The sequence below is a fragment of the Heterocephalus glaber genome, unplaced genomic scaffold (genome assembly GCF_053883595.1).
Source record: "Heterocephalus glaber isolate CG9 unplaced genomic scaffold, H.glaber_assembly_v1.0 deba00001509, whole genome shotgun sequence".
NCBI classification, from domain to species: domain Eukaryota; kingdom Metazoa; phylum Chordata; class Mammalia; order Rodentia; family Bathyergidae; genus Heterocephalus; species Heterocephalus glaber.
The window spans coordinates 35187441-35475798 of NW_028258325.1; the positions used below are offsets into that span (position 1 = coordinate 35187441).

Below are 288358 nucleotides of genomic sequence, written 5' to 3' on the forward strand. Positions count from 1 at the left end.
CCAGTCTGCAAACACTCCGAAGGAAATGCCCCTTGCTGAAAAAGGGGTGGTGCCGGGGGAGAATCTATCTACTGTCAAGGAAGTTTCAATTAAATATGGATGTCAATTAATTTAATTTATATTTTTCCATGAAAAATGTCGTTCCATTATACATGCCCTGGAAGGAGGCCAGGAGCCCAGGTTAATAAATTACATCTCTACTGACATTATACAGAATCACAGACTAATCAGATACTTATTAAATGCCCACTTGTGGGTGAGACCATACCTTGGAGAAATCCAGCTGAAATAAGGTCTGTTCCACAGGGCTGCCCCTGTGCTGCGATCATCTTGCACCCACCCCTCGTCTTCCTCTCCCCAGCGCTGGGCATGTCTCAGGAGACTAGCTCTACGAATGAATAACCAACATTCAATTGCCAGTGGTTATGAGTGGGCACATTTAATGAATAAGGGAATGAATGATGGGAACTGTAAATAATCTGTTCTAATTAATCAGGGAATAAGCCTATTCTGGTTAATAGGAAGCTTGCCATAATTATTCAACTATAGATTCAAATCAGCTGGTGGTGGGTAGTAATATGGGTTATGAAGCTCCAACTCTGTGTCAGGCTATGTGTGTTATTTTGGGTTCTTACAACAATGTTTCAAAGTAGGGATTATTTGCTCCCTCTTCTCTCGTTTTAGAGAGTGGGAAGCTGAGGTTCAGTGAGCTGAAATGACTTTAAAGGTGATGTGGTCAGGAGAGGAACCCTCGAACCTGTCCTTGTCTGACTCAAGACCACAGAATTCTCTCTTTTGTGCCGGCCAAGCACACCTTCACCAGAGTCCTGTACTCCTGGATGAGTGTGACCAGTGTCTCGCTGACACACTGGACAGTTCAGCTGACTCCTCAGGAGTTGACTCCACATACCCCACCCTGGAAATCCTCCTCTGCTGCAGCTTATGTGGTGTGAAACGACGTCACTCAGTTGCATTGTGTTCCCAACCAGTCCCAGAGAGAGGTACAGAAAGGAAGGCAGTGAGCTGGGGGTGAGCATGTCCCTTTGGTTGTAGTTGTCCTTCCCTTGTGGCTGGGAATGAGGGCAGAGGAAAGCCAGAGGGACTCAGAGTAGGTTCTTCAATCCAGCAGCCTTGGCATTCCCTCGTTAACTGGGAACTCATTAGCAACATGAATCTCAGGCCCCACCACAGATTGTATGCATCAAAATCTGTTTTAACAAAATCCCTAGGTGATTCAGAACACACTGATCTAAGAGCTATGTCTGTCTGTCTGTCTGTCTGTCCCTCCTTCTGTCCCTCTGTCCATTCATCCCTCTTCCCTCTCTGTCTCTGTCTCTCTCTCTGTCTCGGCCTCTGTCTGTCTCTTTGGGATTGAATCCAGGGCCTTCACTCTGAGCCACACCCCCTTTTAAATTTTGAGACAAGTCCTTAAATTGTCCAGCTGGGCTCAAACTTGAGATCTTCCTGTCTCAGCCTCCCAGAGTACTGGGATTACAGGTGTGCACCACTCCATTCAGCTAACACCTCCTTTCTATAAATGAAGAGAATGAGGCCAGCCAATGCATAGGAGAGGAGGAGGGATCTGACTTGGACTAGGCTCCCAGGGCCTGAGAATATACTCCCATACTTCTGGGCACCTCACTGTTCTCTAGTGGTAAATAAATGCTAAAGCCAATTTAAGGAAAAGTATCTTTCAAGTAACTGAGATTAACATCAGCCTGGAATAAGAAATTTATAGTAAATAACCCAAGGAAGAGAATTCCATTAAGTCACTGGCAAAGTAATTAAAGCAAGGTTAGTGATAACAAATCATTCCAGGAAAGAAGGTGAGGAAGGGTTGAAAAACTTTTTTATTTCATTTTTGAGCCCGAAGGAGCTGAAGGGACTTCCACGGTCAAAGTGAATTATCCCTCCCGCTTTGAGGCATTCCTCTGGTCATTCCTTTCTCCCATCTTTTCTTATTTGGTTCCCAGCCCTTTCTTTCTTTCTTTCTTTCTTTCTTTCTTTCTTTCTTTCTTTCTTTCTTTCTTTCTTTCTTTCTTTCTTTCTTTCTTTCTGTACTGGGGATCAAACTCAGGACCTTGCACTTTTCCAGGGAGGTGTGGTGCCACTGAGCTACATTTCTGGATCCCCCACCCCTTTCTGATGCATCCACAGTGTCCTATTTTTCTTCTCCACATTTCCTTTACTCAAATCATTCAGTATGCTCTAAAGAATATAAAACAGAGAGAAATGAACACAAGTTTTAAAAATATGATTCAGTGCTTGTTTTATGTGGCCATAGCACAGATTCCCATTGATTTTCATAAAACATATGGGACTTCGGGTGTAGTTCAGTGGCAGGTGTCCTACTTAGCATAGGTGAGGCCCTGGTTCAGTCCTCAGTTCACCACCAAAAATTATGTTACTTTTATTTGTATATAAAATAGAATTGCTTTCCTTTATTCAGATTCCTTTTACCCAGCACAGTGACCGACATGTTGCCAGTTGCCGTTTTCAACAATCCTATCTTCTCATTTCCATAATACCCCTTTTTCTCTTTCCTGCTTTCCTCCTTCTCTTTTTCTCCCCACCCCCCACCTTTCTGGTGTTTATTAAAGCAAATCTCAGACATCATATCATTTAACTCATTTCCTACAGAATTTCTTGGAGGCAGGGCCATAAGGAGTTAAGCTGGACAAATAGTCTCTTATGATTGTGTTCCTCATGGAAATATGGATTTGTATTCCTGAGATAAAGAAGAACATAACATTTCTAAAACCTCTGCAAAATATCCCAGATACTATAGCTTCATGTTCTATCTCCATTCCTCTCCCTAGGGTCTTTGTGTGTGGGGGGGGGATCTCTGAGGACTTTTAAATTCCTTTACTATTAAAATAGTAAAGAATAACAAAATCTTCAGATGTTTATAAATTGTAGAAAGGTGCACATTCTCTTACTGTTGGCAAAGAATAGTCTTAGAGCATGACTTCTGAAATGAAGAACTGTCAATGTATAGTTGGAGATATTCTAGAACCAGAAACTAAACATATATTTCTCCCTATGTCAACTCCTTGAGCTGATTATTTGTGATGGTTTTAAATGCACTTTGGATCAGGAAGTAGATATGAAAACATGATGCATGGTTGTTTCAGTGTTCACACATGTCAGATCTATGGAGTGTCAAATAATTGAGGCTTGGTTATTTTTGTTAATAAATATCCAACTAAATGTAGGTGCACTGCCCTCTAAATAAGTCAAGTAGTCTGGGCTTTGAATGAGGAAATTAATTATAGCTGGTGTCCTAAGGAAAGGAATCCCACTGTGGCATGGAGAATGTAATTAATGGGAGGTGAGTGCCAACAAATCACTCCTTAAAATATTAATGCTATCAAAGAACAGCTGGATAATGAGAGAAACCCTACCCTAGGGAGGTTAGCTAAGTTTGCTTTTGGTGCTGTACAACTTTATGTAGTTGTGATGTAATGAAATTCCTCTAAATTTTAAGAAAAGTAATTTTAAGAGGTGTGGTTCTGGGAAAGTTATTAGCGGTGAACATTTCTTTGAGTTTTATCATCTTATTATGTTCATTATACCTTATTTTTGCTGTGGTCCTAAATGACTTTTCCCCTTACTTGGTCAGGTTATATTAACAATCCAAACAACATTTCTTACAAAACAAGTAGACTTTTTAAAAAGCAACCTTTAAGCCTGACAAGAATTTTTTTTTGTAAATAAAACCCCAGTATCCAAGAAACTTCTGCAAAACAATTTCTCATACGCTCGAATTAAGTCAAGAAAAACTGTCCCATCATTTGTTTGCCTAAACTTAAATTTGGTTTCACTTGATAGCTTCTTAGCTTACTATTGTTCCCCAAATATCTGTTTTTAAAGAGAGCAATAAAGTTAAATATTTACATAGTTGTACTCAGCACGCGGAACGTTGCACATTTATTTTTAGTCTTATAACTAAATGATAACCTCAACATTTAAGGTTAGAAGTCAGAAGTAATTCTTTACCTAGATTATCCCTTAATTTTTACGTTAAAAGATCGTCTTACTCTTAGTTAAACAAGAACCCCTCTCTGGCAGGAGCGCGCACGGTCGGGTCGGGTAGCCGCGGTGGCGATAGAAACTTCTGACTGCCCACTCGTCCGCCCGGTGCCGGTACACTTTTGTCCTTTTGTTTTACTCTCCTTGCTAACGTCTAAATCAGTGACACGGGTATTCGGTGTGTTTGACAAATAGGTTGAAATGCGATGACCATATTCACGCACGCCAATAAACGAAGAGAGGAAGTGCGGGATGCAGTACAAATAAATGCTTGACGTTAGCCCAGGTTTCACGTAGCACAGGGTTCACGAGGTTTTCACGTTCGCCGCCGGAGGACCAGTGCCCCGAGAACGGCACACGGGGGACCCATCGTTTAAATAAATGTGTTTCTTTGCCCGAATAGAAGTTCAGATCTGCTCAATTATCATCAATTTTGCTCCTTTATTTCCTCTGCGGGCGCGCACAGAGAATTCTGCTCTTGGAGGTTTTGAGAGCTGCCCTCCGCTGAGCAAGGTGATCGGCGATTCTACACCCGGTGGCGCCCGGCGCAGGGGGAGGGAAGGAGCGAGAGACTGTGTGCACATTTGGGAAAAACTGCAAAGGTTGGCGATCCCTAAAAATTACCTTGTCGGTACTGAACCCTTAGAATCGCGCCCTAGGTACGAATCTGGGTCTGGGCGATGAAAGACGGATGACAAACTTCAGTCACCCTACTCAAGTTTTAAAAATTAAATCCATACAAAGTAAAAGAGTCTCCAACTCGCCGGGCTAGGTGCGTCGACAGACTGAAGAGTCAGGCGCTCCTTTGCCCCTTTCTGCTCGGCCTTCTGGGCTGCGCCGGAACCCGGGTGCAGGGGGCGGGGGCTGACCCGCTCAGGTTTAGAGTCAAGGCCGGGGGGGGAGCGCGAAGGGTGGGGTGGCCGGGGAGGTGGCGCGCGAACCACAGCGCGCAGAGGACGCGCAGCCCGCACCGGGCCCGCCGTGATTAGCTCCAGCGGCGCGACCCGAGAGGGCGGACTCTTTCTTCACCCCTGTGGTCTCCTCCTCCCTCTGCCTTTTTAAAGGACGCTGGCAGGCAGAACTGTCAGCAACCTAGAGGCTGTTTGTACTTGGCTGCTGCGAGGGTGTCTCCAGCTCTAGTGACAGACAGGGGTGGGGGACCTGCACGTGGGGAACCACTTCTCGGTCCTTTGGGCTCCGCTCCGGACCCGGCGACAGCCACAAGTCAGGACGCTGCGCCGCCCTGGAGGTGGCGGCCCGGGGCGCGATGGCTCCCGTGAGGCGTGGGGAGGGAGGTGGCCGGGGACTTGGCGCTCCGCTTGCGCCAGGAGCTCAATGAGCCCGGCAAAGGGCAGCAGCAGCATTCCTACAACAGGGCTCCTTCGGCGGGCTCCCGCCACTCGCCCCCTAGCACCATGCTGACCTCTGGCCTGCAGAGCCCGCGGCGCAGCCCCTGCTGCCTCTCCGGCCCCTGCTAACCCTCGCCGAAGCGGGCGCTGCGCCCCGAGGAAGGCGGAACCGTGGTACACCCCGAGCGCCCCAGCTGCGCAACCCTCCCGGAGCCCCAGCTGAGAGTCCCTTCCGGCCGCCCAGGGCGCGCCGCGGCGATGGGGAGGCTGCTGGCTCTCTGTCTCCTCCTGGGCTGGCTGCGCTGGGACCCAACGGTCGCCCAGCAGCCCGGGGAGTACTGCCACGGCTGGGTGGACGTGCAAGGCAACTACCATGAGGGTTTCCAGTGCCCAGAGGACTTCGATACGCTGGACGCCACCATCTGCTGCGGGTCCTGCGCGCTCCGCTACTGCTGCGCTGCGGCCGACGCCAGGCTGGAGCAGGGAGGCTGCACCAACGACCGTGGCGAGCTGGAGCACCCCGGCATCACCTCGCGTAAGTGCAGGGCCTTGGGGTCCAAACCCTCTCGCCAGGCCTCACTGGGCCTGTGCGCAAAGTGGCCGCAGCTGTGTAGGGGATCGAGGGAGGATGGGCGGTCGCGTTTCGGGTCTGGGGCCCCATTCCTTTGCAGTCTGGCTCCCTGCTACACGCGGTCACCACGGGTCTGTCGAAAGCGAGGTTTGCAGGGAAAAGCGAAGACAGCGGGGCTTGCACCTGGTGGCTCTGGGGGAAAGAGTTGGAGCTCTCGAGAGAAAGGCCGTCTGGGCAGCGCCATCCTAGGCTTGGGATTTTTAGGGGTGGCCCGGGCGCCTCTTTGCGCTCCCCGTCACTTCAGGAGCATCGGAAAGTGCTGTTGGGGAGGGAACTTGACTCCTGTCAAGCGGTCATTTGTAGCCCCACTGGGTCGCAGAACTTGAGCCGAGTCTATCTCTCGGTCTCTGCCTATCTTTCTGCGTCTCCCTCAGTCCCCCCCCCCCGCCCCCGTGGCATTTCTAAGCCCTGTCCTGTTCTCCCGATTTCCTTTCATTTCTCTGCATCAAATTACTCTCTCTGGCCCACCCCCTATTGTCACGCCTTTCAGAAATACCAGGGTCTGTGAGGTGGAGATTTAGAAACTAGGGTCACAGGGGCTTCCCCGCCCCCCTATTCTCACATCGGAAAACATGGGTCAAATTTCCGCTTCCTTCAGAGCTGAATAAATCACGACCCCAGCAGAGGAAATTTACACCTTGAAAAAAAGTTTTCCACCTGATTCTGAACATCAGGGAAACCTTTTAGAGCTGGAGAGGCAGGTTTTACGGCCGGGAAACCAGAGAAGCAGGCTGAGCTGAGAACCAGTGACTCCCCAGGACTCTGAGGGCCGCAGCCGGCAAGGGAGGGCCCTGGAAAGGCTGGAGAGATCGTTAATGTTGGTCGAAGCCCCTTTGCCTCAGACTATAACCCAGAGAAAGGGACATCTGTGCTTCTTTAGCACCCCATTAGACTCTCTTGGGATTTAATTTTGGGGTTCAAAATGTCCAGTCTAGAAGACTGGGAAGCAATTCCTGGAGAAATGAGTGCGTGGAAAATAGGGAACCCTAGGCTATCCTGGGTCTGTTTGGAAAAACAGACTCTTCCCCTATGGCTTCCCTCCTCTCCCCTGAGAACTGGGCTCCTCTCAGCACTGAAAGCTAATTGCCCAGTCTGCAGCACAGCTTTTTGGCTTCTCTGGTGCCAGAGAATAGCAAGCTAGAGGAGCAGTCCGTTTCCCAAATCCCAAAGTCTGGGAGCAGGCAGACCCGGGACAGGGGCTCTGTCAATTGCCAGCAGTGTACCCTTGGGCAAGTTACTTAGCTGCTCTGGACTGCTTCTCAATTTTAAAATGGGCATACTGCTCTCAACGTAGTTGGTTTCTAGATTAAACGAGTGTATGAGGCTTAGCACAGTGCCCAGTGGGTTCAGGTTGCCTTCCACACTGGTGCTATTTACATGGGACAATAGGTGGGACAATGAAGAGCTCACACCTAGAAGCACACAGTTGGTGAGAGTTACCTGTCACTCACTGGCTGTGTATCTGTGGAAGTAAAAAACTGGTAGATTTCTACATCCAGAAGAGAGAGCTTCCTCATGACTCATGGATACTCATGACTCAAGGAAAAGCCAGCATGTAGTAGGGCGGTAGCCAATGCAGATTTTCTGTCTTCTACTTCTAAGCTGCAGGCTGCAATGCAGCATGGTTCTATCAGACAAGGGAGAGACATGGAGAAATTCCCCAGCTGCCTCTGGGGTGGGAGATTTTGTACAGTACCTGCCTTGTGGAGAGAGAAGGAAATGAGTTTGTTCTGAGAGATGCTCTTATATAAAGTCTGGGCTGCCAACACCAAGAACCACATGGTGGCCCATCTCAAGTTCAGCCTGACTTTCCTAGACCTTGGGTGGGAATGGAGACAGTGGCGTGGCTGCTGGAGTAGGCATCCTAAATTATTTCTGCAAAGCAGCAGCCACAGTGACAAGGGTAGGAGACATGGTAGAGGTGGGGCCCACTCTAGATTTCTTTACATTGGTCTTGCTGGAGTTTCATAAAGCCCTGGGGATCTCATTTAACCAGCACTATTCTCTTTGCTTAGATTGGAGATACTTGAGCAGGATTGTCAGTCTAAGCGACGGGTCAAAGCCCTAAGTGCCTTGCCGTGATAAAACTAAAACCTGGATTTAAACCCAGAGTTAGAGTAACTCATGCTTTCCCTATAGTGCATGAACAGGAGGGTGGATTCTGGTTTTCTCTGACTTCCAGATGTGCAACATGATGGCTAATTGCTAACAGAGGGTACAGTATCAGTTTGCTTCCTCCCTTCGAGGAGTAGCAAAAACATTCCTGCATCATACTTTGCACTTGGGAGGTTACCAATAACAAGCTTTGAAAAGCTAAAGCTGACAACAGTGCTAATACTGTGCTTCTCATTCCTCACCCCCTAAACCACCCAAGCAAAACTCAAAGTTTGGGAGACCTTTACCTGAGCATGTGTGTGTGTTCTGTTCTTGCTTTTTAGAGCCTGTCTACGTCCCCTTCCTGATCGTCGGCTCCATCTTCATTGCATTCATCATATTGGGCTCCTTAGTGGCCATTTATTGTTGCACCTGTTTGAGACCCAAGGAGCCCTCCCAGCAGCCAATCCGCTTCTCACTCCGCAGCTATCAGACGGAGACCTTGCCTATGATCTTGACCTCCACGAGCCTCAGGGCACCTTCCCGGCAGTCCAGCACAGCCACCAGCTCCAGCTCCACAGGTGGTTCCATCCGCAGGTTCTCTTTTGCCAGGGCCGAGCCAGGCTGTCTGGTACCCTCACCACCCCCACCTTACACCACGAGCCACCCAATCCACTTGACCCAACCATCAGGTTTCCTTGTGTCACCCCAGTATTTTGCTTATCCTCTCCAGCAGGAGCCCCCGCTACCTGGGAAGAGCTGTCCAGACTTCAGTTCCAGTTGACAGTACATGGCCACGAAGCCACTGTGTAGTCAGTGGCAGACAGATGGAGCACTGTTGCTGTTGCCACACCGAGATTTCCCTTGCAAGTGCTTATCATCGTGGAAAAAAGCTAGGAAGATACAGTGCCTTCTAGTCTTAAGGTTCTTAGCTCCAGTCAGAAGGTTTGGCTTTGCAAATATGGTGACCATTCCATTTCAGTTTATGCCACTTGGATGTAAAATGCACAAGAGTTTGACTTTAAAGTTGCAGACTGGCTGAAAACTCAGCTAGCTATACTGCCTAGAAGAGGGATACATGTTGCTTTTTATGTGTTTATCGAGTTAGAACCCAAATATATAATAAATAAGAAAAGAAATACCTAATTGTAATTATGAAAGGTTCACTTAAAAATTAACTACTAAGTAAACTTGAGGGGTCAAGGAACCACCTATTTATAACTTTGGGAATAACCTAGCCATAAATAACATTAGCATGATGAGAACATTTACTTTTTAAATTAATAACTAGATTTTGTTTAAAATATAAGAGTTTTGTCATAATACAAGGTTTCAGTAACCACATGGGTTTAAAGTTTTAAATATATACTTAGACATTCATTATAACACAGGTTCTATGTGAAATCACTTTTCCAATACACCAGAGGGCATATTTATTGGAGACTTTTTGTTCAACAACATTTAGTCTTTAAATGAGAGTTGGACAGTTGGGTCTTAAAACATTTATTTGTAAAATGAGTTATGTATAAATGTAAAGAACTGTAATTTAATGTATTTACCACATTGATGATACTAATTATTTACTAGTCACACTGATTTTTATGTTAATAACTGTGGAATTTAAAGTGTAGCTATTGGTGTAATCATCTAATACTACATGTCTCAAATGCCACTGAATTCCATGTCTAATGACTACATATTTGGGCATATATCCTGCTGGGTTAGAATAAATAAAATTCATTTTCAAGGATTCTATTTGAAAATTTAAATCAAAGTAATTAATTTTATCCCCTTAGTGATAAATCTTTGCTATTCAATAAAAGGAAATGTCTTTACTTAACACATACTTTGAAGGTAAAAGAAATATTCTCTTCACTGGGATTTGGGAAAGCAGCAAAGGAAGTAAATTGTTATAGAGATTTCAGACCATGGGCTTCATGCAGGTCTCAGGTGTGTCATTTGGCTTGTAGAGTTTCAGCATCTGGACATTTCACAGAAGAACCTGGAATTCTGGCTCCTAGTGACATATAGAACATTTGGTACTGTGAATCCTACTCTGCCACAAGGTTAGGCCAACCCTCTTTGATAGGACACCTGCCATTTGCCAGCCTCCTGCAGGTCCCCCTGCCTAGCCCATCTCGTTATATTTCCTAGCCCAGATATGATTTGGGAGTCCAGTTCATGTGAATTCACTTTTGCCATGTCACTCTCAATAGTCCTTTTCAAAGCTAGTCAGAAGTAGAACTCTCACCTACGAGAGTTGATTAGCCCTACCTCTTTGCCTTCTGATTGGGGACACCAGTTCAAAGACATTTTGCCTTTGCCTAGTCTAAAGGCAGAGGAATAATGAGTTTTAGTTTCCCGCTTTCTTCCATGTCTAAAAACGGCTTGACTTCTACATATCTCAAGATTTTAAAAAATAAACAGCTGAATGTAAGAGGTTAAATGTTTGTGAGCACGTTCTGGGACATACTCAAATCATTTAGACTGTTTTTCTTTTTCACTGGCTGTATACTGCTCCTTCTGTAGTTTTAAGTTAACCTTTACTGAGCTCTTTTTATGAGCCAACCACCCTGCTAAGGACTTACACGTGTTAACTCACTCCATGTTCCAAACATCATCAGGGAGGCAGTGTGATTCCTACTCCACAGATTTGGTAACGGAGGCACAGAGGAATGCAGTTACTTGTTCACAGAGCACAGCTGGTCGCTGCTGGCACTGGTATATACAAGCATATTCCAACATCAGAGAAGCACCTGCTTTGAGATTTTGATGCCTCTGGTAAAAAAACCCCACTGGAGATTTTAAAAGCACAAGGCCCACTCTAAAGAGGGTGATGATTCTCAGCTCTGTTGTACTCAGTGAGCTTTCTTTAGAACAAATGTTTTGTGACAACTCTTTATCCAAAAATGAAACTTATAGCTAATATAACTCATGATATCCAATTACAAAAAAATCAGTGCAATATCCTAATGGTAAACAGAAAGGAAAAAGAAAAAGAAGGTAACATTACAAAGAGTAACGGTGTGGGCAGACTTAACACAGGGCTCAGACGCTAAACCCTGTGACATTTCCAATTCCACACTAATACAGTTGCATTGCTGCTGTTGATGTGAATTTTGAAAAAAAAAAGAGGAAAGTTTGGTTTTCTTTTGCACCATGGTTGTATATCTAGAAAATTTAAGGTGAACTAAGACAGTGAAAAACATAATTTATAGGTAAAATGGGATAGGGTTTTCAACTGAGAGGGATGGTGGGACAATCGAAGCCATGTGGACGGACAGTAAATCTTTATTGTATAGACTGTCCCAAGCCTTGTAGGGTCTGTTACCACCGAGTTCCTCACAATGAATGGCCTCCTCTGCTAAACACCAAGATGCCCTTATGCAATTCCATAGTGTCCTCTAGAGGGTGTAGCCCCTATCCTCTAAAGAACAATTTTTTTTTTGTATATCCTTTTCTTGGTACATTTTAGGTGTACAATATAATGACATTCATCATTGGAGATAGGCACCTTTACATACTCTCTTAGTTATTTTTTCCCTCTTCCCCTGCCCTCCCTTCAACCTCTCCATCCCTCCCTATTTACAAATACTTTGTTTTCTTTTTTTCACTTTCTCATATTAATTCCATTCCCTTCTTTCCTTTCTCCTCCCCCTTCCACTTCCCCTTCCCCTTTGCCCCTTTTCTTCCTATTTCACATCATCTATTATACCTTTTAGTCCTTATTTTCAGTTTCAGTTTCTCACACTAGAGAAACTATTCGGTATTTACACATGTGTGTCCTATTTATTTCACTTAAGAGTATCACCTCAATGTGCATCCATTTAGCAATAAATGTCTCTAATTTGTTTTTGATGGCTGAGTAGTACTCCATTTTGTAAAAAAACACATTTTCTTGATCCAGTCTCCAGTTGATGGGCATTTGGGCTGTTTTCAAGTTTTAGCTATGACAAACTGTGCTGCTATGAACATGGGTGCACATATATCACTGTGGTATGATTCTTTTAATTCTTTGGGGAAGATCCCCAGCAGTGGAATAGCAGGGTCAAATGGGACTTCCAGTCCTAGTTGCCCAAAGAACAATTTTATTTGCCTTTCCTTTGAAGAACAATTTATGTCCATGAGACAGACCACTGCTAAGGAATTCATAATAGAGTTCACATCTGCAAACTTCCCTGCCTTAGCAGGATGCCCCAGTTGATCAACTTAACTAGCTATAAGAATTAGGCACTTAGAGACACCTAATCAAATCATATCCCCATGTACTTGGTGATATACAGTATATATCTTTCTATATGTCTTCTCTCTAGAAGCTGAAGCTAAGTAGCTGGTAATATTAGTATTATGATCTTAGGGTACAAAAGCCATCTTGTGGCAGATTTCTAGACACTGTCCCATTCAACAAGACTTTGGGTCCCATTCCTCACCTGAGTCAGGCACTGTGAGAGAGGTTAAATAAAATGCAGTTCTGACCTAAGCCACTATCTACTATGGGTTCAGGGATGACAATACTTGGATTCAGATATTACAGAGATTGTATTACTTTATGGTTACATTATGTTCTCACATTATCTTCTTGCTGTCAGGGAGCTCACAGGCAGGTAACCCATAAACCACCACTCCCTGGCAGCATGGACAAAGAGCACTATCTTATTCTGGAGGGGCTGATATTAGACCTGAGCCTTGAAGAGATATGTGGGGTTTGAGTGAAAACTGGGTGGAGGGAGGAAAGAAGTGCTGGAAATAAGGGGAAGAGCATATTAGGCAGGATGCATCTATAAGAAGGAACATTCTGGGAGCTAGACAACTCAGAATAAGAGCGGGGGTGGGGAGAAGCAGGAGCAGAACGGAGCTCCTAAACACCACGGTGGTTGCGTATATACCAAATGGGAGCCTTAGAGGATTTTACAGGGCACAGTGACTTGATCACATCTTTGATTTAGGAAGATTAGACAGCAAGGATCAAATCAAGTCATTTGAAATTCCCAAGGAGATGCTCACCATCATCTACCACACTAACAAAATACAAAGAATTTGGGTCCTAATATCCATGAGCCATAATTATTGTGAAAATCAGAAAGACTTCTGTGTTTTAAAAGGTAGTTATGATAATAATTCGATAATATTTATTAAGCACCATGTGTGTCCTAAATGCTTTTTTTTCAGTACTGGGGATTGAACTCGGGACCTTGCACTTGTGAGACAGGCAGCAGAACCACTGAGCTAAATCCCCAGCCCTGTCCTAAGTGCTTTTTGAGTTGCATCATTTAATCTCATCTGAAGTAGGGACTATTGCCTTGTGTTTTGCAAGTAAAGAAATCAAGGCAGAGATATGAACCACTATGCCCAAGGATAAACAAACAATAATTGAATCAAGATTTGAATCTAGGAGGTCTGCTTTGCAACTCTATTTATTTAGGTCATTAGGCCTAAAAGGCCTAGTTTTCTCAGGAAAAAATAATCCAACCTACTTTTCAGAAAATATATTGGATTTTAACTTCACTAAATGTATTTTTTCCTTTGTAAAGTGGCGACATTAATAGTACCTTATTTGCTTAGGTTCTTTCTTCTTTTTTTGGTACGAGGGATAGAACTCCGGCCCTCGAAGTCCCCCTTTCTAGGCAATTGGAGGATTGACCACTCTCCAATAAGGGTAGATACCATGTTGATTAGGGGACAGAAACAGAGAAAATGGCCCTACAGTTTGAGAGAGTTAGTCTTTGATAACCTTTGGCTCCCCTTTGGCCAACTTCCTGTGATTGCCTGGGGTGGGGCCCCTCCCACTACGTTGGTCAGTGTTAGTCAGCTTTCTTTCATTGTAACAAAAACCCAGGGATAGAATTTAACAAAGAGAAAAGATTTCAGCTTACAGTTTTGGAGGTTCTGGGCCATGACTAGCTGCCCTACTGGTTTCGGTCCACGGTGAGGCAGCACATCATGGCAGGGGAATGTGACACAGAAAATCTGTGATGCAGGCGGAGGAACCACTGAGCTAAATCCTGGCCCAAATTTCTGTTCACTTTTGCATAATCTAGAAAGTTTATTTAGCACATGTTCAGGAAAAATAAGAATTTATAGGTATGTTAAGCTACTAAGGGAACAAATTATTAACATATTTTTATATGCACATGGCTATTTTAAAATTGCTATTAAATGTTATTAATGAAATTATTCTGGCAGGGAACTTTTCAGTTGCTAGGATAGTTTTTATGTACTTGAAAGTAATAAAGGCTAAATGTTTAAAAAAGGGTTCCATATTTTCCAACAATTTTTATTAGCCTATTTGAGAAATTACCCAGGTTGGGAAGACCTTTATTCATTAAAGTGAGGTTGATTGTACATTGCTGGAATGGAGAGGTCATAATCATAAAAATTTAAATGGGGATGATGTCCTGAATTTATGGGAGTGTATTTCAAATTTGCTGTTTCCTTATGGTAGTAATGGAAGACATCTTAAACGAATAGGTCAGTATAAACAGTGCTTGTTTTAAGTGGAATGGCACTGAATGTGAAAATTATATGCCACAATTCATAGGTAATTTCTGTATAAATTGTTTTGCTATGGTTTTACATGGAGATGCATACCCAATTGTCCCTGGAAAGATTGTGGGAGAGGCGAGGGGACTCCCGACAATTAAACACATGTGGCTTCAATCTAATAAAATCAGAGGCTCCTCAAATTGTTCCTCCAGCACTGGTGAACTAATTCTATTCTAGCAATTTAGCAAACTGAAATTTCATTGGCTTGGCTTTTACCAAAGGATGCTCTTTTCGATAAAACCATTTTTCTCACTTCTGGTATTTCCCTGTACTTTTGTATCATAAGTTCGATTTTATTATTTTCTGATTACTTCCTTAAAATGTGACTGGCTAAACTTGGCCACTTTCTCATTAATTAAAAAAAGTGGATTAACACCTAGTAAATTCAGCCAACATAAAAGGATGGAGACATGAATGAACTGTTTACTTGTAAGATGATTTAAATATATAAAGGGATGATCCTGGGAGGCTTTTCTATTGAAAATATAGTAATTTTATAAAATTTTTTTTTTCTTAATTATCAGAACTAGCCCCCTTACCAAACTGGAGTTAATATCCTGCATTTTACATTTCATTTAACTAGAGTAAAATGAAGGGGTAAGTTTGTATATCACTGCTATAAAGCTATGAAAAGGATACTCCTTCTCAGACTATAGTTACTGTAGATTTGAAGGTTTTATAAAGCAGTATGTTTTCTAAAACTAGCAATCAAAACGTCAACAACTTCCTTTATGTAATGGTAAAGTTTATTTCATTTTTAATAACAATTAGTGGACAAAATGTTTAAAATTTGCAGTTTAAAACATGCACATCCACAAAAGGCCAATGACACATAACACTGCAGAGAAATGAATATACTCAACTTTAAATAACTATTTATAAAACACAGTGCGTTGAACATCAAGATAAACAAACCCGAGAAAACTACTATGATCACAGGACCAACACTCTCACTCATGCAGCTTCACAATTTCTACAGCAGTTTCAGCAGGAATGGTTTTTCATGGAGCTGAAAATACTACTTTATCTTTAACGCAAAGTGCAGTTTTCCATAGCTGCCTTCCAAGGCTGCCTTTTTATTTTTAACCTAACAAAGCTGAAAATATGAAAAACAAAGCTTGAAGTAGTTAAAAAACAAACAGCATTTACTGCATTTACGGCTTCTATTCTAGAACCATGAAACATAAAAATATCTATTTTTAACATTCTGCTCACATCTTTGTAAGAGCAGACTACCTACGGAAAATTGCTGTTAATTCAAAGTAAGCAAATATGAAATCTAGATTTTTTTCCTACTTAAGGGAGATTTATTTGCCAAGAAGTTTTGTGAGCTTTATTAAGAAAAGTTCTTAGAGGCAAGCTAAACAAAAGATTCAATTAAATTTGTTCAAATTTGTTTGTAAAATAATCTACTTACTAAAAAAAAAAAAAAAAAAGTTGTGTGGAGGACCAGTTAATTTGTCCACTGAATATTAAAATCCAGGTAGGCCATGACAGAATTTTATAAGGCAGAAATAAACATCAAGATTTACAGCAATAGTCATGCATTGGCCTGGATCACTTTAAATATTAATTCATGCAAACCATAAACCTATCAAAAACACAGCTGCTTTCATACAGAAAATAAATCAAGATGAAAAATAGAAAACATTTATTTCATTTCCTTCAAAATTTAACTTACAATCCACTTTAATAGCTGTTGAAGGTTAATTAAAATGGAGCAAAGTATAACTAAGTTTCACAAGTGACTTCAGTTATTTTAATGTGAGAAAAATCAGACAATGGTACTTTAAGAGGCATTATAGAAACATTCATCATTAAAAGCATTTATTAGGCACTGAACTGCATGGTGTTACCATAAGTAATCTACAAAAAGAATTCCACAGACCTAGTCATTGTGATGTAAACGGCTGGGGATTTTCTTGATAAATTTGATTAAAGATTTAGTCAATGAAATAAGTTTTAAAACCAGAAACCATCAAAGGGCAACTGCATGAAAACAAACCCGTAATGATTATGTGGCTTTGTAATACTTGTGATACAAATACTTTAAGATTATGAATATATAGTCTATTACTTTCTGACTAGCATTCATTTTTCTGAAAGAACATTTTATGACAGGATACATGCCATACAGTGCACATAATGCAGAAGAATTTAGCATGTGACTCTCATAGTTGATATTCACAATGCTAAATTTAAAAATTAAAAATACAAAAATTTATGATGAGGATAAATGATGACTGATTTCTATAATTTATCCCTCCTCCCCACCCTAGAAAATTAAGAGGAATCTGTGATTCCACTGAATGACCATACAGCTCATATAAGTGGCTAATTTTATTTAGCAGAATACACATGCACCTGATTTGAGAGAAGCTTTTCCAGTGGGTTCACAACACTTCTGGCACTTCCTGCACGGTGCAATAGGAAAGCACAAAGTGGAGGGGAGGGAGGAGCACACTTAGCATTTTAAATTTACTACATTCCTGAGAAATACTGTTTTCCTGCTAATAAACTCTACAATACAGCATCTTTCTGGGTGTCAGACACTGATATACTCTCATGAATATATAAAACATTTAGAAAATCCATGTTCAGTACCACCGTGCAGTATTCAACATTAAAGAAGCAGCTCCCAGTGTTTCAGTGCTAAAGGAAGGTTTTGTATCATAAGTAGTATTTTCTGAATTGTAAACATTATACAGAAACTATGTAAGCATTTGCCACAGTCCTTACAAGGAACGTTTTAATTGAACAGTATGTGTTCTTTATTTTAGAAAATAAATGTTAAAAGTCGCTTTGATTGGTTATTTTAATTCTGGTAAAACCGTGTGTCTCTCCTGCACCCCACCCCAATTCAGGAGATTAAAACTCAAGAGCATTTTCTCTAATTTAAGTAAAACTGTAAAGTCACCGCAATTGCAGTGCTGTATTTCAAATTTAGCAAAGTGGTCATTCCCTGCCCCTTATGCCCTACCTTTACCCAATAAGCAAAGAGACTGGCTTAATGTCCAGGATTGGAAAATTGGATCATTGGACAAATAGGCATAAATCAGTCACGTTTCGGAGCATGATGTTCACTGATTAACCGTGAGTATTCTTTTCATGTTGAAGAGCTCTATTGAAACAGTCCATGTTTCAAGATGAAAATAAAACTTCTAATTTTCAGGTTTAAGTCAGAAAACTCAATTCTCTTTTGTTTTTAACCTTCTGATATTAAAAATTTGGAGAAAGATGTGACTGATGAAGTGCAAGCAAATGGAAACAGATCTTCTCTGGAAGAATGCACTTCATTCTTGCTGAGTTTTGTAGTTTGAGCACAACTATCACCACAAGGAGACCCTGGAAAATACACTCTGAAGATCCATCCCACAGACAAAGTCTGCAACTCCAGAATTTCAAAGATTTTAGACTCTGCATCTGTGGTCTTGTTGGATGTTTTGATTCATGATTTTTCTAATCTGAACCTCAATTGGAAGTCTAAGAAGTAAAATGTATAAAAATCCCTGTTCTCCTTAGATTAGAATTATTTATATGTATTATACACTGTTATTTGCAGAAAATGTGGATTTATACTTATAACCAGCTGTATATACAAAGAAATTATATATATATATGTATTTAATTTTAAATCTAGATTGACAAAAAGGGGGAAAGAATGTGAAATGATTAAAATTGGGGAAATTTGGAAAAATCACCTTTTCAGTTCTAGTTGACTTTTTGTTTTAAAGTTCTACCTATTTTGCTGGTAAGTCCACTTAAAGGCAAATAGGCTTTTGAATAAAAGGCAAAAAAGTTTGCTTCAGTCTTTCAAGTATATCTGAAAGCTAGAATTCCTTTTTTTCTTTTAAATGAAAGCATTATTTTAAAATAGTATAGAAAACTTGTGGTTTTTAAACAGCCTCTTCACCATTTACTGTTTGTTGGTAGCAAAACAGGCATTTTCAGTTGTCATGGAAATGCCAAAAATGATTAAACTGAACATATGCTTTAAAATATATTAGTAAACCTTACTCATGAAAAGCATTCTTTGACTATAAAGTAACAGGTTTGAGTAAAATAGGTGTTTTTAAAATGGGGAAAATATACTACTTATTTGTCCCAATAAGTAGCACATGACTAATTTGAGGAACTGTTTGACGAATGTGAACTGTGAACTAATTTCTAGCCTTAAGTAAAGGGACAGCCACAGTAACATTGAGTATGCTACTTAAGTCAGCAAGCATCTCTAGTGGGAACCAACAATGAGAACCAAAACGCATTACAAAAGCTGAGCCTATGTACATTACAAAAGCCCATGCATTTATCCGACATATTATTCCAAACATCTAGACAGAAACTTTGGAAATCCCACATAAATATGTAAGCATAATTTTCTTAAGAGGGAAACTTTAAGACAAAATGACATCATTTAGACACAGCAGAAGCCAGATACTTAGAAAAATCTACAGGATGATGAAACTATCAGAGATGATGAATGAGATGTAAATGCAAGTTTAAAAATCAGTATTGTAATGACAGTCACATTAACACATGTGCCTTCTAACTTGAACAAATAAGACAAGCACTTGTAAGGCTGAAGGTGCAACATCACAGATTTTAGTAGCAAATGCCTTGAAATATTCATTTTTGCAAATCACTCTTACATTTGAAAAGTCAAGCATGCAGATACATCTTACAGCAGAACTGGAAGTAAACTTTCACTTAAAATTTCTGGGCAAATGACTACTGAATGAGAACTAACACTTACTGAACTTCTTTGGCAAACATTTATCAAGACTTTTTTGACACAAACACTTAATGCCTTGTTTAGAAACGCTCAGTAAGGTGAGTCAGTTCCTTAAGAATGCTGGTTTCAGCATATCCTGAAATCTTAGTCTGGACATCAAGAGTCCGTTTAACTTAACTCCATTTGAGAGCTGTGGTATAGCTAATGAACCTTCAGTTACAGTCCCCCATCAACTGTGTAAGAATACTGACCTCTCCTCAGCTTAAGAAATCACTCTGGCAAGATACAAGGTCATTTTCAATTTCTCTTTACGAAGCCTTAGCAAATACTTTAAGAAATCTGAGAGAGATGGTGTTACAGTGTGGTAGCACAGTGCTTATGTCTCTAATGTACATGAATCTGAAGGTCCATGAGTGAGACGAGCTCAGATCCACCTTTCCTCTCCATGGACCAGACTGCAATTGGTCAGCAGACTGCGGTGACGACCTTACATTGTGGGAGCTCTCCTCAGAGACAGGAGGTCTGCCTCTCCGCCCCTTGCATCACCACTCCTCTGGCCTTTGCTTCGTGGTATCATATGCTCTAATCACTTCAGACTGCGAAACAATTCCATTCTCATCTTGAGAGAATGCATAGCCATCTGTAAGTAAAACACAAATCATCATCATGACACCAATGGAAATTACTGTTATTAAGAGTTCTGAGTATTTATGGTCTAACTGGGAGAGTTCACGCATCCCTTCCACCTTTGAAAGCATGAGACACTAATTTTCAACATCTGGAAAGTCAGATGAGCTGCAAAATGGACAGACAGCAGGATGATGGAGGGTCACCAGTAGATACACCATGAATTTTGCTCCTCTTAGACTGGGCAGAACCCCAGTCCTCTCAGTCCCCTCAGTCCTCTGTTCCATATCTCACTTCCATCGCACTTAACTTCTGCTTCCTCATTACTGGAAGGGGTGAAGGGGTCAAGTGGGTCCACGGCTTTTTAGATATGTGGGGTAGATGAGTGACAGAACAAGGTGTAGGTGAGGGGATGAATATGTTAATAAGCTTGACTGAATCACTGTACCATGTATACATATCAAACAGCACCCTTGTCTCCACAGGTGTACACAATTATTTGTCAATTAAAAAAATCAAGGAAGAGGAGATAAACACAAATAACTGGGGATGGTGGAAAAGTGTTCTACTTCCTTGGAGTAACCTTCTCCTTGGCTCTCGCGTCTCCAAATGAACTCACAGACGTCCCAACTCGGTTGGAGGGGGTGTGGGGATAAGAAATGGCCCCTGAGGGAATCACATCTTTAGAAAAGTCCCCTTGAAGCACAGTGAGCAAAAGCATTAAACTTGAGTATATATAAGTGAAAATAAATTATGTGTGGAAACAACATGAAACAAAAGATATATTACTAGCACAAATAAATATACCACAGGGCTTTATATATTATGTTCTTTTAGATTCTTGAAATGTTAAGAGGCCAAGAAACCTAATAATTTCTTACAACTCTAAATATTCATAAATATTTTTAGAGGGGAAAATATATGTTTCCTTGTGTTGTATGAAAGCTGAAAAGGCTCTCACAAAGTTATTACAGTAGAAAAGATAACAATACAGAGGCAGCTTTTAAGAGTTAAGATTTATCTTACTGGTTCCTTTGAAGATTTAAAGGAGCAAAGAATGTGGAAATATTCTTGTTTTTCTTTAAGTGAAACAGCTATATTTTAAAATGCTGTATCTATTAAAAGTGAGTGGGTGGTGGCCAAAGGATTCTCTAAGCATAACGTCTTGCAGATACACAAAACACATTTTATGTGTTAATTTAAAAGTTAAATATTCCTCAAGTCAACATACTGCTTCGGTAAGCGCCAGGACACGACAAGGGTAGATAGTTTATTTAAAATAAAAACTCAAATACTCACGAAGCAGGTTCTGCTGCAAAGACTCGGAGCGGTACAGGTTCACGTGGTTCTTCTTAAAGACGTTCTTGAGCAGCTGTGCCCTCTCGGTGAGGCTATGGGGCAGGTGCAAACGTGCGAGGTGAATTAGCAACTCAGCGGAGCAGGAGCCCGGGGCGGGCCGGCCTCAGGAGCAGCAAGGAGAGTCGGACTTACACAAAAGAGCCCCTTGAGGCTCTGAGGCCTCAAGATTCTTTTTACTCCATTTGCTCAGATAGCAAATGAGATTCCAAATCTTACATGGACACTTTCGAGGCTCTTTTCCCCACAGTCAAGGGGAGTTTTATCCCTAATGATAACCGAGTAAAAAGTAAGATTTCCTCAATTCTCCAAATCGCTGTTATATTTAAGTCAAATAGAAGCACAGAACCTGTACAACCTAACCCACAAAATCAGCCAGTAGTATTTTAACTTCTAAAACCGTCTTCCATATAGCTGTAGAATTGCATTTTTAGAAAAAAGACACTTTAATTATCATCTTTTTCATACTTTGTGCATATTTTCATTCAAAATAATATTTTTAGTCATGTTAAGGAAATTCCCAAAACTATACAAGTAATAAATTTTATATACTTTTTAGTTAGAAAAATTTTATTACCACTCTAATATAGTTTAAAATATATCAATTTCATTTTAAAATGATTTCGGAAAGTAATTTTACTAAGTAGAATAACAAGAAAAATATTTTTCCATAAGCGTTTAGAACATCTCCATATACAAATCCACATAGTTATGCAATTTCTAAAAGAATATAGATATAATTAATATATAATATATATTTATATATAATATAAATATAGGCTGATTATATGAATTTGAGTAATTCTGTAACACACTTAACAAACACCATCGATCTTCCCAATCATGCCGTTTCTCCATTAGTTGATTTATTAAATCTTACTTTGATATCAAAGAATTTAATAAGCATGAGGAGCAAATAAGTAACCCACATGCATTGCAGCTAATGTTTATATAGTTTTGTTTTAATAACTGGAACCAACTCAGTTGAAAAATTTCCATCTTTTCCTTCACTTTATAAAAGCTTAAGTTGCTGTAAGTTATGTTAGCTCTGTATTTTGCCAATTTTTAGAGACCTTGAAATGGAACAATATTTATCATATACAAAAAAGGATCCTCTGCAAATGAACTCATCGTGGAAATAAATTAGACACACACAGGCAGAAACTGAAGGAAAATATTTAGAAATGTTGACATTTGCAATAATCTTCCACACATTTTTTAAAAGTCTAGGAATGTTAACTAGTACTTACTAGGCATATTTTATTGTCACCAAGAATTAGCTGTATTAAAACAAGAAAACTAGTCTAAAACTCCAGTGGTTCTGCAATTAGTTACAAACTTTTTTTTTTTTCTACTAGTGACAAACAGATATGAGGAAGGAGAAAGGGCTATTTTTGCTAATTCACTTTTCTTACTCCACTCTTTAAATGATCTAACATTATAGACCCTGGGACCCAGAGGGACACTAAAATATGTAACTGCTTGGAGGAAGTCGGGAGCTTTAGCAGCAGGTGGTCCGGTTTTGCCAGCAGAGCATTGTGTGTGTGTGTGTGTGTGTGTGTGTGTGTGTGTGTGTGTGTGTGTGTGTGTGTGCGCTGACGGCCTCTGGTGTTTAAAACTGAAATCACTTCTGAAGACTGGAGGAAGGCAATGTATCATTAGGCCAGCTGCTTCTTCCCAAAAGGCATTTTCCAGGTTTTCTAAATGCATCATACATTAATATTGTATGGCTAAAGTGTTAAGAAGGCAGGTAGGAGAATTTTGTCTTTCAAATACTATAGGAATTGAAATACATAATGTGATGTAATTTTTTTTTTTTAAACAGTAAGAAAGCCTCTTTCTTACGAAAGTATCACATTTCTCAGGAGAGAGCATGGGCTTTGGGTCTGCTACTTATTACCTGGGTCACCGTAGGTAAACCTTTCTTGGTTATCTCATATGTAACAGGAGGACACTATGTAACTGTCAGGCAGATTGTGAGGGTTTAGGGACTTGTCATCACAGTGACTGACACTTAGTGAGCACTAACAAATATTAGTCCTTCCTACCCTACTGCTCCAGATTCCAAGGAATCTATTACAAAAAGCAACCAGCAAAGAGAATCATCACAAGTGGCACTTTGTCAGGATCAATCGTGATGCCTTGGTTTATATTCAACCTTAGCTCATGAGTGATGTCTAAGGCTGCACATGGGTTTTCATTTCTAATGCCCCCCTTCCACCTCTTTCCTCAGAAAATGATTAGGCTTTTGTTGTTTTGTTTTTCTTTAGTTACTTCAAGCTTTCTGCATTAGTCCTTTCAGGGCAGAGTCCCTCCTCCAGAATATAAATGCCATTCACAGGAGTGTACTTTGCAAACAAGCAGTGATAGTAAGTTGCATTTCTCTAGTCCCATTCTACCTTTAGACAATGACCCGTCATTTCAAAATGTATGTAATTCCGTGTCACTCATGTTTACTTATACTGATATTACTAGCAAGTCACATGATAAAATACACTGATAACATGTTAACATTAATAGATACATTAAAGTTCAGTTTTTGCTCAGGTTAATAGTGTGAAAAAACCAAGAAAAAAAAAGATACCTTCTTCTCACTAAAACCTAAAACCATATCTATTACCACTCTTGCTAGTAGCTATATTCAATCTTGGATAGCCCTTCATTTACATACCAAGTTATGCAAATTCTGACTTTGTTTAATGCAATAAAAGATATGATGGTTAAATATAATATTTCTTCTGGAAACACTAAAAAATGTTAGGGTTGTTCATAAAGAATGAGAAACTAGAGACATTTATAGCTAAATGGATGCATATTGAGGCCATACTCTTAAGTGAAATAAATAGGACACTCATGTGTAATACCAAATAGTTTCTCTAGTGTGAGAAACTGAAAGTGTAAATAAGGATTAAAATGATTAAAACAAATAATTGATATTTTGAAATAGGAAGAAAAGGTCCAAAGGGGGAGGGGTGGTGGGAGGGGAAGGGGAAAGGAAAAATTATGAGAAAAGAAAAAAAATGGAAATGAAGTCTATGTAAATAGGGAAGGGTGCACAGGTAATGGGGAAAATATAAGAATCAAGTTACATCATGTACAGGTACAAGCACCCAATGATAAATGTAAATGTATTGTATACCTAAAATGTACCAATAAAAGAATTTAAGAAAAAACAAAAGGGCTGGTAAAAATCCATGTATAGTCTGGGAACATGTTGGAATATGTTGTCTTAAGGTAATTTCCAAGATCTTTGAAGGGTGGTAAACTTGCATTTGTCCATATATTGGGTTGGCAAACTATTTTGCTTGGCTCATTAAAATGAATGTGCAGAAGGTAAATGAGCATTCATTTATAGAGTGTTAAACATATGCCATTGAAAGAGGTCCTGTGCTAGGTAGTGGTGGTGAGAAGATGAGCAATGACTCTAACAGGCCCAAGCTCTGTCCTGGAGGACACGACATTTCATTGTTCTGTCCCTTTTCTTGACAAATGTTAGGAGGAACCACTGTTGCAGAGATGAGACTCGGCTGAGGAAAAACATTTGATATATCCCTCTATCTTCAATCCACATTAAGGCATTTATGCTATACTGGTATAAAATTCAGGGTGAAAACTGAAAAAAAATACAACTTCTGGGGCAATGTTTAAGTTCCTTTTCATTTAGATAATACAAAGAAAGCCTAGGAGAAAGCCCCTTGTCCACAGAACCACATGATCTGATACCCCTCATTCTCTATTTTTTTCTTTAATGGTAAGGCTATGGGTCAAATGATTGTACAGTGAGGACTGACCTGAAGACCCCAGCCTGAATTTCTACTTAGTAATGGCTGCTGCTGCTGTGCTGTTTAATGTCTATAGCTAGAAAAGTACAATTATGAATCTCGTTATATGTGCCTGTCTACACAATGCACTGCTTTTACACACTCCAGTGACACCCCAAAATAGCTGCCCTGTCTCAGTGTATAGGGTCCATAATCCCTTATTTTAAACCACTGGCTTTTGAAGTCATTTTTTTTTAAAGAAATGATAAGATGTTACATCCAAAATATAGATGTACTACACAAGTGGGATCTGGGAGGCCCATATTCCAAAACATTAATAGTTCTGCTACAAAATATATAAATCTTTACATTGTAGAATGAATGAACACTATAAATGTACTTGTAGGACAAATGGTTCGGGATTTTCCAGCAAATGTTTGCCATAAAACATAGAAAGGAAAAAATTAAACTCAAGAGTTTTTTGACTTTTGGAATTATCAGCATTTCTGGTCTCCATATTAGTGTAGATCCAAATAAAAGTTAGAGCGAGGTATGGGTTTTACAGTTTCTGAGTAATTCTGTTCCCAATAAACAAGCCATGGTACCACAGCCAATCAGAAGTGAGGTGTGGGCTATTCTCCCAACATGTTAGAGTGAAACTGATTTCTACTTTAGCTCAAAGGTAATGTATTGATGAAATATACTTTTCCTCCTAAAATTTAATGGAATATCTATTTTTCTAAATAATATGGTAGGTGGCACACTTGCTACTAAAAATGACTAGTTATTATAATATAGATGTTTTAATTTTTGAAAGTGAAAAAAGATGAGAAATTACTGTAAATATGAATATCCATATATGGCTTACAATTTACAGTTTCTCTGACACAACTATTTTATATATAATTTGAGCATAAGAGTAGTACTTAGGGAAGACTAAAAAATTGGGCATAATCAACTCAGATTTTTCTCAAGCGCTGCATCATTCTACAACAAAGTAAACAACTGCTCCCTTGTACATCATATAGTTTGGGAAAAACAATACATAATTCTATGTTTTCATGGGTTGGAGTTTTATTTCACTACTGATGTGTCAATCATCAAGTTACTACCCACCACTCAATCATCTTCTCCTATTCATTTATTCCTTAGTTCATTCCCTTGACCATTTATTCACCCACTCCACAATATTCACCCAATGCTAGTAATTCCTGGAGCCAAACTAGGTGTTGGGTTGTAGCTATGACTAAGACAGGCTTTTCTTTCGAAGGGCTCAATCTAGTAGGGAAACAAATGAACACAGGGTAAACAAACACATTATAATCCACCGCAATAAATGGAGCAACGTAAGTTTACACAAAGTACAGAGATAGTACATGAGGAATTAATCAATTTTACATACAAAGAGCTGCAAAATTGCCTTTGAACTGGGTTTTGAAAGCTAGGGGCTGGAGTGCCCCAAATGTAAGAGGTGTCTTTGCTCCATAACAGGGGAAAAGCATGTGCTAAGACTGAGAGGCATGTGTGATATGACTGAACACTATTACAGTAAATGACACATTGCAATTAATCCCCATTAAGAACACTCCCTCGTGTGGAACACACTTATTCTATCCTTGGCACTTTGTGATGCAGTTCTGGAAGCCCTTTTTCCTGTCTTTAGATGCACTATTGCAGCTGCCTTGATAACCTGAGTGCATTTAGAATGCTTCCCTTTCATGGTCATTTTGACTTTGGGGAAGAGAAGTTGTGCAGTGCCAGATCACTGACTAAGGTGGATGAGGGTACACTAGAATGCTTTTACGAGCCCACCTTTCTGCTGAATGGCACTCTGCAACAGCATTCACTGTATTTCTTTTTTTTTTTGGTACCGGGGATTGAACTCGGGACCTTTCGCTTGTGAGGCAGGCGCCGGAACCACTGAGCTAAATCCCTGGCCCAAATTCACTGTATTTCTGATCACAGCTTGTAAAGACACTCATGAAACAGGACTTCCAGTCTGGTTCAGAAAGTGGTAAGAATGACTCAGTAAATGTTTAAAGTTGAGGGGGAGTATTTTGAGAGGAATTAATGGCTACATGTCTTTTACTGTAATAAATTTTAAAAAATTTAAACACCATACATTTTGATCATATCTTGTAAAATACCATGGTATTTTGGAACCAAAGGACATCAAATATTGCTAGAATCTAAGAAATATGAATTTTTCCCCTTTGGCAATGTAGACAAAATTTACTAACTTTTTTGAAATAATGACATCAGTCTTATTCTCCACCATTCTCAAAATAATCCTGGCAGTAAAACCAGTCTGACAATTCTTTGGCTTTAGAATGTAAGGTTCACTTTTTTTTTTTTTTTTCTCTTTTCGTGCTGGGGATTGAACTCGGGGCCTTGCCCTTGCGGGGCAGGCGCCGGAACCACTGAGCTAAATCCCCGGGCCTGGCTTTAGGATGTAATGAGTTTGGCATGAAGACTTTTCTATCTCATTGCTACCTTTTCCTTTCTCAGATCCATTTTATTCATCTCTCCTCTAGCCGGAAGCCACTATGCTTATGCTGTTCACCAACCTTCTGGTCACCCATGGTAGCAATGGCAACAAGGGGTACATGCTGTACTGGGGGTTTTGTTTGTGGTATTCAGCTAACAGCTAACTCATCCCTCAGTTCTTGAGAAGGCTGAATAGCTATTTTAAGCAAGTGAGCTGGGCTGGATGGAGAAGTTGATGGTCATTTATGGTAGAATCTACTTCTTTCCTTTGTAGGCACTCTGATTTATTTTATTAAATGGAAGGGGCTATACACATCACAGACTAACTGAATCTTTAGGGTTTGAATGTCATCACATCAACTTCTTGCCTGATTATGAACTGTTAAGGTCACTGGTATGCTACAAATCAGGCAAATTAAGTATCCTAGGAGGGGTGTAATGTTTTATTAACATATTTACAAATAAGCAAAATTTACTCTAAAGGATAGTAATAATATTATCAGTGACTTTTCCCCAATATCGTTACTAATGGCTTTATCCATAATGTTGTTTTCCAGAATGCCTACCATACCCTTTTTGCTGAGGGAGGGAGGGAGAGTGGGAGAGAGGGAGGGAGAGAGGGAGGGAGAGAGGGAGAGAGAGAGGGAGAGGGAGTGGGAGAGGGAGAGAGAGAGGGAGAGGGAGAGGGAGAGGGAGAGGGAGCGAGGGAGAGAGGGAGGGAGAGGGAGAGAGAGAGAGAGACTGACTCAGAGAGAGGGAGGGAGGCAGGGAGGGAGAGAAAACATTCACAAGGGCACTATCAGTGCTAGACCACAGAATGGGTGCTTTTGTACAATGAACCTTGTGATGCAGATTTTTAGATGAAGGGGAAGGTGGAGGGAGGAGAATACCTGCAACCCTGAAATAAGTATCACTGTTCTCAGTTAAACACAAGGGTACCGACTTAAGTATTGTCCTGGGAGAGGTAGTGCCTGTTTACAATTCTTGCTATTTGGAAGGCTGAGGCAGGAAGGTCACAAGTTCAAAGCCAAACTGGGCAACTTAGTGAGACCTGCCTCAAAATAAAATATAAAAAGGGCTGGGTTTTGCTGAGGGGTAGAGCACTTGCATGCATGAAGCCCTGGGTTCCATCTCCAACACCACAAAAATACCCTCAATCCCTCAGGGGTTAAATGCTTTCTCAGTTTACTGGTGGACTGTTTTTGCTACTATACTATGTTCTTGAAAAATTAGTGAAAAGAGGTAGAATAGTGAATGGTTCAGAGCAGGAACTCTGGAATCAACTGGCATGGACTCAAGGCCCCCCTCTGTCACTAATAACCTAAGTGTCTGTTTCCTCATCTGGAAAAAATGTGGATGATCCCTCTACATAGGGTTGTAACAAAGTTCAGTAAGACAGTCACCTGCAAGTGAAGCACCTGGCAGGTAGTGAGTGCTCAACAAATGCCAGCATTGTATGTTCAAGAGAGAGGCACACAGTGGTGCCTAACGCAAGGCAGTGAGAGCAGAGGGCCAAGGCCTTAACCTGAGTCTTAGTCTGACACCTGTTCCACTGGGTCAAACCAAGAAAAAGACACTGAAATATGGTTGAGGTGACAAATCCCAGGGTGAAACATTTCCTACGGTTCTGACAAACCTTAGCCAACTTTTGTATGATGAAAGAGAAAAAAAAAATCCCAATTCCTAAGGCTCTCTTTATAATTGTGCTTTATTATAATTGCTTTCAACTTATTTTCTTTTTAATAATGCTTTGTGAATTGAGTGAATTTAATTAATTTTCTAATTGCTTTTTTTGGGGGAGGGCTGAGGAAAACTTGAAAGACCTAACTTCTTTCATAGATGACACATAAGTTGGTTCCAAATAACACTGACCACAAATGCAGTTACTGGGCAGTTTTTCCTATGTCACACTATGATTTTTGATTACATATTACATTATCATTTGAGATAACAGCATTTAGTTACCCCCTCCCCCGCCACCCTTTTTGGTTCAGTACCAGGGATCGAACTCAGGACCTTGTGTTGTGAGGCAGGTGCAGTGCCACTGAGCTAAATCCCCAGCCCTACGTACTATGTTATCAACATTATTATAATTGATACTATTTCCAGCTAAAAGCCTTTTCCTTCCCTTTCATTTTAATAATTATTTGTAACTACCACTTATTTAATGGTTATTAAGCACTAGGCATTGTTACATGCTTTACGGTATTCTTCAATTCTCACAGCATTTTAGAGAGGTGTTACTGCCTCTAATTTATTGATGAGAAAATTAAGGCTCAGTAGCAACAAGCAACTTGGCTATGGCCACACACAGGTTAGTAACTGATAGCTTTAATATGAATCCCCACCTCTCTGATTCCAAAATCTGTCAGTAACACTGAGAGCTCCATGTTAGATGATAAATAAAAGTTTTACGGCTGATTTCTAACCACTAGTAAAAAATAAATGTAAATTAAAGTTCACTTTGAAAAGATCATATATAATGTACAATATGTAGTTTACCTTTTCCCAAGCACAACTGCTCCTGGGTCTTGAGATTTTGCCTCAAGCTCCTGAACTTCATCTACTAATGTTTTAAAAGCAGTCCTCTTGATACTGTGGAAAAGAAGGATAGGAGTACTTGTGTGAAGACTTTACAAAACTAGATGCCTGCTTTGTTAGCAGGCTGTTGATGCTGGTAAGCACAATAGTACCCAGAATAGAAGCAGTTTTTCAACAGAATCTAAAAAAACTATTGTAATTTTGTGCATTAATACAATTATAGGTATAAGTCTCAAAATAAGTGGTTGAGGTTTATAATAATAAAACTCTCCTAGGTATTAACCAAACATCATGTAATTAACTTTAATGATACCTTTTTTTGTAGGAAGAGATCACATTTTAAAACTTAGAACCCTTGAGAAAAATGTGTAATGGTTTTGTTTCTTCCATTCTATATGCTATATATGTTTAAAATCAGGCCAGCAAAAACTTTCTTTTGAATACTATTAAACTATATGTGTTTGAGATGATAGAATTTTTTTCTTTTAACTTCGTTGAGTTTGGGGGCTGATTTCTAAAAATAATACTCCTTCACTTAATTTTCTCCAGTGCAATGAACATACTTCTCTCTGAGGTGAACTAAAAGTACCTGCTTTATTTTTCATTTGGTCTTTTAAACTAATTTAGTTTCTTAGTTCCTAAATCATGCCTTTCTTCTTTCTTTATTTAATAACATTATCAATTCCTATTCTGCAAACTCTACAAGTTTGAGTTGATGTCACAACTGGAGAAATTTGAGGATTAATGTGCATCAGTATTTCTGTGAGTATAACTCAGCATTGCATACTCACACTTTGTACACCACGTCCAGCAGCAGAGACGCCACAGGGATAAACAACAAACCCGTCCAAAAGACTCCTGAACTGAACAACATGGCTGCCTGTGTAAAATCATCAGCAACAAAATTACTTGAAACACCAAGAAAGACATCATTCATGTTTTGTTTGTACATGATTTAAATAAAATTATTTTAAGAACGTCATTCTGTAGCTCTAAATGCAAACTTGAAAAATATTTGGAATTTAAATTGAAATGTGTTAAAATATGCATTTGTTATATCTATTTTTTTTTCCTTCAAGTAGCTAATAGAGCAAAGTTTTCTTTCTTATCATGTACCAAGTCTTCGTATTTTTACATGAAATTTTTAGGATAGTGGCCAATATATGGAGTAATAAACTTGATCTTTTAAAACAGAATATCAATGTTTTAGAGCAAACTTAAAATATACTCTGGTTTAAATTATAATACTATAACATATAAAATAAATCCCAGTTAGGAACTAAATTTACTAATTCTGGCAAATGAAAATTACTTTTGTATAACATTTCAGGATATTAAAAAAATCACCCAGACAAATCATGATTATGGCATAGTTAAGGTATTTCTGAAAATAACAATTTGATTATTTTTGACTACCAGTTAGGAATAATTTTAATATTTGCTCAATGATTTATATAACTTATTTCTATGCAAACCTGTTATTGCTACACTCATATCAAATATGTACTATGTAAAACCGAGGTAAAAGTGTATTAAAACTAACTTTAACAATTCCATTATTAATAATAAAGGAGTAATTGAATATCTATCTCAAATTGTCATATCAGAGTCTTTCAGGTCACAAAGACAATATTTCTATGATTAAAAAAGTAAAAAATTCTATTGTTTGCAATTATAACAAATAACCTTTATAATTAGATTACACAGAACTTAAAAGGAATAGTGTTGTAAAAAAAAGCAAAGGAAATGTTTTGGTTTCATTTCTTTGAGTATATTGTTTATCAAGAGTAAATTTGCAAGATCTATTTAAGTCCATAAAATGTATTATTATTATTTCCACTAAAACTTACCCATCTAATACATGATCATTTACAACCTTTTTCATATAGGAAACCTCTTTTCTTTATTTGCTCAAACATGGTTTAGGAATTAAAAATGACCCAGAGCTTAATTTTTCTAGGCAGTTTCACAATTGCACAGAAGGAGTCCTGATATCAATCTTCTTTCAAATTTAAAGATAACTAATCTAAAATTATGTTTTAGATTATCCATTCACTTTGACTCTCATTCAACTGAGGACCAGGAGCTGCTTAACTTTTCCTATATATTAACATGGGCTTGTGGATACGAATCATTGGTTCTAGGACGCTAAGAGTTTTTGGCTATAGAACATTGAACAGCTCCAAATACATTTAAAGTAAAAACATGCCATTACAAAAAGTGAAAGAAAATAAAATTTGCCACATGGGTTGCACAGACTAGCACTCATATTCTAGATACGAACAAGGTAAAAAAATTCACATAAAAGTCACTTTATTTAATACGCAAAACATGATCTTGGACATGTTTGCCGACATCCTCAATGGTGAAAACCAACAATAACTATGTAATAGGAAATGTCTATCAATTCAGGGGGTTTTGTTTAGATTGAAGAAAGCTTTCTAGGACCTGTAACAACTGTAAAACACTACATTTCTTTTTCCTTCTGTGGGTAAAAGGTAAGGTAAGAGTCTAAAGGATGTAACCAAAAATACCATGTTTACTTCGCTTACTTTTAATATATTTTAATGTGGGGGGCAGGAGAAGAAAGAATTATTCTTGCCTTCACCACCTTGAATTAAATGTCCGCTGGAGGAAAAGGGAAAAGTGGAGGAGAGACTGAGGCTGCTAATTCTGACCATTGTGATGCTAACTATGAGTGGAGGGGCAATTGGCCCCCACTATTCAGTCCACCAGCCTTGGGCTTTACAAATGAACAACATGAATTGAGAGGAGAAAAGTTTTTCTGCGTCATATCTGAAAGCCTGTCAGATTTTTTTTTTCTTTTGCAGAGTTAATCCAAACCTAAAAGATTTAAAGCCGGCATTCGCATTTAAGACAGAGTCTCTTTGTATTTTTTGGATGAAGAGGGGGAAAAAAATAAAATCCCACAGAGGTATTTCCTTCCTTTCTGTACAAGAAAGCTCCCTTCGCTCTGTAGAAACCAGTTTTGTCTTTAACTTTTCACATCTCTCCACTTGCAGGCAGGTCAGCTGGGAAAAGGCGAACTAGCATCAGACAATGGTGGTAACAGGAGCAGCCTGTTTGGGGCTAGATTCGGGGCTCCCTCTGAGAGCAGTTTGCAAATTGCCCTGAACTCAGGAGATGGGTGGGCTGTGCCAAGTGGCCCCCCGCCCCTCCTCAAGGCCCTGTGAAACCAAATGGAATCTGCTACAAAAGTGGCTCCCGGGGGCTTGAGAAGGGATCAGCCGAGTTGCTACAAAACTGGTAAACTGGAGGGCATGGGCCCTGCATAGGAAACAAGCAACTGCTTGTTTCTGCTGAGGACTCTCGGACCACAAGGGCTTCGAACATAAACCAGCACCGACTGAAAATGCAATTGTAGTAGAAGAATTGTTCTGAAATTTCCATTTGAACTTGCAGAGAAAGAATGTTTGAGAAAATCTGAGCTTATTGTGCATTTGGCCAAACCCAGGGATGTGTACAGATAAGAGGGGCTTTACCTTCTGACCAGCATGGGGTGATCCGCTGGCACTGGTACCTACATTTCTAGCCAGAGAGGAACATTTCTTCACTTTCACTGCGCGCAAGTTCAGGCTTATAGGAGAGTTCAAACTTGTCACCTGCCACCTTTAGGGATGCAGTTCTTGTCTACCTCTACTTTTGCTCTACTGACTTTAGAGAGAGGCTGTGACTTCTTGGATAATGTACAGATTCTTTCTAAAAATGAAAAAAGAAGGCCTCTGGAAAACCTAACATTACATCCTTGGACACCAACTGGAGCAAGTCAGGTGACAGCCTTGGAAGTGTCCCTGGCTCTGCCCATCCCCGCTGTCAGACTACGGGCAAACAACTTCTCAGCCTCCAGCCTCAGTTTCTTCAGCTGTAGACTGCAAGAATTAAACCCAATATTTATAATGTGGCCTCAGTCATTATTAACCTTATTACATATTTTCTTCACTTTAAGTTTCATAAACACTCAACTCTTTTTTCTCTCTAGTGATCTGTCCCATGAGCTTCACGAAGGATATTTTTAATCACAATATCAAATTAAGTATGTCAGTTTAAAAATTGCATGGTTTTCTCAAAATATCATCACATGTGCTTGTATAATCTAGTATTCTGAAATGTAATACTGAAATATAGGCCAATGCCATTTCAATTTGCTAATTTAAGAAAAGAAAATTATTTTCATAGAAATTAACAACCTCACAGGTATAATATCAACTGGGAAAGGGAAAATATTCAGAAAATTGTGCTATAAAACCTTTTTTTTTGTGGGAGCAGGGAGTGCAATAAAATAAATTAATCTAAATCTGAAAGGCATTAAGAGTTTATGTTAGTAGCAATGACAATAAATCAAAAAGTGATTATTGAGTGTCTAAAAAAAGCTTTATATTTCTACACTTTAAAATAATACAAAAAAGAACTGACTCACAAAAATGTAAAACTTTTACATGTCCAAAAGAGCATAACTTTAAAAGTAAATGATAAACAAGAAACTGAGAAAATAAGTGGTATTAATACATTAAGTCGTACGTTGATATCAGCTCATAAAAATAGCCTGTTTGGGTTAATTTTCAGAACCCAAGTGCTTCACCATGAAGCAGATGTTCAGTAAATACTTGCTGGATAAAAAAGTTCTCACAATCCAGTGTTTGGAGAGATTAGGTCAAAACACTAGAGACCTGGGACTCTGCTCTGGAGAAGTGATGGTTACTGTTTGCTTGGTTTTCTTGTGTTCTCACATGAAGCTTTCCTGGGAGGATTTTCAGATGTTTATGTGTTTCGGAGAGATTAATCTAGCTCCCCAGCCATCTTTTTAAAATTCAGGTTGTCTTTTCTTAAAAAAAAAAAAAAATGCTGAGTGACATACATTAAAAGTTAAGAAAATTAAGCCTTGCAAGGTCTGAATTAAAAATAGTTTAATAAGTCCAAAGAAAGTATAATGCTTAAAATATAGCTTTTTTGCAGGGAAGGAGTGGGGAGGAGATGTAGAATTGGGGAGAAGAGAAGAAAGGTCTTATGCCAGTATCAATGAAGATACTTTGTTGACTATTCAACATGAATATTTTGTCATGTGAAATAAAAAGAAGCAGAATATAAAAATCTCAAGTCTTCCTCATCCTGGCAAATGTAAATTTTATCCTCCAGCTGCTCTGGCCAAAAAGGGGGGGGGTCATTCTTGTTTCTCACAAACTGTGGATTCAATCTAATTGCAAATCTTATTGCCTGCACTTAAAAAAATCCACACCTCAACGTCCACAGACACGCTATTTACAACAGCCCAAAGGTAGAAACAATATCAGCAGATGAAGGGAAAGCTACAATGTGATAAGTGCATACACTAAAATAGCACTGAGCATTCAAAAGGGAGAAAATCTGATGGTGCCTCAACATAGACAAACTTTGGGGACATTATGCTAAGTGAAATAAGCTAAGTGAAAGAGGACAAATACTGCATGACTCCACTTGTGGACAGTATCTAGAAGAGCCAAATTCAAAGACAGAGAGTAGAATGCCAGTTGCTATGGGGTAGGGAGAGGGAAAATGGAGATTTAATTTGATGGGTGTGGGGTGTCAAGTGGGGAAAATGAGACGAATGTGGAGATGTACGGTGGTGATGTTTAATTCCCCATCCCACCCACAACCAGACTCTGATCCCCTCAGGCCTATGCCACCTCCATCCCATCTGGATCGCTGCAGTAGGTTTGTATGTGGTCTTTCCCCTTCTACTTCCCCTAAACTTTATTCTTGAGGACACATAACAATCATTTACAAAGCCAGATGATGATTTGGTGCTGTATCTCTAGCAACTAGAACAGTGTCCTGATGTATATATGTTGAAAGAATACATTATTCAATCAAAGAGAAGTTTACAAGTTAAGAACAGGAGAAGATAGGACTAATGTTATCACCAATTTTCTTTGTGTAACGGGGCTGCTGTTTTCTCTCTCCTTTTCTTCTATTTTTGACATTTATTCAATGACTCTAAGTTATATTACTGAGATGTTCTAGGTATGCATTTTATTTTTAAAACAGCAAATATAAATTTTCACCCATATGAAAAACATTCAAAATATTTATTATAAAGCCACTAGTTTCAGCCACTCTTTTTTCTGCCTTGAGAACTGTTTTTCTAGGCTAGATTACAATCATGAGAAGATGTATTTTTAAAAAAAATTTTCCTCCCAAATGGCTTACTAATGGAAGAACTGACAATTTAGTACTGATGCCCCTATTCAGAGAATGGTATGTTCATTTACTCAACTCATTTTTTGTATTTCTCTCATTTTTGTCACATTTTCTAGTTTTCTCTCCATTAACTGAACACATGTCTGGCTAAGGTTTCTCCTTGTTGGTGCTCTGAATAAGACTTTTCATTTTTGTCTATATAAAAGGGTTATTTTTATCTTTGAGGATTTAGGGCTTTTTCAAGGAGTTTAACAAGTTAGAGAGAACTCCAAAAGCAAGTCCTTTATGTGTTTCTTAGGATTTGGTTACACAGTGACCAAGTCAGTTCCATGAAGCTAACTGTTCTTTCTGGCTGTGGCCCCTTAGACACGTCCTGGTAGAACAATTCCTCAGAGAAGGTTTGGACTATGATGTGCTGATCCTCAACCACAACTCCCATTCGTCTCTCTCTTTCAAAACCATCTACTACGCTATGAATCACTTCACCATTCTTTTCTCCTGTGTCACCATTAAGCCTTCTGGTCTCAGGAAACATCTTCATGAAATCATCATTACAAACCAAACAACAGTGCTTCAAAACCTGCAGTGCTTAACTTGAAATTTTTAGGTATTACTCCTTTTCATGTGAGCTTTCTAGATCTTTCCAACTAAACTGTGCTTTTTCCCTCTCCTCCATGCTGTAACTCCTCCATTCTTTGCCTATGCTCTATGGGTATTTCTCTGGAAGGGGCAGACCCTGTTGCTGTATTCTAATTTCAGCTCCACCCCATCCAAGCTTGGTCAACCACAAGGTCTTTTCAAGTTCCTTTCTCAGCCACTCAATCTCAGTGGACTGAAAAGATTTGGGTTATTAAAAGCAAGACACAAAAATAACACTGTATCTTGAAAATTAAAACCCACAACTTTAGCATCTATATTTTATGGCAAAATCTACATTTTATATAAATAGAAGGTTAATGTGCCTGTGGCAATGCTAGCAAAGACACACAGGAAATTCACATCAGCTCATCAAAATCAACTCTGCTTTCAGACACCAAGAAGCTCTGTTATTTGAATTTAAATGTGCAAACATTTCTGAAGGTGGCTTAGTGCTCCAGGCTTGTGAAACACCAAAGTATGACCCTTTCGCAGAGTCCAATCCTCTGTGTCTGAATTCATCATAGTATGTGGACATGGAGTTAAACTTGATGGTAAAAAAACATCATTGGGTTGGCAGTAAGTAGAGAATCTGCCACCTCAAACTTTAACCAGAGACAAATATGAAGTTCATATGAACTGTGGCTAAGAGATGAACCTCACCGAAATCCTTTAGTGGCTGTAGATCTTGGGTAGTCTGGCTGAAAACTTTCTTCTGAGAAATCCTAAAGACAAAAGAATGCAAACACCAGCTCTATATTCTGGTGTCTACTGCTGGAATGTTTCAATGTCTCTTATTTTAACTGAAAAGAATTCTTGCAAGTTTTTAAATTACAAGGGGTGATCAAAATATATGGCGATTATTTAAATTAAAAAGAATATTACAGTAAAAGACACATCACCATCAGTCCCCCTCACTTTGAGCACACCGCATCGTTCTTGCTTTCTGAAGCAGTTCTGGAAGTCCTCTTTCATGAGTATTTTTCTGAGGTGTGATTAAAAACCAGTGAATGCTGTTGCAGAAAGGCAGTCTTGTGAAAACATTAAGGTCCTAATCTACCACATTCACTGAATCTGGCACTGTGTAAATTTTGGCTTTTCCCCAAAGTCAAAATAACCATGAAAGGTAAACATTTTGAATCAATTCAGGACATCAAGGCAGCCACAACAGCCTAACTAAAGACCCTCAAGAAACAGGTCTTCCAGAACTGCTTCAAGAAGCAGCAAGAATGATGGGATAAGTGTATGCATCAAGAGGGAGTATTTTGAGGGATATTAATGGCAATGAGTCATTTACTGTAATAAATGTAATGAAATTAAACATTCACTGTATTTTGATCATATCTTGTATATTATACATATTCACATCCAAATATCATTAATTTTTTGTGACTTATTGACTTCTCACTAACATTAATCTATCACTTCTTCTGCTGCAAATCTTTATGCTACAGCTTCTGGTACTCTCTAGAACACAGTGTATTCCATAAAGAAAAGCTGTCCAAAACCATGGCTTAAAGGAATGATGCTGATGACATCCACATAAATTTTTGATATCTGGCCTTAGCAGTCCAAGGTCTCACCACTCTCTTCCTTGGCAGCACCAACCTGCTCTCTGCGTGGGCCATACTCCCCTTGGGAGGCCCTTTCTACACTTGCTTTTCTGGACACCTTTATGTAACAGCAGTACTAAGCAGGCTTTAGACAGTAGCTTGGGGTCCAGTGTTCTCTCCTCTCATAGCCCTCTCATATTCTGATCATGATTAGCTTCGTACATTCTAGTCTAATGTTGGTTTACTCCATACAACATCAACTCTTTTACCCTTTTCTTAAACTTGATTCCCTGACATCTAGTATAGGCCCTGCCACACAGGCATCCCATAAATCTCAGATGAACTGCACTGGGCTCTTATATAAGATAAATTATTACTTTCTCCATAAAAATAGACAGTGCAGAACACCCAGAAAATGACTAAGGAGAAGAGTGTTTCGGATAAACCCCAATATGTTTGCAATTATTTCCAGCAGCTCTTAATTACTCAGACAAAGAAAACCCTTGGCTGGGGTTATCCCAAACAAACAGCTAAAACCATACAAAATATGCAAATTAGGTGCCAGTGCACAGTGTTTCTGATTTTCTTTCCTGTGGAAGTTTTCTGGGGATGGCGAGAGGAAGCAGAGGGGCGATGGCCCTGTGGGATTTGAACCGATGTTCATGCTACCACATGATGCAAGAAGCAATCTTTGTATCTCCATCATATGGCAAAGAAAACGTCAAAAAACTAAACGACTAAGAGAGATGTTCAGAAGACAAAGGAACCAGTTGGAACCCGGATCAATCAGAAGTTAATTTTTGTCCCCCAAAGTAAAATTGGCTATATATACACATATATACTGAGAACAGCATGTAAAAGAAAATGGTCTTTCTAAAAATGCATCAAGAATGTTAGGAAATGTGTGGTTCCGAGACATCATTTTCTAGGAATATAGTTCCAAGAATAGTAAAAATAATTAAGAACAGAATTTGTTGTTTTGTTTTATTTTAATGTTTTTCATTGTGGTATGTAAGAGAACTTAAAAGCAACAAAAATGAGGACAGAATTACTAACAAAATATTTTTACTATGAAAAACACAACTTTAAAATGTGATGTTACTGAATAAGTTGTTCAGAAAGGGTACATTATCTCAGTGCTTAATGTTTTTACTTGTTACATCATTTTTATAGGTTTTTATAATTTTGTAATGGTTCTATATTCTTATCTTTTTTATCTTTTTGAGAACCATTCCATAGAGCCTCAATTGTTTGATTACTATCAACTTACTATGCAAAATATATGACCTATATTTCAAGGCTTTAGCAAATAATTTTTTTAAAACTCAAAAACTTCAAAATGTGCTTAGCTATCTATAGAAACATAAAATTTGCTATGCCTTATCTAGAAAAACTACTGCCTTCCATAGCTGACAATTCTAGTTATTCCCCAATCTACCCCTTTCCTTGTCTTTTTTAGATGCAACCACTTTGGCTCTTGGCCTGACATCCTGTCTGTCAGCTCAAAGCCTACATTCCTCTGGCTGTCCTGCTCTAACTACCTGCGATCAAATGATTAGCTTTTGGCCAATGAGATCTAAGTGGAAATGTAGTGGAGATGGCCAGGAAGAGCCATAATAAGAAAGCATAACCCTTCTACTCACTTGCTGGCTAGAATGGTAGTAAAATGGCTTGGGCTTAGGCAGCCATTTTAGACTATGAAGAAGTGTAGTAAGAAGAATCTAGGTCTCTGATGACCGTGCAGCTGTCTCACCTGTCTTGGAATGCTTGCTTCCTCCCTTCTTGTACACGGGAGAAAAATAAGTTTATCTTGTTTAATCCACAGTTATCTTTAAAAAGACACAAAAAGAATGCCACAGAATTACTGGCTTTGGGTGACACAAGTACTACAGTTAGGTTCTGAATGTTCCCCAAAGGCCTTGTGCTGACAGTCTGACCCTCAGGACAGTACCACTGAGAGGAGGTGGAGGCTTTAAGAGCTGGGGCCTGGGTGGCGGGGGGGTCCTTAGGTCATCAGAGGTCGGCCCTCAACGGGGACTGTGGGACCCACATTGACCCCTTTTTCTTTTTTGCTCCCTAGTTTTTGGTGTGTGTAGTTCTGCTCTGCCACGATGAGCTTCCTCATCACAGACCCAAAGCAATAGCACTCAGCATGGGTGAGAACCTCGAAAACTGTGAGCCATATAATAAACCTTTTCTTTTCATAACTTAATTGCCTTGGGCATTTTGTCATGGTGACAGAAAGCTGACTAACACCATATGCAAGGGAGCTTTAGTGATAATGTAGAACAAAGCAGACCATTCTGATGATTCCTGTACCTTTCTAATACTATAGAGTGCAAGAACTATGTCCATTAACAAGCTTTACTGAAACAGATGACATCATGACATTCATAGGTTCTTTTGTGAGTATTCCTGACAGACTCCCAGGAGTACAATCAGATATAACTGCAGCAGCCTCATAAACAAGGACACTGGGCCTAGTGGGGGATCTGCCCTCTGCCCACCACGCTGACCCCACCTCACAGTGCTTTCCAGCTGGCTCTCCAATCACATGGGCATTTTCTTTGAACAGAGGGGCTGTTGCACAGGTGCCTGCTGCTCCTGGAGCCTGAATGGTTTTCTTCACTTGACAGGTCCCTGGGATCATCTGAGTTTCGGCAGAACTGTGCCAGCCTTACGAAAACCTTCCTATCCCGTCACATCACCCTGTTTTCTTCCCACCACCTATTACTTTGTAAAGTCATCTGTACCCATTCATCCTTCAGTCATTTGTTAACTTTAGTGACTTGTTTTTCGCTCCCATCCCCTGGTCTCCTCACTCTTCACTAAGATGGGGATGCTGTAGAATTAGCTTGCTACCTTGGAGCAGTGGTTGGCATGGATTAAGCCCCCAATGCTCATTATGGAATGCACAAATGTGAGAATGAACTGGCTTTAGAGGAGAACAGCTGCAGCTCTGACAACAAGCAGGCTTCACTCAGCTCTCCTGCCTCGCTCTCCCCTGTGGTATCTGGGTACACTACAGCTCCTCTTACATCTGTGACATTCATGCCCCATCACCAGCAGAGAGATGCCTAGGGGTGAGGACCAACTCTGTTCATCTTTGCGGCCTCCAGTGCCAAACACAGAGCCTGGCACATGTTAGACACCTCAAAACACATCTGCTGTAAGTTGTAGGAAAAAAATGTAGTGGCTACAAAAAGCAATACCAGATCTTGTAATGACTCTAAAGAGAACTCTAAAGTGTACAAATGTCATTAATACTGCAGTACTTTTGTCACAGGCACATCTTGTCTCTCATTTCTAAACATACTTAGTAAAATGGGCTCAGAAGTGGCAATCAGCCAGCTACCATGAGAACTGTGAAGGTCTGCCTGGCCCCTTGTTGTCAGGGGGAGGAGGACTGTGATCAGTGGCACGTTTTACAGGATGGGCTCACGATTATTGGTTCACTGAAGAACATCTCTGACAGAGTTCAGGGTAGCTGTTCCTTCCAGGCTACTTGGCTCAACGCAGTAATGGAGGATGAAACTGCTGCATCCTAACCTTGCTCCATCCCATCAACAGGAGCTGGTCTTATGACCAATAAATTATCACATGCTATTGAGGCCATTAAGAGCTCATAGACGAATAAGGACTCTTAACCAGGAAATTCCTCATATGAAAAGAGATTTATGATGTTGAATAAAATAGGCAACAACTGCGCAATTTAGGAAAATCATATCACCACTATAGTTGATTAATACCTTTCCTACAGGGGCGACACCAAAGGGCCCAACAAAGATTTTTATTGTTTTTTAGAGAGACTTTACAAATCTCAATCAAGAGATCTGAAATTCTGTAAAACACATGCTTGTTCCTTAACTTCAATTTCCTCCAGTAGTTTTATAGATCCCTGTGGCCAGGAGAGCAGAAACAGATGGCGCTTGGGAGGACTTTACTGTGTTCGCCTGTGACGCCACAATGCGTTTAAAACTTCTGCCCATACTGAGCTCCTGGTATTAATCCTGATATGAAATGATCCTTGATACAGCTTCTTTTACTCTTTAATCTGGTTTACTAATTGAATTGTCCTAAAGATTTTCTTCTGGAAATTCCAAAAAAAAATTATTCAGAACCATCATTTAGACAAGTGGAAAAAGCAGGCCAGCATATGTTTGTACAACATAGCACTTCTCCCCAGGGCCTCCCTTGCCCCATAAATTGTTGTACTGGTGTGAAAAAATACAAGTCAGGTCTGAAAAACAAAAAGTTCTCCTCTTAAATCACAACCATATTTGTGAGAAGAGAGGAAGAGAGCGACGTATTTAAAGTCACAGCCAGACTCATCACACTGTTTTCTCTTTATTTTCTTTTCCTAAATAATTTATTCCCTGCCCTCATTGTCTTTGTATAATCCACTTTCTCCTGCTGGTGTCCTAATTCCTTTGTAAGACTGAGCATTGCAGTCATTTGTGGGACTGGGATACTTGTTTATCGTTATCACTTGAGTCATTATTACGGGCAGAGATGTAGAGTGACCGTGATGGAAACACAATGAAAAACCCTAGGAACAAATGTTTCCAAATGGGAACACCCTGCCCACCAACTGAGAACAACCAGCTCTGGCTGAGGGAAGAGAAGTGAAGTATTCGCTGCAATCGCGACATTTGAGGACTGGCTTTCTGGCAAGTTCAGCCATGGAGAATGAGCTGAAGTAATGGGAAAAGAAGCTATTTGTTGGTGCAAAAAGAAACCCTGATCAATGATAAAGGCAGCAGAGGACAGCTGCAGATTGAAATATTAACGGCAGACAACAGGTTGCTTCACCAACCAGATGGCAATGAGTACAGTATTCTGATTGATGGCACTGGCACTGAAAGGGCACTAAACCTTTAAGGTGGACATGGCCGAAGAAAAGTCACTGAGGAAGAGAAAGCAAAGGGGAGAAGAAAGGCGATGGGAAGGGGCAGCAGCGCGCATGGCTGTAAGTAGGAGGGGTGCCGGCTAGGTTCAAATTGCAACTCAGGTACCTAGGGGCTCTGTGACTCTGAGAAAATGATTGCACCACTCTGTGGCTGTGAAACAACAGGAGCTGCCACCCAGGGTTGCTGTGAACATTACACAAATGACACATAAGAAATGCTTCTAACAGCGACCAGCCCTCAGGAAACGGCCCCTGATTTAGCTGAGTGCTGACCAGATACTCTCTAATGAGGAGGGATGACTAGGTCTTCTGTTTCCTAGTTTTCCTTCTTTCTTTTTTAATGAGATAGGTATTATTTATACCAACACTGCTGTCAAGGAGAGGCAAAAGGTTAGGATGAAGTGAGATGGAATTTCCTTAAGTGGGAGTGAAGTGGATGCTGGAAAGAATAATTAAAGTCTGTACATTTTAAAAAAGAGATGGGAGCATTTCTATATTTGGCTAACTTGGGAAAACTGATTAGGGTCCTGGGTAGGCTAAGAAATAGTAGACTGAATGCATGCAAAATGAAAAGACAGAGTTCCCACCTGGGAGCAAGGAACTGCAATGAGCCCCGAAGAGAAGGTATTGAATTCTTCAGGATGTTAGAGGAAACCAATCTGATTTGAAAAGAAAAATTCTGTGTTGAATTCTCTGGGTCACTGGCTTTTTACAATTTACCATAAAGGTTTGCATGGATTTAACTAAAACAAGGCATGGTTAGTATCACATATAGAGCCTGAAGAACACAGTGGGTACATAATAAATGCTGGTTCCCTTTGGTCTCCTCATGGGATATAAGCATTTTCTTCCAACATATTGCAAGAATTGGTTCTATCTTCAAATGGGGGCTGCAAAGATGAACCAACAATACAAACTGGAAATGAACAGAAAATCCTGATTCATGTGCACATCTGTATCAAGCTGAATTTGGAAGCATGAGACCTGTACCCATAAGATTTGTGTAGCTTGTACCTCGGGAGCTTGTTAACTGGCGCAGAATAGTTTGTACTCTTTCAACACTTTGGATGTCCCTCTAAAAAGGACACAGTAAAAACACATCTATAAGAGAATTGCAATCTTAGGAGCTGGGAGGTGGCCTTGGATGTTTGGAATGATAAGATGCTGCCACAGTGTTGCTGGTAGCTGAGATCTTGTCACTGACTGGGACGAGACCAGCATTGTGTTCTCCTGCTGGAAATATTTACATTTTGTAAATCACTACATGTGGGAAAGATATATTTATCTTAGCAGAAATCTGCCTCTTTGCAACCTCTGGCCCACTGTTTCTTATTTGTTTGCCTATCACAAAGAAACAAGTAACAAGAAAGAAGTAAAATTTTAGAGAAAGAAAGAAGCAAGTAAAATTTTAATTTAATATTCACTTAGCACTCATTATGGGCCATGAAGAGCCTGACCCCCAGCATGTCCCAGTGAATCAGTAAAGAAATGGAGAGACATCATTGGAGATGGAGCATACTTTCAGGACCGGTCAATGTAGCATTAAGACACACTGAGGAGGAACAAGGCCACCACAACACCCATGGACAAGTAAAAGGCTGACACAGTGGGGGTGCTGTTAGGAAAACCGAAAGCAGATTTCCCTCTCAAAATACCTGCAAGGAGTGAGATTCCCTTCAGACTTCTACAGTGCAGATCAAATACAATGAATTCTTCTGAATAACTACTGTCAGAGAAGCAGCCATAGCTTCTCTGGAACCAGACATCTAAGTCAAACCTTTTCTCTGCTACTTTCTATTGATGAGAGGTCAGACTTGACTTCCCTGTGCCTTGGCTTTCTCATCTGTAGAATGGGTACTATAGCACTGAGTTCACTGGGAAGATCAATGAGCTCATGACTCCTGTGTCCTCCTGATGATCGCAGCAAACACAGTGAAGTCTGCCTTGGCTTATTTTCTCCCTCCTCACATCCAACCTGTCAGAAAATCCAATTGGCTTGACCTTCAAGACATATTCAGGAGCTGACCACTTCTCAGCATTTCTGTCCTCTTGGCCCAGGGTGCCCCCTCTCACCTGGTTTGTCAGTGGTTCAAAACACAGAGTCAGATCACAACTCTTCTCTCTCAAGCCTCTGCAATGACTTTTTATCTGACCATGAGTAAAAGCCACCAGGCTCCACTGGAAACACAATTCAAAATTAGGTTCCCAGTGACCCTTGCCTGGTGCGCTTTTCTCTATATCATTCATCTCCATTCATATATTTCACTTAATTATTTTACCTATGGTTTTTCTCCTTCCATTAGAAAAGTGAGCTTCAGGAGGGCAGGGGTTTTCTCTATTTATTCAGTCCTGGGTCCACAGTGCCTACAACAGTGTCTGGACCACTGAAGAATCCCAATAGAGAATTGTTGAATTGGTTGAATGAATGCATATAAGGTACTTATAGAAGTACCTGGGGTACGTGCTGTGTTCAATATCCATTAGGAATTACCTGTGCTATGATTCTTCCCAGGTCTTGGTTGTCTTTTTGAACACCTCCTCTACTGAGTTACTGCCCCTTTAAAACCACATAGTTCCCTACTTTCCACAATACCTTCTGCACGAGCGCAGGGCAGAAAAGGGCTGCTAAACTGTCTACTCTACCTCCATGCTGTGCCATCCTGAAGGTCCTTATTAAAGCTTGTAGGCAACCAAAACATACTTATACACACAATTAGTTAATTATTTAGTTTTAGAAGAAACTGCTCTCAAATCAATACAAGAAAAGACTGGAATCAGAGGGATATATGTAACCCTTGGATCAGACACTTGTGATCCTGTTAGTGGTGGTGACAAAGTTGCTTAAATACCATGTTGGGGGTTCTTTGGAATAACCTCAAGTTCTAGGGGCTACTCTGGGCCATGTTTCATTGTGCTGATCATATAAAACATGTCAAAGCAGCAGATGCTTATCTATACTTATGCTGCTGTTACTTACAATCGTATATTACTATCAGTAATATGTGATAATATATTGCAATAATATCTTGTTATGTAAGATGAATTGCTTTTATTTTATTATTTTTTTAATTAAATTCTTTTATTGGTACATTGTAGGTATACAACACAATTACATTTCTCATTGGGAACTTGTACCTTTACATGATGCATCTTGGTTCTTCTTTTTTCCCCATTCCTAGCCCTCCCTTCATCCCCTCCACCCTTCCCTATTTACAAAGACTTTATTTCCATTTTTTCCATTTCTCATCATTTTTCCTTTCCCTTCTTTCCCTTCCCCTGCCCCTCCCACTACCCCTACCCCTTTGGACCTTTTCTTCCTATTTTGCATTATTAATTATGATGAATTGCTTTTAAAAAGGTGGTCAGCCAGTTTTACCTATATACATACAGATATAAATGTTAGCATAGAAATAAAATAAAATGTATATATACATATATGTATATATGTATTTGGCTATATTCTTGATTGAAATACTGAATTTTAACATTAGAGAAATGTTGACCCAATGGTAGTCATTTTTCCTGAAATTATTTTGGCTATGATATAGTTGTTGACTCTGCACCTATAACAAAATATTAAAAATTGAGAATAGCTACGTTTTTTGGATCTATTACCATAGTGCCCAAGAAACAATAAACAGATATGAACTATCTTTGAACATTTCACTGACATTCTTGTTATGTTCTTATTTTAGAGGTGTTGTGAGGTTCATACACACATAAGAACACACACACACCAAAATGCTTTATAAGACCTAAAGTACTACATATACTTAGGCTATTATTCTTTTATTTGAGTAAGTTAAACAGACTTACATTTTGGACAAGCTAGTAAAGCCTACAGTTAAATTAATTCATTCTTTATATTTTCAATGAAACACTTGCTATTTAAACATTTTATTCAAAGTTGCAGTAGTGATAAAACAACAAGAAACAGAACTCCTGTTAGCACTTCCATGAAGTCTCTGAAGTGAACAAAAGCACGATGGAGTACTGACATTCATTTCACTTTGAGTTAAACACAGCATCACCACAAGTCTCGAGAGACGATATTAAAGTTTTGTGTTTGGGTAATACTGGGAATTCCACAGGCAAGGGTAGAATTATACTTGGTTGGCAAAATGCCAATCAAACTTCGCACTTGTCCTAGAGTAGGTGGTCAAGAACTCAGTTCTTGTCAACAAACCTGTTGGCCACAGTTGTTTAAACTATCAGGGTCTCAAAATCTTTTGTGCTATTCATTTTGAAAATAAAATAAACATTGAGAAATGAGATGAAATGAGGGCAAAGACATATCTAATGAAAAAGGTATCAGGCTAGAACTGACTTTGTTCAGACAGAGCAAGTCAGGTAGAAAGAATGGAATTGAGCTTTTTCAAGTGCTGTCATCAGATACACACACACACACAGGGAAAGATACACACACATATAAGTAATTTTCCTTCAAGAAGAAAGGACTCAGAAAGAGAGACATGCATTCACAGCTTTCTCTCTGTTCTCCTTAAAATATATGTTGTAAATTTACTAGGCTTCACAGTATGTTTCCAAAGATGCCTTCTTCGAATTTGGTGGGAGAAGGCACACGCTCCTTGATGTGTCTGTTTCTGCTGTAACAGTACATAATGCCTCTTTCTAATAAATTTAACCACAAAATTAAAAAAAAATGTGTCTGCATTCTGCTAATTTATAAAAAGCAGGATGCTGTCAGATAAAATTTCATGAAAATGATCTATAAACCAGACTGTCAAAAGTGAAAGGTACTTGGGCAGTACTTAGGGGCAAGAAATGCATGGAGACCCTGGGAAGGTTTCTGTGGCTGCGGTAAAACAATGTACTGCAACACGGCTCACGTTACCTTGACTTGCAAGTTACTGTGAGGTCACAGGAAATCCCGAAATGTTTTCCACATTTTCTTTTATACATTTTATGTCAAATTTCCTGCAATTGAAATCATAAACCCTCCTACTGCTGGACTCTCTTCTGAAGGAAAGGAGATCTTCTGACACTCGCCCATGGACACCTAATAACTCAATTCCTACCAGGGTAACAAGAAACTGAAAGACAGAATTGAAAATGGACTATGATAAGGCTGAAATGTCACATGCCCTGATTTTTTCAACATGAGAACCAAACCAGTGTCATTAAGACAACTCAAAAAGTGCATTTAATCTTTTATTCCTTGGAATTAGAGATAACAGAAGAAATGATAGACTGTCCCAAAGACAGAAAGTCACCATTCCCTCAGACCTCTTATCCAAAATGTACTTGTAGATTTACAGTCTAGTTTTAAAATAGCATCTTCTACATGGATATTCCTAACATGATTCAAGCGCCAGACAACCATATTTTATTGCTTCAGCTATGTTTATGAAAGGATAAGTCAGATTTAAGTTAAATGTTCATGTTTAAAATATTCTTTCAAGATTTATCTCTCCCAAAGGCAAAATTTAAAGATAGCTTTTACATGATAAGATGTTATTTGAATATAAATCAACAAAATTGAAAATCATGCTAAACAATGAAGGTTCATTAATGAATACCAATTTTTATGGTTTCACTGCACCATGAATTTTTAGCACACATTACCTCTCCTGACATATCAGGGGCCATTGGAACAGCAGGCCAGAGAGATGAATAGATTCCAAAAAACACCACCCAGAGTGCGATGCTGCCCCATATCGCTATGTGGCTAAACTGGAAAGCAAGGAAATTGAAGTCAAAATACTCTTAGGCAGACAGAATGCACAAACACTAAAAAAACCTTCACAGATCCCCTTATTAATTTTTTTTATCACATTCATGGTAAATCTGACATAATTGCAAAGGCATGATCATTTTACTGGGTCTGTCATTAAGTGCTAAGCTCTTCCACAACAGTTATGAGTTTATGGTACTGGAATTTAGAACTAACAGCTCCCTTCTATCTCCTTTGGTGGTTTTCTCCTAGTATTTATTCTTATCTTTTTAAAAAAATCTGTTACCATCTTTAAGTCTTCTTTATTTTTGCTGCACATGCTCTCACTGAAAGATGTTAGACTCTTCTTGTAGGACAGTGACTGTTACATCCAAATTTATTGTGCCAATCTTCCCCTGGAGCAAAGAACTTTAATTTCTTTCTGCTTACTGAGTCTCTCTACTTGGATATGGATATGCTGTGAAACTAATGTGTTGAAAATGGAACTTGTTTCAGCTAGACTGGGTATTTATAAATGTCTGAGGACAGCTTTTTCATTAATATTAGTTAATTAGTTTTTCATTAATATTAGTTTTCAGAATAATTTTCTAATGGGTTTTCTACAGAACGCCAGTCTTGCGACACTTCTCTGAAAAGTTGCACAGGCATGTAAGTTTGAAAGTCTTTCCACTTCCTAGGGTAGTAACAATACGTAATAATGTATTAAAGGCTCTGAAGAGTCCTGTGATAATAAACTTATGTTTGATTAACTTAGTGTTTCTAAACTACAATCCCTAGTTTCCCTTCTTCACCCTCAATGACCCATAATTAACTTGCTATAGCACAATGGAACAAGTTTGAATAAAAATAACCAAAAAATTGGAGCATATCTGACAATCCTCGGTTGTGACTACATAAACTCTTACCCATGTCCAGTATGATGTCTCCAATCCAGCTTTCAAGCACACCGTTATCACTACAAACTAAAACAGAGAGGAGAAATGTTATTTTGTTTCATAAATGTGACAATTCATCAAGTGACTTACAGTGTGATTTAAGAAGGACAGATAGTCTTGACTTAAGCTATGGGGCTACATTAGTTGCTGCTTGCTTTTGTATGTCCAACAAGCAAAGAGACAGATGAAGGTATTGTTGGCTGCAGTAGGACTTGGTCAGTCAGAGCTGCTCAGGTGCATCATGGAGCGATCACGGCCCTTCCCAGTGGGCCGTTAAGTTAGGTTAAAGTGAGGCAGTTGGGCTCTCAGCAGGACACTGAGTGGCAATTTAGGATTAATATCTGTAGAAATAAACTCTTACTAAAATGTAAATGTTATTAACTTAGGCTACATAAAACGTTCTAAAATAAAAGATATTGTTTGACATAAAATCTCCTCTGAGATCTGAGCAGTTTAAAATGTCCCTAGGGGACATCTGTGATATATAGTCTGATTTATCTCTACTTATGCTAGGTATTTCTAGCCAGGTATTTCTCTATTTCAGTTTCTGCATTTCTGTTGTAAGAGAACAAACCACCAGTCCCTCAAACATGTTTCTGTTTTTCTTTTACAACTTCAATGGGCTATTGTCAAAAAGACCCCCAGATTACTACAAACCGTAATGCTTCTGTTACAGAATGATATTAATTCCCTATCACGTAGTTATTTAAACACACACACACACATGTGTGCATGCACCAACACACACACATTGTGCACACGCACAGACACACAGACACAGACACACACACACACACGGGTGCTAGAATTGAACCCAGAACCTTGCGCATAATAAGCACATGCCTTACCACTGAGCTACATGCCTGGTCCCCAGTACTTGATTATTAAACTCCGTAAGACTGTTTTCTATCAAATAGTCAGCCATACTAACAGCCACTTGGTATTTGGGACAGCACAGTTTCCCTGTACGGAGGTTGAGGAGGGAGGCACACAAGAACAGAATAGAACATTGGCTGGAGATTCAGCGTGGCAAGTCAGAGTAAACTCTTAGGAGCCACCAACTGTGTGACCTCTGCATTAATGCTCGCTAGGGCTTTTGATTTTTTAAGGGAAAAATGGTTTAAAAATATTTTTTAGATCTTCAGCGACAGTGAGAACTCAAGACTCTTCAGTGTGTTATGCATACAGTGGGCCCTTGTTTTAGGTAGGGTAAATGTAAACTAAGCCTGGAGATCTCTCTTTTTAGTTATCATGAGCTGGAAGAATAATTACAGGGTGCTTACCCAAGAATACTTTGACAATATTTGCTATACATTCAGAAAAGCAAGAAAAATATTAACAATAACAGCAGAATAAATTTGAAGAGAAGGAAAAAGGAAGAAAAAAAGGTAAAACAGGGCAGTAAGAGTAAAGAGGGTATACTGAAAACAAAAGTAAGAAAGTCCTTTAAAGTCACTGAATCTGACATTTTAAAGACCTTCTATAGATAATTTCTCAACAGTCCAAACACCTTATTTCACTTTTAAAGGGAGCAATAAATAGCCAGAAATGCACACATTTAAATTTGAACATAAAATGAGCACAGATGAGAGGGTTCAGTTTTACTTGCAAATGAGCAAAATGTCCAGCACTCACAGTGTAAACAAAGTTTCCCAGCAGCAGGTAGTCAGAGGTTTTCCCATTTCCAAATACAGTACCTGTGTGAAAAGAAGAGAGCCAGTTGAAGAAGGAAACTGACTTGTAACCAATTCTCAGAGTCCACAAGATACAGATAAATAAATTAAATCAATAAAAGTAATCATTTAAGGGAAGCTTAGAGCCATGGGCATTAAGATCTGAGAAGGCATTCTGCACCCCAATAAAGCACATTACTAACAATATGGATGAGGGTTGTTGAAACCTCCTTGCTGTCTCTCAAAAAGCTGCTGGCATTGACCCAGGAGGGATTCATAAAAACAACTGACAGATCTTTGAGGGTGTGGCTGAAGTTGGGGCATATTTTGAAGTATTTTATTTTGCCAGCTATGACTAAGAAAAGTGGCTTTAGATGAAGGAAGTGGTAGCTAACAAAGAAAATTATTATTCATAAAAACATTGAATGACAAAACTGATTGAATCATTGGCACCATCAAAAACTTTAAGATTCATGGTATATGTAATACAATACTTTATCTGTGCATATATTCAATAATATTTATTTAAAGTCTAGTATGGAGAGCAAAATACACTTGAGTAAAGCATGAGAGGAGACAGGGAGACTAGAGCTGGTATGTGTTCAGGTGAGGCTTAGTTCTTTCATTGTGTTCTCTTGAGGTTATTGATGTTCAATCCCCAGGCAACTCAGTTCCTTTACCTAAAGGATGGAATGGGTCTCCCTACCCAGAGGGGACTCAAGGTTCATATGAGGTCACATGTATAGCACCAAGCATGGTGTCTGCAAGGCAGGCCAGCATTTGGATGATTCAGGTAAACCACTTCTTCTCTTAGTTTCTGGTCTCTATATCTTTTTATACTAAAAAAAAATTATTGAGGATGCTACAAAGATTTTGCATCTGCGGTTTACAGCTATCAACAGTTACCAAATTAGAAATGAAAACAGAGCATTAAAATATGTATTGTTTTTATCTAAGAATAACAGTAGTAAACCCAATTCATGGTAATATAAACAGATTTTATGAAAAACAGCTATTATCCCAAACAAAAAACTTTAGTGAGAAAATTGGCCTTGTTTTACATTTTTCTTCTCTTTAATGTCTGGCTTAATAGAAGACAGCTGGATTCTCTTATGTTCTTTTGATTAAAATAGAGAAATTCATTGCTTCTTGGCCTTTTGGCTAAGATCAAGTGTAAAATAGAGAAATTCAGCAGTGTGGAGCTATGTATGGGGTAATAAAGAATAGGGGCATATTTTAATAACCTTTTCCAGTAACTGTGAATATCTTTGATACTACATCAAACATTAATAAGTAGTTTCTTAAAGAGGCAGGGGGTATTTCTTTAAAGAGTAGTTACCCGTACAGAATCTAAAATGACATCAGTGAACTTTTTCCACTACAACCTATTGGTCCACTTTGCATGGATTTTTTTTTTTTTTTGTACCGGAGATTGAACTCGGGTCCTTGCGCTTACACAGCAGGTGATGAAACCACTGAGCTAAATCCCCGGCCCGCATGGATTTTTATCTATGTAAAACTCTGCAGTTGGCTCGGCTCACACGTGGAAAGACCCATGGGCACTATTCCTGATGCAGCCCCTGCACTTTGGTATGCAGCAGAGGTGCTTTTGGCGTCCTTCCTATTTTGTCAAACAGAATATTAAGATGCAAACCAAGGGTCAAGATTTAATAAGAGCATTGGCTATTCGTTTCTTCCAGGACATTGTTAAGTCAAACTGGGTGCATTCAGGTAAAGAATATGACAACTTCTAGCACAAGTATATCACTGTTTGTGCTAAGACATGAGTAATTTATCCACCACTGCTTTTGCATCATCAGTTTACACCAACATAAAGGTGTTGGGTATCCCAAAGGGTCTACAGACCACTCTTTAAGAACTATGAGGCAAAGGAACAAATAAATGGTTTTGTAATATATTTTGTATGTTTATATTTCTCTTCCTCCTCCTTCCTCTAAAAAATAAATAAAATGATGAATCACTCCTTACTTAAAAGTGAAAAACAAGGCAAAAAAATGATTAAAACCCCTCCACATTAGAATGGTAAAACAGGTTTGTGTTAGATGTCATCCATCTTTTGAGGACAAAATGCAAATGTCCTCCAGACTTGGCTAGATGTGGTTTCCACAAGCAGCAGCCCTTGGAATGGCCTGGGCTCCAGCTGGATGGTCCAGGCTATTTCCCAGAAAAACTCACTGGATGACCTGGGAGCTACTCTCCAGAAGATGGAATGACTTGGGAATTCCTTTCCACTCCTGTCATTGCTAAGATACACTGCATGCTATTTGGAATGAACAACTTTTGGTATTGAATGTCCTTCTTCTAATTTAGACTGTTGAAATAGTAGTTTAATAGATTGGACATGTCTTATCTTTCACATGTATACTGACTTTGGTCTTTGAATGTTAACTTGTCCTGGAGAACTTGTTTAAGGTCAGGCCATCCTGAACTGTACCCTGGACTTCAATATCCCATTGGTCTAAAAAGTGTAAATAATTTTTTTTTTTGTTAAATTCTTTTATTGGTAAATTTTAGGTACACAACACAATTACATTTCTCATTGGGAACTTGTACCTTTACATGATGCATCTTGGTTTTTATTTTTTCCCCATTCCTAGCCCTCCCTTCACCCCCTCCACCCTTCCCTATTTACAAAGACTTTATTTCCATTTTTTCCATTTCTCATCACTTTTCCTTTCCCTTCTTTCCTTTCCCCTGCCCCTCCCACTACCCCTACCCCTTTGGACCTTTTCTTCCTATTTTGCATTATCGATTATTCATTCTAATCATTGGTACATTTTAGGTATACAATATAATGACATTCATCATTGGAAATTTGCACCTTCACATAGTCACTCTTGGTTCTTATTTTTCACCCTTGCCCAGCCCTCCCTTCAATCCCTCCAGTCCTCCCTATTTACAAAGATTTTGTTCTTATTTTTCCATTTTCTCATATTAATCCCATTCCCTTCTATCCTTTCCCCTAGCCCTCCCACTTCCTTCCCCTTTGCCCCTTTTCTTCCTATTTCACATTACCTATTATACATTTTAGTCCTTATTTACACTTTTAGTTTCTCACACCACAGAAACTATTCGGTATTTATACATGTGTGTCCTATTTATTTCACTTAAGAGTATCGCCTCAATGTGCATCCACTTAGCTATAAATGTCTCTAATTTGTCATTTTTTATGGCTGAGTAGTACTCCATTTTATAAAAAAACCACAAATTTTCTTTATCCAGCCTCCAGTTGATGGGCATTTGGGCTGTTTCCAAGTTTTAGCTATCACAAACTGTGCTGCTATGAACATGGGTGCACATATATCACTGTGGTATGATTCTTTTAATTCTTTGGGGACCCACCAACTGATTAACAGATACAATCAACATAGTATATCTATAGAATAAAATATTATTTAGGCATAAAAGAAATGAAGTACTGATTCATGTTACAACATGGATAAGGCAATGTCATGTACATAATTCCATGTATATAAATGTCCAGAATAGGTTGCTCTACGGAGACAGAAAAATTAGTGATTTCCAGGTGCTGGAGAAAGGGTGGGGAGAAACAGTGAATGCTAATGGTTACGGGGTTTCTTTATGGGGTGATGAAATATTCTGACATTAGATGATGGTGACATTTGCACAGTTCTGTGACTATACTAAAACCAACGGTGACTTTCATGGTATGTGATTTATATCCCCCAAACCAACAAACAAACTCATTCCCATGGTCTAGAAACAGATTATTTACTGCTGTAATTTACTAAGCAATTACTAAAGAAAGTAGATAACAATCTCTGCCTGGACGGGACCCCACTGCCTTCTCTTAACACCCATCACGCTGCATGCTCCTGCTAATCCACCCTCAGATTTCTGAGCACTTAGGAGAAGCCAGACGCTGTTCTAAGCACAGTGAATACAACTAAGCTCATTCCTGAGAGCCACATCTCACCTTGTATAAAAACATATTAAAACTGCATCTAAAACTTCATCTCAAGTCTGCCTGAAAGTACTGGTGTGTCTGATTAGGTGCAGTATAAAGTGCTTGATACAACCCTTGTAGGTATAATAAATAGACCACATGAAATATTAGCATTACTGTCTTCAAACTATATGTCAAAAGATGAAAAAAAACCCTAAAATTTAACTTCCTGCAAGTTTGGAAAACATGCGAAGTAAGGAAGAAAGACTTTGCATATATTAAATCACTTGATTCCCAAAGGAATAATAAAATTCTTTAAAGTGTGTACAATCTTTGGATGTGTGCATTTTGAGTTAAGAAAAATACCATAAAATGAAACACTGCTACATTTAAAAAAAAATGTATATTGACAAGGAGTTACTTTTCTAAAAAAGTAAAAAGTCATCTCTTAGCATTCATATCCTTTCTACTTACCATATTGAAGGGCTTTTAGTGGAAACCAAAACAGAATAACTGAGTGGAAGAGGCCATTTAAACAATGAACCCAGAAAACCTGAGGGAAAACAAAAATCCATGAGAACCATTTGCGATAAACTAGCTCTGTGAACTCTGACCTTTCTTTTTATCTATGAGCTAGATTCACAAAATGTGTTTCTGTTGGGCCACCACTGTGAATTAATAGAATTGACAGACACTTTCTGCCTCTTAGACTTTCATGGGTCATTTATTTATTTTTATGTTTCTCAAAATGTTTTTTCAGCTTATTTAAATTTTTCCAACTTTCTAAAAAACCAACAAGTAAAAGTTTTAATTTTTCCCTGAAAAAGAAAAAGAAAAGCAGCAATAAATGCAGATTCTGAAATTCCTTTTGTGGGACAATTTTCATAATTCCAGAACAGGCTTTTAAAGGGATTATAATTTGGAGAAATCCCTTTCTCTTTCTCAAATGCAGTATAAGTGTGAACTTTTCAATGATAACAAGGTATAATACTTTTTCTTCTTGCTATAGAAACACATACATATACACTATATTAAAACTAACAAGCAAAACATTTCAATTGTGTAAGCATTAGAGTATGATTGAATTTATCAAATATTTTCCACAAATTTTTAAACACCTGCCAGTACCAAGTTTCAGATAATTCTAACATCATTTAGTAGTTTTTGCTTTTTATGTCTGCTGTATTTTAAGAACAAGAGAGCAAGTCTCACTGGGATTCTGTAACATGAACATGAAAGATTAAGTTATAGAAAAACTATGTGGAATTCTTATGGCCCTCTGAACAGTTGTAGCTTTGTCATTTGAAAGTGCTTCTCACAAACAAAACTTATGCTAAATAAAATTGGCATGTAGTAATACTTTTAAGCTGTTCAAACAATAGAAATTAAGTTGCCTGCCTCTCAAAATTTTCCACTGTGATCTCAATCTCCTTTGTTAGTTCATCCAGCCACCCTGGATTGTATGATCCAATTTACGGTCCAATACATTACACATTTGAACTTGTGTTACTCATTAACCTTTGTCGCTTCTCCTCACTATGTCATTACCACAAGTTTTTATTTGACAGAAAGCACAGGTGGGTGCAAGAAAAATTAGTTCTACTTTTCCATTTTCCTGACTGATACTTATTGTCACATGCTAATCCTTTAACCCCTGTCACGACCTCAGAACCTCCGACCCTTTTTACCATAACAAATGTAAGCATCATCATTCAAGAAAACAATGCTTCTACACTTGGGACCCCCAGCAACCAGTGTGTATACAACTATGCATTTTGTAGCTATTTGTCCCTGAATTCACATACAAGGGACATATGCAAAGAATTTTCACTGAAATCATTAGAAAAATTCATCCTTATATGAAATGGGTGGCAACTTGTAAATATAAACTATAAATATTCAAATAGACATGGGAGTTGTATAACCTTCTTGAGTTGCTATGATGACTTTTCTATGCTTTACAGATAATGAAATATTTTTTCAACAGCAAAAGATACAGGAAATAATGTTCTTATATTAAAGTTATCTACTATGTGCTATACCTTTTCCATAGCCACAAAACCGTCCACATTGTTATGTACAAAGAGCATAAAATGACACGACTCTGCAGGCATGACCGACTAATCCTGAGGATCGATTTATGTTTTTAAGTGAGAATGACATGCCCAATTTTGTGGCTGGGAAGTTAGCTTCTGAGATAACACCACGAAGCCTGAGCTGCAGGAGACTAGGACCTGCGGCTGATGCAGATACAACGGCCAGACAGGTGAGAACTATTAAGTGTACCTGTAGGCCTGGGACTTTCCTAGCTCTTAGATCACTTTTTCAGGGAAGCAAGAGCTCATGTCCATTGTATCTGCCCTAACTGTAGCATTCCACCCTTTAAAAATGCCCACTATGGGTTATGAAAAGCACTACAGCAATGTGGCAGAATTTAATTCAAGTTAGGCATGATAAGTACATTTTTCAAATTTAAAAGTAAAACATTAAAAAGAAAGTTTAGACATTATGTATTATAAATGGCAACAGTTTTAAAAGAAACCTCCAGAAATACTTTTCACGGCCAGTGGTATAAGTTAAAGAATGTTTCAGTGTGCTGTTATTTTAATTAATCAAGTGCACTTATTCAGAACAAAGCCATCAAACTGTATGCACTTGTGAAGCTGGACATTCATGCACAGTGTGCTCATGAACACTGAGTCTCAGAATATAACCTTTTAGCTATAAACTTAACATTATCATTTATAGTGGTGAAGTTAGAGGCACCAGGACAGCTGTTTCACTTTACATATTGTGTACCGAGAATAGCATTGGAGAACTTGAGTTAAGAAATATTAAAAATATGCTACATTAACTGTCCTAAGTTCAGTATATTGAATTAAAGTTATATCTAATTATCAGTTAATGCTAATGAACATGCACTATACTAAATGGAAACAATTCTGTGAGTGTATTGTATTTGTGACTTCTATAACTCTAATAAAATGTACAAATGTTAGAGATTCAAAATGACATCTACTTTGATTGCTATAATTTAACAACCCCACTCTTTCTAAACAGAAATCTGAATTATTAACAAATAACAGTGGAAACATTTTAGAATATATACTTGCAGGAAAGTAAACTATGCACAAAATGAGATATGTTTTTGCTTTTGGAAAAAATAAATTACCAGGGGTCACAAGACATGACAAAAGCCTATTATTTGTTATGTGGAATATAAACCTTAAGTGTGATTTCAGATAAATTTAGGATATTTTATCTTGTATTTTTAAATTTTAAGGGTTGGAAATACTAAGTACTATAGTTAATAAGTTACTCCCAAGGACTGTAATTTCAATGCCCGATACAACAAATCTAAAATTCTAATGAGGATAGAGCCATTTTACAAACAGAAAATTAGTAAAGAGTGATACAGCAATGCTCACCCCTTCACATGTAAAGCTACCTGCTCTCAGTGCTGGATGACTTGACCCCATGAGGAGTGAGTATTTCCCACAGCACCGCAGAGAGAAAGCCAAAGCACCAGAAGGACAATGACTTCTGTCTGCGAGACCAGCTTACTGCTGCCAGTGAGCCCCAGTAAACAGTGGTTTCATTTTAATTTTGCAACACAATAAAAACAAACCAAACTAGCAAGAAACCTTCTCTGTCTCTATCAGAACCGTAGGAATTAGGACTTGCCATAGTGGATATACTTGAGCTGTCTCAGATTGGGGTCTCCCTGGTTTTGTAGTTGAAGCAATAAAGCAGCCCCACTGAATATGTGCCTGGACACTAGCTCCTACCTTGGTGTTGAAGTCCAGAGCATTCTGAGATGTTTTGTACAATTCAGGGTACTTCAACATATTCTCTTTTCTGCACGATCTCTCAAATATTCCAAGAGTTAAGGGAGGCATTGCTGTAAACATCTAAAGTGATAAAATGATCATTATGCCAAGTAGCCAAATGCAGGGTAAATCTTTATGTTAGACTATTAAAACAAAACATGAATTATCAAGTGTGTTAAACTTACCACATTATAAAGACCTATACACCATCTTTCAAAGAGGATCTGTCCAGAAAAGCCATTAACAAAGGCAAACCAGATCTAGGAAGAAAATAACATCATGCCCCTAAATTAGAACAAAAATATCAATGCGTTGCTTGGAATTTGTTTTATACTCAACTAATGCAACAACATATTGTCAGGATGCTCTTGCAAATGATGTTTTTTCACTTTTATGAATTTAAAGGGACGCTTTCATAAAATATTTGCTATTTAAAACAACTGGTCCAACTTGTTAATTAAAAAAGAAATATATGAATAAGCAACTATTAATTTAAAAATTAGGTAAATTTTGTTTCTAAAAGAGAATATATTTACTCTTCATTGAATTTTTATAGCTTTAATTCCCTTTTAAAACACCTATCAGGATGTATTAAAGATTTTTTAAATTGTAAAAGTAACGCCTGTTAATTTAGAAAATAATTTCCCAAATTAATAGCATCATTAATTTCTTCTGCATTAGTTGCATTCACATTAAGATACATTCACAAGATTTCTTGAAACCTACTGTACAGCGTGTCATGTGCTGTTCTTTCTCCTCCACAGTACAAAATATGCATTAAAATATGCATTTTCTTAAGTTGTTACACATCTTTTAAGATGTTACATATACCATAAGATGTTGTTAACCTCTACAGGTTGGGTGTAACTATTTGAGGCTGTTAGCTTGCTTACTTTTGCTTTTAAAAATGATTCTAAACTGAATCTCTATACATCTATTTTTCCTTTGGACGAATTCTTGAAGTAGAATTAAGGAGTCAATGTATATAGTTTTTTAATACTTATTGATAATTACTGCCATCAGAATAAATATGAAATTATTTATTAAAACATTTTAAACCATTTAAGAGCATAATGTTCTTATGTTTTATAATTTTCTTCAAAACAGAAAGCTTAACTTTGGAAACAAAATTAAGGGGTAGTATAGAGAAGTTTTTCTCCAACATGTTTAAAACATACGGTGGTAATTAGCCAGTAATATATATATTATTGTTTTTAAGAGCAGACCTAAAATATAATGAAAAATAAAGTTGACTTGGAAGAGTAGTACAAAGGCTGGTCCAGCAATGAGATTACATAAACAAAAACACAAAAACACAACATAACACAGACAAAACTGTTAGAGGAAAACAGTCTTGACATGTGGCTCGAGTGGATTTTTGAATCAGAGTGGAAGGGACTTTGCTACACTTCACGTTTCATTTAATCTCATTATGGAAGCATGAATTGCTACAAATTCACCATTTATCCATATGTACCCAGGCTGGCCTCCCCACGAACAGGTTCTGCACCCACGCTGCTCTTCCTTTTTTATAGTGGGAGGGAACGATTGAACATGTATGTCTGCTTCATGAGACGGAAAAGAAAACAAAGCAGCGATAACACATGAAAAATAAGTCCAAATTGTGTTAGGGTTGTAACACACATTAACAATAACAAAAGCACAGAAATTCAAGTCAAATCTGAAATTCTTACTTGGTTTGCTAAATGTTTTAACAAAAAATTCTGAACATTTGCCCTAAATAAGGAGCCAAATCGTTTGTGCATGTAAACTTTAAAAGAGTTTTTTTTACCTTCACTGGAATTAAGCCTACTTTTCCTTGTGAGTATAGACAAGATGATAAAACAGACTTTATCATGTTTTTGCATCTGGTGTTTTTGAGATGTTAGACTCTTTGAGATGTGGACAAACAGGTAAACACATATTTGTGATACTTCAGGTAATGGTTATATTTTTCTGTTGGCAACTGTGATGTATTGTAATACATTCTAAGAAGCTCTTTCAGATTTCTTGGGTACGATGGAAATACATGGAATTTTAAAACACAAGTTCTGAATTACGATCTTTCTAGTCTACAAAAGTACAGCCCAATCTTTGTTGGTCTAAAGAAAGCCGAGGTGCTCCGCTTATCAAATTTGCTTAATGGACATGACCTGGCTCAAAGCTTATAGTCCTAAGTGCACTTGCAGTCATTCATATTGTATACATTTTATGTTAATAAATCTATGTATGGAGAAATAAAAAGGATTAAGATGTGATATGTATATATATTAACATCCCTTGATAAACATATCTACTATATATCACAAACACATAATAATAAAAAGTTGTGTATGGGTAAGCATTTGCAAATGGGAATGGTCCCTTAGCTTTGCTATACATAACATTTGGTGCTGATTCAAAGAAGCTTTAAATTTAAGACCGTCCCTCAAATTAATGAATACATATAGAAAGTTTCAAATTCAAAATTAATTACAAATAAATATGTATGATTTGAAGTATGTTTCAAAATGCATAAATTAACTGCTTTATATATTAGAAAAATTTTAAGTGGAAAGCTAACACATCATACTTGAAAGACAGGTGAATATGTTTTTAGAAATTTACTTTCTGCATTTTAGAAAATTAATATTTTAATTTCTTTTTTTAAATGAGGAAGAAATGACTTGATGCAAATTTTCAATATACAGCCTTACATAGTCCTACAAATATTTTGGCATTTAAATTTCCTCATTTTAAAGGAGAAAGAGAAGGTCTTTAAGAGTGAAGTAGTTCACCAGAAGGCTGATTCCTGGTTAGTTTGAGATTTGTGGTTAAATGATATATTAGGAGCATATCCCATGCTAAAGAAGACAACACCTAAATTACCATAAGCACATAAAAGTCCCTCCTTTGACTCAATTAAAGCCATGGATAAAGAAAGAAAACACCAGGCCTTCTAGGACAGTGTATAGATTATTTAAATTCACAGAAAATCTATCTCCCAGCATAATTTCCTGGGAAAGTATTACTTTATTGACTTAAATCAAAGCTTCTGGACATTAGAACCACTACATTGTTTGAGGGTCTTGGATGCAACCAATCATTTGAAAGAAAAGGTCTTATTTTTCTAGGAAGTAGTCAGATGTTTCAGAGAAATAAAGGAATCTCTTTAGAAAGAGCCAATAATTTAAGCAAACACCTAGAGCTGCTGCCAGGCAGCTTCTGTAAGAGCTTCACACCCCCACCTGCTAAGTCTGTATTTATTTGTGGGCCTGTACTTTACGGTAATGGAGAGGCTAGCCAGTGATAGTCCTGGCAATACAATGATAGGAAAGCAGTTTTGCAGATAATCTATAAAACCCACAGTGTTCAACACTATTTCTTTATTAGTAAAGAAACTTTAGACCTGCTGCTCCTGGTATTATTTTCTAAATTCCACCTCCCTGAAGAGGCGTGGCTGCTAAAGCTTTACAGACATTTTCCTAATGGAGCATTTCTGCATATTAAACAGCAGCTTACAAATAGTCAATGAGTTCTCTGCTCCCACGCTTGATCAGCACAAAAAACTGAAAGGACAGACTGGAGACTGGCAGTTGTCCTCACTAGAGACATTCAGAGATGTGTTTTCTGTCTATTCATTCACAGTATTGACATGAGCCATTAACATCTGCAGAACTTGTTTTAGCTGGCAGAAGTTGGATATCTGGGAATTGATTTAAAAGGTCAATTCATTTCCAAGACAGTTGAATTATATTCAGAATACAGTTCCGTAAAGTGCTAAAAGAAAAATAAAAATGAGATTTTCCAGTAAAGTTTAGAACTTACTTCCTTTTCAAGATGTAAAGAATATGATCAGCGTTAAATACTTCATGAAGAGGCTTGAGATTAAAAGCCAAGTGAAATTTAGGGCTATTCTACCACAAAGCACATAATTCTGGGTTTGAAACAGAGTGTGCAAGTTTAGTTTTCCTTGAGTTTAATATATTTTATTCTCCTCATTAGTACATAAATTTTGCTCACTTCACTGCTGATAATTATTCTAGATTTAAAAAGCACTTGTCAATCTAGATTTAAAATCTAGACTTTTATCATCTTATAAAATTAAATTTTTATAAGTACATTTATTGCTGGCAGTGACTTTAAACTGGTTTAAAAGTCTTCAAAAGTTTGTTAAATAAATAGTATACTATTGTTTCAAATGTGTTTTGGGATGAGAGAAACATCATTAGAAAAGTCAGATAATTGGAGATGGCAATGAAAAATAATTATTTTGAAAAAAAATCACAAATTTATATATAAAGTAGAATTATTTTATCTTCTAAACTATTTTGGAAGTGTATTTTGCCTTTAAAATATATACCTATTTTTCCTTACACCAAATCTAGCAGTAATGAACAATAAGTTCATGAAGTGTCTTTTATATGTTTCCATGTAAATTAGGAATTATGCTTAGTCAACACTCTAATAATGAGATCAGCAATCTGACAGAGGTAGAAAGGACAACTGAGCCAAACTTACAGCAGTCTGCAATGAGCATGGTAGATGTGCAATCTACTAATTTATTTGTTTATAGTGTTCCATCTCTGGTCTAAAATATGGGCTTATTTCCCCACAGCAAATGGCTCAGTCATGTCTTTTCTGACAGATGTACAGCAACAGTCAACAGAATAGAGGGCAAAGTGGCACAGACAAACATGTATAGGTGAACCCTCAGCAGATTTACGAGAGCGTGGGTAGGTTCCTGCAGGAATGGAAGACGGAGCATTTTCTTGACAAGCTATTGGAGCTCCTTGCCATGCTCTGCAGAGCTTCAAGAGGAATGTGAAACTGATAACACCTCAAGTTTCATTATTAGAAATATAGCTGCTGCTGATCTAATGGTAATATTTTAAAAAAGTAGATAACTTATTTCTCACATTCAGTTCACTAGTGCTATGGTGCTCAGCATGGTAGCCACTGGCCACACAGAGCTCTAGACCACCTGAAAGGTGCCTTGTCCAAGATGTGCTGCAAATGTCAAGAACACATCAGGTTCAACACTCAGAATGAAGTAAAGAATATAAAAAGTAATAGTTTTTATAGTGATTATATGTTGAAAATGATAATGTTTTGAATATTCTAAGTTAATAAAATAGGATATTAAAATCAACCCGTTTAATTTTAGCATTAATTTTGCTAAAGTAGCTTCTAGAAAATTAAAAATTACACACATGTCTTCTCTTGTTGGCAAACTCCTGGAGGACAGGAACTGTACTTGATTTACTTTGTAGCTGCTGCTACACTAATCCTGATGCCTGGCATCTAGTAGGTGCTGCAAAAATACTTGTACAACAAAATGCATCTTTCTTAGAAGTGATAATCCTAATCTAGTTTGCATTTTTAAAATGATGCTATATTTGACACATGAATAGGATCATAGAAATCACTACCTAGACACAGGAATTAAATATTCTGATAATTTTTAGACAAATTCCTTATTATCTAAATTCTTATTTCTAACAGAACACAGAAACCAAAACAGATCTGGATAGCAAGGGATACCTTGCTATATACCAAAACAGATCTGGATAGCAAGGGATACCTTGTTATATACAACATAGAAATAGGTTTTGAAACATAGTAAGAGCTATAAGACAACCAATACTACTAACAAAGTTACTATGTACCCTCTTGTTCTACTTCTTTGTCTCTCCTGGAATTAGGACATTTATCCTTAGTTTTGTATTTATCAGCCTTTACTTTTCTTATTTTCTCTTAGTTTTGACTTAAATACTTGTTTTTTGTGTTGCTAGGGACTGTTACTTTTCTTTTTAAATATAGATTTCCATATGTTCATCATCCTTCAACAGTGTATTGTTTTTTTATGGTTTTGAGCTGTATAAAGTATAGTTTACGGTCTTTTAAAAATGAAAACCTTACCTCATTAGCAAATCTAATTCTAACATTTCTACCAAAACAGTATAACATTTTTAGCCAAAATTTAAACATGTATTATTCTCCATAGCTGACAACACTTTTGTTTTAATATCTCAGAACTTATAAAAACTGAGTAAATGAAGTATTAATGAAAACACCTTCATAAAAATTTCTTTAAATATGTATGGAAGTGACAAGGATTTTAAACTTAATCTCTTACCTCAATAATATAAAGGACTATATTCTTGTAGAAGCAGTACAGGATGCACTTAGAGACTCTGTTATAGTTCCAGGCTCCATGAACCATCAATAAATTCTTCAAATACTTGAACTAAAAGAAGAGTGGAAAAAAATTAGTATTTTCCTCCTTACAGTGTTGGTTGACTGAAAGGAACAGAGGGATGTTCTGCAGCAATGATGCTTTACCTGAGCTATAGAATAATCAGAAGAATTAGCTGCCTGCAAGCCTTCATTGCCACTTATCCCAACACCCACATGGGCAGTCTGAATCATGCTGACATCGTTTGCTCCATCACCAATCGCTAGCGTTATGACTTTGACTTGCTTCTTAACCATCTCAACAACTTCAGACTTTTGTAGAGGAGAAACCCTTAAAAATTAGAACAAATTATCAATCACCTCTGATTTCTGAAAAAAGAAATTTTGAAATGCCAGTTTTGAAGGATAAAAGAAAAAAAGATACATATGAATAGTTCATTCCAAATGAATGAAGAACCATTATGACAGAGTTTCAAGTTTAAAAATGCTTAGTTCTATCAACCTAGTTGCCATCTTAAGGGAAGTAAATAGTCTTAGAAGCGAATCTCTAGTAATGGCTAGAAGATATAATACTTTTTGTTAAACACGAGCTTACTAGAATGTTTGGTTTGCATTAATTTGTTAAAAAAAATAACATCTGTGTTCAGAAATTCTATTACTTCCCAACAAATAACATCAAATAATTCTTTATTTGGGAATTAAAGAGAAGGTCATAAAAGCTATTGAAGAGTAGTCAAAGCCCAACTAAATTCTATACAGTACCTGGAAAGTAAAAGTTTTGACCTCCTGGTCTTAGATAATGTACTAAATGTTTTAAAAAAACTTAAAACACTACTTAAATTAATGGTAGTGAGTTGCCTAACCTTTCAACCTGATCTCAGTCACCACTGTGAATCTAAACCACACAGCTTATTACAGTTCATGTGATTCATTTTCTTCCAAAGCCACTGACTAATACTCATGTAGCCATCAAGCAATGTTTTATCTAAATGTGGATGAGGAATAGAAGACATCAATATCAATACTAAAAACATATTTGGTGTTAAATTTGGAATAATTTTTATAGGCCTTTAAAAACCACTTAAGAAATAAATGCCACAACAATGACAGAATAATTTCAAGACAGAACATATCAATGCAATTAATATATTGTCCATGTTATAGTGGAAATTATAAAGACAGAAAGATTACACAATGAATTGGTCCAGCCAACTATTAAGATAGTAATTAAACAGTAAGAAACAACTGACATACACAATGTTTCTGGACAAAGAAATATCTCAGAGGTAAATTCCATATCAATGTTAAGTGACACAGGTGTCTAATATCTGCTGAAATGTGGCAAATCATTCATTATTCTATTTTAAAATGAAGATCATTACTCTAATAGAGCTGATGCATTTTTGCACATTTTCCTGATTATTTGTGTAGGAAAAATTCCTAGCAGTGGATACTGTGCACAAATATGTACCTTTAAGGAGGCCCCAATCTCCAGAGAAATGGGATTTGCCAGAACAGCCCTGGCTTTTCTTCTAAGTTGGAGAACCACTGCATGAGCCTGTGAGTTGCTTGCAGAGCAAACCAGGCTCCTCTTTGTATTCTTAGTGCCTGATCCAGAGGATGTACTCAATAAATGGTTGCTATATGAAAGAATTATTTTTAATTTTTTCTTTGGATTTCCTTTCACAGTCTGGCAATAGTACAAAATGACACAACTGTGAACTCAGCAAGGGAATGAATGAGTACCAGGCCATTAATGGGCTATTTTACTGCTAGCCTCCATTTTTATTTGAAGCAATTTTCATTTCATTTTCACATTTTATTTAATTTTTCTTAACAGGCTAATATAAATTGGTAAATCTACTGGCTCTAGGCCAGTGTTTTAAACACAGACTGAAGCTGACATTCAGTAAATGTCAAGAAAGAATACTCTCCAAGACATGTTCTAGAAAGCAAATGGGAAATGTGCAGGAACAGAGAAAAGCATTTGAAAGCATCAAATTCTCTTTCACAGGCTCACAGTGTAAATCCATTATGAAGTCACACCATGGAACCCATGGAGCTAGGACATGGTGGTACATTTTTCATAAACTGAACCTGCGTGGTGAGCTAATATTAGTGATCTAAAGCAGCATCAAAAGAGCTGGATTAAATTTTGCTTTCTTTCTTTATGGTAATTACAAGCAATCATTTTTTTCTCTGCTTGATGCTCAGTTTAATAACCCCAATTAAAAGTAATAAAAAGTAGCTAAGGATGTTCATACAATTGTAAGTAGATAGCTCACTCAGATACAAAAAGCAAAGAGTAGGAATACCCTCAGCAAGAACAATGCCTATTAAATAAAAGGTGATGATATAATCAGAGACATCCCCCACAAGATACTATACCACTCACAAGGGGATCTGGTGCCACCAAGCTGAGAGTAAACATCTGGCTTAGAAGAAAATTCAAGAAACAGAGGAACTCCCTAATTTCTGATGAATTTCTGGTTGCTAAACAAAGACGTTAGGCTTAAATGGGAATTCATCAAAAATAAAATATATATTCATAGAACACTTAAGTCAAAATATGAATGTACAAACTTGTGATGTAGGACAAAGAACCTTACTCTGCAGGAAGTTTGCTGGTTAAAATTCTGCCTATTTTTGTTGAAGAAACTTGATTTATGAGGAACAATACATGGTTTGTTTCACTGAAGTGGAGACTAGCATGTTAATAATTCTTTGCACCCCAGTTTACAGTTATCTTACACAGCAAATTTTTCTAGCAACTCAAAATCTTTCTAGACCATTTGTAATGGTTAATCTTGATTGTCAACCTAACTGAATTGAGAAACACCTCAGAAATTAGAAAAATCACATTTCTGAGGGGTGTGCCTGTGAGGGTGTTTCCATATGGGACAGTAAACTACTGGAGGCAGACTTACCCTGAATGTGGGTAGTACCATCCAATAGGGTGGGGACCCAGATGTAATGAAAGTGGAAGAAGGAAAGCTGTCAATACATGCTCTCTTGCTGTTTTTGCTTTCTAACTGACATGAGATGAACAGCTTTGCTCTCCCACACCCTTCCACCATGATGTTCTGTCTCACTACAGGTCATAGCTAAGGAGCCAGCAGACCATGTACTGAAAACTCTGAAACTGTGAGACAAAATAAATCTTTCCTTCTTTAAATTATTATTCTCAGACATTTTGACAAAGAGCTAAGATACCATTATAACTGGATTTTCTAGCAACAACTTTCACTAGATTATTTCGGTGACTTCAAAATACTTAATTAATGGTGACTGCTTTAATAAGCACCACAGTAATGAACACTAGGATGAGCACTAGGTGAAAAGCACCAAGACAACTCATTGAATCAAAAGGGCAAGGGCACATTACAGAATCCAGTCTCTGGGCAGAGGGTGCTGGGGGTACCTGGCAGCAGGTCTTAGGGAGAAAATATGCTTTAAGGGGATTCAGGTTAGTCATACTGAAGTCAGTTAAAAAGAACTTTTCCAATGTGAACATTCCTAATCAGAAAATTCAAAATCTATAAGGCTCTAAGGTCTGAAAAATTGATTGCCAACATGATGCTAAGTGGAAAATTCCACACTTGATGTCATGTGATGCATCACAGTCAAAACACAGGTGCCCTAAAAATATTGTGTATTCTCAGCTACTTAGGAAGCTGAGATAGGAGGATCGCAAGTTCAAGGCCTGCATAGGCAACTTAGTGAGACCCTGTCTCACAATAAAAGGGTTGAGAGGGGCCAGGGATTTAGCTCAGTGGTTCCACCACCTGGCTTGCAAGCCCAAGGACCCGGGTTTGATCCCCGGTATCGAAAAAAAAAAAAAAAGGTTTGAGGATGCAGCTCAGTGGCAGAGTGCTTGTCTAACATTTGTGAAGCCCTTGGGTTCAATTCCTAGGAATTCCAAAAACCCTAGAAACCAAAAAAAGCAACTTTAGGTAACTTATGTAAGGTGTATGTGAAACAAAATGAATTTCATGTTTAGACTTGGTGCCCATCCCCAAGATATCTCACTACATAAGCAAATATTCCAAAATCTGAAAAAAATCCAAAATGTGAAACTCTTCTGGCCTCAACCATTTTGGGTAATGGATACTCAGTAAGTACTATTTTCAAAGCATCCATTGAAAAAAATTGATCCTTACCACATAGAGGTGACAATAAAGCAAAACAAAAAATTTAAGTCATTAAAGGTGAGTGTAGCATCAAGCTTTGTGATTAAGTTTCCAGTACTCAGGGATTCTAGAAAGTGTAGAGACCAGCCTGGGCTGTAGTAGGCCTCTGGGACAAGGCCTCTAGGACTGGCCTTGGCCTTGACAAGAAGAGAACTCACTGTAGGTAAAAGAAACAGCACATATTAAATTTCTTTAACTACACAGTCAAACTTCTCCAGAACACATTCCTTTCTACTGCTGTGTTTCCACCTTTTAAAAGGTTACTATTCTGCTCATCATTTTATTTGACTTTTGTACACTTCTTTCTGTATTTGTACAATTTCCATGATAACACAGAAAATTAATCCTTCCCAATATTTATCAAAAGCCACATGTCCATGGCTGAGGATATCTAAAACTTAAACTTTCCAAGTACCAACACTTCTCTTCCACTGTTGCTTTTTCCTTTTTTGAGAGATGAGGCCCTATAGAAAAGAACTGTACATCTACTGTGGGCCATAAAGGTTTGTTTTACTTCCCCATGGCTAAACAAATAAAGGGTGGTTCTTGTGCTGCAACCTAGGAGCATACAAGCGCATTGTGCTTTTCAGATACTATTCTGGCTGCAGTTTCTGCACATGTTATTCATTATTTTTCTTATTTGCGTATGTAGTAACTCTCAGTGATTGTGAACATTAGATCAGAGCCCTGGAAGGTTTTACTATTCAAGCTAAGAAGTATATAGGTGGTCTATCTTATATGAGGCTTGTTTGGCACTCTTTTAATGGGATTAGCTAAATGAATTGCCTTTCTGAATGGGATATGGGTAAAGGTCTTATGTATAAGAATATACACAGACATGTAATAAAGAATAATTTGAGGGACTTTTTATAGGTAGCCAAAAGACTTATACTATAAACTCATAAGTAAAAATATTATCTTGTTTGTACTATATATATATATATACATATATAGGAATTTTTTAGGTTATTATTCCAAAACACAATCCAGTTAAATTATTGTATTCTTTTTTTCTACCTATGAAAACGAAAAAAATTAAGAACATGGAAGAATATAATATTTCTTAATTATCCTGAAGTGTTTTATACAGTAACCAAGTCCTGGTAATTACTAAGCTTGAGGTCTGCCTCTGGTGACTATTTATAGAGATCAGGATCTATTGTGCTTTCTTTTTGAAACAAACTTCCTAAGGTTTCTCCTGTGAATACCGGTCTATCCCCCATTGAGTCATATCCTGCTAACAAAGAAATTGCAAAAATGAGAAAAATTGAACTATCAAGATCTTACTTGCATCTTTTTGAACTAAAATTTATTAGGTTCATTTATAAGGTTTTACACTGAGAAGGAATTAAAATATGGCAAAAAATCTGTAATATATACCAGAATTACATAAATAGTAGAACTCTGTTAGGAACTCATCATGAATTTATTACTAGAATGAAAACAGCAGCTTGTACAGCAAATCCTAAAAATGATACTTAGCATATGGTACATAATGAAACATTCAACAACTTCTAGGTAAGAGAACCATGCTATTCAAATGACCGATGAGCAAGCACTCTCCAGGTCTCCAAAACCAACATGTGTTGATATCCTGTGTAGTCACAGGCATCAAAGAAACCCTAAAATATAGGGACTGAGTCTACAGAAAAAAAAAATACAGATAGCCTTTCTACAGGGAAAAGGAATGCCAACTTTAAAAAAGCCTTTCTTCAATGCATTTTAGATACAAACTTCTCATTTGTGGAATTTATGTAGTTATGTAAGTAAACTAATGCCTTCAATTATAGTGGTTCAGATAATATTTTAAAAATGAACTGTTCATATGAGTAGTCTGTATGCCTAGACATTTCAATTTACTAGCTAGCAAATATACCTTACAAAAAGACATGAAGAGAAAACTCCTAGGAGATACTTTACTATAGTCTACCAGAGAACACAGTTTGTCCATGATGCTGATGCTCATCTTATTAAAAAAAAACATCTAGTTATGCCAAATCTAGCACTGTACACAGCACACAGCTGATGTATAAAAGGCAGCAAAACTGAAGAAATGGAAATTTTATAAGCAAGAGAAATTCATCTCATTATCCCATTATACTATCATAACTCTCACTCATTTGGACAGTTTGCTGTTAGTAATCAAATCTATTTAATCTGATAGAGGAACTATGCAAAGGACATTGGATAGACCAGGCTTTCACTCATGGGTGGGATGCCAGATAAAAAAATTATTAAGTGGAGAAAGAAACATCTACTTCTTCAAGAAAAAGTAGATATTCAGAATGGATTAGAGTTGGATGGCAGGGTGCCCTTATGTGTCATGACTGAGAAGTTTTAATGGCACAGCTAGCTCTAAGCAACAGAAGAAAGTGCTAGAAACAATATCTAAAACACTAATTTGGATTGTTCAAAAGATGTTTATAGATGTATATATATGTGTATATACATACACACATATACACACATATATATGTATATATGTATGTATATACACACATATGTATATACACACATATACACATATATATAAATATGTACACACATATATGTATATATATGTATGTATATGTATATATATGTGTGCATACACACACACACACACACACATATCTGAATCTGACCTAGGACAAGGACCATGAAAATGACAAGAAAGAGGACACCTGGTTGGGTGAGGGGTTCTAAATAAGTGGTTTCAAAGATGACTCTGAGGTGATGGTCTCCACATACATAGAAAAGGCAGGACGAAGCTTTATGAAGGAAAGGCCTTGGGGAAGTTCTATACACTCATAGTGGGCTAGCTCAGGGGCATCAGTGAAGTATGCTGACCAGGGGGCAGAGCTGGGATGGACACTCAGGTGTCATTCATCCACACAGTACTTAATCAAGATTCAGTGATACGATGACTTCTTTTGTGGAAGAATATAAGGAAGAGAGAGTAGAAGCTCTCAGGACCTTCTTGTGGCCCCTAATAATTATTAATTTAAGGACTTTTATCGAGCTACTGTCCCGAGAGTTGAATATTAAGAGCCTATACTTGCTCCATGAAATATTCCTTTCCTCTTGGAGAATGTTACCTGGAACCATTTCATCTTTTTGTACCAACTTAAAACCTGTGCAACATCTGTTTCTCGTCTCAGACACATCTTTTATTTTTCAAAACCATCATTTTCCTGGAATATGATTTGCTTCTATCCTCTGCTCCGTGCCCTACAGCTGCTGGAAAGTCATGCCTTATGTTCCTATCTGGTTTTGACTTCTAGAACACTAACATGGCTCAAAATACAACCTTTCTTTACCTGGTCTTCAGTGAGGACAGCCCAGATGGCTTTATTGAAATAAATGTTGTCACTGGACCCCACTATGGGTTCATGGAGAATCATTTAGGCCAAGTTATCTAATCCTTTCCTACTCAAAGAGGGCCAAGGCAGATTAGAGAAATGCCACAGGCTCCATATATCATGCCCTTAGCAAATCAGAACTGAAGAAGAAATGAAAGCAATCTGTTAGGTGGATTTGTATATGACAGTGTTGGTTTACTGGTTCACACAAAGCTTTCGGGAAGCCGTCTATGGAAAGCTACCAAGCTCTGCACTGAAAACTGCTGAAAAGAACCACCAAGAATTTGAATGCAATTATAGGATATAAATATGCATATTCAAAGTTAGTAAAATACAAAATAGAAAAAGATTAAATTGAATAAGACTTAATTGAAGAAGGAAGACAGAACTCAAGATAATAGTTATCTTTGGGAGACTCATAACAAAGGAAGCATGAAGGGGCCACTAGAGTACTGGTCATGTTTGGGTGAGAAGTGTGCAATTTGGTGAAAATTCACTGAATGCTGTACACTTATGCTTTAGGTACTGTTTTATCAGAATTATCTATCTGTAATTCTGATTGAGCAGTGTGTGAATATGTATATGATTTATTTAACAAGAACTACACCTAAAACTATATAATATTGAATAATTGTGGAATTCTGTAACATTTAGATTTCTCATATTTTTTTTTTAGCTACTTTACTGAGAGATAGGGACTTCTGTGGTACAGCACAGAGGCACTGGCTACTAGGCTCTAACATGGCCACGAAGCTCCTTTGAAAGACCCCAGTAGAGATGGGACAGCAAATGAGATGGGCAGGGCTGAGCAGATGATTACTCTGCTAAAGGAAAATATAGGCATTTTATCAAGTTATAAAATTTATTCACTGTGTCCTCCTCCTGCCATACTTGTATGAAAGACATTTCCAAAATTTCTTCAGATTTTCTTGGAAGCAAATATAGGGTTGACATTCATTAACAGTTGTAAGTCTTTTCAAAGCCAAACATCCGCCTGGCATCTAATGGCGTTCACAATTTTTTACTAAAGGCATGTCTGTTGAGCATTTATTAGCTTCTTTTGTGCTTATGACTACCTTTTGAATAGAAAATTTATTTAGAGAAATCTTTAAGGCTAAGATAATCACCAAATATTCAAGAAGTAGATCTGCCTTGACCTTTAACGTATTCATGTGATGACAAGAAATATTCAGTGTTTCCTTGAATCTCTTCTTGGAGGACCCCTTGATTGGAGTGAGGTGAAAGGTTTTGCCTGGAATGCCACTCCCAAGTGACAATGCTCACTGAATTCAAGTGGCATAGTGTGGGGAAAGTGGCCTAGAAGGGGATTAAACTTTGATTAGAGATGTTGCAAGTTGGGAAAAATGCTTACTTCAATTTAACTTCTGCTTTTCAGAAGACATGAGTACATAAATTATGTAGAAGAACGGTGATTACTAGACAGTCTAAAAGCTGGAGGCTCTAAGCCAATTTTCAACCAACTGTCGCAGAACATAAGTCTCAAAATATGTTTAAACTAAACTGACAACTACAGAAAAAATGTTAAATTCTTTGAAAGGCTAGGTTATGTGAACTGATGAGGACCCTACAAGCCACACACTATTTAACACGCAGCAATACCTCACCGTAACATTCCCAATCTTCTGAAGGCAATATTTAAAGAGTCAGAACAGCTGCTTCCCCAGATAAAGCAGATCCAAGCAGTGGAAAGGCCATTCCTAGCACAGAGTGGCCAATAAAAGTAGAATTTAGCTCAGTGGTTTCACTGCCTGCCTTGCAAGCACAAGGTCCTGAGTTCCATCCCTGGTACAAAAAAAAAAAAAAAAAAAAAAAGAATTCATCTAAAATGGGTGATGGGAGGTCCTCTGACCCAGATGCTTCCTAGCTGGGAGGAGGCACTCAGGAAGAGGACCTTTGTGTGTATTTCCATCTTTCTATGTCAGGGCAGCTCCACTCTTTTCTGCTGAAGACATCCAGGTGCCCTGGAGGATTGCTATCACTACCATATTTGGATCCCTTCATTTTACAGGTCATGAAACCAAGGCCAGAGAGAGTCTGCTAGGTATCCAAAATACCAGAGAGGTAGAGGTAGAATAAGCACTGTTTGAATCCCCAGATATAAATGCAAGGCCTCAGGGCAATAAGGCACTGGTAATTGAGGTTAGAAATTATTTGCCTAGAACCTCAGTAGATATGGATCTCAGCTTTGCTTACAATTTTCCATGAATCCCACAGCAAATTTTTTTCCCCTTACCCTGACAACAGAGTTTTAGGGAGCCTGGGAAAACCCTAAAATAATGCATATGATCCTGCGTGTTTGTTTGCAGGGGTATTTCTTCTGGAGGAGGTACCTGGGCCTTTAATTTGTTCTTCAAAAGTATCTGTGATCACAGAAACAAAGCTTTTGTAAATAAGGAGGGGAAGAGGGGTTGAAGAGAGGGGAGCGGAATGGAGAAAAAAAGAAGTAAGATATATCATGTACAAGTACAAATTCCCTATGATGAATGTGATCATTATGTATATCTAAATTATACCCCAAAAATTAAAAAAAAAGTTTCTGTGATCACACCATGTAAGAATCAGGGGGAAGGAGAACCTCAAAGGAATATTTATGCTTGTTCCCAAGAACACTTACTAGAAACTACCTTTAAGCAGATGCATGTTTCCTATTGAATGACTCACGTTATGCAGGTAGATATGCACAACTGTGAAAACCAAAGCTATACAGTGTCTGTGAACACACAGTACATGGTAGACTGATAAAAAAAGATATTCTTTTTTTTTTTTCAAGAAAGAAAAAGATTACATTCTTAGAAAAAATTTGAGGTATAACACGCAGCCTACATTGTGTAAACCAAAACCAGGACTCCAAAGCCCTGAATAATTTTGGGGTGGGGATTAGTTCTGTCTCTTGGATATTCCCTTCAGAAAATGGGGTAAGAGGGGGGCACCATGACGACTGACAGAGAACAACTGCTTCTTTGAATTCAGCCAGAGACTCTTGAGGGAACAGGCTCATCTTTACAACTGTGTCAATTAGGCAAACACTAAAAACTGCCTCCGTCCCTGGATGCTGATAATGTCAGGGAGAAAAGTGGCTGACACAATCCTGAAGATGGAATGAACGTGAGGAGACTCATTATCCACTACAGGAAGGATTTCCCCACTGCTTCCACTCTGGCCGGTGGCCACACAGAAGATGGTAGAGGAAGATCTGACTCTGAATTACCTTCATGTGTGTGGACGGACAAGCAATAGCTTGGAAAGTACTTTAAATTTGAGGGAAAACCCCAGAAAGCCAGCATGAGCACAAACGAATTTGGGAAACAGTACTGTACTGTATTTTGAAATAATATTCAGTATTTATCTGAAGCATCTATCTTATAATGGAGTCAAATTGAGAATTTCCTGAGGCTGGAAGATTGTAATCATCTGAGAAATCAGGAGTGACACAGGGGTTTAATTGCCAAGAATGATACACAGACTTGCCCACCTATTCCGATTGCATGATAGAAGCATTCTCATGGCAACTATACTTTCAGGTCAGTAAATGAAATGACAAGATGGTCTACGCCAATAGTGCACAAGAGGAACGAGGCCAAGAAGGTGCACAGACACGAATCTGGCAGTGGCACTCAAGTAATTATGGGCTTAGACCAATTCTCAAAGCCAGGCCGGAAGCTGAGCCACAATCCTTATGGGAACAGAGACTATGAAGGTAATTAGAAGAAAAAAGTTGGGGAAAGATATTTTACTTAAGAAAAAAACCAGCAAATCTAAAACTCTAAATATAACTCAGGATCTGCAGAGGGACCTTCAAGGTCCTCAAACATGTGTAAAACAGAACCGAGGGAGGAAGGGGCCACACACATCTTTCCAAGCTCAGTTTCAGAGCTGAGGTGCACGTGCAGGGCAGGGTGTCAGTCCCTCCCAGGTCCCTCGGCCTGGAAGGGCCCTGGCTGAAATCCATGTGACTTGTGAATGTCCAGGACAATGATCTCAGAGGGAATTTTGTAAGCACAGAACATTATTTCTTTTCCCTTGACTCTGCTTTCTAGTTTTCTTCTCCCTTGGCCATTGTTTAATTGCGTGGTTCAACTTTTTGAAGAATGGTGGGAAGTACTGTGTTAAGCAATGCTCTAAGAATGAAGCTCAGCTGCAACGACTGCCTTAGAAAAATTGGCCTCCCACATCTTTCAAACCAGGTGTAATTTTGATTAAAACAAAAGACAGATGGGATGGGGATTTAGCTCAGTGGTTCTGACGCCTGCCCCACAAGCCAAGGACCTGAGTTTGATCCCTAGTACCAAAACAAAAACAAAAACAAAAAACCCTACAGAAGACAGATACAAGAGGGAGAGTAGGTAGCCAGTTGTGTTCATCTCTGTCCATGCAGTGTCTGTGCCTAGCACACAGCAGGCACATCGCAGATGGTCACTCAAGCAAACTGGCCACCTTATCTAAACAGCGCTGTCTTCTGCTCTGTGTTCTGTTTCCAAGCAGAAGCCAGCAGTCATAACACTTGTGTGCTTTTGAGCAATCTTTTGTTGATCCTTATGAACCCATTAGTGAAAGCGATTAAATGACCAAATCTGGCACAAAATTATCCTGATGGAAGAGTGTCAGAGCTGAACATTAGTAAGGCCTTGTCAAGATATTAGCAAGGAACCAAGAAAAGTCACCCTAAAAGCAGATGTTAAAAAGCATGAAGATACCCAAGAAAGAGAGTTGGAATCATTTCCAACTCTTTCTTCATGATTAAGCAAAGAGCCTGTTACTAACATTAAACATCTGTACTATATATTGTCCAAGAGCTTTACAGTAATATTACTTATTAATCATACTACAGAGGAGAAAATAGATAAAATAATTAGATTTTTAAGAACAGACAACTCTTAATTCTCTCAGTATGATATAATTTTATAGGTCAAAACGATGCTTACACAGAATATTTAGTACAGTTTAAATTGTATTTCAGGAAGTATATGTCAACTGAAATTTAGGAAATATTTATAAGGTATGGATAAGTTCAGAGACAATCTCATATACAGGATATTTAAGTGAATAAATCCAGACAGAAACAAGTTTCAAAAACAAAATATTCTTTTAATAGTAAACACAGCTTAAAAAAAAATTAAAGTTAATGGACCGCCCCCCCCCACCCCCCACCCCCAACTGGGGATTACACCCAGGACCTTCACACTCAGATACCTCCTCAGCCCTTTTTCCTTTTTTTTTTTTTTTTTTTTTTCCCTTTTTCATTTTTACTTTGAGACAAGGTCTAAGTTGCTAAATTGCCCAGGCTGGTCTTGATCTTGTGATCTTTCTTTGCCTCATCCTCCCAGAAGGCTAGGATTACAGGTGTGCACCATGCAGATGAAACAGTTTTAAAGATCATGTTAAAAGCACAGATTCTGAAAAATTCTTCAGAAGCCTGCTAACATTTTGTCTCCCAGGAAAAAGAATCAATGTGAGAAAGTACTACGCTGGATCCAGTCTCACTAGCTGGTAAGATTCAATAAGCAGATGACAAAAAGGAAAATCCTTAGGCTTCATGGTGATCAGAAGGGAGGAGAATGGGTATCATCATGAACATACTTTAGGATACAGTTTAAAACGTTTAGATAAAGAGATAGGAAAGCTTCCTTGACATGAAACTCAGGCAGGATTGTAGCCAAATAGTTTACAAAATGTAATTTTATAGACTATATGTAGATAACTCAAGCAGATTTTAATTTAGAATATAGGTAATATTATAAATCACTGGGTAAAGGACTCTATAGTCAATAAATAGCTTTGTGAAAATTTTCCAGTTATTTGGAAAAAGTCTCAGTTTATATCTCTTACTGTGTCATTCCCCAAAATGATTCCTAGCACTAGGGTCAAAGATTTAAGTATTGAAAATAAAATCCCTATAGAAATAACTCAAGATAGAACAAAAGTAGATTTTATTTTGGTGCTGTGGATGAAGCCAAGGGCCTTGAATGTGCTAAACTTGCTCTACCAGAACCAACCACTAACCCCAATTATCGATTTTAAATACAGATAATGGCAAGAATCCATGGGTTCAAGTTATTAAATAATATGTACTAATGATCCTAAGGACTCTTTAAAAAATAAAAACAAAACTCTGCTAACAAATCCTATCCTAGTTTGTGAACCTTAGGTCTGGAGTACATGAGTTAAATTACGTAACATAATACTGGATAGGACAGCTTCATGGAATATTTAAAAACCTAGAATTTAGGATCGAGCTACTTTTCCTGAAACTTGACTACGATAAGAAGAACTTACCTGCAGCAAATGACAGCTTTGCATGACAAAGCTAAGTCCAGGAAATACTGTCGGACTCCAAAGGTTAAGGCATACTTGAGAGTCTTCCCATCAATTATAAGAGCAAAATCATTCTCTTTCCGAAGAGCATCCCCAAGGACAGTGCAGTGCCGACTGAGAGTTTCCCTTGTTCCCTGGAATATGAAGCAAAAGTTCATTAGCATTTATTCCATTTATTCTAAGACTCCTTCAGAATGTTTGGTAACTACATTTCTCATTTTTAGTGCTTTTTATCTTTCAAATTACTTTCACTTGCTTGGTTCTCATAATAGTCCCTTAGCTGAGAGTGGACAAAGGTTATCAGAAAACCTCTGTGGAAATAACACATCTGTTCCTAGCAAGGCTGGGACTGGACCGCAAGTTACCCATTCCTTGGCTGACTGAGGGCTTTGCTTGTTACTCTAACCACAATCACAATACTGCAAAAATATTTTCAGTAAATTACTTTGTTTAAAAAAAACACTCTTCTAATTTATGAACTAGTCAAAATTGGTTTGCTGTGAACCAAGGGGAAAAGTTGGGAAATATAATTTAAATAATTTATGGGTATTCTTTCAAAAGTACTCAGCACTATTGAAATTGAATTCCCAGGAACCAAGAAGAGGAAATGCAGGATTTGTAATCTCTTGCCACTTCAGGAATTGGCTTCTCTAACTTTAATCATGGTTTTGTGATGCTGTATTTTAGTGAGTAATGGTGACATATGCCTTGGTAATCTTGATGGATCAAATAAAAGGAGCACTTCCATCAATGAAGGGTTCATGTTTAGGTGCAATAAAAACCTTTAGTGACAAGGATAGCTTTGTTCACCTCAAATCTACAGAAGGAATGTATTAGTTTCCCTCTGTCAAGAACGGCTTTCCCAGCTCTTCAAAGGAAAAAGCTTCAAGATATTTAGTTTTTCACCCTAAATTCTATAGACTCTTCCTATAACCGGATGGCATCAACTGCCTGTCTCACGTAGCCCTATCATTATGAGGAAACATGACACAGGTTCTATATCAGGGAATACAAAGAATGTCTCCCTAATCCTTCAGTTGTTTATATGATGAGTAAGTATATAATAAAACAGCTATGATAAATATACAACATACTTATATTCATGGTAGATATAATTATTGTTTTAATTTAAGGTTGTAGTATGGTCATTTCACAGTTATTTCACTAAGAAGGCATCAGAGCCATAGTAATTGAAGTATTATATGGGGGATTTTTTGAAGGTGTTTCTGTCTTTGTATTTGGATATAGTTCAAGCCATGTCCCAGAATCTCAGAATCTGTTTATCAAGCTAATAGATCACGTTGTACTGTAAAGTAAGACTATCCCACCTTCCCAATACTGAAACTTAAATGAAGGGTCTCCCTGTTGTCCATTACCCTCAGTGACACTAAGGACCACCACATAGCAGAGTTCTTTAAAAAAATTTCTATTTGCACATCACATCAGGAGTAAGGAGCAGGTCTTACCTTTTTATTCTGACTGGACAAGGAGTTGAAAATGTCTATAAAATTCTGCAAGTAAAAGCTACTAATGACAATCTAGAACAGACTACACTGGAGTATCTTAAAAGCAAATTAATATGGATTAAACCAGCAAATAAGCAAGTCACTGAACTGATAAGAATGTAGGAAATTCATATTTAGCATGTGCTATATCCCAGGCAGAGTTTTAAGAGCTCTATGTGTGCATGCAACATTGTTTAATACTCACTTCAACCCTGAGCACAGGCACTTATCATCTCCATTCCTCCATTCGGCAGATGAGGAAGATGAGACAGTGCTAGTTTTCTTGCTCAAGGATACATGGCTACTAAGTCATGAAATCAAACTCAGACTTAAATTTCTGTGCATTTATCTTTTTCTATGCAAATCAGCAAAAAGAATCGAACTTCCAAAGCTCTGGGCAGAGTGAGTTACACATGCAATGCCCATATCATTCTTTTTGCCGTGCCCCCATGGCCCTCATCATCAGCCTCTCATCAGAGCATTCTCTTTGTAAAACAAATTTCAAACATAAATCATGTCTCTTCTTGCTCTGCAATCTTTCCAGGGCTTCCTATTGTGGACATGAAGTCCATACTTCTTAAAAGGAGAAAGATTTACATAATCTCCAGAACTGATAACCAAATTCATCAATGTAACAGGAGACAAAATCAACACAAAAATCAATAGCCTTCCTGTATGCCAATAATAAACTCACTGAGAAAGAAATTCAATCTCTGGTACCATAAAAAAAAAAAAAGGAAAAGAAAAAGGAGAAAGAAATTAGAACAACAATACCATTCACAATAGCACCAAGAAAAATTAAATATGTAGGAATTAACCTAACCAATGAAGTGAAAGATCTCTACAATGAAAACTACAGTAATTTGAAAAAGGAGATTAAAGAGGTATCAGAAAATGGAAAGTTATTCCGTGTTCCTGGATAGGAAGAACAAATATTGTCAAAATGGCCATACTTCCAAAACTGATGTATAGATTTAACACAATCCTTAGTCAGGTATTCCTGACAGAACTACAGAAAACAATCCTAAAATACATATGGAACCAGAAAATACTCAAGAGTAGCAAAAGCAATCCGGGACCAACAAGAGCAAAGTGAGAAGTATAACAATGCCTGACTTCAGGTCATACTACAAAGCGACAGTGATAAAAATAGCATGGTATTGGCACAAAAACAGACATGTGGATCAATGGAACAGAAGATTCAAGGAAATCCCAAACACATTTAGCTATCTGATATTTGACAAAGGGGTCAAAAACATACATTGGAGGAAAGATAGTCTCTTTAGCAAATGGTGCTGGGAAAACTGGCTATCTATACTAGAATATTGAAGGTAGGCCCATATATTTCACCATGTACTAAACTAAAATCAAAATAGATCAAAGCTCTAAATATTAAAACAGAAATACTTAACCCACTAGAAGATAAAAAAGGCAAAACTCTTGAAGTCATATTGTAGGCCAGGACTTTCTGAACAGAACTCAAATTGCACAAGAAATAACAGCAAGAGCCAACAAATGGGATTCTATCAAATTAAAAAGCTTCTGCATAGCCAAGGAAACAATCAACAGGGTGAAGAGACAACCTACAAAATGGGAAAAAGTTTCTGACAGCTATTACTCAGACAAAGGACTATTATCTAGAATATATAAAGAACTCAGAAAAATTTAAGACATCCCAAAATAAAAGACTCAATAAAAAATAGGTATCTGAAATGAACAGACATTTCTCAGAAGAAGTGCAAATGGCCAATAACATATAAAAAAATGTTCAACATCTCTGGCCATTACAGAAATGCAAATTAAAACAATACTAAAATTTCATCTTATGCCAGAAAGAATGGCTATCATCCAGAAATCAAATAATAACAAATGCTGGTATGGCTTCAGTGAAAAAGGAACCCTTCTACATTGCTGGTAGGAATGGAAATGAGTACAACCATTATGGAAATCAATATGGAGATTTCTTAAAAAACTAAAAATAGAAATTACATTTGACTCAGCTATTCCACTTCTAGATATCCTTCCAAAAGAGATAAAGACATTACATTACAGTGATACATGCATATACATGTTTATAGAAGCACAATTCTATGACCTTGGAAGCTGCTTATATATCCATCAACAGATGAATGAGTAAAGAAAATTCAGTATCTATACATAATGAAACACTATTCGGCTACAATGAAGGATAAATTTGAGACATTTGTCGGAAAATGGATATACAGTACCTTGAAAACAATGTTAAGTGAAATAATTCAGACACATAAGCTTAAATACCATCTGGTTTCTCTCATTTGAGTAATCCAAAATACAAATAAAGAGCAAAATAAAAAACTGATTAAAGGAAAGAGGGAGCCAGTTCTTTTGCAAATGGGAAGGGGACCAAAAGACAGAGGGTGAGGAGAGGTAGGAGGGGAAAGGGACGTAGAAAGATTTAAGATACAGCATGTACATGTACCAACTACTCACAATGAATGTAATCATTTTATGTCACAAAGATGAACTAAAAATATAGTAACAGTAATAATGAAAATGGGGAAAGGAGACCTAGAGAGGGAGGGAGGGAGGTGGGTGGGGAAAGAAGGGAAACAAAAAGAATCAATATATGTTACATACATGTACCTGTGCCCTAAGACGAAAGTAAACATTATGTACAGCAAAATGTACCAATAACACAAAATAAACTCCTTATTAAGGCTTTCCACATTCTAAGCCTATACAGCTTTTTTTCACAGCTCCATTCCCAACCCTGACTCCTGCATTTCCTTTCCTGTGGAATGACATGGGGAGGGCTGTTCCATGATGCTCCCGGGCCGGCATGGAGCTACTTAGGGTAACTCTGGTCTGTGCTAGCAAGATCCTCAGTTCCGTGAGGGGAGAGACCTTCACTAAGCTGCTTCCCAGCAACACAGTGCCTGCGAGCACAAACGCCCAGGAAATACATTCTTATTGAGTGAGAGCACTGCTAAATTCTGATTTTATTCTACTGGCAGCATTCTATTTCCCCTTTGTTATCACTTCTAATTAGAGTGAGACAGAGAGACAGGGACAGTGACAGAGGAGACACACACACACACAGAGAAAACGAGAATGAATATGAGAGTCTTCTCCTTTTTGCTCCCTAGATTTCTAGAGAACAAATAATCTGTCCTTCAAGTCTTTCAAATAAAGCCACTGCTCACTATACTGTCCCTGTATTATTATTATTTTTAAAGTTATTGCCCAAGTGACTTCTGAGGTGAAAACCTGACAGGAAAACTGAGAAAGACCCTAGGAAGACTTGGAGTTTCATTAAAGGTCTACTGCAAAGCAAGACTAGAAGCCCAGTAAAGCCTGGCACTGTGAACGCCCTCATTAACCACCAACCTGTGGGCACATGCCAGTCCCCACATCCCTCCTTCCTCAGGCATTCTCAACACCTTAGGATTTGTTGAAAACTCTCTTATTTGTGGCATCAGTAACCCTGGGTTTCCTTGGTGACTATCACAGATTTGCAGCAAATTGAGAGGTGCCAGAGAGGGAACATTTCAAGAGGTGAGTGAAAAACTCCCCACAGTGAATTCTCATCAGCCCACGGAGGGTGCAAGGTAACAACAACCAAGCTGCAAACATTTGCTTATTTTATAATTGTCTTTTAGAAGTTGCTCTGTTGTTGGCTGAGTGCTACAAGTTACAAGTTATATTTTATCCTTATTTATTGCTGGGAGTATTTTAAAATTCTTGTGTTTATGAAAGTTGATTCCTTCTCCCCTGAGCCTGGAGAGCCATACTTTATGCCTATATTGCATTGAAGCTTATCTCCTGTAACTAAAGATGAAATTTACTACCGTATTAGCTGCTGCTTTGTTTTTGCTTTGGCTACTGAAGGGGGGAAATGTGTAAACATTTAAACTTAGTGACATGTGAAGGTGAAAATACAGAAATGAGAAGCTAACTCAGAAAAAGGATCAAAGACCACATAGCACAACATAATAAAAGGTTTGTATTGTATCTCCTTATTCTGCACAGTTTAATTTGTGGGCCAAAAGGAAGGGAGCATCAGAGACATTTTCAATTAAAGGCAATCTGGAAGGACAAACAGGGAAGGGGACAAAGGGACAAAGGAAAGGCCAGGGTTCAGATGGAGGGAGCCTGGGGGAAAGCGGGGCTCCTGTGCCCCTCTCCCAGCTGCCACCCCTGGGGTCATTCAGGTCTCACCATTCCAGTCTGCTCTTCCCCAAGCTCAGCACTGCATCCAGCCAAGTGCTCAAGGGAAATCCTCCACCGCAGAGGCTCCTACCTGGCTTTCCTGCCTTGACAGTCCAGGATTTTGGCCACAACCAATACCATTACTTGGTTTTCAGTCTTGATAACACAGAAAAGAAAAAGCTCTCTCTATTTCCTTGTGTGACCACTATAGGATAGTTTTCTACTACCTGTAAAACTCTTATATAATCCTGGATACTATGAATTAGAATAAAAAACATTAATTAGCTTTTTTTGAAAAAATAGAAATGGAGGACAAAAGAAATTATGATCTGACATCTACTTCTGCCACAAGTAATAGAAATTGTCTAATGAGTGTGGTAGAATGAATACCTAGACTAGCAACTTCGGGAGCAAGCCACATTTTAAACAGTGGGGCAAGGAGAAATAAACATTGGGTTTACAGGAAACCCAATAAATTGGGGAGGTGAGGGAAGGGAGGAGGTGAGAAAAAGCAAGAGAAAGAAAAGGGAAAGAAAAGGGGATGGAGAGAAAAGAAAGAGAGGGAGAGAAGGGAGAAAAAGGAGAGAAGAGAAAGAGGGAGGGAGAGGGAGAGGAAGAGATGAAAAGATGTCTGGCCGATAATTAAGTCTAGCAGCCTTACACAAATAACTGCAACCATAAGACCTTCATGAAGTCCTACTTGAATCTTTAGGGCTCAACCTGGAAAAACAGATAACATGTTCACAGAACACCCTCCAATAAAATAAAATAGCAGCAATCTCTGAGAAATCAGAGACCAGCAGCTTTGTGGCAATCCTTTTCATTGTGTTTACATGTCCTATAAGAAAGAAACCCTTGATAAAAATCACAGGGGACACCCTAGACAATGAAATCTGACAGTTTTGTAGTGAAATACATCCGAAGCCCTAATTTGTTTGGAAAGTATCACAGTATGCAAGTTGTCATTTTCATTTTGGCAAAATGCTACTTGGAACAGTCTGAAGAACCCAGAGGCCAGATGTGCAGAGAACATGTCAGGCCACTAAAGAACGGTGTTTTTGATGGCCCAAAATATAATGTTGCAGAAAGCACCTGCATAAAAATGGCCCCTTGCAGCTTCTAGCCTTTTGTTTCTTTCCTGATTCTTTTCAGAGGTCTATAGGAAAGACATCTTTACTTAGGAATAAATCCAAGGAACATCCTCGGCAAGAATGGGGAAATATCCCTAAGGAAAGGGAAGGAAAAGCCTCTATTCAGCTAGAAGACAGGCAGCCAAGGGTTCAGAGGTGAAGGATATGGATGAATAGTCCAAAAGGCAACAGCTAATGGTAGCGGCTGCCACACCTTGCGTTGGGGCCTTAGTTACTCCCCTTGCAGTGACAGTAACTAATATGTGATCACTCATACATATCCCAGAGGGCATCAGTCAGCAAGGCTAAGCCAAACACAAAAGTTAAAGGAAAAAGGCATATGTACAGTTATTTATTTAAAGCGTATTTTGGTATTTAGGTAAAATAAAATAAGTACCCAGCCTTTACACTTCATAGGAATCTACGAAACATATTTGGATCAAATGATAAAATTACATTTCTCCTAGGATTGGCGGAGATTTACTTTGGTTTGCTAGAGATTTACCTTATAAAACCTACAAGTTAATTTAAAATGTCAGATATATATCTTAAACGAACACCTATTTTATTAGCTGTTTTGGTGGCTGTGGCCCCACCTCATAATCATCATTTAAGACTAGGAGTATTTACAAATTTATGGTCAAATGTTTCATTGTTTCTTTACTTTCACAGTCTCCTAATGTTCACACCCTAAAATTATGAATTAACAGAACATTCCAAGAACATTCTTAGTAATATATTATGACCATTTCAAGTATGGACAGCATTAGCACGTTCCTAAAGAGTGAATTACGACTCCCATAACAGCAACCTGGATAAACCATCGGTTATTACTTATTTTTCTACAATGTGTTATTAGTTCAGTGGACATTACATACACTCCAATGCAATATATATATATATATATATATATATATATATATACCACTCTTCCAACTACTACAAGTGTTAGGAAAAGCACATACCCCTTGAGAGTGGAAAGAAACTTCATTTAGACATACAACTGGTCCATTTTGTATAGATCCCAGTCAGATCACTAGTTCTCTTTGATACAGTTTTTACCCAAAAAGTTTTGGTGTTTCTAAATTCCTAGCCTAAACTACAACATAACATTTGAAAATATATCCATATAGATCCAAACCAATATAAAATACTTTTTCCAAAATGAGTAAGGGCAGATAGAAGGTGAAGTCATTAAAAATGCATGGTCAGAGAGACTCCCCAAAACAACTTAGTGGATGGCAGACAAATGTGCCATGTATATATAAGAAAAGGAAAGAGACAAAAAAAAAAATCCATGCTTTGCTGATACACAGGAGTTTTCTAGGGTGGGGGCAGATGTAAAGCACCATAATTGAGAAAATGGTCCAATCTTTCAGAAGAGTCATGTCATCCAATAAAGGTCAAGGGTCACAAAATGGAAGCAGGTAAGAACAGGGAATTATATCACTGGGTAAATTGCTTCTGGCTCCTCAGCAGAGGTTTGGGATTTGGGATTATGATAGGTTCCATCAGGCAAATAATTCTTCAAAAGACACCTAGTCTCACTTGAGCTATAAGAGAGAGAAAAGCAGAGAAGTGTGGAATCTATGTCCAGTCTGTGTTTCAGCATTAAGGGGGTGGTATGTGGCAAAGAAAAGCAAATCCAGGGAAAGGAAGGAAGAATGAGGTAGGGGATATAATTATATAATTTAAATAGTTTTGTGGATAAAGGCTTTTACCAAAGCACTCACAGTAATTATTTCAAACCACCACAGAAAATCTCCTAAACACTTATTTTGAGTTTGGTATTAAATATTCTCTAGTGGTGGCTGTGATTCAAATGCAAAAGGAAGCATTCTGGGAGGAACTGGGTCGGCAGACATCCAGTCTCTTCCACTGCCTGCAATTCAGCCAGGAAGAGGTTGCTCAGAATATACAACTGGTTTTCTGAAAATAAGCAAATTACTAAATCAATGGTTTAGAGAAGGTAACAACTGGGGCCTGTGAGAAACTGTTCTCCAGAACCACAGAGAAAGCTAATGTTGGGCTTTCTTAATGATGTGAATTAATTAATGCTGGAATTCAGAAGAATCATTATCTGTTATATCTTGTCAGTGTGGATCCCAAATCCATACTATTTCCATTATTTTGTGTATGCACTCAAAATCTATGTATAGTTAGGTGGGTAAAACTAAGTGTAAGGTCTTTCTTGAATTCTGTAATTACAAGATGCCTGGACAACACATTTTGCAAAATATTGCTGCTCTTTCAGTTGCTCTGTGGTGGTGAGCCTGGAAAGGGGCAGGAAAGGAGGAGAAAGGGGGTTAATAAAACAAGCTGGGAAAGCCTTGGGAATGCCTGAGAATGCTTCCTCCTGTGATTGAGGCATTTTGTCACTAAAGGAGATGTGGCTACTTAGTATATGTGCTGCCAAAGCGAGTACAAGATGTGGCTACTTAAAAGCAAAACTAAACAAAAACATAGCTCTGGACTTGGAGCAATTGAGGTAGAACTTCAGGATCCTGCACTCTGGCTAACCATGTGAACTTGAACTCTCCATTTGTAACTGGGACAAAATGCCAGCCCTAAAGGAGCAGAGAATTAAGCATGCTCATAAACTTGGCACCCAGTAGGTTTCCTATAGACTGTCTTTTTTAGGGTTGTACTGACTCATCAAAGGTATGGGTTGGAAAGATGCAAAGAAGGCACAAGGCATGGGTTGCTCCCCTCAGAAATGTCAACAAGCTTAGGGGGTCAATGGCAAGAGGCAGAATGGTTAGAAAAGCACTTATCTGTAATTCTAGGTCTCAGGGAAGAGTTCAGATATTCAGCCAAAACGAGGTAAAGAATACTTAGGCTTGGGGTGGAAAAATTTCTCAGAACAAAAAACTATGAATCTGTGAACAACTTCACTTAGAGTTCCGCACACGAGCTGGCTCACTGAACTGTTTACCAAAAGGGGACACATTTGGTTCCATGAGACGAAACAATGGGTTGAATGGAACTTTCCTCAACCACATACTTTGGTTTGCAGCAGACAGGGTCTTAAGTTACAGGACAGGAAAACAGATTATTTGTTCAAATGTTACTATTTCTTTTAAATAACCTACTTCTCTCAAAGGTAATGCAGTTGGCTTTCTTCATGGAGGACTACTTGGAGTAAGCAGGATCCCAGGTGTGGTTTGAACAATCTTCCTACCCTAGGACATTCAGAAAATTATTTTTGCTTCTGATAGGGAAACATCAACACCTTAAAAGTTAAACTAAGATTTTAAGATTTCAAACCCCAAAGCAGAGACAGCTTTGCTAACGGGAAAAGAAAATCCATAGTGTTGAAGCACCAATGCTGGCAGTGGAGGAGAACTCTGTGGTTTAAAGCCTGCCTAAACTATTTTTCAAAGCAATACAAAGTATATTGTATTAGACTCAGGGGAAGTATCAAAACAAAACCTGAAGTAGCCCACATTCTTTTTCGCCTTCTTTTTTTCTGGAATCAAGTCAATATCTTGCTTATTCTGGACTTCTTTCAGAAGCTATTCAACGGTGGCTGGTTCCCCAAACAGTGAGGTTTGTCTGTATAATGCATAGAAATTGGTCTTAAAAGGGTACAGATGACAATTTTAGCATTTATGTCCTGAATGTCCTATAACTTATAGTAGAAGCTTACATGGTGTCAGAATGTCAAGTTCAGCTAGAATAAATTAGCAATTCCATAATGGGATTTCTTTTACTATGGTGTTAAAAAAGACATATTTTAATGCTTGTTAACTTAATATTTAATGTGGCTAATAATTCATCTTCTGTAAAATATATCAGTGAGGGGGAAACATATTCATAATCAAACCTATGGCTGGTATGAGGCCATATTCTCAAATTAAGTAAAGAAATTTATGTAATTTAAAAACAGGGCAGCCATTGGAAGTCAAAGCCAGTACCTGCTTCTAAATATTTGTACTATTTTATTTAATCCTCATAGCATCACCCCTGGAAGATGGATATTTTCATTACTCTTGTTTTACAATTATGACACTGAGGGCAAGAAAAACTTACTTGTATATTACATTCTGGAATCCAGTGACTTAGCTGCATCTCCTAGTGACACTTGGCTATTTGTGTTTGGTCAAGGTACCCTTTTCTAGATTCCTCACCTATAAAACAGGCATACTAGTAATCTTCCCATTAACATTTTTGGGTGCAAATGCAATTGTCCCTGTAGAGTCCTTAGTTTAATGGCTGCTATAATAAAATAGAAAGCACTTGATAAATGTAAGCTATCGATTTTGTTATGAGTAGAACCAACAATACATAGTCTTGCAGAGGTGGCAAACTCCCTTTCTCACAGAAAGCCAGAAAGTTGTACTTCCCTGTGGGATAGATGATTTATTACTTCCAATACTTCAGTGGTGGCTCCTCACCAGGATGAATGTGAATGTCAACAGCAGAGACAGTCTAGGGAAACCAGATGAGCAGAAGGAGAGGCGGGCAGGGCTTGTCAGGAGTTAAACTTGGGAACACTAGAAGCCTTTGACTTTGCACCTATATACATCTGCTCCTTTAAGCCACGCAGTGAATGGATTAAGAAATGATGGGCCCTCATATCTATTCTGAACTTGACAGATGAAGCAGTGGCAAAATCCCAAGCTCTCTCAATGAGAGAGGTCTTCAGGATTTTTCTATTATGTAGAAACTTAGATCAAATCAATGCAAAATGTTCGAGTTTCCTGATTTCCAGAGATTCACAGAATTGGTAGATTATAAGGGACTAGGGTAATAGCATACTCATATTTCTTAACAGTGCACAGACTCAATCCTTGTGGAACTGCTGTAGTGCATTTTGAAAGACTTTAATTAGGATTTAGAAGTTAAAGACATGTCACAGAATGAAATCCTCCAATTCTGAGGTCATAGTTTAGATGTTTACAGTTTTAATGGAAAGCATTTGAACAAATTCTTTTATGACACACTGAAATATATAAAAGAGATGAAAAAAGGGTGCCCTGGCTATAGGTTATTAAGTAGAAGGAGTCTCTGAGAATTTTGTGGGATACTTCCTAGGCACTGCCATAGAGTTAGGGAAGATGTATAATATATCCATCAAACCAGTATTTTGAAATTCCCTCTTTGGTAGACACAGTAGACATTTACGGAAATGTCTTGCATCAAGAGGATAATTAGAACTCCTAATAAAGTGGTTCGAAGCAGTATGACAAAAAATAACCCATACAAATTATCTAAATGATCTGTTGATTACGAACATGTACTAGGTTTTGATAAACTTTAGATGAGTCTTAAAGACACGTATCCATGAAATTCTTACTTTCTAAATTAAAAAAAAATCCAAGGTTTCTACCTAAGAAACTCTTGTTGACACAAGATTTTATAAATGGTGGGTACCTGGGTGACAACATCCTGCTTCGCTCTAGGGCAGCAACCAGCAGGGGGCGCTGCTCTTACAGTGAAAGCAGGTGGGAGTTAAAGGAAGCAGACAAACCTGTCAGTTTCCCCATCAGGTCTGCAGATTTACACTGTATCTTCAACTACAGTTTGACTTTATGCATTTACTTAAAAGGTTTCAAAAAATGCTAAGGAGCCTTTATGTTGGCTTAAAAAAATGCTGAGGAGCCTTTATGTTGGTGAAAGGAAAATCACACTGAAACTCAAAAAGAGAAAGTTAGAAATCCCAGTGGCATTTTTGAGTGATGGTCTACTTTATGAGAGACAAAGACTTCCATTAGCAAGATCACTAGCAGAAAGAACTTACTATGTGAAATTTTAAGATCCTCAAATATGATACTTTAAATCCAGCTTAAGAAAAAGAGATTTATCTTTTCAATTTTAACAGCACTGTATTAGGGATAAGATTTTACTAGAAAATGTGAAGAGTTGATAGCAAAATGCATCACTCACATAACAGAGAACCCACAGTTATAACTCACTACCTTGGGAAAAAAGATGGAAGAACAATTTAGTTTTTAAAACAAGAACGATCACTATGCAAAATAAGTTTGGAAGAGTATTCTTTCTACACAATTTCATAACAACTCTTTTTAACACACACCATGCATGGACTGTGCTAACCATGTCAAACCTATGTCAAAGATAACATTCTCTTTATAGATAGGGATATTCTGGCTCAGGAAAACTAATTTTAAGTTTTTTAAGGCCCCACAGTCAGGAGGGGGCAGAATCGTGCTCTTAAGCACTATATTGTGTCAGAGAGTAATTTGAGTACATTTGTTAAAGTTATCACTTGAAAAAACATGCACTCACAATTTATTTCCTAAGCCATTATGTTCCTAAATTTATTGCTTGCTAATTATTCTTTGTGCTCATGGAGTAATAATCCTGTATCTTCTTATTATCTATCAGTACAATTTGAACACAGATAGGATGCTTTTCTTCTCTAGGGCAATGAAGAAACAAAGAATGATTTACCTAAAGGCATTCTACCACTTATGATTTCCCTGAAATCACAGCTATGGCTTTTATGACACAAGATCAGAAGGCACTATGCAAAGTGATGTTTCCTCTCCTGCTGAGAAACAAATGAGTGAGTGCTGGCGGGTCTGACCCCAAACAGTCAGATTTGTAAAGTCACTACTTAACTCCCTGGGAGAAAAACCTTCCCCAGACAGCAGTGCTACAATGCTTGCCAGCAAGGAGCTGGACAAATTTGTGTTAATCCACTCAGCTACAGTGGCTGTCTTCAAACTGCCACTTGAATTAGTAAGGAGACTGTTAACCACTCTCCTTTAAAAATATCAGATATGATGAATTACTACTAAACTTAAAACTGATGTACATCTTTTTTAAAAAAGTAATTCCTTAATTTAAAATTTTGGAGTATCTTGCTTCTCAAATATTTATAGCGCACTTACTATATGGCAGGTAATTTTATGAGCACTTAGAAAGAATAAACCATAGTTGCTGCTTTCACTGAAATCATGTATTCACTGGACACTTCTAAGTTTGCTCCAGAAGAAACAGGTAGTGCAAATACCTTGTAGGTGTTTATTAATTTTGAGTTACCACTTTAGAAATCTCAAAAAGAAAAATAAATGCCACTGTCTTGAATATTACACTGAATATTTTTGGTATTTCACTTTTTTTTGAGGTTACTATTTCCTTTGACACTTAAACACTTGAAGGACATGTTTGTGCAAGAACTGGAAAAAAATGATGAGCAGAATAAAATAAAAGAAGCAATGCTTCTACACTGTACAGAAGGTGGAAAGCCTAAATCTAGACAAAAAGCATCCCATGTCAAATTGGGCATGGCCTGTCCTACTTTGGTTTCAACATCACAGGTCTTATTCTTTGATTTTTTTTTCAGTATAAGAAAAAACCATGCACCCACATGTGACCCATGTTACTGACAAAAAAATAAGGAAGATGGAAATATTTCCACTGCAGTTTTCACAATGCAGTGTCCCAGTTCTGGGACCTTCGATGGCTCTTTCTTCAGGGACCATTTGGGATAAGTCTTTGAATTTCTCTCACACCGTATCAGTGACATCAATGTCCCCACTCCCTCTTACCTAACTCTTTTCCTGATCCCATGTCTGCAATCCACACCTCCCCACCTTTCCAAGGTGGCGGGGGGTGGGGAGCTCATCTCTGTATAACTGTTCCAGCAAAGCACATCTCTTATGCACAAAGCTGATGAAGGGGCTTCCCTTCCTCTGTTGGCAAGTCCTCTAACCTGGCCCACCACATCTGGCCTGAGACACCTTTCCAGTTTTAACCCTGTCATTTCTTTGTAGGTACCTTACAAATACCATGCTACTATAAAAAACAATTATATAGCTTCATATATACAGATCATTTGCTAAGATACAGTAAGTGAGAAAAGCGGAGTATATAAGGTACTATTTCATAACAAAGGGTATGCATTAGACACATGTGACTTAGACACAGCAGAATAGCTCTGGCCAAGCACATATAGTTAGGGACCAGTCACCATCCCTATGGAGGTACCTGGGCAGCCCAGATACAAAGGGGAGACTCATTTTCTACCACCTGAACTTTTTCCCTTCTTGTAAGTTAAATATTAATTAGGTGCCTATATTTATTCAAATAAAAATACTTAAAAATTATAACTTTATATGCAAGTTCAATGTTCCTCTTTTGAAGCCTTGAACTTACTTGCAAGAATTTTCTGCTGCAAGTACTCCTCCTTACTCAGTGACTCATCTCTATCTAACCAGGTGCCACTTTCTTTATAAATGTTTTTCTAAACTTCACAATATTTCCATAGCAAACTATGTGTCTCACTTACATACATGTTTGGTACTGTTGTTTATATACATGTTACTTTACTTATTATGTGTAAGCTTTTAGAGGGCAGGGCTGTGTTAGTCATAATTTTTCACAAGATAGTAACTTGGATATACTAGCTCAAAATTAATACACACAGCATGGAGGACGGAGACAACTGTAAGCTCTAAGGGTGCACAGCACACACTGTAATTGTTTAGTGGTGTGTTCTCAGTGCATGCTGAATGAACGACAAAGGAAGATTTCCACCCATTCACTGGAGTTTTTTGGTTTGTGTTTCAGGGATTAAAAACACAAAAGTACTTGTTCAACCAAAAGTACATATTTAATAATTTAAGGCAATAAAGAACTTACATAGTTGCAAAATCATTTACTATTCTTTAAGTTAACTAGTTGCTCAAAGATGTCACAGAAAGGGAAATATATCAGAGGATTATTTTGAGGACGAATAATCAAGAGACAGACTGTCATTGAGATTTAACATCTTAAGTCAAATAAAGCTCACTGCCCACATCAATCACTTCTTCACCATCCCTCTACGTAGCTGGCCTCTCAGCTTCACCGACTTCCCTACTTATCAGTTTTTTTCTGATCTGCTCTTGGTTGCACAATGACTATTTCAAGCAGTGTATAATCATCACTTCTGCTCTGTCTCCCACCTTAAATTATAAATAGTCACCCTAATTTTAAAGTATTTATAGGTCATTTGACCTGTATTTATTTTGTTAGATTCTATTTTATACTGTATTCCTAATAAATCTTTATTCTTTCCCAAATATAATATCAAGTGATCATAACCATGAAAAAGACATCCTAGGAATTTATATTTTAATCCCAGAAGCTATGATATTAAAAACCAAAACATAATAACAAAACAACAAGCCTTTCCTATTAACAGTGTTTTTTTGTGTGTGTTGTTTAATAGCTTTCACAATTTTTAATGAAGAAAAATATATATTAACACTGGAAGCTAAAGCCCACATAAAATGCTTAATAGATAAAACAAAATACCCAAATATGAACAAGTTGTGGTCCATCAGCAAGCTCCTGACATAATGCTTTGTAAAGCAGCCTTTCACTTTCTCAATATTAAGGAAATCATTTGGTAATTTCTTTTTGCTAACACAAGTATAAAGCTTGAATCAGTTTCATCAATGTTGTTCAAAATTGTAGATTATGGTAAAGAAGAAAAATAGTATGGAAAAATGTTTAAGTGCTTTTCAGTTTTGTTTTGGTTGAGTTCTACTGGATTTGAATATTATTACAGTTTTTTTTCCCCTTGCATTGTTCTTCTTTGAATGGTTTTAATTTTTGTATGTGTGTGTGTTTGATAATAAAGTTTAAAAAAAAAGAAGAAAAATAGTGACAAAGTATCTTTTAACTTCATGAAAATAGGTTCATAGCAATCTGAATAAAAAATAAAATACTGCAGGATGATTAAACTAAAAGAGGAGGTTTGGAAAAATAGTTTTACTTACATCTAGAGAGCCTTCATTTATAACAATCATTCCCATGTTTTTCTTCAAAAGTTTGCAGGAGTGTCCTATGTACAAACAGAGTAAATGGATATAATCACTTTTTCCAGAGAAATGAAGATGTTAAAGCAATAATATTATCAAAGTGTCTGAAGCGAACTTATCAGGAGTGATGGTAATCACTTGTTTTCCAGGTCTACAGGAAGTTAACCATGAAATGATCTTTTGTAAATGGAAAAGCAACCAAGGGATGGAGGGAGGGGAAGGGGAGGGGATGTAAAAAGAATTAAGATGTGTTATGTACAGGTACCAACTCAGCCATGATGAATGTCATCATTATATACTGAAACATACACTAATAAAAAAGTAAAAATTGTTTCTTTCTTTTTTTTTTGGTACCGGGGATCGAACTTCTGAGGCTAAATCCCTGGCCCAAAAAAGTAAAAATTTGAAAAAAAAGAACAAGGAGAGTGAAATAAAGGTGCAAGCACATGTCTTGGTAAAACAATTTGAAAGGTTCTTGGTTGTCAGAGAAGGACATGATACAAGGCCATCCTTTGAGGCTGTCTCGATCAACAACATGGAAAGACGTTAGGAGTCCTCTCTGTCCTCAAAGCTGACAAACACATACAGATACCCTTTTTGATGACCAACATGAAGAGCAAAGGTGGGTCAATGGTTGTTTCTAGAGATGTATGCCAGGGGATTAGGACGACTACTGCTTGGATCCTCTGATCCTCCACCATTCCCTGACCTGAAAGGTCACAACATCCTTTCCTTGTCTGCATTCTCTTGATTTGTTGCACTCACTGCATGGCAAAAATCTCTCCATTGTTAAATACAACTCTGGCTTTTCTCCACCAGCTTGCTAAAGCTGAATGTGGCTGGAGAAAAACCGGTGAGCCTGCTGACTAGATTAAAAAATATAACCATCTGCCTCACAAGCGCAAGGTCCCGAGTTCGATCCCCGGTACCAAAATAAATAAATAAATAAATAAATAAATAAATAAATAAAGGTACAAAAAATATAACCATCTATACTCCCTCCCTTTGTGATCTCACTCCATTTCATGGTTTTAACTGTTATCTAAGTGTCTATCATTCTGGATCCCCCTCTCTCTTTCTCTCTGGTAGAGATTTAACCCAGGGCCTCACCCTTAATAAGCAGATGCTCTGCCACTGAATTATATCCCCAGCCCTAAGTGTTTACTGCTCTGAAACTCATCTCCTGCTCAGACCCCTCTCCTAAACTTCAGACTTTCATAACCAACTACCTACCTAATAGCTGATAACCTGGGTAGGAAGTAGGCATTTCATACTCAGTATATCCAAAAGCCAGGCTCCTGATCCCTCTCCCAGAAAACCTAGTATAATTCAGTCTTCCTCATTTTGGTTAATGGCACCCCAATCTTTCAGTTGTGAAGGCCAAAAGCCTTGGAGTTACCTGTGATTCTTTTTTTCCTCTTTTATCCTACATTAAATCTGTCAGTCAATCCTGTCGGCTCTACCTTTAAAACACATCAAGAAGAACCCAACTACTTTTCACCCTTACACCTGGTCCCAGCCACTACCATGCTTCCCCTGTACTATGCAATGCACCCTCAGGCCCTCTTGCTCCTCACTGGCTTTACTTCAAGCCCTGTCTCAGCCTGGTAGCCAGAGTGATGTTTTTACGGGGAGTCAAACATGACTTTTCTTTGCCGAGAATCATCCAATGGTTTCCCTGTTCACTCAGCGTAAATGCAAAGTTTGTACAGGGCTGGTGTGGTCCACCCTGACTGGCTCTCGTGTTCCTTCTGCACACATGCACTTCCTCTGCAACATAACACAGCTCTGTCCTAATCACCCTGTTATGAGCCCCTCAAATGTCACTTTCTCCCTGAGTTCTTCCTGACCATCTTATGGAAAACCAAATCCCTCTGCCCAGTGTTGATCTCCTATTTAATTAAATTAATTAACTAATTATTTAACAGCAATCATTGCCATCAAATATACTCCACAGTTTTCTAATTTACTTTATCATATGTTTCCCCCACAGGGCAGAGATTTTGGTTTCTTCTGCTTCCTGCTGTATTCTTGGCACTTACCCAGAGTGTAGCTTTGTAGATACTAAAGCCATTCACTGAATGGAAGAATCTCCCCTACCTTCTTCTAGGAACAAGCATGGTCTAAGATTCTAAAGGTTAAATGTTACCAGAAACCGCCGCAGTTCTTTTTCCACAGGAACATTAATAATGATCACATATCCTACACCATCTGTACCTCTGATTCCCTATTTTCTTTATACATCACTGCTCACTGCCATATGTTCTCCATTTGTAGTCTTATCATTACTTGTGTGTTCAGGTCTCCCAACTCTAATGCATTCTGCATTTTATCACAATTACCTTCTCATACATCTCCTTTCCTAACATTACTGATAATTTTTATGATCAAAATTAACAAATTGAGTGGCTTCTAAATTTAATGGTCTACAGTTTGTTTTAAAATCAAATTAATTTTTAGGATAATCACATGATTATCCCCCATGCATGCTAATAAATTTGTATGCTGTTTTTCTAAAATAAATTAACTTTTTATTAATATCAATTTACTATGCATTTGTAGCACAGTTTTATATTTATTTGTATTTATAAATCCTGCAAGTATTTACAGGATACTTTAGGCTGACTGTTAACATTTTTTAAAGGATTATTAGCTGAATTTTTTTAGAGAATACTTAAAAAATGACTTTGCAAAAAATGTGGCTTCTGTTGTAAACACTCCTAAAACAGTTTCCTCAATTTGGGGGAGTTTTATATATAATATACAGTTTGTTTTTAGTAAGATTTCTGTTATGGACTGAATTGTGTCTCTCCCGCCCTCAAATCCATATGCTGAAGCCCTCACCTGCCATTGTGACACAGGGCCTTGAAGGTCAGATGAGGTCATAAGGCTGGGGCCTGCTATGGTCTGAATGTTTATGTCTCCCCACAATTTGTATGTTGAGATCTTATTACCAATGTGATATTGTTAGGAAGCAGAGCTTTTGAGAGGTGAGTGGATACTGGTGTGATCGAATTAGTGCCTTTACAAAAGAGGCCTCAGGAACTGCCTTGTCCCTTCCACCATGGAAGGACACAATTAGAAAATGTCATCTATGAACCAAAAAGCAGGTAGATCCTCATCAAACACCAAATTGCTGGTGCCTTGCTCTTGTATTTCCCAGCATCCCACCTCAGCCACCAGGTTTATTTTGTTATAGCAGCACCAAGGGTCTAAGCCAGAGTCTCATGCAATATGACCGACACCGTAACGAGAGAAGCCAGGAGTGCATGTTCACAGAGGAAAGGCCACGTGAAGGCATAGCAAGAAGGCTCTCTGAGCCAGGGCTCATCAGAAACAACTCTTCAGGAACTCTGACCTTGGATTTTTCATCTGAAGAAATGTGAAAAAATAAATTTCTGTTGTTTAAGCTATCCAGCCTGTGATATTCTGTTATGCAGCCTAAATTAACTAGTAGAAACATTCTGAAAACTAGAATTGACTCCAGTATGAATGCAAACTGGCAGCCTTCTTCCTTCCTCTGAAGAAAACAACCTTTAATCATATAAGTAAGTCAATACACACATGCGCCACAGGTCCAGTCTCTGAATTTTCAGACAACTGCAGAATGTTAGCTACCTATGATGTTTATGGATGAACTGTGTAGAGGGAGGGATGCAAGGTGAGAGAGAGCACACACAGTTGCAGGAGTGAAGCCTGGCTATACATAAAACCAGTGCCACTTAAAGGCACTGAGGTCATTAGTAAATAGACATATTTGATAATATTATAAATCTGGAATCACGAAATATCAAATCTTAAAGTGCCTCAAACCCATCTGTTAAAATATATCAATCTGTTAAGAAATACAAAGAGCTAAAACTTGAATTAAGTGAATCACCAATGTTAATGGCAGTCTCTTGTTTGTCTCCCGTCAGGATCCAGATTTTGATGTCTGCTTTCATTAGAGTTTCTATGGTTTCAGGCACTTGATCTTGTAATTTATCCTCAATGGCTGTAGCTCCAAGTAGCTGAAGATTCTGGAGGAAATAAATGGTTAAATGTTTAAGAATAAACATTTAGATTCTTTAAGAGCAAAAATACTGAAGTATACATTTGTTTTAAAGTCAGAGACTTAATGATAATTCATGGATTTTGGTATAAATTCCTACTATCCCATTGAATTTTTTCTCTTGAGAATCCTTTACTTTCATCCAATATTTTTTCACATGAGTCTAAGGCTCCCTGAAGCTATCTTACTTTATGTTTCCCTAAGGTTAAAAAAAAACGCCAAACACATATAAAAGGGAAAAATAAAAATGCAGTTAAAAAGGAGCAGGCACTGACTAAGAAAAACAAAATAATATAAAACAAAACAATAGAAGATTACCACAGTGAAGAAGCAATCTTGTTGACTTGTTTAAAAAAAAAGTAAAGATATATGCTAATATGATTAAATTATACTTCAATGCTGTGTCAGATAATGGATATGCATGAGACAATTAGAAACAATGAGGTAGAAAGCAATAAACAAAGTGACAGCATTATTCTCCCTAAGAACATGTTGAGTCTTTTTCACCCTGTTCCAAATTTGCAAAGTGGAAGGTCAGATTATCACTGATCTCTTGCTCATTAGATGGTCTCTTTCACATAAGACTGAATACACTCAATACAAGTATACTTTAAAGATATTGTAGTTTTCATTCTACAATGAAGCAAATAGTGCAATGAACCAAGACACAAGAATGTTTTGGTTTCCCACTTCATATAAAAGTTATGTTCATATTATACTGTTTTCTATTAAGTGTACAATAGCATTGTATCTAAAAAACAATGTAAATAACTTACTCTTGAAAATGCTAATGGTCACCTAAGCCTTCAGTAAATTACATTTTTGCTGCTGGAGCATCTTGCCTTGATGCTGATGGCTGCTGATTAACCAGGGTGATGGTGGTTGAAGAGAAAAGTAGCTGTGCCAATTTCTTAAAATAAGACAATGATGTACATTGCATAGATTGATTTTCCTTTCATAAAAAATTTTCTCTGGAGCATCCAGAAGGAAGCTCCCCGCCTCCATCCCTGGCTCCTAGGGCAGAGAAGCTCAGGCAGTCCCAGCACCCAGAAGGAAGCTCCCCGCCTCCATCCCAGGCTCCTAGGGCAGAGAAGCTCAGCTGGTCCCAGTACCCAGAAGGAAGCTCCCTGCTTCCATCCCAGGATCCTAGGGCAGAGAAGCTGAGCTGGTCCCAGCACCCAGAAGGAAGCTCCCCCACTGCCATCCCAAGCTCCTAGGGCAGAGAAGGTGAGCCACGTGGGTGCCAGAAGCACCCTCTCCCGTGGAAATGAGAAGACATGTAAACAAGTCTCAAAAACAGACTTCTGGATCACCTACAGCAACCTCAAAGGGAAATGAGATGGAACAATCTGATACTCAGCCACCTGGACTCTCTGAACTGGCAACAAAAGAGGATCTGGGAAAAATGAAATCAGAAATAATTACTCAGATAACAGCAAAGATTTTGCTCATGGTGCAAGACATGATTAATAAATCTAGAGAGGACACAGTTAAAAAAATAGAGGATCTGAGGAACATGATGGAATCCCAACATAGGAAACAAATGGAATCCATAAAACAGATACAGATTTTCAAGAGATTAAGAACTCCATCGAAAGTCTGCACAGCAGAATGAACCAATGTGAGGATAGAATTTCAGATACAGAAGATAAGATTGCAATTAGTGAGGAGGAAAAGAAAAATTGCTTTAAAATTGTAAGGGAACACAAGAAATCAATCCAGCAGCTGCTAGATGATGCAAAGAAGAATAACATAAGACTGATTAGAGTCAATGAAGAAAGAGGAGAGAGTGCAGATGACATAAAAAACTCTTCACAGAAGTGATGGCAGAAAACTTCCCAAGCAAGGGAAAAGACCTTGACATACAGATAAGTGAGGCATATAGGACTCTAACTAGCCTTGATAAAAAAAAATCTACACATAGGCACATAATAGTTAGGATTCCAGAAATCAAACGGAAGAACAAAGTTCTACAAGCAGTGAGAGAAAAGAAACAAATCACATACAAAGGAAAGCCCATCAGAATCACACAGACTTCTCAATGCAAACCCTCAAGGCAAGAAGAGCTTGGAGTGATGTATTTCAAGCACTAAAGGAAAACAGCCTCAAACCCAGACTGATGTACCCTGCAAAACTATCTTTCAAAATTGATGGAGAAATAAGATACTTTCATGATAAAGAGCACCTCAGGAACTTCATGAATACCAAACTGGCACTCCAAAAAATTTTAGACAATACCCTAGGAAAAGACAATGAGGATCACAACCCCAGGAAACCCAGCAGAATGAATCCACTGAGCGTGACAAATTAAACGCAAAGGGGGAGAATCCAACAAAAAGAAAAAGTCATGACAAGGCTTTTAAAACTTTTAACTTCATCTCCCTAATGAGTGTACAATTCAATCTTATTATTGTACTGATTAGTATTTTTCTGATTCTAGAGTTGCACACCATTCCTTGTGTTATACTGGCTATCTATCATCTTCTTATGTCTACATTTTAATTGGGTTGTCTATTAATGAGCTCTAAGAATTCTTTACATATTCTGCTCATAGGTTATATGTATTGTAAATATGGTCTGTTTAAGGACTACTTTTCATTTTAATGATGTCATTTAAAGTTCTAAATTTTGATGGAATCTCATTTATCAATGTTTTTCTTTTATACATCATGTTTTTTGTATCCTAGCTAGTTCTTGCCTACCCTAAATTCATAAATATTTTCCCTTATAATTTCTTCTTAAAGTTTTATACTTTTAGGCTTTCTTATTTAGGTTCATAGATCTCTTCAAGTTATTTTCATGTATGGAAATAAAGGGTTGAGGTTAATTTTTTACATATGGATACCAGGTGTTCTAGTGCCATTTGCTGAAAACACTCTCTTCCTCGGCTCTTAAATTGAGTTTATATTCTATAAAATGCTAATGTTAAATAATCTTTCAAAACTCAGTGGACCATATATGTGTGGTTCTATTTCTAGATTCTCTGTTTTATTCCAATGATCTATATGTCTTTCCTTATACCAACACTGTCTTGATTACTGTAGCTTTAGAAGAAGCCTTAAAATTAGGTACTAAATGTCTTCCAACACTGGTTTTGTTTTTGTTTTTAACTTTTCTAGGTCCTTTGTATTCTTACATAACTTTTAAATTTCAATATCCAATTCTTTAGTTACAGCAGGTATACACAGACCTGAATTTTTATATATACCTTGTGTTTTCTAATCCTGCTAAATTCAAGTACAAGTTCTAGGGGCTCCTAGAGGTTTCCTAGTATTTTCTCTGTAGATGATCATTTCATCTACATGTAAAGATTTTGCTTCTGCTGTGCCAATCCTATCCTAGTTGTGTCATTTTATTGCCAGACTATTTTGGTGGGGCCTAGGTTTCAAAGTTTAATGGACAGATAAAGAGTAAGCATATCTGCCCTTGTTCCCCACCTTAGGGAGAAAGCATTGTATCTTCTCCATTCATATAAGGCGTTCTCGCTGGAAGTATGGAGTACATGTCTTTAATCTGTTGAGAAGGTTCTGTTCTACTTCTAGTCTCCTGATAGCTTTTACCATGAACAGCTGTAGAATTTAGTCCAATACTTTTTCTCCAACTACTGACAGGATCATATGGCTTTTTCCTTTCCTCTGTTAAAATGATGACTTTTGGGGGTGGATCTTCCAATGCTGAACCAACACTGCCATCCCTATAACAAAACCACTTTTTACATCCTGCCATATCTGACTTCTAAGAGTTTGTTTTGTTAAACAAACTTCTATGTATGTTCATACTTTTTTCTTCTATTATCTTTATCCAGTTTTAGGATTAGCACAATGTTGAGTTCCTAAAATGAGAGGAGAAGTGTTCCTTCTTTTTTCTGCTTTGTTTGATATAATTTATCAGTTAAAATGTTTATGACCTGCTGTTGTCATATAGGTAGGTTTTCAAGCTAGGAATATCCTTTCTTTAATAGGTGCTATTCAAATTTTATATTTCCTCCAGAGTTAGTTTCATTAATTTGTCTTCCAAGGTACTTCTTAGAAGTTGTCAAATTTATTTCAAAAACGATTTTTTGAAATATGTTTTCTATATCCTTTTAAATTCTGTAAAATCTGTGGTAATGTCTCCTAGATCTTAATATTGTAATTTTAAAAATGTATAACTGATATTGTGTAACAGGAAGAAAAAGTCTAAAAGAGCAGGGGAATTGTGAGGGGTAGGGGAAGGGAAAAAAGGGAAAGGAAAAAATATGAGAAGAGGAAAAAAAATGGAAACAAGGTCTTTGCAAATAGGGAAGGGTGAAGGGAGGGAAGGGAGGGCAAGACAAGGGGAAAAAAAATAAGAACCAAGATACTCATGTAAAGCTACAAGATCCCAATGATGAATGTAACTGTATTTTATACTGAAAATGTACCAATAAACTTAATGGGAAAAAAAATTTTCTCTGTAGCATGGTATGCTATTTTACAGTATTTTATTCATAATAGAATTTTCTTCAAAACTGGATCAATCTCTCAAGCCCTGCTGGTGCTTTGTCAACTCATTTATGTAATATTCAAAGTCCTATGTTGTCATGTTAATTTCTTCATAGCATCTTCATCAGGAGTAGATTCTATCTCTAGAAACTACTATCATGCTCATCCATAAGAAGCAACTTCTTAGCCATTAAAGTTTTATCATGAGATCGCAAAGATTCATTCACATCTTCAGGCTCCACTTCTAGTTCTCCTGCTGTTTCCAGCACATCTGCAGTTACTTTCTCCACTCAGCCTTGAATCCCTCAGAGCTGTATAAGAGAGCTGGAATTGGCTTCTTCCAGACTCCTGTGAATGCTGGTATTTTGATCTCTTTTGGATAACTTGATGTAGCACTTACTATTTCACCTTGTATTTTTGTTATGGAGATGGCTTCTATTCTTAAACCCCATGAAGCAACCTCTGCTTGCTTCAAATTTTCCTTCTTCACCTATCTTAGTCTCCAAAGACTGAAGAAAGTGGGTGGCCTGCTTGGATTAGGATTTGGTTCAAGGGCCAGTTGTACTTGGTTTGACCTTCTATCCAGACCACTAAAACTTTGCCCATATCAGCAATAGGATGGTTTTACTTTCTTCATTTGTGTTCACCATAGAAGCACTTTTTTTTTTGGTACGGGGGCTCGAACTCGGGTCGACCTCTTGCGGGGCAGGCGGAACCACTGAGCTAAATCCCCGGGCGGAGAGAAGCACTTTTAACTTCCTTCAAGAACTTTTCTTCTGCATTCTAACTGGTGCAAAGACCTAGCTTTTTAGCCTATCTTATTTTTAGATGTGCCTTCTCACTAAGCTTAATCTTTTCTAGCTTTTGATTTACAGTGAGAGACAGACAATTTTTCCTTTCACTTAAAACACTTGGAATTTTTGGGGTTATTACAATTTTTGGATCTCAGAGAAGAGGGAGGCTTGTGGAGAGGGAGTGTTATAGGGAAATGACTGGGGCAGTGTAGTCAGAACACACTCAACATTTAAGTGAGCTGTCTCATATGGGCATGGGTCTTGGTGCTCTAACAAAATTATAATAATAATATCCAAGACTACAGATTACAGATTACCATAAGAAATGTAAAGATGACATAGCTTTAAATATCATAGGAATTACCAAAATGTAGCAAAAAGACATGAAATGAGAACATGGTTATAGGTAAGATGCCTTCAACATACTTGCTCTCCACACACTATCTTGGTCCTGCAAATGTGTGTGTAGTTTATATCTGTATTAGTTAGTAATATAAAAATCTATATGTAATTAATAGAAAAATCTACTAATGGCTAGGTGAAGGTTTAGTTTTCCTGACAGAGCAGTATTGAAGCAGGCAGTTGTGAACGTTAGATTTGTGGCTCAGCCATGTCTTCACTCTCTCAATGTCTCAGAATGGCTGCCATTGTTATAGTTATAAACCACGTTGAAATTAAGAATAAGGAGATAATACAAATTGTATCCGTCTCTTATTTGAAAAGCAAAAGTATTTCTAAAAACCCTCAGCATATTTTCCAACATGGCCAGTTGGCCAGACTGTGTTACGTGGCCACCCCTAACTATGAGCATTTAGCTTTTCTAGCCTCCACAGTGGACATGTCAGGGAAGAAGGAGGATGAGAATGAATGTTAAATGACACAGGAACAGTCACTACCATGATGGGCATATAGATAGGCATGCATTATGCCAGGTGTTTCTATGCGTGTATATGTAGATTTATATGTAGAGATTTTTTCCATGCATCCCTCACTGTTATTCTCAGATACCTCAGTGAAAACTGCCTCATTCTGAGACAAATTCAAAAGCTACTGCTTCTTTTTCTGCCCCTCTTCCTTTTGCTTTTCATGCTGGGGACTGAACCCAGAACCATGCACATGCTAGGCAAGCATTCCATCATTGTGCTACATACCTAGTTTTCCTTTACTTCTTAAAACAAAAATTTTCCCTTCTACTATGCTCAGAAAGAATTTTCCTTATCTTTATACATCTTAACTTACAATATAGGTTGAACATTCCTGGAAATCTGAAAACCAAAATGTTCCAAAATCTAAAACTTTCTGAGCATTGACATGGGGCCACAGTGCAAAATTCCAAACCTAACCTTCACATGACAGGTGGCAGTCAAAGGATAGGTGCAATAAAAATATGAATATTTATTATATTAAATTACCTGCAGGCTGTACGAATAACATAAATTTTGTGTTTAGACTTGGGTCCCATTCCCAAGGTATCTCATTATGCACATAAAATATTCTAAAATCTAAAAAAATCCAAAATATGAATCACTTCTGGTCCCAAGTATTTCAGATAAGGAGTATTCAACCTGACTCAAGATTAGTTGTTTAAAATGTGTGATTCCAGTAGGTTTGCTAAAAAATAGGAACAAATCTTGTTCATCTTCATTATCTCCACAGCAGTGAGTCAGTATTCAGTATATTTACTGAGTGAGCTAATGACAACTGAGCAAAACTAAAATCCAAAAGTTATAAAATATTGCTGTAATCTAGGCCATTTTCTTTTCAATACATTCCAAATAATATGAACAGCTATTAGATACACTTGATGCATGACTTCTTAGTATATAATACATAAAACAGCAAGGGAAGTTTCCTGAAGGAAGAGAGTATTATTTTATTACCTTTAATGGGAAACAGATTTGAAATCTATCATAACTTGATGAATAATTATCATCAAGAAGTTCAAGGAAAAAAAAAGGAAGAATAGTTCAGCAGTAACTATACCAGCATCATAACTGCTGTATTTCAACATTTAGACAATGGTCCCATCAGTTCTTTCAGCTACTTTCAGGGAATTTGCAGTTACATCATTCTGGCTCACATCCCAGAGAGGATCAGGGTGTAGCTGTGTTCAAATTTTAAGTATTCTATGGAAGGCATGGTAAGGTTTTATAATGATCATGGAGCTAGTTTAGAAACTCAAATCCTCAAAATTTCCTAAACCAAAAAGAAAAAAAGAATTTTTTATAGTGTATTTCATAAAACACTGGGCTAACTAGATAATATGAAAGACAAAAAACATTTAGGAATACACAAACAAGCATATCCATATATTTTCTTAATCTAGGGGAGAAATGAACTCAGAAAGTATACAGATATACCTTACTGTACACAAACCTATAAATAAAATGACTTCACTAGAGAGAGAATGTTGAAGTTGTATTTAAAAGAAGGAAAGCATCTGATTTTGCATAGGTAAAATCAAGCAAATAATATAAATATAAAGGACCAAAGACATAGGGCCAACAAAGTATACAGAGAAAAGTAATAAGCAAGTTAACACAGAATGTGTTGGTGGCTTTGATTACAGGAATTTCTAAAAGGTTCTGAATATTGAGCAAAGTTGCAATGGGTCTACTTAATGCATATAAAGGAAGCACTGTGCTTTAAAACTCAGCTCATTTTTCCTTATCCTAAGAACTCCTTGAGAGCAGCACTTATTAATTTTAGTGGAAGGTTCTGCGGACTCCTTTCCTTTTGCCCTGGTGTCATTTATTGTGAGATTACGATCTTGAGTGATAGGCCGTTCTGCCTTTGGAAATTAATATCTTTAGCTACACAGAGATCATTAGGAAAAAAGATGTGAACTTTGCGTGCTTTTCCAGATCATAACATTCAGAGTGCCTGGGATGTAATCAATTTCATCCCAAATATGTATTACCTTACCCAGATGGCCACTAATGGGCACTATGGGAATCACATACTCAGAAAGCGTTGAAACATGATAAAATTCCCCTGGCATTTATGGAATAAAAAAAAAACCCCAAACACTAATTTTACTTTCAAAATGTCACTAAGTCAAAAGTTACAAAGGTTTCAGGCTGATGACTCTTTGACACAATACAGATTTCATTATCACTGAAAAATCATGAAATAATATTTATTCACCCAGTAAAGCCTCTGATAGTCTCATTTTCTCTTTCAGAGCTTTCCAACATATGCAGAACTTCAAAAAGAGTACATAAATGTAAAATTTCTACCTTAGTAAAGAGAAAAAATTTCACGTAGAATATGTTAAAACATCACAGAATCTGTAAAATGTATTACAATAGATTTAGAAATTGTGTTTCTTCTCCAAAAACATGTATATTTTGCAAAGTACCAGAACTCAAAGTGATCTATATTTCCATATTAGCAAATATTTTGTCAATGCTTAGATGATGTATTTTTTTAAAGTTTGTGCTATATTTCTACATGATGAAAGTATAAGGAACTCATTCATTTAAGCTTCAGGCTCTAACATGGGCTATTAAGCAGAAGTTTCTTTAAAGATGAAGATATGATATTGGTATGAGAAATTTTACTACTGGAGTAAAAAGTGGATAAATACTGGTAATATATAGTAACTTTTATTTGAATGTGAAATAAAATTATGAAGGAAGTTGAAGAAGCAACTGATATTTCCTGAGCAGAGAAAATATATGACATTGCTAAGCATTTCACTTTTTTCTTTTTTTTTGCATTAATAACTTCAGCGAGGTTGGGTAAATTGTCTGAGGTTGAAGAGAGCTAGGACCGAGCTCTGATGGTGAGAGTAGCACAATGGAATTGGGACATACACAAAGGAAGCAAATGGGAAGTTGAACAGATGAAATGGAAGAGAGAATTTGTAAAGTGACTAAGATGAGTTATGTATATGTACTAATTCCCCAGGATGAATGTCAATAACTATCAAAACATATACCAATTAAAAAAGTGATGCTTGTTTTCAAATCATCAGGTTTTTCAACATTTGTCTCTGTTGTTTAGTCTTTAACAATACTTTGTTTCTACAGATACGTTTCAGCCTCAGTTCTGAGCCATTCCTACTAGGGGTTCCTATTTCCCTCTTTCTACATGCAGGCCCTGGTTTCCCATTTTGGAATTAGCTCCTGTACAAATACACACAAATGTTCATGGACATGCACATACTGAGTAGGTAGTTCTGGGTAAACAATAGTGAGTTCCTTCCTTCACAGGATTTGCATTTCAGAAAGCATCATTAAATACTTTTTGGATTCCTCTTTGCCTTCTACTAGTGTTTGTTTCTTCTAAACTCTGCCAGCCTGGCCTTTATCAAGCCCTGAGTAATTAGTTACAGGGCCAGGAATCCAGAGTGGTCCTTTCCACACTTTTCACAATCACTGGAGGGTCTCAGTAACACACTGCTGGGCCCCACAACCAGAATTTCTATTGAAAAGGTTTCAGGTGGGCCTTGGGATGTGCAATGTTATACTACTGGCTTGAGGATCTATGAGAACTGAGGATCTAGAAAAGCCTTGGCAAACTTTTTTCTCCCCCTGTAAAAGGACAGATGGTAAATACTTCACGATTTGAGGTCACAATTCACTGTTGCAACTGTTCCATTCCGTTATTGTAGCCTAAAAACAGCTAAAGATAGTCTGTAAGCAAATGGATGTAGCCACGTTCCAATAAAACCCTCTTTACAAAAATAGGCAGTGGGTGGATCTGGCCACTGGGCTGAAGTATGCAGATCTCTGATACAGAATACTTGTGAGAGTCCCAGATCTGCATTTGGCTCCCTCTTGACTGAATGGCCTGGATACTCTCTAGGACGAATCCTACTCTTGCCCCTTACCTGGACTTGGATACTCTGGTTCCAGGTGTCTTTCCTCTCCCTCTAACCCCAAACTTCAGATAGATTATCATAGAGAAAGTATCCTCCTTCAAACTAACCACATTATTGTATGTGATATACTCTCTTTAAAATGATATACTATATGTTATATACATGTGCTTTCATGTGCATGCAAGTGATAAACCTAAGAAACCTAGGAACTTAGTCTGTATAGCTCAATATAAAATGAAACAAAACAAAACATTCTACCCATTATGAGTTAACATTTGACTTTGGGTCCTAAATAATGAATTAAGATTTAGCTAAATATGTTTGTGAAGTTGCCATTTAGTCACTACCAGAATAATAAAGGCAATGAGGAGTGGTGGGCAGGCAGATAAGGTTGGACTGAAGTTGAAGGGTCTGTATATTATAAGGATTCCCAAGGTAAAGGGTATCTGCTGAAGAATTGTAAGGGGAGATAAAGAATTAGATTTATGTTTCTAGTGGCCAATCTGGATGGCTTGGGAAGAATGATGGCTTCAAAATGAGTCAAGAGGCTACTGTTGTTATTATCCTATTCAGCTTTAAAATGTGTTGGTCCTGGAACTTGGATGTGCTGTGGAATTCTCAGAGCCATTCTATAACACTGCTTCTCCAAGACTGCTGGGCTCCTTGCTATTCTGCATTCTGCTGAGCAGAATTCATTCCTTTTTTCTTCTTTTAGTGGTACTGGAAATTGCCAGGCCCTTCACATTGAGCTACAACTCAGCTCTTTATTTTTATAGTTTGAGATGGGGTCTCAGTAATTTGCTTGGTTACCCAGACTGGGCTTCAACTTGCAGTTTTCCTTTCTCAGAATCCCAGAGTGTTGGGATTAGAGGCATGGGCCAACACACCTGGCCATCATTTACTCTTGTGCTTTTTTCTTCTGAGCATCTTTTAGTATGTCATGATATAGTTTTTTATTTAAAAAAGAACGTCCTACCAGCTTTCCTTTCAGATTAAGCTGGGCTGCTTAGACAAAGACAAAGACAAAGAATATCAAATTAGAATGGCTCATCTGCCTGCTCCCGAAGATACTAATGCAACGGGTTAATTTTTCCACATCCAAGAAAAAGGTTTTAACTTGGTGCTTTTCGAACCACAGAATTCACATTTGAACTCACAAGGCTGAGGGTTAGCAAATAAGGCCAATTCACACACCCAGCTGAAAGGAATCAGAATTTGAAAAGTAACTGGGTGTAGCTTGCAAAAACAACACATTCATCTTATCTAAGTCAGAAGACAGCAATACTCACTGTGGAAAGTCTACCATGAAGTGCTTGTAAGAACAAATCTATCATGCAGGGAAGGAGGGGCAAGTAATTAGAGATAAATTAGGAAATCTTAAGGTCTTTATAAAGATTCTAAAGGTAAACTGAAGGAAATCATGAAAAACATGATTTATTTTATTTTAGAAGAAAGTAGAGTACACTACCTAAAGTATATAGAGGCTATGCAATTACTAAATGGAGGAATCCCTACTATGCCAATGTCTCCTCCTACAAGTGCTGATCTAATGATCAAACCTGATATTTTATTTTTCAGGTCTCTATTTGCATATACTCTAGCTTTCTTCTAAAACAAGATAATAGCATAATGTATGAGGTTAAAGCAGAGCTGGTATTTAAATTCTTGCTCTTCCAATCACTGTAGAGTCATGTTCTTCTTTAGCAAATAATGCCTAAGAATCAATTTCTACAACAGAAAGATAAGCCTAGTAATACTTAATAGGGGCATTCTGGGGATAAAATTAGATCATTCACTACAAACTCTTTTAGATTAATTCATCAGGTAAAAATATTGGGTATTTTACCTCTGATACAGATGTATTCTTGTATAACAGTTCTGTTAATATTAATATATGTACATTATAAAACGCAAATTTTCATAAAAATGGGACAAAGGAACCAGAAACAGAATCTCTAACACTTTCTTGCTCAGCCAAATGGATCATCTTGTGTAACCCTTTTAAGACCCCTGAACTAAATAATCAGGGTAGAGGACTTGGAGATTAATACAGGCTGAAAAATAGCAGGTCAGATTAGTAGGTGAGCTGACTAACTGTAAATGTTCTTAAGCAAACAGTAAAAAAAAAGTAACAATTGGAATTTTAACCCACAAAAATCATCAGTACATCATGTAAATTTTCATCTAGTTTTTAGTACAAATGAAAGTGATATTTGCAGCTACTAAGAATAGATGTGGTAGTTTTATCAGCAAAAGCATTCCACTGTAATACAGAAGTTCCTGTGAACTTGGCAGCTATAAATATTCAAGAAATGTCCTGTTTTCCATTAAGTTTCATATTTCTCTAGGAATCCTCTAAACCATTTGCTGCCACATGTTGTAAAGGGCAAAACATTGTTGTCTTTAGTCACACTGAGTGTAATAATGGCTGAAGTATATTATACCATATTAAAGTGGTCTTAAAACAACTGAAAAATGTCAACCATATTTGTGCAGGAGTAAAGGAAATACTGTGATCATTGCCTGACCATCGTCTCTGAGTATCTTATCTAAGTGCCTATGGCACTATTCCCTACCTGGAATTATATATTTTGTTTGTTTTATAAAGTTTATTATCTACCTCTCACCACAGAACACAGCCTACCACTCACTAGTGCTCATTTCTTGTTGAATTTTTTGATGTTCTCATATTTACATGAAACTCTGAGGATGGGTTTTTAAACAAATGAGCCTAAACTTTTAAAGAATGCATTCTATAAAATTACCAGCTACTTTTAACATATCCTTAAATTAGTCCTTGGTGGCAACACATTTGATAGAAGAGCCTCCAATGCATGGAAAACATGAACGATTTCAGTACTAGGGATCAGGCTTTTATTAAGCAACCACTTACTAAGCTCCAGCTTCTGAATATTTAATCAAATAATTCATTTATTCATCAAATATTTATTGAGTTATTAACACAGACCAGGCAGGAAAGTACTGAAATTATGATAATGAATACTATAATTATAGTTACTGCTTTCATGAAGCTTCAGTAGAGAATACATGTTAACCACAATTTACATAGAGCATGTAAAATGCAACATTGCTGACTGCCATACCACTGCCCCCAGCACCCAGGAGCAGAGCTGCCCCCAGCGCAGAGGAGGTAAACCTTCTGGGCAGCCATACCACCGCCCCAGCACCAAGGAGCAGAGCTGCACCCAGTGCTGAGGAGGTGAACCTTCTGGGCCACGGTACTGCTGCTCCCAGCGCTGAGGAGATGAACCTTCCAGGCCACCATACCATGGGCCCCAGTGCTGAGGAGGTGAGCCCCGTGGGCAACAGCAGCACACATTCCCTCCACCCCCGTTGAAATAAGAAGACATGTAAACAAGTCTCAAAACCAGGCTTCCAGATCACTTAAAGCAACCCCAAAGGGAAACGAGATGAAACAATCTGATACTCAACCACCTGGATTCCCTGAACTGGCAATGAAACAGGATCTGGAAAAAATGAAATCAGAAATAATTTCTCAGATAACAGCAGAGATTGTGTCCACAGTGCAAGACATGATTAATAAATCTAGAGAGGACATAGATAAAAAAATAGAGGATCTGAGGAACATGATGGAAACCCAACATAGGAAACAAATGGAATCCTTAAAACAGATGCAAACAGATTTCCAAGAGATTAAAAACTCCACTGAAAGTTTATGCAGCTGAAGGAGCCAATGTGAGGACAGAATTTCAGATATAGAAGATAAGATTACAATTAGTGAACAGGAAAAGAAAAATTTCTTTAAAATAGTAAGGGACCACGAGAAATCAATCCAGCAGCTGCTAGACAATGCAAAGAATAACATAAGACTGATCGGAGTCAATGAAGAAAGAGGAGAGAGTGCAGATGACATAAAAAAACTGTTCACAGAAGTGATAGCAGAAATCTTCCCAAGCAGGGGAAAAGAATTTGACATACAGATAAGTGAGGCATATAGGACTCCAGCTAGCCTTAATCAAAAAAAAAAATCTACACATAGGCATATAATAGTTCAGATTCCAGAAACCCAACAGAAGAACAAAATTCTACAAGCAGTTAGAGAAAAGAAACAAATCACATACAAAGGAAAGCCCATCAGAATCACAGCAGACTTCTCACTGCAAACCCTCAAGGTAAGAAGAGCTTGGAGTGATGTATTTCAAGCCCTAAAGGAAAACAGCCTCCAACCTAGATTGATGTACCCTGCAAAACTATCATTCAAAACTGATGGAGAAATAAGATACTTTCATGACAAAGAGCACCTTAGGAACTGCATGAATACCAAATCAGCACTCCAAAAAATTTTAGAGAATATCTTGGAAAAGACAATGAGGATCACAACCCCAGGAAAATCAGCAGAATGAATCCATAGGGCATGACAAGAAATTAAACAGAAAAGGGGAGAATCCACCAAAAAGAAAAAGTCATGACATTGATAAGTCAACATGTATCAGTTATAACCATCAATGTTAATGGTCTCAATTCACTAATCAAAAGAAACAGACTGGCAGAATGGGTCAAGAAGCAATATCCAACAATATGGTGCATACAAGAAACACAATTCAAAAAGAAACTCATAGACTGAAAGTTAAAGGGTGGTAAATAATACTCTATGTGACAGGAACCCCAAAAAAAGCAGGAGTAGCTATCCTCTTTGAAAGTGGATTTCAAACCAATGCTGATTAACAGAGTCAAAGGACACTACATCCTTGTAAAGGGAACAAAACAACAGGAAGAGATGACAATCATAAACATATATGTAACACTAGTGTGTCCAACTATATAAAACAAATACTAACGGACATGAAAAATCAAATAAGCACTAATAAAATAGAAGTGAGGGACCTCAATACCCCACTGTCACAAATAGATAGATCAACTAGACAAAAAATAAGCAACGGAATATGAGAACTCAGTCAAACTCTAGAACAAATTATTTACAGAGTATTCCACCCCACAAAATCAGAATACATATTCTTCTCAGCTGCACATGGGGCGTTCTCCAAAATATGCCACATACTCACACGTAGAACATGTTTAAGTAAGTGCAAAGGAATTGAAGTTATCCCCTGTATATTATCAGACCATAGTGCGATGAAATTGGAGATCCATAGCGAAAGAAACCGCAAGGATTTCATAAACACATGGAAATTGAACAACACATTTCTGAATAACCAATGGGTCACAGAGGAAATTAAAGAAGAAATCACACAGTTCCTACAATTAAGTGACAATGACAGTGCAACATATTGGAATCTATGGGACACAATGAAAGCAGTCTTACGAGGGAAATTCATAGCACTGAATACCCATAGTAGGAAAACGGAGCGAGCTCAATTAAACCTGATGCTGAACCTCAAGCTTCTAGAAAAACAAGAGGACAAACGCAAGCTCATACAAGGGAGGAAATTATAAAAGATCAGAGCAGAAATCAGTGCAATGGAGACTAAGCAAATGATACAAAAAAAAAAAACACAATGAAACCAAGAGTTGGTTCTTCGAAAGAATCAACAAAATTGACAAACCCTTAGCCAGCCTTATCAGAAAAAGGAAAGAAAAGGCCCAAATCCATGCAATTAGGAATGAAAAGGGTGAAATTACAAAGGACATAGCAGAAATCCAGAGGATCATCAATACCTACTTCAAGAACATATATGCCAATAAGATGGAAAACACAGAAGAAATGGACAGAATTACCAAAGTTGAATGAAGAAGACCTAAAAATTCCAAACAACCTAATATCAATCAATGAAATTGAAAACGTAATTAAAAACTTACCAACTAAGAAAAGCCCCAATCCTGATGGCTTCACTGTTGAATGCTACTAGACATTTAGAGAGGAACTGCTCCCACTACTGTTTAAACTCTTCAATGAAATAGAAAAGGAAGCAATACTCCCAAATTCATTCCTAGAAGGAAGCATTACCTTGATACCCAAAGCAGAGAAAGACCCAATTGAAAAAGAGAACTATAGGCCAATCTCACTAATGAATATAGATGTAAAAATCCTTCATAAGATACTGGCTAATAGAATGCAGAAGATCATCAAGAAGATCATACACCCTGACCAAAGTGAGATTCATCCCAGGGATGCAGGGATGGTTCAACATACACAAATCAACAAATGTAATATACATATCAATAGAGCCAAGGACAAAAACCATATGATCATCTCAATAGATGCAGAAAAAGCATTTGACAAAATCCAACACGCATTTATGATAAAAACCCTACAAAAACTGGAATAGACTGACTCTACCTCAATCTGATAAAAGCCATCTAGGAAAAATCAACAGCCAGTATCATACCAAATGGTCAAAACCTGAAATCCTTCACACTAAAGTCAGAAACAAGATAAGGATGACCACTATCACCACTCATGTTCAATGTAGTTATGGAAACATTAGCCACAGCAATTAGACAAGAGAAAGAAATAGAAGGAATAAAGATAGGAAACGAAGAAGTCAAATTGTCATTATTTGCAGATGACATGATACTCTAGACCCCAAGAATGCCACCAAAAGTCTTCTAGACTTAATAACCAAATTCAGTAAAGTAGCTGGATACAAGGTCAACACACAAAAATCAATAGCTTTTGTCTACACAAACAACATACTCACTGAGAGAGAAATAGGGCAAACAATTCCTTTCACAATAGCATCCAAAAAACTGAAATACCTAGGAATCAACCTAACAAAAGAAACCAAAGACCTCTTCTCTGAAAACTATAGCACTAGGATGTCAGAAAATGGAAAGACATCCCTTGCTCCTGGGTAGGAAGAATCAACATAGTAAAAATAGTCATACTTCCAAAACTGCTATATAGATTCAATGCAATCTCAATTGAAATCCCAGCAGCATACTTCACGGACCTTGAGAAAACAATCCAAAAATTCATTTGGAACAAGAAGAGACCTAGAAGAGCGAAAGCAATTCTAAGCAACAGAGATATGGCAGGGAGTATTACAACCCCCAACTTGAAACTCTACTACAAAGCTACTGTGATAAAAACAGCATAGTACTGGCAAAGAAACAGACCCGAGGACCAGTGGAACAGATCAGAAGATGCAGAAACAACACCAGACACACTCAGCAACCTCATCTTTGACAAAGAAACCAAACACCCTCACTGGAGGAAAGATAGCCTCTTTAATAAATGGTGCTGGAAAAATTGGGTTTCAATTTGCCAAAGGTTAAAACTAGACCTATATCTCTCACCATGCACTAAACTAAAATCAAAATGGATTAAAGATCTAAATATTTAAACAGAAATGCTGAGCCAGGTAGAATAGAGGTTAGCTAGAACTCTTGAAGACACTGGTGTGGGAAAGATTTTATGAACAAAACCTCAGTTGCCGGTGAACTAGCACAAACAATCACCGAGTGGGATTTCTTCCTATTACAAAGCTTCTGCACAGGAAGAGAAACCACCAACAGTGTGAAGAGACAACCCACAATGTGGGCAAAAATTTTCATCTGCTCTTCCTCAGACAAAGGTCTACTATCTCAAATCTATAAAGAACTTCAAAAGATCAGACCTCCCAAATTTAAAGACCCAATCCAAAAATGGGCATCTGAAATGAACAGACATTTCTCAGACAAAGAAGTAGAAATAGCAAATAAATACATGAAAAAATGTTCAACCTCACTGGTCATTTGAGAGATGCAAATGAAAACGCTAAGATTCCGCCTCACCCCAGAAAGAATGGCTGCTATCATGAAATCAACCGATAACAAATACTGGTGGGATTGTGGGGAAAGAGGAACCCTGCTCTGCTGCTGGCGGGAGTGTAGACTGGTGCAACCACTGTGGAAATCAGTATGGAGATACCTCAAAGAACTAGGACTGGAAGTTCCATTTGACCCAGCTATTCCCCTGCTGAGTGTCTTCCCCAAAGAATTAAGAGTATGATACTAGAGCGACATATGTGCACAATCTGTAATAGCTAAAACCTGGAAGCTGACCAATTGTCCATCAACTGGAGACTGGATAAAGAAAATGTGTCTTTTTAAAAAATAAAATGGATTATTATTCAGCCATAAAAAATGAGAATTTAGAGACATTTATAGCTAAATTGTGGCAATACTCTTAAGTGAAATAAAGAGGACACACCTGTGTAAATACTGAATAGTTTTTCTAGTGTGAGAAACTGAAAGTGTAAACAAAGACTAAAAGGTATAATAGATAATGTGAAATAGGAAGAAAAGGGGCAAAGAGGAAGGGGAAGTGGAAGGGGTAGGGGTAGGGGAAAGGAAAGAAGGGAATGGAAATAATCGGAGAAAATGGAAAAATGGAAACAAAGTCTTTGTAAATAGGGAGGGATGGAGGGGTTGAAGGGAGTGCAGGGGAATGAGGAAAAAATAAGAACTAAGATGGGTTATGTAAAGGTGCAAATTTCCAATGATGAATGTCATTTTATTGTATACCCAAAATGTACCAATAAAATTAACAAAATTAAAAAAACCATTGCTATCTGATCGAAGGAGAGCTAGATGATTCTAAAATTATAGCATTCTGGTTTTATTCTCCAGTTCCGACCAGTTCCGAAATGATTTTTTGACCAGTAATCTATTTTTTTTTTTAAAGTTTAACAGATAAAAGCACTGGGCACGTTTTCACTTTTAAATACAGTATCTCCCAATCCATATCTCATAATAAGAGAAAAAAAATTACTTCCAGGGAAATACTACTTCACTGCTAAATCTATATAGGTGTTATGTCTCACACTGTTTTCTATAATGTTCAGGATAAATCATCTGCTTTTATAAATACAGAAGCTATTAGTAGGTAATCTATGCAGTGGTAAAGATATAATTCCATTTTTCTATTGAAACAAATAAACTTAAAAGTTTTTCCAAATTACATTTACTATGAAGGCACAATCTTCATGTCTCAATCAATAGTTCAATTATAAAATAAGAAAGTAGGAGCAGAGTATTCTGTTCTATCAACTTTCAAAGGAAGCTAGTATAGTGAGAATAAGAGGCAAAAATAATTTCTCTTAAAAACCTGTTAGAATAAAATTAAAATGACAGATCAAAGAAATGTGAGAAATTGAGAACCCATTGGTAATGAATCATATTTACTTTGCTACTTATAATTCTTCCTGAGTAAATACAAATACATGAATTTTTAATTTAAGATTATTTTAAAAATCTGATTTTTAAAACTATAGACCAACACTAGAAGTGGTTTCATAAGCTAAAATGATGACCTTAAACATCTTAACTGTCTTTCAAAATAATGAGGTTAAAGAAGACAAAAACAGGCTAAGCCAAGTTTGTCATTTGAAGAATGAGACAACTGTAAATTCTCTCAAGTGGTGACGAAGAGACACTAAGAAGTGTCAGTGTCCACAGCACCCACGGTGAAGCTGCGATGCTCCTTCTCTAAGTGGGTCAGGACAACTGGAGTATGTGAGGTGCTTTGAATCAACCTTGTGCATGTTAACTATGTGCACTTTTTATTCTTGAACAAGTTAGGCTGTCCTAGTATTAAATGTCACATCTTGATTTGTATTTTATAGCAGAAAAAAAAGTGTACCAGTGACTGATTCCTGAAACAACTCATAGTATTAGAATTACTTTCTAAAAAACATTCTGAAAAGTTTACAGTATGAATACAAGTGTTGGAGTCCAAACAATCCAATCTTGTAATAATGTGATGATTACTTTTTATAAATTGATTTAAAAGTCTCCAATCTTCTTCTCTAACAATGACTGTCAGTAGGGAAAATACTATCTGGAAGACGTCTGCAAACCTCCCATATTCTCTTCCCTGCAGGTGAAGGCAGCATATTCTAGTGTTCAGGTGTAGTTACTGAGCAGTAAGAGAAGTAAGAAAGCACTGCACCAAGGCACAAACGTCAACATCTCCTTTGGGATATTCTTGGCCTACTTGGATATTTTTCTCAGCTTACCCTAGGAGTTATAATGCCCAAAGTAATAAGGCTTTAAATAAATTTTAAGAATGGAATTATAAATTTGAACAAATACTAGAAGGATAAGTGAGAATGACAGACAGCAGGGTTTAAAACTACAACTTCAATCATATTGTAAAATTTTCCCTTATTTTGTAACATATTAAAATATTCCTATTTTACAGAAAGGTCTACAAACCTTTCAGACTTGGAATGTTTTTAATGTAATACAACCATTACTGTGTCAATGGCATTTTGTATCATTAATTCAAAATATGTTCAGAAACATCTTGTATGACACCACAATGACATTCTGATCTTTTTGTGAAGCATATTTTCCTAAAAAATGCATGAACAGATGTAACATAATATAGTTTTCAACCAGCACTCAGCAGAGTTCCAGTCTTGTGAAAAGCCCCTCATGGATCACCATGAGGGCAAGGTGGAGGCGGTGGGGACAGCTGGCTGGGGACTTTCCCCTACCCCTTCACCCTTTAACTAAACAGCTCTGCTTTCATCAATTATATGTATTGCTGTTCAGACAATGCTGTTTGTAAAATGGGTTCTGCTCTAAAATTTTTTTTCTTGAAAACTACTCTCACGATTTAAAAATTCACTGTCTTATCTGCTAAGTCTAATAATATAATCTACATAAAAATAGATTCCAAACACACAAAAAATAGACGTAAAATCTACATGTTTCAAGTAGGTAAATAAAAAGCCCAACTGGATGAACCGTAAGACTGTAACAAGTGAATTTAAAGCCAGCATGACATGCTAGCAGAGCTGGTGTTCTGAAGGCTGAATCTTGCCTCTTGCCTCTCTTAAAATTTTTAAAAAGAACTGAGCACAGGGCTGTGCTTATGCTAGCAAGCGCTTTCTATCAGTAAGCTACATTCTCAGCCATAGGTTGGCTTTAGTGGCAATAAGCTACAGCGTCTATTGAACACTAACCCCAGCTGATTCTAACAAAGAGCAGAAGTGCAGACCAACAATACAATGATGTGGCTATGGCTCTCAACATATTAAAAACTCTTCAGTCCTCAAAGGATCAGGGTTGGCAGAGACTTAAAAAAAACAAAAAACAGCTCAATTACAGAGAACCTTGTGTCATTCTATTTTTTCCCCCATTAAAAAAAACTTCTGCTCTCCTTAAACTGGTACAATAAGCCTCATTTCAAAATGAGGCTCATTTCATACTTTTTTGGGTTTTTTTGGTACCGGGGATCGAACTCCGGTCCTTGCATTTGTGCAGCAGGTGGCGAAACCACTGAGCTAAATCTCCGACCCTATGAGACATTTACATTACTGTTTTCATACTCTCTCTCTTTTTTTTTTTTTTGAGGCTCATTTCAAAAGTTACTATCTCTCTGAAAGTTTCTTCCAGACTCAGGCTGTGGGTCGGGTCACTCCTCTAGGTTCTTTCTCCTCATGGAAGGAATTTGTTCAGAATAGGGTACCTGGAGGCCTAAAGCCCAGTCTTCCTCATTTGCCTGTGTAGCCCTGGTATCTGGCATATTTCAGTTAAATAAATAAATTAATTAATGAAAACCTGGCTTTAGGAGCAGAGGAAAATAAATAAACAGGTTCTTGTTTGGAATAGGCCAATATGAAAGGGACCCAAGAGCTTCACTTTTCTGGGTCTTAGATTTCTTAACAAAATTAAGAGTGCATGACATCACAAAGTAAAGATGAATTAGTTCTCAATTCCCCATTTTATTTATTTTAAATAAGAGGCAGTCATAAGGGAAGTTTTTGTATTTGTAAACTAAAAAATACATATACTTTTAATGATTTCCTCAATTTAAATTTCAATGTAACTCATGACTGCCACCTTCTGGCAAAATAGCTGAATATCTGTTTCAGTTAAAAGTTGGAAGTCAGATTTTTAAAAGAAAATGGTTAAATCTAAAAATCTAGTCTATACACTTTATGGCATTCAGAGTAATAATGAATACTGAATATTCACTGAATATTCAGCTCCAGAATCCTTTATACTGTGCTTAAATTTACTATGCTTAGAATCCATTTTCCAATATACTTTTAGTGTCACTTAGTGTATATTAATTTAGTATCATTACCACAGGGGAAAGGCTACATAATATTACGGCCATGTAAATTAGGAGATAGGAAGAAGAAAATCATTTTCAAATAGGGTACTATTTTAAAAAAATCTTAAAAAGGAAAAGCAAAAGATTAAAAATTAATACCAATTGAGTGCATAAAGACATATGACTGGTTGGAGAGATTAAAAGAGATTATGGTCATGAACTCAGAGTACTTTATTTTACCAGATGACATTTCAAAGACATAGTTACATAGAAACATGTTAGGAAGTGGAGGGGATAGAGAGAGATACTGAAATTCAATAAGTTAACTGATAAGCTCTGTGCTAAGTGTATGCCTCTAAAATCGGGGGGCAGGTTGCAAAGTACTACGAATATTACATGTCTTCTTGGAAATAAGCAGGATGAAAAATTAAGTTCAATTATAAGGAGGAACTATCTATATAAATATATCTGTATCTATATGTGATATATATGACCTCTATCTACCTACATATCTAGATTTCTCCCCTTCAGAAAATATCACAGATGTATAACGTGAGGTATATAACATAAAGTGAGAAACTACTTCTCCCAACATGAGCACAATGTATTGAAGAGACAGGAAGACAGTAACTAAAGTTATATGTGACAACTGCATGACAGACACTGGCACAAAAACAGATATATGGATCAATGGAACACAATAGAGGATGCAGGAGCAACCTCAGGTACATTCAGCTATCTGATCACTGACAAAGGATCCAAAAACCCATGCTGGGGGAAAGAGAGACTCTTTAGCAAATGTTGCTGGGAAAACTGCTAGACACATGCAGAAGGTTGAATCTAGACTTATACCTCACACTACGCAATAAACTAAAATAAAAATGTATTAAAAGATATAAATACTAAAACAGAAACAATCTGCTGGAAGATAAACTAGGTACAACTCTTGAAGACAGGCATAGGCAAGGACTTTCCAAACAGAACACCAACTGCCCAAGAAATAACATCAAGAATCAACAAATGGGATCATATCAAATTAAAAAGTTTCTGGACTGCAAAGGGAACAATCAACAAAGTAAAGCCAAAACCTACAGAATAGGAAAGCTTTTTTGCCAGCTACACTTTGGACAGAGTACTAATATCTGGAATATACAAAGAATTCAAAAAAACTAGATGCCCCAAAATAAAAGACCCAATCTAAAAATGGGGACTTTAAATGAATAGACATTTCTTAGAAGTACAAATGACCAAAAAATACATGAAAAAATGTTCATCATTTCTCACCATTAGAAAAATCCAAATAGAAACAACACAGAGTTTCCAACTTACTCCAGAAATAACAGTTGTCATTAAGAAATCAAGTATGTAATAACAAATGCTGGTCAGTCTGTAGGGAAAAAGAATCCTTCTACACCGTCGGTGAAAATGTAAGCTAGTGCAAACACTATGGAAATCAGTATGGAGATTCCTTAAAACTACAAATTCCACTTCTCCAGCTATTCCTCTTCTAGGTATCTTCCCAAAAGAGTTAAAGTCATTAATTACAGTGAGACATGCATATCCATGTTTACAGTAGCATAATTCATAACACCAAAAACTTGGAAGTGGCCTATATGTCCATCACAGATGAATGGATAGAAAAAATGTGATATTTATACACAGTGGAGTATGACACTACCATAAAGAAGTATAAGTTTGAATCATCTGTAGAAAAGCGGATGCACTGTAAGACCATAATGTTAAGTAAAATAAATCAGACAGGCAGCTTAAATATCACACAGTTTCTCTTACGTGAGAAACTCACAGTATAAATAAAGAGCAAGATAAAATATAGATGATAGGATCAGGGAGATAGATTCTTTGCAAAAGGGAAGGGGACCAAAAGATCAAGGGATCAGGGCGGGAAAGAAAGGGAATGAAAAAGAATTAAGATAAGTTATATACATGTATCAACTCCCGATGGTGATTGTAATCATTATGTACCACACACATGTACCAATAAAAACAAAAATTAAAAAAATTAGACAAAACAAAAAAACACCTACACAGCCAAGAAAACCACCTGTAGCTAGATTCACATAAAGTGTCACATAAAGGGGAGGGCACATAACGAGCAGAAGGGGAAACAGTCCCAGGAGGGATCTGTGGTACTAGCTGCCTTTCAAGAGAGGAAGTACAAGTTACCTAGATAGAGGAAGCACGAACAAATGTCAGTCTTTACCTGCCTAGAGACCAGATCAAATGAACTGTAGCTCATCTGCTGAATTGATTCTATTCTCTACAAACACAAGTATAGTTGAAGGAATTGGGTAATTGGGGAGTTACTCAATGGAAAGTTCAAGGTTAGAGTGAAGGCACTTGAATGCTTCAAAGCATGAACACTGGAGTAAGAGAAGTCTGATCCACTCTCTTATGAGCTGTGTAATCTTGGTCAAATTACTTAACCTCTTTGTTGCCTTATATCCTCGTCTGTAACTAGGGATAATTAACACCTTAAAGAGATTAATTTGGTTAATAGATGAAAGAGGTACAAGTAGCACCTGACACATTAAGTACTATAAAAAAAATGTTTGCCATTGTTAGTTAAGGAAGCAAGATGCCTTGCTATTGCTACAGCACTGAACATAGTGTATGTGCCACTTGAAGGCTGAATAGCCTTGGTTTCTTTATCTGTAAAATGAAGATATTTATAATAATGACAGAAATGACAGAGGGAAAGCTGGATGTGGTGACACACACTTACAGTTCCAGCAGCTGGGAGGCAGAAAGATTATGAATTCAAGGCCAGTGTGGACTACACAAGGACACCCTGTCTCAAAACACAAAACACAACAACACAAAACAAAACACACACATACACCAAGAAATGACAAGGGGCAGCGCTATGTCACTATAGTAGAATGGCTGGCCAGATGTCAGCACTGGGCTATTCACTTCCATATTGTTTATTATAGTTCCAGAGTCACCCAAGCTGTATCATGGGTTGTTTTATATTACATGTTGTATACCCATGTTAATTGTATACCCATGTTATATTACACATTGTATACCCATGTATACCCACGTGAACATGCTGATGTGGCCATGCTCCATGTTCACAGTGATGCAGAACCCATGGAATACACCGGCCAGACTGGCCAAACTGTGATCCAAAACTGTAGCATGAAGATCTGTACACAGATGCCTAATTCCAGAGATTTCAGCAACATGTTAACTCACATTAAGATTATTAATGCTTAGGTAACCAGAAGTGAATCAATAGTAAATATTGTGTCAAGATAGTTTTCTTTTTACTCCATGGGTCCCGTGAGCACTTTGTGGAGATCACACTATCTGCAGATCAGAACAGTTGCCCACGTACCTTTTCAATGAGCTCATAGCTCTCCTCGAGTTTGAGGAGCCTGTTCTGCACAGATGTGGAGGCTCGCTGGTAGATGGCTCGCCACTCCTGGAAGTCACTCTCAGAAATCTCAGCCACAGCAAAACATAATGTCCTCAAACCTGCAAAATGCAGCACATACCCCTCAACACACCAAAGGTTTTATTGTTAAGTCTGACATTTTTATTATTTATTTAACAGAGTCATCTTGAAAAGACTAATTCAATTTAAATACTATGCTCAAGTCCAATTCATTTACGACAAAACCTTAGTATAAAATATCTGTTAGTGCTCTCCTAGCTTTTAAAATTGGCACTCTACTTCTAATTCTCAGTCCTTTTAACACATTCTCTTACACACTTAGTGATTTTGCCAAAATATTAATCTTATCAAGCTTTTCTTTTTTATTTTTGGTACTGGGGATCGAACTCGGGTCCTTGCGCTTGCGAGGCAGGCGGTGGAACCACTGAGCTAAATCCCCGGCCCCATCAAGCTTTTCTTTTACTTATATCTTCCAACTGATACTCAGGATAAGATCCAAACCCCAGAGTATGGCTGAAACATATTTCATCAACTGCCCTCAACCTCAGAATAGCAAGGCATGGTCATCTTTTTTCCATTCCACTTTCCCAACTCCCTTCTACTGTTTGCCTTGTAGCTACTGTAAGACTAGGTTCTTAAAATCATCTTTTAGAAGGACCTTCCTCTTAATCAGACTCTACAGGCAAAACTCCCCCAAATATTCCTATGTGAATGCAGTGTTTCACATGGTTTTTCCTGTGGGTCTCCTCTATTAAATTAAAGCTCCTGAAATTAGGGACACAGCTCTCCTTACTACTATAAATTTATAGTAAAAAGTTAAACATAGTCAAAGGATAGCAGCAGAAGAGTAGCTCACACTCATTCCATGGGAAAAGTGTCAAAGCTGAGGTTCGAGGTGATCTACCCCCCGACCCCCTCAGGCTCAATGCTCATCAGTTTCATAATTCACTTCATCCTCAGCCAGAAAAAGCAGATGGGTTGGAAGAAGGAAAAGGCAAAAGTATTCATCAGCCATACAAGAAGAAGTTATTCTGGTTCCCAAGAAAACAATGCCCTCAGGCAAGATCATTTAACACTTATTATGACCAGAACCAGACACTCAGCCTTGTGATCTCAAGTCAAATAAAATAATGTTCAGGGAAATACGTCAGAAGCAAGAACTAAAGACAGGACATAAATACCCAGGGAACTCTATCTTCCAAGAAAGGAGCAGGGTTCTCTATTGCTGGATCACAGAGAGTGGGACTTAAATCTGCGGGGCCATGTTAGGACATGTCTTTCTCTTTCAGAAACCTGACTGAAAGGCCATCCCAAGCTCCTAGGGCACAGAAGCTGAGCTGGTCCCAGCACCCGGAAGGAAGCTCCCCCACTGCCATCCCAAGCTCTTAGGGCTGAGAAAGTGAGCCTCAAAGGCACCAGAAGCACCCCCCGACCGGAAATGAGAAAATAGGTAAACAAGCCTCAAAAACAGACTTCTGAATCACCTACAGCAACCCCAAAGGGAAACAAGATGGAACAATCTGATACACAACCACCTGGACTCTCTGAACTGGCAGCAAAAGAGGATCTGGGAAAAATGAAATCAGAAATAATTAGTCAGATAACAGAAAAGATTGTGGTCATGGTGCAAGACATGATTAATAAATCTAGAGAGGACACAGATAAAAAAATAGAGGATCTGAGGAACATGATGGAATCCCAACATAGGAAACAAATGGAATCCATAAAATAGACGCAAACAGATTTCCAGGAGATTAAAAACTCCACTAAAGTCTGCGCAGCAGAATGAACCAATGTGAGGATAGGATTTCAGATATAGAAGAAAAGATTGCAATTAGTGACCAGGAAAAGAAAAATTGCTTTAAAATTGTAAAGGAACATGAGAAATCAATCCAGCAGCTGCTAGACGATGCAAAGAAGAATAACATAAGACTGATTGGAGTCAATGAAGAAAGAGGAGAGAGTGCAGATGACATAAAAAAACTGTTCACAGAAGTGATGGCAGAAAACTTCCCAAGCAGGGGAAAAGACCTTGACATACAGATAAGTGAGGCACATAGGACTCCAACTAGCCTTGATCAAAAAAAATCTACACATAGGCATATAATAGTTAGGATTCCAGAAATCCAACAGAAGAACAAAATTCTACAAGCAGTGAGAGAAAAGAAACAAATCACATACAAAGGAGAAAGCCCATCAGAATCACAGCAGACTTCTCAATGAAAACCCTCAAGGCAAGAAGAGCTTGGAGTGATGTATTTCAAGCACTAAAGGAAAACAGCCTCCAACCCAGATTGATGTACCCTGCAAAACTATCTCTCAAAATTGATGGAGAAATAAGATACTTTCATGAGAAAGAACACCTCAGGAACTTCATGAATACCAAACCGGCACTCCAAAAAATTTTAGACAAGACCCTAGGAAAAGACAATGAGGATCACAACCCCAGGAAACCCAGCAGAATGAATCCATTGGGCGGGACAAATGCAAAGGGGGAGAATCCAACAAAAAGAAAAAGTCATGACAAGGCTTTTAAAACTTAACTTCATCTCCCTAATGAGTGTATAATTCAATCTTATTATTGTACTGATAGTATTTTTCTGATTCTAGAGTTGCACACCTTTCCTTGTGCTATACTGACTATTTATCATCTTCTTATGTCTACATTTTAATTGGGTTGTCTATTAATGAGCTCTAAGAATTCTTCATATATTCTGCTCATAGGTTATATGTATTGTAAATATGGTCTGTTTAAGGACTACTTTTCATTTTAATGATGTCATTTAAAGTTCTAAATTTTGATGGAATCTCATTTATCAATGTTTTTCTTTTATACATCATGTTTTTTGTATCCTAGGTGGTTCTTGCCTACCCTGAATTCATAAACATTTTCCCTTATAATTTCTTCTTAAAGTTTTATACTTTTAGGCTTTCTTATTTAGGTTCATAGATCCCTTCAAGTTATTTTCATGTATGGAAATAAAGGGTTGAGGTTAATTTTTTACATATGGATACCAGGTGTTCTAGTGCCATTTGCTGAAAACACTATTTCTTCCTCGGCTCTTAAATTGAGTTTATATTCTATAAAATGCTAATGTTAAATAATCTTTCAAAACTCATTGGATCATATATGTGTAGTTCTATTTCTAGATTCTCTGTTTTGTTCAAATGATTTATATGTCTTTCCTTACACCAACACTGCCTTGATTACTGTAGCTTTAGAAGAAGTCTTAAAATTAGGTACTAAATATCTTCCAACACTGGTTTTGTTTTTGTTTTTAACTTTTCTAGGTCCTTTGTATTCTTACATAACTTTTAAATTTCAATATCCAATTCTTTAGTTACAGCAGGTATACACAGACCTGAATTTTTATATATACCCTGTGTTTTCTAATCCTGCTAAATTCAAGTACAAGTTCTAGGGGCTCCTAGAGGTTTCCTAGTATTTTCTCTGTAGATGATCATTTCATCTACATGTAAAGATTTTGCTTCTGCTGTGCCAATCCTATCCTAGTTGTGTCATTTTATTGCCAGACTATTTTGGTGGGGCCTAGGTTTCAAAGTTTAATGGACAGATAAAGAGTAAGCATATCTGCCCTTGTTCCCCACCTTAGGGAGAAAGCATTGTATCTTCTCCATTCATATAAGGCGTTCTCGCTGGAAGTATGGAGTACATGTCTTTAATCTGTTGAGAAGGTTCTGTTCTACTTCTAGTCTCCTGATAGCTTTTACCATGAACAGTTGTAGAATTTAGTCCAATACTTTTTCTCCAACTAGTGACAGGATCATATGGCTTTTTCCTTTCCTCTGTTAAAATGATGACTTTTGGGGATGGATCTTCCAATGCTGAACCAACACTGCCATCCCTATAAAAAAACCACTTTCTACATACTGCCATATCTGACTTCTAATAGTTTGTTTTGTTAAACAAACTTCTATGTACGTTCATACTTTTTTCTTCTATTATCTTTGTCCAGTTTTAGGATTAGCACAATGTTGAGTTCCTAAAATGAGGGGAGAAGTGTTCCTTTTTTCTGCTTTAATTGTTTGATGTAATTTATCAGTTAAAATGTTTATGAGCCTGCTGTTGTCATATAGGTAGGTTTTCAAGCTAGGAATATACTTTCTTTAATAGGTGCTATTCAAATTTTATATTCCCTCCAGAGTTAGTTTCATTAATTTGCCTTCCAAGGTACTTCTTAGAAGTTGTCAAATTTATTTCAAAACAGATTTTTGAAATATGCTTTCTATATCCTTTTAAATTCTGTAAAATCTTTGGTAATGTCTCCTAGATCTTGATATTGTAATTTAAAAAATGTATAATTGATATTGTATAACAGGAAGAAAAGGTCTAAAGGAGCAGGGGAAGTGGGAGGGGTAGGGGAAAGGAAAGAAGGGAAAAGAAAAAAATATGAGAAAAGGAAAAAAATGGAAACAAAGTCTTTGCAAATAGGGAGGGGTGGAAGGGGTGAAGGGAGGGCGGGGAAGGGGAAAAAAATAAGAACCAAGATACTCATGTAATGGTACAAGATCCCAATGATCAATGTAACTGTATTTTATACCTAAAATGTACCAATAAACTTAATGGGGAAAAAAAAAAAAAAAAGAAACCTGACTGAAAAACTTATTTGAGAATAGCCATATGATTGAAGGGTCATTCAGCCCATGCTAGAAAGAACGGGGTGAAGACGTGGGCCAAGCCAATTCAAATCTAAGAGCCAGAATATCTGTAACATCATAACCAGGATGGAGGAAGATGCCCCAAACCTCTTCCTCCTCAATCAATCTAGATCAGACCAGACCAAACTGGACTGGACCAAACTATACCTGTCCTGTGTGGTGGGTAGGCCGTCTGCCAAGCCCAGCTGAGGATGTTGAACTCTGTGTACAGGTATATTCTTAATTTTGGTGAACTAGGAGAAAGTTCTTGCTTTTCAAAGCCCCCTACCCCCATTTATTCCTATTTGGCATAGCGAGTTTTTTTTTGTTTTTTTTTTTGGTACCGGGGATCAAACTCGGGTCCTTGGGCTTGTGAAGCAGGCGCCGGAACCACTGAGCTAAATCCCCGGCATGGCATGGTGTTTTTAAAAAAAAATATTATCTTTTTAAAACTTGGATTCAGAAGAAAAAAAAGATTTGATCAGGGCTCAGGCTTGGTGCTATGAGCAACTGCTCTAGCTAAAACAGATGGGTAAAAACCAAGATGGGAGATTCAAATACACCTATCACCACTGTCATCAAGGTCACAGATAAGACTAAAAATTCTTGTAGTAGCTGACCCTCATGTCTAACAACCCTCACTTCCTCTCTTCTTATCTACCTGGACTGTTTACTGTGTGACTCACACATCATATACTGCAGGACAGGGAGACAGGGCTAAGCTTATTCACCGCAGACGGTGAGGCCTCAGAGCCTGGCACATGTCAGGGCCTCAATAAAACATGCTGAGTTGTAACTAAATTTAATGCCTGTTTTAATAGTCATACAGGTTTAATTATTTCTTCTTTTTCTTATTCAGTTTAGAATACCATCTCAGTTCTTTGACTCTTGCTTTTCCTAACAAATTTCTTGAGATATAAGGAAAAGTGTTTCGACTGTAGGTTACATCCATTCTTAAAAGTAAAACAGATTTGCAGACCTAGCATCTAAAACATAGAGGCTGAGACCGTCAATGTTTTAATAAATACAGTTTTAGGGGAGTAAAATAAAAATACCGTGTGGGAACAGGACATAGTAAAATCCAAGTTATTAACAATAAGTAGTATCTTACTTTAGGAATCTCTAAAACAGGAACAGTGGCTCTGTAAGATATCAAAAAGGATATAATATCTTTGTATTCTAATCATGCTTTATTCCTATAGAATACTTGCCTTCTGTAGCAAATTGTTCCAAATGTTTTAGGGTAATTTCTTTGTATTTTGAAGTCTCAGCCAGTCGTTCATAAATTACAGTATCCTGGAAAGCAAGCAAAATGTATAATGTAATTAATTAAGCCTTCTGAGTTTACTAAAATTGATATTAGTAGTCAAATCAGTGTAAAAAGAACCAATCATTTTTAGTGTTCTTTTAGAGCCCAAAATATTTTCACTGATGTGTAACACCGATTCTCTAAAGACACAAAGAAATACAGCCGGGCCACTGTATTGCAGGCTCGGCATCTGTGGAGTCAATCAACCACAGATAGAAAATGAAGTCAGGCTTATGATGATTGTGTTGGTGCTGAAAATGTACAGAACTTTTCCCTTGCTATTATTCCTTAAATAATACAATACTGTGTAATGCTTATTTAAAAAGCACTTACATCATGTTAGGTATCAAAATGATCTAGTGATAAAACGGTGGGGGGTGGGGATACATGTAGCTATATTAAATACTGTGTCCTTTTACATAAGAGGCTTCGGCATTCTTGGATTTTGGTATCTGTGGGAAGTCCTGGAAGCAATCACCTGTGAACATCGAGGGCAGGTTCTAGTCCTGCATTTTCATCTTCTTTTGGAAGATGTATCCAGTTACTCCAACCTTCAAAACCTCATATACTACCAACACCTTGCTTTCTATATACTCTAAGGGTTCCCCTTATCCCTGAGGATTCTGCAGAACTCTGTAGAGTTTGGGGAAATGATGGACTGAACAAAGCTAAGAAGACTGTCCCATTGCAACACTTCTGAGGGCCTCCCAGGGGCTGTATCCCAAACTCATTTGACCACAGGACTGTGCGGGGGCTATAGGATCTTTATGGTGTTGGTGCTGACAGAAGAACAAACTTTAATACAGGACTGCTAAGACCACTGAGAGGGCCAGTGGGTACAGTGAAAGAACCTTGGACTAACTAGCAACTAACTTAAACAGCTGAACATTTCTAATAGTGCCTCTACAGCTTTAAGACTATTTGCTTAATTTAAAAAATAAAATTACAAGAGAAAGGAAAGAAGGGAAAGGAAAGAAGGGAAAGGAAAAAATGATGAGAAATGGAAAAAATGGAAATAAAGTCTTTGTAAATAGGGAAGGGTGGAGGGCGTGAAGGGAGGGCTAGGAATGGGGAAAAAATAAGAACCAAGATGCATTATATAAAGGTACAATTCCCAATGAGAAATGTAATTGTGTTGTATACCTACAATGTACCAATAAAAGAATTTAATACAAAAAAATATTATAGGGCTATTTTTAAAGCCCCTTTTCGGTTTAGTTTTAAGCACCATTTATTTTTCTCTAGTTCTTGCTACTTTATAAATTGCCTATTGTTCTCTTAGTTATTCTCTGGCTTTGGTTTAGTTTTTAAGGATTTTAGTATTCAGCCTTCACAGTTTTATTATACTAGGAAAAAATAAATCATTTACCTGCAATTACTTTCTCAGTGGTATTACCCATTTTGGGGTCTCCAGTCTCAGAGCTGAGATTTTGAAACAAGACTAATGGAGTATGATTTAGAACCCTTGAGAGAAACAGAACTTAGTGACCTCAGAACAGATGGAGTATTCCAGGCCCCAATTATGAATTTCGTTTCATTTTTCAGTGGCAGAATGGGAATGGGTGCAAAGCAAAAGGAAATGATAATTTCCCCTTATGGCTCCTTCCTGCAAAGGAAATGTATAACTTATGAAGTCTTTTTTCCCAGAGGCTAATGAATTTTTCAATGACATTAATATAGGCCACTTTCAAGCTAAGAAAATCTTTTAAAAATTAAAATCAGAAAAACAAAAGTGATTAAGTAACAAAGTTAAGGGTATTAAATACTGCAGTGTATCCAAACATTCTAATGGAAGAAACTGATGCTTAAAATAGAAAAAAATTAATTTTCTATCTTCTTTGTAGAATTGAAAAAAACAAGGGTCAGAATGTGGTGCATTAAACATACTGCATGTTTTTAACTGACAGTCACAATTGGCTGGCCATGTTCTGGCATAAGAAATAAGCATTTAGATACTTTTAGCTATGAAACATTCCTTTATTCAGAGGGCTACATCAAGTATTTGGTGCATGCTAGGAGCTAACAAGGCTTTCTTCCCAGACACTAAAATGTGTACTTGCCACAGGATCAAACTTAGAACCTCCTGAGTCTGGGGCTGTGGAAAATCCTCACTGGATTTAGTTATCTTGCGACCTGACCTCTATTAAGGTAAAAGTAAATCATGAGGCTTCTGCACAGCATGATCAAAGTAGTTACTGTGTAAATAGTCTTGGTCTTTGACAAAAGTTAAATTCACGGTTAAAATTCCATGTTCTGTGGATTTTTATTCAAAAAGTGGTTGTTTACCTGTTTGTCTTTTAGAATAAAGCTTAAATATTGATCTGTCCTCAGAGTGCATATTAAAGAGTATTTGTTAAAAGGATAAAATATTTGATGCAATCTTCAATCATCTTGAAATGTCATTTACATGGGATACTGCACAATGCAATATTGCTAAAGAAAGATAGTACCACAAAATGCAACTGTCAACAATAAGGAAGCTGTAGTCAAAAACAAATTGGTCTTACATACAGTATTTGGTACAATTCATACTAAAATTATCTAGGTAATCTTACTATTGTGAAAATAATTATGCAAAATGGACTCATTCCTGTTATGCTCCACTAAAACGGGGTGGAACTGCATAGGAAAAAACAACACAGGTCACAGATGCCCACTCCAGGAACTTTCTCTTAAAAACAATCCACTGAAATCATCTGACATAACTTTAAGAGTACTGTATTTTACTCAGCAATTGACAATGGAGCAGCCAGCTGTGTTTTGAAGACTAGCTTTGCATAGTTACTGGGTGTCATTTGCCAATCAGAGCTTGGTAGCTTCTGCAATCCACTGCAAGTTTCAATGAAACTTTTTTTTCCAAATAGCTTGTGTAGATTTCTTTATCTGTGTAAGACTCCACCCTTTCTTTCATTTTCTGGACGTATCAGAGGCCACTGTGACCTATGCATGGATGTCTCCAATTGCATTTCTATTTTTGTGTTCTACTTCCAAGTAAAAGTTCTTTTTGCAGATTCATCTCTGCCATTCTGTTTGATTTTGACATGCTAAATCAGCAAAGTGACAGTAAGGACTATGATCTACTATGATCTTGCTGCCAGGTTAAACAACAAGGCAACACTGACCTGCTGCAAGAAGCTTGGACCCCTCTGACCTGGAGTGTTTGCCAAAGACACAGAAACACATCCATATTTAAATATACACAACCTTTGTGTTTATGTGTGCCACTCATAATTATCTGTACTTTGTCTCTGCTGGGGTAGTGAATTATTAAAAGTAACTAATTTCAAATGGGTCTTTTTGTGTACAGCAAAGAATTTTACTTAAGAGATCTTTAATCTGAAATTTCAGACATTTTAAGGTGGTTACAGTATTAATCAAATTTCTAATTTTTCTCTACTGTATAAGTTCTTAGGTAGAATTCTTGCTTGATTAATTAAAATTTTATTTGTGTAAATGGAGCTTTTGCTAAGTTGGCTGTGACAGATATAAATTGCATATTGTATACTCCTCTTTTTTACATTTAAAAATTAACAATTTTATTATAGAAATTCTAGAAAAAGTAGGAAAGCCAAGGCATCCAAAAACACACACATGCATACACAAGGACCTGCTATGTCTTTATACTGTACTCCCTCCCACCCCTCCAACTGTGTCCAACCTGGGGTTTATTCCATTTACTGATTTTTAAAAACTATTTATGACTTTAAATTTACCTTTCATAGATCTCCATTTTCCCTCCTGATTTCTTTTTTTTTATTAAAAATAGTTAGACTTTCTTATTTTTGAGCTTTAAATGTCTCATCACACTGGTCTACATGAATGATTCCATATTCTAGCTATTGATGGTGCTAAGTACTTTCATTAGCATAAGATTTCCTCATGTGCTTCTGAGCTTTGCTCCTGCTGTCCCTCTTTGTATGTGCACCAACCCAGTGGTTTTGTACAGCCCAGGTGGAAGCTGGCATGAGCTTTCCTCAGCTTCTTCTCATGACTAGGGCAGCTCATCACTGTCCTTGGCATCAGAACTGGGAGGCTGGCTCCCATCTCATTGTACAACAGTACTGTTTGCCCTTTGGCCCCACAGAAGCCAAATTTTAATCACTGCTTCTTGATTTCAATCCAAGATCCTAAGACTCCCACCCAGATCAAGACTTCATTTCAATAAAACACTCTGATTTTCTATTTGTATTTTGGTCTACAAAGATATTTATCTTATTTTTGAGCTTAGGTTTACTGATTTTCTCTTTATACTAAAAATATCCATCATTGCTTTAGCCTTGGAAGAGAGGGGATATAGCACAGTATGAACATACTACACTATCTTGAACTGGGATATAGCACAGTATGAACATACTACACTATCTTGAACTGGGATGTATTCTTTTTTTTGTAGGGGGAGGAAATGTTTGGGATCTCTTTTTTAAAATTTTTATTAGTATGTGTTTATAGTATATTATGATTCCATTCATTGTGGAGAGTTGGTACATGTACACAACAGATTTAATCTTTTTTATATCCTGTTCCCCTCATCTCCTTCTATTAATGAACCCTGCTTACCTAGGTTTTTTGTTGTTCCTGTTACCTGTTGGCTGTTCACTCTAGTAAGGAATGAACAGGCTCCTTAGATTCTCCCTCAGATTGCAATCTGCTTTCCTGATTCTACTTTTCCCTTTTAGCCCTTCTCTCATTTAAGTGCTATTTTATTTAAACAAGATCTTATCAATCCTGCTTTTAGTTTTCAGCCATGCTTGTTAAGTCCTAATGCTGTAACGGGACCCCAGATTTCTTCCTCCACAAAATCGAGATGTCTCTGCCCAATGACGGACTGAATGTAGCTCCCAATTCTCTGTTGTGCAAACTGAACTTACCTACTTCAGTCCACTCTTTAAGACAAAAAGAAATCTTACAATGATCCTAGATAATCCTTTCCCTCAGAACCCACAGGTCATCAGTTACTAAGTCCTAAATCTTCCTCCTCTATCTTCTCTGCAAAGGTCTGGTTCATCTTTATCAGCTCTTGGCTGGTCTGTCATCAGTGGCCTTAACTAGAGCTCTGTATGCATGTTTTCAGTCTTAAATCACCTTCCCAAATAGCAACAGAATGATCAAGAAAAAAGTACAAGTTCTTGAGCAAGGAAAAAAATGACCCAACTCACACTCACTTTTCTACCACACATTCACAGCTACTCCCTGCCAAATTACAAATAGTTCTCACACATTCCTTGCTGTTTTACATGTATATGCCTTTTTACTTCTTAATCACATTTCATACCAATTTGGGAGGGATGGAAAACAATGTATTAAGCAAGTTAATATACACATACTATCTCAGTGATTATTAACAAAAGAAGTCCAATGGTTTTATTTTTCATTTAATGCTTCAACTTCCTAAAGGTTTTAGGTAGAAGACTGTTGAAAACTACAAGGAAGGATGTGATTTGGGTGCTATAAACCAGACATATATCAACATTTAAAGTGGGAGGTCTTCTCATTGTGTATGTTACCAATGGGATATAGAAGAGCTTTACAATGCACCTTACTACTATATCCTAATCTTCTCTCTCTTTTTTTTTTTTTTTTTTTGGTACAGGGGATTGAACTTGGGACCTTGTGCTTGTGAGGCAGGTGTCCGCACCACTGAGCTAAATCCCTGGCCCCTAATCTTCTCTTTACATACATGTCCCTGGCTAGTCTTAAGCTCCTGACACACTGTAGGTCTTATCTTCATATTTCCAAAATCTAGTTCAAAGTTTGGTGTTAAAATGTTCTCAATAAATAAATGTTTGGTGTTTGAATCAATAGGAATACAGAACCAAAGGAATCCTAAAACTAAATTCATGAGACATCATGAAATAATTCCATCAAAATGCTTTAAAACTAAGGCATTTCACATTCTAAACAGAAATTTAAATAAAGGACTTGGGCTTCTTAAGTTCAGTTTCCAAATTTCCATGGTACAAAGCAAAGTTGTTGATTCTATTTAAAATTGCAAAGTTCTAAGCCAGGAAATTTACAAAATAGGTACCAGGAAAGAACAATTCAGAAGGAAAACACTGATTTTACTAACAGAAAAGGCCCTAGCCAGTATATTTTTCATTTTTCCTTAAGTATAAACATATTTTAACTAGGAAAATTCAGTTAGAACACATATTACTGTTTCTGTCAATATAACCTGTTAATACAACAAGGCCAACCAATGGCCAGAAACTGTTATAATTAAAGTAATTAAAGACAAACAATAATCAATAATTGCAATAATTGTGATCCAATTTTTTCCCATTTCTATGGTCTTTAAATAATTAAACATGGAGTTTTAATCACTAAATTCTAATACAATTATAAAATATTTTCTGTATTAAGTTGTCTGTGAACACAGTTCATATAAGCCTCAAATATTACATATAAAAATTGAATTATAAAATAACCTAGGCCAAACTTTTTAAACATACCAAATTTACCCTGAAGGAATTCCACATTTCACCAGAAGAGGCTGAATACTGTTACTATAAAACACCAACAAAAGTGGATGTCAGCAACTTCATGTTAAACATCTGTGTTACATTTCCATAGCAGAAAACCTAACATGTATTATTATAAACCATCATAAATCAAAATAGTAAAAGACGAAAATAAAAACTTACAGCTCCTTTGCAGTAAAGTCGTAACTTTCCGGATGGAGTACGAACAATCACTGACATTCGTTTTCTAGCGCTGAAAGAAAGGTTTTCCATAATGTGTCATCATATATATATTTGTTATGTCTCACATATTTTAATACTCATAGTGAAAAAATAAATTAGACCAAAATATGAGCCCTATCCTCCCACATATACAAATTATCCCCTGGATGAACAGTTGGGTACCCTTGAAAGTTACATTATGGTTTTTAACCCACCAGAGTACCATCTGCTGCCCTAGAGGAATAATTTACAAAACAGTTTCCTGGAAACCCACAAGAGTTAATACCCACCAGAGCAGAGCAGAGTCCTGGTCAATGTTTTTAGAGATATTAAAAATGAATTACAAGTTACATCAACTTTAAGCACATAATCATACATAATGGTAAACACTAGTACAGTGAAAGACAATTTAGGCATTCACAACTATTGTTTTTCAAAGATTACATCAGTCCCCTCTTATCTGAGAGGGATACATTACAAGACCCCGCAATGGATGTCTGAAACGAGATAGTACTGAACCCTAGTCCTGTATTTTTTCCTATACATATAGAACTATGACAGTTTAATTTATAAATTGGACATAGTAAGAGATTAACAATGACTAATAATAATATAGAACGATTATAACAATGTTATGATAAAATTATTTAAAGCTTACAAATTGTTTATCTCTAAAATTTCCATTTAATAATTTTGGAGCACAGTGGATCACAGGGACTTGCAACTGTGGAAAGTGAAATCTCAGATAAGGTAGGACGACAGTACTTTAGAAATACATTTACTAGGGTCTCCTCTGTTATGACACATGACATTACTCTAACTCAGCCCTTCTTGATTCATGCCTTTCTTAATCAGCTTTGGATTCAATTTGGGAAATTCATCAACTTCCTTGCTCCTTTCTTCTCTTGGCAAAATCCCCAAGGGTTTTTGGGAACCCCCTTTGGTGGTACAGCAGATTAAGTGGACACTGTGGAGAAGCCATCCAGCCATGGTCATTAGTAAAGACAGGATCTCTAATACCAATGAGGTGCTCCACACTGCACACCAACCCTCTGTATTTCTCTTAAGAATCTTGCTTTCTTACCCTCTGCAAAACCATGCAGCACACTTTCTACTTTCCAAATCTTCCATGCTTCTTCCTCAACCAGACTCTGAATTTTGGGGATTAATTGGGATGGAAGCTTTAGACATGAAATGGTTTTTCTTTCTGGCATTAAAACCTCCATATCTATCTATGTATTCACCATCTCCTTTAACTTCTTAAAGTGTGGAGGAAATACTTCTCCCTTTATCAGAGGCCTTCCTTCCATATGTCTGTGAATCTTCATGCCGCATACATCTCAGGGCCTTCTCAGTAGGATTGTTCATAGACTATGAGTTGATATGGTTTTGGATCTTAGCTGTCCAACACACATGCTTTTGAAGCTTTGTCTGCAGGGAGGTGTTAGGGAAAAGGTGGTGCTACTTAAGAGGTGGGGTCCAGTGGGATGTCTTAATTCACTGAGGTTGTGTCCTGAAGAGCCTCTTTCTTTTGCTCCCTGGGCAAAGGGAGTTCTGCTGTGCCTTCCACTCCTGCTATGATGTGTTGCCTTACTAGAGGCCCAAAGCAAATGAGCTAGCTGATCATGACCTGGACCCTCCAAACTTGTAAGCAGAAATAAACCTTTCTCCTTATAAACTGGTTATCTCAGGTGTTCATTACAGTACAGTATCAGGAAGCTAACACACCAGCCATTAGACTCCTTGCTTTATACTCTAGACTTGTGAATCAGACGCTTATATTTCCAAAAGATTTTTGAACTGCCACAAGAAGTCATGCACTACAATACTCTGAAAAAAGCTGATTATGATTTACCTAGTTATGATAATTAAAAATGTACTAAATATTTTAATTTAATATCTTGCCTAAATTTAGTTAAATAAAAACAAAGCATATTCCAGTTATTTAAAAGGGAAAAAGTAAAAATGATGGAAATTTATCTTATCCAGACAAATCACAGAGCAGATATTTTACCTTGTGAACTCCAGGACATTGAGCAATTCATATCTTTCTTCCTGCCCCAGCTATGAAAGAAAACATATGATTACATAGAGTTGGAAATGTCTTAGGCTCCTTGGAAATGAACATTGATCATTTATTTTTACTATAAAAGTGTCAACACAAACAATTGTTTTCTTCTAAAATACTGAAGGCAACTTGGTAACTTTCAGGAAAATAGAAACAATAAAAAACAGAACCGAATCAAAAGAAATTCCAAGTGCCACAGAAACAGATCTTAGAATAATAACATCCAGGAGGAAAGAGTTGCCCACAGAGATTATCTGGTGTGATGCTTTGGCAAAACTGCACTAAGAAAGTGTGGAGAACAAGTAATGGAAAGAAAAATGAAGTGACTTTGGAAAAGGTAAGGGAGTTATCTTCAGAATATAAAGGGAAAATTTTCTTTTTAGGAAATAATTTTGTGTTAAGAAACCTGAAATCTGGGCCGGGGATTTAGCTCAGTGGTTTCGCCGCCTGCTGTGCAAGCACAAGGACCCGAGTTCGATCCCCGGTACCAAAAAAAAAAGAAACGTGAAATTTAAAAAAGGAAAAATTCTGAATACAATAATGTCAGGTATGTATAGATATACAAGACACAGTAAACCACCTGATCAAGATTCAGAACATTCCTGACACCCCACAAATTCCCTTGTGCTGGTTTCCAATCAGTCTCCTCCCTGCCTTAAGGCAACCACTGTCAAGAACTCTATTATCATAAATCTCTTCTAGCTGATATCAAGCTAAATAGAAATGAAATTAGAAAGGATGCACTTCTTCGTGTCTGGTATTTTATTTCTGGTTCAACATAATGTTTTTGAGAATCATCTGTTCTGTTGATGAATCGATAACTCATTCCTTCTTATTGTTTAGATATTCCCATTGTAGGAATATTTCACAATTTGTTTATTCTCCTATTGATGAACATTTGGTTTGTTTCCAGTTTTTGGCTACTATGAATAAAACTCCTATGAACATTCCAAGTCTTTTGGTGGACATAAACTTTCACTATTCCTATGTAACTGGGTGTGATTGCTGAGTCAGGTGTAAATTTATCTTTCTTAGAAAACTCTTGAAAGGTTTTCCAGAGAGATTATACCACTTTATATATCTACTAGCAATATATATATCTACTAGCAGTATTGGTTCTAATATTTGATTATTCTCATTAACATTTGGTGTGGTTGATATTTTAAATTTCAGCCTTCTTAGTGGTATGTCACTGTAGTTTTGTATTTCCTAGAGGACTAATAATGCTTTTTCTTGTGCTTATTTGCCATCTAGATGCATTTTTTGTGACATACACAATCAAGTCTGTCCATTTTAAAAATTGGTCCTGAATACTTATTTCAACAAAAATTGTAATAATTATAATAATGTTGGAAATACGGAGAAGAGTAAGCAAAAGTAAGGATGACTCAATAATGATAAATCCTTGGGCCGGGGATTTAGCTCAGTGGTTCCGCCGACTGCCTCGCAAGCACAAGGTCCCGAGTTCGATCCCCGGTACCACAAAAAAAAATAAATTAAAAAAAATAAATAAATAAAAATAAATCCTCATTTAGCAGATTAGAACATAAAGTCATTACATAGAACAAAAAAAATTATATATAATGTTGCAGAACTGATATGTAATATTAAGCTTTATTCTGAATCACATTTTTTTGAAAGTATGACATGTATAAATGCTTAAAGAAATAGAAAAAAAAGAATAGAAAGTGGTTGGTTTGGAGTGGAAAACTTCTGTTTCATTATGAGCCTTTTGTTATTGTATTATCTTTGAATTTAAGCACATGTGTTACACTGATTAAAAAGAAGCTTATAAATAACTTACTGAATCTATAATGACCGAGTCAGGTGTTCTTCCAGTGAAAACAAAATGCAGCTGCTTGGCTGCTCTGACCAGTGCTCCCTCATCTGTTTCAAGGAAGAGGTAAAAGCAAATATGTAAATTCTGGAGTGTGTGGTTGAAATCTGTTTCTTTTACAATTACCCGACAATGCCAGAGGAATGAGAACAGTAAGTACTTGAAACATACCGGGGTCCCAGCATCATGTTTCTGAATATGAAGTCTCACTGTCAGTCACATATATACTCCCAAAAGGATAATTTAAGTGTATTCCTTACACTTACAGACAGATATTTAAAGACAGACATTTCAGACAGATATTTAAGGTTAAACATCTTCCTATCTGGCTTCTGATGAAGGAACATGTCATTCAAATTCATAAAGGAAAAACATATGGAAAAACAAGAACACATGTTCTTGGGCAAAAAATAAGACTCAGAAAACAAAGTGGAGAGATAGGAAAGGTAAATCAGAACATCACTTTCTAGCACATTTGCTAGAAAACCTTTCTCGAAATGAATGGCACAAAAATGTCTTTTTAAGCTTAATCCTTTTTTATTTTAATATGTTGAATGAAGAAAAACTAACATTAACATTTGAGGATTCAATTTAGATTGATTAAAGGGAATTAATGCTTTATTACCTTTTAACTACTTTCACCACTGTGTTATAAAATATTTTCATTACTAAGACAGGGTGTGGGATAAAAATATTCACATAGGTTCTCTTCTAACCATATGAGATATACTATTTCTTTCCCTTTTTAGGAGTTTGGTACATTTTATAAATCACAGGCACTGGTTTAGAATACAATTTGAAAATACCAAGAGTTCTCCAAAATATGGTCTTTTTCCCTAAAATTTTACAGTCTTTAGATTGACTTACCTAATTTTATACTGAAAATGTCTAAAAGTAAGCCTAAATATTCAATACTGATAACTGTGCTAGTAAATATTTTACAGAATTGCTTTAAATGTATAAAATTTCCATACCCAGGTAAAAACAAGATCCCTGGCATTTTCAGGAGAGGAGAGCAGTATTTGTGTTCTATAGCCATATATGTCACTATTATTAGGTAGGCAAATCTACTTATGTGCAAAAGCAATTTATGACTAATTGTTTATTCTTAGTTATTTACAAAGGGAAAATTATGTGCATATATAAACTATTTTTATTCACATGAATTTTGCTTATTCAAATTCCCACATAATTCATGTTGTATACCCAAAATTACACATACAAATTTATATATTTAAACACATACACTGTTCATCCTGAAAGCCATGGTTCCTCCAATTAGTAAGTGAAAATGTTTATTTAAAACACATAATTTGGTTATCTTTTCAAATTAAATTTATTTTTATCTACACATGCCAAAGTTTCGGAACAATTCTCCATAGAAAAATGGTTCATAACTGCTTCATTTTTACCTGGAGATGCGGCTTGATAAATGATTTTCTCCCCTTCTCGCTCTGGTACTGCTGTGTGGCAGACCGCCATCATTGTAAGAAATTCACAAATGATAGGCGCAGTTGGCTGTGAGAAATAAACACATAACTCAGCCTTTTTCATTTAAACATTTTGACACTAATGATAGTAATATGATTTCACATCTGTCTATTAAATGCAACTGTCAAACATTAGGTCCTGAGATTATGACCAATTAGAAGCGAATGTATATTTTGTTTTCAACTCCATTCATTCTTGTACTTCCTCATTCACTTTCTAAACATCTATAAGGACAACCTCGTGTTGTCAAATAGGAACAGTATGGTGAAAAAAAATGAATTCTGTCTTTGGAGGACAGGAGAGAAATTCTAAAATGTTCATTTATCCAGCTGTAATTCTTGATCAGATTTAAATTCCAGGCATTTAATCTGACAGTGGGTTGGGGTGATAACAGGGGATTTCTCTGTAATGCCTTGCCTGCCCTCTCCAAATACAAGAACCTTTACCTGATTCAAGTCTTACTAAACAGAAAAACAAAAAACCGAGCTATTCATGTGTACAAATAATGAATGGACTCTTGTGGCCTAAGAAGACTGAAAAGTGGACTGATTCTTTTGCAAGGAGCTAAGCATTTATAGGAGAAAGACAGACATATTTAAAGTTAAACATCTTCCTATCTGGCTTCTGATGAAGGAACATGTCATTCAAATTCATAAAGAAAAAACATTATCTCTATGTTCTTGGGCAAAAATAAGAATAAAAAAAACAAAGTGAAGAGACTGGAAAGGTAAATCAGCACATTACTAGAAATAAACTGTGTTCAGTCTAAAAAAGCAGACAAAACAGACACGGTCCCTGGCATGTGAAGCTTAGACTTGTGGAGACATGAAATACAATATACAAGTATTATGTATAGTGTGCTAAGAATGCTAAAGAGAATGTGCAAATATGAAAGATGACTGGAGAGTCAGTGATTTTTCTCAAGATAAGGAGATATTTCTATTTAATTGGATGAAGGCTTAGCCTCATGAAGAAGTGAGAGAAGTGATTTCCACCAGGGAGGAGTGGCACATATCTGAAATGGTCCAATAGAGGAAAGGAAGGAAATATGATAAAACAGAAAAAGGACATTGTGGCCTTAGGAGAAAGAAAGGAAAAGTAGCTCAAAGGGAAGCCAGTGCCTCAGGCAGGGGCCAGGTGACATAACTCTGTGAGTGAAGAGAGAAGCCAGAGAGTGGTTTTAAATAGGAAAGGGACAGAACTTGATTTCGAATGCATTATTCCATCCATCACGTTGCAACAGTATTTGGAGGGGGATGAAATGGAAACAAGGAGACTAGTTATGGCAGCAACCCACAGTGGGGACACTGGTGCTCTGAATGGGAGTGAACTGAAGCAAATCCTTGGCATATATTCTAGAAGTTAGCACTGATAGGGTTTGGAGTCCCATGGAAGAACTGACATAGATTGAGGAGGTATAAAAGGCAAGCCTTGAATTCACAGAAAGAGTAACAAAATAGGTGATGAGCAATTTACTGAAGCTGAGAAAACAACAGGGAAGAAGTTGCTAGCTCCACATTTTGTAGGTCCTGATGCAAGTATTTTGTTGAAGACTCTTAAGGAAAACAACAATAACAACAACAAACCACATACAAAGGAACCCATGGAAAGGGTTCCACATACAAAGGAACATACTGCTAGCTAGGGTCCTACCCAAAACAAAGGTGTTAGATCCATCCGGGGTAGAGTAGAAGTGTTTTTGGGTAGCAATCGTTAAGTTCAACTTTTGTTATTGAGCTTGAGCAATTGTGAGAAAACACTTAAATCCAAGAGGACTTGTAATTTAATCTGCTGGAATCCAAATAAGTGTCAGTAGCTTCATAACTCTGTCAGTTCACATTGGGTGGAAGGTATATGGAGCTCCTACTGTAGATTTCGCATTGGTTTTATGATACTGAGCAAGTAACTCTACTTTCGTAGTAATTTCAATTTTTTAGGGCTCTGTTAATAAAATTACTATAAAAACATTAATTCTTTTACTTTACTACACAAGAAAATACATTTTTAAACAGTGAGTTGTTTCATATAAATAAGTTGACAATTATGTAAAATTAAACACTGTGAAGTGATAGAATAAATGATGATATCAAAACTAAATTTCCAACTACTATGAATTCATGTTGGTCATGTAAAAGGGATTCAGAAGAAATTTTGATAATTATTAAAAATGATCATGAAGTAAAAAAGTATATGTATACATACATACATATACACAAAAGACACAGAATATAGTTGAGAAACACTCATGAGTTTTTACCCATGAAAGAAAAGATGATTTATGTCACTTACATGATTATTTTGGAGATTTTCCAGCAATGATGGGTCATTAAATGTTTTTTCATCTCCAAACTGTGAGTTCTGCCTAAAAGGAGAAAAAAATGAAGCAAACCTAGCTCATTTTTTAAAGCCCATTGATCTGTTTGTAACTCACTTTTAAAGTAAATTATGCCTGTAAATTCTTTTTTTTTTTTTCTGTAAATTCTTGATGAATTAAACACAACTTGGCTTAAATTTCTAAATAAGATGCCACAGTTTTCTTGATTTTATCATAAAACATATTGAAGCATTCTAAATTTTTTTTTTGGTATTGGGGACTGAACTCAGGATCTTGTGCTTGTGAGACCAGCATGGTGCCACTGAAGTAAATCCCTGGCCCTCTAAAATGTGCTAGGCATTTGCAGTATAATGAAAATATTTTAATTTTATAGTTCATTTTCTTTGAGCCCAATTAGTCACATGACATCTAAAAATTAAATGTTTACAATTCTGGGTATTGATGAAGTTATTGTAAAATATTAATTCTTTTACTTTAGCTACAGAAGAAATATTTACTGTATTTGTAGTGCTATCACTACATTATTATCATCTGATATATATGCCAACCTCTATCACTAACAAATACCTGAGCTAATATTTATAAATATATCATATCTGTTCATCATAAAAGTGTGGAACTTTGTTTTCTTGTGATTATCTTTTGATCAGCATATGTACTATGTACTTCATATAAAACAAACTGTCAGTTTAAAACCTAGCTATCATAAACTCATGGCCGTGCATTTTAAGAGAATCAAAAGTAAAACGAGGAACATTTAAGTGAGAAGGTCAGAACAGAGTACACTGTGAAAGAGTGAAAGTACATGTATATGAGTTCTGTGCACATGAAAAGAATGTTTCAAAATTCACCACGGAAAAAACAAATGTATCCAGTAATAAAGAATTACAACCCAGAAAGCTTTTAATCACAATTTTTACAAGTTAAAAAAGTATTATGAATACCAATGTACCAAATATCAAGACTTTTACATTTTAAAGCAAATGTTTGAAAAAAAGGGGAAATCAACGAAGAAGACTGAATTCAAAATAACAGAATACACATAGTATCTTAAATGGAACACATTTCCTCCCAAAACTAATGAAGTTATAGTTTGTAATAAAATAAAAATTTATTTGCATATAGTAGTTTAGTCTATTATTTCTCAAAATCATAATATAATTATATAACATATAATATAATTATATAATTATATAACATATAATATAATTATATAATTATATTTAATTAACATGTTGTTTAGAATTCTCAACATATCTCTGGGAGGCAAAATAAACAATTAATATTATTGTTATGATTAGTTTCACAGTTGGATGGAAAAATTCAGTAACTTTTAAATAATTTATTAATGGGCAGACAGAAAAACTGGCATATATTTTTCTCACAAATACTGTGATTTATTAAAAAGTTTATTACTTGGGCCATTATAAAGCTTTCTTCTTATTAAAATGTATTCATTAAATGGTAAACTCCTGTAAAACCAGCACTCTGGGAGGCTCAGGCGAGACCAAAAGTTCATGTCCAGCCTTAATGACTTAGCAAGACCCTGTCTTAAAATAAAAAATAATAAAGGTTGAGGGATGTAGCTCAGTACGAAGGCCCAGGGTCCAATCCCTAGTACTGTCCAATCCCAAGTATTCCTTAATGTTTCACAGTTAATACTTTCCAACTTTGTTAGAGAAACTAAAATGTCAAAGAATATTCACAGTCACATCTCGCATGAGGAAGTCTTTCCAAAGAATTCCAGGCTAAAAGCCTTCATAAATCTGAAGATATGTCTTATTAATCTCACCAGTAATTTTTTCATTTCATAAGTCCCAGTTGCCATAACTGATATAACTTTCAAATGTATTTCTAATTGGGTAACTTTAGATGTGCAATTGAAATATTTACACAGACTATCCCATTCTGTTTCCCAGTGAAGGCTTCACCAAGAATAATATTAAATAGGAATTTTTCCCCAAGAAAGTGGCCTCCTTCCCAAGACTGAAAAATCACGAATGCGACTCATCCTCTCATCAGCTTGGCTTGGATGAATCAGGCATGGAGTTACCATTGTGCTCCAAAATCTTATGAACCACTCACTTTTAGTAAAAATAGACAATAAAATTAGGAAGCTCATATGGTTTAAGAACAAGAACATTTTAAAAGTAGCAATAATAGTTTATACTGTCAGCTGATAAAAATGAATTTGCAAACAGTTGGCCAAAAAAAAAAAAAAGCAAGCCAACACCAACATTCTGCTTTTTTTTTTTTTCCTAGAAATTTCCAAGTGGGACTTTGCTCATAAGGAGACAAAAACTTTCCGGTGTTTTGCAACAATCAGTAAGGCCAAGAGTGTTAATAATTCAAGAGAGAATGAACATGTAGCTTGCAAAGTCATTATCTGCAGCTTCTTGCAGCCTGATTTAAAAGCTACAAGGGCCGGGGATTTAGCTCATTGGTTCTGCTGCCTGCCTGGGAAGCGCAAGGTCCCGAGTTTGATCCCCGGAACCAAAAAATAAATAAATAAATAAAAGCTACAAGACATTATAAATAATTATTTTTTGTTCAGAAAAAAATGAAGAATCCCTATAACAAAATTAAGAGAAAATTCAGAAGGTATATATCCTAATCAGTAAAATCTATGTTCATATAGGACAACACAGACTATGAACTTTTAAAATTCAAAATTCAGGTAACATGAGATCAGTAAAAAGAAAAAAATTTTGGGGGTCACACCTTTCACCTTACAACAAAATAAACTCCAGATGGATCAATTATTTTATAAAAATACTCCAGATATGGAGAAAAAACCTCAGGAATGAGACAAACCTAGGCTTCATATATAAATTAGAAAAAACAATATAGATAAATCCAACTGCATACTAGTACATACTTTGCACCACAGAAACTACTGCAGGCAAAGCGAAGAGTCAAAGTTAATAAGCTGGGAAAAAACCTCCCCACTTACTAAAAAAAAGATCAACAATACATTACAATAATGGCAAAAGGATAGAAACACACAGCTCATAGGGAAGGATGTATAAGTGGCTTTAAATATGCATTGAATCTGACCTTTGTAATCAGACAAATGAACTTTATCAATCTGGAAAATTAAAGCTTGACAACTCTGTGCTACTATAATTATTGAAAAATACTAAAGCATGTATTATTGGTAACAATGTAAATTGGTACATACAATCTCTATGAAGGGCAACTGGGTAAGATTCAAATTAAAATATTTTGATCCAGCAATTCTAATTCAAAGGAATAATTACATTAGTAATTTGCCTGTTGTAAAATGCTGTTAAGTACAAATTTATTTTTGCAGCACATTTTTAATCACAAAAGGTAAGAAATAGCCAAAAGGTCTATCAGAGATGTTGCTTTAAAAATCTGTGGAATATAGGAAGGTCTCAATGACTGACATCAAATGAAGAGCTGGTACAAAACAATGTGTACCATATGCTTCCCTTTGTTTCAAAATATGAGAGAAAAATTAAATTTGTAGGACAGATCTGGAAGGTTACATGTGAAATTGGCCACACTGTATGTCTTTAGAAGTAGACATGGAGGGGTGATAGACAGGAAAAGGGAAATTTTTTTTTTCCATTTTACACCCTTTGAACTTGTAACATATTAATGTGTTATGGACTTAAAATATATTTAAAAATAAGAACAAAATCCTTGTCAGTTACCTGAAACATACACACATTCTACACATAAACTAAATGTATACATTTTACACACACACACACACGAATATATACATGAAGACAAAGGCAGTGTGACTGCAAACAACTTTTATGTTTTATAAAATTAACCACTTTAATGAGTCCAGGGAGTAGGGACAGAAGCATACTGTTCTCTGGGCATGTAGTTCAAAATCTTTAACATTCCAAATGTCCCGAGTAGAGAGACTTGCATTTAACTGTGTCAAATACAAACATAGGATATGTGTCTATTTAGAAGCTGGTTGCCTCCACTCAACAGTGTAAGAATAAAAATATACAACTTTCAACCCATGCCTGAATAAAATCCCACTGAAAACATCAGAATTCTCTAGGCAACTTCAAAGCTGACAGAATTTGAGTTTTCATATGTACCTTTAACTTGCTTTAAACATGCTTAATTATATGACAGAGAGTAAGGGGCAGTAAGGCCATTTTCTCATTGTGAAACACTGTAGACACATATGTAAGTTCAACCTAATAGAGGAAATGGTTCTAAGAATTATTTTTCTTGGTTTAAAATATAGTAATTGAGTATGGGCATGAGAGACAACCAACCTACATCTACAGGACATATGCATCTGCTTTTGTATCCAGCCCCCTACAGGGCTATTGCTGAAGTGGCCCCTGCCCTGGCCAGGTGTGCACAGGGACAGATGAGTGCTCTGCAGCTGACTAGCCTGGAAGAACTCTTCAATTCTGTCTCCAAACACATCATTAAGTTCAGAGTCAATAACTTTTTCTAGGAAGCTGTGCTCTGGGGCCACTTATGCCACATGTAGGACTGGGAAGAGTCGAAGTGTGGGCAGCCCCCTAGACACACTTATGAGAAGAACCCAGAGGCTGGCCAGCCACTCTGGGACCCTTTTCTCACTACCAGTGTCTGCTGTACCCAAGGTGATTCTGCTCTTGTCCATAGCCTGTTTCTATGACTACATACATTCCTATTGCTGATCTCTGTATGATAACTTTTCTTATGTTTCCAGAATTATCTGCTGCGTGGTGAATGGGTTCATGATCATGAGGCCTGTCTCTGATATCTGGGCAGCTCTGGGGTGGGTACTTGCAGTACTTAGATTAAGGAAACTTCACAGAAAATGCCACCAGTGCAAGTGTGTGCCTTGGATCCACACAGCCAAAGCCTTGTTGCTCTTCCTACTAAGCAGCAGGTGTGTGTGGAGGAGCTGGGGATAGAACACAGGGCCCCAGATACACTCTTTCCCACAGAGCCACAACGCCTAGCTCATGGTGCTGTCAGCCTCAGCTTTCTAATTCCCTAATTTTCTACTGGCATTCTTTGCAGAGAGTAGGGCAGACTTGTTTCTTTGGCTTTCTTTGGGGAATTCTCACAGAAGGCAGCCAAAAGTGGTAAAGTCTTCTAGAACTGCATGCTTCCAGACAGGAGACCCTCTACCCTGGCCTTTGCCTCTTGAAGAACATGTTTTCTCTTATCCACTTCCCTTTCCAGGTGTGTTAGGTTAATAAATCTGAGTATAGAGCTGCATGGTTCTAGAGCAGACTTTCTAAATTCCTTATTTATCTGCTTCAAACAAAAGAAACCAACAGAAACAATTGAGCAGAGAGATCTCCAGTGACCAGGCAGTGAGAACAACAGGCTCAGGTGAATGGCACAAACCCTGCTATTCAGGTCATTCCTCAAGTCTGGACAATGTGGTGTCTGTGCTCACACTCCAACATCTTTGAAGATACAGGATCATTACCTGGTGATGATTATGATAGGCAGAGAACTAGCTTTGTGAGCACTCATCATTCTACCTTTTTTTTGTTTATTAAATTCTTTTATTGGTACATTGTAGGTATACAACACAATTACATTTCTCATTGGAAATTGCACCTTTATATAATGCATCTTGGTTCTTATTTTTTCCCCATTCCTAGCCCTCCCTTCATGCCCTCCACCCTTCCCTATTTACAAAGACTTTATTTCCATTTTTTCCATTTAGAGACTATGTAAAGGTGCAAATTTCCAATGATGAATGTCATTATATTGTATACCTAAAATGTACCAATTATCAGAATGAATAATCGATAATGTAAAATAGGAATAAAAGGTCCAAAGGGGTAAGGGTAGTGGGAGGCACAGGGGAAAGGAAAGAAGGGAAAGGAAAAAATGATCATCATTCTACCTTAATAATTTATTTTATTAAAATAATGTAAGCTTTTCACTCTAAGTTTCCCATCAGTCTTGGAATCTATTTTGGAGGCCAGGTGAACACTCTGGCATGCTCCATGATATGCTTCGCAATGGACTTAGTATAAGACAAATACTGGGATACCAGCTCTTGCCTAGTAGTCACAGCCATCTGCAGCAGGCAGAGTAGGATACTGGCTTCCTGAATGAGCTCACAGTGTACTAAGAGTGGTCTCCAAGTGGTGTTGACTCCTCGATGGCTTGAAGTAGAGCTGTCAGGAGAAAGCTCTCCAAGGCGATAAGCGCCACAAAGAGTAGCTTGTCCCCAGTCAGCACCCTCGAGGACCTGGGGGCTGTGCCCATTTCACTAACCTGGAGGGCTTACTCTTTGCCACGGGCATCTCTGCCTGGCTTAGGGAAAGGGGAGGCCACAGAACACTGTTCTGTCAAAGGGTCTACATGCCCCGCTTTTCAATGCACTGCTGCTTCCAAATCAAAATTCTGTGTTGGGAAATTTAAGTTTTAGCAATGACTTTGTTACTAAGAGACAGGTTGAGATAAGTCCAAGAATACACATAAATGATTAAATTCAGTAATATTTTTAGTAAAGGCTGGTTTTGACCAAAATAATGGGGCCTAGTTTTCTGCATGACTCAAAGTATTTCTGAAGGTAATTACAAAAGAGGAGTTCCAAATCTATTCTCTGAAAGGATGTATCACTGGGATAAATAAATTACCTGCCAAGTGGACTGCTTTGAAGACTAATGCTAATATAGATGTTTTAGATCTCATTATTATGTGGTCACACCTGGAAGACTCTTTTAGAGTGCCTAGCTTTTGTAGCAGAATAAATAAATACTACTCTCTCCAACATAATTATAGACTGCAATGAAATGAGGAAATAAATGACTAGAAAATAGAAATCAGTACTATCCACTGAATATTGTGATAACACTAAAAACCACAGTAAAATGATTACACACAGAAAACTTTAAGGTTATCATGCTAGGGAATCAGCCTCATTGCCATTTGCTTTAAAAAACTATTAGAATAATATGGAACTATATTAAATAGTTAAGAAAAACTGAAATTATGTTATTTGGGATTTTCTTCATAATAAAGAGTGGGAGGGAAGCATAGACGGATTGAAATTAGCCTTCAGTGCATACTGTTGAAACAAGTAATGGGCACTTTTTGTTTATGCTTAAAATTTGCTACAAAAGAAAAAAAATAGTTATGGAAATATAGTTTTGGCAAACAAGCATATCTTAATGGCTACATAGATGCTGAAATAAAAGTTCTTTTTATTTAATCCCCAAAGTTTTGATACTATTAATTTAGAGATGGTAGCCTTTTAACGGGAAGGAATTAATCTGTGAGGTTATATGCTGTGCTATGGTTGTTGGTAACAATGCAAAAACTGTATTACTGAAATAAGTAGCTACTGGTTGGGAAATAATTTTATCTATGTAAACTATATTCATATTGTTATGGCTGAGATCTAAAATGTCCCCCCAAAGTCTCATTTATTCAGAAGTGGGGCTTTTTTAGAAGGTAACTGCATCATGAGGATGCTATACTCATCAGGCTTAATCCACTGATGAGTTCATAGCTAAATGTGTGGTCAGGAGGCAAGTCACTGGAGGTGTGCCTATGGAGGTATTTCTATTCTGGCTCTTCCACTCTCTCTCTGCTTCCAGCCTGCCACGGGTTGAGAAGCTAGCTTTCCCCTGCACATCGTTTCACTCTGCCATTTCTGTCTGGAAGCCAGCCAATCATGGACTGAAATCTCTGAAACCATATGCCAAAATAAAGCTCTCCTCCTTAAGTTGTAGGTATAAGGTATTTTGTTCCAGTGATGGGAATATATTTGGATGAATGGAGTTATAGCTATCATCTTACTATTTTTATTGTCAATGGGATGTGTTTGAAATGGTTTGCCTTCAAACTTGTACTAAGTATGTTTTAACTTGAAATTTTTGTGGTGAACACTCATTCAAGTAGGATAGTAAACTATAAGCAACTCAGCAGGTTTACATATGGATTTCAGTGAACTTCAAATTAAAGGGTGAAATTACTGAACAGCCAGCTTGGAATGCACTTTCAGAGTTCTGATTTATAGCCATCTACACTCTCTATACTTGAAGACCAGCAGCATGAAAAACAGTCAGATGCCTGGAACACAAGCTTCAACCAGGATCACACCCAACCTTGATTTCCTTGGCAACACAAAGCCAGATGGATGAGGTTGGGCAAATCTCAGATTTATGAATGTACAAAGTTGTGTATCACTGTGCAAACTTTCCTTTAGTCAGTCAAATTCACCTGCTTTGCTTGCTCTTAATTACACAAAAATTTACTGAAACAAATTCAAGGTTGAACAATATTCAGTGAAACAGACAAAAAAAATCAAATTACTTTGAAGTTGCAAGGCTCTAAAAGCAGATATTCTTGAAAGTCCATAGGATATAATGAAACCAGCTATGCCAGGTTTTAACTCTGGCTCCCATATTTATCAGCTGTACTCTTTGAGGCAAATTACTTACCAGCTTCTATGCCTAAATTTTATCAACTTTAAAATGGTCATGTCAAAAATGTCATGAGAGTTAAGTGAGGGCCAGCAGAGCTAACATTCAGTGTGGGCTTACTGTGTCCAAAAATCCTTCAAAGCATCTTAAAACAGAACTCATTTAATCACTTAATCTTTGAAATTTCTCAAGGATGTAACTACTATTACTGGCCATAGTCTTGCCGTAAGAATACACAGGCAGAGGGAAGTTCTTGTTCAAGGGCACCAGGAGATCAGGATCCAAACTTGGGCAGCCAGGGCCAGGGATTTAGCTTAATGGTTCCACCGCCTGCCTCGCAAGTAGAAGGAACTGAGTTCGATCGCTGGTACCAAGAAAAAAAAAATCACATCAGTTAGGGCCGGGGATTTAGCTCAGTGGTTTCAACGCCTGCTATGCAAGCGCAAGGACCCGAGTTTGATCCCCAGTACCAAAAAAACCAAAAAAAAAAAAAAAAAACTTGGACAGTCAGATTCGAGACCACATCCACGGCCATTCCACATGACTCAGGACATAGTAGTAGCTCAAGAAATATTTGTTCTTTCAACTTTGCAATTCTGTAGTTATTTTATTAATTATTTTATTGATTGAGAATCCAAGTACATAAAAAAGAAACTTATTTTATTATAAAGATAGGAATTGCTTCTCGGCCTTTTGGCTAAGATCAAGTGTATTATAAAGATAAGAAAAGCCTTTGTTAATGCTGCATGTAAAAATCCTTAAAAATAAAATTGTATGTAACACTAAACTTGATTTATCCACCATCACAAGATGCTTTGGCACGTTTAAAAAATGCTAAAAATTTAGTTGTGTGTAGATGTCAAAATGTATGAATGTATGAATGTATGAAACTTTAAGTATGAATGAGCATGTGATGACTCATTAATTGCCACATGAATCAAACAGCTGCCTCTGTTAGTAACCCTTGGTATTAGCATGTGTACTGAACATTTTTATCAAATCTCCACTTTGAAATAAATTCCAGGTTGAAAAATATTAACTCTTAGCTGGGCATGATGGCACATTCCTGTAATCCCGGCACAAAGGAGGCTGAGGCAGGAGGATCACTCAAGGACAGTGAGTTCAAGGCCAGCCTGCACTACAAAGTGAGACTGTCTCAAAAAACCAAAAGAAAAAAGAAAAATATTAACTGTTGTTGAACTTCAATGCATATTGGAAATATGGCTTAATCCTAAAATACATATATAATCTAACAAAAAATAACTATAAAGCTTCAATATTTGATAGTCACCATCATTAAAGAATCCATCTCCTCAAATTTTATTTGTTACCAAATTATGAGTTACAGAAATAACAAAAAAAACTTATACTAGCCTAGATGAAAATGTAAATAGCTAAGAGTTTTAAAATAATACAATAACAGACAAAAAAACCCCCAAAAGAGTGAAATTAAGCCTATAAAATGCCATATTTAATAAATCTGTAATTAATTATATTGCAGTTTACTCTAGTCCTGGGTAACACGATCTCTGAACATTTGTGCCAGGTATTTCATTTAAAAATACTCATTTTCTAGTCCTTTCACAGACTTATAAAATAATGAAAAATATAAAAGGAAATTTCCACTGTTTGGGTTGTTTCAGCAGCACCTTTTTTGCAGAATGTACACAAAGTGGCAGAAGGGGGCACTGCTGAGCTGAAAAACAAGATAGCTTTTAGGAGTCAGAGCTGAAATCTTAGGTAGTTCATACCCCAGGGACTGGAACACTGGAGCTGGTCATTATAGACTTTATATTACTACAGATAAATAATATAAATAATAACAATATTATAATATAAATAATAACATTATTAATAATAATATAAAGATAATATAAAAATAATTAAAACTCTAGGAACTCTAAGCTTTAAATGTTTATGAAATGTTTATAAAGGTTACTCAACAGAAAATCAAGGATATTCAATTGATTTCAAAACATATCTACTTTATAGCATTGTCACCCAACCTGGTGAGCAATGCTGTTTTCAAAAGTAATGAAATGTGTTTGACAAGATGCTGAGACGCAAGCCTTTTAGAGACCAAGGAGACAGACAGGCTCACACAGCTTACCATTCATCAGGAGAGCACCCATAATCCTCAGGTTCAGGGACATGGCTTCAGAAAGCGAGTGGAGGGACAGAGAGAAAGAAAACAATCACAGAAAGGCTGAGAACACAAAACCATGCACAAGGGAAGTACTGAGAGATGGATCTCTAAAACTTTAAGAAAATGAACTTTTAGTTGAATCTGGAAGAATGGGAGTTAGTATAGTAAGTAGAATATGATGATTTATGGTAGTTAAGCAGGTTTACAAAGGTGTCCTGTAACTGGAGAGCCAATCTGCCTTAACCAAAAAGTTTACTGAATTTATGTGTAGAATTCTAGATTCAGTAAGAAATATTTAAACTTAGTAATTTAAATATAAGTTAAAGCCAATGGAAAAGTAATCATATTAATTATATAATCATACATAATGTAATTACATATTATATAATCAGAACACAGTTTGTAATGAAACAAACATCTTAATATTTAGGAACAAACTATTACACTGATAAAATCTGCCAAATATGGTACATTTTAGAAAGAACTTTGGCCACCATGTGATCACAGTTCTTTTAAAAGGTCTGTTAAAGTAAAAGTTACTTGTGTTCCTATGATTCAATGGAATCTCATTTTAAAAGACTAATATTAAAAATGTTCACTTAAAACTATAACTCACACATTAAATTTTTTTTATCTCAAACAAAAAATGTGCTCAGTAATATTTTAAATTTTATCCATTAGCTAGCTCACTTGAACATAGGTACAGTCTTCTTGATGTATTTCATTTCAACCAGCCAATCATGTATTCAGTCCCAAGAGGCCCAAAATACATGACAGAGTAGATTTTATTATTTCCCATTCCTTTCATGATACATTTTCATTTGATAGTTTTCCTCTAAATTAAAATTATTAGACATAGTTAAATTTAAAAATGTGCATTCAGGACAAATGTAGTCATTATTGTTTTTGACAAGTATACAATAAACTGTTGAAAACACACACAACTTTCCCTCTCCTTGAATGTCCACATTATTTTTTACCCTTTCATCAACCTGACCAGGACACGGACATTCCAGAGCACCTCTTCTGTCCAAAATACTACAGAGCCTCCAGTGCATTGTCTACTCGATCACCTCAACAATGGAAGTGGTCCCATTAGCTCTCTAGTCTCTCTCCTAATAAAGGGCTTCTGTACATGCTTACGAGGAAGGGCTCACTCAGCCCACTGTAGGCTGGACTCCCAAAACAGGAGTTGGCTTGCTGTGAAGCTCTGTGGCAACTGGCTATAGCATGATGTTGAAGACAATCACTTCTGATCGACCTCAAGGCTTGGACCCTGGCCCCAGGACACTGCCAAGGGAGGGTCTACACGCACTGCATCAAGGTTCTGCCAAGAGGCACTGGAATTATGCCTCAGCTCTTGATCTCATTCATAGCAGGAGAGGGACTGTTTCTTCCTACGTCATGCATTGCAAAAGCTCCAAAGCTTAAGGGTGAGAATGCCTCTCCCTGAGTCTGTTGCAGCCCTGGCAGAATGGCAAGTGCTATCCAGGGAGTGATAAGCAATAGGCAATGTGCACATCTGCTCTTGATCCTGTTTGCATGAGTTTCCCCGATCTCTCCTCAGATTTGGTGTCTTTGAGCTGCTGGCTATTGACCCTTACACTATGTGCCAGTGCTGTCATATCTGCCCAGTAAATTCTTCATTTATCTCATTCTTTCTGACATCTCAGCTCAAGTATCACTCTCCCAAAAAGCATTCCCTGACCTCCCTGATTAGACCAACCCCCCATCAGACTGGCATGTAACTTCCTAGTGTTAGGATTGTATATTTGACTGTATGATTACTTCATTAACATCTCTTATCTCAATTAGACTATAAACTTTGGGAAAATGGAACCATATCAACTTTGATTACTGTAGCTCTATCCCCTAACAAAGGGTCACATTGGTATACACAGGAGGCTGATCAACATTTGTTGAGATATGTGAATAAACAAATGAATGGTCTTTATTAGCACTTAGCTGTCATAGTGACTGCAATTTGTTGGTTGTAACTTAGATCCTGAGGTTAAGGATTGACTACTGTGAGGTTTCTCATGGCCAATTTTTTTCTCAGAGAAGTAGTTGATCCTTTTAGCAAATATAGTTCTAAACAAAATACTGGTGTGCAAAGCTATTCACATATTATATTCATATATAAAGATTACTTAGTAGAACCTTACTTGTTTTACTTAAAGGGAAAATGTAAATGATTTAATACTCAATAGCTTTTCCACAAAAAAAGGGAAAAAAAGCATTGTCTAGTTTGCTTAACACACTTTTTTTTTTGCCTTAGCAATCTCTACATTGTTGACAAATATGGTATGTAGGGATGAATCCTAGAACCTTTATAGCATTAGAATCCCAGCCACTGGATATAATAGCTTGCTTATTCTTGGTGTTCAAATAACTGATGAAACTGACTTTCCTATAGGGAGTAATCTGCTGAACTGATATTTTAATAAATGCTTAACATTAGCATTTCTAGTTTATAGTAAGCTAAATTTAACTTACTTTTATATTTCTTTTCTTTACATTTATATTTCTCCCTCATAGACACTACTATGGGCAAATGGGAACATGTTTAGGTTCTAATAACCCAAGGGTGCCATTATTAAGAAATGCTACCTTCCCAAGGGGAAATTTGTCTCACTGGCAGTGTAATCTATGTGAGGACAATACTCTGTTCGAACCCACCATCCTCTCACAGTGGTTAATGATGGCACCACTAACAGACATAGGAAGAACACTACTTTCTAGAACTACTGCCTACGAGTACGTATGGACCTGCTCTAAGAACAGGAGAAACCTGCTACAATGCAGAAGAGAGACTAGATCTTGTTTTAGTTTTCTGTTCTGATAGTTCCCCAATCAATACTTTAAAGAACTTTTTTACTTAATTGAGAATCGCACAAAGTAAAAAAGGGTATCAATTATTAAATAGGTCATGGTAGAAATAGTATCTGTGAATGAATGTGTGTGAAAATCAACATTGGGATAGAATCGATGGCACATGTATAATATGAGAAAATGTAGAATCATAACGGGCCTTTCCTTCTCTTCTCTGGGTTAACTATGGGTAGAACATGTAAGTACAAGATGCCAAAATTGTGGCTGGAACGCTCCTGCTCAAAGCCATTGGGGAAGGGCATGAGGTGAGCTTCTTTTGTCTAAGGTCTTCAGAGAAGAGGAAGGATGCAAGAACAGCATCCGGACCTACAAATAGTACCTATGCTTTTTAACAGCCTGTCTTTACAGTCTGGAAAAAGCTATTCAATCATCTTAACTTCATTTATATATATAATTTGAACTCATTTTTAGTCACACTCTCTCCTGCTCCCCAAAACAGGCATATCTGCTTCTATCTATTTCTTTTTATACCATGTGTATAGGAATAATCATGTACCTTTCAAATTTTTCATGAAATGGACACATATTTATAATTTTAACCAAAATTTATAAATTGGTATAAAAATTATTTCAAAACCCAACAGTCTTTTTACACTGACTTACTGTTCAGAGACAAAGTGTGAATGGGAAGAATGGGTTAGCCTGAAAACCCAAAAAGCAAGTGCTAATGTTTGCATAATTACAGGCCTCACTTGCAGACAAGGAGAATTGCAAACATTTGCTGATAGGTCAATGTCAATCAATCAGAAGTATGTTTCATCTTTCAATCATGTCTTTTTTGGGAATTCAAGACTTTAACTTTCTTACAGTGCTCTATTACTTATTTCAAAGAGAAGGGTTTTGAACAGCTTAGGCAAACATACCTGGAAATAAACAAATTAAATGGATGCCCAACAAGCACATTCTAAAGGACAGTAACAGCCTCATAAAAGCTTTTGTTAATATTCATTATCCTCTGGAATTAACAGTTTCACATCCCAACCTCCTTCCCATTATCAGAATTTTAGACTGCTCCGTGACCACAAAGAAGAGAGGAGCTAACAGGAAAAATAATCAATCAAAATAATGCTTAGAGAAATGACAAAAGTATTTTAACTTGAAACTTGACCAAGGCCTGACTACATCTGCTTACCACACTCCAATCACTTAATTTCACAGCAGCACAAAGAGAAATGTGTCTTCTTACCAGGGCCAGAGAGAAACCTGCTACAACTCGAAACACTTCTAAGACCCACCTCACATCGTTCCCCATGAAGACAACACCAAACTACAATGGAGACTATATGCATCCTGAAGTGAAAAGGACTACTTCTGAGATGTAGAGAAAGAAAACTCACCCATAAGCAACTCCTGCTATGGTGCACTTCTTAAACTGCATTACATTGCATGTGAGAGTACCAGTTTTGTCAGAGAATATGTATTTAACCTAAAAAAGATAAAAAATTCTTAATGCTTCAAAAATTTTTAATAGAGGGAGAAAACATTCAAGAACATATTCGGCTTTTAAAAATATTTTAGCAGGCTGGGGATTTAGCTCAGTGGTTCTGCTGCCTGCCTCGCAAGCTCGAGGACCCAAGTTCGATCCCCGGTACCAAAAAAAAAAAAATTCTTAGCAATAAATGATTTCATATATAAGTAAAAAGACTATCAAGATATTAGAAAAAAACTAGTCACAGAGAAATACAGCTAGTCTGATTTGAATTACACTACTGTGTGTCACTACTGTTACTTAACATTTAGAGAACACTAGGATATTCATCAGTATTTCTCAATATAATAAACAACTGCAGAATTGGTGACAGTTTGTGAAATTAACTTCATACATTTGTATTAGAAAAAGGGTATTATGTCCTAAATACTATTTAAATAAGAGTTGGAGGGGCCGGGGATTTAGCTCAGTGGTCCCGGCACCTGCCTCGCAAGCTCAAGGTCCCGAGTTTGATCCCTGGTACAAAAAAAAAAAGAGTTGGAAAATGGCAACATGGCAAGAATTCAGCTAGCATATATAAATGCATTATAAATATACATATATTTTTGTGCTCCATAAGGATGTTTTAGTCAGTGAGGGATTGTATATATGATAGTGGTCCTACAAGATGATATTGCCTAGTGATGGTATAGCTGTCAACATGTGTAAATACATTCTAGGATGTTATCACAATGACAGAATCACCCACCTAACAATGTATTTCTCAGAATATAACCCTATTGTTAAATGGATGAATGACTATACATGTGAGTGTACTGTGAAATGTAAAACTAAAATTCTCATTTAACTAGACTCATACAACTTGAACTTTTCCTTCCTTCCTAGCTGAAATCTATGAACAATTCTATTACTATATTTATAACTCAAAAACAGCCAATATTTTACACATTTATTGGACAATATATTGAGGGGCGTACCTATGCTTGTGTAGGACCTTACATTATTAAAAGCAAAATCTGTTTTAAGTAGCATTTGAAAACTTCATTTATTAAAATTAAAAATTAGTTATGTACCAACAAATGCTCTTATGCCTACTATTCAAATAATGGAAAATTAGGAGTTGTTACTTCATCTGAAGTTGCTGCTTAAGAATTATACCAAATCTGACTTCTGATTCAACATCTGTCAGTAAAAGTTCACCTGACCGAGCTCCTCATTCAGATTCGATGTCCGAGCCATTGCAGCAGTGTCTGTGGGTTCATAGTGCATGTCAAGATCCTTTAAAAAATAAATCAGTAAATATAAGGAGTAATAAGAGAATAGGTGAAATCTGAAAAGAAAACAATTAGTGTCTTTATTCTTTAATAAGTCACTGAATGGTGAACTACATGTAAACACTATTTTCTTGCTACCGCTATACCATTTCATTTCCCTGAAAAGTACTCAGTATAGAATATATTTCACAGTTAGAATAGAACAGCATGGTACTTAGAACTCACCTCTGAAATCAGGCAATCTAGGTTTACTAGCATTCTATCATTCAATAAAAGTGACCTATTGGAAGGATTAAGATAGTAAAGTAACTGACACTAGGTAAGTGCTTAATGTGAGCTACAAAACAGCAACTAAATGTTGTTCAAGTAATGAGGTCTTTAAGCTACTGGAAAAATTATCCAACAGATTGTACCTGGTTTCTATTTTCTATAGAATGAAGAGATTCTATTCTACTTTCTGGGCCAAGTTTCTTGCCCTACATCACTTGATAGCAAAATAAATACACGCACAAAAGCCAAACTAAAAAATGTCTACTTTTGTATCTATTTGTACTTGCTTTGCACCCAGTAATCATGAGGTTTGACTATATCATCCAACAAATTAATATTTTTTCTAGTAGAATACTGTATCTTGTCAACAATTCATGGCTGTGGTTTCTGATTTTCACATGTCAGACGAAAAGACCAAAATCGAAATGCAAACTGTTATCTCTCCTGTCTGTATTCTGAACTGATCAATATCACTTCTGAAGAGGCTATTGAGTTTTATGTGCCATTTTTCAAGAGAGACATTAACCAACTGGGCCATGATTAGAGAAGAGTGAAGAGATCAGAAAAGACGACCAACCAAAGGAGACGGGGGTGTTTAGTTAGGGACAAAAAGATGACAGAATGAATGTTTATGACAGCTGAGTTCAAATATTTTATAAGGCTATCATTGAGAAACAAGATTAAACACGTCATCATGGGTCCACTGGGCAGAACCAGCATGAAAGGGAGATAATTACTAATCTCATTTCCACAAAAGGAAGAAACTGATTTGTAAGGGAAGACTGGAAAGCCAGTCTTGCATCTGTCAGGGATGTTGCAAAAAGTTTTGTATATTAAGAAGGTGGTTGAAAAGCATAACCCTCCTCTGTTTACCCAACTCTAAAATTAAATAATGATTTGAAAAAAATATTATTTTGTACATCTAAATACAAAATAATGATTGGATTGAGTACTTATTGGACCTTCACAGTGAACTATCTTATTATTTCTGTGAATGAGAACCCTTCATAAAGTTTTAATTATATTCACACACATTACACAATTCTTCAGCAACACATCCTCTGCATAAAGAGAGCTATGCCTGCAGCTCACTTCAGACTTCTAAATTACAGATTTTATACCAAAGAATTAAGAAACTGACAATTTAGGGGGATCATTTACTATAAAAAGATAAAGAGCAGTTGCAAAAGTATCATCAGTTTTATTTTACAATCCTAATATTGTTCATATTGAAAACCTTTAAAACATTAAAAATATCAAAATTTCTCAAGAGAAAAATTAAGCTAACAGAAGGCCTCAAATTTACATAAATTCATTAATTTTAACCTCAATAAAAATAAAAATGGAAGAATGACAACATATTTTATTTTAAAAATTAGGAAATAATCTGGGCATAGTGGTACACACCTGTCATTCCAGCACTTTGGGAGGCTAAAGCAGGATGAATGCAAGTTCAAGCCCAGCCTGGGCAACTTAACAACTTAGTGAGAATTTGTCTCAAAATAAAAAAAGGGCTGGGCATGTGGCTCAGTGGGAAGACTTTGGGTTCCATGCTCAGTATCACACAAACAAAGGAAATAGGTATCCAATACATTTACCGAATATTAAAAAATTTGAGAAAATAATTCAGAAGAAAAATTCATGCATGCACAGCTGAAATTGTTCACAGTGTGGAAAAAAATAAACTGCAAATATGAATAAACGTTATTGATAATCTGGTCATTGGCAGTAGCAAACATAGTATTATTCATATAGGGCTTCATCACTTATAAAGCTCTTTGCTATGTCAAGAGAACCCTTGATCTGTACAACCACTATGAGATGTAGGGAAAGCACGTTTCATCTTCTCCATCTCAGTGTCCAAGAAAGTAACTGTCAAAGAAGTCAAATGACAGGCAAAGTTCCCATGTTTAGTAAACTATACTAGAAGTACTATCTAAGTATTTTAATTCCAGACTCATGGTCTCCTTCTATATCTCTCCAAACAGGTTTTCTGAACAAATGACTCATTTCCCTCAGGATGTCTGTTTATAAATTTGCATGAGCCTGAGAATAGAGACTTTGTTAAAATTATATTGGCTCAAAAATAACACCTTGTAGTAAATAAGGTAGGTGGAATTAAAAGGGTTTTTTTTTTTCCCTCTGAGAGTTCAGAAGATCCAGCAATAAGGAAAAAAAATATAGTATTTATGACAACAATAATATAATTCATACTTACCCAATTTATGAAGTACGCCTGGGTAAATTTCACCACTTCTAATGTAACCAACAAGCTGATAGGAATGAGATTGTTGAAAAGTATGATGAAGGTCAAGAAATTCAGTCCAAAATTATTAGCGCCACCGTCTGTTGGGGGGAAGTGGGAACAATACCACTTAAGGTTTATATTTACGTTGAAAAAAATTAGCATAACAAGAATTTTCTATATTTTACAGTATATCTAGATAATTTTGGAAAACATTTTGCTGATTATATATTCTAATTCTCAAATCCATCCTCTGAGATGGAATGGCACTGTAACTGGCCTTCATAAACAAGGGTTCTGTATCTGTGGATTCAACCAACTGCAGGTTGAAAATACTAAGGGGAAGAAACTGAACCTGTACACACTTTTTTCATGGCATTATTCCTTGAATTATACAGTATAGCAACTATTTACACAGCATATACCTTGTATTAGGTATTATAAATAATCTAGATATGATTTAAAAAACAGTGTATGGGAGAATGTGAGTAGGTTGGATATAAATCATACATCATTTTATGTAAGGGCCTGGAGCATCTAAGGATTTTGATGCCCTTGTGGAGTCCTGGACCCAATCACCCATGGATCCAAGGAACAGCTATACTTTGTGTTCATTATGTTGCTAATTCTGTGAAGAGCTACACCATGGTACTAAAAAGTGAAGGAACTACCAAGTATTGCAAATCCTGTTTCAAGGTTTTATAAATCCTAATATTTAAAATATTAGGACTGAGAGTCCAAATAGAGGGTTTATAAATGTAAATTTTCAATAAAACAGAATTACTTTTATATGAATTTTTGAAAGTAATGTATTTCCAATTTAAAGAATGATTTAAAAGCAAACAAACGACAGTGGCAGCACATTATACTGAGTTTTATTCATCTGTAGGTAAATTATTCTAGGTAAATTATACTCTTCCTTCTCAACAAGGAAAATAAAACAAGCATGTCAGAGATACTGTAAAGAACATAAAGAAATAAACTGATGGTAGGATGGTAGTAACCTTTTTCATGTTGAAATAATAAGCCAGTGACTATGAAAACAACTTAGAATAGCTGTAAAATTAAATATATGTAATAAAAGCTATAAAATGAGTTTTTGCTATAAGATTTTACTAGAATTTGTTTTCATATTTTGAGAAATTAAATATTTACTGGAGACTACTCATCATATGGATATGCAGAATCACTCCCTAGACATACACAGGGGTAGTACACTAACACCACAATAACCAAAGGATACATGGTCCACAGTGAAACTATTTAGTAGCATTTTTCTTGGAACAAGATGAACATTATCATAGGACTCCCTACATTACTGAGGCTAAGTGAAAGTACACTGAGTTCAAACATTTTTAAAACATGTAAACTATTTTTGGTAATACAAAGACTACAATATCCTCCATACATACTCAATCTACTTTATCACATAGCTACAACTTGTTTTAAAAACATTTTCAAAAAAAAGTTTCTATTTATGTATGTCATATTAGTGATTATATTGCATTTATTGAGACTTTTATACTGCTATGGAATGCTCAGTATGTTGATAAGGATTTTTAAATTTAGAGATTCTAAAATTTTACTTACTTTTACTGGAAATCTCACTAAAAAATAAAGACTAAATGTGTAATAATTTTGACAATCTTTTCAGAAACAATAGGAAATTCCACAATATAAATTAAAATCAATTGTGGAACAAATATATGAAAGGAAAAAACAGTGCAGTCAGCACTTTATTGCTTACAGCTTAGATTGAGATACCAGTCTTTTCCAGAGTGCCTTCGATTCCAAATGGCTGAGCCCACAGAACAGATAAGAGACATGGCAATTAAGATACAAAATAAAATCAAAATTTGTACATTTGTAATTCGTTCCACATTGGACAGCTTAAGTGGTGGACTTGTTGAGTTCTGTAAAAAGAAACAAGATGATTAGTAAATAACAAAAGTACACAATTTAGTAATGTGTATTTGGTCACAACTTAGTATCTTGACATGGGTGTTCATATGAAAATTAAGCAAAATCCATGACAAGTGCAACAAGGAGTCCATGGTTGATCACATCTTTTTCTCAAGGCCACTATACTATCTTACTGTCTGACTTTCTATGAAGTCAGTAAGAAAGAAGAACATAAGGCAGTAACATCCCTTTTGTAGACATTGTAGGAGGAAAGATGAACTTGGCTATTTGAGCAAAAAAAAACCCGGCTTGTCTACAAAGATCTAGTTGCTGTCTCTGCGCAGGAAAAGAGTCAGAGAGGAAGGCCTATGCACCTAAAACCAGACACCTGGAAATTCTAAAGTGTGAAGGTAATTTTTAAAGGATCTTGGGTTTTCGAATTCCTGGTGGCACCTAGCAATTATGTTACTGAACAGAGAAACAATTCAAGTAGTCCTAGCTACAAAGAATAACAGATGAAAGCTTCCAAATTTGTATCTGATGATTCAAATATTTATGCTGTCTATAGGACTGAAAGTTAAATGTCATAATCAATATAAAATGAAGATTTATAGAATTTATAGAGTGGTTGGAGTAGAAACATTAATAACAGCTGTACTTGTCTGCTGAAAACATCTCCATAACTGATTAAAGCATCAGCCTTAGAGTAGATTTTCATTTCACATTTAAAAGTTGGTTTTCTACATCCATTGATCTACTCAACACAGATGTGATCATAGTGCAGAGAAGCACCTTCAGGCAGGTGTAAAGATTAGTGCTAGAGTGCATAATTACAGCAAAAATAAATGCTATAAAATAGCTATTTGTTGGACATTTTTCTTTAACTTATGGAAAGAAAGAAATTTGATAATTGCATTAAAATACAATTATAAAATGAATAATTTTAATGCAGAGCACTATAGTTACATAGATGACTTGAAACGATCAATAGTTAGAAAATGCTGCCAATGGACCACACATAAAATCATTGAGAATTTATTCATGTGTGGGATGATCTTTGGTGAAAAGTCCCAGTGTTCCTGTTACAGTGAATCCTTTCACAGAGACAGGATCTCAAGGTTCCACTCACTGGTGCACAGATTTTGGATGTATAGGGTAGGGCTCAGGAATCTGTGACAGGTGGTCTGCTCAGTTTGTGGTCACTGCACTGAGAGCTACAAATATGTTTATTTAGAATGTTACAAAGGACTCAGGCCCAACAGGTTTCATGGATACAAACCCTACCTGCATTAGCTTGGTGTCATGTCCAGTATAGACAACTATCCCATGAACCCACTGAGTATTTCTCAATTGAGCACCTCGAAGAAGAATCTGATCTGCTCCCAGGGGCACAGTGCTAGGAGAGATTATGGTGACATTAGAAATGACCTTTCTAAAATGCTTAAATTGCATACCTGCTATATCATTCCAAAAGGTTCAATTATTAAAATAACTCCTCTCACATTTATTTTCTTTTTGGAAAGGAAGTAATTTTCTGACCAAAAAGAACAGGATCAACTGTTAATTTCATATCTCCTGTGGACGGAATTGTGCGTCCCTAACATTCACATGAATGTAATGGCATTTGCAGATGGCACATTGGGGGGGATAATAATTTAAATCATATGTTTTTTTTCTCGAGTAAGACTCAAACTGGGTTTTCTCTAGGCCTCTATGATAGGTTATTGGGTGATTCAAACTCATTCAAGGATATCAGAAGAGCACAATGCTCTGACAGATACATTGGGTTACTTGATGGAAATGTAATATCTTAGTTACTTTTCTCTCATTGCTGAGGCAAAATACTTGACACCCAAAGTTAAAGGAGGAAAGGTTTATTTGGCTTACAGTCATAATTGGCTGGCTCCAAGGCAGGGTGCCAGAGGCGCAACAGTTCACGGTGAAGGAAGACAGCAAAAGCAACAAGGGAAGGGGGAGGGGCCCTCAACAGAATCTTTCTGACCCTAAGTAATGCAGATTACTTAGGGCTGGTAGCACTCACACCCTCAATCCCACTGCCTTTGAGCCTAGCATTGCACTATAAATCAATTTCAGAAAAAGCCCCACCTATGATGGCATGAGGCTTTGTGGGGACATCAAGACACAAGCCATAACATGTAACATACAAAATTTAGTGTACCTATTACTAAGTCTTCATTTAAAAAACAAACATAAAAACGTAGTTAGTCATGGTAGTGTACACCTGTACTCCCAGCTATTCAGGAGACTGAGGCAGGAAGGTTGCTAGCCTGGGTAAATTTACTTGGACTCTGTCTTAAAATTTTAAAAATACTAGGGATGCAACTCAGTGGTGTCTAGCATGTGCAAGGTCCTGGACTCAATCACAATATGGGGTGAGTGGGGAGTCATATATAAAGAAAATACATTTTTCAAAAACCTTCTAGAAAAAAAAAAGATTTCCCAAGAAAGGTGTACAGAGAACACAGAATTCTTTGTCACTGAAGGCCAAATGAGCCTGGGGTCCAGCAGGCTTCAAAGATCAGCAGCAGCCTGGGCCCTGGACCTTCTCTCAGGACTATAGGAACTCTACTGGCTTAGGTGAAATCAATCAACACAGATGGGTAAGAGCAGCACCTGAGTGAATTCCTAGGAAATAGTGTATTTCAATTTAGAGAAAGGACAAAGTAATGGAAACTATCATTATGCACAACAGTATCCTTTCAGCGCATATTTGGATAGGAAACTATCTTAGCTCATTTCATGTGACTATAAAAAAAAAAATCCAAGTATTTTATAAGAAAAAAAGGTTAATTTTGGCTCAGTTTTCGAGGCTGAAAAGTCTAAGTTCCCACAGCTGCTGTTACGGGATCACAAGGTGGAAGTGCATGCAAGAGTGATCAGAGCAGCTGACTTGATAACTGATCCTTGCAGTAACAAATCCAGAGCCACTGGACCTAACTCATTCCTGGGGGTGGGCATTAAACCTTTCTGATGACCTTTTTGCCTCCCCAGGCACAACTTCTTAAAGGTTCCACAACCTCTCAATACCATTACATCGGGGGCTGAGCCTCTAGCACAGGATCCTCTGGGGGACAAATCATATCTAGAGAGCACTTCTTATATGTACCTGAAGATTTGGGATGCACTTCAAAGATAGCAGGGGCTTTGGAACTAAAAGGTTTCCACAAAGTTCTTGAGAAGTTACTGGACTATGTTCTAGGGCACATTTATGCTTGCTGCTTCTCACCTATCCAACGGAGTATATATAGCAACTGTCGCTTCAGCATTTGTGGCAAGGACTGGATGGAAATTGATACAAACTCTTCAAAACCAAACCATACTACCAGGTGCATATGTGTTACTGGGGAGTGAACTTGGCCTTCCCACTGAGCTACATTCTCAGCCCTTTAAATTAATTAATTAATTAATTAATTTTAATTTAGAGACAGGGTCTTGCCAAATTGTTGAGTTGGCCAGGCTGAGCTCAAACTTGTGATCCTCCTGCCTCAGCCCTGCAGAGTGCTGGGATCACTGGCATGTGCCACTATGTCTGGCAAAACTTCCTCCTTCTTAATTACAAAGCCTCAAGAAGAGTTATGATTAGTTTTCACCACAGCTGGAATTTCAAAACTTCTGGCATTAGATCACGGTCATCATCAACCTTAAGGGAATCAAAGTATACTCACTTGAAAGGGTCTTCAAGAGCTATGGTAATCACGGTCAAAGCCAAATGCATTCCAGAAACAAAGGTTTTGAAAATCTATTTCTACCTTTCATATAAAATAAAGCATATTATATATGCTTTATTATATAATATAATTTCTATCTGTATCTGAAATCTTGGCAATATCAATACACAATTTCTCCTTCACAGAACCAATTTACTTGGCACCAATTTAATAGGGAACTGATAAGAAATGGAAGCTGGCCAGTTTAGGAATGTCAGACTAAAGAAACATTACTTGTATAAATGGCCAAATCTATCATTAGTCTATAACCATATGTTCAGTGAAAGATCACTCTGTGCAAATTTTAGAGCAACAACTACTTTAAAGATTACAGGACAGCTTCTGGTGGATCTGAGTAAGGATGGAAGTACAGGATATTTTTCAAATATCCTCTACAATTCCAACACTCTAATAAATAAAGACAATTATAAGACAATGAAAGTGCTGTTCCAGGCTGATGAGTTGAGCTAGTACATCAAGGTGACATTTAGTTGGATACTACAAATGCTTGGTAAATAAGGTAGAGAATGCAGGGAACAAAGCAAGGGAAGAAAAAAAGGAAAGATCCTACTCTTCTTCCTAGCTCCTTCCCATTTCTTTGCTCCCCTTTGTAATAGAACTCTTTGAAAAAGAAGTCTACACTTCTTATTTTCAACTCCTTCCGTGATTTGGAACTCACTCTCATAGGGTGCTACCTATTCTAATCAAACTCAAAGGTCTCCACTTGCTAAACCCAATTGTGCAGACTCATCGTACTTGACCATCAGCCACATTTGACTTAATCTGGTGCCTCCACTTCTGCATGGTACAGCTTCTTCACTGTCTCGTAGTTTCCAAGCCATGAGCTTGGTCTTAGTCTTTCTCACTTGTCCTTCTTCATTTCTTAAACTCTTAATGTTGGACAGTCTTGGGATAGTCCATGGATCTTTAATTTTTTGTCTATGCCTTTTTACTTTCTGATTTCTTCCAGTCCTACAGCTTTAAATATGTATTTATTCCAACTATTCCAAAATTTATTTCATCCCAGGCTTCCACCCCAAACTCAGATATATATGCAGTTACCTCTTTGCCACCTCTGTTTGGACATCATAAGCATACTAAGCCCAAAACTGAACTGTTGCTCTTCCTCTCTCCACATCCTCCAATGGATCCCCACCCATTTCACTTAGAATATACTTTCACAGTGGCCTACAAAGCTTTATATGATCTGGTCAATTATTATCTATCAGCCTTTCCCCTAGTACTTTTTTCCTTGATCACATCTCTCCAACCTTAATGGTTTTTCAAACGTTCTACAATTACTCCAGGCATTTTCACACTTTAAGATAATGTAATGATATTACAAATAATCTGTACTGACTCGTTCTTGTGTTTAGAATTCTTTTGTTCCACATATGCAAGTGTTTAAAAGTTCCTCACCTCCTACTCATCATTGATCAAATGTTTACTTCTCAGTGGGGCTCACTACAACCACTCAGCGTGATTCCCTCTCAAGGACTCCCAAACTCTCTTTATCTTAATCTATCTTTTTCAAAGTATTTATTGTTTTCTAATATAGGATGGAATTTTCTTATTTATCATCTTGGGCCGGGGATTTAGCTCAGTGGTTTTGCTGACTGCTCTGCAAGCACAAGGACCTGGGTTCGATCTCTGGTACCAAAAAAAAAAAAAAAATTATCATCTTGTTTTTTGTCCTTTTTGGTGGTTACGCTAAAGGGTCAACTTGATTGGCTTGAGAACTGCCTAGATAAGTAAAGCGCACTGCCAGTTGTGTCTAGATGGTCACAGAAACATGACTTTGGGTACTGTATCTAGTCTCTGCCCCCTTCTTCTCTGGCACTATTGCACTGCTCTACCTCCTGGCTTTGTTCTGCCATACTTTTCCTCCATGATGTTCCTGTTTGGAGTCAGCTGACTATCGACTGAGCCTCTGAAACTATGAGCCAAATAAACCTCTCCTCCCTTAAATTGTGTCAGGTATTTTTCTCCTAGCAACAGGAAAGCTGACTAATACACTCTTCCTCTACTACAAGAAGACAAGCTAACAAGATACAATGGTACAAATATTTGTGTCTCCCAATATTTGTAAATTAAAAACTAATTTACTGGTTAAGTGTTTTGGGGATGACTGGGGTCATGAAAGTTCTGCCCTCATGAAAAGAATTCATGCTTTTATGAAGGCCAGAGGCCCTTCATTATGTGAGAATAGAAGCACATACTATCCATGAAGAACAGGTCCCCACCAGACACCAAATTTGCTAGTGCCTTGATCTCGGACTTCCCAGCCTCTGGAACTGTGAGCAATAAAATTCTGTTTAAAAATTTCCCAGTCTAAGGTATTCTGATATAGAGGTCTGAACCAACTAAAACACAGGGCAGGAATACAGAGGATTCTCAAGTTATGACTGGCCTGACATATGAACAATTTGGGTTAATTAGGTTAATGGAAGATTCATCTGCCTCTTGCTATCTATAGCATGTAACCAGGTAAACACCTAGATCTCAGCTGTATTGACATACAACCAAACTAAGTTACAACCAGTCCTCAGGAAGTGATCGAGTTCCTAAGTTAAGTGTCCACTGTATTTATCTACTTTGTTCATCATTGTCTCCTTAAATGTATAAGGGGCCTAATCCACCAGATGTATATTAAATGCTGGTTGAATCAATAAGGGATGTAGTAGGAAAGAAAAGGAGAAAGACATGAAGCAGGCAACAACAATGACTACAGATAACATGGCCTAGAAAACAGCATACAGAATTACACTAAGGAGATAAGAAATTATACAGTACAATGAACACTTAGAGGTAGAGTGTGAACTCTTCGAGACATCTACAGATCACAGGAAAGGATTCAGACCACGAAGACTAGACAGTTAAGCCAATAAGTATTTTGGTGGAAGAAAAAGCCACAATGTGCCAGAAGCCTGGAATATCCTTGAAAATATTCAATTACTATGTTGGCAGAAATCCTTGGAAAATCTTTAGTTATACCACACAAACAGGGTTAACATCCAGCAGTTTTACAAAAGAAATTCAGGTTGGAATTTAGACATGTTTTATATGTAAACATGGTGTATATTCAAACTTGAAAATAATCTGTACCCAGACTTGGAAGAAAGACATTCAGCAATATATGACAACCATGAAGCGTGAGATTTTACATACCCATGTCCATCAAGCCTTATATTTCCAACAAAATCGTAGAGGTGTCTGTTTGGACTTTCACACTCAATTCTGCCAGAAATTCTCATCAAACTGTCAATGTCTTTGATGTCTGAGGTTGTTGGTAAGCCCTGTTAAAAGTATTTAAATAAGCAAAAAATATATTAAATAAGTTGTGTTTGGGTGGGTCCAGGTCTTAGGATCTAAGGGATCTCATTATTTAATAAGCAATTCCTTCCCCTTATACAATACTCTGTCAAATCATAATTTAGGGATATTTTCCTTTCCAACAAGTTTCTAGCTTTTGTAAAAGTTCTAAACAAACTATAAGTAGTCTGCAAAGATATTTTGAAGTAAACTCCCAAGAACAATTCACTACTAAAATCAAAATATTTAGCACTATACATTTTCAGTCTGCTGAATCTAGAAAAGGAGATGAAACATAATCTGTGTTCCAAGATGGTTTTTCTTTTTTCCTTCTCTTTTTCTTTTTTTCCTTCTTTTTTTTTCTATTAAGAAGGAAAAGTCCCAAACAGTTCTTTGCTCTGTCTAGTTAGAAGTGGGGGCGTGGAGCACAGCCGCTCTCCCTGGGTCAAAGCCCAGGCCCCCTGTACTGATCCAGTTCACCACACTCCAGCCCTACCACACCCCCAGCCATTTTTATCACTCACCTAGAACCTAAGGCACATATTTGTATAAAAGTCTCTTTTAAAACTTTAGAAATAAAAACTTGACAGTTTTTCTTCTGCTAAGAATGGTAGAAGTTAGTTATAGAAATCTACATTACTATAAATTCCCAAGAGGAGTGAGATTTTCAGAATAGCAAGAGAAAGTACAAATTTCAATGTGCAAAGCCAAATAATAATTTGGGACAGGTGAATAAGAAAATAAGCCAACACATGTCAAAACATGTAGAACTACTGTTTTAACATTATCCAAACATTAGCTATTAATGAAGCAATTTAAAATATTATAATTTTTGTATGATGGGCCATATTTAATCAGGCAAGCAAATACGAGTTCCCCATAGTACTTAACAATAGCAGTTTATGAAATCTCTTCACAGTGGTTCAATGAGAAACTATTTGAAAGAATTACTCAACTCAGGACAGTAACATTAAGAAGCAGTAACATTAAAAAAAAGCTTGATTCCATGTAATAAAACTGAACGATTATATGAACCTCTTGATTCCATGTAATAAAACTGAACGATTATATGAATCTCTATTATAACTTACCTGTCTAATTTTCAAGTTTGTTTCACCATCTAAGTTTGATGTCTCAATGTAGCACATGGCCTGGGGCTCACTGTTGTTTAGAATTGAGAAGCACAAGTATTTAGTGGGGGAAGGAAAGCAAGACTAGTAACTTATTTAAATGCTCAAACTCACCAAAGTCTTTGTTCTAGACCAGTGATGGTGAACCTTTTAGAGCTTTCAATGATACAAACAGCCCACTGTGGCATTCGTGTCATAGGTTTGCCACCACTGTTCTAGACAAAGCTATCGTCACCTTGTTTCTTGATGATTTTCATTTTAACAGCCAGATACTGTGAGACAGAACCCATGCATGACAATTCATGGATCAGCTTTCTGCCCAGGATTCAAAAGCAATTTCCTGACAACACTCAGTAATGGTCTTCAAGATAATGTAAGTGAGTAGATTTGTCATATTATTTTTAAACTGTTCATCCATATAGACACAACACAGACTGTGTCTGAAATGTAAAGAAGCTTGTGTCCACATTTATCTTCAGCTCAGAGATATCAAGTGAGATTTCAAACTCATGGCCCACATGTAAATTGGCTAAGCAAAGTGATTAGAAAATTCCAGATTGCTACTTCTACAAACTTGCATTTAAATATCCTTTTAACTATGATGAATAGGGTCATATGGACCACAAAACACAAAAAAATTTACAGTAGCTTTTAAAAGACACATGAATATATTTTACATTGGAAGTGGATATATACTGTTCTCTGTTGTTCCTCCTAGTTCCTATCCTCCTTATTTGTTAAAGTTATTTGAGAGATTTTTGAGGACAAGAAAAGCTAAAACTAAAATCAGCCAACTTGGCCATATTGCTCCTTGCCCTGAACCTAGTCGATTCTCTTCACAGGTTCCCACCAGAGCATTTTAGTGCAACTTGGTGTGCAGTGGTATGAGGGGTCTGTGTTCCCCAGTTTTAACACAGGTGCCATACCCTAGACCAGCGATGGTGAACCTGTTAGAACTTTTAATGATACAAACAGCCCACTGAGGTGCACGTGTCATAGGTTCACCACCACTTCCCTAGACTGTCATATATGTCCCTTCCCATGCTGATGTCAACTGACCAGCAACCACAGATCTGTGAGTGTGTGGTTCAACTCTATAACTGGACCCTCTGCTTTGTGGAAAAGTATTCTGAAGTTAAACCAATCATTTCATTAGCAATTGGTTACAAAATAAGTCTAACATGAATACCATATAAGTAACTATGAATGTAATTTCTAATAAGCCTCAGCACACAAAGCTAAAAAGAAGGAAATTTGCAAGTCATAAACACCTGGAATTTTCTAATCAACTTCCAATTTGTACATGTATAAAACAGACTATTCCAAGTTTCAGAAATGAGAATTTAGCTTAATTTCATGGCCCAAAAATTTGTGAAAATTATTCATATACATGGACAGTAATAAAATATTTCAGATTCATTCAAAAGTAACTTTGCAAGTTCTCCCATTTACTCTAGAGGCTTTCTTTCATAAAGGCTGTTACTTTTTTCCTAAATGGGGAAGTCTTCCAATATTTATATTTTCACTCTATCAGTTATTAAAAATTTTATTTTTAAATCACTTTCACAGTGGTAATTTAGTGTTAGCAAAGGCCCCAATTTGTAATTTGCTTATGTATAATTTGCAATAAATGATTAATAAAATTATAAAACATATTTTCTAATAGCAAAAGCATAATGACAAAATGCTAATGATATTGATTCCATATTCTAACAGTAAAATTTTATTGATTAATATATTTAACCAAGGCCAGTCTCATGTTAAAATGAGAATAACATTCTAATTCTACTTATTATTACTTTTTTTCACAAAGCAAATTTTCTAGGACTTTAAATGGCAAAGAAGTTGGAAGTTTAAATGGCTGACTTCTATTTGAAGTGGGACACATAAAATATGTATTCATATTCAGAATATTCTTAATAATCAATTAAGACAGCTGTGATGGAAGCAGTTCTTAACAGTGCTGTGAAAAGGCAGCAAGAAGTCAAGAATCATGCTAGATTATAAATATTCCAGCAAATTATGATGACATCTCAAACACAAACTACAGTCAGAAAGGCAAAGCAGGCTTTTTGATTAGTAAGTGGAAAAATGAAACAAGATGCATATCACAATACAGACACTAGTAGACAGCTGAAATTTATCACAGTAACGTGCACGTTGTCACAAGTTACAAGTGGGATAAAAACTGATCCCAAAGCATGCGGTACAAAATGTACAACATCCAGCTTTGTGCAGGGGGTCCTCTGTAAACCCTATACAAGCCCAAATTATAGTCATAATCACTGGGAGGATTCTACAGAATGTGTAGAAAATTTAAAACATAAAAATAAGAAAATGTAATCAATTTTCAATGACTGGTTCATGAAAAGATTAACACTGTTTAAAACAATATCATGGCAAGATCATAGGTTAAATCTTAGTACGGAGGCATGCTGTTAAATATGAATATATATTAATGATGCAGAAGATATTAAAATCTAACTTTACAGGCATGCCTCTTGGACTCCTGTTAAAACAACAGGAGCTAAATCTGCCCGACGGAAGGACAAACATCCAATAAGACATTCATAAAAATGCCTTTAAAACATCTGTGAAATGTCCATCACCAATATATAAAAAATGTTTTGTGTTTTAAAGGAAGAGACACAGAACTCAACCACATTTGAGTGCCACTGTTCTCTGGGTTAGGGTGAGGACCCACATACACATATCCTGTACAGCTCAGTGTTCTGACCTTGAGGACAGACTGATGAGATCTGCTGGGAGATGCTCCCCATTGGTCACTTTCACTATCTCCCCTACTGCCACCTACATGTCCCAGTTTGAAATAATTAAAATGGGAAAAAAATGAATAACAGAGAAAAAAACAAATGGACAAAAGAGACAGAAGGTTTGAAATTATTATAGAAAATAATACATGTTAATAAAAATGTCAAATGCCAATTTTTTTCAAAACTTATTTTGATCAGGTCTGAAGATAAAAAAATATTTAATATTTAAGGATTATTTATCTGCCTTTAAGCCTAATATCTAATTTCTATTGTGAAAATCTTCAAATTTTAAAGTTTACATACAAGCATTTCTTATCAAATGAAATAAAAGCATTTCCTATAGAAAGCTACTTTCTTTATCTTATAGATCCCTTTTCCTAATTCCTCAACCTCATGCCGTACACTGTATCCTCGTTCCTACCTGAAAAAGCAAAGAAATAATCAAGGAAGTTATTTTAGGATTTTGAAAAACAAAGTCTTCTATACTACTTCCTTATCTATACACAATAAAAAAAACTTTGTTAAAGATGTTCTGATTCCAAAACATTTTCAAAGTAAACTGCGTAAGTATCTTCTTAACTTTAATGCAAATCACACAGATACAAATCTTAGGATGTTAGAAGGCATAATTGGAGCCACTGGAGTTATTTAATAATGAAAGTCTATGTTATTGTGATCCTTTTTTTGTGGGGGGGTGAGCCTTCAAATTCAAAGAAAAATTTTCAGCAAGGGTATGAGACAGACATAACATACCAAGAGACTATTTGTACTTGAATTATCAGCTTGAGTTATTTTACTGTATCTTATATTTTCTTGACATAAGTGAATTAGTTGGTCTGTGCTAAAATTTCAGCTTCTCCATTTCAAAATGAAAATCAATGAAACAATAACGTTCAACCATTTTTGTGCTTTAATTTCACAACTATCTCAGAGAAGATGCATTATTAATGATTACTAACTGACAAAACTGAAAATTCAGTATTATAAAGCTTTTTATTCTTAATGTTAATGGTATCCACTTGTAGGTGAAAATCACCATGCACTTATTTTGATAGTGGATACTGTGGCATAATAAACAAATTAGAAAAATTCCAAACTTAATTTAATCATTAAAGTTAAGTGGCTAAATAGGAGACAAAGTGAAAATTTCTCTTCCTGTTAAATAATAAAAGCTATTACTTAATTCTTAAGGTTAACATAGGTTCAAAAGAGCTAAGTAATGCAGAAATCCCTCAAGGAAAACAAACAAAAACCAATTGAAAGGTAGTATTCTGTAACTTGGGTAGAAATGCTAGCCAAATAGCACAATATTTATACTATACTGTGAATCTCACTAAATAACCAAAAGTAATGAATCAGATAATCTTTTTTAAAAGAAAGGAAGAAGTTAATTACTGTGAATATTAAGATACAGAAACTTTTCATCTAACAATATTGATAGCCACCAGGAAACGTTTTAAAGTTTAGAAAACATATCTTGTACAAAATGCTCTAACATTTAGGAAAAAAGGCTGATTATCTTTTATCCAAAATGCTTGGGACCATAGGTGTTTTAGATTTTAGAATTTTTCACATTTGGGAAAATGTACATAGACTTTACTAGTGAACATCAAATACTACAAGCACAGAGCTTGCTGGGGAGTTTCTGGAACTGGATAGAAAAGGATGACAAATAGTTTGAAAAATTTCAAGTAATAATTAAATGTATAGCCAAGGCAGGGTAGACAGTTATCTTCACTTTTTTAACAGAGAAAAAGAAATGCTGTAATTAGTGGTTCAGTGTATATGGTTCTACGGTAATGTCTCTTCAATCAGGAAAATGTCAATACTTTTTTTAAATTGCTGGAAGATATTAATATCATTTTGACCTTCCTTATATAGAAACATCTGGATGGTCCATCATCTAGTACAATTATTGAACTTTTACTTTCTCTGAAAGTAAAACAAAACAAAAAGAATTGGGGAATACTAGGGTTTGTTTATTTAGTCTGTCTTCCTCAGTGCAAGTTCATAAAAGTAAGGCCTGAGAATTAAAGCAGTTTGTTCGAAATCACCAAGCTACAATAAGAATCCTGGTTTTCTGACTCGTAAACCAGAGTTTTCTGACTCTCTGTAATGCCTGATTCTATCCAGGACCTAAGATGATGGTAATAATAAGCTCACCCTTAAACTTGCTCACACATGGTCAAGTACAGGCAGTAAATTTTACATCAGTGTTAGAAACCTACATGGCAAAATTACAAGCAAATGAAACTAAGAACAGAGAGGGTGATTTGAAAACATGCATATTAATCTCTCTGAAAACAAAAATAAATTTGTACATGGTACAAAAAGATGCCAATCTTAAAATATAGAAATATAACCCACCTCTATTTATTTCAACTGCTTACAGATATACTACTATAGATATATAGGTAATTCTTATTTGCTCAATTACATTTCACTAACTTGTGAATCCAATCACATTAAATCAAGACCTGATTAAATAGATTTTGAAAAAAGGACACTGTCCATATTTATATGTGGAATTTACAAATAAAACTGTCCAAGGAAATGATGATAAACAACCTCTAAAATATTAAAAACATTTCTTATTAGTTTATATTAGGACTAGTTTTACAGTTTTAAAACCTAAAAACATTTGAAAATCACATTATTTAAAGGGTAACTGTGCCATATGTTCTGAATACTAATTCATGGCTGACTTCAATATGAGTAGAATGAAAATTATCTAAATTCAGTATCACAAAGAACTTGAGATAAAGAGCAAAATACTTTATTACTTTTGGTTGAAAGAGGATGGCATTTCAAAAGGTATGATGATGAAAAAGAAATCACTCATCCATTTTCTTGTACCAGTTCACCATAAGAATCAGGAAATTTCACAGGGATATATGAATGCATCATAAAGGAATTTATGATGAAGAAGAATTGAAAGATAAAACTGACAGAACCCAGTCCATGGATGATGTGAAATAAATGACATGAAACCTTAAAAAGTGGTAATGGTCCACACACATGGATCTGGACACATTCAAAGAAGAAAAGGCTCTCAACTGTAATTATAACTTTTGAATTATACAGCACCTATTTATTCTATATGGCAAACATGAAAGCGGCCTTTAAGTCCAATCAAGTTTTAAATGCTTAATTAAAAATCATTAAAGAGGCTTAAAATTCTTCGTTTATTCTTTATTTCCTTGGAGAAATCACAAGGTCAATGCAGGGTAGAGAAACCATCCTCTACACTGTTTGAGCATCAGTACGTATCTCTACCTTGATGAGAGAAGTACAGTGTCAGCAGGTATATACTCTTTGCCTTTTATTATAACTATATCTCCAACATTTACCTGAAAGAAAACTGGGAATTGGTTAATTATCTGCATGGAAAGATAGTTACAAATATATAACCCATTGTATTAAAACAAATACTACAAAAAATGACTATTGGCAGATAAGAACTACTGATCTTCACAAAATGGCATAAAATTATCTGAGTGAGGCCAGGAATCAGGCAATATTTTAAGAGATGAATGGTGCATCTTTGTTTTATTAGTGCTGTACAACTTATCTTAAGAAAATCAATCGATCCCATCTATCTAATAGACATCTCAACTTCTCATAGTCTTTCTCTTTGACATAAAAAAAAAAAGGAAGATTTTTACCAACTGAAATCTTCATGCTACTTAAGGAAATTTCAACACAACTGGAGAGAATATTATATATGTGATCATTACTTTTCACAATGAGCTTTAAAAGCAAGTATTAGTTGTAATACATAATTTAGAAAGGAAGAAAATTAGTTTGCGATTCTAAGCTATTTGCTCAGGATTGGTAGGTGGAAAACCTTAGACACACACTCATATCTGACTTGACTTTTGTGTAAGTAAATTTACTGAAACGATCACTGTAATTCAAATTAAAAATACAGATTTTTAAATTTTACTATCTGTTAGCATTTTTCTGAGCATGATGTGAAGACAAACTAAACATGCACTATGGTCAGAAACAGAAGTAATCTAAGTGTCAGATTTATCACAAAGCTTCTGGGAAATGACTAAGAAACAACCTGGCTTATTAATTAAGGTGATCAAAGTCACAGTGGTGGCACTCCCATTACATGGTGAATGTTGCTCTCTCTCTTAATAGACAAATGAACTTAAAAATAAGTTTCTGCAGCTAGTAGAGGAAAGGAAAGCCTTTTTTAATTTTTTTCCACTCTCTACTTTTTCTTGAATTCTAAAAGACTATTTTATTGGGGGAAAGGAAAGAAAGTATCCTTAGTGGAACTCGTAATAAACTATTGCAGAGAGCCCACTCTGTTCTATTTCACATACTGGAAGGAAGAGGAGGGGGAGATGTCTTCTAGTCTCTTATATGTATATTTATTACCTAGGTGGCAAAAGTCAAGATTCCTTGATTCAAAATGATTTAGCTGAAATCTGAAGTTTGGACTATCTGAAGTGGACAAACTGTCAAGGACTTTGGAATCAAACATTTTCTACCTAAAAATGTGCAAATAGGAAAATCTAAAACTGCAGGTATAAATGTAAACTGGACTTTAAAATAATGTTATGATAATACTCTGATAGCACTCACTGACACAATGATAATACATAAATTTTTTGTAATCATGGCATTTAGAATGTTACTCAGGTTACCATTTAATTGTTCTTTCACAACTTAGTGTATGTTAATGTTTCTTCTCCAATTAAACTATATGCTTCATTAAATTGGGACCACATTTGTGCACATCATAGGGTTAGGAGTTAACTGATAAGACTTACAAAAATCCCTAACTGATGCCACTGCTTTCCAATATCTTTATTTACTGTAAGACAAAAGGACTTTTGATTTTAAACTGAAGAAAGTATTAACATCTCATACTGTACAATGTAGTCACTCTAGTGGGTACTAAGGACTCACCAAGTGCCAAAGTAGGTGCTGCATTGCTTGAAGAAAGCAGGACCCTTATTTGCCTATGTTTTCAATCAATTTCTCAAAGATGTCCAAGCCCCTCTTTTCCCTTTTTGGTTCTGAGCTCCTTTCCAGCATAAGAGATACAGACAAAAAAAGGCCCAGATGGCAGAAAGGCTTTGACCACATATCCCAATTGGAGGAACATTGCGACAAAGCAGTTTCAACCCCAAAATACCAAAGGGAAGACCATAGAAATACAAGAGTGTTTGGTCCATTACCTTGAACTTTCTTAAGACACTAATATTAGCAGTGAGAATTAAGAAAAAGGGAAATATTATCAAAGTACAAATGACTATAAAAATCAAACTATGTCCAATTCTAGGTCCCAGAATATTTCTATTTGTGTTAAGGGAGTTAGGGGGGCCAGTATTTGGAAATGAACCCAGGGCCTTTGCATTGAGCTACATTCACAGCTTTTACTTTTTCATTTTGAGATAGGGTCTCTCACTAAATTGCTAAGTTACCCAGATTGGGTATGAACTTGCAATCTGCCTGCTTCATCCTCCCAGTCCTCCCAGAGTTCTGTGATTACAGGTGTGTGCCACCATGCCTGGAAGATTTTTTTGAGATACAGTCTTAATCCAAAGAAGTGCAACTCATGGTGGAAATTTCACACATTAAAGCAACTTTACAGTTGACTTTCATGCATGCATACAACCCAGCATGTCATGCCTTTCAACTAAGCCAGAAGAATGTATTGATTTCAACATTATTCATCTGAATTCTCTACCTGCATTGTATCCCAAAAACCTGCAGTCTCAGCTGCATCTTAATATAAAGAACTAATCTTGGTGGTGAGGGTAATGAAGCAAGCTGCTTACAATTCAAGAGTAGAGTTGCAATTCTTTAAGTGGGGCTTTCTAATCAAAATACTTTCTTTTAAAATTAAATTCTTGAAACTTAATATTTTGCAATAGGAAAATACTTCAGGGCAGTAACTGGAGGGATGAACTGAATTAATGTTTGAGGCCTGAAGTCTGCCTAGCTATGAATGACAAGATATGTGCCCTGCAAGTTTGCAGGTCCTCAGAGGCCTATTCAAAAGCAACCACAGTGGCCACACGTTTGGAATGGCAGAGAGAGAAAGGTTTCTCATATTAGCACTAGGCTTTGGTTTATTGATTTTATTTTATTTGTACAAAATGTTACATAGCCAAGGAAAAGATTTGTCACAATTATCAGGCTAATGCAACAAGTAACCCTGCTTTTGTGCCTGTCCAGTTGTTAAATACACCATTTAAAAAAAAAAAAATCACAGCTGATATCTCAGTATACCTGTTCTTTTCATCTATCAATTTATGACCCAGGAGCCCTGATAGGTCTTGCTTCCTCCTATGTGCTCACTGCTTGGGATACACACTAAAAATCTGCTGAATAATTAGTATCATTTTGTGTCTGTGTATTGTCATAGCTTGCAAAATCACAATAGTTACTTGTCATACAATATACAAGAGTACAGAATTATAAAATGTTTTCCTATTGTGTCTCACATATACTAATTTATTATAAATACATTAATGTCTAAACATTTTTATAAATGTAAAGTTTTTCTCCTACTTTATAATTATTTTCTTGGGATAAATTCCCAGAATCCCCTTTTTATTGTTCTTAATATAAATAGCTAAACTGCTAATCCATGATAATATGTACATGAAATATGTAATAAAAATTTTGAAATACAAGTGAGTTTGTTTTTATTTATTGAAAACACAGCAAATGAGACTTCATTTTGTTTAAATTTCTCACTTTTATTATTAGGTTGACTAATATACCTTGTCTGCTTCCTTATTATATTTCCTCTTACTTATTGCCAACTCTTATTTCTTATCCAAATAACAATGATCTCAATCATTTGCCCTATTGGGTGTGGACGTTTTACATATCTTGCCCAGTTATTTATGGTAGCTTTTGCTGTGCAATTGTTTTAAAATTTATATAATCAAATTGCTTAAGTCTGAGAGCTTCAAATACTTAGTAAAATCATTATTCTATTTGTATGCTTTTTTAAAAACAATGTTCTAACATAGTTGATTGTTTTAGACAATTGGAATTTATGTTAACATACGTGGTGGCATAGACATAAATTATATATTCAAGTATTTTTCTTGAAACTGCTAATCTATAATCATTAATTATTAATTAATCATTACTCTATAATCATTAATTAATCATTTTACCAATTATTTTGGCCTCTTTTATCAAATATTAAACAGGTTTCATTTCAGGGCACTGGATTTTCTTTTATATTAATTCTATCATACTTTCTAGCCATCAATGACTATTTTTGAAACAGACACTGTTTTAATAACTTTTTCTTTCCATTTTAAGTTCAGTTTATTCTAGCACAATATTCTTTACTTTTCCTCAACTGATTATTTTTGAAAATCAGATTAATAATCTAGTCAATGCTTGAGAAAAATAGTAATTTCCCTGGGATTATATTAATATTTTGGAATAACTGATGTTTTATTTTTAATTTCTCAAGGAATACATCATTATATTTATATGAATCTTTAATACCTAAAGTACAGATGCTTTCTTTACAAACGTCAAATATGTTTAAAATTTATACCACATCAGTGAGAATAAGATTTCTTTTCCCTTATGCTAACTTGCAACTGTCAACATAGGAATACTGTTAATTTTTGAATATTTACGTTGAAATAATCACTGAACCAAATTTTATTAATTCTAATTAATTATCTAATTCTAGTTATTAAATAGTTTCAGCTTATTTCAGCTAGAAGACTTTGGGCAACACTTTATTTATTTATTTATTTGTACTGGGGATGGAACTCGGGACATTGCATTTGTGAGGCAGGAGGCAGAACCACTGAGCTAAATCCCTGGCCCCAATACTTTAAATGGTATCCCTCTAGTACTGCTCTCTAAGATGACTGAAAATGTATCATTTGGGATAACCAGGGCTGGTGATCTAGTACTTTGTTCCTCAAAAATTAAAAAGGACAACAATAATCCAGGTATAAGTAACACAATGTTGAAATAATGACTGCATATTAGGAGAATAGGTATCAAAAGTTAATTTTAGAGTGAGGTAGCAGATGGTTATATCCTGACTTTCTTTTTTGAGCAAGCAGTCTAGGTAGGAAGATAAGAAACTGGTATATTAATTTGTTAGGATGTGCATGTATGTCAACTATACCGACAACCCCAGTAGTGACAATGTAAATTCAATTTATCATGTGATTATATCCTACCTGCCTTCTCTCTAAAATGTTTAAATCCATAAGTGTCAGAAAAGGCCATAAAAGAAACTTACTAGGAAAGTGCTTTAGATTTTGGCTTTTATTTTGCTCTGCTGAAAACAGAGATGATTCTCATAGAAATAAAGCACAAAGTATTATCATCTTTTTTATTCTTATGTCAAAGACCAAACAAGAGACGGTAATAAATTTTCAACTATTCAAAAGAGATGTCAGTCTCTATTCTAGCCATTTACTTAAAAATCAACAAAAATGCAATTACTTTCTCATTGAGAAGGGATCCTATCCTGCAGGGACACAAGGTGACTATGAACATCATAAGGCAGAATCAAATGCATGAACTTAAACTGGCCAAGGAATAATGAGGTGCAAATGAACTGACTACGGGTAATACCTCTATTATTTTAACACGATACTGTCCTGTGAGATACACTTCCAGTGCCCTGAAAATTCCAGGAAACAAGGTCTCATTGATAGACTGGCCTCCAAAAATCCATTTACCAAGTTACAAAGGCAAGTCACTTGTGGATAACTAATGGTTAAATCTTCCAGAATGAAGGGAGTAATAATTGCTTACCTTTTGAAAGTGAAATCTGAAAAGAATGGTCACCTGGATAATATTTGTTAAATTATGACTCAAATCACTAACATGTTGGAGGTTCAACAAGCAAATGGACCTCTGATGTTACGGAACTGATTTCTGGTTCATTAAAAAATGTTTTTTAAAAGGAATTATTTGTATACAAAAATCATTACCCTCACTGTATGAATTTGAAGTAAAATATGAAAATATGAAATAACTTGTTTTTATTTGGACAGTAGATGATTAACACAAAAATTACAACACAAAAACAGCTCATGGTTAAATAAAATCTATGAAAACAGTACTCAAAATATACTATGAAAGTAACAAAAAGTTCTTGGTATTTCTTTTTAAAGTAATATTAAATGGATATGACTAACTGAAGACTCCATGTATATTTACAACTTTACTAAAACATTTTCATACCAGTGGAATTCCTGAGATGTGCTTATATTATATTTAAAAATTACATCTACTAGATACACCTCTATGTATTTCTTCTCCTGGAACAAATAAAAAGCAGTGCATACCTTTTCCCAGTGAACAATTTCCCAAGCACCATTTCTCAAAACTGGAAAGAGAAAATGTGACATTTCATGAACATTTTATACTACCTATGAAAAGGCTATTCCTGACAAAATGATCATTTTAAGTGAATAGCTTTAATAAAGTGGCTAGTAGCAATTTTTCGTGTTTAAAAACTAATCATGATAGCAAGGATACATAAAAATACACAATGAAATAGAAACTTCTACCAATTTCAGCTTCAACAATGACATGTCACAAACAGAGGACTGTCTCATTTAAATTACCAAGTGCTTCTTTCAGTGCACAGAGAATTACTGGTCTGGGTTGCAGAAGAAAGACACAAAAATGGTGCGAAAAGGGCAGTGACAAGCTTACACACATTTCAGATACCACAACAGTAGCATTATTTTAAAAAAAAGCATCACAAGCAGAGAAGTAATAGAGTTTAAGATTTGAACACATAAAGCCATCATGAAGAAATCTGTACCATTAGGTTCATAATAATGCAAAAAGAGCAAAATTTTCTATGGTTGGTTTACTGTCAAAAATGAAAGAAGCTGTTATTAAATTATGATAGAAGCTTGATTATTTCATCTCTAGATTACTTATAATACCTAATACAATGTAAATGCTATGTAAATAGTTGTTACACTATATTATTTAGAGAATAATGACCACATGTTCAGTACATACACAATTCTTTTCTTCACTGTTTTCCATCCAAGATTAGTTGAATCCATGGATGTGGCCCTTTAGATATAAAGGGCTAAGTATATACCAAAACATAATGTTAAATATCATCAATGTACACAATGTTTTGTCAAAAAAGAATGACAGCAATGATTATAACATATTTAATAACAAAAAGAGTCTATGAGCAAAAAAAAAATTAAGAATTTAGGCTTAACTGAAAAGCTCAGAAGGTCAGGAAACTTTGAGTTCAGGTCCCACATATGACATGTGGCTAGGGTAGAATATTGGCCACCATGTTATAGAAGGCTCCCTCGGTCATCACTACACTCATGGCTTCCTGTCCTCTTATGCCTAGACTGCTCCCCTTATTTAGAGTACGCGCTGAGCTCATGCTCATGAGGTTTTCGTTTTCAACTAAAGTGTAACATAAAATGAACATATATTAAGTGTTTAGTTCAGTGAGTTTTGAGAATTGTAAACATCTGTGAATCTACCATTCAACAGATACAGAACTGCAGAACAATCCTTTATTCTCCTTTGCAATCCATCCTCCCATCCCCCAGAAGCAAGTATAAGCTAGTTACCACATTACATGTACAATTAGCCCTCTGTATCTGCAAGTTCTGCATTTGTAGATTCAACAAACTGTGGACAGAAGTATTTCAAATTCTGTGTCTGTATTGAACATGCACAGACTATTTTGCTTGTCATTATTCCCTAACCAATATTGTACAATAATTGTTTAAACAGTAATTACATTGTATTATACATAATCTTAGGGTGATGCAAAGTATTTGAGAGGATGCACTAGGCTATATGCAAATACTATACCAGTTTATAGAAAGGACTTGAGCATCTAAAGATTTTGTATCTTGGGAGGATCATACTGGAATTAATTCCCACGGGTACTGAAGGTGACTGCACTCGACGTCATACAGTAATTATGTATTTTTGCATTGCACTTTACATCAACATTATAAGATTTTGTTTGAAAGCTTTTTCTTTACCTCGTTATATCAATACAGATCTATAAGGAGTTGATTTCTAGAGTCTGTATTTATTCCACCAATTGATTTGCTTATCTTCATACTATTATACACCACTTTGATTATTGTTATATCATGACAAGTTTTAGAGTTACGTACTGTAAGTCATCCACCTTTATTGTTTTGTAATATTAGCTTATTTGAAATCCTTTGCATTTCCACATAAATCTCAGAATTGAATTATCATTTTTTTTGGTGTGCTGGGGATCAAACCCAGGGCCTCGTGCATACTAGGCAGTGGTCTACCACTAAGCAGCATCCCTAGCCATGAATTGTCAATTCCCAAGCAAAACAAAAGAAATGCAAAAAACCCTCCTAAAATTTGGTATGGGGCTCAAGTTTTTCAATTATTGGAGAAGCTATACCTCTCTATTTATTTATGTTTCTCATGACTGGGTCCTTCATAAGATTTCCTGATATTTATGCTTTTTATTAACAGTATAAATTATATGCTTTTAGTTCACTTTCCAGTCACTGCTAGTATACAGAAAAATTTGCATAATGACTGTTATCCTGTAACTTTGTTAAATTAACTTGTTAATTCGGGTATTTTTTTATTAGTTCATGTTTGCAATACATAATGATCACATTCATCATGGGAAATTTGTACATGTACATAACACATCATAATTCTTTTTATTTTTGCCCCTTCTTCTCCCTTCCCTCCAATCCTTCTTTCCCTCTCCATTTGCAAAAGCTCTATTTCCATTCTTTTTCTTTTTAAATCCCTTTTCCCTTCCTTCCCTCCTCCCCCCATTTCTTATTTCCCTTTTCATTTGAAAAAACTCTCCTTACTTCCTAGCAACTATCCTGTGTTGCAATATTTAAACTTGTGTGTCTGATTTAGTTCACTTACTATTATGGTCTTGAGAATAGTTTTTTTTTTGGTACCGGGGATGGAACTTGGGACCTTGCGCTTGCGAGGCAGGTGGGGGAACCACCGAGCTAAATCCTTGGCCCATTAATTTCTTTTTTTTTTTTGGTACCAGGGATTGAACTTGGGTCCTTGCGCTTGCGAGGCAGGCGGCAGAACCACTGAGCTAAATCCCTGGCCCCCTCAGCCCATTAATTTCTATTTGTTAAGAATACAATAATGATTTTGGGATGGTTTATAATGTTCATATGCCGCATTGTTTATCTCTTTATTTTTAAACTCTTCTGTTATTCAAAAATTCTTTTAAAAATCTGGAATAGCTTTTACTAGTAAAAATGTTTTGTTCTGCCCATATTTTAAAATTTCCTGTACCATGCAAAGGCTTTGCGGTTATAGCTCCTGACGATTCCCCATCTTCACCTCTTGCCGCTCCCTCTGCACCCTTCCCATGTTGTCTGTGGTGAAAATACCAGGCTCTGTCCTGCCTCAGATCCTTTGCATCTGTCTCCATGACAAGAACACATTTTGTTGGGCCCTCACTCATTAAATTTCTATAAATCTTCCAGATCTCAGTTCTAACACCACTTTCTCAGACATTCTACGGCTAACTGGTCCTTCGCCATTAGGCCTAAGTCTAAATGATCTCCCTGCACTTTTTCTTCAGTGTTTTTGTCCCAGTTTTACTATATATTTAGTTGACAGACTGAAGGGCTATGTCCTCTTCCAGACTGTAAGATCCATGAGGACAGGAACCCCTGCTCACTGTAGTTTCCCAATGTTATGACACAGTAACACAAAAGCATCAATAAGCACTTGCTAAATGCACTAATATTTCTCTGTGTTTGGGATCATGTGTGGCCATAGTAATAGTAACACAGATTTACTAAGGATAAAACCCAGCCTTTCTAGATCGCTTGCTAAAAACAACATACACATGGCATTTAATACATAGTTGTAGAGGAAAATACTTTGTCAGTTCCTTAAAAGGTTAACCACGGTAACCTTATGACCCAGAAATTCCACTCCTAGATATACCCCCAAGAGAACAGAAAATCTATTTCACATAAAACTTGTACTACAGTGTTGCTCATAAAAGCAGAAATAACCCACATGTCCATCAACCGATCAACAGATAAACACAATGTGGTGTATCCATTGAATGGAATGAATGTTAGCAGTAAAAAGGAATGGAGGGCACATGGAAGAACTCTGAAGATACACCGAAAGAAATCACATACGAAAGGTCAAATAGTGTAGGACCTTACGTATATAAAACGTCTGGAATGGACAAATCCATAGACAGAATGTATATTAGTAATTGCAGGGGCTCAAGGAAGTGGAGAACAGGGGCCAACCAGCTGCACACATTTGGAGTGATGAAAATGTTCTGAAATGAGGCAATGGCGATGGCTACATAACTTTGTGAATACACTAAGGACCACTGGACTACATACATAGAAATGGTGTATTTTATGGTACATGAGTTATAACTGAATAAAAAATAGCTATCTAGAAAGAATGCCAATGAACTATTTCAACAGTTGTTTAAAATAGAATTCTCAGTTTTGTAAGTTACTAAAAAGGTTCCCAGTGAAGCAGTTGGGATGGTTATATACTCATGAGATGCACCAACAGGCTTGATTCTCTGCTGTCAGCTCTGGGCCACCCTTTCTAGCTCCCTCATTTAAGCTAGTCCTTGAAATGCTGCCACTTCATGGATGTTTGCTGGTTCATGTCTAAAAATAGCCCTGGCCCACTCTTCTGGTTCAGTGAACAAGACAGAAGTGCCACGACAGGATTCTCAGACCCAACACCCCATGTCAGGAAGTCTTCCTCCACTCAGGATGGTGGAAGCCAGGGGTGCCTTCATGGAAGACCACTGAGGGTGGTCCTCTGAATCTGCTTCACTTTCCATGATGGATGGCCCTCCAGATTTGCTTCCTATCTCCATTTTCTGAACTTGCTCACTGCCCTCAACCTTGCTCTGATCACTTCTCTCTCCACATTGAACCTGCTCACCACCTTTCCCCAACTGACCTTTCTCAGATCTCTGCCTTCACCCAAACAGTACCTTCTCTCTCCACCTAAACTTTACTCTTATTAATGAAGAGATACACTGGGAAAAGTGGTTTGATTTTCTGCACAAATTTATAATCTGAGAAACTTTTAAATATATAGTCAATGACACTTTTTTTTATCAAACTACAAAATCCATGCATGTTCCAACAAGACAAGACAGACAAAGGTGTACAAAGGAAAAGCAGACAGTCCCTTACTGCCACTTTCTCAAAGTAAGTAGCACTAACCCTACATCTTTACACCTCTATCTCTAAACAACCATGAACATACTTGCCTTCTCTCCTTTTCTTTTTAAAACTTATTTCTATGCAACTTGATTTTCCATTTAATATGTCTTAAATATTTTAAGGACAAATCATAGAAATTTAACTCATTTTTGAAAAATAGTCCGCTGTGTGGATGTGACAATTACAACAGGTCAGATAACTGAATGGACTCATGAGACTCCACAGGAAAAATTGACAAAAGGCTATAACCAAGGGAAAGCATGTGGCACAGCAGGAAAATGAATGTCCAGAAAAGCCCCAGGGGCCTGATAAGACTTCTAGGCACCACTTCCCAGGGTCCTTCTCATTTACCCAAAATATGGATTTTGAACTTTCATGTTATGTGCAAGAAATCTGAAGTTCAGGGAAGCCTGGGAAAAAGTTTCCAGCAGGTTTTTTTTCCATTTTTTGATTTATTAGTATATGTTAATGATACATACTAAATGCATTCATGAGGGGAACATATCACATCTTGATCCATTTTACTTCTTCCCCTCTGCTCCTATCTCATCCTTTCCTCAGATCCCCTTCCAATCTCCAAAAAATCTATCTCCCTGTTTCTTATCAACTATCTTTTATTTTGCTCTTTATTTATACTTTGGGAACCATACCAGTTTAGCCTTCTGTGTCTGATTCATTTCACTTAGCATTACAGTCTCAAGGTCCATCCATTTTCCTACAAGTACTCAAATTTATCCTTCCTTATGGCTGAGTTGTACTCTGTTATGTGTATCCAGCAGGGTTTATTCTACCTTCTAATCATTTACCCAAGCCAGACTGTGTAACTGGTTATTCTAGGTTAGCCATCAACCTATATACATCCTTATATTAAGTGGAGTGGAGAAGTTCATCTTGGGAACCTCACAGGTGTGCTTCAAACCTTTATGACCACATTATGAATCACCAGCTACTCCATTTTGTCCTTATCTTGGCCAAAGTTTGGCATCACATTTCCAGGTGACTCACACAACAGCTACATCATAATGCATTTACGTAACTTCCTTTTAAAGAAAATTCTGACTTCTGCTTTCTCCACCACTACAAACAACCCTGAAAAGCTCTCATATGATTGTATCTTTATAGAAGCAAATCCCAAAAGAGCACTGCCAGCTTCAGCATATTTTGTTGTACTTTTATCAGATACAACCCAACTATTTCCTTAGGAATCTATAGCAATATGCTCTCGCCAGCAATATATGAAGTTCTACTGCCTGTAAACGCAGATGAGTACAATTACTTCAATTGGTCTATCTGATGTGTATTTGGTATTTACACTGAAGGCTGCAGTGGCTTGGATTAATCAAGCTCTGTGCATTTATGTCGCCCTACTGAGTTAGGATCCTAGCTAAACAGAGCAGCATTTCCTTGAAAATACTGCAGAACTTTGCTACTTACCACTTGGTCTGTGGCCTGTGGCATCTGCATTTCTTGGAGTCTTATTAGAAATGAGGACTTTCTTCCCCTACCCCCATTTATTTTGTTCTTGAAATATAAAACATAGAAATAATGAAAGGAAGTGCATAGTCCTATAAACTTTATGCCAGACCCATCTTTGAATATAGAGATAAAAAATTTCAGTAAAGTTAAAAATCAGCTCACAACATATAAAAAGTGTTTGTACAACTCAAGACTTGAATAGTGGCCAAGGACACCCATCAGCTTTATAATTTGTTCTTGTCTTTCTTTTGGAACTGTTTCCTAAACACTCAATTCTTAGAACAATTAAAATAAACATCATCACAAGTAGTATGCTGAAATAGCAGCCTAGTTACTTTTAATCTGTGACCTCTTCTGACCCAGTTCCAACAAGTTTGGAAAATGCAGAAAACAATGTTGGGTCCTTTCCTGAGATTTTAGCTTTGTTGAGCCAAAAGTGAACTACTCTGCTCCCCAAGGAGGAGATGATTAATGATGCTGGGTAAAGACAGTGAGAGTGAGGACAGAATCCTCAAAATGGAGGTTCTTTAATAGCTCACTGCTTGAAATATAAACCTCCTCCGCCTCTACCCATTTCCATCCAAACACACCTGCTACAGTTTCCACACAACCCAATTAGGATGAGAGTATGCATGGAGAACTCAGACTAAACAAACACTTCAAGTGTGACTTGTTTTTGCTTAGCAGCATAATCGTTAAGAGCTTTCCTGCAATGGGTTTCTTTTGTGAAAGGGAAACATTCTGTTTGAATACCTGGGGCACTGATTCCTTAATCCAGGGCCCTGGAAGAAGGGCTGCAGTCATGACTCAATCACACTGCACAGGGGCTCAATGTCACTCTCACACCAAAGAACTGTCACCCCCTCCCAATCAAAACGGTCTTTCACTGGGGTTATCACCACAAGTCACTGGCCTGTGTTCCCAGGCAATCAGTCACTTCTTAAGTGGGTAACAACAGGTAAGTCATTCAAAGGGATGCAACAGAAGACAGAAAAACCACAGGAAAGGTAGTGTGCTCCTATTCCTCTCTGGCAGTCAGCATTTGAAAGAGATTTTAGGTCATCAAAAAGGTTAAGAGTGTAGCTGAGACTATGGTTTTGAGCCAGGCAAAGAAGGAAAACCAATACACCATATTTATTAAGGCATTAATTCGTTCATTATGCAGGTTCTTATTTCCAAAGACAGTTCTAAGGTAAAAGCCTCATTGTGGCATAAATGGACATTGCACAAGAGTGTCCAGCGTAAAGGTCAAATTAAATCACTATGCACATAGCCAGTCATTAGTGTCTACTAACACAAAAGACAACAAACTCTGAATTATTCTGATTATTTTACACTGGCATTAAATTAGTTGATATTATTTTAATGAACTCATCTATACAACTTTTAACACTGGTCCTTAAAGTGTGGTGTTTCACCAGGAGCACCAGCCTCACTGAGAATTTCTTAAAAATGAAATTCTGGGGCCCTATTCCAGGCCTCCAGAAACTCTAGGGCAGTGGTGGCCAATCTATGGGACTTATGCCACAGGCGGCTGTTTGTTATCACTGAAAGCTCTTAAAGGTTCACCATCATTGCTTTAGGGTGACTCCCAACTCTTATCAGGTTTTTTTTTTGTACCGTGAATTGAACTCGGGTCCTTGCACTTGCAAGGCAGGTGGTGGAACCACTGAGCTAAATCCCCAGCCCTGCTCTTAGCAGTTTTAAGGAGCCCTCCAGAGGATTCTGAGGCACAATCAAGTCTGAGAGCCAGGGACTTATAAAAAATATATGGGGGGGAGGGGTGATGGTGTGGTCAGAGCATGAGGGTCAGCAATCCCCTAGTCTCAAAATGCTTCCTCCCCCCTGCTCAGAGTCATGAATCATTCATCTTCTACTTCGCTTAATTGAGGAATTTCTTGAAAGAAAATTCCTCCCTCCATGCCCTCATCAATCAATCATCCCACAGTTCCCGGCCTGAGTTTCACAGCTCCTCAAACACTCTCCAGTTAACTGGAGCTCTAGTTAAAAACTGTTAAGCACTGTTACTTTTTTTTTTTAAGTTCAAAAGTACATTTATTTAAAATATGGGCAGGATATCAATATAAAAGAAAGAGAGTATAAGAAATAAAAATAATTAAGGTACAAAACATTTCAAATCTTTAACATCCAAAATTTAGATAGCAAGGTCTTTATTTACACCATTTTATTTGTAGCTGAAATTTCACAGTTTTGTGAAGACATTTAAAAACCTGGCAAATGAATCATAAAACCTAATGCGGGCTCATAAAGTCATATAATACAAAACATAATTTATGTTTCCTCAGAATAAAATTACACATCTTAATAAGATGCAGCATAGGTATCCCACTGTCTTCCTGCTTTAAGCACTGTTACTTTTTAAATGCTGGATTCAGCCCTTTAATTTGGGAGCACAGGGTGTTTGATAGGGTTCCCTATCCCGCCAAGTCCAGCTAAATCTGTCCATAGCATAGTTCCCTTCACCTTCACCCGGTCATAGTCTCCCTTCTCACTTAATCAAAATTAGTTTCTCTCTGTGCCTTGTCCTGTCCCTGCCTCACAGAGCTGTCAATTTCATCTAGATAACAGGAAATAGGGAAAGAGATTTTGTGGAGATAGGAAGAGCCAGAGATGAGAGGAAGGGGAAGATATCTGAAATCCTCCTTTTCATTTGGTGCTTACTACTTTATCTTGCACGTGTATGTTATTCTGTATCTCATCTTCCCTCTCATATTATAATTTCCTGTAGGGCAAGAACAGAGACTTGTTTCTTACTGCAGTTTCTGCATAAGGTCTTATAGAGGAAGACATTTAGTAAAGACTCACTGAAGTGGAATAACAAATGTTCTGACTTGAAATTAAACCTGTTTTTCCCAGGAAATATGGACATGCAATTTATTTGGGTTTGGCAAAACCAGATGGGGGGAAATGCCGTGAAATTTTAAAAAATTAAAACACTGAACATAAAGTAAGTGAGGTATGTACACACAAGAAAGGAAGCCAGGGACAAGGTCAAAAGCCAAACCTGAGATCATTCCTCTCTCACTTCACGTTTCTAAATTTCCTCAGTGGGTTGTGCTGATCTGTGTGCAACTGATATTTATAGAACAAATGAAACATAATCTGGGGCTGTTTTTCTCCAAAAATAAATACCTCTTTTTCCACAGAGATTGTTGGATATATCTAACCAGTTTAATTTATATAATCCAAAGATACCAGTGATAATTTGAAAATGTTAACAATCTTGTAGATGTCTGCAATTGCTTAGGTGGTATATGTTTAAGTTTTAGGTCCCAGGGTCATGAAAACAATACACTCTGAGAACTATTTAAGGGTAGGTTGATGTACATGTGGCAGAGTAAACATATGCTCAGGCCCACTAGATGAATCGCCTGTGGGGTGACCCATGGGAGACAAAAGGCAGCACTCTTTTTCATCAGGAGAGTGGTGCTGAATCTCTTAGCATGAGATACTTCTGTATATAACACTGACATGAGTAAACTAGATGGACTCAGTCCTCTTAGGGGGTCATTTCAGGCTGAGTAGCTTCAACCACATTCACCCCCACATCACAGCAACACATTTTTCACAAGGGTGTTTAAATAAAAGGTGAAATGGTTTCCAGCAGGAGATAAACCACCAACCGCCTTGCAGGCTAATAACTATGTTAGTGGCCACCAGCGACTGCCAACTCAGTTCTACTCCAGAGAAGGCCCATGTAGCTCTGGGGAGGAAGTGAGAAATGGGGGTGAACATACTTGTTATTGTTTTAGCAATGTGCTTTTCTAAAAAAATTAAGTAACAGAACAATACTGCTTCACTAAACAAAGGCTGACTAATATATTGTGTATTATACCTACTAATATACTAAAACAGTTTTAATTATAGTGATTTCATGTGAAAGACTGGCATGCTAGCTCACCTAGCACTTCACACAGTTTTACAATTTAAAAAGAGAACTAGTTCAACCATCACTAATTCATAATGGGTCAGGCTGCCATTTATATATTACGATAAGCACTGCAAATTTATAATTTACAAAGGGCTACAGAGATAAATTTGGTAAAATAACCTAGTTCAGGGAAAACAGTGAGACTTCTGTGTGTGTGTGTGTGTGTGTGTGTCTAGAAGATGATATGTCAAAAACTGAGTTTGGGGGACTGGGGATTTAGCTCAGTGGTTCTGCCTCCTGCCTCGCAAGCACAAGGTCCTGAGTTTGATCCTTGGTACCAAAAAAAAAAAGAAAAAAAAAAGAAGTAAAAACTGAGTTCGGATATTAACGGAGGAAATATCAAAGAAAATAAAAGTAAGTTTTATTTTTAGGCACTGGGGATTGAACTCAGGGCCTTAACACTGAGCTACATCCCCACCCCTTTTTAAATTTCAAGGCAAGGTCTCACTAAGCCACTAAGTTGCCCAGGGTTTGAACTTGCAATCTTCCTGCCTCAGCCTCCCAGAGTGCTGGGATTACAGGCCTCAGTCACCATGCCTGGCTTAGTTTAGATGTAAAGAAAAGCAGAGAACTGCAAATCAGACAGTACTAGAGGGCTCCGAATCATGGAAGTGATAAGTGCACACAGTACTATTCACAGGAGGCACAGCAAGGGCAATAAAATGACCAAGTAATGACTGACAGAGAAGATAACAAAGTGGCGAGAACTTCTACCTTAGTATTTCATCACTGCTTGTGAAATAGTCTGGGACAAAGTATTAGGAAAATATCACTCACTCTTCACCTTGTTTCCACCCCTTATGATGAATTTTCAGGGGCCTCCTTGCCTATCTAGTCTCTCTTTTTCCTTTGTTATCTATATTCAAGCCTCTCTCTGACAGGTTTGCCACATAGGCGCACAGCATCTCTAAGACAGGACCCTGAGCTGAGAGCTCCCGAAAACACAAAGATGAGGGAGAAGTTGGCTCTGGCTTTGCTATGTTCCTGCCTACTACACACAAACCAACACACAACAACAAAAGCATCAGGTGCCAAAAAAAGTGTGCATGATTCTTTAGGAAGAGTGGGCTAAAAGTCAGCATTCTCCTGACTTCTGAGCATCAATTTAGACTTTTCCCTCCCCCTCTGCAATGGTGCTTGGAAAATAACTCAACAGTTTTGCACGTGCCAGATCATGGAGGCATCTACTTAACCAGCTTTTATATCTCTGGGACAAGAAATGGCTCTTCTTTAAAAGTGGTATTGAAGATAAACTCAACTAGAAGAGCCTATTTGTGAAGTTCTGAGGTCAGGTCCAAACTCCACAACTTAACAGGTAAAAATCAGGTGCCAGACAAATATTGATGTAGAATTAATTTAAAATGTTGGAAATAAATTACAAACTTTTATTTCTGAAGTCACTTGGGAATGACAAAAGGAAAAAAATCATCTCTTGTGCCCCAATGCAAAAATAAAGAGAGAAAATACTCATTTCTGTAAGAATAAAGAATGGTTAATATTTGAATCTGAGGAGGAAATGGCCCGGTTGCATACTATGTGATCTTGGTAAATACTAAGAAAATAAAAATTTATGTTTAATGCTTTAAATCTCTTTCAAAATTTAATTACCTGTCATAAATATCCTCTTTTCCACTTCTAAACACCCCACTGACTCAGTTTGGGAAAGCAAATTGAATTTGATTCTGGTCAGATGACAACAGATGGCTTTCACATTAAGTAAGGTGAGCTATCTGACAGCAAACAGATTCCTATTCAAACACTTTTATTATTACACATCAACTACCAAACCAAGAAAAACAGCAGTTCCTCAAAGTAGGCAAAGAAAAGGGATACAAATTTCTAGAAAACAATTTCAATATCAACCTAAAAGCTATTAAAACTTGAATGTGGGATTTCTAAGTATTCTGTTAACCAAAATGGTTTTTATAGCTGAGTCCTGATATTTTGTTTTTGAAATGACTTATAAAAATACACACTAGTATTGAAGACTTCACTCACTTGCTTATTCCCCATTTCCAGACATAGAGCTGATTTTGTTAGTCCATAAAAGGGACTAATGAGTCAAGAATGACAAAGAAAGAACACTCCTCATTTAGGGAGGTGAGCACCCAGAAAATCAGACTCCTTTTCGAACCAGGAGCAGTGGCCTAAAATTATCAGTCATTATAACTATTCTTCAATTTTACTACATTGACTTCTTAGACCAAGATGTGAAAATTAACAACTGTCACTGAAGATAGGAGCCTTCTGCTCTAAGAAACATCACATATTAGAAAAATGTTTATACATTTCTGTTTTAAAAGCTTTAAATATTCTGAGCAATCTGGCAACAAATGCAAAAACTGCATAATGCCAAAATCACCAATAGTTTAAACATCTGGATTTTTCCCCAATTCCTATAATTGTCCCTTCAGACATAAACCCCTGGAGAAGGTCTGTCTCCAGATGCCTGATAGCCCCCTACTCTGATTATTTTTGCTGTCTTTCCTGAACTTAGAAGTTCATTCTGTCTCTTTTTTGGTTTATAAACCTTCAATAGCTACTCAGTACATACAGGAAAAGTTGGAAATTCTTTGGTTTGGTATTTAAGGCCCAATCTACCTTTTTAATCACATGTTTTGTTTCCTCTGATATTATTCTCTTTCCTAGAAATGGCACTCTCCTAGTAGATACACAAAGCAATCCAGCAGTCTTTTCCTTTCTGCTTAGGATGCCCTTTTCTCCTGTCTTTCCCACACAATCCGCACACAAAATAACTTCTTCACATCTTTCTGCTTATCCCCAAATTCAAAACCTAACACAAGATATTCCACAATATTCTCTGCTTTTGAATTTTTATGCCATTGGATATGGGAAACATCATTTGGCATAAAAATCTAATGCGATATTGAGATGATGTAGCTTAATCCTTAAGTTTATATGGAAATCATCTGTATGTCCTTATAACTTTTTTCTTCTGTACTTAGCTCAATAAACAGGCTATAAGCTCTTCAAAGTTAAAAATTCCCGTTTGTTTTTATATATCCCATAATAAAAATATATCAAGTTTTTAAGGTTAATAAACCTGATTTCTTAAAATGTATAAAAAATGAGTAGATATGGCCTTTAAGTGGTGAGAAAAAAGCAAAGCATTTTAACAGAGCCCAATAAAAATAACAAGAGTATAAAAATACTGTTTTAGATTACCAGATAATGCTGACAGATGCTATTGATTCTCAATACATCAGAGAACTTCAGAAAGAAATGACTCTCAGAGGGCACAAGCTCCAGATGAGATAAAGCGTCATTTTTCCAAGTTTCTGATTAAAAAAAAAAATCTGATGGCATAGTGGCCTTTTTGCTTGTGTTGAGGGTCAGTTTGGTTTTGGGTGCATCAAAATGAGACCCATACCAAAAGAGCCATCCCACTTCCTGAAGGTGGCCTGGTTTTTAATCATTTCCTTTACTTCAAGAAACTATTTCATCTGTATACATCATATAGTTCAAAGTGCTCCCGATATGATTTTCAACAAAGTAACAGCACATCTGATTATTTTCTATATATTCTTCCTAGAATAATATCTGTAGATCACAAGTAAAATATACACATTTTACAGGTTTTTTTGTTTTGTTTTGTTTTTGGTACCGGGGATCGAACTCAGGTCCTTGTGCTGCGAGGCAGGCGCCGGAACCACTGAGTTAAATCCCCGGCCCCTACATTTTACAGTTTTTAACACTGTCTAAACTTCAGATTTTATGGACAGTACTTTGGAGCGCATTTTATATATATTAAAATGTTACCTTTCAGAAATATTATCACCATAAATGTCTCTAATGTGACATTTAAATCATGCTAATAAATGCTTCAAAGCAAGAAACAACTTATCATGGAACAAAAACTTAAGAGATATACAATATTCTCAATTGAATTATATTTCACTGGAGATCCATAGATATTGCTATGAATGTAGCTTGATAAATATGAGAAATGAGATGTAAAATTCCTACCTTGTATCTGTTTCTTGTTCACTGCATTGTCAGCTTTATGTCGTTTCTGAAGTTTAAAACCAAAAAGAACAACAGTGCAAAAGTGAGTGGGATTCACAAAACAAAAGCGCACTCCTAATAAAAAGGGATTTCATTTAATATCTGTTTCTCGAGGTTTCTGATCCTTATCTAGCCATGTCAATACTGAGTGTGCATGGATGGGAGCTGTGACAGGAAGGATCAGAGGACTCCGGAATTTCACACCGGAAGCACCGTCCGCGGCATCTTTACACAGTACTCCCCTTCTCACAGCATCAGCCCGTACTCCTCATCGGCAGCTTACGTCAGTGCACAGGTGAGATTAAAATGTTAATGTACCAGAATGGTATGAACTGAAAGGCTGATCTAGTCTTTTTGCATAAATAACTCACTTAAAAAAGAAGACTGGCCAGGAGAATTATCTATAACAACTTCCACTTAATAATGGTGTTGAAATATTTTTAGCTTCCTATGAAATTATCTAATTAAGCTAAATACATCCTCTGTAATTCAATGATGAGCTGATGTCTGTCAATGATGAGGACCAAATACATCAACCATTTTCATACAGCCTCTTCTCTTCCCTGCTCCCCAACACCCACCACCACCACTACAACCACTGAATCACAAAATCCTACTGTCATTTCTTCCTAAAGCACCTACAAAATTAAATGTGGAACAGGTGAGTTGATCTAAGTCTAGGCTGGTGAGCTGGAAGAGTTACATAACCCAGGGTTTTATGGCAGGGAGTAAGATAAAGAAACAGAAGGTCAGAGGAAAGATGAGAATTTGAGTGGCCAAGGGGAACTTTTTCCTCTACAGTTCAACTAGAGGTTTTCCATAGCTTCTGTCCAAACTTGCAGCACTGAGAATAACACATCAGACTCTGGTAACAGTGCACAAGAATGTTGACAGTAATTCTTTGCTTAAAGATCCTATCATAAGAAGTTCAAAGTCAAACTTAGCTGTGCATAGCTGAGTATAACATAAGCTGGTGTGAATGTAAAACAAATGAATTCCTAAGTTGTCTGCCTGAGGAAAAACATGGTTTTTAGAAACTCAGTACATATATGAAAACATTCTCCAAGAGCAAAGTGTACAGCAGCAGATCAGCTGTCCTCTGAGTTACAGCAACACCCAAAAGGAGTGGAGTAATAGCTGGGAGCATGAATTCGGTTTGTACAAATGATCAGCCACTCCAATGGACAGAATGCAAACAGAGCATCGCCTTGGTGTAAGAACTGTTGAAAATGATTCTTACCCCATTCACATGCAGGAACACTATGGCTCTTTCTCAGTATATAACACTCACTAACAAATGTGTATTGGTGTGTACTTTTAATGTGCATATTATTGCCTCCAAAAGAATGATTTGCTAAAAAAACTTAAGTGAATTTTTCAAGTTTTGTTAAATTTATAGCCTCAACAGAGAATATATTACAATTGTAAAACTCCAAAAATTCTCTCTCCTTCTCCCTTCCTCCTTTTTATTTCTTTGTTAATCAAGGTTGTGAGAAAATTAGAAATTAATTCAAAAAAAATTTTGGTCCAAAATAATAGTATTTATATATTTAAGGAGGCACACATATTTCAGAGACACAGATACTTCAAAAATAATGCGTATCTATGACAAATAATGGTTAGAGTTTTACCTGAAAGAGGCAAAAACTAATCAATGAAACATTTCACTTCAAACAAGAAATTCAATCTTAGCGTAACTTAAAACCACTCTGTGTATCTCTTTCCACCTGTACAGAATCCTTACATGGGAATATCTCTTTCCTCAACCATCCCTCCAAAGAATAAATCAGGTTACTTGTCAAAAAATAAGTATATTAGATATATACATAAGGATCCATTCAGATTCTAATCTTATGACTATAAAAAGAGAGCATGTATGGTTTTTTTGTATTACAAATAGATTATTCCTTCTAAAACTGTTGAGGAAAAAAAAGTTATTTCACAAGTTCAAATACCTACACTGTCTTGTAATTAAAATTCATTTAACATCACTGAGAGCTTGTGAACTATGTATTATTACCGATATTTGATGGAGACTACAGAAATAAACTATATTGCATAAATAGTGTGATAGACTTTAGGATACTAATATATGCAATGCTGATTTTTTTCATTTAATATCCTCAATAACTTTGAAAGGTGTATATAAAACTCCCTTTAAAGGTAAGGAACCTGAGGCTTAGAGCAGCCATACAACTTGTCTAAAAAAGTGATGGAATCAGAATTCCCCACTATGGAAACACTTTCCACCCTAGGCATTTATCATATCACTGTCCAGGTTTTCTGCCTGCACCTGGGGCCCTTCTAGTCTCCTCTGCTCGCTTGCTGTATGGTGATGAGACTGCTCAAGTCATTCCCTGGCTGTCCTCACCACTCACACTACACTCTCTTCCATACCAGCCAAGAGGCTCACCGAGCCCCACGTGGTTATATCCAGCTGCCTCTTTGACCTCTCTCCCTGACAGTCACAAATACACCTCAAACTGTCCACAAGGCAACCTGTGATCTTCATGCCCAAGACTGTCCTTGGCTCAGATACAGAGCCATATACCATTTATTTTCATAAACCAAGAATTTGAGAGTTGTACTTGCACCTTCTTCTCCCTCACCCTCTTATCCAACCCCCTTATTATCTCAATAAATACTTACTAAACACTATGTGGTAGGCCTTGCTACTACTCCCAAGGGCACAGCAATGAGTAAGAGTCAAAAGCCGCCCCCCCCCCCCGCTTGTGGCGCTTACATTCTAGTGACTGGAGAACAAATATGAGCTGAGTGAGGAGTAGATGTGGCAGGTGGTAGGAAACTCTATCTTAGATATAGATCAAATGTCTTTCCCTACTTTTTACCATTTCTAAACATCACTTAGTCTATCACAGCTTCATTTTTTATACCAATTACTATATTCTTCTAACTTATTTTCTGCCACTTAAGTCAAAAGGATCTTTGAACCCTGACAATATAGTTGACATTTACTCATTATTTACTATACACTATGTGCTGTTTTAAGGACTTCATGTGAATCATTTAATTCACATCACAGCCCAGTATGATCACTTGATTAATATCTATTTCTTCTATGGTACTGTGAAACCCACAAAGGTCACTTTTACTTACTAGTACATTTCCAGTATTTGGTCACTGGTGTACTGTAGGCTTTGGACAAGTATACATTTTATAATGAATAAAGTCCACTAGTGTTTAAATTAACAAGTTTACAGCAAAGAAGGAATGTTTTTACTGACAGCTATCAATTTAACAAGCAACTTTTATCTTTACCATAATTATTTGCTTTTAACAGGATACAACTTTTTAAAAAAGAAGAGTTTATTAGAGGATTTTCAAGTAAGTATACATGACATTTGTTACACACAAAAATGGGAGATTGTAGTATGTTATGTTGTCAGAAGCATCAAGAGTTAAAATTCACTGGGTGGATATGTCTTAACTATCTCACCTGTGGACAACTCTTATCATGTTTTATTCTAAATTTTTAAAAATGATGTTCCTTAACAGAATATGAAGGAAGGTTTACTGGACTGTAAGGTCTGTTTTATTCACTGAGGGACAAGTGGCAGACATTATTAGTTTTTACTAGTATTCAGTTCTTTACTTTCAGGGACATTCAGATAACATCTCCTATTTTCCATGTCGCTAGTTCTAATATTTGGCTGTAAGCAGATGTGATATGCAACATTTATGGCTAAAATAAATAAGGAATGACATCTCTATCCCCTCTTCCCCCTGGTCCAATAACTGCCAACACGCCACACAGCAGAAACTTGATTCAGGTTGTATTCCTGAGGGACCACGGGAATAGGGAAACTGCCTGCCACTGACCCTCAGGACCTGTAGCATCTCTGAGTAAGTAAAAAACAAACGTTAAGTAAAAGACTTAAGTATTAAGCTGCTGATAAATGGAACATGATTATTACCAGAGCAAATGTTTAACATAGTCTAATGTATATCCTAATGAATGCCTGCCACCTAAGCAGTGCTCTGTACATTTTTGTTGAAAAGCTGCACAAATGTATGTATTCATTATAATTTCTGATAGGTAACTCTCTGTCCAACATCCTAAAGTATTACTTGTTTTTTTTTCCTTTTCTAGAGAGTAACATTTCAAACTTTCTATGACCTTACAGTTTGATAGAAACTTACTAACCAACTCTTAGAGAATTTTAGTCTATATTTTAACTCTAATTTCACAGGAAAGCAGATTCATCTGACATTATTATTACCTCACAGTATTATTATTACATTCCTCAGGGACTGCATGATTAGTTTTTTTTCAATAGTATCAAATTATTATATTATGCCAATAGGAGTTCTGTTTTAAAAATTCTTGGATAGAATTTTACTTATTATGTATTTTCAAAGACAGGGGTCCTAGAAACCATTGTTATAGTGCTTATAGCTTTAGTATGGAATCACACACGCGTGCGTGTATGCAAACACACACACACATACACACACACACACACACACACACACACAAATAGGAGAGGAAGTTTAGAAGCATGCTTATAAAGCAGGGCTCAGTGCCAAACTCCCTGACTTGAAATCTAACAAGCCTATTTATCAGCTGTGTGACCTTGGACAAGGTATCTTATCCCTCTGCTTTCTCTGCCTCATCTACTAAACAGGGATCAATAATACCTTACAGGGTTGTTATAAGATTTAGTAAACGTAAGTAACATAGAACAAGTGCATGGAACCTAGAAGCAGAATAAACGTTGATATTATTGTTCGGATGACTCTCTGCATAGGCAGACAGCAAAGAGCGCAACATGAGATGGAATTCTGATTCCATCACTTTCTTGGACAATTACATGTCTCTTTTAAGCCCCCATTATTTACCTTTCAATAGAGTTTAACATATAAACTTTCCATGTTATTGAGGGAATTAAGTGAGAAAAACCTCAGCAAAAACAATACCCTAATGCCTAGTGAGTAACAAGTGCTCCATAAAAATTATATGACACAAAGAAAGAAAAGGGAGATATTAGAAGGCAAAGAAAGACAAAATTATAGTAAGATCTATCCCTACAGACAGCCAAACTCAACCAATAAATTAAAGGATGGAAAGTCTGCATGGAGCAACATAGATGAAAAGAGAGTCTCTTCAATTTCCCAGCTTGTTGTGCTTGTGAAGTACATCATTTCCATTCAAGAGGATAATGATGCCCTACGCACAGGCACCCACACACTCTGACTGTATCTACTCCTACATGTTTGCAAGACTGCTTACCTGAATGTTCAATCCCCCCATTTCTAATGGGCCTCATGATACTATGGCTCGTGTCTTCTCTTAATAAATGTTAATGAAATAATGTTACACAAAGGATATTGTTTGTAAAATTGTAAATTGGACCTTTCCAAACACTTTCCCAGCCAGCCTTTCCTTGCCATTGATTGTTCTAATGCTTGACAGGTTATTCTGAATGGGCAAGAAAGTATTTTAAAAGAACGTGGAAAAATACCGACCAAAAAACTGCCTTCCTCAAGTAAGCCAGTTAAAATAGGTAAAATATTAGGGGGGATTTATTTTAGAAAAGGGGAATTTGGAGAGGAGGGTTTATTTTAGAAAGGGGAAACTGACTTCTTATTTTCTCTTCTACCACAGAACACTAAAAATGGCAAATATGAGGTTACTTTCTTTTAATAAAATAAGAAAAATGGAAAGGAAACTCAGAACTACTGAAGTAAGAATGAATCAAAAGTATTTAATATGGTGAAAACTATGGCATTTAAATTTAAAAATGAAAAATACAAAGAAATTCTTTGGATAATTTAGGTTACTTAGTTGAAAATAATGTTCTAATACAGTTTTCTTTTATGTCAATTATTACATTTAAATTATTTTCTTTTATTATTACACTATAAACAAAAGGGAACATTAATAAGTTATTAGGAATTAACTTAAGGGATAGGAACATATTAATCTAGTAAGAATTAACCTAAGTAGTAGGAACATATTCTATACACTTTAAAGTTGAACAGCCTGTGCCACAAATTAAAGAAAAAACAAATAAGCAAAATAAATATATCAGCACATTTATGAAAAAATTTAAATACTTACAATATCTTCAATTATCTCTTTGATAGCCGCCACAGCTAAAATAAATAAGAGAGGAACCAGTGTTGTATAACGACCTGTTGGTGACACATCAGGTATTTGCTATTTGAAGAAAAAAACAAAAGAGCAAGAGAAATATAATGAGAACTGGGAAGCTTACAGTAAGTGTGAAACAACAAAGTCTTAGTGTCTTCTAAAATATGCTTCATTGATTTCTCGATCTTGGCTAACACTGGGTGAGGCAACTTGCCTTATCTAGTAAGTAGCCGGAGAAGCATGTTAGTGACATGATAAGCATACAGAATGTGTACTAGATAAACACCTACAATGGACAATTCGCTAAGTAATAACAGCATAGTTATATAATATCATATAATCATCAAATCCCCAGTACAGCAAAAAACAATAAAAAACAAAATACCCCCCAAGGCCTTAAAGTACAATGATTAACTAGGAAAATATCCACACATTATCATATGAAAAAAGCAAATTATAAAACAATATGTACTCTATAATTCCTTTTTTAAATCTAAATCAATAAACAATGCTTAGAGGGAAAAAAATGACTAGAGGCATATACATTCAAATTTTAATGGTTATCTCTGGTGATAGAATTAATAGAACTATTATTTATTTTCTTTATGTTTTGCTGTGTTTTTGAAACTTTTTTTTTTACAATGAACATATGCTACTTTTTAATAAAATATTTTTTCTAAAACATCTGTTAAAACTCTTCAAGTGGTGATTTTCTAATTCTAAGGTTCAGAATTTTACTTTTACTGCTTCAAAACTGAGCTAATGTTTTAGGAAAAAGTGCCACCCTCCTTTACCACCCCAAATGAATAATACACATCAAATGTACAGCACATCTGTAATAAGTGGGGGAAAAAATGAATCAAAAAGTGTGACTACTTGGAGCAGTAGCCTGAAATGTCCACCAAATGCAGGTTATCTCTGGATTTAGGTAAACCTCAGGGGATCAGTCATGGGGATAACAAAAACATTTATTAAGACCTGAACATTTGACCTTGAACTGAGGTTTTATGATGTGACTTTACCTGAAGCAGTGCAATAAAGAGAAAAAATGAATTAGCAGCTCTCCTGAACTGAGAGTAGAGAAATCTTGGTAGGAATGTGATTATGTTGTATTTTGCAGTGCTAGAAAACAAAAATGAAAAATAGCGTAAAACTCAGTAACTTTGTAAACAGCACCCACATTCACAAAATTCTGTTAATACCACATAGAAAATAACATCAAGATTTGCTCACTGTTTCAAATTGGGGGAATATCTCAAAGAATTAACTTAAATGAAAAAGAATGAAAGGAAATGGCTAAATACATAGTAAAGAGTGAATTTTCTGTATGCCATCTTTGCCTTCTTTACCCAATTACCTTCCTTAACATTACCAGAAGTAGCTTACAAAGAAATGCAAATTTAAAGAAAATAGAGTGTCAACACAGTAATATTAAACAGTCAGCAATCAGAACAAGACCAGACACTATAACAGAGATGGCTTTCTGGATAAGTCCAGGGAAATGGGAAATTTTCTGGGGTTCTGCCTGAATTGTCATCACTTTAAGAACTTGGCAAGGATGCTACATTTTGCCTCTATCACTGAGGATACGGCCACTTTTGTTTTGGAGAGATCTAGAACTCCCTCTGGATTATAAAATAGAAGGGAGATTAAAGGGGAGACCTGTCACACTCCCCAAATAAAGAGGTGTAACTCAAGAATTTGAAGTTGTAAATATTAATTCTAAATGAGCACAATTAAGATCTGGAAATTTTGCCACTGGTAAGCACTGAATGTTCAACTGGTCCCAGAGGCCACTTAAGGACTAGTGCTGACAGGGATGCTTTTTTTTGGAGACAAGGTCTCACTGTCATCCAGGCTGGCCTTGAACTCACTATGTATCCAAGCTGGCCTTGAATTTGTGGTGATCCTCTTGTCTCAGCCTCCAGAGAGCTGGGATTCCAGGCAAGCCAAACCCTGCCCAGCCTATGGAGCCACTTTTTATATGACTGTTGGACTGAAAACACAACAGGGGAATGAAGTAATTCTCCCAACCCTCCATCCCTCAGCACCATACTAAGTTTTGCAACTACTAAAAAATAGTATTTAAAGACTATTTAGCTAAATAAATAAATAATAAAAGTTCTTGGTGCATAACTGCAAAGATCTCTCTTAAAATGTTAAAACTTACTAACCCAAAACAATACATTGCTCCATTCATAGATTTAGAACAACAATGGCATTTACCCATGAGCAACTTTCATATTCAGACACCATAAAGAGAAGTGGTAAAGTATGGCTATTGGGCCTTTCTGCTCCTTCCTACTTCCAGATTCTTATTAACATTTCTTTATTGGACAGAAGATGGAGAAACAGCCTACTGGCATTGCCAAGGAGTGTGCAAATACAGAGTGAACCAAAAGCTCCTTATAAACATTTTTATTTTGACCTGTCTCGCTCACCAGCAATGGCTGTTCCGTGACACTCTTTGGTAATTCTTACCTGACATGGTTATTGCAGAACTTTGTTAACTGAGGCTGGTTGATGAATATAGTCCTTATTTCTTCCTGGTCAGCCAGCGAGGTCTTCTCTGAAACATCATCTGTCTTCTCATAACCTTAAAAGGAGATAGTCGTCTTTTTTAACAGGAAATGCTTCATGTTATTATCCAGACCACACACACATTTTATATCTATTCTAGAATATAAAATCTGATAAACACTACATTTCCCTTTATTGATGTTCTTACTTTCCTTATAATCAAAAGTAAATGCCCTACATCTAATATTTCTATTAGATTTCAAAGGCATAATAGCCACATAATAACTAACCCATTTCAAAAACAGAAATATCAACTTTAAATTTTTACTCATCTTTCCCCTATAAGTGCTCAATTTATTTCCTCCTGTTATATAAGAAGATGCCTAAAATTAAATAGTTTTAAGCTATTTTACATTACAGTTTAGATAAAACTAATGAGACAAAAATAATCTAAAGTATATTCAAGAGTCTGAGCATATATATTTAATGCTTCTGTTTTTATTTAGATAAAATAAAGACATCAAGATTTAAATAAACAAACCACCACAATGATCTAGGTCAGTACAATCATCTAATCATTTCTTCTATTATAATGTAGTTTCCCAGATGAATTTTAGGTTTCTTAAGACCATTTTCAGTCATCTTACAATCATGGGAACAATGGAATGAACTCAACTAGGTACCATGTTGCACCACTGACCACACTTTTTATAAAAGATATAAAAAATATGGAAGAAAAGATAATGAGAAGAAAACATTTTAAACTGCTTATTGTACTTTTTGGCAAAAATTAAATGGCACCAGATTAAGTGGCCAGTCCCTAACTCTTGGCTAGGGACACCTACATCTGAAAAGCCCATTTTTTCTTCTCTTTTCTACCTAGCTAATGTTAACTCCTCCCATAAAGCTGGCCGACATGTGGTATCTGACGTATTCTATAATGTTAAAGTCAGTGAAGCTGCTCTGCGTCCCCACAGTCCCCTGGATCTACTCTTTCCCAGGCAAAACACTTACCAGAAGGTTTTCTTGCTGCTTTTTTATGAATCAGTCTCCCCCTACCAGAATAGGAAATCCCTGGAGCCAAAGATGGTGCATTATTCATCTTCCTAACACCAGTCAACAAACAGCAATTTGGGCAACAAATGTTTGCCCAGTAAATGCAGGCAATGAAAGAGGAGTCGTTAAGTGGCCTTTTTTATTTTTTTTGAGGGCAGCAAACGCTTCGCCACCCACTGATAAAGACACAGCTAGTGACAACCAAGAGCTGGCAACAAATGGTACAGGGAAAGCCTGCCTGTGGGGTGTGGATCGTGTATGGAAATAGGAAAATCGAAGAGGCGAGAGCAGGAACATGAGTCTAGAGGTGAGAAAGAGGGTTGTAAGATATGCAGGGGGTGCCGAAACGTTGGTGATGCTGCAGCACACAGAGGAGGCAAGGTGGAAATGGATGCCACTCCATGTGGAGAAAGCACCCAGGCCAGCTCACAGAGACCTCTGGTGCTAAAGAAGTCTGCAGCCTGTTCTCTGCCTGGTAGCAAGCCTCAGAAAGTGCTTTAAGGTAAGAGACACATTTTATATACATAGTCCTGGAGACTGTGTGGCTCCAAATCAGGTCCAGTTATACCCATGTTACAGTTTTAGATACATTCATGGCTTTGCTCATGGTCATATAGTTACCAATGATCTATTACTACACCCTACTGTAGATACAACACAAGCTTTCCCCCTAGAGTTGTATCATAATTTCACATATGGATGATCAAAAGAGGTACAGAAATCTTAAAAATCAGGCTGGGAATGTATCTCAGAGGTGGAGCACTTGTCTACCATGTGTGAGGCCCTGGGTTCCCAGTAAAATACACACACACCTTAACTATATTTAAAAATCCTTAGATCTTTCTCAAGGAGGGCACAAAGACCAGAATATACTGCTTCTGGCACTTACACTGGAGTAGAAAACCAGCTCTCCATTCTGCTCCGAGTAAGGTCTTCATGTGGGATTTACTTGATAAAACTACATTTTTGAAAGGTCTGGCCTCTGGATGACCCTAGCTGAGGAGTTGGGAATTATTCTTTACCAAACAGCCCCTTATATCGAGGCCTCAAATAATGCCAGGGAGAGCTGAATAGTGCATCTCCCTCTCACATGCTAATCTGTATCAAGAGGCTAAATTTAGATTGGTCACCTGTTCTTAAGAATAGGGTCATAAAAGGATCTGGATGGCACTAAGCACAAAATACTGCAGGCTTGCTTTAGGCACTATGGGAAAGCCAGGCAAAGATGGTGTATGTGAAGCTGAATTGGAGCAGTACTCTTAGGGCTCTGGGATTCTCTGACCAGATCCATAATGAGGGAAGAAAATTTATACTGAAAGCATGGAGTGAGTTCCTTAGCCTGTAAGGCTGGTGAGCACCTCTCTCCTCAGCACTGACAGGGCACCTGTAAGCCTGGCAATGCCACGGAGACCCCAGGAGCTCACTCTTGGGAAGTCACCTATGTCATGCACCTGACTCTGCTGACTCACAGCAGGTAGCATAGCAACCTCAGAAGTCCGACGATGATACCGGGAGAAAAGACCTGCATTTCTGATATTTTGTAAGGTGAGAGTTTGAAGCTATTATAATTTGAATGAACTCTTATCTTATACTGTATAAATAGGCAAGTTAGGTCTGGATATAGGTCTCTCCAAGAAGGAGAGAAAGAAACCTCTTATTCAAATTAATGAACCAACACTTGGGGGGGGGGTGAATATTCTGATCCATACAGTATTTCTCCTAGGTTAGCAGTAAAAACCATTCTTTTCATTCAGTTTAGCTATTAAAAATGAACCAGACAACTTGGCTTTTAGGCTTCTATTTTTAAAAATTATTGTTTCCTCTGCAAAATTCCACTCTCATCAGCCATGATGACCACCTAAAAAGCTGTGTGCACGCCTACACGAGGCTTCCCTGAGCTCTTGGTGTACAGTGATGACAAAGATAATCGTGAAGAGACTCTCTCTACCCCCACCTGAGCAGGCAGAACTAAGTGCTGTTCCTTCCATTACACAGTTCTGCCCTTCAAAGAGGGAAGCTATGTCCCTTAGGATTTGTTTGATAATTCAGAGAGCTTGTTCACATAAGCTATTAAAACATACTAGCTTTTAATCCACCTGTGGGACTTGTAAGGACTACTGAGGACTGATCTGCTTTCATATCACCCTCTCACAGGAAACAGAGGAAAGCTAAGTCACAGATCTAGTAATGATTCTCAGTGAGCATTCCTGGTAGGAGCCTTCTTCATCTTTCAGCCATGCTTTGGGTAAATTTTGCTGAGAGAAAAGAATTTATCTTAAGTCACATTCTCTGCATCTCCTCAAGCTTTTCAGAGCCGAATACTGTAAAAAGGGGGACACACAACACATGCACATTTAATGGAAATGGACTCCAAAACTTTTGGTTGCCTGCTTCCAGGACTTGGTCAACAACCTGTCTTCTTTGGTTAGTAGCAAGGTGGTCCAGACTGAACCTGGAAGTCTACCATGGAAGGTGAAACTCCACATCAAGTATAGTTAAATGGAGAGGATTTGGCAAACAGCAAGGCCAAGAGTGAGACAGGACATTAGGTACTCTCACTAGGTTTCAGTTTCCTAGTCTGTAAAACTGAAACATTTCCTGGGGTAGTTGGTTTAAAATAAAAGAATACATACATGCAAAGTACTCAATAAAATGCCTAATATAGAGTTCATGGGATGAATAAATTCAGATGCTGTCTCACTGAAATGAGAGGCTGCCCCAATGTCTCCCACATTATGCCTCAGAGTGGTAATTCCTTACTTGTAGTGTAACATCCAGTTACCTGCTTCCTCTGTTACATGAAAAATCTCCTGACTAACAAACCTGTGCTTCACAGTAAGCCCTCAATGTCTGAAGAATTCACAAATGAGCAAAAATAGATTAGCAATATACCAAGAACAGGTCACACTCTTACAAGGAGAAACAAATTATCCAAGTCCTAAGATTGATGTATAAATCCAAAGCAAGAATTAGTAAATCCATGATGAGAAATGACTGTCATAAGAACTAGAATAACTAGTGTCATAATCAATTCAACTCTCCCAGGTTAGCCTATGAAGAAATTCAAATGTCTAAGTCATATTGTATTTGGTAAGTACCTCAACCAATCCACCCACCAGACTTGGATGAAATACAAATCCCGCAGTATTAGGCTATGATGCACCCAGTCTCACAAAAGGGATGTTTCCACAGAGAAAAAATCTTCAGTCTGTTGGAATACTTTGGCAATAGAGCTCTTCCCTTCCAAAGAGCTGCCAATGTTTAACTCTGTGACTCACTCCTACTCTGACCATCTCCATCTCCAAATTCAAAAGCTGACATTCAATCATCCACTTAGATGACCAACAAACCCTGAAAGCCTAGGAACCAATCTGCCCCTTCGCACATGACTTTGCTTCTATCATATGTTGATTTTTACAAAGAAATGAGAAGATACTGCTCTTTTCCAAATGTCCAAGTACTTAGGGGCATCTCAAGATGACCCCCAAGTGCAGACATACAACTAATGGTGATAATGACACTGGATAAATACTCCGCCACATTTTAGATTCTCGAGGAGAATCACTCAGGCATTAACTCTTCTGCCCTCAGTGCTCATCAGCACTTGACATCCACTAATGGTGCCATTAGTCTTCTTAAAGTTCCACAGAGCAAACTGGCAGGGACATTGACACACCCAACCCTTCATAGGAACTCAGTAGCCGTCTTCTCTACTAAAACACATTTCTATAGTGGCTTCTGAAACACTTTAGCTTCCTTCAAGGTTGGTCGCTGCAAGGTCTGTAACTTGTTAAAACCAGCCAAAATCAAGCCAGTCTTCCAGAATAGATATTTTGTTCAAGTTTTCATTAAAATGAGCAAGGAAAAGATTATTCCAAAAAAAAGTTATTCCTTATTTATGTCACATGGAATAGACATAATTCAGTAATTCAGAATTCCAACTCTGTTGAAAAATGTCATATTTAGTGTTTATAATATCCTACTTGATTCTTATTCCCTCACTCTCCAACAGCAGAAAAGCAGTTTGATTTTCTCAACTGAGGTTAATTTCAATCAATAACAAAATTTCTTAATATACCCTATGTACACAGAAAACCTGAGATTTCACCAGTTATAGTTACAACAGGGCCAAGTGCTATTTCTGGACTTCTGAAAGACCAAGACTATCAGTAGAAGGGAAAAATTAGCCACATATCACTCTCAAGTACTGACTGTGCTCACAAGAAGGCATTACTTTGTATTAGTAAATAAGGATATTTACGCAACCATTCTCCTGGTGACCATTTCAGCTTCCAGCAATAATTTCCATTATCAAGAAAACACAGCCTGTTGGTGGGTCAGCTTTCTAATTATGACTGAAGTGAACAAGCTCATCTTCCCCTAACAGTGTTATTATGATACTCATATAGTGGCTATGAGGATTTTTTTTTTGGTTTTCCTGACAATTACTATGTCACCCTGCACAAACCACCTAATTCTTTTCTCTTAAAAACAAGGAAGCTAGGCTGATAATCTGATGCTCTCTTTCAGCTCTAAAATCAAGTGGAATTAGTATCCACCGGGCATCAGGCAAGGGGAAAAAAGTCAATAGCTTATTTGTTCAGAAGAGTAGAAAAATTTAAAAGACAAAATAAAAAAAATTCTCCTACTTGAGCTTTTATGGTGATGTTTCACAGCAACAGTTCCCTTAATAAGCAGCCAACACTCAGTCATGAAGACAAATGCTGCTTTGCGGCCACAGCTAAATCTCCATGTTTGAAGAGGGATAAGCAGTTACTGTAATCTGTCACCAACAACCATCTGACAGCTACTGACCAGTAACTGCTGGGTTGCTGAGTATGTTACCACACATTTTCCTTTCCTCCTCTGCCTAGATTCAAGGCAGTCTTATATGCACACAGAATAATGGAACAGAGAGAAAAATGCTCAACTTACTTAAGTGAAAGGCTTTTGACCTTCTCATACAGTGACAGCAGAAGGCTCACCTCTGAAGTCTTCCATTTCTCATCACAAATATGATCCAACCAATGAGACCTGCTTGTTGTTCATTCATTTGCCCACTCATTCATCTAACATACTTAGAAGCCTAATTGTGCCAGGCACTTTTTAAAAAATGTTATAGAATCAGCAAAAAGTAAGATCCCCTCTCTGGGACTTTATTTTCTGGAATAGAGCAAGACAACTGTAGATCATGATAAAAGATGAAGAAAATAAAACAAGTGGTTGGAAGAATGATTGATGGAATTCTCTGTGCTTCAGTTTCATTATCTATATAGTTGAGATGATAATAATTCCTTAACTCAAAGAGTGGTTGTGAGGACCAATGGAGTTACTAAAGAGTAGCATGTGGCAGGTAGTAAGAGCTCAACAAATGTTAGCTATTCTCATTGCTGTTGTCGTGGACACTCTTCCTATGGCTGCTGCTGCTTTATACTAAGTGGTCAGAGAAGGCCTCTCAAGATGCTGAGCTGAGACCTTGATGCTACATAAGGGAAGATAAGGGACAGTATAAGCCCCAGGGAGGTGGGCAGGAACAAGATGGAAGAATGGGCTTTCCATTGTCAGGAACACGAGGACCAGTAGTAGTAAACAGGGGAGCAAAAAGAGGCAAGGTCAGACTGGAAGAAACAACAAGCAAATTGAATTTATATTCTTTTTTTTTGGTACCGGGGATTGAACTCGGGTACTTGTGCTTGAGCAGCAGGTGGCGAAACCACTGAGCTAAATCTCTGGCCCTGAATTTATATTCTTTAGTGGGTAGGAATCCACTGCAGTCTTTAAGCTTTAGAAAGACCATTTTTAAGGCCATCTGCCATTCCAGGTCAAAGATGGTGGGTCCTGGGTAAGACTGTGGAAACGGAGATGAAAGGCAGTGGATGTGTGTATAGTATACATTCTCTAGGAAACACAGCTGGCAATGATAATGTCTCCCATTACTATTCTGCCACCATTCTGCCCAACGTACACCTACCATTTCCAAGCAAAAGCCCAAGACATGAAAGAGATGTAGAATTTTCAAAAATCTCATCCATAATCTTTTATTCTGATTACATGTTAAATTTATATTTTGGATATACTAGATTAAATGAAATGTACTATTTAATTTGCCAATTACTTTTTACTATAGGATTCTAAATACAACAAATAGTTAACCACTTAATGAATATATTTCTCTTTACAGCCAAACAAATCCTTGAATTTCATGCATTGTTTTCTCATTTTAACATTCTTGTCAATATTTAAAATACAGGATATAATAAAAGAAGGCATTAAAAAATCATGGCTTTGTGGAGACAGTATAAGTAATGCAGCTGGGACAGGGTCTGGCTCCTCGTATACCTATGAACATTCTAACTATTATTTTCTATTATGAAACTGGAAAGGCAGACTGTGGGGGGAAAAGAATAGGCTTTGTAGTCAGATCTGTGTTCAGATGTTGATTACGGCACTTGTACATACCACAAGAAAAACTGTTTGAGTCTCAGCTTCCTCATTCATAAAACATCAACAATGTGAGAATGACATTAGATAAGCAATGTAGCATGATATTTGGCACTCAAGTAATTCCTTCCACCCTATCTTCCCCAGAAGTTATTGAATTACTCTCCTTTTCAAAATATTTGATAGAGAAAAACAAGTCTTAAAGACACTAATGTAGGCATTAAAATTTTAAATTTGGGGGGGTTAATATTTAATTAAGGTTGTGACCACTGTGAATCAATGGAGAGAGGAAAATAATAAATTTTCCCATATAATTTTTAAGTCAGTATTAAATAAGTACATGTTTCCCCAAAAACTGTCATCTGCATAGGGGTTATATAACGCAAATGCATAGGTGGGTAAGTGGGAGGGAGAAAAGAATAAGATACAAAATCTTTCTGTTGCCTGGTAATGTGGTTAAAACTATCAAGTTTTTGCAGACTCAACTTTATTACAATTGTAAGTAAGGTTGCAATAGGAATCACATTGTCTATTGTCTCCTAGACATATTCAGGAGAGTCCCATTATTTTTTATTCAATGGCTTCCAATATCAAGCATTAAAGAGACCATGTTATTTACTCATGTTTCTTGACCTAGATTGAGGTCATTAAATAAACAGTCATGCTTGGAACAGTCAGAATCTAATAAAAGAATATTAACTGGAAAACAATCTAGGGACTTTAAAGGCAGATCTTAGGTGTGAGTAAAATCAGGTTCTACTTAATAAGAAATTATGAACATTATCTACTTTTCAAAGGTGTAAGATATTTTTATTTTGTTCTTTGGAAAAATAATTAGAAACCTCCATATCAAATATATAAGTGTACATTTTTTTTTTCTTTCTCCTATCCCCAGGCTTCTGGATCAAAGTAATCTTTGGAGGAACAGATATCAGATATTTGTATTTGAATGGTATCTGATTATATTGATAGGTAATTTAATTAGAAATATAGAGGCAATTAATGCAGCTACAAAGGAGATTTGAAATCCCATATTCTGCCTTATTGGAGCAGAATGGTCATTTCAAATGTTCGACTGTAAGCCTCACAGCAGCAGCTGGTCAAATACACAGAACACAAAAGGAAGCTCCTAGCACTCCAGAAATAATGAACTGGGTGCTCTGAATGTTATGACTTATGTAGTACATTTTCAAATATGTTGCTAAAGAAATGAAACACCTTTAAAGGCATGAAATGAAAGAGAAACTATTCAGCAATATTTCTCAAATTTCTAGACCATGACTGCAGTAGGCAAGGGGAAAAGGAAATTTCAAATGGCATTAATATATCATCTCTTCACTTCCCAGCATCCACATGTACCCACCCAACTGTGCACATCTCAATCACTAGCTGGCTTTTCTGCTTTGCATGGAAAGATGACCTGGAATCACAGTGTAACTGCCCTGCTCAAGATATCACCAGGCTGCCTGCAACCTTCCTCAGCAGGCCCTACTTGCTGGGTCCAATCTCTTCCCTTGATATTAGATGTCCTAACCAACCTCAAGTCCAGCATGTTCTGGGACATCTGTTGGGTACACTTTGAGGAACTTGCACAACAGCCAAAGAGCTTTCCACAACCCCAGCTTCTTCCCCATTATCTTCTCATTCATACAAATGTGATCCTAGCTCATAACCTGCAGGGCCATCTGAGTATAACAAAATGTAGCAAAGAAACACCTACCTCTGATATTGTAAAACCTGGTTATTTGTTTTGAAAAAAGTGAGTTTTTCTTCATGGTACCAAAGGGTTTGATTTTTGAAAGAATTCTTAAAGTGATGAAGATGAGGAAGCTTTGCTACTCTTGTGATCAGAGGGCCAGTGAGCACCAGTTAGGACAGCATTAGGAAACTGATAAAGATCATCTCATCTGTAAGGATTTAACACTCATAGATGCATGCATTCACTCGTTCACTAATTAACCTTAACCTCATCTCTCCCTCAAAGTCTTTCTCCACTCTTGGGACTGCTCCACTCCAACAGTTTTTCCAATCAAGAACCTTCCCCTCCCTGTAAGACATTGTAAGATGCCACTTACAGATCAAAGCATCCTCTCTGATCATTCTTTTCAGATGTGTCACTTTAAAAGTTTTGAATATATTCTGTATGTAGAAGATTACTATGCCTCTGACATTAATCTTTCGAGGTACATATTTATGTATATCACAACTGAGAATAGTAACAAGTTACAGAGGTAAATTTATACACTAAGGATGAGACACAGACGTAAGGGTACATGCACATATCTCTTGGGGGTGTTGTTTTACTATAGTGAAGTAATACAAAAAACACTAGAGATAAGTCTTTTCCATGCACTAATCATTCCTAATTGTTCTGCTATCTTCTAAGGCATCCAAAAATTCCCTGAAGTTTAGTCTTGCTCCTATCTTGATAGTCACTATTATATTTTCCTATCAAGACTTGTCATTACCATATATGGTAAATGGTATTTTTCTTTAAGCACCCTTGTGGAGACTGATCTAAAAATAAACAAGTGTGAAAACACACCAACAGCCATTTTTTTTGTCCTAAACAGGAAAAAAAAAAAAAAAAAAAAGGCTCAACACTTCCTGAACTCATATAGAATTGCAGCAAGCTCCAAAGGTAGTACTATGAATTCTAAATGGAAGACCCAAAAAAAAGGATTCTTGACATTTAGAATCACGGTTATCCTTAAGCCTTGAAAATCTATGGTATGCCTAGTGTTGGGCAGCACATATAATAGGTATTCAGTCTTGCCAGCCAGCCTTGTATATTAACCTAGAAAAATAAACATCCTGTGCATGTTGTGTTGTTTGAAAATAGCAATAAAACACTTACTAAAGGTAAACCATGCTTAACTGAAAACACAAGAACAATGAAAGATGACATGTCCTGGAAACATCCCACAGATTACTTGGTCCAATAGAAGAATTAAACAGTATATTTCCAGTGTGAATGTAAAAATTGTCACGGAAGCAGACTGCACTAGGAATGATGGGTTTCAATTGCAAGACATTTACCAGGCATCTCCTGGAAGTTGCAATTAGCTGAAAGCATTGGCAACTTGCCTTAGCATCAAATTCACCTCTGAGAAGGCACAGAATACAAGGTAAAGAACTGTTACTACAGACTAAATTCTAATTGATGCAAAAGTAGTAAAATGGTAAGGATATTCTCAAAAATATAACTACAAAGAACTTTGACAGTGAAAGGGGGAACACTCGGCCAACTCAGACATATATTCTAGACTCCAAGAGGACACATTTCAAGGTATCAAGAACAAAAAAATAGGGCAGAAGCCAAGAGGCTGTCTAGGGCAACATGCTGACTAACTGTGACAGGCACTGATGAGAGGGGAAAGGGAGCCGCATTCACAGGGACCACTGCCTCTGCACAGGAAGTCCTTGAACAAGTAAAAGAAGAAAAGAACAATGGGAAAAGCTGTGAATGGGCTTACATACCCAACAGGGAATAATAACACATGTGTAGAAATCTGAGAGTGGAGGAAAGGTATTTTTAAAAATGCTAGGACCGCCAATATGTTTCTTTTACTTTAATTTGGAATGCAAGGAATTGATGAGATGAAATAAACAATGCAGTATTAGCACATAAAATAAAAAGCAGAACTGCCCAACTCCTACTTCACTTCATTATCTATCAAAGATCACCATCTTAAAACTAGAAAGGTTGAAATGAACATTAATTGGAAGAACTAAAGCAAAAGAGAAAGCAGGAGATTATTTTAAAATGGAAAAAAAGAAAGCCAGTAGTTTGCTTCTGTAAAACGAATTTATAGCTATGGAAAAAAAGAAAAAAAAAAACACCCTACAGAAGTGTGGGAACCTTCATGAGAGTTAAAAGTGAACTTCCACTAGTCACAGAAGAACCACACAGAAGAATGAAAGGGGATCCAAATGACAGAGATAGCATTGTTCCAGAGTTCTGAAAAGAAACAACAGATCTTATACATCATAAGGCACTTTTATTAAAATTGGGGTCTACATATATGCTTTCTGAATTCATATATTTATATAATGGGATATAATTCTTCTAAAGGACTTGTAGAGAAAATCCAAAAATAATTAACTTGTAAGTTAAAAGATTTACCTTTTGCATTGAAAATTCAGTTAACACTGAGTGGACTTCAGTGTTTTGAAAGCGGTGTTTCAATATATATACAGAATCCAGGATGTGTTCCAGAGATTAAAACAAGATGCTTAAAGCACACTTCATATTAACTAACTGAAAAATACTGTTAGTGGCCAATGAGTTTGAGGTGAATATCAATCAAAAATCAAGTAGAGATGATTAAGATGATGGTTTAAAAGGAGGTGGTGACCACTGGAGACCAGGAAGCCTCCACAGATTAACTTCCTGTTCTTGCATTTCTTTTTTTGAATACCAGCATCTGGATTTCAAGGATGCCATACTGTTATAAGACAGAGATATGCAATTCCATGAGTATGTAACAAAGTGGATTCATAACTAGTTGACAACATACAGAGAGGAGGCTCATACAGAAGCTATTCTTTGGTTTCCCTCCTAAAACAGCCAGCCCCAGGCCATTCTTGCTTCCTGCTCTTTTTTTCCCTGGACTAGTAGCCTGGGTGTTAGGGTCAACACAGGGCATCTGACCAGCTGGGAAAATCCAATTCCTTTCTGGGAGTATGGACTTGCAATTCCAAGACAGGATCGCCACACCCCGCACTGAGCAGGGACCACCATGGAGAGTTGGGCTGGAGGGGCATGGTGTCACCTGAAGCCACATGCATGCTGCTATGGTCTGTTTCTGGCTTGTGTCCTTTAAGAATTCATGTGCTGAAATTTAATTCCCACGATGACACATTAAAAGAGTAGAAACTTAGTCTGTCTTAAGAGGTGGGGCCTATAGGAAGTGATTAGGGTTAGATGAGGTCATGAGGATGGAGTCCCATGATTGAATGCTGGCGGTTCTATGAGAAGAGGGAGAGAAAACAGAAGACACACATGAATACATGTTCCCTGCCTCTTGCCATGTGATTCCCTACAAGGCCTTGGAACTCTCACAGTAAGAAGGCCATCACTAGATGTGGCCCCTCAGTCTTCGACCTCTTGAACTGTGAGCCAAAATAGACATCTCTTCTTTATAAAGTTACTCAGGCTCAGTTTCACTACAATAATAAAAATGGAAGAATGAATATGTGAAAAGTATGAAGTGGAGAAAAGAGCAGTCATAGACACAAAAACAAGATCAAACTGGCAGGCAGGGTTGGGAGAGTCCAAAGACCCAGTTCTGAGTCTCAGTGGTAACCCAGGGGGTTTCCTTGGGTTGAGTGAATGTATAACTTAGGACTCTAGAACCAGACTCCTGGTGCCAAGGACTAAGGAGACACATGCATGATGAATAAGCATGTGGATAGCAAGAAAGAATCAGAATTCAAAATTCCCAGAAGCTGAGTAAGTTGGAGGTCCTATACTAAGGCCTAAAAATGTCAACTGTGCAAATGCAACATGAGGACATTTGGCATAGCAAGATGGGTATAAAGTAAATGTACTGTTTTAATCATTTTCTTAGCAAGAAAGCATTTGCTAAGAACTAGAGCTGCCTGAGAATGGAATGAGCTGTCTTAGGAGGTACAATCTCTTCACCGAGAGGTATTCAAGTAGGAAATGGATAATCAGTTGCTAGCAGGCTATGTCAGGTACTGTGCCGCATGAAATGACTTCTAAGTTCCCTTCCAACTATAGAATTTCATTATTTTGAAAAATCTTTCTTTGAATCTTTTTAGAGATTAAAAAAAAAGACAATCGTAAGGTCATCAGAGCAATGCAAGTGCAGGTAGCAAGTTTTCATCACACTGTAAGTGGAAGAGTATTACTGAACAGAGTTGCTATAAATGTTTGTAGTATAATTAACCCCACTGATTTCGGTAGCAATATGTCTACAGTAAGATATAACTAAATTATAGTTCTGAACAAGCTTGCTCTTAAAAGGTCTCAGAAAAAAGTATTAATAAACAATCATGAAAGCTATCTGAGTTATTATTAAAGTTTCTTTTTTAGAGCTATTTATGCATTCTATAATATAAAAACAGAAATGTGACTGGTTCCAAAAGACTAGTCTTCATTTTAGTAAAAGCAGAAAAATACCCAAATAAAATCATTTTTCTACTCCATTGTTCTCAGAATGAGTCAGAAGAGTCTGAATGTCACCTACTACCTCCATTGTGACTGAGAGAGAAAAAAAATCACCTTTATTTTTTTTAACAGTCTCTATCACCAAAAACACCTGGTGAGGAAATTAAAGCCTATCAGTTATGACTTTGGTGGGGACATCAGTCAGAACACACAACAACATAAACTACATATAAGCAAGAATAGCCTTTTGCTCTATGGGTACTACTCAGGATGAGAAATGTGTGACACTGCATCTGCCTATTTTTGACAACAAGCAGTGTTGCAACCTGGCATACCAAGTCCATTGAACAAGACTAGAAAAATAGGAAACTCCTAAAGAAGCACCGGAGAGCTCCACCCCAGTGTGACCCTGAAATGGGTATGGCTCTGGATGGCTTGTCTGTCACAAGCACTGTAGGCAGTATTAAAGAACCCACCAAGACTGGTTAGACAAGACAGGCTTAAAGATCTAAGAGTCAGGCACACAAAAACAAGAGAGGCACTGCTGGCATCCTTCAGTCTGTCAGGATGTGGCTATAAATGAAGACAGAAACCTCCACTGAACCGATTAAACTAAGATGTGTGAATGACAGCTGGTGGGCTGCAAAACTTCAAAGACCCAGCATTGTGCTCAGTGACATTAAAGCAATGACACCTACACAGGCAGAACAAAAATGATGAGAGAATGGATGGAACAAAAGCTTCGAGGACTTTCTAATGCTGTAAATAAAATCAATAATAAAAGCAGAGACCCTCCTAATGCAGTGCTTGTACCTCAGATGCCACATCAACCAATAAGAATCAGATCCGCCTCCTGGATCCGCTGGCGTACCGCAGTGGTAATAGAACAACTCCATGAGATTTCAAAATCACTCTGTGACTTCAAAAACTCAGCTTCCAAAATTTGAACAGTTTGATCTTATCCCTATCGCTCACCAGATGAAGATCTAAATAACATTTGTTTAGCACCTACTTTATATCACAAGTGCTTTCATTTAATATCTCTACTCCAGAGAATGTCCCTGTAGTTCGGAACATGTTTAGAGCCAAAAGAACAAGACGATGACATGGAAGACTGTTCTTTATCTACTTGATTATGGAGCCAAGAATCCTGGCAATAGGACTCTCAATCCCAAACAGATTAAGTCCATACAGTTGCTGCATCCCTAAAATTCATAGCAAGGGGAACAAGAAAGACCCTGTGTTGCATTTGCTGAATTTCTAAAGAACATTTAGAGAAAAGAACATGGAGGAAAGAAAGGATAGAAATCTTGCAAAACTCTTTAAGAGAATAAAAGAAATATCTACAAATGTATGTGTGTTGGCAAACGGGGACTTTTTCACTGTTTTTAAAGATACACTTAAGTTTTCTGTCCTTCCTGCCAGTTTTTTCTATCTTAGTAAATGATCCCATCATTTTGGGTCAGGGCCCAACACTTCAGCCATTCTTGAGTCTTCTTTTTCTTTGACATTCTACATGTTTTCCATCAACAAATCTGTTGATTCTCCTTCTAGCAGTGCCCTGACTCTGACCACTTCTCACTTCCACTCATATCTGGCATGCCATGCCACTATTATCTGTCCTTGTTTCTACTCTTATTCCCAAAATGAAATCAGAATCTCTGGGTGTGAGGCCCAATGTCTAGAATGTTAAAAGCTCCTGTAAAAACACCAGTGTGCAGCCAGGCTTTCTCTCTTCACTATCCAACAGGTAGACAGATGATTTACTGGTAGGGTATTACCATTTTACCAAAGAAAAATGGCACTCTCACGAAGGTTAAGTGACTTTCCCAAGGCCGCCCATCTTGAAAGAGTCTAAACCCAGACGATTATCACTCCAGTTCTGTAAGGAATGCCAAATGCCTCATGTGACTTTCTCTCGAGTTTAATCATTTATAAAACATTAGTTTAAGATGCTAAAGAGAGGGACGGTGCTAAATGGGTGATAGCCTCAAGTACTGTCACAAAACAAATTCATAACACTTATTAGGTGCCTGCCAGGTCCAAAAACATATGCAGCATAAACAGTAAAGTTAGTGATTCTATTAGTTTGCTTCCATAGGATTTAAAAAAATAAAGAATTCTAGTTCAACATATAAAAAAAATGTCTGACATTTAAAAAACTGCTAAATCGAGACCAGCAGTTTTGACATTTAGACTTGGTATTCAAACATACAGGATAATTTCCACAGAGAAAAATCAATATTAGGGGAAATCCAACTTGGCACCTGGGGAAATTAAGAGGGCTTTTAACTTTTTCTTTTCTTTGCTAATTATATTCACTTGGAAGTTAACAAAGAGCCAGCTTGTATAATGATTCTTTTACTGAGCTTTAAACAAAAGACAAGAACAAGTAACCATCTGAGGTTAAGTAGAGCCAATAATTCAGAACCTTCCCTTCAGAAATACTAGGTCAAATTCTGGCTTTTTATAAAGATTTCCACCTGTACAGTATAAGCCACTTATCACCTAATACAAGAAAGCCTACATCCAGAAACAAATAAGGATAGATGAGAATTGTAAAATAAAAAGCAAGCACTGGAAGGTTGGACACAAAGCATTTTATCCAAGGGACTGTGGTGTTTGCTCCACAATCCTCAAATGATCATCTCACCACCAGCCATGCCCATCACACACCTCCTGAGGCCAGAACCCAGCACTCATCCCATGGCCACAGAGAAACCACACTGGCCAAATTAAGAGCCTCAAAAAACTGGTGGTCTTCTTGGCATCCAGAGGAGCCAGGCAAACTGGGACTTGTGGTAAGTTTTCACACATCATACACTAACCCACAAAAGACTGTTTCATGGCATGGTGGGATAAGTCTATGACTGCAGAAACACACAAGAAAATACATCCCTTGGAAATAAAGTTATCAAAGAAATTTTAAAGATGTTTTTCAGGTTATTAAGCTATTTTTTTCTACCTTCAAATGACTAAATGTGTGGGCTACAAATACAGGCTGAAGAAAGCTATTAATTACAACATACTAAAAGTAATTAGGTTAGCAAAAAGCTACTAATGACACTGCAGAAAAGCTCATATTCAAAAGCTCCCAGAGTAGATATAACACCAGCTAAAAATAAACTAGATGTGTTTACTCTTCATTTGGTTGTACTGAATTGAATGGTCAATTCAAAATTTTAAAGAAAATCTTCAAAACCTAATAATCATATGAACTTGCCCATTTCTGAGAGGGAAAATTAAGATGACCATAATTAGACCCATTTGGTAACTGAGTGATAAAAAAAAAATTTACCAGAAATATCCATATGCTCTTAGTTTCATAGCTGGCAACCTATATGGCTTTATACAATCTACTCCTCACCCTCTCTCAAAGTAAACTTAAGGGTCTACATCAGTTTCTTTAAAACAAAACACTGCTGCACTTTAGAATTTCTTGGAAGATCAACTATCAACATTTGGTCCAGATCCCATGGACTAAATTGATTCTACTGGTCTGGGATCAGTCCAGGCATCATTACGGCTTAGAAGTTCTCCATTTGATTTAATGCACAGCTAGGATTGAATACCACTAAGGTACATATCGTGGTCATGAAATGATCCATATTTCACAACCCTCCACTGGACATACTCTGCACTAAAGATGGTAGCCAGAGTTTTATTCACATCATTTCTCTAAATTCTATGTATAACAGTGACAATAAAGTTAGGAAAGTTGATCTAATCCACTTGAGAACACTTATTTGGCATAGAGCCAAACTGAAATAGATGGAGGACTGAATCAAATTTAAGGTTAATGTATAGAGTGTTAAATTTGGGTAAAATTTATGTAGATGGACCTGTTTCATTTCTTTGGCCAGAGATATAGAACATGGCCTTGAATGAGAAGGAGGGAAGAAGTAAAATGAAACAGACTAGAAGGGAAGCAGAAAGGGTCACAGCCATTGTGCTAACAATAAAGCAGCAAGGCAAAGGTCCAGATGTGCTCATTGATGACAGATGCACTCTGAACCAAAGATCTCTTATACAGGTGAACAAGTTGCCAAGAGCAACTGTGAACAAAATACAAGCAAATGATATTCAAAAACCTTAGTAGGTCTGGTTCAGCACCAGAAGTGCTCACAGTATAGAGGCGTGGAGTCTTAGCCCAGGTCAAAGGCCAGCATCTTCTCTGATTAAGGCCAGGCCTCCAGTCCTGGAGCTCTTTGAGTTGCTGTGACAGGCACTTGAGGTCAAGGAAATGGTGGCAAGGTGTCCATGTCATGTCTTTAGAGTGCTAACCATAGCTCTTTAAATGTTCCCTACTTCAAAGATTTCTGGGACTCAGGTAGGGATAAATCTACATGGTGATGAGGGATGGAAAGGGGAAAAGAGGGTCTGCAGAAGCTGGAAGGAAATTTCTTTTACACCAAGTTAGCTCTATCTTAGGTCAAGAGTAAGCCACAGGGACACAAAGCCAATTATTTTCAGAAGTTCACCTATTCTAGATTGGTGTCAGAACAAACCCCTCTCTGGTTACTCCTGCACGCTACTGCTTACTTGCTTCACTTACAAAAGCCAATGCTGTGTTATCTAAATGGGTCTGGCCCAGTCAAGTGATTTTCTGGTCCAGAACCTAGTCAGGCTTTGCCCTTTTTATTAGCAGTCTCCGCCTTAACCTGATGCTACTAAACACAGCTCCAGAGGATCATGATCCGTCCGCTCCTTCAAAAACAGCTCACACAGCTAGGGAACAGAAACCCAACTTAAAACCAACACCTCCCTCCACCAAATCAATTAGAGATGTAAATAATCTATGAGGCCCAGTTCTGTAGTCCCTTAAGACCAACAAAAGTGATGGTGATATTGTACACAAAAGCATATTTACTCAAAGCTAAACCTATGTAACATTTAGGTTAACATTTAAATGAAAATTAATAGGAAGGTAGGCAGGATGGCTTTCGCTTATCAAATCTATTTAAAAAGAGATTTTAAAAATCAGAAACAAAACAACAGGCTTCAAAAGATACCATAATGTACACCATAAAATCCCTAAACTGCTACAAGGGCCATGTCAAAAGCAGTATTATCTAAGCATTAACATAATGTGTGAGGTTTGAGGAGGACACACATACCTGCCTTCTGCTGTAAAGAAGGAAAGTGAAGGCTTGAATCTCTACTTGAGAAGTACAGCTATCATGAATTTTTAATAAGCTTACTCTGAGCCATGGATTTCCTTTATAAAACTTTCTACACCGAACAATTCTAGCAAATTCTCACATGGTACACATGCTACAGGTAATCTGTAGCTCTGCTGTCCAATAGAGCGGCTGCCAAAATGAAATGTACTATAATACATACCTGCCAGGCTTAGAAAACTCAGTACAAAAATGGAATATAAATGTTCTCATTTTAAATTTTTATATCCATAACTTGCTTAAATGATAACATTTTGAATACATCAGGTTATAGAAAAACAAGCTTATATTACGTACTGCATTTAATTATTATATACTATGAAATATGTATTACATATTAATCATTAATACTTGATTAGTACTCAATACATTGTTCTGTTAATTTGCCTATTTCCTTTTAAATTTTAAATGTGCCTATTGAAAAAGTTTAAAGGGCCTATGTATCTAGCACTGGTGGCTCAAATTTTATTTCTCTTAGTGTTGATCTGAGCTATGAATGCCAATTTGATATGGGTAGATTACATGTAACCATTAGTAACGTCTCTAACTGGCCTGAATTCTGATCTTATTCTTAGTAGAAAGAATAAGAATAATTTCTTGGTTATTAGGTAGTGATCACTGTATTACACCTTAAAAGTAGCAAATTGGAATCAGAGACTATAACACTTCAGCATATAAAAATGAACGAATCTTGCTGAAAAAGTAATATCACCAATTTCTAGTCAAGAATAATTCACTGAAAACATTTAAAAATACTTTGCTTTATGATACACAGCCTAAGAACCAGATAAAAATTAAATGCAATACTATTTAAAATGAAAGGATTCAGACCAATGGTTCATTTAAAAATCAATAGCTTCCACTTTACCTGTGTTTACAGTCACAAACATGAACATAACAATTTTAAGTGTTCCATTTGTAATATCTTCACAAAATATAAATAATCTGTGCAAAAATCTTTAAAAGAAAAAAGAAAATTCTACCTGGCATATGAAAGGAGAAATAAATGGAGAGAGAATCTTATCATAAATGACTTAATATAAGGTGTCAGTTCTCTTAATATAGGTTTATAAATTTAATCCAACACCAATAAATATCCCAACATATTTTGTAGCTTGACTCAATGATGCAGTGATAAGTTTAAATGGAAAAATGAACGTGAAAAAAAATCTAGGCTAATTTATAGAACAGAGCAGTGAGAAGTACAACAATTATGAAGACTTTATTATTATTAAGTTGCAATAAAGGAATGTGATATTAGGAGCCCAAGAAGACCAAAACAGAGGTCAGGAGAGGGGGGAGGAGAGAGAGAGGGAGACTCCAGAAAAAGTCGAGCATACACATAAAGAAGCACCTCAAACCAGCATGAGAAGAGATTATTAAATATTGAGTCATTATGTTGAGTGGATAATTTGAAAATAATATTAGACCCAGACTTTACAACTCACAAGAAAGTAAATCCCACAGGACTTAAAACTGTTTAAAATGAAACCTAAAAGTACTTGAAAAACCTAAGTTAAAAATTGCCACGGTCTTCAACTAAAAAATATAACATCAAAGGACAAATTTTAAAGAAAAAAGGGAAAGAAAAATATTAACTTGTATACATACAAAAACACAACCAAGTTATATGGCAAACTATATACAAGGAAAAGAGTTCAAATCATTAACACTGAAGTTCTTAAAACCAGTACAGAATAAACTACATACAGAAATATGAACAAACAGTTCAGAAACAAAATAATCATTAAAATCACAGAACTGTGTTCGGTTATGTAAACTTCAAGGTTTAGTTTTTTTGCATTGTACATTCACAAAGATGAAAAAGAATGCTAACCAAAAAAGGGACAAAGAAGTAGGCACATTGTGCAGCTTCAGGGACAGTATAAAGTGGCATAATTCTGCCAACAAACCAAAAGATGGACCATCAAAAGTCATAAAAAGATACATATTTTTGACCAAGAAATCCCACTTCTCCGGACTTTTGACAAAGAAATAATCTGAAAAATCTACAAAGATGTATAAAGATGCTTATTCAATAGTCATTTGTTTAACGGAAACAAATAAGCAAAACGGAGGATACAAGTAGTGAGAGTGGACAAAAGAAAAATCACAAACTTAGATTTAATAGACCCAAGGGGCCAGGGATGTAGCTCAGCGTAGCCATGCCTGCCTGGAAAGAGCAAGGTCCTGAGTTGGATTCCCGGTTAAAAAAAAAAAAAAAAAGAATAGATTTAATAAAAATTAAAAATAATATAGAGTATGATCTTATTTTTTTCCTTTTCTAGAAAACAGTTGGGAAGGACATATACTGAAATGATAACCTTTTTTAGATATATGTATATACACATATACAAAAATTTTATTTAAAATTTATAAAATACATATAAAATATAATCACAATGTGATAATATGAGAATGACATCATTTAGGATGGTTTTACTCTCTCTTTGATAGCTCTTTGTGGTGTGAGCTTTCCCAATGAGCAGGCAGCACTCCTACAGTCAGGAGGATAGGGTTAGGTGCTTCCATGACCAACAAAGCTCAGAGTCATTCATTCAACAAACATAGAGTGGTGACTATGTGGCAGGTAAAACTTTAGGTGCAGAGGGGACAGAAGTGATCACACACACACACACACTCACACGCAAAATGCTCCCTTTGTGGTGCTAAAGTTTCAGTAGGAGGTCCTGACTTCTGACTAAGTCTGGACTTAGCACAGAGTACCTTACAACGTGGCTTAGAAAGCTGCCCCATTACTGAGCCCTCATGATGTCCTGGGGGGAGCAACATATTAGTGAACAAAACAGACAAGCATTCCTTCCCTTAAGGACCTTGGCATCCCTAAAGGATAAGACCATTGAAAAGTTCCTCTATAAAGAGTGAAGATTAAAACAAAAGCTGTTGCCTGCTGGACACACAGTGTCATGAAATGCGGGGACTTGAGACCCACCCAGCAAATGCTTCACTACCTCGGAAAGCATCCTCTGTCCCTGCAAACTCATGATCTAATTTTCAATGGGAGAGAGTGAATTCTGTATCACAGCTTAGAAAACCTAAAACAACTGAATTGTAATTCACTTAGTATCTCCAGAATGACACAAAGCAAAATAACATATATTTAGAGATTTTTGATATTACTATATTCGCTCTCTCTCTCAGTGCCACACCAGTTTTAAACCATGAACTCGTCTCCATATGTTGTCACTGGGATCTCCTTCACTCACCATCCTTGTGGTCCCATCATTCAATTACTCTCATTGAAGTCATCTTGTATCTCAACACTGAAAATAGCCTAAAATTTTTCTTTTAACAAAAATTTACTTTTTTTGTCTTTTTGCTATTTTTTAAGTGAGTGAAACATGGTATTCTACAGGGTTGCAAACATTTTAGGGTTGTCCTTTGGTAAAACAACCCTGAAACAACTTCTAAATGTATCACTTTAATATATATTTGATATAACCATGAATATTCTAACATTGTAGTATTATAATATTCAAAAGAAAATGCAAACCATTGGGTAGGTATTCTTAATGCATTTTATTAGTTTTGAACAGTTAATGCTTACTATTCTGTACAGTATGAGCTCTAAAATAGTTTCTATTTTATTCATACAAGAGCCTTTTGCAATCTGAGTACCTGGTTGTGACTGAGCCTGCTCCCTACCCATTCACCATTCTCCCTTTTTCCTTTAGTAACACAACACTGAGTAATGTGCTCAGCTGGAAAAAGCCATTCCCCAGATTTTCTTGCAGATGGGAACCAACACAAAATAAGCATTAGTCTTTATGTGGCACTGTCAAGAAAACCCCTTTGTTTCTCACCCTTCCGTTTTTTTCCTGCTGAGAACTCCTACACGATGGCTGGGACTCAGCCACTATGCTGTTATTACAGACCATTAAGTTAGACAGAAATTAATATACAGCCAAAGAGGGACTGGGCCCTCAAGAAAGTCAGCACAAAATAAAGGTTGTGGCTGGAGGTGCAAGATGGAGATGAAATGGCCAGGCTGGCATGCCTCCCTAAGTGATAAGCAGCAACTTGAGATTTGTAATTAGTATCACCTGGTCTAGTAAGTCCAGCTAGCCATCAGACACTCAGGTGGGTGACCAGAGAATCTGGACTCATTCCTTACCAAAAATACCTTTGTTCTTTCCACGTATCTTTACTAAGAGACTCATTTCCCTAGTGGATCAATATTAGCTAAGCATCTATACTTGGAATCCTATAAGGTTGACTATAGTTTGAGCCATGTTGTAACCATGTTGGATTTTGCTATTACCCCTGACAAAGGGCCTCAGTAACTCACCCACTCACGACCCCTCCTGCAAATCCAAGAGCTATTCTTCTCTTTATTTCCAATAAAACACTCCTAACTTCCTCCTTTGGTTCAGGACTTCATTCCCTGATGTTGAGACCATGAACTGGGCACATTTGGTATCTAACAGGTGGGCAGTTACACTTTTCCCATATCACTGTGACTTTCTGGAAGTTATCTGCACAGGATGGTGAGATGGAAAGACATAGGAGCCAACATCCTTTAGGACTGTGGAGAAGTCATACCTGGCCTTGACTCCCTCCAATCCCCTCCACACTAGTCTTATAGAAGTGGGAAAAACTGTCTTTTGTGTAAGCCACCATTATTTCAGTTCCTGTTTCTAGATTACTAATTATGTGTTCACACATCCATTTGAATTAGCTGAGATAGAAGTAAAGAGATCTAACATTCTTAGCCTTCTGTTTTTACTCTTGCTTTCTGGTAAGTTTATCAATTATTAGGGTTCAGGTATTATCTCTGAATTCCAGATTTCCAAGTTTGGTTTTTCTCATATCTGACCTCAAAATTTCAAAGTACCTTTAAAGCACTTCAATTTGGATGTCATATACTTATATCAAAATTTGCATTAGTATCTTCTCTTATGGTATTTGTTGTCCTTAGTTCCCTTATCATATAATAAACTTTCCCAGTCAAATTCAAGACTGTAAAAGAGAGTTCCTCAAAATGTGTCTCATCAGTTCAGAAAATCCTGGGAGGCTCACTAGAAATGTAAATCCTCAGCCCTACTCCTCGGATCTAGTCCTCGGAATCTTCATAAGCCAGCCTAGAAAGCTCATTTTAATGAGCTTTAATGAACTGGGATCTCATAAACATTAAACTTAAAAATTGTTGCTTGAGTCTTATTTTTTTATGACTCCTTTCCTAAATTCCATAATGGGGCCTTATTTTTTACTATTCTCTCCTCCCTGTTTCTTTCACCCTCCAGACTCTCCTGCCTTGAGATGTCTACCGTACCTCTTCCCCTGCCTGGCATCTCCTTCCCCCACACCCTCACCAGGCTAAGTCCCTCATGTTCTTCAGGTCAACTCCGCCAACCTTGTTAAAATCGAAATACATCCACCACCCTGCTTTTTCTCCATCTTTCCTTCCCTTTATTCTTCCAATATTCTCCCAAACAAAGGACTACAATTTGCTCTTCTGGGTGTCTGCTTTGACCCCTGCCTCTCTAGAGTATAAGCACCTACAGCTGCTTCTGTCCCCTGATGTATGCCAAGCACCTGGAAGTACCTGGTAGATATCTGCTGAATGATTCCTCCCTTCCCATTCTCACTGTTCCACTCCAGGGCTAACCTTCCCTTGTTGTTCTAAGACTTCCTTGCAATAGAGCCTATTCACAGTACCTTTCCCTCCAAACCGTCCAACATACTTCTTGACTAATCTAAGCCAGTACTCTTGGAACATTGCTCCCTTATAATGATTTAGCTCCAAACTGGCCCTGTCAGTTATTATGTATTGGTGTCATATTCAAATGAGAAATAAGATTAGGTGAGCTCTAAGATCCCATTCAAATACTCAATTCTGTATCCAAATGACTCATCTGGGCATTCAAAATGCTCTGTAATCTAGCAGTACTTTACCTATCCAAACTTCTATCAAACTCCTTCCAAGTTTCCCTTTGCTCCTAGCCAATTTCCTTAAGAACTCTGAAATAGACCATGTTCACTTCCACCATTTTTTTCATGTCATTACTCTCAACTTGTCAACACCCTTCCAACTACTGAAATAGTTGGCAATATCCTTTAAAGACTTATCTGTAAACTGGCAGCATCCAGCATTACCTGTGTGCTTGACAGAAATGCAACAACTATGGCCCTAACCTCAGACTCCCTGAATCAGAATCTGCATACACCAAGATCCTCAAGTGATTCCTTTGCACCTTAAAGTTAGAAAAGTGCTGCATGATGATTCCTCAGATCATACCTCAGTGAAGTACTCGCTGTTCAGGAATAAGTATGTGCTATACCCCTGATCTTCCACAGGACCTATAGTAAGCACAACACTTAATTAACAACATCCCCTCTTAGACTACGTATTCTCTATTTAAGACCTTTCTCTACAACTTGACTGTAAGCAATTTATAGGCAAAACAGTCACAAAGCTGGACAATCTGTATTCAAGAAATAACCCATTCAAGTGGAGGAGTGCTTATTTTAATGCTCTTAGAAACTGCAAATAGAAAACTCAGGGGCAGAGGACTCTGTGGTCTAGCCACCCTCTCTCAGTATCTGCATTTCCATACCTCTTCCATCATCTTTCCTATCTTTTTACTCAATTTCTGTTTCCTTACTGAGCAGTATTTGCAAGACCTACCATACCCATACATTGTTTTCTCCCCCAGCCTACTCATCTCTGCCCTTTCCGGATGACTTTCACTCAAAATCTCTAATCTCAATGCCTCCCAAGAGAGATAAGATAGCCCAGAAAATCTTTTAAGCCAAACCACAAGGTTACAAGTATGGGTAACCTAGATATTGGCTGGCCTTGGGTTAGGAGCCTATCAATCAGCCAAGGCCAAAGAGACTGCAGTTCAGAACAAGCTCTTTGGAAAGAAGCTGTCAACAGACTATTCCTTAGGCAAGAAAGACATGGGAAGAACAGGCAATAAGCCACATTACCAGCCCACAGAGTGACTGTCTTCACCATAGTCCCAAACAAAATGCTGAGTACATAATGAAGTGAAATCAGTCAATATGGGAGGAAAGGGTTGTGCACCAAGCACTACAATGCCCCTGACAATGCTGGATGCACAGGGAATAACACAAAGATTAAATAAGGAGTGGTTCTTGTTTCCCCAGAGCTTTTAATCCAAATGTGTCACCAAACTAGCTACTTGACCTTGGGCAGGTTATGAAACCATTCTGGGCCACAGTTTCTTCAACAGTCAGATAGAACTCCACCTTCACCAACCTTCAGGAGTGTTGTAAGAGCCCATAAAGTAATTGTTGTGAAGTACTTTGAAAACTACATATGCAAATCAAAAAACGATACTGCAGCCTTTCAATACTGACAAAATCATATCACATGCCACAGGTTTTATATTGCTTTTGGATTTTTTCTCTTGTCCCTTTTTCCCACAATATATGATCCATCAATTGCTATGATGGATGGAAAGCACCAACTATTACCATTACATTTTTAACACCACCAGTATCACTATATTTTCACTATGGCTCACATGGGTATTAGCAAAATTCATCATTTCACTCAGAAGTGTATAAAAATGAACACATTTTTATTGTGAACATTTAAAATATCTATTCGGCTGTGTAAAACTATAATATTTTATAGAAGTGTTTTTTGATATCACAATGACAATAAGTATGTATACTAAATTCCTACATAGAATTCAGGGCTGTTTTCACTTGTGTGTGGCCTTCTCCCCAAAGCAGTTTAACATTTTCCTAAGTCAGGGGAAATCAGAAAATACTAGATATCAGAATCCAGGAACCCTATTTTTACACAAGGATACTACAGAGGAAAAATGAAATGCCGTGTTTTAAACTCCTGGAATCCTATTCTAACTTCTTTTTTTCCTTTACCTACTGCCTCACCTTAGGGTAGGGTGTGGGGAGGATTATGTCAGTGATTATGACAAGACAGACAGCTCCCAAAATGATGTTATTCTCCTTTGGAAGGTTCAAGTATGGGAAGTAAAAGGTTATGGGCTTGAAAGACAAAACTCAAGAAATGTATCGTCTTGGCTTTGCCCTGCGCAAAATCAAGGAATATTTACTGAGCGCCTGCCAGTGCCAGACAGGTCGCTGGTGCTGTCAGCCAGGATGAGGGTGTTTTGGTCTCCTAAAAGCTTCCTTGCCTATACTGTCGGGCATCTGTTGCTCAATGCCCACAAGAATAGTCATTCAACAGCTGGCTCTGGGTGGAGCAAAGAGAAGAGCTTCCATCCAGCTCAAGGCAGCTCAGTGGGCCAGTGTAGGTTTCAGGCTAAAGGAAAACCTAAAACGAAACCTCAGACCAGAGCCTGGCAAGATTCTGCTGCAGAAGGCAGAACTGCAAAGACTGTAACAGGCTGTACCCACTGAACAACCAAGCCCAATTAAGGATCCTGGCACCTAGGGAGGCAAAGGGAGTACTGATCAAAGAATCCTGCAGCCTGGGAAAGACAATCCCGCTTCTCTAGAGCTGTGATGTGGGGGCTGCAAAAAGGTGGGCGGTGGAGGCGCAGAGGGCGGGCTGGGGATGTGATCACTCCCAGGGGTTGAGGGGGACTGGCTGGGAATCCGGAGGCTAGAGGTGTGAGGTGAGTAGGGCAAACGCTGTCCGCGACAGGGACCGAATGGTCACACTGCTGTGTAAAGCAAGCCTTGGGGCTCCCACCCAGGACCCCAATTCGGAGGTTCTGGAGCCCAGGAAGGGTTTGCCAGTGCATCGAGGACAGCACGGGGGGAAGGGTCCCCTAGGGACCCGGTGCTAGAGCCGGACTGCAGGACTAAGAGGTGGGATGAAGTGTCCCTTCCCGGATAAACACAAGCGTGCGTACACACACTCTCTCACTGCGGACCCGGGGCTCCGAGCCGCCCCCGCGCACAGCCCCTTTGGCGGCGGGCACTCACCCTCCGCGCGGGAGCGGATCTCCGACACCGTCCTCCTCATGGCGGGCATCCCGGCTGCCGCCGAAGGTGGGTTTCCAGCCTGGGCTCTGCACCTGTCACGGTGCCGCGGGCGGGGACCTGGCTGCGCCGCACCGAGGGCTCAGCTGCCGCCTATGCCTGGCCACCCAAGGACCGGCCACCGGAGAACGGCGCCGACACACAGCCGAGGAGGAAGAGGCGCGGGCGGCAGTGGCGGCGCCCGCAGAGCTGGGCGAACTCTCTCAGCAACCGCGATGGGGGCGGGCGGCGAGGGGCGGAGCCTGGGCGAGGGCGCCGGCGCCGGGGCGGGGTCTTCGGGGCGGGGTCTGTGGAGCGCGCTCCCTCGCTCCGGCGGCCGCGGGGCTCGGAAGGCGGGACAGGACGGGGAGAGGCTGTGGAGAGCCCGCTGCGCCCGCCCTACTTCGGGCCGTACCACTGCTGGGGGGAGAACGGGTCACCGCCGCCCTAGCCTTCTGCGCTCTCGCTCCGCCCCGCGTTGTCCGCTCCCCCAGTCTCTCCTTAAGGCCCTAGAGACTCCGGAACACTGACCCGAGGGGAGGACCTGTGCTGGCTGCAGTGCGCCAGCCTGTCCCCTCCCGCCACCCTTTGCCTTTGAATTGCAAAGGAGCCTCCAGTCCCCTGAAATGGGTGTTGGGTGTTGAGTGTTGTTGGGTGTGGGTGGGTGGGCGGGCGAGAGTAAAGTGGCTGCCCAGGGTTCGGTTCACCCGGAGCGGACTGTGAGTTCCTCCCCTGGGTGGAATTATACCCGGACTCGGCCTGCGCTGCACTTGTTCCTCTTCTTGCCCACTAGCAACAGGCTGTGAGACCTGAGGCCTAGGGAGCTGATGCTCCTCCAGCCGCTAGGGCCTGGCGCCTCTGGGCTGGCCTGCATGTGGTTCTGAGTGGTCTCAGTGTATTTCACTAGTTCATCCTCTGGAGCCTAAGGCTCTGAAATTGCAATAAAACTAACCTGTTGGTTCAGGTGATTCACAAAGGACTCATGCTGCTTTGGGGGTTTTGCTTTTAGTAAAACCTGCAGAAAGTTGGGTGCAGTAGTTTCATAGGGAGAGGGGAGTGGGGTCTCAGTATAAAAATCTACCAAGATACTAAAGTCTATTCTCCATATCCTAGAGAATATCATAACATTATCTTTTATTTTGTATAATGAGATCTCTGCTTGTTACAGGAAATAATTCTGGAGTTGAAATATGAAATATCTCCCAACCTGTTAGCTATAAGATATGCCAAATGCTTGTTCTCTAAAAATTTAAGAATGAATTCTAGAAACAAAAAAGGTTAAGAGTAGATATTTATTGATAGGAAAGCTCCTGAGGGGCAGGAAGGGTCCCCAGTGGGTAGCCCGGGGACCTCAACATGGTTTTGTAGTGTTTTAAAACCCACGTGGGTACAACGTGGGCCGTGGCTATGATCATGCAATAAGTTTGCAAGAATAGTCACAAAGGTAATAGTGGTCCAACTGGGAAACAAGTCACATAACAAGCATGGATAGAAAGAACAAAGATTGGCGTAGGAGAAAGCTTGTCGTGGGTCCAGCGGGATCTGGTCACCCACCGGGGTGGTTGATGTCTAGCTAGACTTCATTAGGCCCAGTGTTTGTTCTTTGAGGAAGTACGTAGGTCTGGTCATCTTGTCTTTATCTTGAGGCCTGGTTTTTAGCTGTTGTGTCTCCGGTTGCCCCTGTGGTGTGTTTCGCCTTTGTCCTGACCCTCTCCAGGACCTAGCCCTATCTGACTGTGTATATTTCTACCTAAATCATCTGTCTATAATATGCCGATATGTCATCAGAACAAGTACAATATTTTTCATTTGTTCCTGATTTGACTTTCATGTTAGAATACAAGGGTCAGTGTAGATTCTCGTGAGTTGCTAAACTGGAAGATAGGAAAAACTAAATTAGAACTAATTTGGTTCTTGCCTCATTTTGTCTACCTCCAGGGAACCAATGGAAGAGGACTTCACATGGAGGACTTCTACTTAATCTCTTTTCACATCCTGAAAGGAGAGATATGGAGAGGTTTGACCCCAGAGAGAGGGGATTATAACTCAAGCCTGAGGAAAAAAATGAAATAAAATCTGCTAATAGCATTTTATCTCCATTTGTGGTATTTCCCCTGCTTCCTGCAGGTAGCATTTGCTAATCAGCAATGCCCTACATTAATACCCAGTCAGCCTCAGCCGGTCAATGCATATTTATGAGGAGCCTCTCTACATGGCTGTCATCCAGAGGCTAGGATTAGAACAAAGAAAACATTTTCTAGTGTTTGTGAAATAACTCAGTGTAGAGTAGGACTCAAAGACATCCTCATGTTTTAGTGATGGTCATGGTTTAAAAGTATGGTCTTCTAAAAGTGAAAAATGAATGCAGCCTTATCAAGATTGTCCTTGGTGGCCATTTTTATTTCTTCCAAAATGCAGGAACTCCCGGCATAAAACAGATTTCTTCTGGCTTGATGAACAGGAATCTGAAACAAAATGCTAAGTGCAATAAGGAAATATATATATATATATATATATATATATATATATATATATATATATGTGAGTGTGTGTGTGTATGTGTGTGCGCATATGTACTATATATTTAAAATAAGCTTTAAAAGTTAGCAAACAGAAATTGAAGAAAATGTAGTGTTTTTCTGATTAATATTCTAGGTGCAATTTTATATAAAGCCAGAGATAGTTTTTATTTTTATTTAAAACCAGTGCATAGCAGCATGACGTTATTTGAGTATGAATAATCAATCACCTTTGTAATTTCTAATTTGAGGGCCCATTCTATTTACTTACAAATAATATTCTATTTACTTACAAATAATAATTCTATTTACTTACAAATAATAATTATCTGAAGGGTTTCCAGAGGATTCCTCTGTTTTCTATTGAGCAATCTCTTTATATGAGTGTGTCTCATTAAAAGTGCATCAGCGAAGTTGATAGCATAGGTCATTTACACAGGACATGAAAACAATTTTTCACACAGAGAACATTGTATATAATATAGTCTGCAGCTTATTTTTCCTCAGATTTTACTATCACTTTATCCATATAGAAAGAATATCCTACTCTTTCATTTCTGGGAAGGAAAAACCCCCAAAGATTCCTTCCTGATTGCTAGAAATCACACAGATTTTTACTGGCTCAGAAACTTGATTGAAGCTGAGTATTGTGCTAATCTGTATCTTCTTGATTTCAAAGCTCTCAGATCTTCTCATCTTCCATTGTGTGAGAAGTTCAGAATGCCAGCCCCTGGCAGGGAACTCTGGTTCCAGCAACATGACCTTGTCACAGATCTGTGGTAGAATTCAGATGTCAGGAAGATCTTACTATATCTTTCAGGTCCTATAACTTACATTTCTGATGGGCTTTGAAGGAAAAGAATTGTTCAAGGAGAGCTTTTCTAAGGACCACTTTTTATCATTTTCCACAAAATATACATTGAATGAATAACATGTATGATGTGCTGAGCCAGAGTGCTAGTTTACAAGGCCCCTTATGAAGGATAGCTGACAATAGAACAAGATAACTGACACCTAATGTTCAATAGGCAAGTAGTGAAAAGTACAGACAATGAGAGAAGAGGAAATTCTAAGATCAGCAGTGATCAATATTGTTGAGAAAGATCTTAAAATTGAGGTTAAGCTTATAGAAATTAACAAGAGATCTCTTCCCAGCTAGGAATGGTTGGCATTTAATAAATAATCCTAATTGTTTAATGAATATTTGAGGTAATTGGGGTGATAGAAGAGCATATTTGGTGGAATAAAGAAACTGATTGGTTATAATAAAGCTTCTTATTGGGAATTCACAGATGGGGATGAAAGGTGCCAACTTTGACTAAGTCTTAAATGATATGCTAAGGATAGTTTTTTCCCTTTTCCTGATTGGCTTTCTAAATGAATGGTGTTAAGAGTTCCAGTATACCCACTTTTAAAGATTTTTATCACATTTTCCTTGAATTTCCTTATGAAATTTTCCTCAATTTTACCAATTAAATTATGTCCAAAGATAATGAATATTAAACGTTCATCATGTTCCTAGTAACTGTGCCATGTAAAAATTAATGGAAAAATATGTCATTTGCTTCCTTTTGAATTATGATGGCTTGTGCTATTGAGTTATTGGAGGAAATAAAAATACATGTAAACAGGAGCCAGGGATTTAGCTCAGTGACACCATGCCTGCCTCACAAACTCAAGGTCCTAAGTTCGATCCCAAGTACCAAGAAAAAAAAAAAAATATATATATATGTAAACATACCCAGTCTGTTCTACTCAAGGCAGGATGTGGACATCAATAGAACTTGATTGTATCAAGGACCAGGTTTAAATTTTAGACAAATAAGACATGACTAGCAGGTACCCAGAGTCAGGTGAATGCTAATTGCTATGCTTTAAATATGTCCCCCCAAAATTTATGTGTTGGAAGCTAATTCCCAATGCAGTAGTGTTGGGAGGTGGGGCTGAACAAGAGGCAATTAGGTGATGAGGGCTCTGCCCTTGAGAAGATTGTCATTTTGTTACTATGAGAGTAATCTTTTAAAAAACTTAAGTTCAGCTCCCTCTTGCTCTCTTGTTTCCTTTTGCCCTTCCCACTTCTGCCATGGGATGACACAGCAAGAGGGCCCTCTCCACATGCCAGCGCTTTGATAATTAGATTTCTTAGCCTCGAGAACGCTAAAAAATAAATCTCAGATCTTTATAAATAATCCAGTCTCAGATATTCTGTTATAGCAGTAGAAAATGGATTAAGACAGTGGTTGAAATCACAAAGGAATAAATAAAACAAAAAGATCAAGGTAATATTACTACTAGGGCTAGGAGAATAGAAATTAAATTTCCATCCAGAGATAATTAAATGGGAGAAAGAATAATCTTTTCAACAAATGATATCAGAACAAACAAACAGCTACATGCCAAAGGATAAAGCTAAATTATTGCCTCATAAAGTATACCAAAATTAACTCAAAATGGATCAGAAACCCAAAATATAAGTTATAGTAACTATAAAACCCTTAGAAGAAAAAGGAGTAATTTCTTGTGAACTTAATTTAATGATTTCTCGTGTAAAAACAAAAGAAAACAGATGTACTGGATATTATCAAAGTTAACTTTTGTGTTTCAAAGGACATCAAGAGAGTGAAAAAGCAATGGCGGGCATGGTTATACATTCCTATAATCTCAACAGATGGAAGGCTGAATCAGGAGGGAGTTCAAACCAGTTTAGGCTACACAGTGAGTTTAAGGCCATCCTGAACTACATAAGGTGACCTTGTGTCAAGAAACAATAACAATAACAACAACAAAAAAGCAACCCAGAGGGTGATTTTTATAAGCAATTTATATCTAGATTATAAAAAGAACTATTATGATTCAAAAATTAAAGAGAATAATTTATGGACAAATGTTTTGAATAGTCATTTCTACAAAGAAGATATGCAAATGGTAATATGCTCATGATAAAATGCTCAATATCATTGCCCATCAGGGAATGCAAATCAAAATTATGAGATATCACTTCCTACCCACTAGAATGGCTACAATAAAAAAGACAAATAATAACAGGTGTTGGAAAGAATGTGGAGAAGTTGGAATACTCATATATTACTGGTAGGAATGTAAATGGTATTGCTGCTTTGGAAAATAGTTAGGTGATTCCTCAAATGGTTAAACATAGTTTTACCATATGATCTAGCAATTACATACTTGGGTATGTACCTAGAGGAAATAAAAACAGGGCCACAAAGAAATTTGTACATGAATCTTCATAGCAATACAACTTATAGTAGTCAAAAGGGAAAAACAAAACAAAACTGCTCATTAACTGGTCAGTAAATAAAATGTGGTATATCTATATGATGAAACAAACATCATTCTGCAATTAAAAAGGAATGAAAGTCTTAATACATGCAGTAACACGGGTAACTTTGAAAACATTATGCTAAGTGAAATAAGACAGACACAGAGGATCACATAATATATGATTCTATTTATATGATGTATCCAAAATAGGGGTGTGTATTAGATAGAGACAGAAAAATCATATCACAAAAAATAATGTCAAAATTAAGTGATCACCTTTTTTTTTTAAATTAAATTCTTTTATTGGTACATTGTAGGTATACAACACAAATATATTTCTCATTGGGAATTGTACCTTTACATAATGCATCTTGGTTCTTATTTTTTCCCCATTCCTAGCCCTCCCTTCATACCCTCCACCCTTCCCTATTTACAAAGACTTTATTTCCATTTTTTCCATTTCTCAGCATTTTTCCTTTCCCTTCTTTCCTTTCCCCTGCCCCTCCCACTACCCCTACACCTTTGGACCTTTTCTTCCTATTTTGCATTATCAATTATTCATTCTAATCATTGGTACATTTTAGGTATACAATATAATGATATTCATCATTGGAAATTTGCACCTTTACATAGTCACTCTTGGTTCTTATTTTTCACCCTTGCCCAGCCCTCCCTTCAACCCCTCCATTCCTCCCTATTTACAAGGATTTTGTTCCTATTTTTCCATTTTCTCATATTAATCCCATTCCCTTCTATCCTTTCCCCTACCCCTCCCACTTCCTTCCCCTTTGCCCCTTTTCTTCCTATTTCACATTACCTATTATACATTTAGTCCTTATTTACACTTTCAGTTTCTCACACCAGAGAAACTATTTGGTATTTATACATGGGTGTCCTATTTATTTCACTTAGGAGTATTGCCTCAATGTGCATCCACTTAGTTATAAATGTCTCTAATTTCTCATTTTTTATGGCTGAGTAGCACTCCATTTTATTAAAAACAACACATTCTCTTTATCCAGTCTCCAGTTGATGGGCATTTGGGCTGTTTCCAAGTTTTAGCTATTACAAACTGTGCTGCTATGAACATGGGAGCACATATATCACTGTGGTATGATTCTTTTAATTCTTTGGGAAAGATCCCCAGCAGTGGAATAGCAGGGTCAAATGGGACTTCCAGTCCTAGTTCTTTGAGGTATCTCCATACTGATTTCCACAGTGCTTGCACCAGTCTACACTCCCACCAGCAGTGGAGCAGGGTTCCTCTTTCCCCACAGCCCCCCCAGCATTTGTTATTGGTTGATTTCATGATAGCAGCCATACTTGCTGAAGTGAAGTGGAATCTCAGCCTTGTTTTCATTTGCATCTCTCGAATGACCAGTGATGTTGAACATTTTTTCATGTATTTATTTGTTATTTCTACTTCTTTGTCTGAGAAATGTCTGTTCATTCCAGATGCCCATTTTTGGATTGGGTCTTTAAATTTGGGAGGTCTGATCTTTTGAAGTTCTTTATAGATTCGAGATAGTAGACCTTTGTCTGAGGAAGAGCAGGTGAAGATTTTTTCCCACATTGTGGGTTGTCTCTTCACACTGCTGGTGGTTTCTCTTGCTGTTCAGAAGCCTTTTAATAACAAGGGATCCCACTTGTTGATTGTTTGTGCTAGTTCACGGCCAACTGAGGTTTTGTTCATAAAGTCTTTTCCTACACCGATGTCTCCAAGGGTTCTACCTAACCTCTGTTCCAACTGGTTCAGAGTTTCTCTTTTAATATTTAGATCTTTAATCCATTTTGATTTTAGTTTAGTGCATGGAGATATAGGTCTAGTTTTAATCTTTGGCAAGTTGAAGCCCAATTTTTCCAGCACCATTTATTAAAGAGGCTAAGTTTCCTCCATTGAGGGTGTTTAGCTCCTTTATCGAAGATGAGATGGCTGGGTGTGTCTGGCGTTGTTTCTGCATCTTCTAATCTGTTCCACATGTCCTCAGGTCTGTTTCTTTGCCAGTACCATGCTGTTTTTATCACAGTAGCTTTGTAGTAGAGTTGCAGGTTGGGGATTGTGATACCCCCTGTCATGTCTCTGTTACCTAGAATTGGTTTTGCTATTCTGGGTCTCTTCTTCTTCCAAATGAATTTTTGGATTGTTTTCTCAAGGTCCATGAAGTATGCTGCTGGGATTTCAATTGGAATTACATTAAATCTATATAGCAGTTTTGGAAGTATGGCCATTTTCACTATATTAATCCTTCCTACCCAGGAACAGGGGATGTCTGTCCATTTTCTGATATCATCTTCAATCTCTCTTTTCAGAGTGCCATAGTTTTCAGAGAAGAGGTCTTTGATTTCTTTCGTTAGGATGATTCCTAGGTATTTCAGTTTTTTGGATGCTATTGTGAAAGGAATTATTTGCCCTATTTCTCTCTCAGTGAGTCTGTCATTGGTGTAGAGGAAAGCTATTGATTTTTGTGTGTTGACCTTGTAAGCAGCTACTTGACTGAATTTGGTTATTAAGTCTAGAAGATGTTTGGTGGAGTTCTTGGGGTCTTCTATATAGAGTATCATGTCATCTGCAAATAATGACAATTTGACTTCTTCATTACCTATCTTTATTCCTTTTATTTCTTTCTCTTGTCTAATTGCCATGGCTAATGTTTCCAGTGCTATATTGAACAAGCGTGGTGATAGTGGACATCCTTGCCTTGTTCCTGATTTGAGTGTGAAGGATTTCAGTTTTTGACCATTTAGTATGATATTGGCTGTTGGTTTTTCATAGATGGCTTCTATCAGTTTGAGGTAGAGACCATCTATTCCAATTTTTTGTAGGGTTTTTATCATAAATGTATGTTGGATCTTGTCAAATGCTTTTTTGCATCTATGGAGATAATCATATGGTTTTTGTCCTTGGCTCTATTGATATAGTGTATTACATTGATTGATTTTCATATATTGAACCATCCCTGCATCCCTGGGATGAATCCCACTTGATCAGGGTGGATGATCTTCTTGATGATCTTCTGCATTCTGTTTGCCATTATCTTATTAAGGATTTTTGCATCTATGTTCATTAGTGAGATTGGGCTATAGTTCTCCTTTTCGGTTGGGTCTTTCTCTGCTTTGGGGATCAAGGTGATGCTTACTTCCAGGAATGAATTTGGGAATATTGCTTCCCTTTCAATTTCATTGAAGAGTTTAAACAGTAGTGGCAGCAGTTCCTCTCTAAATGTCTTGTAGAATTCAGCAGTGAAGCCATCAGGGCCTGGGCTTTTCTTAGTTGATAAGTTTTTAAAATCATTTTCAATTTCATTGGTTGTTATTGGGTGGTTCAGAATTTTTAGATCTTCTTCATTCAACTTTGGTAATTCATATGTATCTAGGAATCTGTCCATTTCTTCTGTGTTGTCCATCTTATTGGCATATAGGTTCTGGAAGTAGGTATTGATGATCCTCTGGATTTCTGCTGGGTCTGTTGTCATTTCACCCTTTTCATTCCTAATTGCATGGATTTGGGACTTTTCTTTCCTTTTTCTGACAAGGTTGGCTAAGGGTTTGTCAATTTTGTTGATTCTTTCGAAGAAGCAACTCTTGGCTTCATTGATTTTTTTGTATCGTTCTCTTAGTCTCCATTGCATTGATTTCTCCTCTGATCTTTATAATTTCCTCCCTTGTATGAGCTTTGGGGTTGTCCTGCTCTTCTTTTTCTAGAAGCTTGAGGTTCAGCATCAGGTTTTTTAATTGGGCTTGTTCTGTTTTCCTAATATGCGTATTCACTGCTATCAATTTCCCTCATAAGACTGCTTTCATTGTGTCCCATAGATTCTGATATGTTGTACTGTCATTGTCATTTAATTGAAGGAACTGTCTGATTTCTTCTTTAATTTCCTCTGTGACCCATTGGTTATTCAGAAGTGTGTTGTTCAATTTCCACGTGTTTATGAACTTCTTTGAGTTTCTTTTGCTATGGATCTCCAATTTCATCACACTATGGTCTGATAATATACAGGGGATAACTTCAATTCCTTTGCACTTACTTAAACATGTTCTATGTGTGAGTATGTGGTCTATTTTGGAGAATGACCCATGTGCAGCTGAGAAGAATGTGTATTCTGATTTTGTGGGGTGGAAGACTCTGTAAACATCTGTTAAGTTCATTTGTTCAAGAGTTTGATTGAGTTCTAGTATTTCATTACTTATTTTTAGTCTGATCAACTGTTAAATATAAACTGATTCCAACCAAAAGTCCTAAATCTGCTGTCAATGAATAATTGAGTCACTTATTACTCATTATGATGAAATCAATACTTTCCCTCTCATGCCCATGATTAATTTCTAATGCCTGTATTACCATTCTTTCAAATATTTTTAATTTAACACCTTTGAACATTATTATCTTCGTGTATTGGGAATTTTTAACCAAAAAGTTCAGAATTTTTCTTCACTGTATTAAAAGACACTTTGCTGCTTTTTAAAAATAAAACTAGATTTGCCGGGGATTTAGCTCAGTAATTCTGCCGCCTGCCTTGCAAGCGGGTAGTCCCGAGTTCGATCCCTGGTACCAAAAAAAAAAAAAAAAAAACAGAAAGAGTAGGAAAAATGAAACTAGATTTAAAATGTAATAGATTATATGAAAAACTTTTTGATTGGAATTTAAAAATAAATGTCATCCAGTATATTTCAAGCAGGAGTCAATTCACGTGTCATCTTGGGAAAACATTTGCTTAGTATTTTATTCAAAAAGTAAATGCACGTTCATGGGAAAACAATCTACTCCACCATAACATCTAATGTTGAGATCTTAAAGTCAATAGTATTATTTCAAATTGATGATAGAAAGATTGATTAAATGATATAATTTTTTTACTTTAAAAGTTTCCTGTGTACCAGAGCCAAGAAATGAAAAATTAATACTTAATTCAAAGTGCTATTTTTTCCAAAAGTTGCCAACAATATTCCAGTAATACTGTTTTCTCTATAAAATATTATTATAAAATGTGTCAGGAACTTATGGATGATGCAATTGGAATGTTATTGCTATGGATTTTGACATCTTCAAAAGGTAGCTTTATTGAGGTATAATTGACATATAATAAATTTCATGTGTTTAAATTGTAGTTGTTTAGATATATATATATAAACATCTGTGGCCATCACCACATTCAAAATAATAAACATTTCTATCCCACTCAAAAGTTCCCTTTTTTCCCATAGCATGGTTCTCATATATCAGTAGAGATTATTTTTCTTCATGCATTTGATTCCATTTATTGAGTGCTTTCTGTGTTCATGATATTAGGCAGGGTATTAGAGATTGAATGGCCAGCTGAAACATGCAGGATCTGGATCCTAATAGAATTCCTGTCACATCAGAATGATAGATATCAATCACATAATTACATAAATAAATACCAAACCGTGACTATATATCATAATCTACAGAAAAGTTAATCTATATCTGTTCATGTTGTTTGTACTCCAAAACATTTCTGGGTCTTCACACTTATATCTGGAACACTTCAAAGGTCCTTATATAGTAAGAGGTCTTTTGAAATGTATTTAAAATTGTACAGTAAATATTTTGTTTCTATTTCATGTGCTAGCTTTTATCTTGAAAATAATGTGAGTCTGATATATGGAAAGGGTAACCAGCAATGAAATAAATGGGATTATAATTGATTTTCTTTATGTTGACAAGAAAGACATATTAGAAATGAAACTCTCAAAAAATCTATTTTTTTTAAACATTTGGTTCTATTTCAGAACGGAAAAGTAACATTATCAAGGTAGAGTAATAACAAGTATTGAAAGGGAAAACCTCAGAATTTTTATTAAAAATTGAGCACAGCATTAGAGGAGATAAGCATGATTATCAAATGCAAGTTTGTAATTTCATGACTTTTAGGAAGAATGCCAGACTTAAGATGGTTTCCTGATTAATTGAAATAAACCATAGCTTTCAAATATGAAATATTTTCCAATTGTGTTTGGGCTTCTTGGATGATATATCCCTTTGCTCAGAGGTTCATAACTGATTGCAATGTTTAGTAGATTTATTGGAAAATCATCATGTTGTTTTTTTCCTCTGACCCCCAAAAATCTCAGAAAGAACATTTGCTGGAAAGAGAGATCATTTATCACTGTAGGTTCTTGCCAACTTTGAACTCCAAGGAAATCTACCAAATGGAGAGAGTCAATACTTAATCCAGAATTACATGTAGGTATTTGCCCAAGAGTAAAGAAGCCAAGGGGAGGGGAGACACTTTAAAGAGAAGACGTAAAGGAAATAAAATGATGTTCTTGGAAGCTGGAGGCATTTCCCGTAAGAGCTCAGGGAGCCAGTGCTGAGGGCAGGAACAAAGGCCATGCAACTCCTTTTCCCTGCCTGTGTTCCCCTGTCTGGTTTATATTTGATCTGAGTTTTGATTTGTTTTTCCCGTTTCATTACCCAGCAGCACTGGACCACTGAGCTATATCCCTAGCCCTTTTTATTTTTATTTTGAGACATTGTCTCACTAAGTTGCCTAAGTGGTCTCAAATTTGCAGTTCTCCTACCTCAGCCTCCTTCAGCGTTGAGATTACATCCTTGTGCCATCATGCTCAGCTTGGCCTGGACTCTTGAAAATTTATCTGAGCCAGTTGAATTGTTTCTGAGTACCTGGTATTGGGTCCCCAGCCTGCCTCCCCAGCCTGGGCCTCAGAAGCCAGACATTCTCTACTTGAAACAGCTGCAATCTGTTGCCAGCAACACCTTTCAGAGTTTCCTTAGCCCATTAGTTTAATTCTACACCTAACCCAATCCCATTTTGGCTTCCTCAGGTTTGTTCTTAAGAATAACTGTGCACAAGACAAAAGGAAACCTGTAAGTTGAAAACACTAAGAAAAATGTGTGAATAGATACACAGGAACCAACTTACGGAGGACCCTGCAAACTGGCAATGTTAAGAGCAATGAGTGCAAAAGGAAAAGGAAATCACTGTAGGCTCTGCGACTCGATCTTGTGCTTTACAAAGATTCTTGTGTTGCTAACAAAGATAAAGAGGGTAGGTTGAGGGTGACAAGGGGCTGTTCAATTATCAGAGCAAATAGTGACTTCAGAAATTAAACACAAATGTAATATGAGGCAATTTTTAATAATATTTTTGAGACTGTAGAGAGTAAGGACAAAAGTCTGTTTATCTGTAGAAAAAACAGGTAATCTTCCTTTGGTAGTTATAGGTGTAAGTCTACATATAGATTTACCTATAGTTGAACTTTTTAGATGTTGGGTTAATTCTTATTGAATCAGAAATTCTGACATTCAAGGAAAGGAGGTCACCTTTCTTCTTTTGAAAGATGTCAGTTATATTTCAACAATGCTCAATTATTTGAAGTAGGGATTTTTGTTTGTTTTTTGGTACCTGGGAGGGGATCGAACTCAGGACCTCACGCTTGCCAGGCAGGTGCTGTGCCACTTTCAGTAGTCTAAAATAAAGTATGATTAATTGTATGATTGGCATCAACCCTGATTTAACAAAAAAAAAGGTAGAATTAGAAGACTTAAGTTTGCATCTCAGTTCTGGTATTTTTTAGTTATCTCATTTTAGGAATAACATTAAAAAATCTTCCTGAACTTCAGATTTGCTTAGTGGAGTAACAGGCAGGAATTGTAATTAAACTGGCAAATTCCAATCCACTTGCCAGCTGTACACACTTTACCAACTTCTCTGTGAGCTAGGTTTCACATTTATAGAAGAATAATTACAATTGCTGCCTTACTATTAAGAGGAGAGCATGAACTAGTTTACTGCAATGTATGAAACAAATTTTAGCTGCTTTCTTATTATTTTCATTTAATACATCAAACATCTTTTTAAAACTTTTTTTACATAAAATCAAATTATTTTAGGTACTAAAGGCATTTTCCTTAATAATTTCATTGTTTAATAGCAGGTTTATATAATCTATCATTTTATGACAATTGGCATGAATACTGGATACATAATTTTAAAGTAAGTTTCTATTGTTTTCAAGAGACTTGGGGAAAGAGTGCTCATTAGTAATGCTTATTAAAATACTAAAACAAATGTGTCATTTAGAATAAAGTTCAGCTGTACATATGGAAACCCCAAATAACTGTGATTTAAACAAGGTGGAGATTTATTTGTCATAGAAAAGAAGTCTGAAGATAGGCTCCAAACTGTCATCAGAGATGCAGAATTGTTCCTTTCTGCTCGTGAAGCTAACTCATTGCTTCCCTCCTCCAAGTTACCTCATGATCTTAGTTGGCTTCTGTTGTGCCAGCCATCACACCCACATTGGAAAATAGTAGAAGGGATAAAGATATAGGGATAAAAAAGGGACTCCAGAACACTGGGTCAGCATCTACTTTACACATCTATTCCTAAAATCTACATAAAAGTTATGCTCATATTTCATTGGCTTATCACATGGCCACATGTAGCTAAAAAGGAGGATAGAAAGCCAGGTGTGGTGGTGCATGTCTGTAATCCCAGCACTTGGGAGCCTGAGGCAGGAGGATTGCTGAGAGTTTGAGGGCAGCTGGGGGTACATAGTGAGTTCAAGGCCAGCCTGAGCTAAATAGTGAGACCTTGTCTTAAAAAAAGAGATAGAAAATGCAGGATTTTTATTCAGTCAACAAAGTGTTTACATAAAATATGGGGTTCTCATATCAATAAGGAAGGAAAGAATGGATTTTCATGTAAGTAGCCAATATTTGCTGCTTTAGAGTCTAGTAAATTTTAGAAGTCATTCTCAGGATTACATTATGTAAATCTTGGAATTCTTCATGGTCATCAAAATAAAACTATGTTTTATTCAAATTGTGTTTTAAATATTTATATAAAAAAGAATAAGAGTGCATTTCATCTTAAAAATAGGCTAGATGAAACAGGGTTGTAAGCTACTAGGACTTAGCAAAAATCTTGTCAGTGCTAATTGAATATAGCATTAAATAAAGTACTTTAGAAAATAGTTGCAAAAATTAATTTAAGGTGGTGGTCATTTGTTAAAATGACTTCCTGGCTAAAAAGTAAAAGGATCTCGGGGATGAACAAAAAGCTTACAAAACAATAAATGAAGTTAAATCAGAAAGACCTTACCTTTTAGGTTTTTTTTCTGTTTCCATCACAAGGGAACAGGCAGAAATTTCTGAAAAGAGAGGCAATGCAATGATATTCGGGGAATATCAGTCTCTCATCGGCCCAGACTGCACTGTGAAAAGGAATGCTCATGGAATAAACACCTGAAGCTGCAGTGGTGGTCTTGTCTAAGGGAGTTTTCTGTGTTCTTAAGAATGGTATGTTGGTCAGATTTTCGTAACTGTAACAAAATATCTGAGACAGATCACCTATAAAGAAAGAAGGCATGGCACGCCCTACCTAGGTCCCCAGTCACGCTGAAGATGCCCAATCAGCCCGCTGCAGAGAGGCAGCCACCTGGTTCCACACTACAAAGACGCAGAGGACACCGGACCACCAGACCACGGTACTGAGTCCCACTGCATCCAGCCTAGAGGTAGGGGCTTCTGAGCCGCCGTCCCACTGCTCCTGGTCCAGAGGAAGAGGCTTCCGGGCCACCATCCCTCCTGCTGCTCCCAGCCCAGAGGAAAGGGCTTTTGGGCCACCTTCTGTCCCACCGCTCCTGGCCCAGAGGAAGGGGCTTCCGTGCCACCATACCTCACACCACTCCCGGCCCAGAGGGAGGGGCTTCTGAGCCACCATGCCACTGCTCCTGGACCAGAGGAAGGGGCTTCCTGGCCACCATCCCTCCCATTGCTCCCAGCCCACAGGAAAGGGCTCTTGGGCCACCATCCCTACCGCTGCTCCTGGCCCCTGTACCACCTCTCCCAGCTCAGAAGAGGCAATCCGTGAAGGCGCCAACAACCCCCCACCCCAGTCAAAATGAGAAAACATGTAAATAAGTCTTAAAACCAGACTTCCAGAACACCTACAGCAACCCCAAAGGGAAATGAGATGGAACACTCTGATACTCAACCACCTGGACCAACTGAACTGGCAACAAAAGGAGATCTGGAAAAAATGAAATCAGAAATAATTTCTCAGATAACAGGAGAAATTGTGCCCCTAGTGCAAGACATGATTAATAAATCTAGAGAGGAGCTCAGGAACATGATGGAATCCCAACATAGGAAACAAATGGAATCCATAAAACAGATGCAAATAGATTTCCAGGACATGAAAAACTCCACTGAAAGTCTACACAGCAGAATGAGCCAATGTGAGGACAGAATTTCAGATATAGAAGATAAGATTACAATTAGTGACCAGGAAAAGAAAAATTGCTTCAAAATTATAAGGGAACATGAGAAATCAGTCCAGCAGCTGCTAGATGATGCAGAAAAGAATAACATAACACTGATTGGGCTCAATGAAGAAACAGGAGAGAGTGCAGATGACATAAAAAATCTCTTCACAGAAATAATGGCAGGAAACTTCCCAAGCAGGGGAAAAGAGCTTGATGTACAGATAAGTGAGGCATATAGGACTCCAAATAGCCTTGATCAAAAAAAATCTACACATAGGCATATAATTGTTAAGATTCCAGAAACTCAACAGAAGAACAAAGTTCTACAAGCAGTTAGAGAAAAGAAGCAAATCACATACAAAGGAAAACCCATCAGAATCACAGCAGACTTCTCAACACAAACCAGCAAGGCAAGAAGAGCTTGGAGTGACATATTCCAAGCCCTAAAAGAAAACAGCCTCCAACCCAGATTGATGTACCCTGCAAAACTATCTTTCAAAATGGATGGAGAAATAAGATACTTTCATGACAAAGAGCACCTTAGGAACTTTGTGAATACCAAACCAGCACTCCAAAGAATTTTAGACAATATCCTAGGAACAGACATTGAGGATCACAACCCCAGGAAGCAAAGCAGAATGAACCCATCTGGCATGACAAGAAATTAAATGTAAAGGGGGAGAACCCAACAAAAAGAAAAAGTCATGGCAATGACAAGTCAATATGTTTCAGTCATAACCATCAACGTTAATGGTCTCAATTCACCAATCAAAAGAAATAGACTGGCAGAATGGGTCAAGAGGCAAAATCCAACAATATGCTGCATACAAGAAACATACTTCATTCAAAAGGAAACTCATAGACTGAAAGTTAAAGGGTGGAAAACAATACTCCATGTGACAGGAACCCGAAAAAAAGCAGGAGTAGCTATCCTCTTTGCAGATGAAGTAGATTTCAAACCAACGCTGATTAAGAGAGATGACGAAGGACACTACACCCTTGTAAAGGGAAGAATCCAAGAGGAAGAGATGACAATCATAAATATCTATGCACCAAACACTAGTGCACCCAACTATATAAAACAAATACTAATGGACATGAAAAGTCATATATGCACTAATACAATTGTAGTGGGGGACCTCAACACCCCACTGTCACAAATAGATAGATCAACTAGACTAAAAATAAGTAATGAAATACTAGAATTCAATCGAACTCTTGAACAAATGAACTTAACAGATGTTTACAGAGTCTTCCACCCCACAAAATCAGAATACACATTCTTCTCAGCTGCACATGGGTCATTCTCCAAAATAGACCACATACTCACACATAGAACATGTTTAAGTAAGTGCAAAGGAATTGAAGTTATCCCCTGTACATTATCAGACCATAGTGTGATGAAATTGGAGATCCATAGCAAAAGAAACTCAAAGAAGTTCATAAACACGTGGAAATTGAACAACACACTTCTGAATAACCAATGGGTCACAGAGGAAATTAAAGAAGAAATCAGACAGTTCCTTCAATTAAATGACAAGGACAATACAACATATCAGAATCTATGGGACACAATGAAAGCAGGCTTATGGGGGAAATTCATAGCAGTGAATACTCATATTAGGAAAACAGAACAAGCCCAATTAAAAAACCTGATGCTGAACCTCAAGCTTCTAGAATAAGAAGAGCAAGACACCCCCAGAGCTCATACAAGGGAGGAAATTATAAAGATCAGAGGAGAAATCAATGCAATGGAGACTAAGAGAACGATACAAAAAATCAATGAAGCCAAGAGTTGGTTCTTCGAAAGAATCAACAAAATTGACAAACCCTTAGCCAACCTTGTCAGAAAAAGGAAAGAAAAGGCCCAAATCCATGCAATTAGGAATGAAAAGGGTGAAATGACAACAGACCCAGCAGAAATCCAGAGGATCATCAATACCTACTTCCAGAACCTATATGCCAATAAGATGGACAACACAGAAGAAATGGACAGATTCCTAGATACATATGAATTACCAAAGTTGAATGAAGAAGATCTAAAAATTCTGAACCACCCAATAACAACCAATGAAATTGAAAATGATTTTAAAAACTTATCAACTAAGAAAAGCCCAGGCCCTGATGGCTTCACTGCTGAATTCTACAAGACATTTAGAGAGGAACTGCTGCCACTACTGTTTAAACTCTTCAATGAAATTGAAAGGGAAGTAATACTCCCTAATTCATTCCTGGAAGCAAGCATCACCTTGATCCCCAAAGCAGAGAAAGACCCAACCGAAAAGGAGAACTATAGCCCAATCTCACTAATGAACATAGATGCAAAAATCCTTAATAAGATAATGGCAAACAGAATGCAGAAGATCATCAAGAAGATCATCCACCCTGATCAAGTGGGATTCATCCCAGGGATGCAGGGATGGTTCAATATATGAAAATCAATCAATGTAATACACTATATCAATAGAGCCAAGGACAAAAACCATATGATTATCTCCATAGATGCAAAAAAGCATTTGACAAGATCCAACATACATTTATGATAAAAACCCTACAAAAAATTGGAATAGATGGTCTCTACCTCAAACTGATAGAAGCCATCTATGAAAAACCAACAGCCAATATCATACTAAATGGTCAAAAACTGAAATCCTTCACACTCAAATCAGGAACAAGGCAAGGATGTCCACTATCACCACGCTTGTTCAATATAGCACTGGAAACATTAGCCATGGCAATTAGACAAGAGAAAGAAATAAAAGGAATAAAGATAGGTAATGAAGAAGTCAAATTGTCATTATTTGCAGATGACATGATACTCTATATAGAAGACCCCAAGAACTCCACCAAACGTCTTCTAGACTTAATAACCAAATTCAGTCAAGTAGCTGCTTACAAGGTCAACACACAAAAATCAATAGCTTTCCTCTACACCAATGACAGACTCACTGAGAGAGAAATAGGGCAAATAATTCCTTTCACAATAGCATCCAAAAAACTGAAATACCTAGGAATCATCCTAACGAAAGAAATCAAAGACCTCTTCTCTGAAAACTATGGCACTCTGAAAAGAGAGATTGAAGATGATATCAAAAAATGGTCAGACATCCCCTGCTTCTGGGTAGGAAGGATTAATATAGTGAAAATGGCCATACTTCCAAAACTGCTATATAGATTTAATGTAATTCCAATTGAGATCCCAGCAGCATACTTCATAGACCTCGAGAAAACAATCCAAAAATTCATTTGGAAGAAGAAGAGACCCAGAATAGCAAAACCAATTCTAGGTAACAGAGACATGACAGGGGATATCACAATCCCCAACCTGCAACTCTACTACAAAGCTACTGTGATAAAAACAGCATGGTACTGGCAAAGAAACAGACCTGAGGACATGTGGAACAGATTAGAAGATGCAGAAACAACGCCAGACACACCCAGCCATCTCATCTTCCATAAAGGAGCTAAACACCCTCAATGGAGGAAAGATAGCCTCTTTAATTAATGGTGCTGGAAAAATTGGGCTTCAACTTGCCAAAGATTAAAACTAGACCTGTATCTCTCACCATGCACTAAACTAAAATCAAAATGGATTAAAGATCTAAATATTAAAATAGAAACTCTGAACCAGTTGGAACAGAGGTTAGGTAGAACCCTTGGAGACATCGGTGTAGGAAAAGACTTTATGAACAAAACCTCAGTTGGCCGTGAACTAGCACAAACAATCAACAAGTGGGATCCCTTGTTATTAAAAGGCTTCTGCACAGCAAGAGAAACCACCAGCAGTGTGAAGAGACAACCCACAATGTGGGAAAAAATCTTCACCTGCTCTTCCTCAGACAAAGGTCTACTATCTCGAATCTATAAAGAACTTCAAAAGATCAGACCTCCCCAATTTAAAGACCCAATCCAAAAATGGGCATCTGGAATGAACAGACATTTCTCAGACAAACAAGTAGAAATAGCAAATAAATACATGAAAAAATGTTCAACATCACTGGTCATTCGAGAGATGCAAATGAAAACAAGGCTGAGATTCCACTTCACTCCAGAAAGAATGGCTGCTCTAATGAATCACCCTATAAGAAATGCTGGTGAGGCTGTGGGGAAAGAGGAACCCTGGTCCACTGCTGGTGGGAGTGTAGACTGGTGCAACCACTGTGGAAATCAGTATGGAGATACCTCAAAAAACTAGGATGGGAAGTCCCATTTGACCCAGCTATTACCCTACTGGGAATCTTCCCCAAAGAATTAAAAGAATCATACCACAGTGATATATGTGCACCCATGTTCATAGCAGCATAGTTTGTGATAGCTAAAACTTGGAAACAGCCCAAATGCCCATTAACTGGAGACTGGATAAAGAATGTGTTTTTTTAAATAAAATGGAGTACTACTCAGCCATAACAAATGAAAAATTAGAGGCATTTTTAGGTAAGTGGATGCACATTGAGGTGATACTTTTAAGTGAAATAAATAGGACACAGATGTATAAATACTGAATAGTTTCTCTGGTGTGAGAAACCGAAAGTGCAAATAAGGACTAAAATATATAATAGATAACGTGAAATAGGAAGAAAAGGGGCAAAGGGGAAGGAAGTGGGAGGGCTAGGGGAAAGGATAGAAGGGAATTGGATTAATATGAGAAAATGGAAAAATAGGAACAAAATCTTTGTAAATAGGGAGGACTAGAGGGGTTGAAGGGAGGGCTGGGCAAGGGTGAAAAATAAGAACCAAGAGAGACTATGTAAACGTCCAAATTTCCAATGATGAATGTCATTATATTGTATACCTAAAATGTACCAATGATTAGAATGAATAATTGAAAATGTAAAATAGGAAGAAAAGGTCCAAAGTGGTAGGGGTGGTGGGAGGGGCGGGGGAAAGGAAAGAAGGGAAAGGAAAAATGCTGAGAAATGGAAAAAATGGAAATAAAGTCTTTGTAAATAGGGAACGGTGGAGGGTGTGAAGGGAGGGCTAGGAATGGGGAAAAAATAAGAACCAAGATGTATCATCTCATTTCCCAATGAGAAATGTAATTGTGTTGTATACCTACAATGTATCAATAAAGAATTTAATTAAAAAAAAAAAGAAAGGAAACCTATTTTGGCTCACAGTTTTGAAGCTCTCAGTCCATGACTGAATGCCTCATTGCTTTTGGGATTATGATAAGGCAACACATCACGGCAGGGAGCCTATGGTAGAGGACAGCTAATCGCATAACATGGAGAGGAAGGAGCTGGAGTCCCACTAACTCCCTTGAGGCCACTTCCCCATGAGGACCCACCTTTAAAGTTTCTACCACTTCCAGTGGTACCATGAGCTGGTGGCCAAGTCTCTAATACATGAACATGGATGCAAATCACAGCAGGTGGCTGTTGGATGCTGAAGATTATCCAAGAAATTTATTTTATTTATTTGGTACCAGGGATAGAACATGGGACCGTGGGCTTGCGAGGCAGGCAGCAGAACCACTGAGCTAAATCCCTGGCCCAAGAAATTTATTTTTAAAAACTAATATTCAATTTATTAAATTTCCATGTAAAAATAGTTTCTTAAGCTTTGAAATGCAGCTTAATCATTTTATTCTACTTTCTAATCTAGCAAAGTTTAAAGATAAAGATATGCCACATACAGGAGCCCAACAACCTCAGTGAATGTAAACATTATATGCCATAAACATGAGCCAAGAGTAATAATATCAACAAGAATGAAAATCAGGATCGGGGAATTTAGAGGAAAAGGGAGAAGGGAGGGGAAGGTATTAAATAAAGAAATAAGCTGTAGTGTGTACATGTACCACTCCCCAAGATGAGTATAACCTGCATGCGCTGCAAATATGTACTAATAAAATAAAAAAGTAAGTTAAAAGAAAACTGTGTCCGTATTAACACGAACAGACTTCTTGGTTTTGCCATGATTCCCTAAATAATGCAAAAGCTATTGACATTGTGTTATCATTTACATTGTGTTAGGTATTAAAGTCATCTCGAGATGATCTAAAGTGTACAAGAGGAAATATGAGTTGTGTGCAAACACTACATCATTTTATCTAAGGTGCTTGGGCATCTGTAGATTTGGGTGTCTGCTGGGGGCATCCTGGGAGCAATTCCTCACAGACACTGAGGGAGGACTGTAGTTGCTTTAATGACATCTGGCTGGATTCTGTTTATCTCTCAATGCTTTTTCCAGCTGGTTTCTTTTAGTAAGGTCTTCACATAGAGGCTGAATGATGGTGGTGGCAATTGGAATGGAAATGCAGGGCCAAATGAAGACATACTGAGAAGGGAGATGTTAAAGTTGGGGATGGATTCCAGGAAGAGGAAACCCAGATGTCAGATGAAACCTGGCAGGGCCAAACCCTTACTTCTCTGGCAGTTAATAGGAGTAGAGGCTATGCTCTCCTGTGGCAGCCCCGTGGGCACCCTCAACCTAAAATATTTACCTTGAATGAAGTATAAAACATCTGAAATTTCAGAGCCTTCTTTTTTTGTTGGCTAGAATTTGACAAGCAAGGACAAATGGTTCTACTGTTTTAAAAGATGAGTGTTAACCAGGCGTGGTGGTGCAAGCCTTTAATCCCAGCCTTCAGGAGGGGAGTTCAAGGCCAGTCTGAACTTCATGGTGAGATCCTGTCTCAAAAAAATTGTTTTAAGTAAAAAAAGGAGTTTTTCTTATCAACAAACTTCATTCTGTGATTAAGTCTATAGAAAATAAATATGAGGATTAGCAGTAGTTGGAATGGACATTAATTAATGAAATGTGCTGCTTTCTTGTTGCTGAATGAGAGACTAAGTTAAGATTATTCAATTTTTAGGGAGCTATGTCTTCTTCAGTTATGAATCTATTATGTGTTGTTCTGAATATTAAGTGTGTGTATGTATGTATGTATGTATGTATGTAAAGAAAGATAGATATGCTGGTTTGATACAATGGTTATCAACCAAGCAGAAAGAATGAGGAGACATATCTTTGCCTCGCACTGATGGAAGGATGGTCTCTCAGGCAGGTGCTTAACTTAGCACTATCACCTACTCCCTAGACCTCCCTCTGTTTATTTCATTCTAGATTAAACTACTCAGTTTGGAAGAAATAGATTCCTGAGTCCAGTGTACTGTACTGGTCTCCAGGAGGAGAGGGTTTCCTTGAGTGAAAGTGGAAGCTGACACTGAGGAGTTTTGAATGTTTAGGGGAAAAAAGTATGGGCAATAGGACAGGAGGAAGTCTTCAGTATGTCCTCAAAGAGACTCCTTGGGAAGGAACTAAGCTATCTTTCTCCCTTTCCCTTGAACTATAGGAATGTCATAATTGTGCATTATAATTTAAAATGTTCTGACATAATTTCAACTTACAGTAAAGTTGCTAGAGTCCTACCAAAAAACACTTTTACTTTATTTGCTTGCTTTCTTTCTCTCTCTTTCTCTGTATTCTGTTTTCAGTGTCCTTGGAGAGTAAGTTGTTGACATGAAGCCTCCGATTTACAAATACATTTGGAACAGAGTTTTTATTGTTTCTCTTTCTTTTTCCCCCAAACTACTGTTTACTTGCCCACTTGGTTATTCTCACCTCTGCGAATGGTGCTTAGCCTTACATTTCTGCTGGTCCAGTTCTGTTCCCTGTTCACATTGGCCTGAGTGGAGCATTGATGGGGAAAGAGGAACTTATGATTTCTATTACCCACCCCCATTTCTTTAAGTCTCAGAACATAACTACAGAAAGTACATGAAACATACTTCACTGATAACTTTGGAGATTACTAAAATGAATTATATATGGGAAAATATAATGGAATATTTCCATTTCCCATTTATGATATTTACAAAAGCTTTATCTGCTGGGTAGTTTACTTAATACTTTGTTATAGAAAACATTGAGGCAATTGTTTGTAGACCTTACACACTCCTCTACTGTTACATGGGCAACTTACTCTCTACATGGGGTGAAAGCCAAATACTATTATTATTCCTAAAATTAATATTAATTTTTTATTATTGTTACATATTCTAGTAAAAGTTCAAGGTACTTTTATTTTCAGTGATTTCTTGTACTAGTTGGATATAAAACAGGGAGAATTTTTTTCATTGTAGAAAAACTGTTAATATTGCATTGAAGAACAGTGATAATGAAAAGAAACACATTGCTCTCACCTACAAGAAACCTTGTTGCTTCTAGTTTTTCTTTATAGATTAGACAGTGGGAAAATTTATAGAGTAAAAACAGGTATTTCTTCCTTAATATATTTTCCCATAGCTTATTAGGTAAAATGTTCAAGGAATGCATATGAAAAATGAGATGTCATTTTCAGTAAGAGGTGACAAGAAAAGCAGAACATTTATTGAAATTTCCATTATTCCAGAAACCCAGCCCAATGGTTATTTCATCCTCAATAACAAGAGGAGAAAAGCTCATCTTGCATTTTCTCACTTTCATTTTAGGTTATTTTCTGGCATTAGGAAATAAATAGGGAGTTTTTATTTTCTTATACCAAAACAATATGCTTCAGAAAATACTGGCAATTGGGGGTTGAAACATAAATTATTTGGATTGGTCACTTTGAAGAAACCTAAAGAATTTGGCAGGCATTCAAAGCTAGAGATTGAACAAGTTAAGGATAAAATTGATCTGTCTTGCAGCTTTCTATTCAAGATACCACCTCCTTTTGTTGCAGCCTTGGCGCCTGAACTCTCTTGTTTTGACACTGAGAAGTTATGAAAGCCCTGACAAATGTCCAATAAGATCTATCAAGCAAGGTCAAAGGGCCTGCTTCCTTCCATCTTGACACAGCCATCCAGGCATATAGAGTGCACTTTAGAGCAAGGCAGCCTGTCCGCATTGAGCTCTCTTCTCTTATTTCCTTATAATACATTCAACTGTCTGAGCATCTGACTCAGACATCGCTGTGATACAATTGCTGCCCAAGGGTAATAGTTTGTTCTGCTATCCTGGAATGCTGTTGCTCTGAGAAAATTAGAAGTCAGGGAACTTAATGAATTTTCCCATTGTGTGCATATTTTAGCAGTTCTTCCTGGCTCCATTTCTTCCTACCATTTTAAAGAGAACGGTCACCATGATTTCCAGGCTACTGGCTTATTTATGGAGTCAGTCGGGTGCATTAATACATATGGAAGAGATATTAAAGAGCATGTAGCAGAAATAAGGAGAGGAATGGTTCATTTTTCTGATTCCTTGAAAAATGAGATACTCAAATGCATTTTTCTAGACAGTTGAAACCTCTGCTTTAAACATTCAAATTTGTTTTTAATTTTGAGAAACAATGTAGCATAGTGATTAAGCACACTGACTTTGAGGCAGATTTAAATCCTAACTCTCACTTTCTAGCTGTATAATGTTGGGCACTTAGCTTCTCTAACCTCAGTTTCCTTATCTGTAAAGTGAGGGTAAGAATAGACCTTATGTTATAGGGTTATTGTGAGGATTAAATGACTTACTCTATATAAAGCATTTAGAACAATGCCAAATACATAATGTAATAGAAGGATTATTATTGTTGCTATTGATCCAATCATTCATTTACAAATCTTACTATAAAATGGTACCTTCCTTCTTGTTTTCTTTTATAGAACATATTGAGGATTGAATACTCATTGTGTTATACACAGGGAAGTAACATAGTTAAGCTCGTAGGGAGTGTTATGATGATGATGATGATGATGATGAAGCAATAGCTAATATCATTTCTTGAGTGGGTTTCATGAATGGTATTGGTTCATCTTTATGGTAAATCTCTAATGGAGAAGTACAATTGTAAAATGCTTAGACGATGTAAATACTTGCCCAACTTCACCTAGAAAAGCTGACATGCAAATTCATCCCAGCTGGTATTCTTGGTCACCTCACCACACTGCCTGGTAGTTAAGGCACCCTGTCCAGTGAGTCTCAAACATGAGTGCACCTCAGGATCCCTGGATTGTGAGAGCACAGATTTCTGGCCTCTGCCTCAGAGGTTCAGGCTTGAGAATTCTGGGCGGAGGCTGAGAATTTGCATCCTAAACTTGAAGGACTGCTGATGCTCCTGGTGCAGGGATCACCCATTGAGAACTACTGTTCTACACACAGTGACTCCAGGATAATTTATTTATTTATTGCTGGGTTTTGATACAGGGTCCAGATATGTGGTTCAGGCTGGTCTTGAAATCACTATGTAGCCCAGGCTGACGTTGAACTCATGGTAACTCTCTTGCCCCAGCTTCCAGAGTGCTGGGATTACAGGCTTATGCCACCATGCCCGGCCCTCAAGGGTATTTTAAATACCAGTTTTTAAATGTTCTTTTTATTGTAAAATATTATTGTATCCTTTTGCTTTCAACACTGTTATACACACATTTTGCCAGTTTATCATGTTTATCTTATTTGGTATGGGGATCAAACTCATGATCTTGCGCTTGCAAGGCAGATGCGATGCCACTGAGCTAAATCCCTGGCCCTATCATGTTTATCTTGTGCAGTCCTTTTTTGGCTGTTCAGCTGGAGACTGAAGTAACACAACCCTCTGTAGCCCCCCTCTTATGGTAGTAAGTTTGTGGATTTTTATGGAGCAATTGCTATTTAGAAGCTCCTTTCATTTGCTACTCAGTTCTCTAGTTCACTTGGGTCATTAACTTTTTAGGAGGTTAGCTTATTTCCTTGGCTATTTTTTCTTTTTATTTGAATGTAGGAAAAATAGCGAATAACTAATCTTAGGTAATGTAACATCTTCATCATGGGGCATTTTTCTCTCCTTAATGTTGAGGGCTGTATGATTATTCTCAAAGATTATTATCTAACATGTCAGAGAAAAATCTAGCTAACTTGGCTTTTTAGTCCCAAATCAGCAATGTAGTTCCAAAGACCTGATATTTGGTGCTTACCTTCTTGTTTTGCATCAATTTCTTCAATTATAGTCCTATCTTTTATTGAAGCAGTTCTAAACTCCTCTGCAAGCCATGAGATGTGCACAGAATGAGGACTAGCAAGTTGCTATGTCATGGTACGACTTCTTCTTTTCCCCCATGGTCATAGGATAGATCTTCGATTACTGAGCTGCTCCCCCTTCTCATAACAGTGCCAGAGAGAGACAGCTCACAATTCTGGCCTTCCTAGATGTAACACATTCTTCACTCTGTTGAGTTCTAGACAGCTCTGGGTGCATTTCTGTGAGCAGCAGGGATAAAATGAGGAGCTACTTTGACTCACTTATTCCCTTCATCTCATGTTTATCTTGTGCATTGCTTTCTTGGCTGTTCAGTTGGAAACTGAAGTAACACAATCTTAAACATAACCCATGTCATCATTCTAGACCAAACTTTGTGGTCTGGCTAATTCACATTCTCTCACAGTTTCCTACTATAAACCACATTTTATTTCTATATTCCTCAATACTTTAACATAGGCACCTTCTAAATCACCCAGTGGCAGTAATCTTCCAAGCCTGTCATGCATCAATCACTCAACTATGGTGCAAGAACAAAAGAGAAAATAATCTTTGTTTAAGGCCCCGTAAGCTGCATTTTCTATTACCTCAAATACATTATCTCATACGATCAGGATTACAGAAGGTAGCACTATTTCAGCAACTTCTGTGTTTGGGAAGGATGACCGAAGAGCATAACCTCAGAACAATGAGGGTGAGGCTCAAAAGAACACAGTAAAGGCTATTGGAACTTTATGATTAGAAGAGAATCTTTTAAAAATATTGACAAGTGAATAAAACTAAGTAAATAAACACAAATAAATCAGATAGGCCTATGTGAGAAATAAATAATATATGACCTCATAGAATGTTACAGGATGATGAACTCCAGCTAGAGATAATACTACAGTTACAAAAGATATTTGATTTTAAAAAAGTAATCATTAAAGATATATTACAAAGAAGTCCATACATAAGTCTTATTTTCATTTGGTGATTAGTTAATTCATTGGTTTGGTAGAGTCATCAGAAGCAGGGTTCTTGCCGCCTTTCTAATTTATGATTCTTGATGGCTGCAGCAGCTCTGGATATTACCTCCTTTCCTATCAATATCGAAAGGAAAGGAAAAAACAAATATTTCTGTTCTGGATCTCTTTTTGAGAGGAGAACATTACACAAAATCTTTCAGCCCTTCTTATGTCTCATCAGCTGGAACTGAGTCACATGCCCACACCAAACCAAACTTTTGACAAGGGGAATAAAATAACTGATTGGTTCTAGCCAGTCAGGAGTCACCTGTTGGACCTGGGTCTTGTCTTCCCTAAGAGAAATAGCTACTTGGAGGACAATTAATAAAATGTAGATTCTGTTAGAAGCAAGAAGTAATGACTGCAAAGATAACAACTGACCATGTCTACTGCCAAAGGAGGACTAGTCTCTTTGGCTTGAGTCACTTTCATGAATTCCTGGACTACTTCTGAGAGAGTGGTCCACAGGGAGACATTAGATAGTCTAGTAATCTGACATATGTAAACTGAAACTAAATTTTTGGACAAGTTAATTAAATTGGAAAGTGAATGTTATCATATAAAGTTATGGCATGCTATAAGATGATGAATTTCAAACTAATAAAGATAAAACTACAGTTAGAAAAGGTATTTTGTTTTAAAAATAATTATTAAAAATAGGCTAGAAGATAGTAAATACAGAAGACTTATTTTTATTTTAACTTCTGAATAACTTTAGCTTTCTGGAGAATAATTCTATTCTAAAACAGATTCATTAATAAAAAGTATCTGAAAAAATAAGAGGCTGCAAGGAATGAGAAGAAAATGAGAGATTGTGATGTCCTAGCCATTTTCAAGATGAAGGCTTGAAGTGATTTCTAATTAAGTTCTGTAAAAACTGGCTGAAATACTGTATCTCAGTCCTCAGACTAGTAAGTCTGAGGAGCTTGCCAGCAGGAGCTTGCCAGCTCTAGCGGTTTGTAAGGACAACTGAAGAGTTTGGCAACCTTAGAACCACAGGGATAGGCTCGAAAGAATACATATAAGGACCTCAGAATTGTATATTTAGGAGAAAATTTTTAAAAATATTCACAAATTTAGAAATTTTTTCTTCTTAACAAAACTCATTTTTCTTCCTTCAGTTTTCATTAGATGGCCAGGAAGTTATGAATTTATTTATTTAAGCTATGAAATAATTTAATATTCTAGATTAACACAACTCATAAAGGGGTATTTAAATATTTAAAAAAAATTTTATAATTCTATTTTATGAAGTTTTAATAGGTGCTTATAATTTTAACCAAGAAAACTGAGACAGTAAAACTAGCTTGATTGTGTCACGGAGCATTTGGGCATGAAAAACCTTCTTGCCTCATTTATAGCCACAGCTGCTTTAGTAACCAATTTTAATCAAGGTCTCTACTCAGCTTCTTTACCTGAAAACTTGATAACAGACACAATAAAGAAGTATACACAGAGGCTCAAATTCAAGCTCTGACACTTAGATATGTGACTATGTGGGTTGGGACAAACTCTTAGTTTTTCTGTGACTCAGTTTCCTAATCTATAAAATGGTAAAGTCCTTAGAAAAGTATCTGGCTGCAGTCTGTTAAAAATGTTTATGGAGGGGTAGGGGGAAGAAAAGAAGGAAAAAGAAAAAATACAAGAAAAGGAAAAAAATGGAAACAAAGTCTTTGTAAATAGGGAAGGGTGGAGGGGGTGAAGGGAGGGCAGGGGAATGGGGAAAAAATAAGAACCAAGATACATCATCTAAAGGTACAAGATCCCAATGATGAATGTAACTGTATTGTATACCTAAAATGTTCCAATAAACATAATTTAAAAATATTTATAGAGAAAATAATAAAGTATTTAAAAATAACTCATATTAAATATTTTATGTATGTTAAATATAAGATCTAAAATGGAAAGATACCATGTTCATAGATACCATGTTCAAAGTCCTATATCATAATGTAAAATCCTCTAAATTATAAATAAATTCAATTATAGACAAAATACCCATTAGATATTTTACCCATGAAATTTGTTGAGTTGACCTTAAAACTTATGGAAAAGTAAAGATCCAAGAATAATTGAGTCAAAGAACAAGTTCTAGGAATGACCTTACTAGGTATCAATACTCACTGTAAAACTGTAGTGATTGAATCAATGTTACAAATGTGCTAAACACTAGAACTTCATAAAAATAAAAATCACGTGAAATAAAATCACAATCATAACTGGTAACACTGTGAATGCCAATATTGTTTTACACAAAGAAATATTAAATAAAATGACAAGCTATTATATTTCTATGTGATATTATGTGTTACTCCTACTAATATTGTACTCCTATCCAGATAGATTATAAAGAATAACCTAACTTGATTTTATTGGTCAGAGTTAAACCAAAAGGCTAATGAATAGAAAAGAGATCTCAAAAGGAGAAACCAATAAAAATGAAAACTTATGAAAAATGTATCATTACAAATAAATTAATAAAAGATAAAAAACATAGTGGGACAACTGGCTACCCATATTTAAAAATTAAAATATTTTTCTACTCAAACTATATAAAAATATAGATAAATAGAAGTGTCAAGTGGGTACAACCCAAAGTCACGATAATTAAGGGATAGATTTGGGGGAGAAGAATAAAGTGGAGTGGCGTTAAAGATAAACTTTAACTAAATGCACTTTACCTAAGTCTAGGTTTATTACTTTTAAAAATGAAAGACTGAAAACAACTATTCATAGTGTAATGTGGATATTTGCTTTTTGAGTCATCGTATTTTCGTGTTCTAAAAGTTTTTCATAATGGAAGCATGTAGAAAAAAAAGAAAGTGAAGACTTTATAATTGAAGTTTTTTTTTCCTTATTCTTAGGACTGAGCTTTTGAGAACTTTCATATCAAAAGATTTGGAATACCTTGGTCCTATCACGTCAGTATTTTTATCAGGAAAAGTTTAAACCACTATGGATCAGAGTGGGATCTAGAAGTGGAAAACTAGTTAATTTGAACAGAGGATTTGGAGGAGGAGCAAGGAAGAAGCATCGCCATATCCATTCCTGGCTGAGGGTTTCATCCTTGGTTTTGTGAAAGAAACTCGTGTCCCTACTGCTTTCATACTGTATACTTCCAACGATTCCATCTCCTGGGCATGCATGTATTGAGTACCTAACATCTTTTTAAAAATTTAGTATGCGTTCAATGTATGTAATGATTACATTCATTGTGGGGAATTGGTACATCTATGAGCACCGGGCTGGGGATTGAGGATTCAGCAGGGCAGAATTATCCCTGGTTCACAGATAATCTCAAATTGGAAAGACATACTTTAATCACTCTGGATATATTTGGCATGATAAAATCTGGTTATGCTGTAAAAGAAAATTAGTTGTACTTGTTCATTATTTGGAATTATCTGTATTAACTATCAAATTAATTGGAGAAAATTCTTTGTGGTTAAAGTCATTTTTGTGCAAGTTATCAATTTATCACCTCTCATCTCACTTTCCTCACCATGATCCCATATACAACTGTGAATCAAAACAGGATAGTTCTTTTCTTAATATTTTTTTCAGTACTGAGGATTGAACTCAGGACCTTGTGCTTGCCAGGAAGGGTGCAGCTGAGCTACATTCCTGGTGCTCTTAGTACTTTGATCTAGGGTTAAAACAAAGTCATTATGGGAGGCTGAATAGTGGCCTCCAAAGATATCCTTCTAATCCCTGGAATCTGTAAATGTAACTGTATTTGTAAACAGGGTTTTTGCAGATGTAATCAAATTAAAGTAAAATTATACTAGATTATAGTGGGCCCTAAATTCAATATAATCAGCATCTTTATAAGAAGAGAAAAATTTAGATGGGAAAATGCCCAAATACTTGGAAGCTAAACAACTTGAAAGCTAAATAAACAATGCATTTTCAAATGACCATAGAGAAAATTTTAAGGGAAATGAAATACATGCATTAAATTGAATAAAAATTAAAATATATCAATACTTGTGGAACACAAGTACAGCAGTGATGAGAAGGAAATTTATAGCAAAAAATGCATATATTAGGAGGAAAAGCCTCAAGTGGGAACCTCAAGAGCCTAGAAAAAAAAGAAGGCAAAATAAAACCAAATCAAGTAGAAAGGAAATAATGAAGATAAGAGCAGAAATTAGTGAAATTGCAAATAGAAAAATAGTAAATAAAATGGATGGAAAAAAGAGCTGCATCTTTGAAAACATTGATAAAATTGTCAATCCTCTAGGAAAACTTCCAGAAGAATGGAGAGAATGAAGCCTCAAGTTACCAGTATCAGGAATGAAACAGACAACACCACTGCGAACCATTGAGAAATCATAATAAAGGATAGTCCAGACAATTTTATACACATACATTTGAAAGCTTATGAAAAGAATTATAACTACAACATTCTTTTCAAAACACGTACTTCAAATTGCTGCACTGCTTACTGAAAGTCATGCATATTTTGGCTTTTAAACAATTTTTTCACTGTTACACTTACCTGTATAACTTCAGTTGAATCACTGACTATTGAATACCAAATGATAAATCACTGGCAATTGCAAAAGGCCCTTTAATCATAGCAGTCTGCCCCCTCTTTGAAACAAGGTATGACAATCAAAGGGCATACAACATATTTTATCCAATGTGAAATTAGTGTCTCTAGGAAATTCTTTTTGGTATTCTATAGAGAGTCTTACTGAGCTCAAGATCAAAGCAGCCTTATGGCTGCCCTAGAATATAATGTATCAGTACAAGAATCAGCTTTGCTATAAATGTGTTTGTATAGACATTATTCTCAGAAGTTTCCATCTTCTTTGTGGTAAGGTTACCTGGAATACATCCCAATTACTATACTAGGGAGAGATACAGTTTGCAACTGAATATTACCAACTTTCAGTGACAGTAAAAACAAGACTACAGTAACAAAAACAAGCAAAAATTAAAGTAGCAGCAATAAATAAATTTTAAATCTTAAAAGTTGCATTTAATTTATCAAAGGCTATTCTGTATAATCTATCTGGATAGAAGTACAATATTAGTAGGAGTAACACATAATATCATATAGAAGTATAATAGCTTGTCATTTTATTTAATATTTCTTTGTATAACACAATATTGGCATTCACATTGTTACCAGCTACGATTGTGATTTTTATTTCATGTGATTTTTATTTTTATAAAGGTCTAGTGTTACCACATTTGTAACATGAAAGGTTTGGATTCATTTTCCTTTAAGTAAAAGCACTGTAGTACATAGAGCTCATTAAGTTATCCTCAACCAATGTATACATTATTTAGTTAATCTTGATTTCCCAGATAAATGGAATATTAAATTAAGATCTCAACAGGGAATATTTATTAATTTCTAATAAGGCTTAATACATTTCTAGGCTGTTTCTGAGAAAGGGAAAGAGGAAATTTTAGCATTTTTGATTGATTAAGGAACAAATGCAATCTAGTTAATCCTAAACTTTAGAGCAGTAGTTGAACTTTATAAGATTTCTTTAGTTATGGTTTTCTGTGGTCATCACATAAAAACATGATTTTTGATTCTTATTTATATTTTCAGATATTAATTCAACACCATTTATTCCTTGATTTAGTTGTTTAAGAAAACATTATTCATGAATTATTGAATTCTTAGAATCATATGTTCATTTGTTCTTTTTCTTGATATTTATCAAGAGTTTTTACAGAAAATGATATTATAAGATTCTTGGAAATTATTGGATTAGTAAACAATTCAGGCTGTTGTGAAAATACATATTAATAAACTGGACAAAATCAATATACTTGATGATACTAAGCAGAGATGTAGAGGAAGTTGAAATCCTATACATGTTGGTTGGAGTATAAATTGTTTGATCACTTTGGGAGCAATTTTGGAATATCTTATAAAGTTGAAGATGCACACTATTGCTCCACTATTTTACTTCTTTAGTCTGGGAAAACTAAGGTACTTGTACACAGTGATATTCTTTCAGCAAGTCATCTATGGTCATACCACCCTGAACGCACCCAATCTCATCTGATATTCTTCCAACAAGTTTGTAAAAAGGAAAACAGTCCACTTAACAGTTAATAAATATGTAAGCTATGATTTATTTGGGCAATTCTAAATAAAATTTATAATGAATGGTCCAGAAATACTCGAGTAAATGGTTAATTTGTAGAACATGAAAGGCAGAGTTAAAAATACCTAAAGGACTATTTAAAGTATAATACATTTGGGTAAATTTTTAAAATGTTAGTATTTATGGATGTTATATTCTTAATAAAAACAACCCCCCCCAAAGAAAATAACATATACCAGCTTTAGAATAGTGGTTACCTCTGAGAAGAAGATGACAGGTTAAGGGTATATATGTGCCTGTAATAGTTGATGTTTTAATAAATAAAGTAAGAGAACTGAAGCAAGAAAAGCAAAATATTTACACGTGCTTAATCTCAATGTTGTTTACATCATGTTTTATAGTCTTTTATATGTTTAAAAGCTTTTATTTAGTTAAAAAGGAAAAAAACCACCTCATTTAAAGGCTGAGTTCAACCAGATTAATGAAAGTCTCACAATGGGTAAAATTGAAGGTGGAGAATTGAAGAGGTTTTCTCCTAAACTGGCCTAGAGAGAAGTTTGAAGAATTAATTTGTTCATGGATAATACTTTGAAAATAGACCAGGATAAATTGCTGTTCTCATATGAACTCAATCTACTCTAAAATAGTCTTCTTTAAAGAAAACTTGAGAAGTTAACTTTGCCAATGCTCATATTTCCTCAGTAGTGAAAAATGATGATATAATATTGCACACAACTGAAGGACTTACTGTATTCAGGTTCTGGTAAGTAATTCACGTATTTCTCTTCCAATTCTCAAAATGTCTCTATGAACTAGATATTATTAAAAGACACAATTGATGGGCTAAATACTTTCCCTAGTCACATAGCATAGTTAGTGTATTGCCAAATAAGATTAACCATTAGAATTATTTACTCTAAGATAATAACAAATTAGTAGTTAATAAATGAAATGTTAAGGACAATGTAGTTGATCTTTTCAACATCCCTTAAGTCTCAATTTATAGTGAAAAACCTAATATAGTTTGAAAATTAATCTAAGGAAGATGAAATTTATATACTAGTAGACTGCAAGATTCCCTTTGAATTGAGCAAATTTTTTCTGTCTTTTTAAAAAATTTGTTTCAGTGTTAGGAACTTAAAATCTAGTTTCTTGAATATAACAAGTGTTCATATTAATAGACAGCTGTCTGAACAGAACAGAAAAGACATGGCTACCTCTAAATTTCCTATCAGTTCAAAAAATTTGTGTTGGTATAATTAGATTCATTAGATACTAATTCTACTTGTAGAAATAATAGTCATTTTATTGTGAAACAGAAAATTGCTCATTGAGTATTTAAGAGATTTTCAAATTGAGAAATTGTGTAGGTAGAGTATTGATATAATAAATATCAAAGCAGAAAAACTGCCTAAAACAGTATCTAAGTACATATATTTGTTACTCTCAGAAATAGGAAAATGCTAATGAGGATGGATGAGATTTTGTACTGGACCAACAAAGCCAAGATTTTTTTTTTCATACTGGGGATCGAACTCAGGACCTTGAGCTTGCGAGGCAGGAGTGGTGCCACTGAGCTAAATCCCAGGCTCCAAAGCCAAGTTTCTAAAGTTACTTAGGAAGAGGTTTGAGTTTTGTTTTAGAATGAATTACAGTTAAATTTATTGAGCCTTCAAATGCTCCAGTGGGCAATTATTATTCTTCAGGGACTGAACTATGCCTTTTTACAAATGAAATCTCATTTAGTCCTAACGACATGGTAAGAAGGTAGTATTATTACCCTCACTTTTCAGATGAGGAAACTGAGGTTATCAGATGTTAAAGGGCTCCAGGTTGCCAAGTCTGGGGATAGCAGAGTCATGATCCACCCAACCAGAGCAGTACTGGGCTTTCTCTCTCTCCTTGCTGTACTCCATCCCTCAGGCTCTTAATGGAACTCCTAATTCCCTAACTCTTTCAAGAAAAGCAGAGGAATCTGAGCTCTGAAACTCGAGATGCTGTTTTAGGACAGGCTAAGCACATATTATTTCTTTATGAAAAACAGTCACAATTAAAGACAGTAACCTAAGAGTGCCTCAATAACAGAGTTTCAAAAAGACCGGCATAGAGTTTAAGGGAAAAAATTGTTAGACTTGGAAGATTTGCTAGAGAGCTATGAATGTTTTTTCACCTTTTTTATGCTTCACAAGATTGGAAGTATAGTATTCTATTTTTTTTTTTTCTTGTACCAGGGGTCAAACTTAGGACCTTCCACTTGCAAGGCAGGCATCGGAACCACTGAGCTAAATCCCCAGCTGTAAGTATAGTATTCTAAATCATTTTGCAGTCAAATTGTGAAAAGCTGAGACACTGGGAGTAAAGCAGGATTTGGAATATTGTTGCTTTGTTTATTATTAACAAAAGCAATACCTGCATATTGTAGAAAATGATAGAATACTGAGAATCAAGGAAAATAAAAAAAATAAATCTGTAACCACCAGTAAGTGATAAATACCATTATTTCTTTGGTACACACAGCTCTCCAAATATCCCTTAGTAGTCAGATCATGCTGTGTAGCTTGTTTTGTTTTGTGATTATAGCTTTAAAAAAGGCTAAAAGCATTTATTTTTGTTATTTAGGTGTAAACAGAGCTACAAAAATATCAATACAGTTCATGAGAGTTTTGACTGCCTTTCCATAAAACTGAGGTTAGTACAGCATTGCTTTCTTCTGTTCTCCATTCAGTATGGTTCTTCTCAATGGCAATCTGAGACTTGTGTGACATGAATGTCAGGACTTTCATGACTCAAACTATGAAACTGACAAGTCATTGTCAATCATATGAATATGATTTTTCTTTCAAGTTGGAAAGCTAAGCCAGGGCCAGAGTTAAAGTGCAGACAACTATAATTTGTGAAATACAGGAGAGGTCCTACAGAGTGGATATACACTTTACAGATGAGGAATGTGAGGATTCCCAAATAACATCTAAGGCCACACAATTAGTTACTGGTGAACAACCATGACTGAAATCCAGCGTCCTAATTTTGCTCTTTCATTTGGCACATATTTTCTCTTACTAAGAGTACTGTCTCATAAGACTTTACAATAGAGTAATGTGTGTTCAGCTTTTCTATTATGGGTCCACATAGAAAGAGGTCTTCACGGCCTTACTGAGCACAAAGCACAGTAATTATCCCCACTACTCTAAAAATCCTATCTACCCTTTCATAGATAGTGGGATTTAGGACAACCACTGGAAAGGTTTATTTGTTTTTTAAAGTCCTTGGGCTATGAGGCTTGGTAGGGGCTTAAGGTGGAGAAATGAAAGCAGGACAGAAGTTGGACAGGAACTAGCTGAAGATTTAATTAACTTCATCAACAGAAACATTTTTATTTCTTGTTCTCCTTCAAATAGTTGTTATTGTAATTTTCACCATCATTATAACTTTTATAAAATCTAATGTATCTTATATTTACTGTACTAGGCACTGGGCCCATTGCTTTCATGTACAGTACCTCATTTAATCCTATGACTCAAGTAAAGTTATTCCCATTGTACAGATTGGCAAACCGAGCAGAAGTGACCTTAACTAATTTGGCCAAGGACTTCCAGGCTAAGATTTTAACTTAAATCTTTGAGTGTGCAGAGCTCGTGCTCTTTAAAATCTAGTTTGCTATTCTGAAAAGCATCTGTGAAAGACTGACCTTCAAAAACACAAGTCAGAGTGCAAAGTAAAAGCATCCTTGCAACAGGACAGTGGTATGAAAAGAAGGGTCCACTTTGGGACACATAGGTCTATGGCAATGAGTGTTCTGGCTTCCAAGGTCCAGTACTAAGGAATTTGATTTCTTTGTCCATCCCAGAGGCCATGCTGCAGGGTGGAGTTAGAAGGGTCCAACAGGATCAGGCTGAGTGTCAAGGTTGTACATTTTGTCTAGCAGGGAACATAGATAAAAGTAAGGAATCAAAGCAGAAGCCAGCTGTGCTGACTGGCTCTGGAATTGGTGCTGGATACACATCAGGGCACAAATCACTTGGAATGTCCTACACACAGGCACTTATGTAGCAGATTACTCTGGAGCTCATTCTCTTCCTTCCAGATACACTGCCAGGTGCTCCCCTTGAATTGGAACCTAGAGGAGTTGAAACTGCAGATGGAGTATTTTGTTTTGTTTTGTTTTTTTTGTTTTTTTGTGGCCTGGGCTGCTGGAAAGACCACAAGCAGAAATGTATAGATTAACCTGCTGGAGTAATATGCCAATAAGTACTATTAACAGAGATTTTTGATTCTGTAGAATTTTTTTCATACCTTCATATGTCACATATCACCTACTTTTCAAAAAAGAAACAGTGGTAAAAATAATGAAGTTAGTTTAACAGGCTTTGTGCAGATTTCCCTTGCGTTTAAATTTCCATCCTTGCTTATAAGAATGTTGGCTTTTTTCTGATATGGGGAGAACATTCCATCTTAAAAAATATAGGCAAGCAAAAATAGTATGGTGAAATAAAACACCCTCAAGTAATAAGTGTTACCTTGACAGGCAGCAGGCCAGCTTTCTTACTATATTGCTGATGGTAGCATGTATATTTTTTATTTTGAATATCTATAGTAATAATTCTCATAGTGTAGCTCCAGAGCAACAATGGAGTCAGCAGGAAACTTGGAACTATACATTTGTGTCCCACTCCCAACTGACTGACTTAACATTTCCAGGTTTGGGGAGAAGCTTTCCATGTGACTGTGATTCAACAGGAGTTTGAGAATCACAGATCGTCAGCAGTATGATATTTACTAGTTCAAGAATACATATGATTTAAGTATTATCTTTGTTTTATAGAATAGAAATGGAAAAAATGAAAAGTTATACTGAGTATTATGCTCTAGATCACACAACTAGGAAACAGAAAAATTGAGATTAAAATTCATCATTTTATGGCTCTGGAATACCTTGCTTCTTCTAGGTAACTTTATACCTGTACTTAAAAATTTAACTAATTGTTTTTACATTATCTCTAGAGGTGATTATCATATCATATCTGATAATATATACTTATTTTGATTATATATTTATTTTAACGTGGGATTTAAATGATAGTATAGGGATTCTATTCTCTCTGAGTCCTCACTGGGTTGGAGAATTAAATAGGTATAAGACAGGTTAACAGGAGAAAAGCATACAAATATTTTACATGACACAAAGACCTAAGGAACTGAAGAGTCAGAGAAGCAAAATCAGTTATTTAAATACTGAATTGGAATAGTGAAGAATAGTAATGTAATAAATAGTATAGCAAATAAATAGTAAAGTAATAATAATAGTAAATAATAGTAAGTTGTGAAATGTGATAAAGCAAAGGGGCTTGGGCTAGGGTTAATTGGGCAAAGGAGGTAAGGGTTAATTTAACATGCTTTGTGCAGATTTCTCTTCGCTTTAACTTCCAATCCTTGCTAATAAGAATGTTAGCTTCCTTCTGATATAGGGAGAACATCTTTGACATGGAATTTCATCTCCTACTTTGAAGAAACAGAATGCACGTCAGCACGGTCTTACACCTACTGTTTTTTTTTTTAAGTGACTTGAATTCCAACTAGTCAGTAAGTGCATCAGAGCAGCATGTTTGAGAGTGCACATGCCTAAGTCCTTCAGAAACCACCTTCTACATGGAATTATCTGGAAGACTTTCCAGATCAACCAATTTCCCCCCCTCTTCTTTTAGCTCCTTTACTCCACAAATTGGAAAATTTCAAAGCTACAAAAGTTGAAAGAATTTGATAATCAACCCTAAATTCCTTCCCTGGAGTCACCAGTTATCAGTTATCTATCTTTGTCTATGCTTATATATACACGACTATATGTTTGTGTATCTCATATTTTCCTGAACTATTTGAAAGGGCAGATATTAAAACAGCTCACCTGCAAATAATTCAGCACGTATCTCTAAGAATGAGAACTTTCTCTTCCATAACCACAGTACTATTAGTGCAACAATGAACTTAATATTGGTTCGATATCATAATCAGTATATTCTAATTTCCTCAATTATTACAGAAAAAGTTCCACAGAATTTTCTAAAAGCATTCAAGATCCAAAAAAATCATTCAATGAATTCTTCTGTCAAGTCTTTTAAATTACCTTTATCTAGAATAGTCCTCCAGGGTGTTTGGTTATTTTCTTGCCCTTGACACTTCTGGATTGTGTGCGAGTTACCTCGTAGAACGTCCCACTTCACATTTGTGTATCCTGTCACCATCATGTTAGGAGGCTCTTATCTGTTTGTGCTGTTATTGATGATGAACAAGTTAGCCATTAAGTGAGGTCAAAGAAGATATCAGCAATACCAAACACACCCTTTCCCCTTGTAAGTGAAGAGGTACTTGTATTATGATACTTTGAGACCACAGGACTCAATGGTTTTTCACTCTATGTCTTACCATCCATTTAGGATCCTCACATAGAGGACAATTCTCACACAGAGGGTTGCAAAATGGTGATTTTTCTAAATGTGTTACTTCTTTTTTTTTTTTTATACTGGGTATCAAACTCAGGACCTTGTGTTTGTGAGACAAGCAGAGGCACCACTGAGCTAAATCTCCAGACACTTCTTCATTTCTTAAATTGGCATTCTTTAGTAAAGACTCCTTTGCATTCATTTCCTCCTTTCCCCCCTCCCCTTTCTTTCTTTTATTCTGTCTCTGTCTCCTCTGTCTCTGTCTTTCTTTCTTTCTCTCTTTCTTTGCTATACTGAGGGTTGAATCCAGGACCTTTGCACTGAGATACATTTCCAACCCCCTTCCTGTTCTAAATTTTTTATTTTATTTTGGCTCTTGCTACATGTACAGGCTGGGCTCCAATTTGTTATTCTCCTGCTTCAGCCTCCTAGAATGTCTCCTGATTTTTTTATGTATGTATAAATGTGAGATTATCATTTATTTTGATCTTATTATTCTTAATGTTACTTTTATTTTACTATCTCAAGTTATGAAATCCATTATTTTTTTTTTTTAGTTTTATTTTATTAGTACTGTTAGACCCAGTGAGAGAGAACCAACCAGAGACCGATATTAAATCCACACAGGAGTTTATTACCAGCCAGGACCCTAGCCGAGCATCGGACTCGAGCCCCGACTGGGGGGAGACAAACATGTTTTATATACCTTTGAGGCCAACAGTTTCTAGGCCCCCCTATGGGATAGAACTAGTAAAGCAAGCAAAAGGTACAGAAGCAGAACGTCCTGCTGTTAGAACATTTGTAAAACAATAGTTGATTAATTGTTATTTCTAAAGGGACCTTTTAAGGGGAGGAGGTTTCTGAACTTCCTCCTTCTGAGTTCATCTAAAGGACAGGCAGGTGGGTCAAGCAGCAATATGGAGTCTGTCTTGTTAACTAGGGTCCTTCAAGTACATGTTTGCAGCACATGAAATTTACTTTAATCTTAGGGAGTAGGTGCATGTATATAACACAGCTTGATTCTTTTTTAGTGCTCTTTTCCTTCCCATCCGCTTCCCTCTCTCCCTCCTTCTCTATAGCTCCTTTACCTATTTTCATTTTTATTGTTCATATTATTTTTAGCTCATGTTTATAACATATAATGTTTACATTCATTGTGGGTATATATTATTTACTTTTGAAGCAGAAACACATACGCTTTGATGACTGATGTTAACTGTTACTGGACTTGGCCTAGTTATACAAAGCAGAAAAGAGAGGATTAGATGATTGTTATATCTGAAGTGATGGTTCAGTCCTTTCTTGGTCACTCCTTAGAATTTCTTTAAGGTATTTTGGGCAGAGTGGAGGAAGGATGGACAGAATCTCTTAGGTTTTAATTTTTTTAATTCCTTAATTTTAGCCAGCTTTTAAGAGAAATCTGCTTAGAATTTGGATCATAAATTTGATCTCTGGTGGATTTTTTATATCTTCGTGAATTTAGGAGTCTTTTGGATGTATTTTATATACATGTGAATATGGAATATATTATATTAATGTGCTTTGTATGTACACTCATATACATTTGATTTTTATAAAAAAAGAACCTCCATGTTTACTTTGATGTATGAATTATCATCAGCTTTTAATTTTTTTTTGGTACCGGGAATCGAAATTGGGACTTTGCGCTTGTGAGGCAGGCTCGGTGCCACTGAGCTAAATCTCCGGCCCCATCAGCTTTTAATTTTGTCAAGGGGAAAACAAATGACTAAGACTCAAATAATCCTTTTTTCTTCAATAAAAGGGGTAAAACAGATCACAAAAATTGAGAGCAACTTTTAGAATATATGAAAAGTGTAAACAAAATGAGCTGCAAGAAAACAAATTTTGTAATGTGGTGAATGAATGAGTAATAAAAGTACCTAGTTGCATTAATTATACTAAAAGGCGTCAAATCATTATTTAAAGAGTAGCTCTGTTTTAGATTGAAATGCCATTTTTAAGTTAAATTAAAATTAGTTACCTTATGATCATTTAGATCTGGTCTTGTCAGTTAATAATATATTTAAATATATATACATAGGAAAAGTAAAAAACCCAGGAAAAGTATTTCAGAATGATCCATAAGGTGGAGATGAAGAGGAAAAGCTCAAAAAAAGGCTAGACCAGTGGATAGGAAAGTGAATCAGATTAAAAATGCATCTGCATAACTTCAAAACAAATCTTGTCGCTTTAAATAATGCTCCCAGGAATTTATTTCTTCCACTTTCCCTCTGATTCTTCATTAAAGTGTGTCTATGTGCAGGGTAACCCAGCCTGTGCAGCAGGAGGAAAATTTTCAGTTTTTTCTTTAGAAGAATTTGAGGCAAAGGTCTCTCAGGTAACAGGCAGGATCACCACAGACTGTTGGATAGGCCGGACCCTGCACCACAGTTCCTGGCCAAGAGGAAAACAGGTCACACTGACTGCCAAGCTATGCACCATGACTAGATATTTCTTGAGGATTGAGAGGCCAGTCCTTTCTATAGTTTGCACAAATAATATACATGGGCTGGGTTAATTCTGGCCAAAGTGACAACATGGCTGCTCTTTGGAGATATTTCCACCCGACCATATCAGGAGGAAAGCGCAGGTGAAGGCTGCACTCTCAGTGAAATGAAAGGAACTGGATGTTGATGATCATTTTTCATCTTCTCTAATCCTTCCAGAAAAGAAAGGGGGTCTTTTGAGGCCTTTCCAGTGAAAAATAGCACTTATTTATGTTTAAATAAATATTTTTATTGGTCAAATTAAATAACATATTATTACTGAAATCTTAGTTTGATGGGAGTTTTATTTTGAGTTTGAGTTCTTCAGATGTTGGAATTTCAAAAAGGGAGTACTTTTGTTTTTTGGTACTGGGGATTGCACTCGGGACCCTGCACTTATGAGGCAGGCAGCAGAATCACTGAGCTAAATCCCTGGCCCAAAAAGGGTGTACTTTTAACAATATCCTCCCTGGTAGAATTTAGCCATCTTAAAATTTTATACTCTTATTCTGAAATCAGATTAGGGCATGCTGTAATAACTAGAGGCTTTTGAAAAAACCATTAAAAGCTTAACTAACAAAGGTTAAGGGACAAACACACAAGACCAAAATAAAACCTTTTCTCATTTCACTTTTATTTGATTAGTCTTAATATGCTGACTCTCACAACCCACAATGTGGGAAAAAATCTTCACCTGCTCTTCCCCAGACAAAGGTCTACTATCTCGAATCTATAAAGAACTTAAAAAGATCAGACCTCCCAAATTTAAAGACCCAATCCGAAAATGGGCATCTGAAATGAACAGACATTTCTCAGACAAAGAAGTAGAAATAGCAAATAAATACATGAAAAAATGTTCAACATCACTGGTCATTTGAGAGATGCAAATGAAAACAATGCTGAGATTCCACCTCACTCCAGAAAGAATGGCTGCTATCATGAAATCAACCAATAACAAATGCTGGCAGGGCTGTGGGGAAAGAGGAACCCTGCTCCACTGCTGGTGGGAGTGTAGACTGGTGCAAGCACTGTGGAAATCAGTATGGAGATACCTCAAAGAACTAAGACTGGAAGTCCCATTTGACCCTGCTATTCCACTGCTGGGGATCTTCCCCAAAGAATTATTTAATTAATATATCACCATAGTGATATATGTGCACCCATGTTCATAGCAGCATAGTTTGTGATAGCTAAAACTTGGAAACAGCCCAAATGCCCATCACCTAGAGACTGGATAAAGAAAATGTGGTTTTTTTTTTTAATAAAATGGAGTACTACTCAGCCATAAAAAATGAGAAATTAGAGGCATTTATAGCTAAGCGGATGCACATTGAGGCAATACTCTTAAGTGAAATAAATAGGACACACATGAATAAATTCTGAATAGTTTCTCTGGTGTGAGAAACTGAAAGTGTAAATAAGGACTAAATGTATAATAGGTAATGTGAAATAGGAAGAAAAAGGGCAAAGGGGAAGGAAGTGGGAGGGGTAGGGGAAAGGATAGAAGGGAATTGGATTAATATGAGAAAATGGAAAAATAGGAACAAAATCTTTGTAAATAGGGAGGAATGGAGGGGTTGAAGGGAGAGCTGGGCAAGGGTGAAAAACAAGAACCAAGAGAGACTATGTAAAGGTGCATATTTCCAATGATGAATGTCATTATATTGTATACCTAAAATGTAGCAATGATTAGAATGAATAATTGATAGTGTAAAATAGGAAGAAAAGGTGCAAAGGGGTAGGGGTAGTGGGAGGGGCAGGGGAAAGGAAAGAAGGGCAAGGAAAAATGCTGAGAAATGGAAAAAATGGAAATAAAGTCTTTGTAAATAGGGAAGGGTGGAGGGCGTGAAGGGAGGGCTAGGAATGGGGAAAAAATAAGAACCAAGATGCATTATGGAAAGGTACAATTCCCAGTGAGAAATGTAATTGTGTTGTATACCTACAATGTACCAATAAAAGAATTGAATAAAAAAAGAGAACATTTTCATCACCCCAGAAAAAAAAAATATGCTGACTCTCACTGTTACTTCTTATGTTCTGCCAGGTTTTGAAAATTATTTCTTTGAAAGGAGGCTAGGCAAAGAAATAGTTAACTGTCTAATTTTTAAATCAAACTTCACTATTTCAGCCATTATTTAAGCAATTTTAGGTGAATTTTTATCGCAGTTACTGTTCTGCTCAGGATGTGGGCTGATGATAGAAATAGCTATCAAATATTGCTCTGAAGTTAATTGTCTTTATAGCTTATCCCTTAAGGGGAGAACTGGGAAATGTCAGCGAGTTATAGTAAGTAGTCAATCCATATATATTTTTGAGATTTGCTCATCCAACCAATTTTTTCTTATATATATATGTGAATGGAAATTTTTCTAGGTACAAGTCATTTATGACTAGTCAGGTTCCATCAGTCTCCTGAAGCCTTTGTGCTTTCCCATAGTTGTGGGTGTCCCATCCCCTCTCCCCACTGCCCAGGCCACACTGGTGCACCTGCAAATGCCTTCTTACTACTCCAGATGGGCCAAATGGCTTGTTTTTCTTTAACTCCTAACTTGCTACCCTGGAGACATGGTTAATTTCTACTACTGTTTATAGCTTTTAGTGTGATCATATAGTTGAAGCAAGTGTGACCGTAATTAACACTAAACTTTTTGAAATTATTATTATTAGTTTTTTGTACCGGAGATCGAACTCAGGACCTTGCACTTGCGAGGCAGGCATGGTGCCACTGAGCTAAATTCCTAGCCCTTGAAATTTTTTTTTTAATCAAGTAATTTCTTTCTAGAACCCAAATACACACAGATAATCTCCTTCTCATCTCATATTGTCCAACTGGAACATGTTTTTCTGGTTACAAGGAACAAGTCAATACATTTTAAGTCAGGCCCATTGCCAGATTTGTTATGGCACTGTAAAGCCTTACCATTGAATTTTGAAAGTGCCTATCTTTAATTTTTTCTCTTATAACATAGAAAGCTACATTATTTCTCTAAAGTACACTATAAAATAACAAAGCAGTAATTTCACTGCTTTCTTATTGAGTCAGGAGGGAGACTATTACTGAGGAATTTTAATGGATCCAGGATTTTCCATTTGGAGAACTGAAAGAAACAACTCACAGTTGTTTGATGTTTTTGAGATAACATGAATGTTACTGACCTGTGATACAGACTTCCATTTCAAAGTCCAGTATTTATGCTTTTATTTTTCCATACTGCTGGTTTTATATTGCTTACATTCCCTCCTGATTTTGGAGGGAACATAGAACAGCGATATGTTTTTGGTATCTGTAACATTTAAATTTGGATACAAGTGACAGGAAGTTCAAAATAAGAGTGGCTTAAAGAAAGTAGACAACTATTTCTGGTGGCAGAAACGGGCAGTCCTGTGCTAATATGTAGATGTCATGATCATGAGGGACTCAGGTTCCTTTGATCAGATCCCTCTGACAATCTAACATATGGATTCCAGCTCAAAGCCCAAGTTGGTTGCTCTGGATACAAACCTCACATCTGCACTCATTCACCAAGAAGCAGGAATGATAGGGGTCCTTCCTTTAAGGAAGAATATTGCTTGGAGCTTGTACACATTTCTGCTTATTACCTAATCGCCAGAATTTACTCACATGGCCAAGTATAGGTTGAAAGAGGACTGAAATGCAAATTTAATTTTACTGTGTTTCCAGATAAAAATCAGTTCTATTACCAAAGAAGTAAGAGAAGATGAATATTGGGAGACAATTAGCCATCTGGTCATAACTGTTAAATAATTTGCTCTAGAGACTTTATTCATCAATATTGACAAGGGACAGTAATCAATTTGTATACTTTTTAGAAACAGCCAACAAATTCTCCTTAAGAACTAGGGGAAAGGAAAGAAAGGAAAGGAAAAATTATGAGAAAAGAAAAAAAGGAAATGAAATCTATGTAAATAGGGAGGGGTGGAGGGGGTGAAGGGTGCACAGGTAATGGGGAAAAAATAAGAACCAAGATACATCGTGCACAGGTACAAGCACCCAATGCTAAATGTAAACGTATTGTATACCTAAAATGTACCAATAAAAGAATTTAAGAAAAAAAAAAGAACTAGGTTTATTTTCTGAAATATTTCAACACATTTTTTAAATGACAGTATTTTAAAATATAAGAAAGGAGAATATTTTCTTAAATGGTGTAGAAAGAACAGGGCACAGATTTCACTGGTGTCAGAAATGTTTTCGCAGTAGTACATTTGTATGTGATGAGAAATTTTGTTTACGGTGTTTGAATGTCTTGTACAGCATTCTTATTACCATTTTGAGGCTTGAGAAAAATAAAAGCACCTATTTCAAAAAGGGAATTTAGAAAGTGTTTCTCTACATGAATGCCCTGCAGGTACTTCAAACTCAATATTTCCAGAAGAAACCCATTATTTGTGGCCGCATTACAACTTTAATGTTTCCTGGTGCAGTTAACGGCATCAGGTCCATCCAGCCTCCCTAGCTACAGACTGAGCATCATTTCTGACTTTCTGCATTTCTCCCTACACTCAACTCTCCCCCAGTGTTTGCTAATCTGCTGGAAAATATTGCTAGAATCAGTTTTCTTTCTTTGGTTGCTGCTGCTTCTATCCTCAGAGTTGTGCCATCTCTTTCCTGGATGGTGAGAAAGAATAGCATCAAGTTCTTGCTTCCAGCCTCTTTAGACCTGTCCACTCTCTGCATAGGTATCGGTTATCTTCCTAAATAAAGATCCACACATGTTACTCCTTCTGCCCTTAATCCTCGGGTTGCTTCAGTATAGAGTTCAAGTCATTAAAATGATATTCACAGCTGAACACAAGATGGGAGGTCTCCAACTAATGTTCTTAATTCCATTCTGTTACTCACGAAGCCTATGTCTCTGTCACCCAGGTAAATGGCTCACGGTTTCAAATATTTACACATCCTTTTCCCTTGGGCTATTTGGTCCATAAACACCTTTCTTTTTGTTGTAGTAATTGAACCTTTCAATCCCAGATCAAATACTTTTGACTTTGGTAAGCCCTTCTTATACATTCAGTCAAACTTAATTGCCCTGTACTTTGTGGTTCTTTTGAATTTTTGCATACATTTATCATAGACCAGAGTATTTTCTAAATTATTGAAGATGCAGTATATCTGGCAAGACAGTGTATTTTAAAGATACCAAAGTGACTCTTTGTCTAGGTAGACACAGAATATCACCTCATTTTGTTTGTTTGTTTTGGGATAATAAATAATTCCCTCTTAGCTGTACAACTGCAATGGGACTTACAATTACAACATGGACAACATCTAACATTGCCCTTCTAGTACTCTTCATCAAGAAGAACTAGGCATGTTTGCCAAGAGGCCAAGGAATATTCTCATACAGCAGGCTGCAAACCTGTCCTCTTTTCTTCTGAGGTTTAATGGTATAATATTTGTCCAGGATTGAGATGGTTCTACTGCCGTCTTTATCACAAAAGCATACGAAGGATTACTAGAGGAGTTCATTGTGAAAGAAAGTGGATCTACTCATGACTCACACTTACTAACATTGTCCCTGTTTAGGGGGTTCCGTTGTCTCAGACAGAGCGTTAGGATGGGCTGGAAATGTCTCTGGTGTGGCATCTTGGCATGGTGGGCTTGAATATAAACTGAAGGGGAAGACATTTTGGAAGCCTGAGTATAAGATGTCACTGCAGTTTCAGCCGAGATCTGATTTAGCAAGGATGACTTAGCAAAAGCAAGATTCATTTTCCTTAGGAACAGTAGTAATGGCAATTACAAATTGGTTCATAGTTTCCTGATCAAACTTTCAGATTTTGTGAACTACAAATGGCCCTTTTTGAACCGAGTAAGCTCCTCTATATTCTTCTTGGGGAAAAAGCTTAGGTAACTTAGGGACAGAGCAAAGAGTTATTGAAAATATGATCATGTTTGTATTCTAAGCTTGTATTATAGGTTTTCCAGGTTACACTTAGCTGTGCCTTTACAGCTATACTATGAGTATCTACAATGTGTAGCCCTGGGGAAATCATCTTTATATATCTTTGCTGATGGCAATAGTAATTTGAAGATTGTAAATATTTGAATCAAATTGCTCCTGCCCCACGTTTATGTTAATGTTTACAATTATAAACATAAAACATATAACATTTACAGTTTTTGTATTAAAAAGTATTTTACATTCCCAAATATGTAGAACATATGAGCTGTATAGAATAAAACATAATCAGTATTGTTCTTGCTTTTTAAGGTCTCAAATTTCAATTACTGCTGTATATTGTTTCTAGCTTTAAAACCCTTAAGTATGCAGTGTAATTACATTAAAAATTATTTTGTGTCTTTAGGATAGTACTGGAGAAAACATCCCCACAAAATCAGCCCCCAGTTCTCTGCTTTGTAAGTTTTGCAAATTTGCTTCATCTTGTTCTTCTGTAGAAATTGGTTACCCTTCACTACAATTTAAAATACCATTTTTCTTGTTTAGAGAAGAGGTTTCTTAGTGTACCCGACAAGTAGAGGATATTTATGCTGACCACCTATAATTTAGAAAACATAAGTGTGCTCCCTGGGACTTGTGCCTGCTCAGCATTTTCCTCCCAGCTTCTCAATGAGCCTTTTGTGCCAGTTTTGGATGGTTTCTATTGTTAGTTCCCTCTCTCCATTGTTGTCTGTGTACAGAAAAGGAGGTCCTTTGGACTGTTTATGTTTTACTTTTCATGGCCTATATGAAATCTTATTCTATATAGCCCAGTGAAATATATACACTATGCAGTAGTTTTACAAGATGTACAAAAATTTTTGTTAAAAATTACAAAGGTATTTTTGTAAGGAAAATAGTGTTGACTATCTGTGTATATATGTATCTATTCTGTCTGCCCATATGTATGAATATATGTATGCATGCATCTATTCACTATTAGTGGTGTGCTATAATTAAGTTTTTAGTCATGACTTTTTAAAAAAACTTACAAAATTCCTAAAAGAGAATTGGCTTTTGCATATTGATATAAACTGGCTCCAACATGACACTGAAGTAATCTATCTAATTCTATCCAATTATTTCTCTTTTCCCATGTAGCTGTGGAAATCTTTGTTGAATCTCATGGTGAATCTAGGTAAGCAGGTCTGGAGGAAGGAGTAGGACTTAACTGCTGAGTATAATAAAAGATGGAAGCTTTTTGTGGAGGGCAGGTAAGTGCTAGGGTTTTAGGGAGTCGGAAACAAGAGTTAGTTTGCTTTTTTATAGAAAGATGATCCCCATTATGAAAACCATAGAAAAAAATATATACATTTTATAAAAAGTTAAATAGATCACATTTTAAATGCAATGTAACAATATTAATAATCTTTTCTGTAATAACATATTAAAATATGATTTTATATTTATTTATATGGAATAATCATCTCTCAGTTGGCCAAAGTAGAATGAATAGAGTCTTCAGAAATGCATTCATTGCATAAAAATATTGTCTTCATCACTTTCCCATTTCTAGACACAATACTTGACACCTGCAACCTAAAGGAGGAGAGATTTATTTGGCTCACAGATTTTTAGAAGTTTCAGTCCATAGTCAGCTGGCTCCAAGGCAGAAAGAGCACGTGGAAGGGCCTGTGCCGTGGACATCTGCTCACATCATAGTGGTCGGGAAGGGAGACAAACCCTTCCAGGTCATGTCCCCAGTGACCCATCTCTTCTGACCA

At 37.0% G+C, this 288358-nt stretch overlaps 2 protein-coding genes across 10 annotated transcripts; one reads left to right on the forward strand and one right to left on the reverse strand.

Moving 5' to 3' along the window:
• Positions 1–4979: 4979 nt before the first annotated feature.
• On the forward strand, positions 4980–9856 carry Shisa3 (shisa family member 3). 3 transcript variants are annotated; one of them, XM_004849793.4, is made up of 3 exons: positions 5039–5916; positions 8451–8687; positions 8840–9856. In XM_004849793.4, exons 1-3 carry the CDS (start codon positions 5640–5642, stop codon positions 8917–8919), a joined length of 594 nt encoding a protein of 197 aa, XP_004849850.1. In that variant the 5' UTR covers positions 5039–5639; the 3' UTR covers positions 8920–9856. The 3 variants fall into 3 exon arrangements, with proteins under 3 accessions (XP_004849849.1, XP_004849850.1, XP_004849851.1); XM_004849794.4 differs by having other exon boundaries at positions 8843–9856; XM_004849792.4 differs by having other exon boundaries at positions 4980–5916; positions 8451–9856.
• A 9373-nt stretch (positions 9857–19229) lies between these two features.
• Atp8a1 (ATPase phospholipid transporting 8A1) lies at positions 19230–237888 on the reverse strand. Of its 7 annotated transcripts, none has more exons than XM_004849787.4 (37): positions 237620–237888; positions 209858–209972; positions 208399–208498; positions 207344–207442; positions 201223–201268; positions 186891–186931; positions 177537–177610; positions 174761–174830; positions 173526–173653; positions 167914–168025; positions 166475–166640; positions 164701–164828; positions 162139–162216; positions 160847–160935; positions 156582–156626; positions 146033–146105; positions 143665–143770; positions 142220–142302; positions 140362–140411; positions 138309–138378; positions 131570–131654; positions 125640–125779; positions 100031–100169; positions 96109–96173; positions 79510–79682; positions 65832–66015; positions 65626–65736; positions 59693–59767; positions 59466–59588; positions 56152–56230; positions 51712–51773; positions 50047–50103; positions 49033–49140; positions 30945–31033; positions 30115–30207; positions 21308–21399; positions 19230–20021 (listed from the first exon to the last, which is right to left on the reverse strand). In XM_004849787.4, the coding sequence occupies exons 1-37, from the start codon at positions 237666–237668 to the stop codon at positions 19924–19926; spliced, it is 3495 nt and encodes a 1164-aa protein (XP_004849844.2). In that variant the 5' UTR covers positions 237669–237888; the 3' UTR covers positions 19230–19923. The 7 variants fall into 7 exon arrangements, with proteins under 7 accessions (XP_004849844.2, XP_004849845.2, XP_087043664.1 ...); XM_004849788.4 differs by lacking the exon at positions 177537–177610 and adding an exon at positions 180850–180923; XM_087187538.1 differs by lacking the exons at positions 177537–177610; positions 237620–237888 and adding exons at positions 180850–180923; positions 210911–211013.
• Between the last annotated feature and the right edge of the window lie 50470 nt (positions 237889–288358).

Coding starts and splice junctions, on each gene's coding strand:
- Shisa3 (XM_004849792.4), top strand. CDS start 5,640: ATGGGGAGGCTGCTGGCTCTCTGTCTCCTCCTGGGCTGGCTGCGCTGG. Junction 5,917..8,450: donor GCACCCCGGCATCACCTCGC/GTAAGTGCAGGG, acceptor CTTGCTTTTTAG/AGCCTGTCTACGTCCCCTTC.
- Atp8a1 (XM_087187538.1), bottom strand. CDS start 210,998: ATGAATAATGCACCATCTTTGGCTCCAGGGATTTCCTATTCTGGTAGG. Junction 160,936..162,138: donor TGAATGAGGAGCTCGGTCAG/GTGAACTTTTAC, acceptor TATCTTTTTTAG/GTTAAATACATATTCTCTGA. Junction 156,627..160,846: donor ATAGCAGGAGTTGCTTATGG/GTGAGTTTTCTT, acceptor CGCTTTCTGAAG/CCATGTCCCTGAACCTGAGG.